Source organism: Monodelphis domestica, chromosome 1, assembly GCF_027887165.1.
Source record: "Monodelphis domestica isolate mMonDom1 chromosome 1, mMonDom1.pri, whole genome shotgun sequence".
Classification (NCBI taxonomy): Eukaryota; Metazoa; Chordata; class Mammalia; order Didelphimorphia; family Didelphidae; genus Monodelphis; species Monodelphis domestica.
In genome coordinates, this window is record NC_077227.1 from 706,023,243 (window position 1) to 706,311,600 (window position 288,358).

The window sequence follows — 288,358 nt, forward strand, 5'->3', positions numbered from 1 at the left end:
GCTCACGAGCAGCCTGTGACAACTACAGAGGCATCTCACTACTCTCCACTGCTGGAAAGATCCTCGCCCGTGTTATACTCAACAGACTCCTGTCATCTGTTTCAGAGCAGAACCTGCCTGAATCACAATGTGGCTTCCAACCAGATCGCAGCACTATCGACATGGTCTTCATGGTGAGAAATATGCAGGAAAAATGCCTTGAGCAGAACCTAAGCCTCTACATTGTCTTCATAGACTTGACAAAGGCGTTCGACACAGTGAACAGGGTCGCATTGTGGGTGATTCTCAGCAAGCTCGGTTGCCCAGCAAAATTCGTCAAACTGATCCAGCTCTTTCATGTTGACATGACAGGGGAAGTCCTATCTGGTGGAGAGACTTCCGATCACTTCAACATCTCCAATGGCGTGAAACAAGGCTGCATCCTCGCTCCGGTGCTATTCAACCTATTTTTCACCCACGTATTATGACATGCTGTGATGGATCTAGACCTGGGCGTCTACATCAAGTACCGACTGGATGGCTCACTATCTGACCTTCGCCGCCTGACTGCAAAAACAAAGACAACAGAGAGACTCATCCTAGAAGCTCTCTTTGCAGATGACTGTGCTCTCATGGCCCACCAAGAAAATCATCTCCAAACCACTGTGGACAGGTTCTCCACCGCAACAAAACTGTTTGGCCTGACTATCAGCCTCAGCAAAACAGAGGTGCTGTTCCAACCTGCACCAGGGAGGCCAACGAACCAGCCGTGCATTACAATTGACGGCACACAGCTTTCTAACGTCAACACTTTCAAGTACCTGGGCAGCACCATCGCCAACGACGGGTCCCTAGACCACGAGATCAATGCCAGGATCCAAAAGGCCAGCCAGGCACTCGGGCGGCTGCGCTCCAAAGTCCTCCAACACAGCGGTGTAAGCACTGCGACGAAGCTCAAAGTGTATAACGCAGTGGTCCTCAGCTCGCTCCTGTAAGGTTGTGAGACATGGACACTGTACCGGAAGCACATGAAACAGCTGGAGTAATTCCACCAACGCTCCCTCCAGTCAATCATGAGGATCCGATGTGTTACAAGGGAATCACTTTAAAAGACTGATATATATTAATTTAAGGTCGCCAAGGAATCAGCTATGTAATTCCTAAATGAAAAACTCAAGTCAGCCGTCAGCCTTTTTTGGAGTTTAATTACAATAGGAGCAAGAAAGGAATTAGAGATATATATAGAGAGAGAAAGGGGAGAGAAGGGAATAGGGCTTAAATACCCCTTCTGTTTAGGCTGGGCCAAAAGGCCCAAGCCCTTAGATAGCTGGGGCAAAGAAAAGAGATCAGTCCCTTTCACTCACGTGTCCAAAATGGAGAAACAGTCTCAGAGGCCCCCACCTTCAGCTTCCTTCAGAGCAAGCTTCCTCAGAGCCCAGGAACCACACCGACCAAAAACTCAATCCTCTCTCTCGAGTCTCCAGACCCTCCTATCTTTAAGGAAACCATCCAAGTTGCCTCCCCTCAGTCCTCACATCTACCAATCACTCTTCATCAATTTCTCTGTAAATGGAGGCTCTCGCTTAACCCCGGACCGCCCAGAGGTTTCTGGCTTTTGCACATGTCTGTTGAAGGTCATATTTTTCAAATGATTAAATCTTTACTCTTTTGTTATAGCCCTTTCTAAATCCTGTTAACTTGAGTATGGTAGAGATTGGAATAATTAAATTTTGATCTAGGCTGCAGCCCTTACTCAATCCTATTAGGACTGAATAGGGTGGAGTATCTCCATTGTATCAATTCTAAAATCAATCAAGACTCAAAGAAATTCCTGTTCTATGCTCAAGCATAGGTCAAAGTCCTTTCCATTGTTCAGCAAAGGGTTTCTGTCCTAAAGTAATCTTAAGAAGGGAAGAGAAGGAACCTCCCATGCCAATGGAGTTCCCATTCCAATAGACTATCAGTAAGAAATTTTCCAAGTATGAAATATCCCAATGGTGAAAATTCCAACATTTATAAGTCTAAGGAAATTTGAGGTTTACAATCCCCCCTGATGATCATTGGGAGACTAGTCTCCCCATTGATCATTTAACATAATCATTTTGTAGTTCTAAATTCACTTCTAACTAAAGATATACACAATATTCAATTTCTAAGAGAAATTAGAATAGTGAGAGAGGAAATAGAAAAGAAAAGAAAGCAAAACCAATGTTTGCTAGGCGCATTGACAGAAAACCAAATTAGGGGCAGTCCCTTTTGGCATAAATGTTACAATAAATGTTCAATCAAAAGTTCAGTCCAATCAATCACATCCAAAGTTCATTCTTGATCTTCTTGATGAAGTGTAGGTTTTTGGCATCTTTCTGCAACAGTTCATTCTCTGGATATAAAAGTTTCAAGCTTCTTTCTTGAAGATCTTTTCTCGAACAAAATCAAAATCTTTGAAAAATTTTTATAACAGTAAAATCTTAAACAAAAGTCTTGGATTTTTATAAAAATAAAATCTCAAAGAAAAAAATTCAAAAATTCTTAGATTTTAAATTAAAATACAATCCCCCCTGAAGTAAGTATTTAAAAAAAATATATCAAGTTTAGCTCAGAATGCAATGTTCAGTTATGGGGGTGTATGTGTCAATTATCAAAAGAATATAAAAATAATCAAAAACATAAGAAAATTTCAAAATAGACCTTGTATAGGTCCAGTTTAAAGTAATTTCTATCCCACAAGTATGTAGGACAGAATGCAGTAATATTTCACTTAGCCATTTGTAGCCAAGACTACAGGAAGTTGCCATAATATAAGAAGAAAAGAATTAGAATTCTATTTTGATGGGGAAATGTCATTCCCTTGTCTGATTTTTCCTCAGGGATATAGGGAGCCAGCATGATAGTCAAGCTTTTTACTTGTTTGAGTACTTCAAAAAGAGTGTAGATACAAGGAAGTCCTACGACTTAAACATAAGTTAAGCGTCGCAACCTCGAGTCTCACTTTAATATTTCTAGTGTGCTCTATTGGCACTATTCAGGTTTAGTCTGTGCTCCTTGTTTTTATCCCTTTTCCTGGAATCAGACACAAACATTAATCACAGTCCTATAATATTTTATCAATAAATGGCAGGTTCCGATAGTTTAAAGCTTTTAGGCATATATTGATATTATAGCAAGAGTATATATATTAACTTGTATTACTGCAGGGAAAAAATATTAATATTAATTATGTGTACCTTCAGTACAAAAAAATGAGAAAAAAAATCAAATATTCTGATAAAAAATAAAAGAAAAGAAATAAGAAAAAATAAGAAAAAAAATCAGTAATTCAATATATTCTTGAAAGAAAAAAAACCAGCATCCATTTGTCTATGGATTATTATCTCCAATTCATATGATAAGATAGAGTCACAATTCATATGATAGGATAGAGTCAATCAGTCTCAGCAGAAGATGCTTTCTTCACATGTGAGCAGTGAATCCAAGAGTCTCTTTCTCCAATCTTTATAGATGTTGGAGTAGTTAATAATATTTGGAATGGTCCTTCCCATGAAGGTTGAGTTGCTCCAGTTCGCTTGAAATTCTTGATATAAACTTTATCTCCTGGGTTCAGGTCATGCAGAGAAAAGTCTAATGGTCCAGCTTGTACTGCAGCTCCAGATTCATGAAGTTCACGTAGTTTGTGCTGTAACTCCTGTATATAGGAAGCAATAGTAATATCTCCCCCTAATAGCGATGTATAAGCCGGGGAGAAAGGCTTAGCCTGTATAGGCGGATGTCCAAAAAGCATCTCAAATGGTGAAATATGTAAGTCTCCTCTAGGCCTGCTTCTAAGATAAAATAGGGCCAGAGGGAGAATTTCAGGCCATTTTAAATGGGTCTCAGTGCATAATTTGCCAATCATAGTCTTAAGTTCTTTATTCATCCTCTCCACTTGGCCTGAGCTCTGGGGGTGATATGGAACATGGAATTTTGGAGTTATCCCCAAGCAAGAATATATTTGATTTAAGACAGAATCGGTAAAATGACTCCCTCTATCGGAGTCAATACGTGCTGGTAGGCCAAAACGAGGAATAATTTCTTTTAAAAGTATCTTTGCAACAAAATCTGCTGTGGCTCGGGTCGTAGGAAATGCTTCTGGCCATCTGGTTAGTTGATCTACAATTACTAGACAAAATTTATAACGTCCAGCCTTTGGCATTGTTATGAAATCTATCTGTAGATGTTCAAAAGGTGTGTAAGCCAGAGGACGTCCCCCAAAGGCTTTTCCACGATATGCATGTTGGTTATATGCCTGGCAAATAGGACAGGCTGAACATACTTTAGAGGCTACAGTAGTTATACCAGGGGCTATCCATACTCTCTTGACAGAGTCCACGATGCCCTGGGTGCCAAAATGACCATTTTTATGAATAGATTGGCAAATTTGGTTATAGAAACTTCTAGGGAGCAGGGGTTTTCCTTCAGGTGACACCCATACTCCATTAATTTGTTTTGCTTTAAATTTTTGTTTCCATTTTTCCACTTCCTTTTCATTATAGGAGAGTGATAAATTTAAATTATCAGTGGTTGTTAATGTTAAAATTAATCCAGGTCCTTCTATGGCTGCTAGTTTTGCAGCGGCATCTGCTCGGTCATTTCCTCTAGAGACAGGGTCAGAGCCACCTGTATGGGCAGAGCAATGAACTACAGCTAGGGCTTTAGGCAGTTTGAGAGCAGAAAGAACTTCATTAATAATTTCTGCATTAGCTATGGATTTTCCAGCTGAGGTTAAAAATCCTCTTTGGAGCCATAGCATCCCGACTGAGTGACAAATGCCGAAAGCATATCTAGAATCCGTATAAATTGTTGCCTTTTTATCCTTGGCAATTATACAAGCTTGTTTTAGAGCTATGAGTTCTGCTCCTTGAGCGCTAATGTTAGAAGGTAGTGAAGCTGACCATTCAGTGGCAAATTCTGAGACTACGGCAGCTCCAGTGTAACGTATGCCATCCCTCATAAAAGAGGAACCATCGGTAAATAAAATCAGATCTGCATTTTCTAAGGGAGTGTCCAAGAGATTATCTCGAGGCTTTTCTGCCATGGACACTAATGTTTCACAGTTATGTAGTGGTTCTCCTGAAGTGGGTAAATCTGGAAGCAAGGTGGCAGGGTTAAGAGTTGAACAGCGTTTCAAGGTAATATTTTCACTATTTAATAAGGTTATTTCATACCTTGTAATTCTCTGATCCGAGAATGCCTGTGTTCTATGTTTTACCAATAATGCTTCAATCTCATGTGGGCACATTATTGTTAATGGACATCCCAATACTAAATCAACGGTTTTTGTTACTAGTAAGGCTGTAGCAGCTACTCCTCTAAGGCATGGTGGTGCTCCTGCTGCTACTGGGTCTAGTTGGGCAGAATAATAAGCAATTGGGCGCTGAGAAGGTCCCAAAGTCTGAGTTAACACACCAGAGGCTACTCCTCTTCGCTCATGCACATATAAAGTAAATGGCTTGTTGTAATCTGGGATGCCTAGAGCAGGGGCAGACATGATAGCCTTTTTCAGATCTGTTAGAGCTGACAAGTGTTCAGGCTCTAATTTGAGGGGTTCAGGAACCGAATCCTTTGTTAATGCTATAAGGGGTTTAGTGATTTCCCCATAGCAAGGAATCCATTGTCTACAAAACCCTGTTGCTCCTAAAATTGCTCTCAGCTGTTTCTTAGTGGTAGGAGCACTCAATTTTTGAATGTTCTCAATTCGTTTTGGAGAAATATAACGAGCACCCGCAGTCAAGATGAATCCCAAATATTCTACTTTTTGGAGACACCATTGAACTTTATCCTTAGAGATTTTATGTCCTCTTTTGTGCAATTCCAAAAGAAGGTGTTTGCTATCTTCTTGACATGTTTCTGCATCTGTTGAAGCCAAGAGTAGATCATCTACATATTTGATTAATTTGCTATTTTTAAATGTTATATTGTCTGTGTCTTGGCTCAAAATTTGCTCAAATAAGCTCGGACTTTCGACATAACCCTGTGGCAGCCGACACCAGGTATATTGTGAGCCCTTCCAGGTGAAAGCAAAAATATGCCTGGAGTTTTCATGTATTGGTATGGAAAAGAAAGCTGAACACAAGTCTACTACTGTAAAGTATGTAGCTGTGCTAGGAATAGATGAAATAATAGTATGTATGTTAGAAACTACGGAGTGTCTCTTTATAACGTGATTATTCACTGCCCTTAGATCCTGTACGAATCTATAGATGTGTTTGCCATCGGGTCCTTTTTTTGGTTTTTTAATTGGCAGGATGGGCGTGTTGTATTCAGATTTGCAAGGGATTATTATTCCCTGTTCTATTAATGAGTTAATAACTGGTGTAATACCCTCAATTGCCTCCTTTGAGAGGGGATACTGAGGGATAGAAGGAGGTGGGCTAGATTTAGTTTTTATCTGCACAGGAACAGCAGATTTAAGTAAGCCTACATCAGAAGAAGATGTGGCCCAAAGAGACTCTGGTATATCTTTAGGTATTTCAAAAATGGAAGGTTCTTTTGCCTCCTGGTTTTCAGAGAGAAGTACAGGGAGTAAATTTAAAGATTCCTCTGGTACTTCTAATGATAATGAGCCATCTGGGGAGCAGGTTATTGTGGCTCTGAGTTTGCATAGAAGGTCCCTCCCCAGCAAATTTAAAGGGGAGTCAGGCATCAAAAGGAAGGAGTGTTGTACCTCTAGGGGTCCTACAGACACCATTCTAGGAGGAAGTCTTTTAACTCTTTGGGTTATTCCTGATACTCCCATTACATTCTCTGAGCCAATAGAATAACATTGTAAATCAGGTGTTCTCTTTAATACAGACCAGGAAGCTCCGGTGTCTAATAGACAATCATAATAGGTGTTACCCACTTTTAAGGTAACATGGGGTTCATTAGTATGGGGAGGGCAGTGGATAGGGACAACGGGTAGTAGGACATCAGGGTCTGGGAAATCAAAGGTTGTATCCTCTGATTCCTGTGCCCCAGCCCCCCCCCGGGCACCATCATTGTGTTTGGGATATTCCTTGGGCACCCCCCTGAAGGGCACCTCTCTGAGGGTCATTAGTACCTCGAGTAATTTTTGGACGAGCGCCATTTCTCATATATTGTTGAGTATTATCATTAAAATTTTCTTCAATTTGAGCATTGTCATTAAATTCCCAATTCCTATTTCTATAATTCTGGTTTCTAAAGTTCTTATTTCTATATTCATTATAGTTATTTCCATAGTCATTATTATAATTTCTAGAATTTTGGTTTCTATAACCATTATCATAATTTCTATAGTTATTATTTCTAAAACCATTATTAAACTGTGTATTCCTTCCAAACATCTTAAGAAAGGTTCTACATTCCATCATTTTGTGGCCCTTCTTCTCACAGAAGTGGCAAGTAATGGATTGATAATTGGATTTCTGGAGAGGGGCAATTGTCGTTGGTTCATTATCATGCCCACTTTCTAATTTAGTTATCCTATCTATTACACATCTCATTTTTTTCTTCATTTCCTCCATGTCATCATTATTCTCTTTCTCCTTTTCTTCGTTTCCCTTAAAAACATATATAGCTGTTTTTCGCAATTCTTCAAGGTCCATATCTGACCATCTTGGGCATTGTGTTTTAAAATAATTTTTAATTACTTTGCAAGAATTATTTACAAAGATTCTTCTAACTTGTCTTAAACTATTCTCTTTATTTAAGTCCCAATCTAAGTATCTGTCCCCAAACTCGATAATTCTGTCCATAAATCTGGAGGGTGTTTCGTTTTCCTTTTGCTTAATTTTTTCCAGTTCCATCCACTTATCTGTACTGTCCGCACATTCCTTCATGGCCGTGAGGATGGCCTCTCTACAACGGTATAGTTGTAGATAGTCCTCAGGATTATTATAGTCCCATTCGGGATCCTGAGATGGCCAATGTGCTGCATTACGCCCCCGGGTTTTGTTGACATGAGCAATTATTTTATTTTTTTCACGTTCACTTAAAAAAGCCTGTAGTAAGCTCTCAACGTCCTTGTAAGACGGATTATATTGAAAAAATATGTCTCCCATCTTTTTTGTTACTAGAAAAGGATCTTGTTCATATGTGGGGATATTTCGTGTAAATTCATTTATTTCTTGGGGAGTAAACGGTATCCTATGTCTTAAAGTCACCACATCCCCATTTCGTCCTATTTCAGGTACTTCTCTTAGAGGAAACAGGCCTCTAGTTGAATTTTGCACCTGTGGGTCAGTTTGACAAGGACAGGTTTCTCTAGGAGGACAAGATCTCCCTTGCATTGGAATTTGGTTTTCTGTAGGAGAAGGAACATGAGAAGCTGGGATTGCAGGGGAAGGGTTTTGGGGATTAAATTCAGACAAGATTTGCACTGCACGAGAGAAGCAGTCTGTTAACTGGGCTATAGGGAAGGTGTTTTCCATCTCTATTTCAGGGAAGGAAATTTCCTCATTCAAAGGTTCAGAAACAGGTCTGTTTCTGGTAGAGTGGGTGTTTGCCCATTGATCCTGTAAGAAACATTTTAGATCTTCTAATTGGGCTTGCATTTTTTCCTCAATTTTTCCTATTTTATCTTCCATATCTCCCATTTTATCCTCAATATTTCCTATTTTATTCTCAATATTTCCTATTTTATCCTCAAGTTTTTCTATTTTATTCTCAATATTTCCTATTTTATCCTCAATTTTTTCTATTGTATCCTCAATTTTTTCTATTGTATCCTCAATTTTTTCTATTTTATCCTCAATATTTTCTATTTTATCCTCATTTTTTTCTATTTTATCCTCAACATTTTCTATTTTATCCTCAATATTTTCTATTTTATCCTCATTTTGTTTTATTTTATCCTCATTTTGTTTTATTTTATCCTCATTTTGTTTTATTTTATCCTCATTTTGTTTTTTATTTTTTCATCTCTAAATATAGTATTGAGGAGTACAAAAATGACAGTACCTATTAATATAAAAATTTGGAGGTATCCTTCATTCCTCAATGCCCCTACTTCTTCAGCTGCCATATAATTGTCAAAGAATGTAGTACTCATTTTTATATGTATATTTTGTAATTTCACAAAACACGTGGGGAGCAGGGCAAAGCAACAAACTTTCCACAGGGTTTTTTTTTTTTTAAATCCAGGAAGTTGTTCCTTAAGGGAAAGGATATTTAGAAACAGTTCTTCCAGCCAGGACTTTAGAGTCCTGTTGCTGAGATTTAAAAACAGCTGTTTTCTGTCTATCAGAGTCACACAGCTGGGAAGTATCTGAGGTCCGATTTGAACCCAGGACCTTCTGCCTCTAGGGCTGGCTCTCAATCCGCTGAGCTACCCAGCTGTCCCTTAAGATTAAAGGGAAGAAAAAGAAAAAACTGCTGATTCCAATTTAACTTAAGGAGAAAAGAGAAAAAGTTTTTTATACTCACGTGTTCTAGCAGCTGTGTCTTTAAGCCAAGTTTTTTTTTTTTTAAAAAAAGGACTAAGTGGTGAAACAGTATAGTAAAAAGGCAAGGAAAAAGTTTTATTGAGAGGATTCTTTAGACTCCCGTGTGGTCAGCCACAATGTTACAAGGGAATCACTTTAAAAGACTGATATATATTAATTTAAGGTCGCCAAGGAATCAGCTATGTAATTCCTAAATGAAAAACTCAAGTCAGCCGTCAGCCTTTTTTGGAGTTTAATTACAATAGGAGCAAGAAAGGAATTAGAGATATATAGAGAGAGAGAAAGGGGAGAGAAGGGAATAGGGCTTAAATACCCCTTCTGTTTAGGCTGGGCCAAAAGGCCCAAGCCCTTAGATAGCTGGGGCAAAGAAAAGAGATCAGTCCCTTTCACTCACGTGTCCAAAATGGAGAAACAGTCTCAGAGGCCCCCACCTTCAGCTTCCTTCAGAGCAAGCTTCCTCAGAGCCCAGGAACCACACCGACCAAAAACTCAATCCTCTCTCTCGAGTCTCCAGACCCTCCTATCTTTAAGGAAACCATCCAAGTTGCCTCCCCTCAGTCCTCACATCTACCAATCACTCTTCATCAATTTCTCTGTAAATGGAGGCTCTCGCTTAACCCCGGACCGCCCAGAGGTTTCTGGCTTTTGCACATGTCTGTTGAAGGTCATATTTTTCAAATGATTAAATCTTTACTCTTTTGTTATAGCCCTTTCTAAATCCTGTTAACTTGAGTATGGTAGAGATTGGAATAATTAAATTTTGATCTAGGCTGCAGCCCTTACTCAATCCTATTAGGACTGAATAGGGTGGAGTATCTCCATTGTATCAATTCTAAAATCAATCAAGACTCAAAGAAATTCCTGTTCTATGCTCAAGCATAGGTCAAAGTCCTTTCCATTGTTCAGCAAAGGGTTTCTGTCCTAAAGTAATCTTAAGAAGGGAAGAGAAGGAACCTCCCATGCCAATGGAGTTCCCATTCCAATAGACTATCAGTAAGAAATTTTCCAAGTATGAAATATCCCAATGGTGAAAATTCCAACATTTATAAGTCTAAGGAAATTTGAGGTTTACAGATGGCAGGAAGGAATCACAACCAGGAAGTCCTCGACAGAGCCAACTCCACCAGCATCGAAGTCCTGGTCCTCAAAACCCAGCTACGATGGTCTGGACACGTCATCCGCATGGACCCACAGCGAATACCAAGACAGGAATTCTATGGTGAACTGTCAGCTGGACTCAGGAAACAAGGCCGACCAAAGAAAAGATTCAAGGATCAGCTAAAGTCAAACTTGAAGTGGGCTGGCATTACACCAAAGCAACTAGAACTCGCTGCCTCTGACAGAAGCAGCTGGTGAACCCACATTAATCATGCCGCCACCACCTTTGAAGATGAACGACGTCGACGTCTTGCCGCTGCGCGTGAACGCCGACACCAGGCCACAACCGCACCTCCCGTAACAACTGGCGTCCCATGCCCCATGTGCCACAGACTCTGTGCCTCAGCCTTTGGACTCCAAAGCCACATGAGGGTACACCAATAGATGATAATGCACAAAGACAATAGTCATTCTCGGTCACCGAGAGACTACCACTACGATTTTCTTTGTAGCTATAGTGGTCAATCTTCTTTCCCTGCCCCTGGATTTCCCCTAAATGGTATAGTGGTTCCCCAAATTCTTTTGTTCTTTGTAGTTTTAGATCTAGCGGGTATGGCTCTCCCAGGGGTCAGTGTCCAGAGCATCCAGAGTTCAATCCTCAGAGAGTGCGTGGAGGCCTACTATTACACTGAACCCCTTTCCTGGATTCAAGAGTGGCTTTTCTGACTATTTAATAGTCCTGTTTTTTTTCTCAGTCAACACAACAAAATCTCATTTCCCTCTAGTTCTTTCACTGACCCTTCTTCCTAGGCCCTGTCTGGGGACTTTGGATTTTATTTGGGAGGTGATGGAGAGTGATTCAGTATGGTCTGAGCATTTACTAAGTGCCTACTATAATGGTGGGGACACTGAGGCAAAACATGAAAGTTATCTGCCCTCACAGGCTAATTACCTTTTATTTGGGGATATCACCTAGAATGGGGATAACACAAGGTGGGTATAAGATAAACACAAGACAAAGACCTAAAATCCCAATGGGACAGTCCAGGAGAAATGTCTCAGGGACAGCTGGAGATGACAATATTAACAATTTTATGTAGAATTGGAAAGGTCTGTAGAAATTATCAATTTTTTGCAAGTTAAGGGGCAAACTTGCAAGACTCCCAAGGGCTATTAGAACCCAATTTAAATGTAATTGGGGAAGGGGGACAGCTAGGTAGCACAGTGAATAGAGTAACAGGCTTAGAGATGGGAGGTATTGGGTTCAAGTTTGACTTCAGACATTTCTTGTGTGACTGAATAAATCACTTAGCCCCCACTGCCTGACCACTGCCCTTTTGTTTTAGAATTGATATTAAGACAGAAGATAAAGGGTTTTTTATGTAATTGGAAAATGTTTAACAAAATAAATAACAATACAACACAGATCCTGTTGATTTGTGGTTTTCTAAGTCAAGATGGTGCCTGCAGGGATCTGTTTCTACTCGAGTAGAACACCATTATTTTCAGTTAAGGAAACTTGAGGCCCATAGAATCCAAGTGACTGACCAAGGACAGCTGGGAATAATTGGCAGGAATGGCCAAGATGGGGACCAAGGATAGCGCCTTTCCCATTCTCTTATTTGTTCTCTGATACAACCACCCTGAAGAAGGGATATGATCAGAGCAGCCTTGAACATCTTCTCTTGTGAAGGAAGAAGGAAAGGCTCAGAAAGTTGGAGAAAAGGAAGGACCCTAATTAAAAAACCAGTTTGCTAACCTTGCCCTCCTGACTCTTCATCTGACTTTCTGGATTAGAACCCCCCTCCTCTCTCCCTGGTACTTCCCTCTGTTCCTGGGTCCTCCTCGCCCTCTGCCAAACCAGCTCCCCTCTCCCACTGGCAAGTTCCTCCAAGGAGGGCCTCCTTTTAAGGGAGATGTGCAGCCTGGCCAACCCTCATTTTGCTTGGGACTTCCGGGGCTTGGACCCTTTCCTCCAGCTTTTTGGTTCCTGTTGGTGTTTTATCTTCTTCCCTTAAAGTATAGGCTCCTTGAGGGTGAGGGAGGCCTGAGCAGGAAAAATGCCGGGCCTTGAAAGTTAATATATCAAAGGTCCCAGCAGTAGGTACCAGATAAGAATTTAGGGGCCATAAATGCTGGCAACAATGGTATTTACCAGATGAGGACTGGGGGGAGGGGTGGGGATGCATGCTGGAGGGTATATTAATCCCAGCATCCACAAAGACGAGTTGCTGTGTTCCCCTGGTGTATACCAGTTCAATAAACGACCCTCTTGCTAATTGCATTGTCCAATGGTCTTCTGTGGTGGTGGGCAAAATCCTGGACCCTAACAAGGGCTGGGACTATCTTTTTTGCTCTTTGAGTTTGAAAGCACTGATCTAGTCCAACACCATTATTTTCAGTTGAGGAAACTGTAGAGTTGTATCTCCAGCACTTAGCACAGTGCCTGGCACACCTTCCTGCCTTACGGTCAACTCTTCTTCATATCTAACAGAAAAAAAAAATACATTCAATCAAGCAAAAATGGCGATTTCTTTGGAATCATTTATTTTACATCTTGAACAGAATTATTTTTTAACACACTGTTTTTAATCCAATTCTTTATTTTACATCCTTAACATCAAATCACTGTTCCAAGCAGCATTACCAATGGTTAAAAATCCTGAATAATACAATAGACAAATGACTGGCAGGCTTTTCTCTAGCAAGATGGGAAAGGAGCTCACTGCTTGCTAAAGGCAGGACCACGTCTGGTTGTTGGGCAGGAACAGCAGACTAGCCTGGCATCTGCTGCTACTCGTGCCTAATGGAGTGATCCATTCTGGGACGGTCAGTCAGTTAACAAGGTTTTATTTATGAAGCACTTAAGAAGCCAAAAAAGGGACGCTGAACTAGTCCTTGCTCTCAATGAACTTACATTTGAAAAGGGGACTTGCTGTTTCACCGGAGTCTGATGTGCCAGGGAGGATCTTCCTTGACCAAAGTGGGTCAGCACCATCTCTGCAATTTAGGCTTAAGAGGGTTCCCTGAACCCTGAGAAGGTACCTCGGTGTGTCAGTGAGGCAGACCTTGCCCAGGGTCCCACAACTACTTGGTTACAGGCTAGATTTGACCTAGGTCGCCTTCCCAGCCCCAGGACAGCCCTGTCCATAGTGGACCCACACCAAGGAAAGTACCTCCACTGGGGAAGGCAGGCAGGAAAGCTCCTGCAGAAGGTGGCACCATGGCAATGGCCTGAACTTTGAGCGGGGTCAAGGATTCTTTAGGAGATGAGGAGAAAGAGCGTTGGAGGTATGGGAATCAGCCAGTACAAAGGGAGGAGTGACTCCAATCAAAGTTCCTGGAGGGAATAAAGAGTAACAAGATGGGAAAGGTAGGAAGGGGCTCCCCTGCCAAGAGTTCTAAGTGCCCAAAAGGACTTTATATTTGATCTTATAATTATTGGGGGAACCACAAGAGTTTAGTGGGGACATGGCCAGAATTCTGTTTTAGAATTTAGAATTCTCTTTGGAAGCTGAGCTCTTGAGGATGGACCCAAGTTGGGAGAGATTTGAGGTAGCAAGACCCATTGGGGAGCAGCTAGGTGGCTCAGTGGATTGAGAGCCCAGAGATGATGAGAGGTTCTGGATTCAAATGTGGTCTCAGATATTTCCTGGCTGTGTGACCCTGGACAAGTCACTTAACTCCCATTGCCTAGCCCTTTTTGCACTTGTCTTGGAACTAATACACATTATTGATCCCAAGACAGAAGGGTTTAAAAGAAAAGAAAAAAAAAACAACGAATTAGGAGGCAACATGTTAGGTGATGGTTGTGAGAGTATATAGGAGGAGATGAATACAAGAGATGTTATATAGGGAAGAAATGACAAGATTTGGCAGTCACCTGGATATGCAGAATTCAAGAGATGACCTAGAAATAAGGAATGTGGGTGAGTGGGAGCATGGTGGGCCCTCAGCAGCAATAGGAAGGTTTGGGGAAAGAAGCTGGCTTTTTGGGGAAAGATAGTGATGTCTACTTTGGACCTATTAAGGCTGAGATGCCAACAGGACTGTCTAACAGGCAGTTGGGAGATTTTGGAATGAAACCCGTGGGATAGAGTTGGGTCTGGAAATCATTTACAAAGATGTAATTGTGCCCAAAAGAGCCAATGAGACCAAAATGGAACCACAGGCAGTGGGCATGATGCAGATGAAGACCCTCACAGAGAAAGTGGTCATACAAGGAAGGGCAGCATCACGAAAACCTAGATGGTTCTCCTAGCCTCAAGGGCAGTAACTTAGGGACCCAGATGTACGTGTACCCCACGAATAGTTCCAAGCCTCTGATGGACACCTCGTAATGGAAGGGCAAAGCGGGTGGCTCTAGTTATTCCTAAAGTCTGTCAAGTGTTAATGGCCACATCTATGAATCCCCATCCTGCTGATCCAGAGCAAAGACAGAGGACAAAGTCGGCTCTGAAGGATCCCAGCTCCCAGGCATGTCTCTCGAATCATGTTTCATAGTTCCATGGGGGCTAGAGGGCAACCAGGAAGGGGGGAAACACAGCCTTCAGTTCTGCTTGTGTCTTTGGAAGGAAAAGATGGAAAATACCTAAATCCCTGAGGATGGAAAACTTATTTGTTCCATCCCTTTCTCTCCTGCTCCTTCTCTCAAGTAAAGCAGACAAAGGGAGCTACGGCATCTCCAAATTGGAGTCAGTCTTTTGAGGGGAGAGAAAACAGTGTATTTATCCACATTTGGGTAGAGATGAGGGGCATTTCTTGAGAGGGAAGGCAACTCACTGTTCCTTCTGATTCCTCATTATGGTGAGGAGAAGGAAAGAACTGAAGCATGTGTCCATGATTCCTCCTCTTTTCCCCCTATGGTCTAATTTGCCTTCTAGAACCTCAGCCTGGCCCTCTAGGCTCAGGGGTGGTCTCCTGTCTGATACTCACCTCTGGAAATGTTGTAAGTTTCTCTCAGTTCCCCTCTAAATCCCTACTAAAGGTAGAGAAAAAGACGAGTCGAAATTCCTAATGATCACTGAAGACAAAAGAGGAAAGAGTCATTTGGTCATTTACATTTTTCCCCCAGTAGTGTGTTTGGGGGAGTGGGACACCTCTCCTTTTTACTCCTGTCCACTTTAAATGCTCCTCCCCAGCTCTCCTCTGGACTTCCTTCTTCTCATGCAATATCCATCCATTTGAACCGTCTGTGGAGTGTGGCAATGGGGAGAATGGCCCAAGGGGAAACTAGGAAGCCATGAGACAGAGCATGTGGGGTAGATGGCAAATTTATGCATGTCTCTACAATGCTCTGGGTTCCTTCCCCTCTCCTCTGCCTTTAGGAACTGAAGCCTGAGTTTGGCAGCTGCATTGTTCACACTGGGATTGAAATATGAGGGAGAAAGATGAAGACACACTCTCTCTCGCTCTCTCTCTGCCTGTCTCTCTCTCTGTCTCTGTCTCTCTGTATCTCTGTCTCCCTCTCTGCCCCCCACCCCCATCTGTTTCTCTCTCTGTCTCTCTCTCTGTGTCTCTGTCTCTGTCTCTCTCCCTCTCCCTCTCAGGATATTTGAACACAGGTTCCAGGCCCTAGAGAAAGCTTGTCAAGAAGGTAATTAGAACCACTGGGGATAATAATACCTGTTCCTTCATAGCACCAATGTGAAGATAAATGAGACACGCGTGTCAAAAAGCATTTGGAAGAGCACAAGAGAACATAAATACAAGGAATTTATTTTTTCTCCTTATCGATTGTCAATCACCGACAACACTGTGGCTGATATGGGGAGTAATCTCCCTTGGCAATAGGTTTGAGGACGAGTTCAAATGTGCTCTCCTGTTTTCAGATGCAGGCCTTTGGAAAACATGATTTTAATAGTACAAGAGGACAGCTCTATGTTTCTCTCTCTTGGGTGGTCATTCCATCAGGTCACTCTCCTTCCCTCACCAAAGAAATGTTACAGAGGAATTTTAACGCTGGGCAACAGCTTGAAAAGACGGGCATATGTTCTAGTCTCTCACCAGGGAGCTGACGAAAATCCTGCTGGAACTGAGGGATGTGACAACTTGTCTCCTCACATTTTATGTTCCTTCTTTTATGACGAGTCCCATCAGGGCAGATGTACTCCCCACATCTGCTGAGCAGGCTTCTGGGATCCCCACAGAGGAAAGGCAGCTAGTGGAGCCAAAAGCACTTCTTCGGTTTGGACTCTGGTGGGGTCAAGCACCTTCTCAACTTCTCACAACCAGGGGGAGCCCAGTTCTGACAAATGAAAATGGAGAGGAAGAAGATGAGATTAATCTAGATCTACTCCCTGATTCATCAGGCAAGGAGGACCTGTGCCTCTTTTTGGAAGCCAGAAGAAGCTCAGTGACTCGGGAGCTAAGATTCCCCCTTCTTGGCTGTGATGGGATGGAATTTGACCACTGAATCCCCATAGAACTGGTCGGGAGGGCAAGTGTGAGGAGACTGTGTAAGTCAAGTCAATAAAAAATAAAAAACAAAAACCAAACCAAACCCAAGTCCTTGGAGGCATCCCATCCAGTTGGTATTGTGTTCAGTGCTGGTAAGGACCCACTCAGATTTCCAAGGCTTGGCCAAGATTGACTTTTCTTTCCAAAATATGTTCCTGGTTCTACTGCCATCTTCTGTGAACTCTATGGAATTTCTAAGAGCCTCGCTTTCTTCTAAAGCCTTTTAAAAATATCCTGTAGGAATAATGATCTCAACAGATGCCCACAAATGAACCAGCTAAGGTCGATAATGTATTGTAATAAGGTCTCTTATTGAGTTCAAACAGAGTAAGTTTAAAAAAATTCAGTTAATAAAATCATCCAGTAAAATTGGCACGGTTGTTAAAATGGTATTCTGAAATGAAAGTAACTAGTTAAGAAGATCAGAACAAAAGTTAATGTAATTTTCATTGAATGTTTGAATATTCATTAATAACACATATTATCTCCCACCATTGTTCAAATAGATTTTTTCCTCATTTAGGGCACATTGCCAATTAAAAAAAATGAAATGACCTTAGCTGCACAATGCCACCTTTTGTCCTAGGAATTATTTATACTCTCTCTCCAGAAACATAAATGCCTAATTCTAGAAAATTCCATTTCAGCGAAAAAGGAGCCAAGTTCAGGTTTGCTGTATCCCTTGGTTGGCTGATTTGTTCAACCAACATTTATTAAATACCTACCAATTCAATTCTAGGAGCATAGAAGTGCCTATTAGGTTCTAGGTGGTGGGGGAGACCCAAAATAAACAGGGCACAGACCCTGACCTCAAGAACTTACAATATAACACTTGCCAAACCTTAGCTAGAGGTTATCTTCTATATCATAATATAGTAAATTCTTCCGCTCAGCTGAAATGTGATGGGCCAAACAATTAGGATAAGAAAAATCTTATGAAGTAGCCGGGTTATACTTGGATAGGGAGGTGGTCCTGGAGTCCAGAAGACACAAGTTCCAATCTGATTTATTAAAAGGCTCAGATGGTAGAGTTAATCTTTAATATTAGGGTCAGATTTTTCTCTTGTGCAGAACATAGCAGAAGTGGCAAATATCCTGACACCCTTTTTAATCTAGGCACATTTTACTCCTGAGTGTCGATAGAGAGCTGGCAACATGCAGGAACCTACATGTGAGTCACGGCTTTACCAGAGAAGGTGATGGAGGAAGAAGTCACATGAAGAGTGAAGTTCTCCTCCTTTCACCAGTCCAAGGAAGGACTGTCTCCTCCAGGCTGTTCTCCTGAGCTTTGCCCAATTTAGTTTTAAATGACACTCCATGGGGCATCCACCACTAGCTGGGAGGAGACTATTCCACCACTGAAGAGCCCTTGTTGCTAGGAAAATCTTCCTAATCTTATGGAAGCTCTAATCAGAATCCTACAGTTAAGCATGGAGTGGGGAAGAATCAATCCTATTTGGGGGGCAGGATGGGAAAGGGTCCAGAGAGGGGCTATATTGTTATGAAAAAGAAAGCAGGACACAGAAATACATCAAAGCATTCCTAGTATGTCTCTCTGTTAACTCGGCAGTTCAATTCTGGTTATTCTTTCTCAAATTCAGTATCCCCAGTTGGTGGATATCAGTATTCCGCCATTTTCAAAATCGGAGACAGGCAGTTCCTCTGAAGGAACAGAAGATGGCGGTGGTGGACCAGCAATGGACTCAGTTTTCCCAAGGAGGGCCATGTTTTCACATCAATGATCTGGATGACAGAAAGTAGAACTTGTCACTGAGTAGGCAACTGGGTGGGGCTGCTAACACCTTGAAAGACTGAAATAGTCTTCTAAGTGACAGAGTGAAGAAATGGCCTGTCAAACACAGGCTCAGACTCCACAGGGAGGAGGGCAAACCAGGGAGCTCCGGGCTCGTGCCAAAGGCAGGCATTCCGCTAGGGGGAACAACGTGGCAAGCTTCTTTTCCCTGGCAAGGGAAGAGCAGATTCTCTCCTGACAGGCGAGTGCTGCCCCGGGAAGGAGCAGGGTGTTAGTTCTGACATCTCGGAGAGGAGGGAGAAATGCCAAAGGAGCCGAGATCTTAGGAAGCTCCAGGAAGACTCCTTCAATCAAGCATCTCTACTCTGAGCCTGGCCCGAAAACCAAGGGTTAACGCTGCCACCTGAACCTTTTATCAAAGCAAGGAAGAAAAGCTGGGGCCAACCCGTGGCTCTTAGAGTGTTTTCACAGTGAAATGCAGAATCAAAGGAACCAGACACGGCAAAGACCTATTAAGTCAGCTTGTTACTCCCCTGGCTCCCATCTAACCAAGGAAGGATTGTTTCCTCCAGTCTGTTCTCCTGGGCTTTGTCCAGTTCAGATTTAAATGACTCAATCAGTGGGGCATCTACCACTACCTTGGAGACTATTCCACCACTGAAGAGTCCTTGCTGCTAGGAAAATTTTCCTAATATTCAGACTAAATTTTCCTTTGCACAATTTCTTCCCATTAGTCCTCATTATTCACTCCTGGATTGCTCTAAACAATTATTGGCTCGCTTCAGCGTATGTACCTATCTGGACTTGTCAACAATACAAACCCGAAATCTTCCACTTTCAAGGGAGCTTAGGAGTCCTCCAAATCAGGCCCTCTGGACACAAAAGGCAACTTGTAGTGACCAGCTCTGCAATTTCGCTTGATCCTGGAATTTGATCTTAATTTATTTCTCCTCAACAGAGCCCAAGTTTAAAGAACTGTACTACACTGGGCAAAGCTCAAAACTCCCCCTCTCTGATTGCCCTCAGTTGGAAGGGAACTCCTGGGGGCCCTCGTAGGGCGCTTATCAGCTAGAACCTGGGATTATGGTTATTTCTGTACGTGCGCCATCTTCTCTGCCGGGAGTAAGCTCCTTGAGGCCAAGGACCGTGTCTTGCTCATCTCTATATCCCCCAAGCATAGTGCGTTCCAGCTAATAGGTACTCAGCAACATTCATGGAAGGAATAATGTTCATCTATGGCTTTAAAACCAGACGAATGACCGAGGGCTATGTTTCACAAGTTCCTCATAGTAGTCCAATGATGGAAATGAGGCTTTGTCAGTTGGTGGACCAACATTTATTAAATGCCTACTATGTGCCAGGCACTGTGATAAGTGCTAGGGGTGCAAAGGAAGGTAAAACAGCCTATTCACGTATCTCAGTCTTGAGTAGAATGAAGAAGTGATTTTGGGGAGGGGGAAATATGGGAGAAAAATGTCACTTTGCAAAGGGAGATGAAAGAATACTCAGACCTGAGTCAAGGGAGGAAGAATGAGTGAGTGGGTCTGGGAGGATGAAGTGGTGTCATGGAACCCTCCAGAACTGGAGCTGGAAAAGGCTTCCAAGATCATCCCAGCTCCACTGGCCCCACTCCCCATGAGCTTGACAGAGGAGAAAGAGGCCCAGGAAATTAAGTATGACTTGCCCAGGGTTATACAGCTCATTAGGAAGAGGGCAATTAGGAAGTGAGGACAAGAAGGGAGGTTTTGAATTGATTGGCCAGACTGAGCTGTGCCTCTTGGGTTCTGGATGCTGGTTGTCTATTCTTTGCCAGGTGGTCCTGGAAGCCCCTGGAGCCTCAGGCTGCTTAGGCTGTGTGGACAGCCTGCACAATATATCCTAATGTCCCCTGGGCCTTTGTCTGACCCCATCTTTACCTCCGAGGTCAGGGAAGAGTTGTGCAACCTTAGACTTAATAGGGCCATCCTTGTAGGAAAGTTGGGGAAATTGTCTACAAGTATACTTCTCAGTTTCAAAACGGGATTGAGTTATTTTGGATTATTTTATGGTACTTTTATTCTGCATTTTCTCCTTGATTTTGACATCACAGGGTTTTTATGGAAAAAATCTTGCAAATTATTTTGAATATAGATGGAAATTAATGGGAAAAAGCAAAGGAATTACAAAGCTATGGAAAAGAGAGGAAAAACAAGTACAAAACAATTTGAACAATTCGTAACCATAACATCATCTATGTGAATGGGCATTAGCTCAGTGGAGAAGAGTCAGGCAGCTTACTTACTCATAGCTTTGGTTCGTTATATATATTTTATCCACAAAACATCTCAAGGAACCATCAAGTCTCAGGAAATAAGTGAAGACTTTCATGGTACAATGGGGTACTTGCATGAGTATTACTGACTGAAGCGCCAGAGGCTTCAAAAGAGAAAGTGGATACAGATACCAGCTGATTAAAAATGGTGCTGGTGGACAGAACTGGAACTTCTGTTCTAAGATTCAGTGGTGTTCAGTCGTTTCAGTTGTGTCTGACTCTTTGTGACTACAGTTGGGGTTTTCTTGGCAGAGATGCTGGAGTGCTTTGCCATTTATTTCTCCAGTTCATTTCACAGATGAGGAAACTGAGGCAAACAGGGTGAAGTGTCTTGCCCCAGGTCACACAGCTACTAAGTGTCAGTAAAGATCAGACTTACATATGTCTTAAATATAAAAAATATATTTGCTTGGAATTTTAAAAGTCTGATTTTTAAAAAGTCTTCAAATTGAAAATATGGGAGCCTGAAAACTGTGCACCCATATACTTCGCCTAAGTCAGGTGGCATAGAAGTTTGATGTAGGGAGAAGAGAAGCAGTGAAGGGACTGATTTCCAGGAAGTAAGTCAAGCTTGGTTTAAGAGTTATGTTTGCTCCACGGTAGCTGTGTGACCATGGATGTGGGTTAGTGTGGTTTCTTCTCTAATGAAATTTAACCTCTTGGTACCTGGAGCAATTCTCATTATAGAGGGGCTCCTAATGGTTATCTGCATCATTGGAAGAGGTTTTCATACTGGGAGTTCCTTACATTGATTAACTCTTTATATCTCTGGGCAAGGGATCAGTGATAATACTTATGGTTTCCAGTGTGCACACACAAATGAACAAAGCAGAGGTAATAAGCCAAGATAGTAATGCAAGGAGCTAAATTTGATCTCCTAGCTATAACTGAGACTTGGTGAGGCCATAAAGTCCCACAGCAATTGGCTAGAAAGGTGGCCTCATTAATGGAGCATCTCTGGAAGAGGAACAGAGGGCGCGCTCCTCTCTCTCTCTCTCTCTCTCTCTCTCTCTCTCTGTCTCTCTGTCTCTCTGTCTCTGTCTCTCTCTCTCTCTCTCTCTCTCTCTCTCTCTCTCTCTTCTCTCTCCTCTCTTTCTCTGTCTCTGTCTCTGTCACTCTCCTCTCTCTTCTCTCTCTCACTCTCTCTCTCTTCTCTCTCTCTGTCTCTCTTTTCTCTCTGTCTCACTCTCTCTTCTCTCCTCTCTTTCTCTCTTCTCTCTGTGTCTCTCTTTTCTCTGTCTCAGTCTCTCTTCTCTTTCTGTCTTCTCTCATTCTGTCTCAGTCTCTCTCTTCTCTCTCTCCCACTCTCTTCTCTCTTTCACTCTCCTCTCTCTCTCTTCTCTCTCACTCTCTTCTCTCTTTCTCTTTCTTCTCTCTCTTTCTCTCTTCTCTCTCTGTCTCTGTCTCTCTGTCTCTCTCTCCTTCACTCTCTCTCTTCTCTCTCTGTCTTTCTCTCCTCTCTGTCTCTCTCTTTCTTCTCTCTCCTCTTTCTCTCTTCTCTCTCTTCTCTCTCTCACTCTCTCTTCTCTCTCTCTTCTCTCCTCTCTTTTTCTCTTCTCTCTCTCTCTCTTTCTCTCTTTCTTCTCTCTCCTCTCTTTCTCTGTATCTGTCTCTCTCACTCTCCTCTCTTTTTCACTCTCCTCTCTCTCACTCTCTTTCTCTCTTTCTTCTCTCTCCTCTCTTTCTCTCTTCTCTCTCTCTGTCTTCTCTCTGTCTCACTCTCTCTTCTCTCCTCTCTTTCTCTCTTCTCTCTCTGTCTGTCTCTCTCTTCTCTCTGTCTCACTCTCTCTCTGTCTCAGTCTCTCTCTTCTCTCTCTCTCACTCTCTTCTCTCTTTCACTCTCTTCTCTCTCTCTCCTCTCTCTGTCTCTCTCTTCTCTCTCTCACTCTCTCTTCTCTCTTTCTCTTTCTTCTCTCTTCTCTCCTCTCTCTCTTCTCTCTCTGTCTGTCTCTCTGTCTCTCTCTCCTTCACTCTCTCTCTTCTCTCTCTTTCTCTCCTCTCTCTGTCTCTTTCTCTCTTCTCTCTCTGTCTCTCTCTTTCTTCTCTCTCCTCTTTCTCTCTTCTCTCTCTGTCTCTCTCTTCTCTCTCTCACTCTCTCTTTTCTCTTTCTTCTCTTCTCTCTTTTTCTCTTCTCTCTCTCTCTCTCTCTCTCTCTCTCTCTCTCTCTCTCTCTCTCTCTCTCTCTCTCTCTCTGTCTCTCTCTCTCTCTGTCTCTCATCTCTTACTTTCTGTCTTGTAATACTTGGATACTTAGTAGCTCCTGCCTCTGTTCTCTTTAACAGTACTTTACAAAGTACCTAGCCCATAATGGACCTGTGAGGGAGGTAGTATAAACATTACTCTCCTTTATAGTTAAGAAAACAGAAGGAGCTTAAATAAGTTGCCATAATCACTGAGCTATTAAGTATAAAACAGATATTTGGGACTGATACTTGGGAGATACTTCAGGTCAGGTTTCTTAACTCTAACTCTAGGGATCTCTATAGGAAACCAGGCTGGGATTGGGAAGTGACCTAAGAAATCATCTGGCCATTTTACAGATGTCTGATGTCACACAAAGTAGTAGACCCCCATTATACCATAATGCCTCCATGCTCATCTGATCTGAAGATGACCTAAAGCAAGATGGGATAACTAACCCTGTCACTAGACCTAGCACAGTGTGTCATACACAATAAGGGGCTGCTTTACAACTCGAGCTCTCTTGGTCTGGGAGAGAAATTGTGATCCTCGAGGTGGAGAAGGAGTTTTGGGAAGGTAAGATTACAGCTGGTGGATTGTCCAAGTATAACTGAGCAGCTGTGAAGCCCTGGTCCAGCTGGGTCTGTTTTTGGTTTTTACTTTCATGTGATTTCTAAAACTTTATTCTGGGGACAAAAGAGAGGGAAGAGAGAGAACTTATCCACAGAAACAAGACAATGAAGCACTCCTTCCCCTTCTTCACATCCTGAAACAAATATGATCCCTTTCCATAACTCAAATGAGCATTTGTAAATTAAAGTTGGGGAGGGAGGGAGGAACCAGAGGGCCAGCACTGCAAGCTAGAGCTTGGCCTAAAAGAGCAAGACAAATATATTCTAAGTGGAGTTTCTCAATATGGGTCAATATTGCCAGCTGGTAAACCTGCTAGGTTCCTTAATGGAGTGATTTATATGTTGTGGACAGAAAGAGTGATCTCTGCTGCAGAAAATCTGTTGTAATTAAACCAACAAAGCAATCTGTTGTAATACCTTTGGAATGGTGAACCTTGGGTCAGCCGGGGAGTTGTTGTAAGGTTAGAGGCCAGGCAACCTACACTTCCTGGCTAGAAATGCTTGGGTGACTCTTTTCCAAGCCCCAGTCACAACTATTGTGACTTCTGGAGAAGATTCAACTTTTCAGAAGGCTGGAGGGTGATGGGCCACCTTCAGTGAGTGAGGAGGGATATAAGTTCTATTAGTCTGGGTAGGCTGGAGCTCCTGTACCCATGCACAGGAGATTGGTTAAAGGGGAGGAGGTACAACGTTAGATATTATGTGGCATCTGCACGTAGGTGGTCAGCCTGTTATTACTAATTTTGAGTTGGCAAATTTGCCAGTATTCATTCCTGGCCCTCTTATGCTACTGCACCTGGCAGATAACAATCCCAAGTTTGCCTTCAATAAAGCCTTTGCTACTTTGGCCTTCTTCAGTGGCAGGTTAAAGCCTTTTTGTGGTTTCACCAAAGCCCTGAGATGGAACAGAGATATTTCAGATTGGTTTACAAGCCACTCACCATAACAGCTGGGTTGCACACATTGAGCTGGGGCTCTCCTGGTATCAAGGTCCTCTTGTGTTCTTCTACAATTGGGAATATTCTAAGGAGAGCATCCTTGTACTCCAGGCTGGAAACCCTGCACACAAGAAGAACTAATGAATAAAGGATATTTTCATTTTGTAAGACCTTTCTTGGCTGAATTCTCCAAGCCATTTGGGCCTTCATACAATTAAATGTCATGCCACTCCAGAGAAAGAACTGTTGGAGTTGGATGGATGTGGATCAAAGCACACTATCTTTTGCATCAGGGAATTTACAGTTTTATTTTGGGGGTTTGGTTTTGTATGAGTATGCTTTTACAGTGATCAATATGGAAGTGTGTTTTGCATAATAAAAATATAATTAAAAAATAAAATCGTCATATTGTGGAACACTTGTTTTTTGTTTTGTTCTTCAAATAAAATACATATTTGTTTATCACAAAATATCCACATATATTTGAAATATAGCACTACAACTAGATAGGATAATTTATTCAGCTTATAGGAGGCATATTTGCTTATGTATTATATTGCTTAGTTTATAGTTCTTAACTAGGAAAGGACTTAGCAGAAAATGGAAAGATAACTTTTTACATGGGTCACTGAGTGTCATTTTTTTCTAATATATCTTTATTTGATTAAATATTCCCAGTCATATGTAAAAAAATTTTTTACCATTCAGTTTTTAAAAATTTGAGTTCCAAATTCTCTCCTTCCCATCCCATCTCCTGAGGAAAGCAAGGAATCTGATATTGATTTTAACATGAAGTCATGAAAAACATGAAAACACAGACCCCCCAAAAAGGAGAAAAATAAAGTTGTTTTTTTTTAAAGTATGCTTTGATATGCATTAGACTTCTTCAGTTTTTTCCCTGGAGGTGGATAACATTTTTTTACATGGGTCTTTTGGAATTGTCTAAGTTCATTGTCTTGAATAGTTAAAGTAACTAAGTTTTTCACATTGATCACCCTTACAATAGTGCCATGACTGTGTATAATGTTCTCCTGGTTCTTCTTAGTTTATTTTGTAACAGTTAATATAAGTCCTTCTAGGTTTTCCTGAAATCTTACTCATCATTTCTTATAGCACAACAAAATTCCATCTTAATCATATAACACAAAATGAATGGGTGTTCCCTCAATTTCCAGTTCTTTGCCACCACAAAAAGAATTGCTACAAATATTTTTGTACACATGGTCCTTTTTCCCTTTTGGGTGTCATTCTTGTGAGAGGAATTATTAGTGAATAATAATGAATTATGTTAAGGTAATGCTGGAATTTTAGAGCCCCATATAAAAGGCATTGAGCCCTAGTGTCTCTCTAGTAAAAGAATTTTCTCTCTGGTGCTAAAAACATCTCATCTCAGAAGAAATAAGCTTACACATCTGTACTATGTAATCATGAAATTATGGAAGCCAATGTGAGATTTCAGTTGTCTTACTCACATTTTCTTTACAGGAAAATCTAACTGGTCTTCATGAAATGGAGTTCTGTTTCAGAGAACAATCTATCACCCCAACAGTAAATTCTGGACAGGGACTGTAAATTCTGCCTTGGAACTGATACTCATATTGATTCTAAGATGGAAAATAAAGGTTAAAAATAAAATGAAATAAAAATAAAGGCTTCCTATATACAAAATACAACTTGTGAGATGTATTACATTTCTTACATTTCAAAGAGGCAAAAATCTATCTTGATCTTTTACCCCAAACCCTATGAGACCTCCTGGGAAATTCAATAAATAACTATTTTGGAACATGTATCTTTGTTTTAAATTTTTTTTTTATCAACATATTTTGTTTTCAGGGAAGGTAGGTAGCTCAGAGGATTGAGAACCAGGCCTAGGACTGAAGGTCCTGGGTTGAAATCTGGCTTCAGACACTTCCTGGCTGTGTGATCCTAGGCAAATAACAACCCCCCAACTGCCTAACCCTTACTGATTTTCTATTTTGGAACCAATACACAATACTGATTCTAAGAAAGATGGATGCATCAATTAACAAGTATTTAGAAAATACCCACTAAAGGTCAGACATTATTTTAGTTGCTGGGAATAAATATATAAGGAAGGAAATAATCTCTATTCTCAAGGGGATTCTAGGAATGAATGAAAAAAACATTTATTAAAAGCTTACTATGGGGCACTAGGTGGCTCAGTGGATGGATGGGAGCCAGGCCTGGCCCCAGACACTTCCTAGCTGGGTGGCTCTGGAAAAGTCACTTAACCGCCACTGCCTAGTCCTTATTGATCTTCTGCTTTGGAACTGATACTCATATTGATTCTAAGATGGTAAATAAAGGATAAAAATAAAAGGAAATAAAAATAAAGGCTACCTATATACAAAATACAAGGAATACCAAGAGAACAGATAGCCCCTGCTCTCCAGGAGCTCCCCTTCTAATGGACAACTATCAAGGTCCCAGGAATTGCACAGGGGTGGATGGTGGGAGATGCAGAAAGAAGTGGCCGAACTACAGAACGTGGGGAGAAGGGAAGAAATGGACAGTCAGGCCAGGGAGGTTGGGACCGGGTTTTCAAAACTCAGCAGAGCCAATAGTCCATCTTGGAGACCCAACAGGGAGCTCATGGTGTTTTATGAGTCAGTCGTAGTCCTCTCTACACTTAAGGAAAATCATTCTGGGAGCATGGTGGAGGATAAGCTGAAAGCTACTGCAGGAAGCTGAGTGAGAGGTGATGGATAAGGGCTGGAAGCCAAGTGGGAGCTGGGTGAGGAAGGGGAAGGCGACATAGGGCAGAGATGCTGAATGGGTTGTCTTGGACACCCCATAGGGGAAGCCCAAGAGAGGGATGAGTAGAGAAAGGCTGAGTTCTGTTTGGGAATAAGACGTCCAGTTTGAAATGTCCAAAAGGCACCTGGGAATGTGAGGCAAAACTCAGGGGAGTCTGGAGATGGCTATACACATCTGTGAATCATTGGCACTGAGAGGATAATTAAGCCCAGGGGAGCTAATGAGATCATTGAGAGAGTGCAGAGAGAATAAGGGGGAGGGGGTACTAGGATGGAGCCTTGGGGAGCACCCACAGGTAAGGGGCATGATTTGGATGTAAAAGAGCTTGAGAAAGAGCAGTGTAGGAGGGACAGGAGAGTATTTCAGAAGAGAGAGTGGTTGGGGGAATCAGAGGCCTGGCTTTCAATCCACTGAGCCACCTAGTCTGTGTCCTAGTTTGGATCTCTTTAGTATGTATGTCTAGAAGTGAAATTTCTGGATCCAAAAGTTTGGACAGTCCTGTCATTAAAAAACAAACAAACCCAAAACATAATGATTTTCTAGAACAGTTGAACCAATTCACAGTTTCCCCAACAGTATATTAGTGACCCTGTTATTCTGATACGATTTCCATGTTTTGCCATCTTTGCCAATCTGCTGGGTGTGAGGGAAACCTCAGAGGTGTTTTGATTTGTACTTATTATCAATGACTTGGAGCGGGTTTTTGTATGGTTCTCAATGCTCTGGGATTCTTTTGGGCACTATGTACATCCTTGGACTGTTTTGCTCATGGGGGAATGGCTTACATGTTGGTGTTAATCCCTTTAGGGAACAGGTCTGATTATTACTGATTTATATAATATAAGTGGAGTGGGATAGCTAGGTGGCTCAATGGATTGAGAGACAGAAGGTTCTGGGTTCAAATATATCCCAAGGCGATTCCTGACTGTGAAACCCTGGGCAAGTCACTTAACCCCCATTGCCTAGTCACTTCTGCCTTGAAACCAATATCTAGTATTGATTTGATTAGGGTAAGGGTTTAAAAAAAATAATTTAAGTAGAGGAACTATCCCACCCTGATTTTAAAATTTCCCATTATTTCATTTGAGATTCTAGACCAGTTTTGTTTTTATTTTGCCTCGCTCTAGAAAAGGGTCCCACTTGAATAGTTAATTGGTGTGGCAATAAATCTAAAAAATGGACTTATATGATATCATCTCTTAATCTGTTGGTATAGACAAACCATGAACACAAATATTCCTTTAATTATTTACATTATTATTTTTTTAAAATCCTTACTCTGTCTTAGTAACAACTCTTAAGACAGCGGGGAAGGGCTAGGCAAATGGAGTTAAATGACTTGCCCAAGGTCACCCAGCCAAGATGTATCTGAGGCTGGATTTGACCTCAAGAACTTCAGGCCTGGTGTACCACCTAGATGCAGATCTAACCTTTTCACCATACTAAAAAGGATCCTTTCTGCCTGTACCTTGTAAGGTCGATAATATCAATATGTGTTAGTTTATCAAACACTCTTTTTGGAATATGAATTGTCACCAACTTCCTACTGGAGTTAATGCCTGAGTGGGCATTCTGAGCAGGGGAATGACTTGATTGTTTTAGGGAGACCAATCTGGAGGGTGACATAAAAGCTATTGGGAATTGTCTACACAATTAAACTAAGGTCATCCAAAGAGATGCTGCAGAGAATCAATGGGATTTTGTGACTGGTTGAAAATATACAAAGTGAGAGAGAAAAAAAAAATACAAGCTAAAATTTACAGAGTATTTTATGGTTTAAAATTATTTACATATTCATTATCTTATTTGATTCATGAAAGAATCTGGAGAGTCAGTGATAATAGAGCTCCTGTTTTCCCAAGAAGGGAATTGAGTCTCAAAAATGTTTGACGCTTTGCCCAAGGCTACATAGCTATTGATACAGTAGTACTTGAACTTGGGCCTCAACTCCAAATCCAAATTGTGTGTGTGTGTGTGTGTGTGTGTGTGTGTGTGTGTGTGTTTTTACTAAATAATGTTGCCATTGAGTGAGAGATGATTCTGAAGATTGTGAGCCTGAGTGTCTAAGAGGGTAATTATACGTCACCAATGGAAATGGGAAAGATAAAGGGGTAGATGATGAGCTCAGTTATCCAAAAGGAAATGTTCAATGTTTGCAAGATCAGGAGGCAGATCAGGATTAGAGACAACAGATTTGGAAACTGGGAAGCAATCTCAGAAAAAAAAAAAGAGAATAAAAAGAGAGCATAGAAGTTTGGGGTGTGCTCACAGGAGCAGCGGAAAGAATGGAGAGAAGCTAGTAAAGGAGGTACAAAGGTCTATAAAACTCTCCTCTGGAACAGATCTTCAGTACAATTCATTAAAAAAAATCCTTTAAAAGTGGATTCCGAACCAAGAAATGGATTGATTTTGGGCCTAAAAAGAATTGCTAGCATGATACTGATTCCTATATTGACCAGCTAATGGGCAATGGCTTGAATCCTCTGGTTCAAATCCTCAATTAAAAACAAAACAGAACAGAATACCACCCAACCTGAAGTTCAGCAATGGGCAAGCGGCTTTCAGTAAGTTCTATAAATATCACATCTATTAGGCAGTATTCCAAGGGAAGAAGAGTGGAGAGATGGGCACGGGGTTATTGGCAGAGAAAGGGGAGGGAATTTTTGGACTGAAATGCACTTAGGTCAGCTACCACGCCAATCTTCTGCTGTCAGGTATTACTTAGACTACAAAATAAATGGGTATGGTGATGGGAGCTGTCAGATACTGGCTGTCATGTACCACAGTTATGAGGAGGTATTAGAGAAAAGCTGATTTGTCTTGAGTTTCTGAGATTGTTCCTTTTCCCTTAAAATACTTAATTAAAAAAAAAAAGAGGCCTCAATCAACCCTTTTCATTCTTTAAGAAGCACAAGAGTAATATAAGAGCTCTTGAAATTTTTAAGTTTTTTGGTAAATTCTGATAATTCTTTGAACCCTCCATGACACATAGCCAATTGATCTGAACATATATGATCATAATGCATGTTCAAATTCATGCCAATATGAATCACAAGATCAAGGGGTTTCAGAATTGGAAAAGAATTTAGAGACCATTTTGTTTTATCCCTCATTCTACAGGTGGGGAAACTAAGGCTGATAGCACTGAAGTGCCCTGCTCGAGATCACAGAGGAAATGGCAGAGCTGGGATCTGAATCTATTTCATCACAAGCCATTACTTCATCCCAGTTAAATTGCCAGCTTTACACCTTTTCCTGGCTATCCAAAGTCCCTTCAAACTCAACATTTCCAAAAGGGAACCCATTCCCTCCTGATCTCTGTCACCTTTCCCGACTTGCTCTCCTTCCCAAACCCCTGACTTTGGGGATTCCTAGAGGGAGCATGGTGTGAATGGATCTTGGTGGGCTTGGGGGTCCAGGAAGACCCAGGCTCCATCTCTGCTTCAGACATTTGTTGGCTGTGTGACCCCTGGGCCAGCCATCTTCCTCAGGGCCTTTCAATCTGATCGCAATTCCTTTGGATGGTCAGATGCAAACTCCCTTATCTTTTTTCTTCAAGGATGATCAATTTATTAGTGGTATAGCAACCGCCAATAAATGAGGTTCAAGCCTCTTCTGTAGCCAAGATCTACTCCTTATCTTTTGAACCAAGTTTCAAAGTCTACATCTGCTAAGTTTCTGCTGACTGAGAGAGAGACCCTCAAGCACTCATCTCCTCCTAGGCAGCACATAAACTCAATCTGAGCTCAGGTTAGCAACTCTGTCTTCTTGCCCAGATACTACTTTGATAACCTATCAATCAAGTGTCTCCTTTACCCAGGGAGGTGTGTGTGTGTATGTGTGTGTGATTCCAGAGCCCCACTGGATCAGAAACAGATATAAATTTACTTTATACCAACAAGAAGGGAAACAGACAATTTTCATGTAGGGAGGAAGACTTTTTTTTTAAATTATTTATACACCACTGCTTACCTAATCAGTTATCAAATCTTACTGATTTTTCTTCTGAAATGGCTCTTATAGCCTAACCCTTCCTCTCCATTTCCACTGTTAGAACCCCCCATTCATGGCCATTATCACCTCCTATTGAAATGCCTCAACAGTCCCCAAAATGGTTCTTTCCATGCCAATGTGTATCCGACATGCCTTTGCTAGATTAAGTAGCCCTTTCAAATCATTCCTTTATGCAAAAGCAGGCATCAACGGCTTCTTGGTTAGACTATAAGCTTCTCACAGCAAGGATGGTTTCCTTTTGGCCTATACATAGCACCTAGTGCATTACAAGGAACACGTGAGCCATTCGTAAATGCTTAGTAACTCACTGCAAAGCTTCCTGTGGCTCTTGACTCAAGTCCCACCTGAATCAAGCCTTCCTCGAGTGCTTCAGAGCTCATTCATTTTCCGTCCTCTTCTTAGCCTTTGGCCTAGCATGCTGACATGACCCAGCCTTCCTTACTTGGCTCTTCTCTCGCTTACATCAGGCTTTTATGCAGCTGGTTTTTAGCCTACCTGGTTTCCCAGGACTCCTTCATTGTGCCGTTTCCCCCCTTTTGACCCTTAAGATGGTTTCCTTCATGAACGGTCCTCCCTTCTGGAGAATACAATAAATTTAGGGTCAGAAGAAGCCTCGATGGTCATTGAGCTCCTCTCTTTGCCTTGAAAGGGATCCTTATTATCCGCCATATTGAGCCTTTGCTCAAAGACCTTCAATGATGGGGCGATGCAGCCATTCCCAAGAGAGTGCGATTTGTTCAACACATGTTTACCGGGCGCCTATGCTGAGCGAGTCCCTGCCCGCAGAGATTCCTTTAGCCTTTGCATTCACTGGATTGGGCAATGAGTGTACTGTTCTCTCCAAATGACCCCGCGTTCCCCGAAGCCACCACAACTCAGGCCCCCATCTCTTCCAGGCCAGCGTATTCCCCAAATCGGCTCCTTGCGCACAGACGCAGGAGCGGGGAGCGGGCTTTCCTATTGTGCTGATCCTGACAAGATAATGATTACATTTCATCCACGCGGTTGGAATGGTCCATCAAAGACCGGCCGGTCACTCGAATCTGACATATCTTGACAACAGTTCCACGACTCGCCTTAAACACTTAATCGCAACATATTACACGCTCTAAACACAAACCAAACAGCAGATGTAAACAATCCAGCATAACTCCTTTCTACCCACAATTCAGTAGAGCAGTTCAACCCAGGAGCCCTACTCTGCTGGTCAACCACGTGCCCACTGTCCAACAGGCTAGAGGGGGAGCCAGGCTGGCTGGGGAGGGAACCGGCCGGCTTTTATTCAGACTAGAGTTAGACGTCTTCAGTGTAATGTAATGTGATGATACGATATGGTAGAATATAGTCTAATATACCATCATACACACTAACAATGTAACGTTTGTAGAGACTATGATGCCTACATTAGTATATGTAATGCAGAGAAAGGGAAAAGAGGCTAATTAGTCCCAAATTACTTTTATTTGACTTCAGGGGGAAATGAGAGACTTTGAAGGCTGAGCAGAGAAAGCCTCTGTAACTAAAGTGAACACTCACAGGAAGCCTCTGGCTTCTTGGCCTTTCAAAGGGTCAGCGTGCTCGGCAGAGCTGGCTTTAAAAATAGTGATATATTTTCAGATCCTGAAGGTGTCTGAACCTCCATGACTAAAGATTTTCAACTGCCGCTCCCCCAGGGAAAGTTGGAATTCTGTATTCGATCACAATAGCTGGCTGAAGGAGTCACGAATAGCAATGAAAAGGAGAGAAGCAGAGAAAAAAGGGTGAACAGGTGTTGCTGAGAGGAGTTATCGAAAAAAAAATCCCCCTGTGTACACAAAATTATTCCGGGCACTGCATAGTGGAACGGAGTGGACCAAGTCCAGGGTCATTACATTAATTGACACTTTTAACCTCTAGGTAGTCCCCGGAGAGCCAATCAGGCCTGGCTTGGAAGCACTCAGCCCCAGTCCCAGGTGTGGCCCAAGCTTATTTCATTTAATGTAATTGGGCCTTGGCAATCTGCTCGGCTCTCCTCGGCCTCCAAACAACTCAATGTGGAGCCCGCTGCGTCATTAACACCGCCATCCCCGGCCCACGGTGACATTCCTGTTGGGGGAGGTTAACGAGGAGGGGAAGGGCGGTGGGGGAGGGAGATGCGGCCTTTAACAGGCTCTGTCCTCGTCCCTCCATCTCATTCTAATCCCCCGGACCTCATCGCCATGTGTCCTTAGCGCCCAGGTCTCCGGTGCAGGCTTCTTCCTAATTGTGAGTCCTTCAAAGGGAAATTAAGATGCTTCATTGCTTCCCATTTTTCTTTACACTTACTTCTAATGGTCATGGGCACCGAGCGCCCTGGCAAAATGGAGCAGGGTTTGTGGGATGGAAACAAAGCAGCAAGAGCCGGTGGGGGAAACGCCGGGACGCCCCTGAGAACGAGGCATTCCCAGGCTGGCTGAACAGTCAGAGCCGAGAGCTACCAAGGAGGCAAAGGGGCCCTCAAAGTGGGCTCAGGGAGCCTGTCACATAGGGCCCCCCAGCCCAGATCAGTGCCCAGCAGGGATAGCAGGAAGCCCGAAGGCGGATGCTCAAAGTCCCTCCATCATCACTGCCAGGTCATCACTGCTCTGACTGGAGGGGCAGGCCCAGGGCTACCCCCTCCTCTTCTTCCTCTTCCTTTCCCCCTCTCTTCCTCTTCCTTTCCCTTCTTCTTCTCCCTTCTTTTTTTCCTCCTCCTCTTCTTCTTGCTTCTCCTCTTCTTCCACCTCCTTCTCCCCTCCCACCCCCCAACCCTGGTTCCTTTGACTCTAGGTGCCCTACCAGCCAGCCTGAGCCCGGATGAGAGGGGGCTTTTGTTCCTGCCCCCCAGGGGTAGTCTGACTCAGGAGCATGAAGCTCTGGTTGAAAGGGCATTACCAAGGGCAGCTCTCTCCCCTAAAGCACAAACAACCTGCAAGGCCTCAGAGTAACGAAGAAGAAGAAGAAGGCTTGAGTAAAATAGAATTCCTTGTTGCCCAGACATTCCCCAGGTAAAAGGTGGCAGGGTTTCCCTGGGGAGCATGGGAAATGCTCAGGACCTCAGCGATGCTCTACGGGGCCCAGGTGCCTCAAACTCCTGTAGGGATGGACCGGTGTGCTCACAATGGTTCTCTGTGGACACATGGCAGACTGTTATACTCCCATCATGGGTCTATCTCAGGGGAGACCTGGTGTCCCCTCTGTGCCAGAAGGTAACTAAAACAAGGCACAGTCAAAAGCATTCTTGGGAAGGGGCAGCTAAGATGGCTCTGTGGATAGAGGGCCACACCTGGAGTTGGGAAGGACCTAGGTTCAAATCCAGCCTCAGACATTTCCTAGCTATGGGTCCCTGGGCAACTTAGTTCACTCTCTCTGTTTCCTTATCTTTTAAATGAGCTGGAGCAGGAAATGGCAAAACACTCCAGTATCTTTGCCAAGAAAACCCCAAACAAGGTCATGAAGAGTGGCCACAACTAAACAAGAAGAAGAGTTAGGCAAGGGAAGCTAGGGAACACAGTGGATGGAGCACCAGGCTTGGAATTGGGAAGATCTAGGTTCAACTATGGATTCAGATGCTTTGTAGCCTTTGGCCTTCAGAGGGTAGGAGGAAGGGAGGGAGGGAGGAAGGCAGGCAGGCTCTTGGGATCAGAGTGATCTTCAAGGATCTAAGAAGGGTCACAAGTAAACGATGCCCTGAGGCTGCCAATCCGTACAGACCTCCCAGGAATGATGCACACTGTTCTGTGGCACCATGCAAGCCACAGAAAGCTGCCTCTGGATCTCCAGTTGGTGCTGTAATTGATGACAACTCTTGATCTGCCTTACGTAGGATGTTTTTTATTGAGCCACACCTGGCTGGAGCTTGTTACTGGATTCTGGTGCCCTTCAGAAGATTTTTCTTTTGTCCAGATCGTTGGAGATTTCTCTGCCTCGATTTCCCTGTCAGGGATGGGGGAATGGATTTGGACCTTGCAGATCCAGTGAATGGTCTGTGTTATGCCTCACCAGCCGCCAGAGATTCAGACTTGAACAATAACCGAGTTATCATCTCTGCTGCCAGACAAAGTCATTGTCCTGGTCTCTTGGAGCTCTCTTCTCTGTTGCAGGGGCCCCGCTGGGCTGACCTCAGAGGGAATCAGTCTAGACTGCTCAGGGCCCTGGTCTCTGACGTCCTATGTGTGCTTGGCTTCCTCTAACGGCAGGTTTTGGTTCTCTGACGAAAGCCTCTAGCGTGCGCTCCTAGCCGAGGGCTCTTGGTGTTACTTAAATTCCAGGCAGGCCTGGAAAGCAGGTTTTCTGATGCCAGGCCCAAGGCTCTTCTACTAGGTCCTGCTCCCAAAGGGAGAGGAAGAGACCAGCCTGAGAGCACGCTCCTGTGCTGAGTTCTGGGGCAGCTAGGTGGCGCCATAACGCCTGGAGTCAGGAAGAGGAGCGCTTAAACCTGGCCTCAGAAACAGCCAGTGGTGGGAGCCTGCTAAGTTACCCTCGACTGCCTCAGTCTCCTCATCTGTAAAATGAGCTGTCAAGGGAAATGACAACCACTCCAGTATCTGCCAGGAAAACCCCACACAGGGTTATAAAGAACCAGGCATGACTGAAAATGACGGAACAACAATCCTTAATTCATCTCACTCTTTCTTCCCACTCCTGGTGTCTCAAGGAAGCCTGGGCTCAGCTCCCACCTCAGATCCAGGCGGGTCACTTTACCTTCAGTATCATCATCTATAAAATGGTGCCGATAGTACTTACAGCGCTCACCTCCCAGGGCCGTGGTGATGAAAGCCTTTGGTAACCCTTTAAAATACTCTATTAATGTGAGCTAGTATTAAAAACCATATTAAGGGGGCAGCTGGGTAGCTCCGTGGATTGAGAGCCAGGCCTGGAGATGGGAGGTCCTGGGTTCTAGTGTGGCCTCAGACACTTCCCAGCTGGGTGACCCTGGGCAAGTCACTTAACCCACCATGGCCTAGCCCTTAATGCTCTTCTGCCTTGGAACCAATAACCAGTATTGATTCCAAGACGGAAGGTAAGAGGTTAAAAAAAAAAATGTTAAAAGCAGTAACGAGAGAAGAGCCTATCTATTGGGGCAGGTTATTCTGGAAGGATTTGATGGACAAAAGACAGGGAGTTTCCTATCCTAATGGGAGAAAATAATCACAGACAAGATTCCTTAATGTAAAAATGTTCCTTAATGCAAAGCATTGTGAAGATAGGATTAACTCTCCGGCATTCTGATTCTTGTATATAAAAATTGTAAATATAAAACATTTATACAGTGCTTTAAGATGGCAAAACACTGTATAGCCATTATGTGATTTAATCTCAAAATAATAACCATGTGAATATGGATATCATTCCCATTTTACAGATGAAGAAACTAGGGATAAGAGAGGTTTTAAGTAACTTCACAGGGTCACAGAGTCATTTATGTCAGAAACAGGCCTGAAACTCGAGTCTTCCTGATGCTAAGTCCAAGAGACTAGCCCTCACTCCCCTGACAAGAGAGCAGCCCTAATAAATGAATGTCACTCAATCAAGTCTTTGCAACCTTGTCTGGAAGCAGCGGAAATGGGTTAGAAGCAAGACAATATGTCAAAGGGTGGAAAATGATGGCAAATTTTTAAAAAATGTGCTTACCTGATTGGGAATCTCTCTCCTGGGTCTCTTCCCAGGTGGAAAAGCAGGGGCAAATTTGTATGTTCTTCTTGGCTATGGGTTGTCACGCCAGAGACATTTTGCCCAGGGCAGAAATCAATGCCCTAAAAGAGAGACAACAGGTTGAAAGAGGCTCTGATTTGAAGGAGACTGGTTACTTTGAAGTGTGCCATTACTCAGGAAAAGACAAAAGATGCAGCAAAGTCCCAGGCTCCTCTGTTTTTCTCCACCCTGGTTAAAAGAGAAAAAAGAAGAGGCCTTCTAGCCAACCAAGGCTGAGACCTTCTCTATGTATCCCCCACAACCCAGAGAGAGCTGGGGAGAGGCAATTGGTATTGTTCTTCCATAATGGAACGGATCATTATTGATGTCAGAAATGAAGACTGTCCCAGCATAACTTGGCACAACCTTGGATGAATTACAACTTGGAAATGTTTTGTTCTCTATTAGTCAAGGTTCCCTTTTTCTGTCCTCACTTGTTTTCTGAGATGCCCACAGAGAGTAGATTCTAATGAGTGAGAGAGAGAGAGAGTGTGTGTGTGTGTGTGTGTGTGTGAGAGAGAGAGAGAGAGAGAGAGAGAGAGAGAGAGAGAGAGAGAGAGAGAGAGAGAGAGAGAGAGGAGAGAAAGAGAATGGTCAGAGTGAGAAGGACAGAAAGGGGAGAGAGAGAAGAGAGAAAGAGAAGAGGAGGGGGAGAGAGAGAGGAGAGAAGAGAGAAAGAGGGAGGGGAGGGGATAGAGGGGGAGAGGGAGAGGGAGAGGGAGAGATGGGGAGAGAGAGGTTAGGTTTCAGCTGGGAATCAAGTCATATTCTATGTATGAGGAGTATCTAAAGGAGACAGAGAAGACAGAGAGGTCTTCAAAGACTTCAGAAATGGTAAGAAAAAAGAATTGAGCTGCTTGGAGAATGAGTAAGTTATTAGCAGAACTGGGATGAGAAACCTGGCAAGCATGGTTTGAGACTTCAATGGGAGCCTGGAAATGTGAATAAAAGAGATGCAATGTAAAGTGACATATAGCCAGTGTTTTTCCTATTTCCAAACTAGATATGTGCTTTAAAATGGTAACTCCTTGGAATTCTGCCTTGGTGTGAATTAAAGTATATAAGCTGGTCCTCCTGTTAGGGATTTGAAATGCTAGACAAGGGTCAGCTAAGTGGCATGGTGGACAGAAGGGAGGTGCTGGGTTAAAATCTGGCCTCAGAGAGATTCTTCCTAGCTGGGTGACCCTGGGCAAATCACTGAACCTCCATCACCTAGCCTTTATTGCTCTTCTGCTATGGAATCAACACAAAGTATTGATTCTAAGGTGGGAGGTAAGGGTCAAAATAAATAAATAAGTAGTCGAGCTGGAGTAGAAAAGAGATTGAATCACATTTGTTCTGAGTCTCATGTAGCTCTAGCCCCCATCTTCTCATCTAGAAGGGCATATAAGGCTTCTTGATGCCTTTCCGGGAGCCATCTCCCATAAGCTCAATATTTGTTTCCCAGTCCTTTTCAAAGTTTATGAGAATGATGCTTATTCTGGAAAAGGGAAAAAAAGCACTCCCCCCTAAAATCCAAGTCTGCTAATACCTTGGAAGGGAAATGATCATGGAAAAGAGGTTCTCCAGGCTTATCAGGAGCTGGTAACTCAAAGGGCTTTTGAAGTCGTCTTTCTTTTAACAATTTCAGCTAACATAGTGCACTATTTATTGTAGTCTGTTAGCCCAAGAGGGAATGAACTGCTAACCTGCCATGTGCTGAGTGGTAATACTTAAATGGGGGGTTCGGGGTGATGGAGGTGAAGCGGCTATAGCACACCCTCCTAAAGCAAAGCCCACCACCAAAAGGCTTTCTGTGGTTGTTAGTGGGATGTGATTGGCAAACAATTTTCTAAAATATCCTGCGTGTTTTTAAATGGACAGCTGGTCAGTGGAGCAGTTAATATTCTGCTTTTCAATAAAGCAAGAAGGTGAAAAGCCCATGAAATCCCATTTATCTGCACTGAGTTATAGATTCCTGAATCAGTGGCTGGAAAAATCAGGGGGCCGGCTTGATAGGTTGAACAGGGGGGCCAATAATGGATTTTAAATGGATACAAAAATGAATGACCTTTTCACCTTTTGGGAGCTGGAGCTCTGGAGACCAAATAAAGATTGAATAGTAGGAGAAATATCAGAATTGCATGTAAAAGGAGAGCTGAGCAGTTAACAGAGAGATATCAAAGCCAAGGCTTTATGTACAAATTATAATTTGGATGCAAATCAAATAAGCTATTTAATTAAGATGCCTGCTAATTGGTACAGGATTTCTCTCTCACAAATACCCTAGTTTGAGGGAAGACCTCGTCCTCTTGGGCATTAGTGTCTGATGTGCTTCTATTTACAGTCTTCGCCTCCCCCACTCTCACTCTCTTCACTTGTCATGTAATGAAAGTCATACAAGCAGTTCCAGATAATTTCTCCGGGTTTATCCGTGTTCTGGTGGTTAAGAAGCAGGGAGGAAAAAGGGGTGAGACCTCGGGGAAGTCAGAAACTCAGAAAGATGGTGAGGGACCATCTAAAGATGGCAGCCTTCTAGGCAATGTCAGTTGGGAGAAGGCTGGGAGGGCCTTGGAATCTTCTTTTAAGTACTCTACAGGGGCATTTGGACCAAACATCCTAATTTACTGGTGAATGAGGAAAATATTGATAACTAAAATTTTGGGCAGAATGGGAATATCCAATAAGGAGAGGCGGCAGGATGTAGAGAGAGAGAGAGTGCTGGATTCTGAGTCAGGGAGGCTAGGGTTCAAATATCAGCCTTGTCACTGACTGTGTTCCTCTAAGAAAATAGCTTCCCCCCTCCCCCATGTAAAGTGAAGGGAGTTAGTCTAGCTGATTTCTAAGGTCCCCAAACTATGAACTTCAGGTATAAAGTATCAAGGGAATCAGGAGAGACAGATCATTTCTGGTGTGGGATGGAGGGAAAGGGGGCAGCATCTGAAAGACATCTGAGTGGCCCAGCAGGGAGAGAGCTGGCCCCAGGGTCATGGAGAAATGCTGGGAATTTTGCTTCACAGGCCTAATAACTGGGTGACCCTGGGCAAGACCTTTGCTCTCTCTGAGCCTGTTTCCTCCTCTGCAAAACTGAGCTGTGAGGACATTGCTCTTTACAGGCCTGTTGTCAGGCTCAGATGGGTTGATGTATGTACAGGAATGACAGATTTTAATGTGCAGAAAATGTAAATTATTGTCCCTAAGAATGAAAAAAGCTTTGAAGGCCAACTGGGATGGCACTAGGCAGAAGTTGTGGAGTGAGGAGGGAGAGGCTATTTGAGGGCGGAGGGATCTCATGGAAAGGTGAGGATGCGCTAAGCTGGTCCGGGGAGCTCGCCATGCTGTAAACAGGTGTTTGGACAGACTTGGAACACTGGCTTTGGCAAAGGGAAAACAAATGTGCCAGTGGATTGAGAGCCAGAAAGAGCCCTCCAATCTGGTCCGATCCCCTCATGTTCCCAATGAGGAGTGATGGGAGCAGCTCAAGGCTGCTCAGGTCAAGGGACAGGAAGTGTCTAGGGCTGTGGCCCAGATGGGCCTGGAGCCTGGCACACTGTGGTCCCTGAATAAATGCATGTCAAAGGATGTGGACCTGTTCAAGGAGCCCTGCCTATCCTCGAAGGATTTGTTTCTTCAGTCCCTCCCTTTTTGACAAAAAAATAAAAACCAAGAAACCGAACCACTCTGGGCAGAGTGAAGGAGCCCCTCCTACCAGCATGCCCATTCAGACATGAGACCCCACAGTGTCCTGGGCCCCGCATGCCAGAGAAACATGCTAGGACTAAGAAAGGGAGTCCAAGCACCTGGGCCTTCCTCCTAGTATTGGAGGGGATGTCCCTTGGAGCCTGCCTGCCCCCCCCCCTGTCCTTTGGGGGATTTTGAGGCCTCTGGAGCAGGGACGGTTGCCAGAAAGGGCCGAAGTTAGCCCCAGCAGCTCCCCAGCCCCACTGAACAAAAATCGCTTCTAATGTGTTAACTGTCTGGAAGGGACTGGAAAAAGGGGTGAAGTGAAAAGTCTCTATCGGCTCTCAAGCAGAAGGGATCGATGGCTGCCTGGCAGGCTCAGAGGACCACAATCAAATGTCATTATTTGTGAGGCTCTACTTGACTTCCCGGCTCCCTCCTCTCCCCCATCCCCACCTGGAGTTTATCGATCCTGGATGTGGAGGAGAAGGGCAATCAAAACAGCCCGAGCAGGAAGAGCCCCTCTGGCATTCTGCAGGAGAACAATGGTGTCTTCAGAAGGGCAGAGGGCCAGAGCGACATGGAGGAGAGATGAAGAGCCTTTTTAAGGAGGCACAAAGTGGAGAGCTGGAAATCTTGAGGACGAGGCCCAACAAGACATTCCAAAGGAGGAGGCTCAGGTCCCACTTTCGGGAGAAGGAAGCCCTCTGACCAACAGTATAAATCAGACGGCACTAGAAAACAAACTCCAAATTATTTGGTAGCCTTGGAAACTTGGTAGAGCAGAGAGTCAATGAGGCAAATACTTATTAAACACCTACATTGTACTAGGGTACCAAGTGACACAGTGGATGGAGAGTCAGACCTAGAGATGGGAAGTCCTGGGTTCAAATGTGGCTCAGACACTTCCTGGCTGTGTGACCCTGGGCAAGTCACAAGGCTTCCATTTGTCTTAGTTCCTCATCTGTAAAATGGAGGCATTCTGGAGAAGGAAGGAAATGGCAAATCATTCTGATATCTCTACCAAGAAAGCTTCCAGTTGGACGGGAGTGAACAACCACAAATGTGCTTCTTCATCTTTTGAGGCTTCCTTCAAAGCTAGCTCAGGTGCCTCCTGGTCCACATCAATCAGCCAATAAGCATCCATTCCCACAAAGCCTTGGAAGTGCTCCTTTATTTTTTATTTTTATTTTTTAAAACCCTTACCTTCAGTCTAGGCAGAAGAGCAGTAAGGGCTAGACAATGGAGGTTAAGTGACTTGTCTAATGTCACACAGCTAAGCAGTATCTGAGGCCAAATTTGAACCCAGGATTCTCATCTCTGGGTCTGGCCCTCAGTCCACTGAGCCAGTTGCCTCTCTATTTCTTTCTCCTTTACTTTCTTAGTAACAACTCCAGTGGTAAGGAATAGGCAAATTGCATTAAGTGGCTTGCCCAGGGTCACATGGCGAGGAAGTGTCTGAGGCCACATTTGAACCCGGGTCCTCCTGATTCCGGGCCTAGCGTTTTCTCCACTGTGCTACCTCACTGTTACTTCTGAACCAGGTAGACAGGGTCCAAAGGAGGGGAAGAAATTAGAGATACCTTCAGTCAATCATTTGTCAACTTCCAGGTTAAAAAAAAAAGAGGAAAACCCTCTATTTCCATCCTCATTTTCTGCTTCTCCCCTTTGTTCCTCCTGCTTTCTCCAGGGTATTTCCCTGCTATTCTGATCTCCATCCCCCCACCCCCCATTCCATCTCCAGCTATTTCTGTCTTCTTACCTGATCTTCCTAAAGGTCTTGGAAAATGCTTCACAGGCATCCTTTCTATCATTATCTCATCAGTGGCAAGGCAAGCCCAAGTACAAAAGGATAAAAACCTATGTAATTAAGCCAGTGGCTCAGGTTTCTTTCTGGCTAACTGGTTCCCTAGCTAGAGATAGAGTCAAAATGTGGATTTTGTCTACTTAAAAAAAAAGTTTCCAGGTCATGGCTCTGATGTCCCATGAAAGTAGGCACTGAGCATTGCTCGGGATGAAATTGGTCACTCTGGCTAGAATAACTCAAACCCCATCAATAATATAAATAACAAACCCACCAGTAACAAGGATGGCAGTCAGTAGCAATTAAGTCTGGTGAAAGGGGTAAAAAGGAGGAAAATGAGAGGGAGGTGAGAAAATGAGCAGAATGGTAAACTATCCAGGGTTCCAAAATCTTTTACATGTAAGAGCTGTAATTAATGTCTGGGAGACATGAGAAGAATTGGAACAAATTTCAGCTCCTGCCTCCTCTACATGTTGTTAATGGCTATTTTGTCCACTAATGTGTTCCAATTTTACCCACATCAACCACATGTGATACAAACTGCAGGAAATCAAATGAATTTTTAATCATTTCTCTGATGTACAGTATAATTGCTGACTTTTATCAGCCAGTAGTTAAACAAAGACTTGGAAGGAAATAAATATTCCTTAATTGCACAACTGCCACTGTTCACAGTAGGGGAATCTTTGAAATGAATAACTGGCCCCCATTATTGTAGTTCTGTACAGATTCAGATGGGTACGGACAGGTTTATGCTGATTTCTGTCTTCTGAGGGATGGTTAGATAGAAAAATATTCTTTCATTGTTTTTTTCACACTATGTGGAGAAATAAAAAGCATTTCTGAAACAGCCATGCCCTCTGCCATGTAAATGTAAACAAGCACGTGTCCATTTCTGTCCAATTTTATTCTGGTGGGAAGAAAGAAGGGAACAAAACAAATTCCCTCCATTCTTTGTTTGCTCAAGACACCAGGTTAACTTGTATGGCTGCCGTTGAATACATTAATTTGTCCTTGAAGAACACAAATTCAAATCATAATCTGTTTCTGTGTCACTGGTACAGAAACAGCCGGGATCCTTTGTCCTACACCAGCTACCCATTAAACCTCAAATTGAGTCTGGGGTCACCACCCTAAACTACCACTACTCTCTGGTACATTTCTTCCCTTTTCCCAACCTATTCATGACCCAACCATGGAAGTTACGTGTTTGTTTTCATATTCCCAGATGCTTTTGGCATTTTAAATAAATCTATTTTGCCCCGAGGGTTTACCAGTTCTAATAAAAAAATATAACATAGTTGTAATAATTATGGACACAATGACCTTGCAGCACCAATTACCGTGCTATAGAAATTATTCAAAGCGGTCCCCTAATGTGCCAGCTCCATTTCTGAGAGTCTAATCATCTCGGTGTACTCAGGGTTCAACCTTAATGGTTAGGGTGTCTGCAAATTAGTCACCAAATATACAGCAAGAAACATCTAGACAGAAGGCATGAGCAGGATGCAGTGTAGGACCCAAGACTCGGGGAAACATGTGGAAATAGAAACAGAAACAATGTTTTTGATGAAGAACTCCCAAATCTCAGAAATGTTCAGACCTGAGACAGACAAAAGAATATCATACTCTTCTAAATAAAGGAGTCAAGACAAAATGCTCTAGGGAAATCTGGGGTGGGATGGGCAATTTTTTAGCTTGGGGGACCAGAGTAGATTTCCTGGACCAAATAGTACCTGAGCTGGGCTCAGGGTAGGAAGAAGAGATTTGAGTGCATTTCAAGAAATGGTATGAGCAGAAGGGGGCTGGCAGGCGGAGGCTGGAGGATACTTTGTCTATGATACAGAATCATCAAGGGGAATAATGGGAGATGAATCTGGATAAATAGGCAGGAACCAGGCTGTGGAGGCCTAAAATGTTATGTTAAAACTGTGTACTTTGTCCCATGAGATAGGCTCTGTTCAGTTTTTCAGTTGTGTCCAATTCTATGACTCCATATAGGGGTTTCTTGACAAAAAGACTGTTTTTTTGCTATTTTCTTCTTCAGTGGATGAAAGAGAGAGGTTAAGTGACTTGCCCAGGGTCCTACTCTGGTGAGTGTCTGCAGGCCCATTGCTCTGACCACAGAGCCATCTAGCTGTGCTAGATGGGGACTAGGGAACTGCTAACCATGTCTAAGGCCAGGTTAGAACAATCCATTACAAGGATTATTTTGATGCCCACCTTGCTGAGGACACACTGGAGGGAAGAAAGAGGCTAGGGAGGAGGTCAGAGGAGGCCCAAAAAAGGGAGAGCTCAACAAATCTTTATTCAATGCCTTCTGTGGGCAGAGGGATAGACAGAGAGGAAAATACTTGCTAGGGGTCACACAGAGTGGCACATGCCATCAGGAAGGCCCAGAACCACCTCCTGCCTTGGACTCAGGCTATATGACCAAATTACTTAACCTTGAGGCTCCTGGTCACACAGGGATGTCCTATGGCCACAGGTCACAGGGACTCTCACACCAGGAGATTCCTGTACTCTGCCCTTAGGGGAGGCAGCATAGGGTACAGCAACACCCACAGCCCCTGCCAAAGGGAGATGCCCAATGTTCATATGGCTCTTTAGAGCTGACCGAGTGCCTGACATGTCCTGGCAACCCTTGGAGGCTCTGTTGCCCCCATGCCAGGAGGGCAATTTTACTTTCTCTTCTGTCTTAGTATCAAAACCAAGGTAGAAGAGCACTAAGGCCTAGACAATGGGGATTAAGTGACTTGCCCAGGGTCATAGAACTGAGAAATGTCTAAGGCTGTATTTGAACCCAGGTCCTCCCATCTCCAGGCCTGGCTCTCTATCCACTGAGTCACCTAGCTGCCCTAAACCTACCTTCTCTTATTTCTCTTTTTCTTTATTATACACTTAAACATCAAACACAACATATTTCTCTAAGAAAGACCAGGGTGTAAAGCTGATACCATGATGCCACCTTCTCAAAGGCTATATCTGCAGGGCATAGACCATCAAAGGTACTAAAGGAAGTGAGCCAGGCTTTGGGTCAGCGCCCTTCAGGGACCTGTGTGTCACAACTGAAATACTGAGAGGCAGCATATAGTAAATTTAAGTTAGTTTATTAATTGGCCAATCAAGAAAATCTCAACTAGTCAGTAGAACCTCTCCATAATCTAAATGGATATCAAGGAACATGACCAGGGCAAAAGAGTGAAGAAAAGGGACCTGGGCCAAACCAGAGCAGCTGGCCAACAGAGCTGGGCAAAGGCCCAAGCAGGCAGAAAAGAGTCTGGGAACCTGGCAGGCACACCAGAATACATACTCCTCGTGACACCATCCCTCAGGCCCCTTCTGGACATCCCAAGACATTTCTGATTGGCAGAGTCTCTGAGGAGGTGGGCTCAGAGATCTCAGCCTCTTTCTCATTACTTTTTCACAGGAAGTGATGGGTCTTAAAGACATTCATGAGCCCTTTTTCTCCCTGCCACATGATTGGATCACTGTTGTCCAAAATGGTAGCTAGAGTCTACAGACCTCAACACCCAAGAAGAGCCCATGTTTACAGATAAACAAGTCTTGGGTCTCTACCCTGCCTCCAACAAAAGCTGGTTCATAGAGATGGCTGGGAGTAAATTCCTTTAACTTGGAATCTGGCTGACCTTCTATACCTGAGGTTTAAGCTTCATGTGAAAATTATTACAGTTTAGTATTCATTTTTCACATGTGCTATCTCTTGTTTTGGGGCAGCCTTGCCAAAGACATGTACTTAGTTACTGAGGGGCTGTGACTTTCATCAATAGAGAAAATATCCCCAACCAATCTAACAATGAAACCTAAGGTGCCAAACCAACTCACTGCCAGGCAGATGTTACACATGGTCCTATTCTCATTTTAAAGATGGTGGGGCAGGAGCAGAGCCTTGGTGGTGGTGGTGTGTTCTAGGGAACTCTCTGGCACTCTGGGAGGAAGATGAACCATGGAAGGAGGATAAAAGATGGCCAGTCTAGGAGCAGAAGAACTGGGAAAGAGCAAAGTCACAGCAAGGAAGAAAGGGAAAAGAATCTCAAAGAAGGGAGTAAGCCAATAGTTGGACACTACAGAAATATCAGGTAAGAATTTTAACAAGGTTGGATTTAGCAATTAGGCAGTCACAGTCATTTTCTCCCCTTCTGCCCCATCACCACTTCAGAAGTTTAGCAGAAAAGATAACACAATGCCATGACCAAGGAAAGGTATCTCTTGGAACAGGGGAGATGTGAGCATATCTGTAGGCAGTGGGGAGAGAAGTGGAGGATGAAAGAGGGGGATTCTCTTTGGCTCAAGGTCTTGGCATATGGGACAAGGTCAAAAACTAGCCTTGGCAGGGAGAGAGGTCGCACCTCATCCTGCACTAGAACAAGGAAGATGGTGAAGAGGAGAAAGGAGATGTCTCAGGGATCAGGGAAGGGACAGAAGGGCAATCTCAGGAGACTGAGGCCTAGAGCTTCTGGAAACTGCTCAAATGGAGCTCTCTGATGTGGAATCAAAGGAGTTTCTTGCACTCTTCATGCTGGGTAGAAGAATCATGTGGATGACACACAGGGATGAGGAGATGGAAAAAATGAAGAGTCAGAAGACCCCTGTCATGTCTGAGGCAGCATGGACCATGGCAAGTGCAAGTGTCTCTGAGGGGGATGGTCTAGTCAATACAAGGCCTGACACTTACCTTCTTGGGTCTCATTTTCCTCATCTGTAAAATGAGTGGGTTGGCCAAGATGGCCTCTGGGGTCCTCCCCAGCTCCAGATCCATGATACTGTGATCCACTCTCTGTACATCAGACCTTCGGGGGGGGGGGGGTGGCACAGACAACCATGAATGAAGCCAGAGAGCCCTCTGGTGCTCTGTCACAGGGTGAAGCCTTCCCCCAGGAATTTTCCATTAAACCAAGGGTTGGAGAGGGGAGGTGGCTACCTGACTGAACTCCTCCCAAGAGTTACTCCAAGTCCAGTAATGAGCCTTGTATTGTCCCACTCGGACTGCCATCATCTCGTTACCTCGGTAGTAGAAGATCGGCCTGTGGCAGAGGGAAACAGAAAGGATAAAACAATACAGTCACAGGACAAATGCAATCATGTTTACATGAGACTTTGGAAGACCCTGTGATGAGGAAGGCCCATACTTTAATGGAAGCTAACTCCTGATTCAAAGGCAGTAGAGTCAGGCCGCCCACTACAAGTCTGTTCTGGGAGGCTTTATTTATTTATTTTTTATAAACCCATGCCATCTGTCTTAGAATCAGTACTGTGTATTAGTTCTAAGGCAGAAGAGTGGTAAGGGCTAGGCAATTGGGGTTAAGTGACTTGGCCAGTCACACAGCCAGGAAGTGTCAGAAGCCAAATTTGAATCCAGGACCTCCCATCTCTGGGCCTGGCTCTCAATCCACTGAATCACCTAGCTGCCCCCTAAAAAGTTTTCAATGAACATTTTAAACACATGTTCATTGAGGCAGGAATCATATTGGGTAAGAGGGAACATTATCCAGTGAAGCCAAAAGTGACCACTAGCTTCAGTGTCATCCTGGGGCTCGTGGTAGGGGTTCTTTGGTAACAGAACTCAGGGAGTTAAACAGGGAATACTGTCTCCCAAGGGTGAGGAGTCTAGAGGAAGGCTGGGAAAAGATGGAGAGGCCAAATAGAGAAGTCTCCTGTGGGTGTAGCAATACCAGATGGGGGAACTGAGGAATGGGGGATGCTGAGGAATCTCTGTGCCCCTCTCCATTAAACAAGGAATTGTTTTTTAACAGGATTTAAAAACCTGCAAATCCTTTCTAGCCCACACACCTAATGAAGGCACTTCCATTTCCCTAGCTAAGAACTGACTAGCTGCCTTATATCATCCATAGCTTTCAAATTCACGGTCCTCCAAAAGCTGCCTAGGCACTGATTCTCAGTTTAAGTAATTCCTGGTGGGCAAATGAACAGTCTCATAGGTTCTAGGGAAAAAAGTTGGGCTTTGGGAAAATACAAATTTAGACAAAAACTCAAAATATAATATTAGGAGGCAGTGTTCAATTCATTTTTGTGAAGACTGCCTTTAGAAATCTGTAATCACAAGGCTGCTTTAATTCTGGGCTTTCCCTTCATCTCTCAAACTGACAGCTAAGGGAGTCTGAATAACTAAGGGGTGGAGATGAAGGTGGGGGTGTCTGTCCAGACCAAACAGCCAAAGCAATAATCCAACTTTGGCTCCATAACTCTGATACCAACTTAACCATTTTGGGTACCAGAAAGAGACCAAGTCCAGGAGGACTTGAGGTACTTTCTTCCCTCTCCATCGCTGTTTCAAGATTTCCCTGGTTAAACTCTACTCTTACACACTCCACCAAGTTTGCACACAACCCCTGATGCCGCAACAGCCCAGGGACTCATTACTGCCAATATGTTTTGTGCCTGAAAATCCCAGTGCTCTCATCGTACAAGCCACCCCCCTCTCCTCTCACCCTCATTCATCTGCCCGGCGGAAGAACAATTCCCCATTTCTAAAGTCACAATCGCCAGATGGGATTTTAAAGCCTCAGTTCTGTACCACTTCCAGAGCCTGGGCGGGGAGGGTGGGGGGAGAGGGGCCTCTGGAGCGCTTTGCCTTTCTGTCTGTAACTAACCTGTCAATCACCTTGCCCTGCACAATGGCTGGGAGAAGGTCAATGCCATCAATCTCTCGGTCGCTGGGAGGCTTCAGGCCCGCTAGGGACAGGCCGGTGGTGAAGAGATCCATCACATTCCCCAGCTGGTGACTCACCTGAAATCGACCAGGAAACAGTGGGATTAGCCCAAGGATGTCCTGCTCTGATTCCGGAAGGATGGATGGATGGACAGACAGCGGTGGGAAGGCCATTTGCACGTGTGCATGCACACACATACATATATATACATACACACACACACACACAAACACATGCACACGCACTTGCATTCCTCTCCACCATTTCTAAGGAGGTCCGTTTCAAAGATGGCTATAGCACTTGGCAAAAGGCACTTGGGTGGCCAACACTATCCTAGGGACCAGAACACAGCACGTGCCCCACCATCTTATCTTCCTCCAGAGATGAGTCCTACTTTGGCTCAGACTCTGGGTAAGAATCCTCCTCCCCCTCGAGCCTGGCCTGGCTCCTGGCTTCTGAATGGGACCCCTGGATGCCAATGGGCTCCCACATTTGGGTCTCTATCAGGACCTACTGGCCTTGTTGGCCAATAACTAACCGATATTCTTTAGGACTCCCCTAGACCAGGAGAGAATACCACAACAGAGCCAGACCCTTGGGATTCTCCAGACTCTTAGGAGGTGGGATGAAGAGGCCCAGTTTCCTGGGATATGACTCATGGGAATCACTTCATTGTCCAACTCCCTCAACCCTGGTCCCCCTTTCTGGCTCCCTTCCCTATCTCACTGCAGGTTGCTATGGTTCCCTAGCTCCCCTTTCCCTGGAGGACACAGGAGGCAACAGGAAGAGTGCTGAGTGGGCATCTGGAAGCCAGTCATGAGTAGAGGCAGAGAGGGAATGAGTTTTCCCCTCAAGTCTACACTGCAGCCTCAGAAAGTCAGAGCTACAGCAATACCTACAAAAGAGAGGGAAGGAGATGATTTTACATGAGTGGTAGCTCAACATATTTTGGCCAATGGCCAAGACTTCATAATTAAATGACAATCCACAGCCTGGCTTAGTCCATTAATCCACCTGCAGTCTGGTTGGTGGACAGAGGCCGATTATTTAAACAAGGTAGCAACTCGCCAGGATCAATATTCCTGGCAACCCAAACTTAGACTGTCTGTCCAGCTTTTTGCTTCTGAAGCAAGGTTCATTTTTCTGAAAAGAGGCTTGGATGGTCACTCAGCTAACAAAAGGGGCAACGAAGCATGATCAGGTGAATGCCAAGATTCCTGATTTAAAATGGCAATTCATCTGTGAGGGACTATGACCCAACTTTCTCTAAAGCTTTAAGGTTAACTGCTGGTACTCAAAAAATGTCCATTGCTAAGAAATATTTTTTAAATGATGAAAAATAATCATTTTTTTTCCTAGAAAACTTCCCCAATCACAAAGATGGGAGTCATGGGAATTGGTTGGAGCCTGTTTGCTTTGGGATAAATGGAAGGGAGCTGGAGGAATCCTTTTGAATATAGGATTATTAAAAGTCTCTGCCAGGGACAGTTAGGTGGTTCAGTGGAGAGAAAGCCAGATCTAGAAATGGGAGGTCCTGGGTTCTAATCAGGCCTCAGACACTTCCTAGTAGTGTGACCCCAATTGCCTAGCCCTTACCATTCTTCTGTCCTGGAATACACAATATCAATTCTGAGACAAAAGGGTTAAAAAAAAACAAACCTCTGCCAATAGTGTGAGTCAGGAAGAATGGTGAGCTGTGGACTACCTTCACCTTTCAACTTCCAAAAACAAGATATAAAACCTGTTAGCAAAAGGAGCTTGGGCAAAGCTTTCCCTTCTAGGTTGAGGGGTCCTTTAACTGGAGCCAGCCTATTCCTTCTTCCAGACAAAGTAGGTGATTCTAGCACCTGACTGCCTGAGGGTTGGCCTGGAGAGCCCAGGCCAGCCAGGACTGTGCACAACTAATCCCAGGCGTCCAACTCTAAAACTTGACAACTTCAGAAAAATAAGATCAGCCACAGCTACTATACTTGAATGGGTTTTGAGAAACAAAAGGGACAGGCAGCTCTTTTGTAAGGGCAGAATTATTTCTGCATGATTCTCAATGGCAAAACTAAGCTTTTACACTCTGGCAGGCCCTTGGAGAATAATGTTTGCTTATGCCTTAAAACATACATAAAAGCAAAGATTGACTCCTCTCCATTTGAAAACAGTTCCCATGCTGGAATTCCTCGGTGACCAGAAATAATCCTCTTATAGACTTTTCCCCTCTTTGGGAAGTGGGTGAGGTCAGATGTACGTGCCCTCCTCCAAGAGCCAAGGATTGCCTTTCGGACTGCACTGATCCACCTCTGCTCCTTTATTTTCTGAATTCCAGAGATGAGATGGCCTCACTAGAGAAGTGGCCATGGTTTTTAGAAGGAGAAAGGGAGTCTAGGTTATAGCCCAGAAACTGATGCTGGTTTGTTTTTCATTAGAGCCCCCTAGAACTTGATCTTTCCCATCTCTAGCTTTAACAGGTAGCGTCCACCCAGAGACCTTGCATTCACAAAACTGTTACTAGCAGCTAGGCCTGGGCTATTATCTAATTTCTACAATGCACTGTGACGGTCCTGTGGGGCCATCACCAATTCCTTGTCCTGGCCCTCATTAAACATAACCAGATGGAGATCACTGGCTTTAATCAGCCAATTATGTTCTTGGTCTCAGATGAACATTCCTCCACATGGAGGAGAAACTTCTTAAGGAAATTAAATGTGCTTGCCACAGTCACTTGGATTTATCTGCCTTTTGCAGCACCTTGTGCAGGAGGTGGAAACATAGGTGACTGTGTTAAAAAAAATAAATCTTTTAGAAAAAATAAAATCCCTTTGTTTTTGGTGAATAGTACTCTTTTATTCCAACCTCTTTTTCAAACTTTTTTTTTAAGGGAGAAAAAAAATCCAGATATTAACAGTGCTAGAAAAAATAAAATTTAAAACTAGAGATGGGGGGGGGCAAGAAGGAGAGAGAGAGAGAGAGAGAGAGAGAGAGAGAGAGAGAGAGAGAGAGAGAGAGAGAGAGAGAGAGAGAGAGAGAGAGAGAGAGAGAGAGAGAGATCAGATATTCCTCCTATCAGGACGGAACAGCTGGTTGTACTCACATAAGAAGCTCTCTTTTTTTCATATAAACTCTCAGTGTACACATAACATCTTTAAGAAAATGAAATCCTTTAGCTGTGGGCCCCGCAGTGAGAATAGCCACCATTGCTGTTATCAGGGCCTTCAAGCTTTAACTCTGAATCAAAGGCAACAATTAATAAAGTTGCCCCCACCAGGAACGGAATGGGGAGAAAGCTAAATATTTGAAACTGGGTGAACAAATGTCAGGGTGTTTTAAAATAAAACCCTTTCACAGTTATCACAGTGAGCAGGCCTGATATCCCTGTCTAATTCAATTTCAATTGGTGCCCCATGGGAGATGGTGAGGGAAAGGTTGCGATGCTGTCTTTGCCTTGATAGGTTTTCTTCTCTTTCAGGGAGCAAGAATCAGAGAGGGGCTGGGGAGTGGGGGGGACTCAAAATACCAGAATATGAATTTTATTCAGCTGGAACTTTCCAGAAGGCAGACAAGGCACAGGGAATTTTGAAATGTTTACTTGCTATGAATTCACCTGGAAAATGGAGCATAAGAGAAGCCGTAAGGGATTTCTCCAGGGCATCTGGGTGTGAAGAAGCATCCGCTGCCAGTCAGGCACACTAAAGTCTTGGGGTAGGGAGTAGGGTCTTTAATAACTAAACATTGAGACATTGGGGCTGAATATAATATAGAGGCTGACTGAGATTTAGACAATGAACCTTCTCAAGTCCTATTATCAAGGAGTTTGGAAATCTGAGTCTTAGAGAAGCTGGACTGTGCAAGGGAAGATGCAGAGGTCTGGGGGGCACAGAAGGGCCTAGACAGGCATCATCACAAATCTCTTCTCTGGGTAACCTCAGCCAATCATGTCCTTTAACCTCCCAGGTCCTCAATGTCCTTATCTGGAAAATGAGCCTGTGGGATTGAACTATCTCCAAGATCCTTCCCAGGGCTGGATCCTCTGCCCTTGGAAGTCAGAGTTCTGTCTCAAAGAACAATCTGATCATGAATAGTCATGATGAGAGCCAACATTTATGTCCAGGCTTGTGTGGATTACCTCAATGGATCCTCCCAACAACCCTGGGAGATAGGTACAATTATCCCCACTTTATGGAAGAAACTGAGGCAGACTGAAATTAAGTGAGTGGTCCAGGGTTACATAGCTAGTAAGCTTCTGAAACAGGATTTGAACTCAAATATTTCTGCCTCCGACACAATCCCCATATCCACCAGAGTGCTTACATTAGGCTCTTCATTTCTCTGGGCAACTGGACTCTATAATATCAATAATTCCTAACAATTAGAGCTCTTTCAAAGTGGAACAGACCTCCTTGGGAGATGGTAGGCTTCTCTGCATTGGAGGCCATCCAGCAAAGATTACTAAGGACCACAAGGTAGGGAAGATGGAAAGGGGATTCTGGGTCAGGCAGGGTTCCTGGGCTGGCTGCTGTGTCCTTGGATATTCCTAAGGAGGGTCCTTCTAGGCCCTATAGTCCATGCTGCTCACTACTAGCACTATCCAAAGGATTGGTAACTCACATATGGTATTGCAGAAGTAAAGCCACATAGACACAAGACTGCCCTCTGAGTGTGTGTAATCAGAGAGGTCACAGTGGTGTGTGTGGTGAGAGGGGAAGAGAGAAGAAGAGAGACAGAGAGGAAGAGCAGAGGGGAGAGAGATAGAGAAAAGGATGAGGGGGAGAGAGACAGAGAAAGAGAGGCATTGAGGACTTAAAAGCTGATGATGGCAACCACAAATTTGAGGCACGGGCCATTCCGCAGTTCTGTGACTTCCTGTGCCATTCTGTATTGCACAGTGCCTGGGCACCATCATGGCAGCAGCCTGGTTATCCGAGTGGGCTTGAGTTGTCCACTAGCCCCTCCAGGATCTAGGTGTCTTTCTAGGACACAGGAAGCATCAGAGAAGGGGATATAGATGGGCCCTTCTAGAGAAAAAGGACTTTCTTCATCCAGGAGTGCTCCAAACCAAGGCAAGCATAGGTCCAGGTCCATGTTGCCCTGCTGCCAAGGTAGTTTCTACCCACTTTTCCCTCCAAGATGAATTGGTAAACTTGAGGGCCTGCTATTAGCCCAAGAATGGGTGAGACTGGGAGCACTCCCTCCAGCTGATGGTCAGAAGGACCACAGAGGTCAGGGCATTACCCGGTCAGGAAGTAGGATAAGGACTGAGTGGGAACTGTGCCCTCAAAAAAGAGGCACAAATGGCCAAGGGCAGAACAGGAGCTGCAGCTCTACCCACTATGTATGTGTGTGTCAGAAGTCCCTCTTGGCTGCTCTTAACTGGGAGAATCCAATTCTTCATTAAGTGCCTACTACATAGGAAGTGCACATAATGCTGGGGACACCAGAACAAAACTAGATATAAAGTAATCTACTGTTAAGCCCTCTATTATTGGGAATAGACCCTAAGAGTGCTGTTTGAATCAAAGAGCTATCTGTTCAAAGATGCTATGAGAAGTATCATTTATGTTTAAAAAAAAAAAAAGAAAACCAGGCAATTGTCCAGCAATAGAGGAATGGTTAAACCAGCTGTGATGCTTTACCATAGTCAAATATTCACTCTATAGTTACATGATACTATATTCAAACAAAATAACATTGAGTGAGAAGAGACAGGGGAGCACAGAGGAGATATGATGTACAAACAGCGAGGATAAAGGAAAGGGAGGATAAAGCATAGTTCTAGCCCCTACTATGTGCCAGACACTGTGCTAAGCACTTTTACAAGTGCCAAGAATGAATGGTCAGAGATTCCAGATGAAGACTCATGGAGACTGACTCCAAAAACTTATATTTTGTGCATCTAAATGAATTCATTTAAATGCAAACAGTTGCAAAACAAGTTTAGCTGATTGTAGTGAATGTTTACTACTGAGTTTATCATAATCATTAAAAATAAAGACGAGTTATTCCTCTAACTGGTTAGACTTTTATTCGAATAGCTTATTGATCCTTCTGGGAACAAGATGTAGAGAAAATGTAAGAAGGCTTTGAGAAAAGGACACTGTTCAAGGTCACACAGCTAATCAAAGGTGATGCCAATAAAAGGTTGGCAAATGAGGAAAGGTTGAGGGAACTGGGATTTTTAGCCTAGGGAAGGTGATGACAGAAGGGATAACCTAGTAACAGTTTCCAAATACATTACTCAAAGGGTCCTCTTACAGAAGGCAATGATTGCCCAACAATGACATACAAATAATTCTGCTTGGAAAGTTCTTGCTGCTTCCAGTGTTACATAGTGTTTATATAGGAAGCAGAGGACAAGTTTTTCCCTGAAGAGGATGATAATTTGGAAGTCGAGAAAAGACAGACCAATAAGTAATAATGCCTACATGTGCACCTACCACTGCTGATGCAGGAATAAGATTTGTACAAATATAAAAATATCCTGGGTTTGAGAAGGCACACTAGACGGGTAGGAATTGGTGACATACCAAGACCAAGCTGTGCTTAACCAGGAGTACATTTGCTGCAAAGGGGCCTGTTGAATTGATTAGGATACAGCTGCCTTCTTACTCTGGAATATTCCTTGCCACGTTGGCCCTCTTCTCCCATTGGGGAGGTCTTTCTTGACCCTCCTTTTTGGGGTTGGACCCAGGGGGTCCATGCTTTTCCCCTCCTAGTCTCTGACTGTATGACTTTGCCTCTTCATGGAGGGGTACCTTCTCTTCCTCCTCCCTCCCTCCAGTGTTGCCTTTTACTGGAAGAACATAAGCTCCTTAAGGACAGGAATTGGTCTTTCTTTTTGCTTATATTTTTACTCCCAACACTTGGTATACTGCCTGGCTCAGATTCCTGCCTGCCTGCCTGCCTATTTATATATATATATATATAAAAGAATATATAAAATAAAGCTAGAAAATGGCTTATTTTAAAGGCCTTGAAGGCAAAAGGGGAGGCTACTGGGAGCTAGAAATCTGGAGCATGAAAGCAGCACAAGTTTGGGTTATTTGGTCATGTGAGGTCCATGCGGCAGGTAAGGCGGCTTATAATCACCCTTCTTCATTATTCAATCACACCCACCTTCTCCACCTTTCCCAGCCAGAAATAGTATCAGCCCTCTTTCCATCTGCTAAGCTATCTTCCTCTCTTCCTTCAAACCACAGCTTTAATTATTAATGCCTTTATTAAGTACTCCCAAATTAGCCACACCTGGCTCCCATGACTCTGACAGTACCATAAGCATTTGTGTATAGCTAAAATTTGCTATGCATGGTTCAGACATATGGTGAGGGCTTTTTTTATCCTTTTAAATTTTTATTTGTCCTCTCCCCCTTATTATATTCTTTGAAGGCATGTATGTTGTCTACTTTCTTTTTAGCTGCCCACGATTAAATCCATAAACAAATATTTCCCAAGCCATCTATGTGTCCAACATTGTACTTAGATGGAGCATTTAAGTGGGAAATACCCAAGATACTGTGTTCTTAGCTTAGAGCCTCACTGAGAAACCCAAATGCCTCGCATGAGAAGGCAATTAGAAATGAGGACAAGACAGTCTGGAATTGAGAAAAGAACAAGATACTGGTACTGAGGTTTCATCATTTCTGTTGCAGTTTTGAGAACAAAGAAAATACTGAAAGGCAGCAGATCATCCAGGATACGAATTGCTGACTCATTAAAACATGCCCCCCTCCCCTTCCCCCCCCAAACTAACACTTAAGCTCCCCAGCCCAGACTTGCTCATCTCTACTGTCTGGTCCTTACCTGAAGACTTTTCTCTACCTGGCCCAGTGAGCCAGGTTCATTTGCTATTTGTTTTAACATTTCACTCATTATAAAAATATAGTATAGATATAAATATATTAAAATATATCAAATATAAAATTATATTTTATAACATATTACTCAAACAGGAAGGGTCCTCCTGGCCAGAGAGCTGTCCAGGTTAAGTCCTGAGTCGGTCTTGTTAAGTGACTAGCTCACACGATGAGAAGTTTGCTTCTGAGGAAGGAGGGAGCACTAGGCAGGGTTCTAAGAGAGCCCGGAAATGAAGTCTGAAGACAGCATTTTGGAAAGGCTGAAAAGGGTGGAGGGTCAGAGAGGGAAAGTCTACGGGAAAGAGATGGAGAATATATATTAGCAAGGATCCAAGATGACCTTTGGTCTGGAACTTTTGCCTTACCAGAAAAAGATCACTGATTGGAATGAACTAATCACTGACCCACCGACTACTTACTTGTCCAGCAGGTATATGTCCAGGCCACCAGGCAATTGCTGGCTCCCTTAGCCCTCCTTCAAAGGTGGTTTGTTTCCCACACAGGAAGGGCCCGTTACTGCCACCTGGAAGAGAGGAGAATTAAAAAATGGCTGGATCAGATGGGCTTGTGACTTCTCATTGTGCCTCCCCCTGCCCATGTCCAACCAGTGGCTTGTTAAGTCTACCTCCTCAACAGCCCTCAGATCCATCCCTAACACTCACACAACTTCTGCCCTTGTGCAGTGTAGAAGCAAAGAGAAGACGGCCAAGGACAGAGCCTGGGTGACAGTGGGGACACAGCTGGGACTAATCACCTCTTCTCTGAAGACTCCTAATTGGTCTCCTTGTATTTCCCTACTCTTGTCCATCCTTTACTCAGCTGCCAGAACGATTTTCCTCAAGCTTCAGCTAGATCATGTCTCTCCCTATTCAATCCACTCTAGTGGCTTCCTATTTACTCTATAATCAAATATAATTTCATCCTCATCTCATCCTTTTTAAATGCCTATTTCAGGTAAATTTTATAATGTACATAATTATTAATACAATAGTACATTTATATAATTTACAAATTAATCTACACTATTGTGGATACATGCTAGGGTAATAGATCAAGAGTCACAGAGGATCATCCTAAGACAACCAGCCCACATCTTAAGACCACCTCAATTGATGTCCATAAATTGGGGAATGGCTCCACAAATGGTGGTACATGTTGGTGATGGAATATTATTATATTATACAAAATGATAAACAGGATGGTTTCAGAAAAAGTTGGAAAGATCTGCATGAACTGATGCAAAACAAAATAAGCAGAATCAAGAGAACATTGTACACAATAACAGCAATATTGGACAATGATCAACTGTGAAAACTTGGCTATTCTCAGCAATGCAATGATCTGGGAAAATTCTGAAAGACTTATAATGAGGAATGCCATCCACCTCCAGAGAAAGAACTCTGGATGTGGATCAAAGCATACTATTTTTCACATATCTATAGTTTTATTTTGGAGTTTTGGTTTTGTATAACATGGAAGTGTTTTGCATGATAATAAAAATAAAAATTTAAAAAGACCACCCTAATTCCCTGCTCTCCCCCCCCCCAAAAAAAAGAATAAAGGAACAAATATAAAAGGAGGTCAAAATTGGACTTCTAGGTAGGAAATAAATTCAGAACTTCTGGAACAGAACTTTCTAAAATATAATCAACATTTGTTGGGGATAAGAGGGATAATCAACCCATTACTCAAATTATTTAAATTTGATGAAGGGACAAATACTGAAAAATATTGGCATTAGTTAGGAAAACATTGAAAGGAACAGTAAATAGAAAGGGTATCCTTAGATTTGTTTGTTGAGAGAATATTTATCAAATTCTCATTAGTATAGGATTGGGGCAACCTTTTAACTCTTAAAAAAAAAACAACAATCAAACTCTTATATTCTTTCTTAGTATAAATTCTAAAACAGAAGAGAGGTAAAGGCTAAGCAACTGAGGTTAAGTGACTTGCCCAGGATCACATTGCTAAGAAGTGTCTGAGGCCATATTTGATCCCAAGTTTTCCCAACTCCAGGCCTTTGCTCTATCCACTATTCTACCTAGCTGCCCTCCCCCCTCCTCACTCCCCATTCTCACATCCAGACCCTTAAAAGAAGTTTTGGGAAAACTCAAGAAAGTACTACTTTACCTAGAAGATATCCATCTTTAGGAATTCCCTAAGGTCCTTTCCCTTCCCCCTCTAAATTTGTGGTAGAAAAAAAATAACTATCCCAAGGGATGGCAGAGGTTGAAAAGATAAATAATTTATTTTTTAAAAACCCTTACCTTTTAGAATCAATATTATGTATTGGTTCTAAGACAGAAGAGTGGTAAGAGCTAGGCAATGAGGGTTAAGGGACTTGCCCAAGGTCACACAGGTAGGAAATGTCTGAGGCCAGATTTGAACCTAGAACCAACTCTCAATCCACTACACAGCTGCCCCCAAGATAATTAATTTTTTTAAAAGTTCTTGATAACCTCAAGAATGAAAGGTCTATAGTGGCTCACGAAAAGATATTTGAATTTTTAGCAGTGAGTGAAAATCTCTAAACTCTGAGGTTGTTGTCATGATGGACAATCCTATCATCCTAGAAAGCACCTCTTGGTGTCATGGCCATGAGTCTGGTCCTGGGTGGTTTTAGTATATAGGTTTTATGGCATATGTACCATACAGAAATTATGAATCTAGTCTATGATCTTACTTATGAGTATAAAGCCATTGGAACAATTATCACCACTTACCTTCCTTAGGAGCTGAAATAAGGGCAGCACCATTATCAGATGTGAAAAACACAAATGTGTTCTCTTTGATACCCAGGTCCTGAAGCAGCTTTAGGATTTTCCCAATGCTATCATCAATTTCTCGAACAGCATCTCCATATCTGCAGTCAAAGAGGAATTGCAAACTTTGAGTGAGTAACTCAGTGCCAGCAACAACTAAAATCACATTAAGTACCAACCTTATGGCTTTAAAGAAATGGATTGGCCAGTGTTGTTACCTTTTTTTTTTTGGTAACAAAAGAGGGGAAAAACCAAATATGTATTCAAGGTCACATAACTAATCAAAAGTGAAGTCAGTCTCAGATACTTCCTGGTTGGTGACCCTGGCTGGGTAAGCCACTTAACCCCAATTTCCAAGCCCCTGCCACTTTTCTGCTTTGGAACTGATACTTAGTATTGATTCTAAGATGGAAGGAAAGGGTTAAGAAAAAAGAATTAAAAAGTGAAATCAATACTGTTGCTAATCTTCCATCAGATGAGAATTACTGAAATTTTCTGACATTATAAAAATAATAAATATAAAATTACTTACCTCCCTCTTTGACTGGTACCCAAGAAAGATTTTGAAGCATACACAGGTGCATGGGTGGCATCAATGGCCCAGTAGAGAAAAAAGGGCTGTTGATGGGCCTGTTGCTTCTTAATAAAATCCACTGCTTCCTGCAAGAGAAAATGAATTCTTTCCCTGCCCCTGGAGCCAAATATCCTGATATAATTGCAGTTACTGGCCAGTCCATCCCACACTTGACTTTCCAGTACCTTTAAGTAGATCTGAGTTAGATTAGCCTCTCCAGTCTTGTGATTAATGGGAAAATCTTCATAGAATCTGAAAAGAATACAGAATAAGAAAAACCAACAGACCCAGGGTGGGAAGCCTTCTCTCCTCTCTGGTTTTTATGATTAAGCCAGAGAAGGAAAACATATAACTTATGAGTCATTTCCAAAAGAATTGGAGAATAGGACTGTGAACCCAAAAATAAGTTAAACTCTTTTGGGGAACAATGTATATTAAGAGGTTAAGAAGCACTGGGGGTTTGCTCCTTTAATTCTTTTTTAGGTGATACAGGTGAGAAGCACGAAGGGCAGGTAGAAAAAGATGACTTCAATAATGGGGCACCCCCTGCCAATTTAGTAGACCAATTCTTTCTGGGTTCTGACTTCCCATCATCTCAGAGTGGGTCTTACTTTCTGTCTGAGGTTTGTGGAAAGAGAATCTAACAATCCCACTGCTGCCTCAGATAGTATGGATAAGCTAAAAGGATCCCAGACTGAATGTTAATTTCCCTATCCACATAAAAGGGCAGTATGAATTATTCTAAAACCTTGAGGGCAGCCTCAAAAGAAAGGGAAGAAGAATAGGATCCCAGCTTATACTGACATAGGCTGCTTGACCAGTTTAGAAAGAAAAAGGGAGTTAAAAACCCCAAATGCATGTTGCTTCCTAGAAAAAGTGAGTAGAAAAGTGAAGAGAATGATTACATAAAGGAGGGGATAGAGAAGAAAAATCTCCATTACCTGCCAACCATCTCCCAATTCCTATAAACAGGAATGTTGGGCATGGCCTTGTTATCATAAGGTCCAAAATGACAGTTGGGGGATCCAAACCACTCATCAAATCCATGCTTCAAAGGGTGAAACTGGGGTCTGTGACCCAGATGCCTAGAAACAGGAACCCAAGACATTTCAGGGAGCTGAAATTCAGGTGCTCCACATATGCCTCCCCCAAATACTTTATAATAAGGGGAAGAAAAGGTCTTGAATTGTATTAAAGGGTTAATAAATCTCAAACTATAATATAAAGCAGTGGTCATCAAAACAACTTGGTACTGGCTAAGAGACAGAAAGGAGGATCAGTGGAACAAACTTGGGGTAAATGACCTCAGCAAAACAGTCTATGGTAAGACCAAAGATCCCAGCTTTTGGGACCAAAACCCACTATTTGATAAAAACTGCTCAATAATTTTGATTACATCAAATTAAAAAGTTTCTGTACAAACAAAACCAATGCGACCAAAATCAGAAGGGAAGCAACAAATTGGGAAATGATCTTCATACAAAAACCTCTGACAAAGGTCTAATTACTCAGATTTATAAAGAGCTAAACCAATTGTACAAAAAAATCAAGCCATTCTCCAATTGATAAATGGGCAAGGGACATGAATAGGCAATTTTCAGTTAAAGAAACCAAAACTATTAATACGCACATGAAAAAGTGTTCTAAATTTCTTATAATCAGAGAGATGCAAATCAAAACAACTCTGAGGTATCACCTCACACCTAGCAGATTGGCTAACATGACAGTGAAGAAAAGTAATGAATGCTGGAGGGGATGTGGCAAAGTAAGGACATTAATGCATTGCTGGTGGAGTTGTGAATTGATCCAACTATTCTGGAGGGCAATTTGGAACTATGCCCAAAGGGCGCTAAAAGACTGTCTGCCCTTTGATCCAGCCATAGCACTGCTGGGTTTGTACCCCAAAGAGATCATAAGGAAAAAGACGTGTACAAGAATATTCATAGCTGTGCTCTTTGTGGTGGCAAAAAATTGGAAAATGAGGGGATACCCTTCAATTGGGGAATGGCTGAACAAATTGTGGTATATGTTTGTGATGGAATACTATTGTGCTCAAAGGAATAATAAAGTGGAGGAATTCCATACGACCTCCAGGAAGTGATGCAGAGCTAAAGGAGCAGAACCAGGAGAACATTGTACACAGAGACTGATACACTGTGGCACAATCAAATGTAATGGACTTCTCCATTAGTGGCAATGTAGTGATCCTGAACAACTTGGAGGAATCTACGAGAAAAAATATTATCCACATTCAGAGGAAAAACTGTGGGAGTAGAAACAGAAGAAAAACAACTGCTTGACTACATGGGTCGAGGGGATATAGCTGGGGATGTAGACTCTAAATGAACATCCTAATGCAAATACCAACAACATGGAAATGAGTTCTGATCAAGGACACATGTAATACCCAGTGGAATTGCGTGTCAGCTGTGGGAAGGGTGGAGGGAGGGGAGGGAGGGAAATGTGATTCTTGTAACCAAGGAATAATATTCTAAATTGACTAAATAAATTAATTCAATAAATAAAGGGTTAATAATTTGGCAACCAGTAACTGTCTAGACCTCAGAATCCCGGTCACATTCATAGCCTTAGGCCCTGAAATACCAGCCCTGTGCAGCTTTGCTTCCTTCGTACCCAAAACCAAGGGCCCAAGAAGAGGAAAAAATCATAAACTATGCATTTTCCATAACTCTAGGGTTGTTTTTCTGTAGGTCTGTTAATATGAACAATGACAACAGACATTTATGCAACACTATAGAAAAAAAAAACTTTTCCAGATAAGGTTATCTGTAGCTCCAATAATCTCTTCTCCCAGTTCTGGACAGTCATTGGTCCCAGAGAGGCCCTCCAAGGCCACAACAGGGTTAAACAGGCACATTAAGCTCATGTGCTAGAGGTTTATCATGTATGCAGTTTGACTCCACATAACAGACTGGAACAGCTCCAGGACCTGCTAACTATGTACTTATAATTTCCCCCAAAGCCCTGTATTATTTATGTAGATTTGAGTGATTAGAAGATAAAACGGGCAAAGTGCCCACTTTGGTGATAACTGTGAAATCTGTTCCAAAGAACTAAGATCATCTGCTTGGAGTCAAGAGAGAGAGGGGGGATTTCCAGTTTGCAAACCCCCCAGCACACATTGGAGGCGTCAATCTAAGCTGTGGAAAACTTCCTGCCAGCCTCTGTTCCTCTGAGTTTTGTCAAACCTTCTTCCTCACTTTGGGGAATGGCTAATTCCACCCTGGCTGTTCCAACTCAGAGAGAGACCACAGAGGAGAGCAGGGGCAGCGGAGTCCACCTGGGCTGGTCGGAGCCTCCTGCTAAGTCCACAAAGGATGTGTGCCCCCTTCCTGAATTAATTGGCTGTCCTAGAGATCTCCACAAGCCCCCGACCTCTGAGGGAATCTGGCCTCACCCCAGAAGGCACAAAGATAATACGAACAAGAACCCAAACACTGTTATTGACTGCTGCCATTTATATGGTAAAGCTGGCAGGGCATGTAACATTCCCTCTTTGAAGCCTGGAGCTGCATCAGAAAGCAGGTGCTAAAGGTAGTATTATTCTCCTTTCCAGATAAGAAAGTGGAGACTCAGAAGAGTGAGGCCATCAATTCAAGGTCACAAAGGTGGGGAAGGTTGGAGGGAGGATAGGAATCTCGGCCTTCTGGTCTCCAAGTCACTGCAGTGACACACATGGGCTCCCTCTCTGGAAACATCTTTATTCCCAGAGTGGAGGATAAAGTTAAGTGTCCTGCCTCAGACACTTAACTAGCTGGGTGATGCTGGGTAAGTCACTTACCCTCTTAGCCTCATTTTCCTCATTTGTAAACTGGGGACCTCAGCATCCAGTGAGGTAAAATATGTAAAGTGCTTTGCAATCCTTAAAGCCCTCTATAAATGTAATTGGGACATGTTTAACAAAATAAATAAAACTCCAAAGACAACACAGATAATGTTAATTCGGGAGTTTGAAGGTTAATGTGGGGCTAGCAGGAATGTTTCTATTTGAGGCTGACACCAGTGCCTTTCAGAGTAAGGGGATTGGACCAGCTGATCACTAAGGCCTCATCAGGTTCTAAGGCCCAAGTCTGATGGCCAAGTTCACCCAGCTGGTTCGGGACCAAGGTGGGATTCCCTTAGTAGGAGCCACCATCTACCTCTTTGCCCTTTATACTTTGGGCTTACTTTCCCCATGGACCTAGTATTTGTGGGAGCATGTACCCTAGGTTTCTGGAAGCAATGGTTTTGTAACTCCTGCCTTGAGGCATTCCTGGAATTCTCCTGTCACAAGATCTTCCAGAATCTAGGCCTCAGGCCTTGGAGAAATTCATCCATTCACATTTAGACATCTGCTTTTGGGTCCAATCTAGCTGCCTAGACAGCAGACCATGTTTTCAGCTTTGTATCCATTCTGGCATCCACCCCTAATCATCTACCATCTGTTTGCCTCTGAACCAATAACTCCTCTCTCTGGCCACCAGTCCCCTACAGGTCTTGTCTTTTTCTATTGGAATGCAGGGTCCTTGAGGGCCAAGACTGTCTCTCTTCCTCTTTTTTTTTCCTCCTCTTTTCAAATGTGTGAAAGAAATAGTTCCTATTTCTCTCCTTTCATATTTTGTCTCCCCAGAATTCAGGTAGTGCCTGGCAAAAAAACCAAGTATTTAATTCTTAATTTTTTTTTCATTCACTCTATCCCTCCCAAATCTTTTATAGTAGCTTTATTCTTTGGTCATTACAGTCATGCCTGACTTTCTGTGACCCCTTTTGGGATTTTCTTGGCAGAAAAACTGGAATGGCTTGTCATTTCCTTCTTCAGCTCATTTTAAAGATGAAGAAATTGAGGTAAAAAGGGGTAAGTGATATGCCCAGGGTCATATAGCTGAATTTTCCTGACTCCAGGCAATGTTCTCTAAGTCATTGTGTCACCTGGCTGCTCCTTTTTGAGGGGTACTTGTGAAAAAAAAATTCAAGTTACCTGTTTTCTAAGAAGCTATTCCCAAATCACTCCTCTCCCTCTGTAGAGAATTCCTCTCTGTTAGTATTTCTTCTCATTACTTACTAATAATTTTTTTGAGAAGAGAAGATGTGGTTTTTGGCCAATTTTCTCCCTGTTCAGTTTTGATGTTGGCACATCTGAATAAACTAATCAACATGAACACTGAATCACATGTGCCTCATTACAAACCCCCTAATTCAGTGCTGTGATCCACCAGAGAACTCTGGGCTCCCCTGCTGCCCATTAGACCTTTCTGATTAGATCAGTCATTCTTCTGTTTGTCAACCAATTCCTCCTGCTAGTTTTGGCACTTTTTTCTCAGTCTGGTATTTATCCAGCTTTTCTATACTTTCTTTGTTATAAAGATCAGCCTGGAAGCCAGATGGGGCTTGATTCCATCATACAAAGTCTTTCCAAGGTGCCCAGTGGGTTTTCTCCTGCCTCCACTTGTTGACTAAACCAGTAATCATTTTCAAGGTGGTTCGCCTGGCATGGGCAGCTTCCTAGTTCTGCTGAAGGCTCAAGGCAGAGTCCTGTTTTCCAGTCATTAGAGGTCTCCTGACAACTGAGGTTTTTCAAAGAGTATAAACCAGCTCTCCTGATGTCTTTTCTTAAAGCTAAGAAGGACATCAGAAGAGCCGGTTTTTGTTTTAATCACCGGCATCAAACATTTAATGAGCACCTGGTATATGCAGGGTATGGTGCTCAGCCACAGAATGGATATAAGGCAGTACAAGGCATGGTCCTGACCCTTAGAGAACTTACAAGTCTAGTTGGGAGAATGGACCAAGTGTAAGGAGATAAGTCACAATGCAAGGTAGGATGGAAAAATCCCAACAGATGTTGCAGGCAGTTAGTGCTACAGGAGTCAAAGAGGGAGGGAGCACTAGGAAAGGGCAGCTGGGGAAGGCTTCTAGCGGGGGAGGTCTGGGCACAGGGTCTTCTAACAAGGGTTAAAGGAGAGGGGAGGGAGGGTGGATGTGTAGATAGGAAGAAAGGAGATCACTACAAATTTTGGGAAACTCTCCAAATTTTCAAGCCTACTTAGTCTTACTTCTATGAGTACATAAAAAAAATCTTTATCTTCTGTCTTAGAATCAAAACTGTGCAGAAGAGCAGTAAGGGCTAGGCAATGGGGGTTAAGTGACTTGCCCAGGGTCACATAGCTGAGAAGTGTCAGAGGCCAAATTTGAACCCAGGACCTCCTGTCTCTAAGCCTGACTCTTTGTCCATGGAGGTTTCCCCCTTCTACAAGTATTCTTTCACCATCTCAACAGGATTCTAAGACTAAGGAGTGTTTTAGGGTCACATAGTCTTGATTCTTAGGATGAATCCTCAGGTTCTTTAGGATTCTGGGATACTACCACGAGGCCATGGGACCTGGGACATTGTTGGAATTTTGCAAGGGTCCTTGGTACAAAGGATCAGTGCAGTGGCCATCCATGATTCCAGAGGTCAATGATAAAGCAGGCCACCCACCTCCTGACAGAGAAGCGATGAACTCAGGGTACATAGAGAGCCTTTTGCATATGGCCAATGTGGGAATTTGGTTTGCTTCACCAGGCACATCTGGTTTTATCTTTGTGTTCACTTATTAACTTATTTTTAAATGTGGGACATCATAGCACAAATATCCATTTACAAAAATAATCTACTACTAACTCCTACTCCTACGTATCTACTCCTACTAGTTACCCCCTACAACAACTCCCCTGAAGCAAATATTTTTTAAAACCGTTGATTCACATATCTTTCTGGTCTATCAAAATAAATTTTCACACTGACTGTGGTTGAAAATGTGTCTCCTGCACTTCCAGTTTCTCACATCTCAGGTCAGGTTTGTGCACACTGAATCTTCATTCTTTTGAATTTGGGCTTTATGGCAGGCCAGAACAAGTTCCAAGGTCTTTCAGAGTTGCTTTGCCTTCTGATGGGGTTATCACTGCATAAACATTAGCCCACTGAGGCCTCCTGGTCTCCTCAGAAAACATCTACTTTATTATTTCTTAGGACACAATAATATTCCTATATTCATACGCCACAGTGGATCTCACGCTTCCCCAAGGGGCAATGAATGGCCCCTCGGTTTCCAAGTCTGGGTCACCACAGAGAGCTGAGTGCATAGAAACTTTGCAAATGCTCAAAGGTCCTTCTCCGCTTTTATTTCTCTGGGGTATGGGATCAGCTGTGGTACAGTGGGGCAAAGGGCAAGCATATTTTAGTAACTTTGGGAACAACTGGACATATTTGTTACCATAGTTTTGTTTTTTCTTTTCTCCACTGTAGAGAGGGTAAGGAGGAGAGAAAATATCCTTTTTTTGACTGAAGAGTCTTTGTCCAAGGCTCTGAACCTGTAGGTCACTGGTTGGGGGAGGGGGATAAGGAGAGGCTGTCCCTTTCCAAGGAAGCCTGAGCTACAGCTATGAGGCTGCTCTGAACACAGTTTAGGGGAGCCTGAGGCAGACTGGAAGCCACAAAATGCTGATTTCAGTCTGCTCCTGGGGAGTCAAGGGGGACACAGCAGGAAGGGCCAATAACCACGGATAACAGATCAAGAATGACTGTGCTTGTCATCTTCTCCTTTACCTTTTAGAATTAAAAGGAAAAAAGAAGCCATTCCCCACTGGCTATAAAGACCCCCTCTTCCTTAGCAGGGGTGCTGACACTTCTTATGCACAGTGATACAATTCTCTTCACAAGTCCAAGGCAGGAAAGGGCCAGCTACAGGGAGCTAGGTGGGAAGAGTATGAACAAGTAGGCAGAGCTGGGGGGCAGCTAGGTAGTTCACTGGATAGAGAGTCAAGCCTGGAGATGGGAGATCAGGGTTCAAATCCAGCCTCAGATACTTCCTAGCTGTGTGACCCTGGGCAAGCCACTTAACCCTGATTGCCTAGCCTTTGATGCTCTTCTGTCTTAGAATTAATACTGAGGTAGCTCAGTGTATGGAGAACCAGGCCTAGAGATGGGGAGTCCTGGCTACAAATCTGACCTTTGATACATTCTAGCTCTATGACTCTGGGTGAGTTATTTAGCTCCCATTGCTTAGTCCTTACTGCTCACCTGATAAAGAATTGGTATTGATTCTAAGACCGAAATAAGGGTTTAAGAAAAATAATGGAAGTCAGAACTGCCCTGCCTCCCTGATAGGCTACGGTTTACAATATACCTTTACATGCACAGCCCGTGCACCCTTCACACACACTCCACTTGGTCTTAGTTCTCGGGACACAGGGGTCCCCTCTTCTTTGGTTTCTCAGAGTCCCTGCTCTGGTACTTTCTAGCAAGGACAAGAGAATCCTGGTGCGGTCTGGGGCTAGACAAGCTCCCCATTAACAGAGAGGGGGGCACCAGAGAAAGCTTGACCACCACAGCAGTTCCTAAAGCCTGTGAGCTGAGACAAGGAGGGTGACTGTGTACACACCCATCACACTGAAGAGAGGCCTTGAGGCCTGCATTTATGTAAACAACAAGGGCCCCGTAACAGGAACAGGAGGCAGCATGGGACAAATCAGGCAAATCCCTGCCATCTACATCTTCCTGCAGGGCCCCAAGCTCAGAGCCCTCAGCCCTCATGCCAGGAAGCATCTGGGGAGAGGACGGCCTGGTGGCTGCTCCTGTAAGAGCCACAGTTACTGAAGACCCAGAGAGGAAGGTCTTGCCCCCAAAATCCTTGATACCATCAAATCACTGGACATTAGAAACTGGCTTTTTTTTTAACCTTATATTCTTAGTATCAATTCTAAGAGAGAAAGGCAGCAAAGACAATTGGCATTAAGTGACTTATCCAGGTTCACCTAGCTAGGAAGTGTCTGAGGCCAGATTTGAATCTAGGTCCTCTTGACTCCAGGCTGACTTGATTTTTATGGGTGGAAATGATATTAAGGAAGAGGCATTCACATCTGCTTTTCCTCTTCCCCCAAAGGATCATGGTAGCTTTCCATCTAACTTCTATGTACATTACGACCCCCATTGGAACACGAGCTCCTTGAGATCAAGAATTGTCTGTTCTATTTATATCCCAGAGCTCTGCACATAGGATGCAGTTGGGAAACACTTCATCCATTCATTTGGACCAGAATAGTTACAGCACTGTTCATATTCTAAACCACCATGTGATATTTTGGTCCTATAATCCTGGATTCGTTCCGTTACTAAGTCTTGTGACCTCTACACAAACAAATCCCATCCCCCCCCTCCCCCCCCCCCCCCCGCATTTACATGTCAGATTTTATCGAGGTTAGAATATAAAGTTTTTCCATTTCTAACCTAACAAATTTTCCTTGTTAGGAAATTTAGTAATGATCGCTTGGAAAACATCTCTGTCTGCCTTGGGCCGAATAGTACATACCAAAAAATGGGAGGGAGGAAACTGAAGCCAGACTTACCACTTGCCAACAATCTTATTGACATAGCCTGCTTTCTTCAGCAGCTCAGGAAGGAGGAACTCCGAATCTGGGATTCCTCCGACTATTTCCTGAGGTGTGTAAGCTGGGGAGAACAAAATGGCTTTGTATTCTTATTTGTACCAACAGGGAAGTCACAAAATCTTGTGATCCTTCAGAAAAATTTTTTTAATTGAAAACAAATCTGTAAAATCTGTATCATACTGCTTACCATCTTGGGGGGAAAGGAGGAGGGGAGGGGAGGCTTGAAGAAGGAAGAGAATTTGGAACTCAAAAGTTTAATAAAATGAATATTTAAAATTGTTTTTACATGTAATAAGGAAAAAAAGGAAATATTATTGAAAGAAAAAGAAAAAACAAGTCTAAAAATGAGGTTCTCTGGACACACCATTAAAGCAACAGTTTGGCATTGGTCTGAGGGAGCACTGAACAACAGAAGTTTTCCAGAAGGGACAATAGGGTCCTAAACTGCACCTCTAAGCTGACTACTGGCCTCTGAGGCCTCATTCTGAGCCTTTCAGGGCTTTCTTCTGGCCACCACCCTTTCTCCCTGACCTTCCTCCTGTTCCCAAGATCCAGGTCTTGGACCTGTGCTCTCCTCTTTCTGAGATCTGGCCCTGGCTCCAAGTTCCACTCATTCCCTCTATCACAGATGAATCTCAAAAGGATAGAGAGCCAGGCTTGGAGACAGGAGGTCCTCGGTTCATATCTGGCCTCAGACACTTCCTAGCTGTGTGACCCTGGGCAAATCACTTGACCCCCATTGCCTAGCCCTTACCACTCTTCTGCCTTGGAACCAATACAATAGCTGTATCAGTTCTAAGACAGAAGGTAAGGATTTTTTAAAAGGGTTTTAAAAAATACTATTCAGCCAGAAAAATCAACTGGATAAGTAACTTAATTGGAATCCTCTTTCCTCTTTCTCCCCTCGACCCCAACTGCCTTCTGAAAAGATAGCCAAATCCATCGTTTTGTCATTCTTTATAATACTTTCTGCCAGGCTACTTAACAAAGGAAATGGAGGGCCAGGAGGGCTTCTGAAGGGTAAGAGAAAGACAATAATCCATACCGTTTCGAGCATGCCCATTGGTTGTATAGAATCCGTTGCGGATGGGGAGACGGCCTGTGAGCAATGCGGCTCTTGCTACAGAGACAGTAAAGAGAGGAGAAAGACAAGTAAGAGTTTAATGAGACTGATCCTTTAAAATGGATGTTTTGTTTTGTTGTTGTTTTTTTTTAAACCCTCACCTTCCGTCTTGGAGTCAATACTGTGTATTGGCTCCAAGGCAGAAGAGTGGTAAGGGCTAGGCAATGGGGGTCAAGTGACTTGCCCAGGGTCACACAGCTAGGAAGTGGCTGAGGCCAGATTTGAACCCAGGACCTCCCGTCTTTAGGCCTGGCTCTCAATCCACTGAGCTACCCAGCTGCCCCCCAAATTGTAGCTGTTTTGTTTTTTAAAGCAAGTTTTTCATGACTTCATGGGTACAATGAGTGTTTTATTTCTGGCCTTCTCAACAAATGGGGAAGGTAATGGAGAGAGGGAAGAGAATTTGGAATTGAGAATAAAAAATAAAAATGGGCACAAAGGCAGGATTCTCCAACTGGGTGATGGAGATTTGCAAAATCTTGAATGGTTATCGCCAAGCCAGTGAAGACCACTGAACCTCCCCCACCTAAGGCTTATCTGGCCTTCAAAGCTACCTCTCCAACCTTACTGAGTCAGGAACCTGTCCCAGTCACCTCCTTTCTTCAGTGATCATGAGGAACATGAGGTAATTGCTTATATGGAAAAGACAAGATTTCTAGGCTCTCAACAATCTCTGGTAATCATGAGGATGATAAACACTATCATAAGTTTATCAAGTGATTTAAAGGCTACAGAGCAGCATCTCTCTCATTCCTCACAACATCTCAGGGTGGCAGCTTCCACGGGGATCAAACATTTTCATGATTTCATAGATATGAAACCTGAGACTTAGTATTGAAGTGACTTGTTCACATACACACAGTGTCAGAGGTGACATTTGAACTAAGATCTTTCCTGATTGCAAGTCCAAAACTTTCTACTAGGCCACAATCACTCAAGGCTGTCATCCCTGTAAACATGGAGCTCTGGTTTTCTGGACCATATGTGAACAGGGTGGTCACTCAAATCAGCAAGACTGGTCAGCCCTGAGAACTTCAGAGGCCAGAAAAGAAAGGGAAGCCTTGGAGCTCTCTGAGCTACCTGGGGCTACCTGTGGACTCACTCCCTGTCAAGTTTGGGAGTTACTCACCCAAGACCCCAGAGGAGGACAAGGTCAAGGTTACTTACACGGAGAGCACAGGGGGTTAGCAGTGTAGAAATTGGGGAAGAGCATCCCTTCAGCAGCCATTTGGTCCAGGTGGGGGGTTTCTCGAGAAGGCTCCCCAAACACACCCAGGTCACCCCATCCCATCTACAGGAAGGAATAAGAGAGGGAACAAGGCTGAACAACTCTCCTTTCTTACCAGGTGGACCTGGGTACTGACCACCAGCTGACCACCACCCTTTTGTCAGCACAGGACACAGTCCTCCTACCTGCAGATCAGACCATTTGGCTTTCTCCAACAGATGGGAGTTCCAACCTCTAGATTTTTCTCATCCCCCTACATTCTAATTTCAGAAATGTTTCACCTCAATTTCTGATTGATCTCCAATTGGCAATGGCCTGCTCCCAGTCTCTGATGAGTCTGATCTGCAAAAAAAAACCCTTCTGCTATGCAGTGAGCTATTAAAAAAAAACCTTTTTGTCATGCAAATCCTTCTTATAGCTTTCTTTTTTATAAAAATACAGATTTTCTTAAAACGAACTCTCAATATAAGATAAGGAAGGAAATCTGACTGGTTCTTCTATTGATGGACCTAAGTCTTTTGACTCTTAAGGTCACCCCATTAATCCAATTGTGATTAGGAACTCTCAGCCACCTATAATAATTTTTTTTTTAATTTCCTCTATTCCACAGCCTTGCTATAGAATGTCAGGAATAATGTTTGTCCCTGCAAGGATATTTTCAGAATTATATCCTATCTGTAAAGTATTAAGGAAAATGTCATGTAAATATAAAGTATTATTATTATTGTCATTGTTATTTCATTGTGCCCCTATAAGGATATTTTCAGGATAACATACTATCTGTAAATTATTATGGAAAGTGTCATATTAACATAAGACATTATCATTGTTATTGTTATTATGAACTATCATTATCACTTCACTTTGCCCCTAACAAGGATATTTTCAGGACTGCATGCTATCTATAAAGTATTAAATAAACATAATGTATTATTATTAATAATTACTATTATTATTTCCATAATATTCCTATCAAAGCTCCAGGGGGAAAACAGGAACAATCCCAGGAGCCTGGCTCAATGTTCGGTGCTTTCACTTCCCCATTTTGCCCAGCCCATCAATTTCTCAACCTCTCTGCACAACCCAAAAAAAATAGAAAAGATCCACTAAGTCATTCCCCTTTTTCTTTAATGCTGTCTCCTAAACTGACAAAAGGATGTCTATGCATGGGAAATGATTTAGGAGGGTAAAGGGATAAGATGGCCTGGAGAGGTTGCAATTTACACTAAACCACACTAATGAGAATGCAGATCAATCTAAATCAGTCAAAATAAGCAGTCATTAAGCAGTTATTATATGCCAGGCACTGTGATAAACAACACAAAGTATGTGTGTATGTCTATATTATACATATATGGATAATCCATATATTCTCTTAGCCCAGGTGGTATACTGTTGGTCACATCCTATAAATGAACATTCTATAATATTTAGACTTCATTTTAAGAAATCCATATCTGAAGGGGAGTTAGTTAAGTGGCTCAGTGGATAAAAAGCCAAGTCTGGAGATAGGAGGTCCTGGGTTCAAATATGAATTCAGACACTTCATAGCTGTGTGACCCTGAACAAGTCACTTAACCCCCATTGTCTATCTCTTCTACCTTGGATTCTAAGACAGAAGAAAAGGGTTTTAAAAATCCATATTTGTATAAAAAAGAAAGTTAATAGTTGAAATTTGCATTGCAAAAAGATTTTTTCAAATGGCTCTCTGTACCTTGAAGATATGGGATTCCAAAGAAAGTTCTGCCCACAAGGAGCTCATAGTCTAAAGTACTTAAATGTGTACTCAATTTTTAAAAAATAAATTTTAAAAAGTGGACAAAATCCATGAAGATGTTTTTCTCCTACAAACTTCTTTTACATATTATGGCTTAGAAGAGAAAGTCCCCTCAGTTCTCTGAGATTGACCACCAGTGGCCACCCTGGCATCACCCTGTAATGAGAAGTGTCCCTGTCTTCTTTCCCAGGGATAGGCCCCTACTTCTTTTTGGAATGAAACTCTGTTGGAATTCAGACAAAGCTAGGAGCCACCTCTCTTGCAGTGACAAAAGCCCAGTGCAAGATGGGGGGAAGTTCATTAGGGGAAGGAGCCCAGAAAGAGGAAACAAGTCATTTTAAATGAGTAGAGTAAGAAAGAGAAGTGGAAGAAAAAGCAGCCAAGAGCCAGCAGACACTGACTGACAAATATTTTTAAAAGCATGTTTTAAAATTAGGGAGAAGGAAAATTTACCCAGGAAGGTCAGTGACTCTCTACAGGTGTCAGAGAAGGCACTATTTTGAGGCTGACATTATCCAGAAAGGAAAAATAATCCACACGTGGTTGGCCAAAAGCTTTTCTCTTTGGCTGCTTTTGCATTTAAGATTGTTTTGAACCCAATAACTGATAAAGTTCAATGAGATGCAAGTAGCCTAGTTCTGTCAGATTTTCATAATCTAGTTATGAGAAAAATCCAATGTGTAGCACTGTAACATATCTATACTAAACAGATGCATGTATACATATTTTTTATTTCCTTTGTGTGTGTGTATATGTGTGTTTTTATGGTGTCTTTTGCAAAACTTCATTTCTACATAATGTCTTCATCAATTTTTAAAAATTTAATGGTTCAAGGAAATTGTTAACTAGGATGATCAGTAACCTGAAACATTTATAGGGTTCTTCATAGAGCCACATAAAATATTCTGGGTACAGTTTGAAGGTGAATTGGACCCAAATTAACAGTGGTTGACAAAGAGGAGCTTCCTCTTATTTTCTAGGGCAGGAATCTCTACCTTTTTTGCCTCTCCCAGGGCTATCAAAAACATTCATGCATTCCCAATATGGCTGTTGATTATATACACAGGCATCTGTACTAATAATTATGTTTATCATCAAATTGACACAAAAACAGAAATTTTAAAAAAGGAAGATAAGGATGAAGTGATATTTTATCCTAGAGACAACAGGGAGCCCCAGGAGTTTCCTGGGGAGTAACCTGATCAGACTTGAATCTCATCCAATCACTTGGAGGTAGCTGGGTGGCTCAGTAGAGAGAGGCTGGGCCTGGAATCAGGAAGACCTGAGTTCAACACTGGCCTCATATACACACTAACTATGTGACCCTGGGCAAGTCACTTAGCCCTAACCTTTTTCTTCATTTGAGAAACGGTACCCTCAGCATTAATGGAGAGTTCAGAAGAGGGGTGGATTTGAGGGAAAGGGCAACTTCTCCATCCATGCCTGCTCAGCTGATGGAATTCCCTCTGATTCAGGAGAAGTCAGAAGACAGGATGACTCTTACTCACTGATCCCATCCCCAAGATAGAGCTGGGCTTTGCAGGGAAGGCCAGGAAGCTTGGAGCATGCACAGGACAGGGAGGAACTAGAGAATCAGGGGAGAATACAGGCTGGAGACCAGCCTCACAACTGGGAAATATGGGATGGTGGGATGGGACCATCTGCCCACCTTCCATACCCAGGGTGTACTCTCCCACTGCCCACTTTAGTGACTATTGTTCTAGAGTCTCCTCATTTGGAATCTCAATCAGATACACCTTTCCTTGCTTATTCAGGAGTCTAGAGTGCTAGATAAAAATGAAATGAAGAGGGCTGAATGGATGAAGAGCCAAGTCTGGATTTGGGAGGTCCTGAGTTCAAATTTGGCCTCAGATACTTCCTAGCTCAATGAATTGGCCAATTTGCTCCCCCCCCCCCCAACTGTCTAGCCCTTGCTGCTCTTTTTACCTTGGAACCAACACACAGTAATGATTCTAAGACAGAAAGTACAGGTTTAAAGAAAATGAAATGAAGGCTGTTTACCACCCTTGAAGTAGGTAAAAAAAAAAACCCCAAACCACAAAGTGAATGTAAATACAGGTAAAGATGAGTTTTTCCAAATGTAATTAAACTAAAGGATAATAGCACATTAGTTTTATGCCAAAGCTTTGATAGGATTCTGGCTACCTCCCCAGTCTGTGTTTTCAACTTGCTGTTTCACAAGCCTTGGAACTGGGGGGTGGGGGGGGAAAGTAAGTAATTCAGGATTGGAAATGCCAGAAAACTTAGGCCCAGGGCAGGATCCTGGTGAACCTGCTTCTGCCCTAGTCATACTGGAATGAAATATCTGGGGAGACAGGAGTATCTCTGCCTCCAAGAGTCAGCCATCAATCTTGGGAGATTAAAACAATTTTATAAAACCCTTACCTTCCATCTTAGAATCACTACTATGTATTGGATCCAAGGCAGAAGAGAGCTAAGGGGCAGGTAATGGTAGGTTAAATGTCCAGGGTCACACAGCCAGGAAATATCTGAGGCCATATTTGAACCCAGGTCCTCCTGACTCCATTTCTGGTGCTCCATCTACTGTGCCACCCAGCTGCCCCATTCAACAAATACTTAAGGGCTTTTAAAATGAACATTGTACAAGATGTTGGGGGAGAGTCTAAATAAGATACTAGTCCTTAGGCAACTTACTTCTCAGACAAAAAGACTCAAAAAGACTTGTGAATTGAGAGAAGTTGGACCATCAAGGCCCGTTCCAACTTTAAATCTAGAATTCTATATCAAGCAAAAGTACAACAGAGAAAGGCAAAAAAAAAAAAAAGTGATTTGTGAGGTCCCAGGTTATCCCTTCTGTGATCTCATCAGCTACCATGGGTTCAATGATCATCTCTAAGCAGACTATTCCCTAATATTTATATCTGGCTCTAATTTCTTCCTCCCCAATTCAAGACTTGCATTACCAATGGCAGGTTGGACATTTCTACTGATGTCCCAAATGCTTTCCAAACCCACCAAATCTCAGAATTCATTCTTCTGTCAAACTCATCTCTCCTCACAGTTTGGCCATCTAAGAGTCATCATCCTTGGTTTGTTCTTTCTTTCTCCCTCACCTGCCAAATCCAATCGGTTGCCATCTTATTGTGGCAGGAGAAATCCAAAATGTGTCTTCTCTTCCCTTTCTGACATAACCTCTTTCCAGAACTACTGGTCAGTCTACCTCCAATCTTTCTCTTCTCCCCTTCATTTTCCAGATTTTTGTTTTGAAACCCTTACCTTCTGTCTTAGAACAAAAACTGTGGTTCCAAGGCAAAAGAGCAGAAAGGGCTAGACAATGAGAGTTGTGACAGATTCATCTTAAAACACAGATAAGGCCATGAGTCTCTCCCTTCTCAATTACAAATGTTCAGAGACTATGAGCTTCTCATTTAAAGCTCTATCCAATTTGACCACTTCCTACCTTTTCAGTTCCTCCTTGGTCCAACTGGACTGGTGATGGGCTCTTGGCATACTATGGTCCTTGGCATCTGGAATCCACTCACTCCCAGATCAGAAGCACCCTCCTACATGAGGCCTTTCCAGACCTCACCACTTGCAATACTGTCTCCCTCTTGAAATTACTTTGTATTTTATTGAACTATGAACGTATACATAACCAGGCCACCAGGAAGCTAGAAGCTGGAGAACAAGAGTCAATTTTGGTTTTGTCTTTGTATCACCAAAGCCTAGCACAGAGCTTGATACTATTATTAGTATTGAATATAAATGTGGAATTGAGGACTTTGTTAAGCGTAATCAGAGAAGGATTTTAGGATTTAGAATCAGAAGAGATCTTAGACATTTATTTGACACACAAAAAAAAGAGGGAGGGAATGGGAAGAGGCCAGAGATCTGCCAAATGCAAAGGTACATACTAAACCGAGCCTCTGAACCTTGGTTCTATGACTGATACAGTATAAAAAATATTGTATCAAAAAGCCAGAAGAATGGAGTTCTAGTCCCAATTCCTTCCACTCAATGGGCCTCAGTTATAACTTCAGTAAAGTAAGGGATTATAAGTGTTGGCCTCTAAACCCTATGATTTTTTTCTTTTTTAGACCTTTATCTTCCATCTTAGAATCAGTATTAGTTCCAAGGCAGAAAATTGGTAAGAACTAGGCAATGGGGGCTGAGATTTGCTCAGGGTCACCACTGCTAGGAAGTGTCTGAGGACAAATTTGAACCTAGAATCTCCAGTTTCTAGGCAAATCCTTAGATTTTCAACAAGTCTATAAGCATTTATTAAATTCCCACTGTGTGCTGAGTTCAAGGAATACAAAGAAAAAGACAATTCCTGTCCTCAAAGAGTTTAGTCTAAAGAATATGGTGAGATGACTGGCAAATCACTGTATAAACAAGATAAGGACGATAAGAGATGAAATTTTAGAGGAGACTTCACCCCTCCTCTCCCTCATCTCTTGCCTTCTTCATCCTTCTTTCCCCTTCTCCCTTCATTGGTCTTTTCACCTCTAGCGAGTGGTATTTGATCTGGGCTACAAAGAACAAGGAGGGGGAGGTATTTGAAACTTGGAGGTCCATTTTACAGACGACTAAACTGAAGCCTGAGTGGTCCAGCCGATTTCAAAAGATCTAGCTGTGTGACCCTTGGCAAGTCACTTGACCCTCATTGCCTAGCCCTTACCGCTCTTCTCTCTTGGAACCGATACACAGTATAGATCCTAAACTGGAAGGTAAGGCGTCTCTCCTGAGTAGGGCAGAGAGCCAGGATTTGAACCCAGGACCAGTCCATGGCACATTGCTATGTATTATTGATGTAGGGGAGGTCCAAGAATCGGACTTCTCTGCCGCGAAGCCCTGGATTCGAGTACTTCCAGCTGGGTGACGCCGGGCTGGGCTTGGTGGAGTGCAGCCCTGTCCCAGTAGAGGGTCCTTCCTTGCCCAGGAGTCCCTGGTGCCAGTCGGGAGTGGTCAGGGACCACCTTCACCCCAATCTTAGTTGTCCTCCCACCCGGGCCCTGGTCACTCTCTCCGGACCCTGGACCCTTGACCCCAGCCCCGGGACTCACATCGTCCATCAGGAGGAACACGATATTGGGGGGCTGAGAGGTTGCCCCAGCCCCCAATGGGGCCCAACCGAATAGCAGGCTCACGCCAAGCACCAAGGCAACCGTCGCCATGGTAACCCCGACGCCAGGGGAGCGCCGGGTCCAGCGTGTGTAGCGGGCCGGGGGACTCAGAATCCCGGAGAGGCGCGAGCGGAGGCAAGAGGAGGAGGAGCGTCGCGAAAGCGAGACTGGAGATTCACGCCTGCGCACGCCATGGGGCCCCCGGGATTTCCGAACCAGTCTAGGCGAGGCGGGGCAATGCGCTAACCGGGCACGTGACAGGACTGGGAAGTAAGAGGGCGACCACGTGACCGGACTCTTTCCCCCCCCCCCCCCAGTACCAAGATGGCGGTGTGTATTGCGGTGATCGCCAAAGAGGTAAGTGCTGAGGGGTGTCGGTTCCGGGTCGTCTGGGAGACGGCGGCGGCATGGACTCCGGTTCCTGCTCCTGCTCCTGCCAATGCGGAGGTGCTCCTGGCCAGCCAGGCGCTTCCCACGGACGGACGGAGCTGGCCCCTGGAGCTGGGCCCTGCCCCGCCCCCCTACTGCACTGCTTCTGCGGTCCCTAAGGTTTTCCTGGCCCCGCCCTAGAGCCCTGAGGGAGCTGTTGTGGGCAGCCTGGTGGCCCACTGTCTTGGGGAGGAGGTTCCTTCCTAACTCTCGGCCCGGAGCCCTGAAGACTTAAGTCTCCTAAGAACCGCCCTGCCAGGCAGCTGCTGTGATCGTCCCCATTCGACAGATGGGGAAATTGAGGCACCAGCGGGCAAGTGACAGTAGCTAGGACCTACAGCTGGCAAGCAGCCAAGGGAGTATTTGAACTCGGGGCTCCATTACTCTGATAAGAGGACTGAATGCTTTTCAGATCATGTCCATAAAAATTTATTAAGCGCCTACTATGTCAGGCACGATGTAAAGTTCTAGAGATACAAAGAGGCAAAAGACAATCTCTAGAGGACTGCTAAGTGGCTCGGTGGATTAAGAGACAGGCCTGGAGATGGGAAGTCCTGGGTTCAAGCCTGGTCTCAGATTTTAGCTGTATGACCCTATGTAAGTCACGTAATGGCTTTCCACCTGCCTCATCTGCAAAATGAGGATAATAATAGCAAAGCAATTGCAAACCTTAAAGTGAAACACAGTAGCTATTAATATTATGTATAGGGGGCAGCTAGGTGACTTGGTGGCTTGAGAGCCATACCTAGAGAGAGGAAATCTAGCTGTGTTCTCAAGGTCAGACTTGAACCCAGGACTAATTATCTCAAAGCGTGGCTCATGAGCTACCTTGCTGCCCTTGCCTGTTTTATTACTATTTAAAATTGGTGATGGAGAAGATTTTTGAAATTCAGGTTGTGAGTTTAACTCACAGCATTGTGACTAAAGCCTTATCCTTTATTGCAGAATTACCCACTCTATATCCGAAGCATCCCTGCAGAGCATGAGCTGAAGTTCCATTACACGGTGCACACATCTCTCGATGTGGTAGACGAGAAGGTCTCCGCAATGGGAAAGGCCCTTGTAGATCAGAGAGAGCTCTACCTGGGACTCCTGTACCCCACAGAAGACTACAAAGTGTATCTTTTGATGCCCAGCAGGGTGTCTTATAAATGAAAGGAGCTGCTGTGTGTGCCCACAGATGGAGCTTTTTTCCGAGAGTTCTTTCTGCAGTTGTGGGTGATCATTTAGAGCTGGTTGATCTTGGCATGCTATTGAAAATTAAGGATTAGCCATTATTCAATTAATTAGGGCCATGCAAATAGTCTGCTAATTCAGGCCCCCTTTCCCTCAGTTAGGCAACTCAAAAAGACATTGCCTAGGTGACATCCCTCCACCTCCCTCCAGTATCCAGAAAATCAATTTTAGTCCATAACATTTTTCTCTCTTTTATCTACTCAGCCTCTACTTTTGATCATTCCTTAGCTCTTGCCCAAATCCCCCCCCCCCAAGTGATTTTTCCAAAGTACACATCCAGCAATGTAATTTCCCTGCTCAACAGACTCAAGGGTCTCCTAGTTACCTCTGGGATCAGATATCAGGTCCTCTGTTTGGCATTTACAGTCCAGCCAGCCAGAAAATTGGCCTATTTGTACTTCCTTATATATGACTTCTCATTTGCTTTCGGGCTTTTGCACTCGTCATCTCCTATTTCTGGAATGTTCTTCCTCCTCATTTCTATCTCTTAGATTTCTTCATTTCCTTCAAAACTCAGCTCAAGTGCCATGTGGTACATGAAACCATTTCTGGACTTGCCTCTCCCCTACAATAAGTTTGTATTAATTTTGCTTCTGTTTGTGTGTGTGTGCATACATGTTGTTTCTGTTATTAGAATATAAATTCATAAGGGCAAGAATTTTCATTTTTTATTATTTTATCTCCAGTTTCTGAAACATTAGACTTAATGTTTGTTGTTTGATTCAAGAAAAAAAAGCGAGACTTGCCTTACCCATTTGGCCAGCTTTAAATTAATGGATAGAAAACTTGGGAACTCAGACTCCATTTTCCTGGCCTGAAACATCTCATTTTATCAATAAGGAAACTGAGTCTCCTTTAATGTGAAACGACTTTCAAATAGTCATATAGGTAGGAAGCATTGTAGCTGAGTTTCAAAGTAAGGCCTTTTAATTCAGAAAGACCTAATTATTCCCTCTTCCATATATTTTTCTAAATAGGATGCCATTTTTGGTAATGCCTCATGGTTTCATCTCTTTATACATCATTCTAAATAATTTGGTTCTCTTCCTATCTGTGTAATCTGGAGAAAATGACTTTATTTTTCTTAGTATAGTTTTCCTTACATATAAAATTAGATGGCCTCCAAAGTTCCTTTCAGTTCTAGGTTGTAGGACAAGAATCCCCCATCTCCTGGAGCACAGTACAATGTAAAGCACAGTGCCTGCCACATAGAAAGTGTTTAATGAATCCTTTTTGAAGCACTGACTTGAGTAGAGGCAGAGATGGGATGGTTTCTTGATACCTGAAACCATGAGTCTTGAAGTTAAGATGTTTGGGTTCTGAAATGGAAACATTCCAGTTTTACGGATAGGCAGTGGATTTCTCATAGATCAGCCTACTAAATTTTAAACTGTACAAGGAGGTTCTTTTCCTGCTTCAATGGCAAATTTAAAAATTCATTAAACATTTGTTAAGTTCTCCTGGCGGCCTAGGTTCTGCACTAGGACCTCAGGTAAATATAAAGATAAATGTGATCCTACCCTCCAAAACCCCACACTCCAAAAGGGAAGATGATAGGCCCATAAGTGTGGAGTTGTCCAAGGCACAGGGATGTATCAGTGGTGCACATGGACTGGACAGGTCACCCTGGCGCAGACAGGGCTGTTGTAGTATATTTTATTGCAAGGTTGTCACTTTGTTTTTTCAAAGTGGTTTTGTCACGGAGCTGTGAAAGTGTGAACAGATGGACACATGCTTGCATATTCTTCGTGTTGATGCTTTGTTTGTTTCATTTGCAATCACAGCAGTCCCTGTGTTAAAAGCATGTTCCCTAACCAGCTGCACAGATATGGCTATGTGACGAATTCCAAGGTGAAATTTGTAATGGTGGTGGATTCTTCCAACACAGCACTTCGAGACAACGAGATCCGCAGTGTGAGTGTAGGAAATCTGAAAGCAACTTGCTAGATCAGTAATTTTTCCTCCTTTATTTCCCATTCTCATAAAATGCTGAGATGCCAGAAATCCAGTCTGGCAATGGCTTTGTACATATTAATTAAACACCCTGTTTTCTCTTTTTCAGATGTTTCGAAAGCTACATAATTCCTATACAGATGTCATGTGCAACCCCTTCTATAACCCTGGAGACCGTATTCATTCTAGGTGAGTAGGTTGCTTCTAGTCAGCTTTTTGTGGGCCATTGCATGACCACAGAGATTTAGCTATTTGAAAAGTAATTTAGGCATGAGCCACTTAACACTCAGTTGTAAACTTCCTTTCCTCTGAGGGCACAAACTTCCCCTGAAGGCCAGCTGTTAATGGCCCTGTTGAATGAAGTCGAAAAAATATTTTTACCACTATCCCTTGTCACTTAAATAACCAGGAGTTTTGCAAATCTTTCTCTTTCCTTTATGTTGAACATACAAAAGGAACAGAAACTCTGGGTTTCTTCCAAATTTCCTTAAAATAATTGTAGATTTCTCAACACAAAGTAGTGTTGGTATTTGTATGCCACTAATTTGGAAGTTGGAATCATTACCCAGGAAAGAGTTCTAAAGAGGCCATGTAATCCAGCACATTCCTAAACAAGAATCTTCCCCCAGCATGAGATCTACCCTTTGCTTGGAGAGAGCCCACTTGCTCCCAAGGCAAAGCAATATATATAAGTTTTCCTTTTAGTTGCCTGAGTTTACAGTTTACCTCTTCACAGTGTTCTCTCTTTATTTGTATTTATTCAGATCATTAAATGATCAAATGAGATGATGTTTGGAAAGCATTTAGCACAGTGTCTGGACACAGTAGTTGCTTAGTGAATGTTTTGTCCTTCCCCTTCTCTCTCTCTCTCCTTCCCCATTCCTTTATTCTCTTTGGGGTCCAGCAGAACATTTCCTGTCTTTCTTAAATGTGATAGCCCTTCAGATATTTGAAGATAACCATGATGTCTTTCTTCTAAATCTTTACTTGACTTTTTTTTTTCAAGCAAAACATTTGCAGTTCCATCAGCCAGAGTACATGTCATGTTCTCCAGGCCCTTCATTCTCCTGTTTCCCTCTTTTGTATGCTTTCCAGTTTATCAGTGTCCTTGCAAAAACACGACACCCAAGATTTCCCTGAATGATCATTTGGATGTGGTCTATTTAGGAGAGTACAGGAGAATACCTCTGTCCATACAACTTAGATGGCATCAGGTTTTTTGACTGATGCCACACTGACTCTTGAATTTGCAGTCCACTCAAACCCTTTAGCTGCCTGACCATATCTGCCCCCATCTTTCTTGTAAAGCTGATTTACTGCAAATGTGTGTTACATGGGCCAGTCCTTCAGAACTCTTACATGTATTGTTCTTTTTTGCGGTTACTTGAACTCAAGGTCAGCTTGATGTTCTCTGTGTCTCTCTCTGCCTCTCAGCTATCTGGGAAGCAGCTTCCAGTTTGCCATTCAAAAGATCATTCTTGGGGGCTTCTAGGTGGCTTAGTGAATTGAGAGCTAAGCCTAGAGATGGGAGGTCCTGGGTTCAGATCTGGTTCCAGACATTTCCTGGCTGAGTGACCCTGGGCAAGTCTCTTAACCCCCATTGCCTAGCCCTTACTGGTCTTTTGCCTTGGAACCACTATATCGTATTGATTCTGAGACAGAAGGGAAGAGTTGTTTTTTTTTTTAATCATATTTAACAGAGAGTACAAGCAAAGTAAGAGATCATAGAGTCATAGATTTAGAGCTGTATGAGTCCTGAGAGGTCATCCTGGCCACCCTGAATATCAATCCTGCCATCTCTTTGATACCTCTCTTTTGTCAGATGAGGCTAAAAAACATGCTCTGTTAGAAATCCATGACACCATGGCACATTCGGAATGTTAGCACTCAACACTATTCTTACAGGATCAGGTCATATTTTAGTATTCTTTCTTTCCTTACCCACTGCACTTATTTTCTTTTAGTATAAAGTACTTGATGGTTTCCCTGTAAATCTCCTTAAACAACTCCCTTCTTTTCCCTCATTAAAAAGGTTTTCTTTATGACTTCAGAGTTTCATTATTGAGAGCCTGCTGTCCCTCCTGGACTAACTTTACCTATAGAATTTTAGTCTCTAGAAATTCTGCCTCTTCTTTCAGCAACTCCAAAATAGGACACCTGTCAGGCTCTACTGAGGCTAACTTCCCTTAGTGGATTACTTTCATCTCCCAATAATTCTCCTTTGTTGGTTATAATAATTTCCAGGAGGCATATTTCCCTTACTGGTTTCCTGCTTTTAAAGTTATTTTTAAGGCAAGTAAGGAAACTGTTAGCTAGTTAGGTCAGTTCCATCCCTAGCCAGGAACTTGTCTTATTCTGCGTAAGCCATGATCCAGAAATGTCATTGAGGCACAGTGACACTTCTGTCCATGGCACTTTGCTGCAAAGGGTTTTGTGGATCCCCTACATCATTTGTATTTCCTGTTTCTCTGGTATCTGCTGCCCTACACTGATGCCTGCTTCATCCCCTTAGTCCTAAGGTCTTTCCAGGCTTTATCTGAGCTCTATTTGCTCAGGTGCTTTCTGGGTCTGAGACTTCTCAAAGCCTCTGTTTTTTAATTGGTAAAGTGGGATTAATTATCTGGTCAGCTCAGTATTGTGAAGATCAAATGAGGTAACGTACCGGAAACAGTCTTCTCAAATCTGACCACATATAGCATGGCAGGTGTACTAGTTCTATCGCCTTCTTGCATGAGATTTCGTTGTAAAATCCAGTCTTTGCAATATATTGTAGCTCTCTCTTGTCCACACAGGTATTGTGATGAAAAAGCTCAGGGATGTTCTGCCAACTAGAGACCTTTATTGATTTCCCTGTTCATCATTATGGTCCTCATTCTAAGCTTTTCTTTCTCTTAATTGATCTATTTCTTTGTTGCAGGGCCTTTGACAACATGGTCACTTCCATGATGGTGCAGGTTTGTTGAGAGAGTAGAGTTTCCAGCTCTTTCTGAAAATGCCATTTTGTAAATAACTATATCCTCCAGATGTGTGTGTGTGTATATATATATTTACATATATATATATATTGTCTTCTCCTATGTATAATATAAAAGATGCTTTATTTGGATGTCCAGAAACTCTTGTATGAAGTGAAAGACTATGGAAAGCTTATTTCAATAAAATCTTGAATCTGCTTAATGAGTTCAGGGTGTTAACAGTGGTAGCATTTCATTTTCAGGTTGATAGATACTAAGGACAGACCCTCTTGCCTGGCCTTCCTACGGCTTCTCTTTTGAAGAAGAGCCCTCTGCAGAGGCCACACTTGTCGATCACTGTGGAAGCTTACCCAGCCCCTGGACAAAAGAGTGTAGGAGTTTAGCTAAAAGTTTGCATGAAAACCTTCTGGATCGATGCATTCCTCAGACTTTCCCAAGGACAATCTACTACTATATGGAATCGAAGCCACGCTTGTAATCCCAGTTACCTGGAGGGATCTCTGAGCTGTAATAGATGGTATTTTAGGGTGTATCTTTGATTGATACTAGATGACTAATGGATCAAGGTTTTCCTACCCTCCTCCCTATTCAGAAGTCTTTCAGCTTCCCCTCCCCCTTTCTGAGCTGAGGTGGACAATGCTGATATGATGTCTGCATTAATAGCTAAGACATCTAGATGGCTCAGTGTATAGAGAACCAGGCCTGGAGTAAAGAAGACCTGGGTTCAAATTTGACCCCAGATACTTCCTAGCTATGTGATCCTGGGCAAGTCACTTTACCCTAATTGCCTAGGCCTTGCCACCCTTCTGCCTTAGAACTGATACTTAGAATTTATTCTAAGAGGAAAGGCAAGAGTTTTTTAAAAAAATAGACAGTGACCCCTAGTGAGCCGGAGAGGGTGAGGTACCAGATTGTCCAAGGAGGGGCCAGCTGGTTCAGGTCTAAACATAGCAAGTTCATCAGGAGTTGGCTCCATCCTTGATCAGCCTCTGTGCTTCCAGTTTGGGTAAGATCGTGAGACCCAGCCTTACAACTAAAAACAAGAAAGGAAAAACAAACTACTTAATGAGGATACTGTCTAAAGGCAATCATTCTGTTAATTTATTTTTATCAGTTGCAAGGAATAACAAATTTCCCCTTAAGTTTTCTGAAGTTACATGATCCAAATTGTCTCCCAACCTCTTTTCCTTCCCCCTTGGAGCTGACAAGCAATTCAATCTGGGTTATATATGTATTATCAGGCAAGATATATTTCCATATGATTCATTTTTATGAGTAATATTATAAAACCAAAACCCCCAAACACATAACAAAATAAGCATGTGATAAAGGCAGTCATTCTGAATAGCTGTTAGAATTTCTGCAGGTTAAAATGTATCCAAAATGGCAGGGACCCTTCTCTTAGCCCTGTATGCTTTTTCTATAGTCTAAAGCTTATTATCTCCCAATTTTAAATTAGCTTTCCTAGATCTAGAGATCTCTAGATACTCTCCAGGGATTCAGCCACAGTGGTTCAGGGAAGGCCGAGGATGGAATGAGAGATTAGGATTATTTTGCTCCCCACTCCCTTCTTCCCAAACTTTTTGACTCTACTGGAAGTTAGAAAAGAGGCCAATTAAGGATTGATGCAAGAAAAAACTTACACAAGTGATTTGAGCTCTACCAAAATAGCCTGGGCTGCTTTGGGAAGCAGTGGGTATCCACCCACTTAGTGGTGGGCTTCAAACAAAGGCCTGGGGATGACCACTGGGTATGTTGGAGAGAAGGAACTTGTTGATGAGATTAACATGGCCTCCATGTTAAGCCCACTTCAGGAATTCTGTGATTTGGAGACTTTTCCCCCAGGTTCTGAAAATCTCTACAAGGTCACACTAATGTACTTAGTGCTGTAAGAGGTTTCTTTGATTTTTAACATAACGTTTTCCATATTTTCTTATTCCAGATTAACAGGGTTTTGGTACTTCCACCTGGTTTCTTCCATCTAGAGCAGAGACCTTTAACCTGGTGTCCTCAGACTTCTGGTCTGGGGATAGATTTCATGGGGTTTGGGGACCTGAGAAAAGAAAATTACTTCTGAAGTTCATTCATCTTCAACTGAAATTTAACATTTCCTTCAATTAAGGATTTTTTTTTAAAGGCTCTAAAAAGGAGTTCTTAAGCTTTCCCAGACTGCCAAAGTGCTCTCTCAAACACAAAATGTGAGGAACCCCTAAACTAGAGTACAATTCTTTCAGTCCATTTTATTGGAAGAATGATCCCCTTAAGGGTCTCTTATTTGAGTCATAATTTCTATACTTTTTAGTTCATCTATGTTACTACAGGAATCCCTCTAGCTTTAAAGTCATGGTTAAACATCCCAGCCCTAGTTAGAGTTCTTGCCTAAGGTTACCACAAGATCCTGCAAAACCCTTTGGGCCTGAGTTGCTGATGGTGGGGGGGGTGGGGGGGGGAGTGTTTGTTAGTCCTGATCAATCCCACAGTGATTACTTCAATTGATTTCTTTCTCTTCTTAGTGGAAAGTTCAAAAGATGGGAAGTGACAGCCAGCCTTTCACCAGTCACTATTATCCATTCACAATTTTAATGAACTATCCCCTACCCCAAGCAGTTAGATATTGCTCTAATATTTGGTGCTATTTAGAAAGAAAAAAAAAAAGGCCCTCAAGTCCAAGGAAGGCAGTTAGAGATTTTTGAGCAGCCATGGCCCTGTAAACTTGTCAGCAACAATAGAGATTCTCAAATGTAGAGACCAACTTTGATGATTTCCAGGATATTATTTAAAATGTAGGAAGACAGTGGAATAGTGCGTTGGCTACGGGAAGGGGGTAAGAAGAGGGGAGGCAAAGAATATGAATCTTTTAACCATGGAAAAATATTCTAAATTAATTAAATAAAATTTTCCAAATTAAAAGAAAAAATAAAATGTAGGAAGACCAACATGTCACACCATACACCAAGATAAAGCCGAAATGGATACGTGATTTGGAAATAAAGGGAAATATGATAAGCAAAGTAAAAGACGACATAGTTTACCTGTCAGATCTGTGAATAAAGAAAGAATTTATGACCAAACAAGATGAAGAGTATTATAGGTTGTAAAATGGATGATTTTTATTACTTAAAAGGTTTGCACAAACAAAAACAATGCCACCAAGGGTAGAAAGGAAATAACTTGGAAAAGAAATGTTTATAGCAAGTGTACTTCTCTGACAAAGGCTTCATTTCTCAAATACATAGAGAACTGAGTCAAATAAGATTTTAAGTATAATAAAGTAATAATGAGTAGAAGTCATTTCTCCCATTGATAAATGGTCATAGGATATGAAAAGGCAGTTAGATAAAGATATTAAAATTATAGTCACATGAAAAAATGCTTCAAATCACTATTGGTTAGAGAAATACACATTAAAACAACTCTGAGGTACCACATCACACCTATCAGATAAGTTAATATGCCAGAAATGGAAAATGATAATGTTAGAGGGGATGTGGGAAAATTGGGACACATACACAGTTGGGAGAAGTTGCGAACTGATATAACTATTCTGGAAAGCAATTTGGAACTATACCCAAAGAGGTATAAAATCATACAGACTCAGCAATACCACTGCTAGGTCTGTATCTCAAAGAAATAAGAGAAATGGGGGAATGACCTATTTGTACAAAAATATTTATAGAAACTTTTTGTGGTGGCAAAGAATTGGAAACTAAGGAGAATGGCTGAACAAGTTGTGGTATATGATTGTAATGAAACACAATGGTGCCACAAGAAATGATGAGCAGGACGATTAAAAGAAAAAACCTGGAAAGACTTATATGACTGGTACACAGTGAAGTGAACAGAACCTGGAGAATGTTGTACATAGTAATGGTAATATTGTATGATGATCAATTGTAATGACAACAATTATCCACAATGCAAGGATCCAAGACAACTCCAAGTGACAAATGCTATTAATCGCCATCGAAGGAACTAATGGATCTGAATGCAGATAGAAGCATGCTACTTTTCCCTTTATTTACTTCTTGAGTTTTTTTCTTGCATGTATGCTATGTGTCTTCTTTTACAACAAATATGGAAATATGTATTGCACGAAAGTACATGTAAAACCTATATCAGATGTATAATTAGAAATCTTGAACCTTGGGACTCCATCTCCCAGAATTCTTTTTCTTCTCTTAGCATCCTTTTCCCTTCTCCACCACATGTGTTCACGTTTGTATATAAGTTTTTTGTGGCTCCTCCCTCTCACTCTTTTTTCCCCCCATGTGCACGTCTGGAAAAATGGGTTTTCTTTACTGAGGTTTTTCTTCCCTGGCTTCAAGTTTATTATTAATAAATCTTATAATACTTGGAGTATTGGATATTAATTTTAAGATATGCACAGATTACTTGCTGTCTTGGAGAGGGGAGAGGGAAGGGAAAGGATTTGGATTGCAAAATGTTGGAAAACACATTAAAAATTGTTTCTATCTGGAATTGGAGGGAAATAAAATACATTATTACCAGGGGGGGAAATGTAGGAAGACACACTGGAGATTTATCTTTGGCCAAATGCAAAGCCCTATCAGAGCTAGGCAATTCCTTCCAAAGCTAGGAGAGAAGAGCATCTTGGCTTTCCAGATTGAATAAGCATGTTACTCCTTCATATGCCATGATTATTCTCCTTGAAGGATCTTGGGGCTATCAAGAGGTCTCCCAGCTACTTTTTTTTTATTTCCCCAGCTATTAGTGTATTATTCATCCTCATCCTCCAATCCCAATTAGTTTTGTGGGGGATTTACTTACCCTTGGACACTGTGTATCTCCTCCAATAGAATGTTAGCTCCCTGAGGTTAGTGACTTCTCATTTTTGCATTGTACCTGGCACATAGTGGTGGCTTAATAACTAATTGTTGGCAAGCCCAGTTCTTCAATGGAAGTCTGTTATTCCCAGGTTTGCTTAGGAGACCTCCCTCAAAACAAAGAAATATGATAAGACCAGAGGGAATAGCACATCAATTATTTAAAATGGGGAAAGAGCCCCACAGTCACAGATGTATTATTGTAGCCAAAGCTTTGGTCCCTCAAATCCTCATCCACATCTAGTGAGATTCTTTTTGGTATATATTTGGGAACGGGAGCAAATGATAAAAGACCAGAGGTAAGGGATAAAGGGAGTTGAGAGAACACTGCATAGAAGAGAATATGGTAGCAAACCCCTTTATATTGCATATATTAGGAGATAAGAACAGTATACATGTCAGCAATATTGGTTATTCTTTTTATAGCACAGTAGTCAAGAATGTTGGCTTTGCAGTCAGAAGACCTGAGTTCAAATTACTTCTCTGCCATTTTCTATCTTTATGGCCCTGGGCAAAGCCTCAGTTTCCTCATCTGTAAAGTGAGGGAGTAAGCTAGGAAGGAAATAAGCATTTATTAAATACCTACTTTTTGCCAGGAGGGTGTTCAGGGAAGACTAGCACCTCTGGTGTGAGGGCTGCTTATCCACCTTTGGTGTTTGCCTTGTACCCGACTCTCATTAGTGGCAGGCAGAATCAGGTTCAGGGTGATCAAAAGGCTTTAAACCTGTTGGAGAGTTAGAAGGGTTTCTATCCCAAGCATGTGAAAATTTTCCTTGGTAGAATGGGTAGATGAGACTGATTTGTTCTTTTTTTAAATTTTATTTAGTGAATTTATAACATTATTCCCTGGTTTCAAGAATCATTCTTTCCTTCCCTCCCCTCCCCACTCCCCTCATCCCTTCCCGTAGCTGATGTGCAATTCCACTGGGTTTTATATGTGTCCTTGATCACAACCTATTTCCATATTATTGATATTTGCACCAAGGTGATTCATTTAGAGTCTACATCCCCAATTATGTCCCCATTGATCCATGTGATCAAGCAGTTGTTTTTCTTCTGTGTTTCTGCTCCCACAGTTCTTCCTCTGGATGTAGATAGTGTTCTTTCTTGTAGATCCCTCCGAGTTGTTCGGGATCACTGCATTGCCCCTAATGGAGAAGTCCATTACATTCAATTGTACCACCATGTAGAGACTGATTTATTCTTAACAGTCATGAAGGTAACCAAAGCAGGTACTGTGAAGTTCTTACATCAAAGAAGCCAAGGTTATCCACTGCAACTCAGGCCATTGACAGTCATCTTGACTTTTGTCTTGCTACTGGATTTTAATGAGATCTAGAAGGGAGAGTGAGGCTGATGACTTTGGGCAACTCTGCCTCACTTAAATCCAATTCACACACAAGTCATCAGCCCATGATATCACTGGCCCTCCTGAAATTGAAGGACCAACAATAGCAATTAACATTTTACAAAATTTTACGAATTACAAACATTTTACAAAAATCTCATTTGATTCACACAGTTAACAACCCCAGGAGGTGGGTGCTATTATTATCTCTATTTTGCAGTTGAAGAGACTGAGGCAGACAGAGGTAAAGTAAATTGCCAAGACTCACACAGTTAGGAAGTATCTGAGGGCAGATTTGAACTTGTATCTTCTCAAATCTATTGTACTCCAAAGCTGCCTCTTGGTAGAAGCTACCAAATGGACTTATCTGGTTATTTCCAATCCTAAATCCATGACCCTCTAATTGCTTGGACAGCATTATAATAGTTTTCTCATATTTGACCTTTAGAATCTTATGGAAGACTTGTCAATCTATGTCCTATCAATCAAACATTTATTAAGCACCTACTGTGTGCCTGATACTGCTAAGTGCTAGAGAACCTAAACTAAACAGCTTGTACCCTTAAGAAGCTTATAGCCTAAGGTGTGTGTGGGGGGGGATATTTAAATAAAACATATACAAAATAGATACCAGTATTTCTTTTTGGTGGTGGGTGGGTAGATGCAATGAAAAGAAGCATCAGTGGCTGGGGGAATCATTTAATAAGTATTAAGTGCCTAGTATGTGATTTGGGGGAGGGGAATGCCTCATTTAAAAGATATCGCCATGCAGGAAGGAACCTAGGGATTCTGGGGGGGCACCTGGCGATTGTTTAGGTAAGTAGGGTGTCTCAGTGAACAAAGCACTGAACTTGGAGTCAGGTAGACTCAAAATCAAATTTGCCCTCAGACAGTAGCTGTGTGACTGATAAAGTAATTTAGCCTCAGTTTCCTCAACTGTAAAATGGAATAATAATACTGCCTACCTCCCAGGACTGTTGAGAGGCTCAGAGGAGATACTTGTAAAGCACAGTGCTTAAGAATTGGAGATTGAGGAGATGCTCATCTATTGGGAAATGGTGCACTAAGTTGTGGTATATGAGTGTGATGGAATACTACTGTGCTACAGGAAATGACAAGCAGGAAGCATTCAGAGAAACCTGGAAAGACTTATGTGAGCCGATTCAAAGTGAAGTGAACAGAACCAGGAGAACATTGTACACAGTAACAGCAATATTGCATAATGATCAACTGGAAATGATTTAGCTACTCTGATCAATACAGGATCTAAGACAATTCCAAAGGACTTCTGATAAAAATGCTATCCACCTCCAGAGAACTGATGAACCCTGAGTGTAGTCAGAAGCATACTTTTCTCACTTGATGTTTCTTGCTTTGGGGGAAGGGGGTTGGGAGGGGAGACAACGTAGTTAATATGGAAATAAATTTTATATGTATCAAAATAGATAATTGATATATAGCTCATTTCTCAATGGGCAGGCGGGGAGAATTTGGAAATTTTTACAAATAAATGTGAAAAAATTTTACATATTATTGGGAATATATTGGGAAATATTAAACAAAATAAAATATATTTTAAAAAAATAAATTGAAGTTCCTACCATGTAGTAGGCACCATATAAATGCTAGCAACCATAATTGTTTCTTCTGTCCTATGTACATATGGAACATAGTCACTTGTAATTGAGCAAGGAAGAACTTGGCACTGCATTGGCCAAGGGATCAAGAAAAGGCTTTTCTGTCCACGAAGCCAATGCCCTCTTCCCTAGACCCTCCCTCCCTTCCCTCCCCCGCCTCAAACTCTTACCTTCCATCTTGGAGTCAATACTGTGTATTGGGCTAGGCAATGAGGGTCAAGTGACTTGCCCAGGGTCACACAGCTAGGAAGTGACTGAGGCCAGATTTGAACCTAGGACCTCCCATCTCTAGGCCTGGTTCTCAATCCACTGAGCTACCCAGATGCCCCCCCCCTAGACCATCTCTTGTGAAGGAAGACTTGTTCTTAGCTGTAGGAATCCTTTGTTTTGGCCACATCCCAGAGATGACTATTAAAAGATGGGTTACCTCCATTTGATTAGAACCAACAGTCACCTTCTTTATATCATGTAATAATTAATAAGGAACAAATACCAACAGCTTTGTAGGAAATGGGGTATTGAAACTAGAGCAGGAACTACTCTCATATCTAGTTCCCACTAAGGAAGGAAAGTAGGGTTAATAACCTATTATGTATCAGATAAAGAGCATTTGAGTGTAAGGAGAGCACTTCAGTTTAGAGCTGGGAAGACCCCATCATTCTCCCAAGAGAGAGTCTTGAAGCAGTTAGATGGCACCAGGTCTGGAGTCAGGAGGACCCAAGTTCAAATCTGGCCTTAGATACTTCCTGTGTGACCCTGGACAAGTCACTTAACCCCATTTACCTAGCTCTTACCCTTCTGTCTTAGAGTTGTTACTAGGATAGAAAGTATAGGTTTAAAAAAAAAGTTTTTAACACAGGATCAATGAAGTTGAAGAGATCTTGTAGAACTGATCAAATGAGAATATATATAAAGACATGAACCACAAAGGACTATATTTTTTTAAACCCTTACCTTCCATCTTGGAATCAATATTGTAGAGTAGTTCCAAGGATAGACAATGGGGGCTAAGGGACTTGCCCAGAGTCACATAGCTAGGAAGTGTCTGAGACCAGCTTTGAACCCACAACCTTCCATCTCTGGGCCTGACTCAAATCACTTAGCCATCTAGCTGCCTCCCAATTTTTTTTTTCTTGAAAGGATTCTCCATTTTGTTGCTTATAGGTCTACTTCCTTCCACCAATCCAAATGACAACTCCTCCATGTTTCAGAAGTCACTGCGGCAGAAAAATTCACCACGAAGCAGCCAACTTTTCTGGGGATGGATGAGCGCCCTTCCATCGGGGCAGCAAGTCTCTATCCCAGGGTCAGACTGCCACCTCAATCTCCTGCTAAGCCCTTCAGTGTTGATTAGAACCTGCCAGAGATTCTATTCTGAGGCCAACAGAACCTTTGAGGACCAAGAGGTCTGAGGCCAAGAGGAGCAGGTCCTGAAAAAAATACCTTAGCAGGAAAGTGATGGAAGAACAAGTTTTAATAAAAGCTCCTATGAAACTAGTGGAAACCATTGCTTCTGGTAAGGCCCACCCAAAGGAACCAGCCCAACTATAAATGGGCAGCCCATCTCTAGACCTGGCTCTCTATCCTCCAAGCATTTATTAAAGTTGCTACTCTTTGCCCAACCTAGTGCTAGACAAGAGCTAAGAAGGATCTAAGGAAACTGAAGCTTATTTTGGCACCTAATAAAAAGTTCAAACAACTAAATAATAAATAAATTCATAATTTATCCAAAAATTCCACTAGTATATATATATATATATATATATATATATATATATATATATATATATATATTCAAGAATTTCACTCAGAATTTCAAGGTTCTAGTTATTCGTCAAGGCCAACATCAGCCTTCTCTGGACTTGGGCCAGTACCACCTGCCAGCTTGTGGACAAAGAAGTGAAAGCCCACACGTTCAAAAAAAGTCAACCCTATTCCCATCCCCAGATGTATGCATAGTGAACAGAAAGTACCCAACCTCTGCCTACCGAAAGCTTAGCATTTAGCAGCTCCCTAAAAGACTAGACCATTTGCCTTTATGATGAAAGGTGTTCTCCCCCTCTTGTTTTAAGCATCGGCATTTTCTGTAGGAAGAGGGACTACTTGCTGCTAGTTGACAGACAAATAAAAAGAAAGCATCCATGCTTTAAAAAAATTTGCAAATTTAATTATTTATATTAAGAAAACATATATATACATATATTTGTTTCTCTTAAAAATTGGTGACTTGAATTACAAGCCCTGCTAGGTTAAATCTTCATTCTCTTCCCACCCCACTGCCATTCTGCTCTGGTGATCACCCCATTTGCAGTCCCAAACCAGTCGTGGTGCTATGAAAATGGAAAGGGGTTTGGGAGACGTTTTGCCAAAGACTTGAAACCCAGATACCTCAATTTAGTACTCCAGTGCTTTGAGGCTTTGACTGAAAATGTCCTGCCAGACTTAGTCCAATGGACAGAGCGGTAAGGCCAGAGGTCTAAGATCAGACTAGCTCTAAGAGCATTGGCCCAAATGGAGTCCATGTACCTCCATGATAACATGGACCAACCTGCCTCTAGACACACAATAAAGGAAAGCACATCATATGCCACCAACCCGAGCTCTCTTTACAGACTTGTAGTTCAGCCCCTGGGTTTGTCTAACAAGTTAGCCATCTATTTAGTGGCACTGTTCTCTGAACTGGATCCATTTCATGCTCCATCTTGTTCCCCCAAACTCCAACTGAGCATTCTGGTTATGGAGTTAAGATGGCGCCAGAGTTCAGTTTCTTCATGGTCTGTATCAACAGTCCAACCCTCTAATATGGCTCAAACCATTGGGAGAACCTTCCATGCCCCCTAGGAGAGAAAAATGAACCAAGAGTTGAGTATCATCAGCATGGGCAATGCCTTTGAACCCAAGTACCTAGATTGGATTGGGCTGTTATTGGCATGACCCCATTCATCACTGGCTCACTCTCCCAACCCCTACCTCTACAGGGGTGTTCTGAATAGCTTTGTGGGAGCTTAAGTATCCTGATGGAAATTACTGGGTGGCTTGGAACCCCTTTACCTCCTGGCAAAGTAGAAGGAAATGAACCCAGGCAGTCTTTGTCACATAGATATTCTCAATGACAGCGACTTCAAAGGAAAGACTATATTTCTTGACTGAAGGGTAAATTAGACAGTCTACTTCCTTGGAACAAGCAACTGAAATCTCTTGACTTCCTTCTCATCCCATCCCCATTCTATGAGGGCAGCAAGAATTATCCAGTCTGTTCCAAAAAGAAGTTTCTTGTTCCTTTCTCCATCTCCCCTACCATACCAGCCTCCTTCCCTAAAAATTCTGTCAAGGATGACTCCGTCCAGAAACATGGACAACAGTCACTCTAATGGGTACAGGCTGAAGATGAAAAATAGGTGCTGTTGGGAGACCTGGATTTTGATCTGGTCTTTCCTCACCCTGTGTGAGACTCCCAAGTACCTGTAGCTTCTTCCTCTTGGTCTCAGTCTATCTCCAAAATAAAGGCTACACCGGAGGGGAGGGCATCCTCTGCCAGAGAGTCGATTCCGAGGGCCTCCTCGATTTGTAGTGCTAATCCCTGGAAAGTTGGTCCTTTTGGGCAGAACCTGGATTAGAGGGCAGATTCCACCCCTAAGAAGTCATTGTTAAGAAGACTCCAAGATAACACGATTGCTTGATTGTGGACATCAGACCTAGATTAGACCCTACTGGAAATTCCCCAGAGCTTTGCTTGTGGGCTCTGGCTTGGTTCAAGGTTGGGGGGCCAGCTCTAACAGTTTGCAGAACTTAAGGACTACCACAAAGCCTCAACCTTTTTCTAAACCTTTCCCCATCTTTGGTCTACCACTGGTAACCGTTTGGGTTAGGCCAATCTCCAGAAGACCTGGTAAAATGAATTTCATGAATTTTCAGTCATTTTCAATCATGCCTTATTCTTAGTGACCCCATTTGGGATTTTCTTGGCAAAATACTTAGAGTGGTTGACCATTTCCTTTTCAGGCTTATTTTAGAGGAGGAAACTGAAGCACGCAGGGCAAAGTGACTTGCCCAGGGCCATAAAGCTAATGTCTAAGGCAAGATTTGAACCCAGGAAAATAAACCTTCCTTACCCCAGCCCTGGCACTCTAGCCACTTCACCACCTAGTTGCCCCTATATACATATATTAATTGCCAGATGTGTGCAAGACACTGGAAATATAAAGAGAGTAACAACAACACAAAAATTCCTACCCTCAAGGAGCTTACATTCCATTGAGGGTGAATGAGAGAGAGAGAGAAGTAGAAAAAAAGGTACTTTGAGGAGAGAGAAGCTAATTCAACAAGGAAAGAAAATTTATGGGCAGCAGCTTGTAGGAATGCATAGAGGAATGAGAGAGTGCCTGGAATTTAGGGAACAGCAAGCTGGCCTGTGTGACTAAAATGTAGAATTCATTCACGGGTGTAATGTAAAGCTGGGCTGCAGCCTAAACTTCTAGCTATACTGGGAAGAATTTTAAATGTCAAGTTAAGGAGTGTATATTTTATCCTCGAGGCAGTAGGAACCTCTACAGATTTCTGGTCAAACCTGTGTGCTTCAGGCAGATTTTGGCAGCTGAGTAGGAGTAAGAAAAGAGACTGACTCTAGAGAGATCAATTAGAAAGCTATTCTGGGGGGAGGCTTAGGTGGCTCAGTGGATGGAGAGCCAGGTCTAAAAATGGGAGGTCCTGAGTTCAAATTTGGCTTCAGACGCTTCCTAGATGTGTGACCCTGGGCAGGTCACTTAACCCCCATTGCCTAGCCCAGAACCGATACACAGTATTGATTCTAAGATGGAAGGTAAGGGTGCTTTTAAAGAAAGAAATCTATGCTGATAGTTCAAGGAAGAAGGAATAAGCAGTGGTAACCACGTGAATGGAGAGAAGGGAATAGATATCAAAAAGACTCACCTTGATTATCCGGCCCCTAAAGGTGGTCTCATCCAGCTCTGCAGCAGTCTTCACTGAATCCTCATGGGCAAACTCAATATAGGCATAGCTAAGGAGTGAGAAACGTCAGGGGTCAGCGCCAAAGCTCCAGGGAAGGTGACCCAAGATGACCACACATCAGCGGCCTTTAACCAGTCTCAGGATCTTGGCACAGCAAGAGTTAACCCTCCCCCCATCCAAAAATCCCCCCTCCCCTTCCCAGGAGCCCCAGCACTGACCCCTTGGGGTGTCCAGAGTACTTGTCACAGAGGATGGTGACCCTGTTGATTTCGCCGCAGCAGCTGAAGTGGGATTCCAATTCCTTGGCCGTGCCACTGTAATCCACCTGGAAATACTGACCCATCAGAGCTCTGCTGGGAGTGTGTGTCTGCCCAGGTCATAACCACCCAGCAGGGCAGGCATCGATGGCAAAGGACTGAGCATCCCTTGCCCTTCCAAGTGTTTTCTCAAACCTTTGCTCCCTCCACTCCCGCAAAGGATGCTCCAGAGAGCAGAGGCAGACCTCAGACTGACCTCTTGGTAGAATCCATCCGTCACAAAGGCCAACAGGGGCTCAACCCATCCCCCCCCCCCAAGGGAGGCTTCTCTATTTAGCCTGCTGCCCTCACTGGCTCTTGGGCTTTAGTAAGGCCCATCAGACCCTCCAGGGCTCCATCATCAGAGAAGTAGAGAGTGAGAAGTTCCAGATACTTAAAAAGAAATCCTTCCTGTCCATTTGAGAATCAATCCTGTGTATGGGGTCCAGGGCAGAAGAGCGTGCCCTTTCCAAACACTTACGTTGCCTACGTAGACGGATCTTTGATCAGACTCTACCTTCTCCATGGCTGTCCCTTGGAACGGTGTACCTAGGGTTAGAAGATATTTGTAGAAGGAATTCGAGGTGGATGGGAGCCCTTCTGGGCAGCTGAGGGGGTGGACATGTCAGAGATACTCCCAGGTACTTCCATGGCTAACCCAAGTCCTGGATCCTTGTGGACACCAGTGGATGCCCCTTCCCACTCCAGGCTTTCTCCTACTTCCTTCTTCCCCTCCCAAAGCCCCTGGGCCCACTACAGTTTGGGGAAAGAGTCCAAAGGCCAGCCTCCTACCTTTCTCTGGGTTCAGCAGATGACTGGCCTCAGGGTTATATTGCAGTGGTGACAGCAATGGAGTGGAGGCCTTTTCTGCCACCTCTTTCTCTTCCTCCTGTGGCTGCTGATGTTGGGTCTCTTCCATACCTTTGAGCTCCTGTCTCTCGTGGACCTCCTCCATTTTCTGCAGCTTGGTTTTGATGGCTTCTAGCTCCTGCCCATCTTCTTGAGGCTCGTGGGAGGAAACACCTGCCTCCTGTTAAAGCCAGGCTTCCTCAGAGAACAGCTCCCTCCAAGGAAAAGAGGAGGGGAACCCATGACAAAGTACCAGTGAACTGGCTGTCTCCCCTCCTCTTCTCTTTGACCCCCTCAGTCACTTGTTCTCATTCTAGAACTTAAAAAAAGTATCGAGAATCCCCAAGTTTATTTCCACACTAGCTTTATTTGCCTTCCTTTCCTTCCCCCTGAAGACAAGTCAGTACCTACACTGAATTTGTCTATGAGGAGTCTATGAAGACTGCTCTTGTACTAGACGGGACCACCTTCAGAGGCTGGATAATCAAAGTGAGTTTGTCAGAGACAAGTACTTAAAGGATGGAAAGGCACAGGGACAATGAGGACCCTCAGTGGATTGGGAGCCAAGCCTAATGATGGGAAGCCCTGGGTTAAAATCTAGTACTTCCTAATTGTGTGACCCTGAGTAAGTCACTTAACCCCCACTACCTAGCCCTTACCAATTCTTCTGCGTTGGAACCAATATACAATATTAATTCCAAGATGGAAGGTAAGGGTTTAAAAAAAAGAACCTAGAATTTTAGGGATATGAGCACTTAAAGGGGATTTTAGAGATTTTTCAGATAAAGAAACTGAGGAAGAGGACTCGTGGAAGGCCTGGCCTTCCATAGTATAGCTTGAAACTGAATTCCAAGTTCAAGGCTCTCTCTGCTTCTCTGACTTTCTTCAAGACTGAGCTCAAACCCTGCCTTCTACAGGAGGCAGTTCTGGGTCTCTCCACCTGTGCCGTCCCTCCAAGATTACTTCCTGTTCACCTTGAATAGATCTCCTCTGGACCTGGATATTTACATGTCTCCCATCATCCCTTGGGGTGATACTGCCCTGATGGGGCACGGGTGTGGGCAGAAGAGGGTTTTACTCACTAAGTTAGGCCCCAGGGTCTCCTCCAGTTTTCCTTGGTCCAGGAGAGAGAGCAGAGCATCCTCTTCCTTCTTCTCTTCCTCCTCTGCTAGGCAAATCTTCAGCATCTTCCCTGGAGGCTGTCCCTCACCCCCCCAGCCTAGACCTTCAGGGTCTGAGAGAGCATTCTGGAGCCAGTCCTTGGAAGGAGGAGGAAAGAGAGAGCTGCTAATGGAGAACCACATGGAGACCCCTGGGTGAACCCTCTGGCTTTAACTCACAGTGCTGGGGCTACTAACTCAAATCCTGCAGGTCTGAGGTCAGCTGGGCTCAAGACCCAGGGATTTTAATCCCTCCCTCCCCTCACCTTCCAGCTGTTTCCATTTAAGCTCTGTAAAGGGCCATGGGCCAGAAATCCACTCACTATCTGCAGGGATCCAGATCTCAGCAGCTAAAACACAAAGGCCTCACTGGCCTTTCTCCCCAGGCTAGCCATGGGTTATCCTCTCCCCAACCCTTTCTGAAGACAGGACAAGGTCTCACATCTGGCGTCTCCTTCTTCAATGAGATCTGCCAAGCTAGGTGACCTCTAGGGTCTGTTTCAGTTCTAATAAATGCTATGATTGATTATTTTATCCACCCTTCAAGGCCCACCTGTTCTATGACAGATATTGGTCGTAGCCATCCCTGATCCTCCCATTCCTGTCAGAATCTATAGCACGTCATTTAACACTTGATTGCATTCTGGTTTGAGTTGCTTAGATCTTATCTCATGTGCTGGACTTTTATTAGACTATTGGTTTCTTGGGAAAAGAGATCATCCTATTTACCTCCCCCCCCCCTTTAATTCATTTTTTCAATTACCAAGCATTTATTTTTTTCCTCTCTCTCATCTCCTACCTTGTGTCCATCTCATCCTCTACCCTCAAGAAAAAACAAAACCGGCGTGACAAATGAATGTAATCAAGCAAACCAAAATCTCATATTGACCAAAAGCACGGCTCTTATCTGAATCCATTGTCTCTCTGTTGGGAACTGGGTAGCATTCTTCATCAATGGTCTTCTGGAAATCATGGTTGGTCATTGTGTTGATCAGAGTCCTTCAGTCCTTCAAAACCGTTCATTTTTACAGTGTTGTCATTATAATAGAAATTGTTCTCCTGGCCTTGCTCATTTCATTCTGCATCAGTCTATACAAGTCTTCCCAGGTTGCAACCCACTTTATTCCATTGTATTTATATGCCATAACCTGTTTAGCCATTCCCCAATTGTTAGTCACTACATTACTTTTCCAGTTCTTTGCCACCATGAAAAATACCACTATAAATATTTTTGTACATATAGGACTCTTCCTTCCTCCCTCCCTCCCTCCTTCCCTCCCTCCCTCCCTCCCTCCCTTCTCCCTTCCTTCCTTCCTTCCTTCCTTCCTTCCTTCCTTCCTTCCTTCCTTCCTTCCTTGCTTCCTTCCTTCCTTGCTTCCTTGCTTCCTTCCTTCCTTCCTTCCTTCCTTCCTTCCTTCCTTCCTTCCTTCCTTCCTTCCTTCCTTCCTTCCTTCCTTCCTTCCTCTAAGACTGGAGAGCAACAAAAGCTAGGCAATCAGGGTTAAGTGAGTTGCCTAGGGTCACAGAGCTAGGAAGTATCTAAGGCCAAGATCTGAAACCAGATGGTCCTGACTCCAGGCCTGGCTCTCTATGTGCTGTACTATCTAGCTCCCCATACCTTCTCTTTCTTTGATTTCCTTGTAGTCCTATGGTTTGGTCCAAGGGTAAGCCCAGTTTAGAATCTCTCTTCTCTTCATATCTCCCTTAGTTCCCATACCAGCTATATAACAGGTGCTTAAGAATTGTTTACTGAACTGAACGCTAGAAGAAATGTGCATGAATCTTAGTTCTTGACTAGACTGTAATCATTTGGAGGACAGGAATCATCTGACATATATCTCTCTCCCTCGACTTAGCACAGGGCAGGGCATAAGATACACAATGAAAAGTATGGACTACTTGATTGATGGAGGCTGCATTTTGATGGCTCCTTAGAACAGGGAACTTTTCACCAGCAGAGAGGAGGGAAGAGGAGAAGGAGAGCAGCTCCTAAAGCAAATTCTCAGGTTCTCTAATCTGCTGACATAAGAGAAGAAGCCATGGTAGCCAACACCATCTTGCTGTTTGAATGGATCTTGGAAGAAAGCCAGTTCAATTCATTTATGAGGGTTCCACCACATGTCAGGCCCTTGTGCTAAGAGCTAGGGATACAAAGATGAAAATGTCATAATCTCAGCCCTCATAGAGTTGACAGTCTAGTTGTAGAGACATGCAAAAAATGACCAATAAAGCACTAAATACCAAGGAGTGTTCAAAAGCAGACATATATGAACAAGGGTCCTTTTTTGTTTTTAAACTCTTACCTTCTATCTTAGAATCAATCCTGTGTATTGGTTCCAAGGCAGAAGAGTGGGAAGGGGTAGGCTGGAGAGTAAGTGACTTGTCCAGGGTTATGCAACTAAGAAGTATGTGAGATTAGATTTGAACCCAGGACCTCCCATCTCCAGCCCTGGCTCTCAATCCACTGATCCACACAGATGCCTCTTGAACAAAAGTTCTTCCCCTTTTTGGTGTCATGGAACCTTTGGCAATCTGGAGAAGATGATGGATCCTTCTTTTCAAAATCATGTTTTTGGATCACGTTTTAAGAATAGGGTTCTGAAAAAGCTAGGTGGTGTAGCAGATAGAGCACTAGGCTTGGAGTCAGGAAAATATGAGTTCAAATCTGACCTCAGACACTCACTAGCTATGTGACCCTGGACAAATCATGTAACCTTTGTTTGCCTCAGTTTCCTCATCTATAAAATGGGAATGATAGCAGCACTTACCTCCCAGGATTGTCGTGAGGATCAAATGAGATGATAACTGTAAAGTACTTAGCACAATGCCTGATGTATAGTAAGTACTATGTAAATGGTGGCTATCCTCCTCCTCCTCCTCCTCCTCCTCATTATGATTAAAGGAATGCTAAATTTCAGTTTAGAGGTTAGTGAAAATGATGAATTTTTTCTGATCCAAGTTTATTGACCCCCTGAAATCTATCCATGAACTCTCACCATCTTTAGGTTAAGAATCTCTGGGTTCACAGTGGAATTGTGTGTAGGCTATGGGAGGGGGGTGGGAGGAGAGGAGGGAAAGAACATGAATCATGTAACCATGTACATTTTTCTCAATCAATAAAAAATAAAATAAAAAAGAATCTCTGGGTTTAGAGATTCAGGAAGGGAGAGAGAGAATCATTTCTATTTGGGAAGGATCAGTGAAAGTTTCATGAAGAAAGGAGCTAAAGGCAGATTGGAATAATGGATAAAATACTTTTCTTCAGTTCTGTTTAACTGCAAAATGGGGAGAATGTTAGTACCTTCTTCACAGGGCTGCTGTGAGAATTAAATAAGAAAGCAAATCCTAGTTCTGTATTTAAGTGGCATTTGAACTAAGGCCAGGAGGAAAGAAAGGATTTCCTTTTTTTGGTGGAGATCACCCCAGGCTTTAGGGATAGTCTCTGCAGATGAAAAAAATGGGGGTAGAGGTGGAGCTTGGATGGAAGAACCAAGAGAGTGGGGCATTTGGAAGCAGGACCACCAAACTCCTCTTCATAAAACTCAAAATAGACCTAGAAAATGAGACTGACCAAGTCTTGATGGAAGATCCAGAAAAAGCAACAGTGAGTCATTTGTCCAGGCTGAGTTAGCATAGGAAGACAGTCAAGGAGGTCTGTGAATGTTGGGACTGGATCGAGTCAGTAGCATACAGCTCATAGAGTACTCTGGCATCACCTGGGGGATGCTGTGCACCAGGGCAAAAGGAAATCCCAGACCCATGCCAGGGCATGGTGAAGGGAACAGATGTCAACTGGAACCTTTGTTGTCCCATTACTCGGTTCTGGGTCACACCCAGGACTGCCTGAGAAGGGGACCTTTTCCTGAGGATGGCACCCCCATATAGGGAAGTCTTGGGCAGTATACCTGTGTACTTGGAAAGGAAGAAGTTCAGAAGCAATTAACAGCAGTGTGGCTCAGTCCCTAGGAGCAGAGGAGGATCTCAGTTTCAACTTCTAGCCCAGGCTATAGAGGAATGACCAAGGCAGGAAATCTAAGCCAAAGAGGACCCTACAGTTCTGCCACTCTGAACCAACAAAGCTTCCCCACTGGTTGATGGGTCTGAGTCCAGCAGCATCTACTCTTATCCAGAACCAAGACTCGATCAGGAACTTGCAGAGTAGAAATCAGACTTTACCCTGTGTTAGACTACTTTGGGAGTATTGAAAGCTTGCATGTCTCCAGCTTGAGCTGTCCCTGAGATCCTGGAATAACACAATCCTAGAAAAGGAGCAGCCAGGACCTTTCCTCCAAAAACGTGGCAGACCCCAGCCCTGACATTAAATCTTAAGTTAGGAAGTAGGTTGGAAGAATAAGCAAACAGGGGTTAGCTATGTGGCTCAGTGGATAGAGTTCCAGGTCTGGAGTTAGGAGAACTTGGGTTCAAATCTGATCTCAGACACTTCCTAGCTGTGTAACTCTGGGCAAATCATTTAATCCCTGCTTGTCTAGAACTAAGATGGACAGTAAGGATTTAAAAAATTTTAAAAGATAAATAGAAAATCCCACCATAAAGAACCTATGGGGGCAGGGAAGCTCCAAACACAAACCCAAAAGAAGAGAATCACTCCAAAACATCTATAAACAATATCTCAGGGGAAAACAGAGCTTGAGCACAAACACAACTAGAATTCTTAGAAAAGATGAAGCAAGAGTTAAAAAGAGATGAAAAAATGTTTTCACAAATGAAAGGAGAATGCTTAAGGGAAAAATTGGAAAAGAAAAGAGTACAATGGAAGAAAGAATTTGAAAAGAAATGAACAACTACAAGACAAAATCTTTGAAAATTAGAATGGATCAAATGGAAACCAATGGTTCCACAAGGCAACATGAAATATTAAAATAATGTCAAAAGTCTGGAAAGACAGAAAAAAATGTAGAATATCTTATAGCAAACAAACAAAAAACTCTTCTGGAAAGCAGATTAGAGGGAAAATATTTCATCACTGGACTATCTGAACAACATGACCAAAAAAATAATGTCCAGACATTAGATTTCAGTAAATTTTTAAAACGGTTCAAGGGGTCAGCTAAGTGGCTCACTGTGTTGAAAGCCAGGCTTAGAGACAGGAGGTCTGGGGTTCAAATCTGGCCTCAGACACTTCCTAGCTGTGTGACCCCATTGCCTAGCCCTTACCACTCTTCTGCCTTAGGACCAATACACTGTATTGATTATAAGATGGAAGGTAAGGTTTTTTTTTTTAAAGAAAAGAAAAAAGATCTCTTAGAACCAGGAGGTAAATGGAAATAGAAAAAAAATCCATTGTCTTCTTCTTAAGAGACTAAAAATTCTCAGGAATATTATTAATAGAAACCAGAAAGAGTTCAAGTACCAATGGAGCTATAGTCAGGATCACAAATGATTTAGCAGCCACCACTATAAAGGAGCAGAGAACTTAGAATATGATATTTCAGAAGGCAAAGGTTATGGGTTTTCAGACAAGCATAACTTACCCCAAAAAACTGAGTATAATGTTTTAGGAGAAACATTTCTTTTTTAAGGAAATAGAGGACTTCCAATCATTCTTGATGAAAAGACCAGAACTTTGGAAAAACGTTGTAGTACAAACACAGGAGAGAAAAGAAACATAAAAAGGTAAAAAAATTTATAAAAGGATAAAGAAGAATAAACTTACATTGAAACATGGGAAATGGGGAAATGGTGCATGAGTCCCCTGTGAACCCTGTTATCATAGAGGGAATCCAATTATAAAAGCCCTTGAATGGTTCTGTCATGTTTTCTTTTCTTTTTTAAAAATTGTACTTAATTAGATGATTTAGAATATTTTTCCATGGTTACATGAATCATGTTCTTTCCCAGCCCTTCCCCCATCCTACTCCTGTATCTGACACATAATTACACTGGGTTTAGCATGTGTCATTGATCAAGACCTATTTCCATCTTATTAATATTTGCACCAGGGTGATCGTTTAGAGTCTACATCTCTAATCATATCCCCATTGACCCAAGTGATCAAGCAGTTGTTTTTCTTCTGTGTTTCTTTTTCCATAGTTCTTCCTCTGGAGGTGGATAGTGTTCTTTCTCATTTGTCCCTCCAAATAGTTCTGGATCATTGCATTCCTGTTAGTAGAGAAGTCCATTACGTTCGATTATACCACAGTGTATCAGTCTCTGTATACAATGTTCTCCTGGTTCTGCTCCTTTCACTCTGCATCACTTCCTGGAGGTCTTTCCAGTTCATGTGGAATTCCTCCAGTTCATTATTTCTTTGAGAACAATAGTATTCCATCAGGAACATATACCATAATTTGTTTAGCCATTCCCCAATTGAAGGGCATCCCCTCATTTTCCAATTTTTTGCCACCACAAATAGTGCAGCTATGAATATTCTCATACAAATTCTGTCATGTTTTGATGAAAGAAGAATGGATAAAGGAGGAAAGAAGGATTCAATGGGGCAAGAGGAAAAGAAAAGAAAGTTTGGGAAAATGATCATACATAATTTGGTCACGCAAGTACACACACACACACACACACACACACACACACACACACTTACAAGGAGGAGAGGAATAACTGACATTTTGCCCTCACTTTCATTTGAACTTGTTAAAGTAAGGAAGAAGATATACCCAAACAGAGCTGAGTACAGAAATACCTTTCATTCAACAGAGAAATTGGAGGGAAAGGGGAGAAAGGAGGAAGGAGGAATTAGAGGGAAGGATTAGTCCTAAGCAAAACAAACTACAACTAAAAATTATATATAAATATAGCTCCTTTTGAGGTGACAAAGAATGGAAATCTGAGGGAATGACCATAAGCTGGGGAATGGCATTATCGATGTGATGGAATACTATTGTGATGCAAGGAATAATGAAGGAGAGAGTTGGAGAGAAACCTGGGAAAACTTGTATGAACTAAAGCTGAATAAATTGAACAGAATCAGGAGAACAAGTCCAAAAATGACAATATGGTAAAAGCAAAAAACTTTAAAAAGAAATGAGAAATTCCTATCTAATGTGATCTATTTCCTGATAGAGAGGTGAAGGATTCAGTGCAGAATGAGATCCTTTTTGGGGGAAGGGGGATTTGATTTGTAGCCAATGCAGAAGTTTGTTTCGATTGACCATACATGTTTGTAACAGGTGTTTTGTTTTTCTTTCATTCTCAGTTAGGGGTGGGGTTGAAAAGTGCAAAGGTGAATTTTTGCTGAGAAATATGGGGAAATGCAAAATGAAAGAAGGGCTACATTATGTGGCTGCTCGGTGAAGGAACTGGTATTCCATTCAGCTAGCAGTGGGGATCCATGGGAAGTTTCTGAACAGGGAAATGACGTGAGCAAAGCTTTGCTTTTGGAAGATGACTTTAGTGATTGGGTAAGGAAGAAAATTTGTTGTGCTTTTAAAGAGAATATTCCCTCTCTACCAATTCTCCCATCAGAGGTGCCCCACCCAGAGAAGGAAATTCTCCAATTTAGTGATTCAACTAATGACTTTATTTCTTAGAAAGTTTTTTCTTTTTGTCTACCCTAAACCCTTCATGCTATGATTTAAACCCTGTCCTCACCAGATGATCAAAAAAACTCTTAACGCTGTCCACTGTCCACCCATTGTTGACTCCAACTTCTTCAATGGTCACTAGTGAGAAGGTGACCCTGCAATACCAAAGCTCAGTGAAGAGCTAATCTGAAAGCCTGTAGTATCAGTGGTTGGGATCTATTGACTATAAAATTTACTTGTAGGCACCATTATCTCCCAGTCCTGGATCTATGAGTTAGTGCTCCTTTACGTGCTTGGCCAGAGGTGTGGAGCTGCTGTGGGAATGCTACCCAGAGATGGGATATTCTATAATGAGGCTTGGGAGCTGGTGAGTAATGCTAAGGGGTGGCATGGTGAGCCTTAGTATCATTGACCTGGTCCTCAAGAACCACTAACTCCCAGCATCCATACTCCCAACCCAGACTTTCAAGGACCTTGGCCGGACTTTGGTAAAATGATGAGCCCTTCAAATGATAGCAACAACAACTACCACAAAATCAGCTCTTATTTACGTAGGGCTGATTGTTACAAAATGCTTTCCCTGTATTATCTCATTGGTTCTTTATAACAACCTATAAGTTTGGAGGTATAAATAGTTTTACTCTTATTTTACATATGGGGAAATTGAGTTTTCCTCCTTTTAGCCTACTTTTGCGGGGCCTCACATTTACATCCTAGGGTTGAAAGGAACCTCAAGAAGTCATTAATTCTGTCCCTTCCATTGACTATTTTCTGCTGAGGGGTCAATACATTGACATTTTATAGGGAATCCTAAAGATGAGTAATTCCTTAAAACCCCAAGGAATAAGACATTAATGGTGGAATTTCAGACACTGACAAAAAGTCTATAAATAGTATTGCATGGTCACCTTTGCACTAGTAACCATTGAAGAGGTTGGAGTCAACAATGGGTGGACAGTGGACAGCGTTAAGAGTTTTTGATCATCTGGTGAGGTCAGGGTTTAAATCATAGCATGGAGGGTTTAGGGTAGACAAAGCAGGCTTAGGAGCATTGGAATTCTTCTCCGCATTCCTCAAATCATGTTGTATAGATGACTGTCCATGTTTCCTATGCCAAAGAATGACTCAATCTCTTTTATTCTCCATTCCTCCCTCCCATCCCCAACTTCCCAGCTAACTACTACCTCCCCTTCCCTTCCTCCCCTTCTCGATGCTCTCCTCTGTTGTAGTTGGTGTGGGGATCCAGGAAACACTTGCAGGCCACACAAGGACCACGGAAGTAGCCAGATACCATACCTCCCTAGTTCATATTTCTTGAGCTGGAACAAAAGTGGTGAGGAAATCTAGGCTGAGCCTTGATGAGCAAGAGGCACTCAGAGCTTTCCTCTGGTCCCTTATGGGTGGCTGATATTTGCCAACACTTTGAAATAATACTTTTCAAAATGCAGTGTGGGGGGATGGAAAGGGCACTGTGCACCAGGGGACCAGTCCCTTTACTTACTACCTGCATGGCCTTGGGTAAGTCACTTACCTCTGGGTTTTACTTTCTTCATCTATCATACCAGATGATCTCAAAAGTTTCTTTATCCTACAATCCTAGGATATTTTGCATCTTCCATTAGGGAAGAACCCTTTTTCCCCTCCCAAAATGGTAGTATAAATCCTTCCCTCTCCCCCATATTCCAGATAACTATACATACCAGCAAATGGTTAGAGGGTGAAAAATGGAAACTGAATTCTGGGAATGTTGATTCTACTCTTGTTGGTTGATTCTCTGGTCCCCTTATTGGGACCAGAAGTAAGTTTCTTCCCATTTTCAACCCCTTCCTTCATTGGAAGCCTCATGGAAGATATTCTGATATATTTACTATGCCCCCTGGGTAAATTTGCACTCTGAGAGCCAGAAAAGACCTCAAGAGGTCATCAGTTCTATCTCAGTCTTGGAGATCATCCAATTTTGCCTGCAGGAATGATTGAACTTACAACTATGTCTCTGGTCTTGAACTTGACCCTGCTTCCATTGGGTGGACTTGAAGATGGCGCCTTCATCCTTAGAACTACAGTTGGCTAGTGGAAAGCTTCCAGCATCCTACCGAGAGTCAGCATTCAAGGAGGGGGCAGAGTCGCGTGATAATTAAATTTTTGTTTTATTACACAGATACAGAGTTAAGAACAGACATAACCTGAATCATAATGTTTTACAGCTTCCACAGGTCAAACATACAGTACATTTAGAGAAAGCAGGACATAGCAAAGGGGAGGGAACAGCATGCCATAGACTCCTAACACAGCGTCATTTCTCTAGAGAGGCCATGGGGCCCAAAGAACAGCAGGGGAACAAGGGCTTTTTATTAAAATTCTAGTTTTCTTAAAAATTATCTTTCAACTCGTGGGAGGGGAGGGGTAGAGTGGTGGCCTCAAACCAATCATCTACCAGTCTTCCATAGCAAGACTCTTTCCCGGCCTCCCCACCACCCTCCTCCCATTCTTGCCTCAGCCTGCTAGGACCTTTAGTTCAAGTATTGTGTTTGGGTAGGTTTTATAGTATATCTCTTGGCTGGTATTCTGAGGGAGTTGTTGCCCCACCTCACTCTCCCTCCTATTTCCCACCAGGAGATTCTCAGAGGGAATTCAGTGGGGGGGGAAGAACATAGAGGGGATGATCTAGGCAGGGAGGGAAGCCCAGAGGGAAGAGAGGCCAGTACAGAAACGCCAAGTGCTTTCATGTCTATTTAAAAGGAAATCAGGTCCAATTAGATCCGAAACAATTAACTGCTGCTGTTGAGGCATCTTTGGGACTCAGATTTGTCAGGCTTGGAAGGGAGCCCAGGGCTTGCTGAATTCAGGCGATTGGAGCAGTAAGTCTGGGAAGCTATGTTTTCTCATAATTTAAGACTTTGCTTGATCATTATGATTATGATGGTTATTATTATTTTTTTTGGCATCTTTCTCCCGACACCCAGAGCCTATACATCATGGCTGTGAGATCGATGCTGTGCCACTTTCAGAAGTAAGTGGGCCCCTCTGCTGAATGGAACAGCAAATAGTCCCTCAGTCTCCCTCTCCTGCCTCACCCCCATCTTTGACTCCTGGTCATCCTCACTCTACTCCAGCCTTGCTTTGGAATAAGCTCCTAAGGTGGGTGAGTAGCCCCAAGGTCAACTGGCTGTTGAGGCTGTTCCCTCAAATGGGAAGAGCCACTGAGCCCTCAGAACTAGGGCTGCCCATCAGAACACAGGGAAAGAGAGCGCCCAGGAGAGAGGACACGGGTTCGAGGGAAGGAATGATGGGGATGCCAAGGAGTGACCAGCCTGAGAGGGCAATCGTCTGGATTCCCAGGGAATAAGTGGCACCACAGCTCATTGGGCCAGCAGCTGCTTTCTAGAAAACCTTCCCTTTCTAACTACCAAACTAAAGGGTCTCTCCTCTCCTTGTTTCAACGGGAAAGAGACAAGATCGAGACTGCCAGCCCCATACGAAAGTCGGTGGGAGTAGGGATGGGGATGAAGTGAGGCTAACCTTCACTGCTAGACTTCAGGGAAATTCAGCAGCTGCTGAGGGAGGGAAGCCTGGCCAGAGCTGACCACTCACATGGTCAGCAGGACCATCTTGAAAGAGGAAGGCTGTCACTCAGCCCTTCCCTTCGGTTGCCCTCTTGTCCCAGGGGCAGTGACCCTTGAGGACATGAGTGGGAGAGAGAGGGATCCTAGCCAACCAGTGTCAGATTTCTTGACAGGGAATGTGCCAGCCAGAAGACAGGCCTGAGGCGGGGATGGGGGTTGAGGGTGCTTGTGTATCCTGGGGCCCGTCAGCAGGTGTGTGGGCTCCCTCCCAACACGGCAAGCCCTTCTCCATCAACACCAACCAGCCCCCAAGAAAGGCTCCCTTGCTCTTTCCAGCCAGGCCCATGTGGGTCTAAATTCTGAACAGTTGTTGGCTGGGCCTGGGCTCCTCTCCTCTGACCAGAAAACAGGGAATCACTTATCCGTAAGCTTTTCAAGGAAGTCTCATCCTCGGCAACATCAAAAAATGGCCGGGACCAACACCTCCATTCAGAGAAAAAAGCAATACCCCAATTCCTAGAGGCAAAGTCGCCTTGCTTTGAAACCCCACCGCTTTAGCGTGGGGCCTGGGACGTAGTAAGTGCTTCATTAATATTTGTTGACTGACTCACTGTGTGATTGCTCAGGGACCATTAATGGGAGATCATTAAAGAGTTTCTCCCAATAATGAGTCATTTCCTGAGGCACTGGCCCTATTTCTCCTGGGCAAGTCGGGGACTTCTGGTCCTAAAAGCCAGTGAATGGGGCCAACTGGGTGCTCAGAACCTGAGCCCCCTTTGCGCTCCAGGAACAGGGGCACCTCACAGATCTTTTGGTATTGTGGGGAATCTGTTGACTCTAATTTGGGAGGGAAGGATGGATGGATGCCAGAAATGGGTGCTTTGGTGTCAGCCTGAGTATCTATTTGGAATAATCAATGAGCAGGAGGCATAAGGACCAGTTGCAGGTCCCCTCCTGCTAAAAACAAGAACTGAAATAAAACCCCAACCACTAAAAAACCCAAACCAATCCAAAACCAATTCTTAGCTTTACTGTTCCCTTTCCTCCAGCCTCTGACCAACAGCCTGGGGGCCCCAAGGACTCCTGGGCAGTGCTTTCCTCAGCTTGGCTGGCTGCCCCTGGGTCAATGGCCAACACATTGACCTGAATTTTCTTCTCCGCACCTTAGGTCAGGGCAACAACCCAGTCAGAACCTGGTACAAACATGGCTTCTTCCTCACTCCTATTCCATGCCTTCTGGACACACATGCCTCATAGTCTCCCAATTCCACCAAGTTGTAAATTAAGTCCTGTTCCCTATCGTCTCTTTTTCACCAATCATTGAAGGGAAGGGAAAAGAGCTGCGAGTTTATGCCATCAGAAGGATGGCACCCAGGTGGTGTTTCGGGGATCCCAGGGCCCCTTTGCTTTTAGATTGAGGTCCTTTAAGCATCTGCTTTACTAAATGAAGAGATGTGAAGAATTGAGAAATCTCAATCCTTTCACCTTTTGAATCTCTAGGAAGACAGGAAAGGAAAGGGGCATTCTCCTCCATTTTATTTGGTTTGAGCTTCTCCGGCCCTTCCTGTACCCTTCTGTGTGATGGGCTGCAGGGTCCCAAATTCTGAGCTAATTCAGATAAGAGAATGTGCCCTGGGGTACACCTGACCTAGTCATCTTGAATCCTAATAGCTGAGCAAGGCAAAGACTTCAGAGACACCCTTCCTGCTGCCCAGTCTATCTATGGAGGTCCTTGTAGCAATGAAAAGAGAAAGAACATCTATCCCCACTTTGAGAAGCTCTGGCTTGGGGATGGGGAGGGAAGGGAACTTCAGAAGCTCTGTGGGTAGGACTGGGAGAATCATGCAAAAAACCGTAAGTGGGAAGTCTTAGCTCAAAATATCTGGGATCTCAAGTCAAGGTAGGGAATACATAAATAGAATTTGCCTCAATCCGGTCGCCTGTCTGGATCTTGGAAATGGACTGGGTTCTCTTTCTAAATGGTCTACACGAGAGGAACCACTTCCCATCACCATGCCTATCTGTTCGTCTCCGATATCCTGCCTGACCACTGTCTCCTGCCGTGGGCTTTGGCCTCTGAACGCTAATTAAAGCTGTCTTTTGAGTTTGGGATTCTGCTGGGGGCTCTGGGAGCACGAGCATCTCCCAGAGCTTTTGGTTCAATGGCGAGTGTGATCTTGACCAGTGGCTTTAAAGGAAAAACAAGTGAGCAAACCACACCTCTTAGTCTATGGTCCTTAAGCACATTGGAGGTAGCGAGACAGGATACAGCTTCTAAGCAGGGGCGAGGAGGCAGAGGCAGAGACAGAGAGGCATGGGGAGGCCAGGGTTCCCAAAGAAGAGAACACTTAGAAAGTCAATCCAGCAGCACTCAGGACTACCAGGCTCCTTCAGTGGATCATATCAGAAATGCTTCTTTTCATATCATCTCTTTTCATGTAACAAAAATGCATGATGACCAGTACACAGAACCGAGGATGCATTAATACAATGGGTATACTGCATTCTAATGTTGCCCAATTTCTTCCTAAATCTCCAAACAACCCCCCAAAAGAAAGCACACTATCACTGGCGATTCAGAATGCAAAAATGCCAACATCCCTTCTTGCCACAAAGAGTTGGGATTTCAGGTTTGGTTCCACTAAAAGGTCTTTGGCTGAACTAGCTTGGGACCAGGGTGATGCGTGGCAAGCTCTGCCTCTGAAGGTTAATTCCTAATCATCCAGACAAGATACCAGTGACCTCACAACAGCATGGCCCTCTTTAGTAATGGAGCCACTTGGAATCAACCAAAGCCAGCCCTTCCTCAACGTACCCTGTTGGGTCATCAACCAAAGGGATCTCCTGTTAGTAAGCTCAGCCATTCTTTAGGAAGAAGTCCTCAAGACAGAGATAGAGGGTGAGGGTCAGGGCAGCTCTGACCAACTAACCCGAGGATTCACCCTTTCTCAAGACCATATTTCTTTAGAACCGAAAAGACTAAGTTCTAATGGTCACTTGCCAAGAATCCTTCCTGTGTTACTGGAGGGACACTCAGCATCAGGACCAGCAAACAGTGCAGTAAATGAGCCCAAAGGTTAAATGCACATTTGCTGGATGGCTTGTGGGATGATCTATATTTTCTTAAGTTTTCTGAGGGCAAAGGGAGAGAGCAAATGAAGTTTGGATAAGTGGCCTGGCACCAGAGAAATGTGCTCTGTCTCCTCTATGGAAGTTGGTCCAGCCTCCATGGATTTTTTGATTCTGGGGCCTGACCAGAGGGGAAGTAGCTAAGTGGAAATGATTAGGAAAATCTGATACTGGAAATGTAATCTGGGCACACTAGTGAATGAGCATGCCAAAGGACCTACCCCAGAATAGATTTGCTTAGGGGAGAGGGTTCCCTAGTTTCCTTCCTAGGTGTTGGGTTCCTCCATTAGAAAAGATGCAACATTACTTACACTGCTGCCCAGAGGGTAGGAGAGATGCAAAGTGTGGTTCTAGGATTCCACTCAAGTGGGAAATTTCTGGATACTTAATGATCCCATCTTATAAGGCTGGGCCTCTGATACCTTTATCTACCATTACCTTCTTTCCCCAAGCCATAACAGCAAAGGGCTTGAGGTCAGTGAGAATACTGCCCTGAAACTAGCCATGGAGTTCATCCCAAATCATGGCCTGAGCTCTCTATCTTTCCTTGAGGCAAAAGCTAGGCAGGCACTAATCCATCCAAACTGAAACCACAGCCTCACCAACTTTGCTCCTTAGAGATCAGCATTGAGGAGACTGTTAGGTTTTCATCTACACCAAGAAGACCGGCTCAGCAAAATGGCGGTCACCTCCTTATCTCTACCTGCCTAGTGATCCTCTTAATCCAAGGCACCCAAATCCATCCTTCAAACCCTGCAGTCTAGAGGGAAACACACCTATTCCCAAAGTAAATGGGCTTCAGGACACCAAGGAGTTCCAAAGGACTCAGCTACAGGGGAGTAAGCAAGAGGACAAGGAATCAAGGGTCACCAGGGAAGAGGATACATGGAAGGATGAAGAAGGAGAGGTGGTGGGAGAGATTTGCAATCTGATACTGGTACAGTTAACAGGCTCAATGCTTGGGAGAAGAATGGAGGTCAAAACTGAGAAAACTCTGTGGAACAAGCCTGTAGCCCTGCATTTCCCTAAAGAGTGATTTTAATTTTAAAGAAGTCCTAGCTCTTGGGATACCAATGGAACCTTTACGCCTCTATGAATGCAATCAATGGTCAAACAAGTAGAGGCCTGTACTGCAAAGGGATAGTGTGTGAGTGAGTGTGTGTTAAGATGTTACTATCTTGTTTATCCCACCCAATTTGCTTTCTGGACTCAAGTTTCATCTATCAGAATTTCCTTTGGACAATGACCCTGTTGGCAGTGACTTGATTTAATCTTCCCTTTCTATTACAAAAAGAACAGCTGTTTTGTGACTCTGGGAAATAACAATAAAACAAAACAAAACAAACAAAAAAAATCCATCGCTTCCCCGAGGACCACACTTCGGATTTTTTTTTCTTAAAACCTGTTTCCTAAACTTTACATACTTCAGTGGTTTCTCTTATTTTTATTTGGCAAACATCTTTTCTTTATTATCATCATCATTAATATCATTATTTGGACCTCTGCAAATACTATATACATTCACATTAACGTACAATATTGACTTCTTGACTCCTGGCTGGGAATCTTTTTGAAACCCCCATATTTCAGTAGCTGGGCCACTCTCCATATTGCACTCCCGTCCTCTGTACTTTGTACAATGATACAAGAAAATGCAAAATAGTCTACATAGTCTCTCTTTTGTTTTTCTTCCATTAAGTACAAGTATTAATTTTCTTTCTCCTTCATTTCCTCCTAGGAATCCTTGTGAGAGTTGGAAGGGGCAGAGGGGGACAAGGGAAGGGGGCAAAAGGGGGCCAGTGATATTATAGGGAAAATGTTCAAATGAAAAGCTCTATCATGTTCCATCAAAGGAGCAGAGGAAAAAACACCTGGGAAACAACTGGACACAAAAGCAAGGGATTATATACAGGCAATCAAAATAGTCTTCGGAAGGTAGGATGGGGGCAGAATACAAAGGTGGGTTGTGGTGGTTTTTTTTTCCTGTTGTTTGTTTGTTTTGTTGAATTTTCCTGCAAAAGTGTGGAAGAGAGAACAGGAATAAGGAGATACTGTGACAAGGGGTGGGGGAAATGGAGAGAAGAGAGGTAGAGGACAAAAACAAGAAGCAGAAAGTATTGGTATAAGTTGCTATCTGCTCATGCTCTGAAAAGCATTCAAGAATCAATCCAAAAGATTGTCACAGTTTTGTTTCGGGAAAATGCTCTCTCTAGAAAGGAACACTTTTTTTTAGCACTTTGTTTTTCATCATCGGAAAAATTAAATGCGTTGAAAATCCATTGAGGGTGGGAAAATAGAGGTATTTTCCCCTTACGCATACACACACACATCCACTCACACACATATGCATCCACGCACACATGCCTATACACACCATACTAGGTTTTAAAATTTTTTCCTGGGCTTGGTCAATCCTGATGATTTTTTTCCCTTTTCCTTTATTCATGTTTAATAACCAAACTCTGAAGCCACGGATGCAAATCCCATAGTCTGGCAGAAAGGGGGAGTGAGATCCAAAGCCTGAGAGCTGAGCTGGTAAAATGGGGCTGGGGGGCCTCATTCTTCACTGCTGGTGCCATCAACTCACCAGCTGAACGGTCATCATTGTTTGGTTGGGACAAAACCAGTGTCCTTGTTTGATAATTTTTTTTTAAAAGAGAAAAAAGATCTGGGGCTTCCCCCCATCTGAAAACACAAAACCCCAACCAAAAGACAAAAAAGCCAACCAACCAGCCCCAAATCAAACAAACCCAAGAGTAATAAAACAGGAAAAAAATACTTTGGCAGTGACAAAAAGAAGTCTGGATTGGTTTTCTTGTGAGAGTTTGCTTTTTGGATTTCCTTTGGAGCAGAGGTGTATCTGGTATTCTTGGCTAGCTAGCAAGGTAGTTTACAAGTAAGCTTCCTTTACTTTTGTTTTTAAAGACCTTTTTGGATTTTTTTTCCTTAAAGCCAAAGAGTTTTGACATTAAAAAAAATAAAAAATAAAACCAAAATAAAACCCAAAACATTTCTTGCATCAGAAATTGTCATCTTTCTTACCGTCTTTGCTGCACCTGCCCCTCCCATCACACAAGGGGAGCAGTTTGGCAGAGTATCCAGCTATAAAAAGAACAGTTCTCTTTTTCCCTTTTCATTGAAAAAAGAAAAGAAAAGAAAAGAAAAGAAAACACTCAAAAATGAAAACCCCACAGTTTTCTCTGTCCATTTCTGAGTAGCTCTTCTGGGGAAAAACAAAGAAACATGCCCAAACCAAGGAACAAGCTCCCCTCCCCCCCCACCCTCCCCAAACAAAAATCTTCACTGAAAATATAAGCCACCAATTATTTTTTTTCAAATTGAAAACAAGAAAGTGTGTGAGAACGAGAGAGGAGAGAAGAGGAGAGAGAGAGAAAGAGACCAGAGAGAAAGAGACCAGAGAGAAAGAGACAAGAGGGAAACTGACAAGACAGAAAGACAGATTAACGGAGAAGAAGGTTTGTACTTTCTTTGTGAAATCCACTTTTAAAGCCCAGTTTTGAAGATCTGTGAGGATCACTAGAATAGATAGAGGTCGTTTGGAGGTCGAATGAAATCGTCAGGTAGCTGAGGAAGTTGCATTGAATGCAGTTTTTTTTTTTCTTTTGGAGAAAAGCAGTAGCAGCAGTGACTTGTAGGTTCTCGGTTTCCATTGTATCTTCCTCCCCCTCGATGGGGCTAGCGGGAGGCAGTTTCCAGGGGAGCTGGAGTGGCCGGGGTGCCCGAGCGGGAGGCGGCTGCTGAGCTGGTCTCGCTGGGGCTCGTGGCCACAGCCACGGCTACTACGTCCGGCTGGGCGGGGCCCACCCCGCCCAGCCCCACCCCGTTGGCCGGAGTGGGGCCGGCTGCTGCCTGGAGGCCCTGGAGTGTCTGGCCACACACGTGGTGGTGTTTCTCCCAGTCCTTGTGCTGGCAGAAGGAGCCGCAGTAGCGGGCAGTGTTGCAGCCGCTGCAGGTCTCGCTGGCTTTGCGCCCACAGTTCCAACAGCTCTGGGGGTGGGGGGGACAGAGGTCAGCGTCAGGTGTGCGGGTCAGTTGCTGGGCTAACACCCCGCCACGTTCCTATCCTCTACGGATGCCCAGAGAGGGCAAGCAAAAGGCGAATCCGAGCCTCAAGTGGGAAGAAATGTGGGGTTTAACCTAGGTTTTCTCGTCTGCTTGGATGCCCTTGGGAAGAGACTCAGTTTTCTTCTCTGTAAAATGGGAAGCAACTATGGGGGGTTGTTTTGAATCAAATTCATCAGTCGCTATGAATGGACTCTAGTAACGGGGCTTAGACTAAACGATCTCTAAATGCTTTCCCAGTTCTAATAATGATCGTGGAAAATGCACAGAACTCGGATTCACAGGGCTTGAGGCCAAATGCTGGCTCTGTTCCTTTCCACCAGTTTTCTCATGTGTGAAATAAGAGAGCTGGACTAGATGGCCTCCAAGTAATGATTCCAGGTCTCTTCTGCATCTCTGAAGCAGGACAAGGGATTTCCCCTTTGGGTGTCTTTTCAGGGACCTTTGGGGGAAGGCTGAACCTGGGACCTGAGAACATCCCTGGGTTTCCCTTATTGCTTTCCAGAGCCCTAAGCTTGACTGCCCCAACCTGGCTGCCTAAGGAAGAGGAAAGGAGCACCCGAGGGACCCTGGGCTCTGTGGCTTGCTGACTGCCTTTGGGCTACCCAAAGGTTTCCTTTAGTGGGATGCCCTAATTGATTGGAAGGCCTTAAGGAATCATTTTTAAGGGTTAAAAGCAACTAATGGCCACATCCCAAGTGCTGATGGTCCTGTCGAGAACTGTCAGACAATGAAAAACTCCTGATTGTGGCCAGAACCAGATTAAAATAACAATCTAAGCAAAATACAGTGAAATATAGACAAAAGTACATTTGAAAACTAAGTCAATAGGGTGCCCACAGGAATCCTTCCATATGGATTTTATTGTTCAGTTGTCTGACTCTTTGGGACCCTATTTGGGGTTTTCTTGGCAAAGATACTGGAGTCATCTTGCCATTTCTTTTTCTAACTCATTTGACAGATGAGAAAATGGAGTCAAAGTTAAGTGACTTGCCCAGGGTCATCCAGATATTACGTATCTGAGGCCAGATTTGAACTCAGGAAGATGGATGCTCCTGACTCCAAGCTCAGTGCTCTATCCACTGTACCACACAAGCTGCCTTTATGTATAGATTAAAGACCCCCTTTTTTATTTGAGTTTGGCACCTATGGTCTAGATTGTATAGATTGATGTTCCAAAGGGGAGATGGTTTTTTAACCAAGGGGAAGAAGACATAGCCCAGGAAGTAAAGTGGTAGGAACAAAGTGGTAGAACCCCAAAGAATGGACTCATTCAGTTGGAAAAGCCATGGTTCTCTCAAGGACCATCTTTAAGCCATTTTAGGCAGAGAAGACCATTTTTTCTTTTTTTAAAAACCCTTACCTTATCAATTCTTTTTAAAAATCCTTACTTTCTGTCTTAATATCAATTCTTTTTTTAAAACCCTTACCTTCCGTCTTGGAATCTATATTAAGTATTGGTCCCAATGCAGAAGAGTGGAAAGGGTTAGGCAATGGGGGTTAAAGAGACTTTCCCAGGGTCACATAGGTAGGAAGTATCTGAAGCCAAATTTGAACCCAGGTTCTCTCCATTCCAGGTCTGGCTCTCTATCCTCTGGGCTACCCAGCTGCCCAGAGGAGACAGTTCCTAAAGAGCTCTCTCCCCTGCCCATCCTTCAAGGGAAAGAGAGTTTTCTTAGGGAAAATTCAGAAAGACTCTTACAGGAAGGGGTTTTAGAACCACACATTTTACAAGTCAAAAGCCTGAGGCCTGGAGGAGGAGGGAGTATTATAAAGTGATTTGCTGAAGTTTACACAAGGCCTAAGCATCAGAGGGGAGACTTGAATCCAGGACCTTCAGAGCTGTTTGGGGTGGTGTGGCTATATATAGCGTTGCAGAGTTAGAGCTCATTCCACTATTGCTTTCCTATTGGGGAAGGGGGAAGAGAAAACCCTCCTTCAAGAACTTTGCTCTTGGTTTTAGAAGAAGGAAGACTATTCTCATTAATCCACAGAGTGTGTGTCTAAGGACACCCACTTCATCAAGCCTGTCACTTTTGGACCCTGGGACAGTAAGAGGAAGAAGGGCATGTCCAGAGCTCCAAGAAGCAGAGAAGGGAAGAGGAGGAGATGAGAAGAGAACCCAGGAAGGCCCCGTTGCCTGTCCCCACATCTCTGGTTGAACGGCTCTTTACTTGGAGGTGGGAGGTTGTTCCTCCCCCTTAATCCCTGCCCTAGGAAGGCAGAGGGAATTGGGGGCAGATTCGGCAGCAGAAAGGAATGGAAGGTCCTACCTCGCTGGAGTCTTCCTGCTGATTGACGACGGTCAGGGCATCCTCAGAGGCCTGCCGCTTGGCCTCGGCCAGGGCCCGCTCCATCTTCGCTCGCTCGGTCGTGATGAGTTCGTGGGCTTTACGCTCTGCATCCGACACGGCCTTCTGCAGCTCGGACATCGCCTGTCGCTTGACCTCATTCACAGCTTCCTCTGAAAGGCAGGGTGGGGGGAGGATCCCCATGTTAGTCTTTAGGATGAACCAGATGTCCCCATAGGGTGACCGCGGGGAGCCTGGAAATGATGACTCAGGCTCCAGGAGTGTGCTGGATGTTTGAGCATGTATGTGTTCATTCAGGATCACGGCATCACGCCACAAGAACTAGCAGGGGCCATGGAGGCCACTGAGTCTAAGCCCTCTCATTTTATAGATGAAAGAAACGGAGGTCCAAGGAGGGCCTTGGGCATCAGACAGGATTTGAACCCAGGTCCTCTTGGGGGACAGAGCGAGTGCTGGGTCTGGAGGCAGATTGAGATTTAGACATTTATTAGTGGTGTGACTCTGGGCAAGTCATCTATACACTGTCTGCCTCCGTTTCCCCAACTGTAAAATGGGGATGCTAACAGCACCTTCTTCCCAGGATGGTTGTGAGGAGCCAGTGAGATATTTGTAAAGGGCTTAGCACAGAGCCTGTCATGAAGAAGGTGCTATATAAACATTAGCTATTCTTATTCTCTGGCTCTGGAACCAGTCTCTCCTAAACTACCCAGCCTTCCATGCACATGTGTGTAGGCAATCATGAATATGTACACATGCATGCAGGTGTAGACAGGCAAACACACTGGTGTGTGTGTGTGTGTGTGTGTGTGTGTGTGTGTGCATGAGCACTTTGCAAATATGATCTCAACTGACTCTTTGAAACAACCCTGGGAGGTAGGTGCTATGATCCTTCTCTCCTTAAGGGACTTGTCCAGAGGTATACAGTTAGCACCCAAGGTGGGATTTGAACCCAGGTCTTCCTGATATCTGCTTGGAAATGCTGCCTTGATTAGAACTGGAGGGAATCTTCAAGAAAATTCAATGGCACAGTGTGGTCTAGGAGGAAAAATGACAGACTTGGAATCAGGAATCCTCGGTTGTTCCACCTGGGGTGGTTACACAATAACAAGGGAATCATTTCAGTTCTCAGAGCCTTAGTTTCCCCATCTGTAAAATGGTTATAAGAATCATGATACGAGACTCCCTACGCATAGGGATGCTGTGTGGAATCATGCTTCAACTTTTAAGTGCTTTTGAATTGGGACTTATTTTAGTAAGTCCAAACAGTCATTTTAAAGATGAGGAAGTCAAGGCCAATAAGGAAAAAATAACTCACCCAAAGTCAGGTGGGTAGTAAGCAAAAAGGCTATAATTTGATCCTGGGACCCCTGACTTGAATTCTAGTGCTCTCGTCACCAGAGTCCATCACTGGTGGCTTTTAAAAGTGGTATATTGGGGTGTCTAAGTGGCTCAATGGATAGAGAGCCAGGCATGGAGAAGGGAGGTCCTGAGTTCAAATCTGCCCTTAGACACTTCCTAGCTGTGTGATCCTGGGCAAGTCACTTAACCCCCATTGCCTAGCCCTTGCCCTTCTGTCTCAGAGTTGCTACTGAGAAAGAAAGTAAGGGTTTTAGAAAGAAAAAACAAACAAACCACAAACCAAATGCTATGTTGTAGTCTTTAGCTCCTGGCAATATGGGGAATCTATTTTCTCTGCCAAGTGGGTTGTATGTGTATAAATGTGTATAGGGTGTCCCAGGTGTAGATCTGACCTGCTCCTTACTCTTGCTGCCAGAGATGGCGAAACAGGAATTTCCCTGAGATTTTTCTCTTGAATACTCACCAGCTTTTCTCCAGATTTCTTCTGGCATATAACCGGATAGAGGCCGGGGTACAAACTCCCGGTGACTTTCTAAATAAACAAGAATTAAAAGTGATTAGTTCTTTAGACCAAAGGCAATAAGCTTTCAGGCCTTAAGCAGGCACATCAACTCTTCAGGAAGGCATAGTTGCCAATCATAGTGACTGGGCCCCTCATCCCATGGGCTGCTGCCCTTGGGCTGTAGAAGGTCCCACTAGGGCTGGGCTTTGGGCATCGGTATCCCACAGCAGAATCTTGGTACTGATCAGCATTATTTTTGTAGGTTTGTGGCTGGGCACTGGCCCAGACCAACATGGCCCTCATACAGACCAGGATGACTAAGAATCATGAAATAACAGAATTGAGATGCCAAGGAAACAAGAAGGGACCGAAGGGATGGAACAGCTTGAACCTCAAGGATTTTCCCCATCCCAGAGCCTGGGCCAGATTGACTTCCAACAGGGTAATGTTTACCCCTGGTCTTGGTTTAGGCCTTCCCACTCATTTTTGGGGTGACTCTGGGGGAGTCCCTTTTTGGAGTTCTGGGGGAGCTTGATCCACTCTCTCTCCTCCCCATCACCCCAACTCGGCCTGGGCCAGCATCAGTACCTAACTGGGGACCCTCTGAATTGGAGGAACTATTGTGTGGGCGGGATGGGGCAGGGATGGGGCCCTTCTTCATGTCTTCGGCATCGCTGTAACGCCGGATCCAGTGGTTAAGCTCCTCCCGGTCAGCCTCCTGGCATCGGCGCAGCACCGTGAGAGAACGCCGTGTCTTTTCCACCATATCCATGATACAGTTCAGGAGCTGTTAGGGAACAGGAGAGGGTGACCCCTTCATTCTCTCCTCTTAAAAACATGTGAATGCTTAACTCAGTTGCTTGAGGGGCCCTGGGCAGAGTTTGGTCCCCATGGAAGCAGGCTGGCTTTGCTCTAACAAGTGGGGCACATGATTCTAGGCAAGAGGGAAGTGGTACTGGTTAATGTTTAACAATCAGCTCTCAGGGAAAAAAACATATGTATATGTGTGTGTGTGTGATATACTTTTAAGTTTATTCTACATTATTTTTTTTAATAGGCAATGGGGGTTAAGTGACTTGCCCAGGGTCACACAGCTAGGGAGTGTCTGAGGCCACATTTGAACCCAAGACCTCCTGTCTCTGGGTCTGGCTCTCAATCCACTGAGCCACCCAGCTACCCCCTTAATCTACATTATTAACATTTTCTCCATCACTTTCTTAAGGCTAGACAACCAACAAAACAATAAATTAAGCCTTAATATATAGCACTTAATTATTTCTGAGGTATAAATGCTCATATTAAAAATTTAACAATTGGCTCTCTCAAGCCACTATGAGCTGACTTTGAGATGAGAAGGGTCTTTCAACATCATTTAGTTGAACCCCTTCATTTTACAGATGAAAATGATCCATGAAAACAGACATTCTAGGTAACCACCTCTATTTTTTTAAATTAAAAAATAATAACCCTTACCTTCTGTCTTGGAATTGATAGTAAGTATTGGTTCCAAGGCAGAAGAGCAGTAAGGACTAGGCCTGCGGTGGCAAACTTATAGCACACATGCCAGAGAGAGTAATTAGAGCCCTCTCTGTAGACATGCACACCATTGCCCCAGCACAGAGTTCACCAGAGTTTGTTACTAGAAATCCAGAGGGATGTGGGACTAGGCTGCTCCCCTCCCCATCTCCACAAGTGGGTTTTGGGTCGTAGTTTGGGCCCTGGGTCTCTAAAAAGTTCAATATCACTGTACTAGGCAATGGGAGTTAAATGATTTGTTCAGGGTCACACAGCCAGGAAGTAGTGTCTGAGGTCACATAGGAACCCAGGACTTTCAGTCTCTAGGCCTGGTTCTCAAACCACTGAACCACCTAACTGTCCTCATGGATGGTCTTGTTTTATTATTTTTAAATTATTTTTAATTGAAACATTTTATTTAAATAATTAATTTAGAATATTTTTCTGTGGTTACATGATTCATGTTTGTTCCCCTAACCCCATTCCCACAGCCAAGGCATAATTCCACTGAGTTTTTTTTACATGTGTCATTGATCAAGACCTATTTCCATATTTGCATTAGGGTGATCGCTTATAGTCTATATCCCCAATCATATCTGATGGTGGTGTTTTAATATTTATTGTACATATGACAGGGAAACATTTTTCATACTTATTTTATGTGGAATAATATTCCCAAGACTATCAGATGCTAACCATCTCAGGGAGGGAAGGAATTTGGAACTCGAGAATTTTTTAAAAAGAATATAAATGTAGAACCCAGTTCAGATTGCTTACCATCTCCAAGAGGGAGGAGTAAAGGGAGGGAGGGAGACAATTGGGGTCTTATACTTCCAGAAAACATAGGTTGAAAATTGTTATTACATGTAATTGGGAAAATAAAATATCTTTGAATAAAAAATAATGTAAAAATTATTTTTAAATGTAATTGGAGAAAATAGAAAACATTTTGTAAAAGGAATTTAAAACCAGTATGGCCGCTGTAGTCCCCGCATCCTCCCATCTTCCATTCCAGTAGAATGGCAACCTAAAGGAATGGGCTGTGCTTTTATTTCTTGTAGCCTTCCTCAAGAAGACCTAAGCCAGGATGGCAGTGTAAGTGGCCTTCAATAAACAAGGGTGACTGGCCTGTTACTTCATGGTAGATCTAAGCCCCATGGCATTGAGAACCAGGTTCTTAAAATTCTCGAGTCCTGTCAAGGGAACCTGGTGCATAGGTTTGGCCCAAAGAACCCCAAAGAGATCTTAGGGATCTTGGAAGGTGCTGCCTGGCTGTGTGGCCTGGGAACACCTGGGTTCCCTGCACGGGAAGCCCACCATGAGCCTACAAGGCAGCACTGTCCTCTTCCCATTGGATTCTCTGGTCCTTGTCGTGTGATCAGATAGGCTGGTGTGCCCTTACATGGATTGGTCCATAAAGAAGCCCATTTCAGACCCAATCCCACCCAGGGCCCCCATGCTGCGCCTCGGGGTTACCTACATTGTTGAGGTGCTTCCACTCCTCTGCCCACTCTCGGTCTGTGAGCCTGTGGTCTATCACTTCTTCTTGTCGGGAGCCATGGACGGCTGGGAGAGAGGGAAAGGCAAGTATTGAGAAAGCAGCTCTAGGGTAAAGAGTCCTTGCTGGAATGGATCCTTCCTGCTTAGACTCTTCTTCCTAGACTTAAAGCAACTCTTGCTTCCTTCTGTTGGCCAAAACTCTTCAACGCTCTCCAATGCCGCCATCATTTTCCATCTCTAGAACGGGAGTTTTTTTTAAGCCTTCCCTTCCATCTTGGAATCAGTACTGGGCATTGGTTCCAAGGCGGAAGACAGGGAAGGGCTAGGCAATGGGGAGGTAAGTGAATTGGCCAATTTATTGAGCTAGGAAGTATCTGAGGCCAAATTTGAACTCAGCTCTTAGAGACCTTCTAGTCTAATTCCACATTTTACAGATAAGGAAACCGAGGCCCAGGGAGTTAAGGGACTTCCCCAAGGACACTCAAGTAGTAAGGGTTCTTTTCATGATGTGAAATGACTCTACCTTCTTATTTTACTTAGAAATTTGCTCGAAGGATTGGGGGGGAGGTTGAAGGTTCTTAGAAGCAAAGGAGCATGTCTATTCTGCTATCTTTGTACCTGGGGCTTCCTCCTCGTCTTCCTTCTCTTCCCTGCCTCCCCCCAGTGCCTAGAACGATGGGTTTCAGTGCTGATGGGTTGTGGCTCTCTTGGCCAGAGTGGGTTGAGGGGCATGTTCGCCACTCACCCTCTTTGGGCCTGGTGGGTTTCCCTGGGCTCCCCTTTCCATGACTCACCCTCTTGAAAGGCTGGGGGGAGAGGAGTGAGGAGGAGATGGAGGTGGAGCTCCCTGAGTTGTGCCGGGCCACCCTGTCCTATGCGTGTGTCACCGGCAACTTGAGCCAACCCTTCAACCAAAATAGTGGCTGGAATCTGGAGGGACAGCTGGCATTTATTTTTGCATTAGCAGGAGCTGGTGGGAATTAGCACCTGCCTGACCCTGGGATTCAAGGAGCCAGACACCATCACCTGCTGCCCGGGCCTGGAAGCCTGAAGAAAGGAGGACAGCCAGCTAGCAGGCCCGGACCAGGGAGGGGGGCACTGCTGATCCTTCCCAGGCCTGAATCACTCCTTTAACCTACGGCCCTTTCGTTTGTTGGCACAGCCTTAGCCAGTGGGCACTGGTACGTTTCTCTGCACTTTCTTAATTTTTTTAGACTAGGATAAACTATAGAATAAGCTCTTACTGTATGCCAGGCACCCTGTGGGTTATTTGGGTGACTCCCCTCCTCAGCCAGGGCCTCTGTGTGCCTTCTGGGTTTTAGGGATCCCTCTAGAGTGCCTAGGTCAGTGCTCTGCTGGAAGTGAATAGGGAGCAAATAACTGGAGAGTCGCTCCTGAGCAGGATGAGCATTGCCTCTCTGGAGGTGGCCTGTTGGCTGGACATCCTTCTGCATGAAGGTTCTAGACCCAGGCAGTGGCTGACGGTGTCTGGCTCGGGAATTCTTTGGTTCCGAGTGGGTGTTCCATGAACCTTGAACGCTGCTTCCCAAGCCATGCCCCGAAGGTTTATGGGGCTCAGTGGGGCGGCCTCAGGCTCTGGAGAGTCTGGGTCCCCCAGAGCAGCCCCGAGGTCCCCACACGCCTGGCATTATTTAGTTCAGGGTTTGGGAGTGGGACTATGGGGAGGAATGTGGACGCTGGGAACATGTCGCGTCAGAGACCTTCTTCACTGATTCTCTTCTGTTCGAGGAGGCAGAAGGGTGGCTGGTCTTCTGCTCAGATACCTAGTTCAGGGGGCTCCCAGATACCACACTCCTGGGTACTTGTGCAGCGCAGACATGGCTTATTTCTCACGCAAAGCTTGATGCCCAGCCTTAGGGTCTTTCCTTCACCCCGCTGGCCACTTCTCCCTCCTATTTTGGCCCTCTGGGGGTCCTAGGACTGCTATGGCTCTCCCTTTCTCTCCTTCCTTCAGACCTGGGGGCTTTCCATTCTGCACACCCCAAAGGGCCCTCTCTCCTTCCCTGAAACGCTCCCTCTCGCCTGCCCCCATCCCTAACCCTGGCCCAGGAGAGGCACGGTGCTTGGGGCTTGCTCACCGACTTGCCGATGGCGCTCCCGCAGCTCTCGGGGGTCGGGAGGCCGGTAGGTGTCCCTGTAGTGGTGGGCCACAGCCATGTCCTCGAGGCGGTAGTGCTGAGGCGGGGGAGGCGTGGGGTGGGGCAGCCCGTTGGGTTGGTGGCTCAGCCCGTTGCTGGGGCTGTACCTCTGGGCAGGGCTCAGGGTGCATGGCCGTTTACTGAGGTGTTCGGGGTGCAGTGGGTCTCGGTCTAACCCATTCTCTTTGGTCCTGTCCCAGTGCAAAGGGAGGCAAATAGAGAGATAGAGAGAGGCCAAGATGGCAGCAGCAGAGAAAGGAATACGTAGATTGTGGGCCAAGAGAGAGGAATCAAGAAGAATATAGGAGAAAAAGAAAGAGACAAGGGGTGGGGGGAGAGAGAAGGAAGAGAAGTATGAAGAGGAAAAGAGGAAGGGAGAGAGGGAAAGAATAAGGGAAGGAGGGAGAGAGGAGGAGGAAAAAAGAGGGAAGGAAAGAGGGAGAGAGAGAGAGAGAGAGAGAGAGAGAGAGAGAGAGAGAGAGAGAGAGAGAGAGAGAGAGAGAGAGAGAGAGAGAGAGAAGAGTGTGCGCATGAGAGAGAGGGAGAGGGAGGGATGGACGGACGAGGAGAGAGGAAGAGAGACAGAGTGAGAGAGAGAGAAGAGAGAAGAGAGAGAGGGGGGAGGGAGAGAAGTATGAAGAGGAAAAGAGGAAGGGAGAGAGGGAAAGAATAAGGGAAGGAGGGAGAGAGGAGGAGGAGAAAAGAGGGAAGGAGAGAGAGAGAGAGAGAAAGAGTGTGCGCACGAGAGAGAGGGAGAGGGAGGGATGGACGGATGAGGAGAGAGGAAGAGAGACAGAGAGAGTGAGAGAGAGAGAAGAGAGAAGAGAGGGGGTAGGGAGAGGGAGAGAAGTATGAAGAGGAAAAGAGGAAGGGAGAGAGGGAAAGAATAAGGGAAGGAGGGAGAGAGGAGGAGGAAAAAAGAGGGAAGGAGAGAGGGAGAGAGAGAGAGAGAAAGAGTGTGCGCACGAGAGAGAGGGAGAGGGAGGGAAGGACGGATGAGGAGAGAGGAAGAGAGACAGAGAGAGTGAGAGAGAGAGAAGAGGGGTGGGGAAGGGAGAGGGAGAGAGAGGGAGGGATGAATCATATTCCTGGGCAGCCCAGCCCTGGTCTGTGCCCTGGTAGGAGGGTGGCATGTCAGCCTCCACAGAGCCCTGCTCCCTGGGAGTTGGGCTTATGAGATATAGGTCCTTCATTAAGAAGTCTGACCCTCCGTGGGAGGGAGCCAGGGAGAGGGAGCCACCCTGCCGCCGGTAACCAGACACCCCCCCAGGCTTCAGTGTGTGCTACTTGGGGACAGCTACCTCTGTGACCCTGCCTGGAGGGCTCAGGCCCCAGTGACACTCCCTCCATCCTCCACCACTCAGCTCTCAGGCAGGGAGAGAGTCCTGAGACTGGAAGGGTCTGGAGATCGAATCTACCCTGACACTATTGGGCTCTGTGTACCATCCAAGGGGAGAAAGCCTTGACACTCTTGGCTACAAGAGTCCTTCCAGAAACATTCTTTTTCTCCACTTTCCATCACTGATCCTTCATTGGCCACATGCCTTTTGGAAGGGCTCCTAAGGAGGCACCCAAGCAGGGGTCTTTTAAGCCCTGAAGTCAACTTGTACAGAGAGGGAGGACTTTCAAAAACCAGGGATTAATCTGGAAGAAACTTTAGGGATGTTGAATCCAACTTTTTCATTTCACAGATGGGGAAACTGAGGCCTAGCCAGTGAATTCTCACCTAAGGACACAGCTAGTAAATGTTAGAGGTGGGATCTGAACTCAGGGCTTCTGCATTCAACTTAAACCAGGCTATTCTTTTCCTGACCTTGTGCTCTCTGGAGTGTAAAAGAAGACTAAGCTACCTACTTTATAATTCACTTGTCCTTTGCCATGATTAGATAAACTATAATCTGGAAAGCTAGGGATAATAAGAAGTGAAAAGTTAAATAATTAGCAAAAGACAGAGGTGAGATTTAAACCCATGTCCTCTGCCTCTAGGACCTCCTCCTCCCTTGAACTAAAATGTAGAATCCAGTGGAAGGAATGATGGATCCCTTCTTCAACTCCCCGGGCTCTTCCCACCTCCAGCCCTCCTTACCTGTCTGGTGTCCTCCTCTTGCCATTCTCATTGACTTCCAGGAGAAGCTCGGAGGAGTCTATGGGAGAAGAAGCGTTGGCATCTAGCAGGAGCTGCTCATGTTGGGCCAGGTACTGGGCTGGGGTCTGCTTGGCCAAGCGGGCACAGTGGAGGAGCTCCCGCTGCAGTAAGGGCAGGTTTGCCTACAGAAGAGAAGAGGATTGAACTCACTGATGCAGAAGTGGGGGAAGCACAGAGGGGAATGGAAGCCCAACTCTCTCTCGCTGGGTCTCAGTTTCCTTTTCTGTAAAATGAGAGGTTTTGGTGAGATCATCTTTATTTAATTTAATTTAATTGTAAAAATCCCTTCCCTTCTCTCTTTGAATCAATACTGCATCTTGGTTATCCCCATTTGACAAATGATCATGATTCACTTGAGAGTCCCAGAGAAACTTCTTTTTGCTGCCTACCTTCCAACCTACCTCTCTATCTTTGCTCCTATCATTTCTCTAGTCTAGAATGTTATACCCGATGCCCCATTTAATGACCTATCACAATCCTCATTACTCTAACATCAATCAAGCCACATTCATCCCTTGCCTTCTATGTGCTCAGCACTGTGCTAGGCACTGGAGATACAAAAAGAGGCAGAAGCCAGGTCCCTTTCCAATCCCTCGTCCTCTCGGACGCTGATCCCAACTGAGACCCAGTTGCATGATCTGGGAACTCGTGGGCTACTTGTCTGTGCTGTTCTTAATAATAACATAACAGCAGCTGATATTTCCGTATTGTCTTAAGGGTGGCAGAGGATTTATATTATTCACATATGTAGGCACACATTTATATGTATGTGTATATTCATATTATCTCATCTGATCCTCACATCAACACTTTAAAGTATATCTAATACAAGATATTATGGTCCTAGATTTCCTGGCCATGCTATTGTTGAGACATTTCAGTTGTCTCCAACTCTTCATGATCCCTTTTGCTTTTTCTTTCTCTAACTCATTTTACAGATGAGGAAACTGAGGCAAACAGGGGAAATGACTTGTCCTAGGTCTGTTGCCAGATTTAAACTCCTGACTCCAGGTCCAGGGTTCGATCTGCTATGCCACCTGGCTGCCCTATAAATCGTATTACCTAATAAATACAATCTCCTTCCCCTTTCACCTCCTGTTTAGACCATATCTTTCCCCACTAGAATATAAGCTCCTTGAGGGCAGGAACTATTTTGCTTTCATGTTTTTTTGTATTCCCAGGGCTTAGCACAGTGCTCTGAACATAGTAATTACTTGATCATTTTTTTTAAACCCTTCCCTTTCATCTCAGAATCAATACTAAGACAGGAGAGTGGTAAGGGCTAGGCAATGGGGGTTAAGTGACTCGCCCAGACCCACTAGAGATAGTGTCTGACATCAGATTTGAACCCAGGACCTCCTGTCTCCAGGCTTGGCTCTCTATTCTCTGAGTCACTTAGCTTCTCCTTTTTCTGGTATTGAAAGGGCTATCACAGAAGAGGAATGCCAGCTTATCATGTCTGAGTCCAAGACTGGGAACATTAGGAGATAGTAGAATAGATGAAAGGGGCAGGTAGGTGCTACCTTAGAGGACTCAGCTTGGAATCAGGAACCCACTGCCCTAAATTCAAATCTGGCTTCAGACACTAGCTATGTGATCCTGGGCCAGTCATTTAACCCTGTGTGCCTCACTTTCTCCATCTGTAAAAACCTTGTCTTTGCCAAGAAAATCCCAAATGGGTCACAAAGAGTCAAACAGGAACGAAACAACTGAAGAGCAACTACTGCATGTGAGAAGGGACTATCCGTCCCATTTTGGTCTCTGTCTCTCCAGGACATCCACAGTGTTGATCTAATTGAGAGGCTGGTTTTGGCTCCAAGAAAGGAGAAACTTCCTAGCTCTGAGAACTGTCCCAAAGTGGACTGTCTTTGGAGACTTCCTTCTCACTGGAAGATTTCAAGGAGAAGTTAGGGGGTTCCTTCTAGAGAGCCAATAGGAGGGATTCCAGTCTAGGCACGGATGGGTCTCTGCCAGCCAAGATGCTGAATCCCTCATGGCGCCCAACACAGCACCTAAAATTAGTGGGTGCTGCTTGTCCTCCATTTTTTAAAGAGGACTATCCTCAGTGCCTTCTCCCAAAGCTAGGGGGATTCCCTGCTCACAGCAGCCTTAGCCCTGGGGTTGAGAATTCAGGAAACCCACCACTCAGGACCATCTTTCCTCCATCCCCATCCTTGTTCTGGATCTCTATGTGTTTCTCAAGACTTTCTGAGTCCCTCCCCAACGCCCACTCCAAAGATGATAGAAATCTCTAAGTTAGGTCTCTCCCCATCAAATGGTCTTCCCAGGGTACCTCCTGCCAGGACCTCCACCATTCTAGGCTCTGGGGAAGGTATGAGCAGGGAAAGAATCTCCAGGGTGGATGAGGCCGGCCTGGGCTTGTGGCCATGTGGAAGAGTCAGTGGTTTCAAGTATTTGTAAATAAATAAATTCCCCCAGCCCCCAATCAGACTTTAACTTTCTCATGGACTCCAAAGCTTCTCCTGTTCCCCGCCTCCCCATCACAGCATTGAGCCCAGAGACGATTAAGCAGCAGAATGCATTTTTGTCAAGCTGCTCTCCCTGCCTGTCCTGATTTTCTATTTAGATAGCTGAACGCCAGCCAAACCTCCATCTGTTGAACATGTTAAGAGTGTGAGCTGAGGAAATGTGGTGCTGGAGATTTGAAGGCTACAAACATCCTCTTGTCCCTCTCCCCCATCTCCTCTTCTCCTAACCAGCCTCCCCTTTGCCACTAAAAAGGAGGAGGAATAATACTAATAATAATTAAAAGAGAGAGAAAGAGTATGAGAAACAAACTGGAGCCGGCTGGTTGCAGTTAGAGGATAATGGAAAGCATCTGGATCCCTGGCTGGAAACAGCTGGAACCAGGGTGCCAACATGAAGCAGGGGGAATAGTGTAAAGTGATTTCCCTGGCTCCAGAAAGGCCAAACTCCATTCAACAACGTGTTAATGAGGCAGTTTCTGAAAAAGGATGGGCCAAGCAACCTAAAACCAGGGAAGGGAACCCAGGGGCAGCGACGGGTGGGAAGAGAGGGGAAGGATGTGAAATCCAAGGCCAGGACTGGGCTTCAGGTCAGAAGGCAACCACGTCTGCCTGGAGATCCCCAGGGTCCCCTCAGCAGAGAAGTGAAAAACCCTCCTTTCCTGGCAGGGTGAGTTGGCATGGACGCCATATTTATGATGCTACAGGAAGGGGAGGGGGGCTCGGTGGGGCCTGGGAGTCTGCCCTTCAGACCCAGTCCATGGCAAGAAGAGCTGAGGCCCAAGAGGAGTCACCTAATGCCTGGATTCAAGGGTTCTAGGCTGGCAGCGGAAAGGGGGCGGCTTGCCCAAATGAAGTCATCTACCAGCACTGAGGCCTCTGAGAGGACTTAACTGGTGAGGGCAGAGAACAGGAATCCTTCAGAAACCAAAATCCCAGCCAGAGCCCAATAGCTGAACTAGAGTGACTTTACAAATAGGCTCTGGAAAGGCATCTGGGAAACATTTTTGTTGTCATTTATTTGTTTTGTCTTTGCCCAAACTGCCTTGAGCTCCTTGATGAAAGAGAGCTCCATTCTTGTCCATTCCCTTGGTATGTGCCATAGCCCTGGGCAAATGGCAATTTCTATCCAAGGTCAGGATGGGAGAGCCAAGTTTGCCCAGTGGGCTTATGGCTGGAAGAAAGCCCAAAGGCCAGAAAGCTATCATGGGATGTCATGATTTTATTTTTACAGAGGGGGAAATTAAGGCACAGAAGCATTAAAGAAGGCTCTTGCTTAAGGTCATCTTATGGCAGTAGAGGAAGCCTTGGCCAAGCCAAGCCAAGCCAAGCCAAGTCAAGCCAAGTCAAGTCAAGTCAAGTCAAGTCAAGTCAAGTCAAGCCAAGTCAAGTCAAGTCAAGAAGCAAGCTCCTGGGAGCCAGTGCTCCCTGGAGGTGGGGTTGGGGCTCAAGGTTGGCTGCCCCTGCTCTACCCTAGGTTCTTTCCAGCAGAAAGCAGTCAGGGTGGGTTTCTCTGACTTGCATCTAACTTGGACAAAGAGGAAGGAATATGGCGGTGGCCTCCTGGAGCATTTTCTGAGGGCCTGCTGAGAGTGGGCTGGGAAGCCATGGGAAGCCCTGACTGCTGAGGGGAGGGGGGTCAGGAAAAAAGAGAAAGAATAATAAAGATGCAAAAGATTGTTTTCTCTTCTTCTCTTCCTCTGATAAACAAGGGCAGCTGAAGCCAGACCCAGAACATCTGCTGTAAATATTTGATCTGACAGAAATGCTAGCGCGCTGTGTGTCCCCAAAGATGGGGAGGAGGCAGACTCAGCATTAAGTTAAAAGAAGAAAAGGAGAAAAGGGAAGGGTTTTAATGAATTGCAAATGATTACCAGATGGGCCTAAACCCTCACTTTATTGCAAACAGCTCCAGCTTTGCCTTAGGCTTGTGAGTGTGAGCAAGGCAGTGAGTGGGTGTGTGTGCAGGAAGGAGAAACAACTAGGAAGGAACCCAGCGTGTGTGCAAAATGGAACCATAGGGGTGGGGGTGGGGAGCTCCCCCTAAAACTCAGATCATGAAGGGATGGGACCCCAGGCAGGTTCTACAGTGGACGGGTTCTCCCATAGGTCTCAGGCTTTATTGATGTCTCCTTCAGACCACCTAGAAGGTCCTATTGGATGTGGGTGGGGCCAAAGCCAATTTGGAAGAGGCCACATGGAATTTTGGAGCCTCTAGAGTTGAGAACTCCTTACCTCTTTAGTATAGCCTAATGGCACCCTGACACAGAAGATGAAGCAGGACCCTCCCTCAGGCCAGACCAAGGAGCAGGCCAAAAAGGGAAAGGAAAGGAGGTAGAGGGGAAGGGAAGGAGCCCACTATGCGCAGGCACTGTATTATGTTTTTGTTTACATGTAATTGAGAAAACAAAATTATAGAAAGAATTTTTTTAGGAAACACTTTATAAATCTTTAAATGCTTTATTATCTAAATATTTTAAAAATACAAAAATATTTTAAAATATTAAATAAGTATTATTTAAATATTTGTATTACTTTACAAGTACATTGAGAAGGAAGGCAATTTGCTATCGCTTATTCCTAGATGTATGATCCTGGGCAAGTCACTTAATTCCATTTGCCTAGCCCTAGTTGCTACTAGGACTAAGGGTAAGGGCTTAAAGCTTTTTTAAAACATGGATAAACTATGTCAAATTGCTTGCCTTCTCAAGGAGAGGGGAGAGGAGGGAGGGAGAGAATTTGGAACTTGATATTTCAAAAAACGAATGTTAAAATTGTTGTTTACACGTAAATGAGAAAAAAATTGTTTTGGAAAGAGTGTGAAAGTTAAAAAAAAAAAGAAAAGTCCTAAATATTATGTCATTTGATCTTCAAAACAGTTCTAAGGCATTAGGTGCTCTTTTATCCTCATTGGACAGCTAGGACACTGAGGTACACAGAGGTTATTAGATGAATTCCCCAATCAGGGACCCAGTGCTGCCCAAGGGAAGGTGCTTCTCTTTGGGTCTCACTCCGTTCCTTCATCTGAACAGGGAAGGGGTTGGACTAGACCAGGAGCTCTCTAGATCTACATCCAATGGATCTCTGAATTCTAAAAAGGATGTCTGGAGAAAGGAGCTGAATGCCTGACAAAGCTTTCTCGGGTCAATGGCAGTGACTGGGGTAGAACCCATTAAAAAAAAGGTTTGCATTAGCTCCCACTGGGTGGAATTGGTTTGAAGCAGCTGTGACGTGTTTGAATAGAGCCTGAGCTAGAATTGGAAGAGCCTCTTAACTGGTGTCAAGTCTTTCCCACTCTGATTCACCCTCCATTGAATGGCCAGAGTGATTTTCCTCAAGCTCCATGTCACCTCTCTCTACCTCCCCCCTCCCCTCAATAAATTCCAGTATCAGATAATTATTTAGATCAAATAGGGGGCAGGTAGGTGGTTTAAGTGGATTGAGAGCCAGGACTAGAGATGGGATGTTCTAGGTTCAAATCTGGCCTCAGACACATCCTAGCTGTGTGACCCTGAGCAAGTCACTTAACTCTCATTGCTTAGCTCTTACTGCTCTTCTGTCTTGGAACAGATACAGAGTATTGATTCTAAGAAGGAAGGCAAGGGTTAAAAAAATAAAATATAAAGTCATTGGTTTGGCATTTAAAGCTTGTTACTTCCCTTCCCTTCTGAGCTCTCCTGCCTTCTTCATATTACCCTCCTCCACACACCCTAGGGTCCAATAATCACAGCCAGCTCACTGGTCCTCTTGTCCAACAATCTATCTCTCATGTCTGTGACTTTGCACTGGTCATCCCCCCATGCCAGGAATGTTCTCTCCCTCCTCATCTTGGCTTCATAGAATCTCTGGCTTCCTTCAAGACTCAGCTCCAATATAATATTGCCTGCAGGAGGTCTTTCTTGATGTTCTCCTATTTGCTAATGCCTTCCCCTCTAAGGTTCCCTTCCTTCTGCTTTGTCTAGAACTACTAATACACACAAGTTCCCCCTGCTCCAGGTCAGGCAGTGACCACCCTACTGTCAAAAGTCAAACAATACTGAAAGATATCAGAATTCTGTGACCAATGATGAGGTAGGAGGACATTGACAAGGAATCACATCCCTCTCCTTTCGGCAAAGAAGTGGTGGACTTTACGTGTGGAGTGAGGGATACATGCATGACATGCGTGTGTGTGTGTGTGTGTGTGTGTGTTGGCTAAAGGAGTTCCTGGAAAGTGAATGAAGTAAAAAAAATGGGAGCATCAATAAAACATACACACTTACACACTCATGTACACATATATATCTGTCTATATAAAAGTTGAGTCGAGAGAAGAAATCTGATCCTTCCCAGGACTCTAGCAAACAACGGTGATTAGAGGAATCTTTACCTTCAGGAAGGGAATGACAAATGGACGCAGAGGAAAATTGGTGGCTTCTTGGAGTTTGGAATGGAACTCCTCAATTGTCAGGGTTGAATTCTGGAGGAAAAGGGAAAAAAGGAACCCAGTTTAGCTCTGCCAAAGGTACTGATGTCACATTTGTTTCTTTTATGAAGCTTGTGATATAAAGTACAATCTTCCATTTTGTGAAGGAGATGGGTTAGATCACTTTCTGCAGAAGACCTCTTGGTGAATCCCCACTTCCTGTCTGCTCTTGCTTCCCCTCTAAAGTTACCTTCCTTCTACTTTATAGAAGCAACTTGCCTAAGGTCTTGTAAATAGTTCTTGGAATTTTCACCTTGGGTTTTTTTCCCCTCATGCCCTGATACATCCTGGAGAACAGATGGCTTGACTATCACCAGAGAATAACTTATAACTTAGTTCCAGAAGCTACGTATGAGGCTGGCCTCTGGGAGCAACTGCTTAGATTGCTTTCCAAAAATGGAAAAAGAAAATGGCAGCTTCCTTAATCATTTGGAGAACCTCTCTGTGCTGTTTGACCACATGGTATCATCACCAGATCAACACCAATAATAATAATCTCCAAAGATTTCTCTCCTAAGCTGAGAAGTAAGTGGGAAGGGGGCTCCCATAGTCAAGAGTTAGGGCTAGAAAACACCTATAAGTATGGCTAATAATGGCATCGGTCACTTCCACGTGGGATGGATGGGAAGCTTGCTCATTATCTCATCTCCTTCATTCGGCTATCTAGAAAACTCAAGCAGGTTTTCCCAGGTATCTTTTCCTTCTTGAATTTTTTGCCCAGGCTCTCAGAAGCCATGGAAGTATCTCTCCGTCTTCTCTAGAAACCAGAATACTTTTCCTCCTCACTCTCATCTTATTCTTTGTCAAGTAGAAATAGACTCATAGGACAGATGTTAGGTGTTAAAGCTGCTTTGGGAAAAAGAGGCAGGCAAATAGGGGACCCACCAAAGGGAAATATGAGCTAGAGAACTGTGCCTGTGAGAAACACTGGACTTGGAGTTGGATGATCTGGGTCGAGTCCTGGCCGCTCATTTCGTTGACTAAGTTATTTCCACTCATGTTGACCTCATTTCCTCACTGGTAAAGTGAGTGGGCTGGAGTACATACTCTCTAAAGCCCCCTCCAGCCCTAATATTTTGGGATTCTGTTTCCATGAAATATCAGATGGCTGGTATTATTTATCCTAAAGAGAAGGCTCAGGAGAGACAAAGGCATCAGTGATATGAGAGATTCCAGTACAGAGCTTTATTCTCTGTTTTCACTGAGGGCAAAACAAGAGGGTTATTATTAATAATAATCTCACATTTATGTAGTGTCTTAAGGTTTGCAAAGCCCTTGATATACGTGATCTCATTTGAGACAACCACATCAGTAGCTACTATTATCATTCCCATTTTATAGATGAGGAACCAAAACTCAGAGAATTGAGTAATCACACAGGGTCTGAGAAGGAATTGGAACCCATGTCTCCCCGAGCTCAAGTCCAATGCTCTATCCATCATTTAAGCTGTAGCACAGGGACTTAAGTTAGGTGAGAAGGAGAGAGAGTTCTCTTGAAAAACAAGAAATGAGAAAATAAATAGATGCTGAAATGTTCTTGTAAGACCACTTCAGCAATAGAATATAGTTTCATTTTTCCAGGATAGTTTTGCTAGAAGTATAAGGTCATGGATTAGATGACCTCCCAGATTCTCCTATTAGACTGGAAAAATAGTCTGAGTTGGGAGAGCAAGGCGAATCACTCGGGATGTAGTTTAAGAAAGGATGGCTGTTCTCAATTAGTGGGAAGCAGAGCAGTAGGTGGCTAAGTGGAAGTGACTCCTTGGTGGAATGAAACCAGGGGGCCACAGAACCCAGGAATATCTCCTTGAGTTCAAAGCTGGGCTCTCAGAGCCCTTGGGGTTATGTATAAGGCAAGGAGTAAGCCTTGGCTGGTACCCAGGCCCTCGCTGCCAGTGACCCTTGGTATAGCTCTGAGCATGGGATTAGGTAGATCACCCCACCCCCAAATAAAAAAGCCACCTGTCTATGAAACGCAAGCCAAAGCTTACCACCAGCCCCAGCACCAAGGTGCGGACCCGCTCCCCGATCTCAGGAGAGATGTCATTTCCAAACTGCTGCAGGGTTGTAAGAAAGCGTTTGAGTTTGCTGAGTTGTCGTGCGCCACAGGCTGGTGGGAGCTGCTGGTTAGACAGCGAGGCTGTAGAAGAGGTGGCTGGGCCATTGCTGAACCCGTTGGGAGTCGATGGGGCTCCATTGATTGCTGTCGGGGAATGGCTACTTCCATTCATCACTGCAGAGAGAGAAGGGGCCTGAGGAATCAGTCTGTGTTGGGTCTTGGGGGTGGGGGTGGAGGTAGGACGCAGGAATGTCATGGGAAATGAGGATGGAAAATCAGTTTTCCTGGATTCAGTTTGCTTCGACACCCATTTATTGAGCATCTATTATGTGCAAGGGAGTGGGTTTTCTCCCTTAACAGAGGTTCTAAGCCCCATCATTTGGGGATTGTTCTGATCTAAGCATTCAAGGACCCCATCACATCGGATAGCTTATAGGTACAATAGGGCAAGTTCTTGGGTTATCTCTATTCCATTCCATACTCATGACAACAGTCTTACCCTCTTACCTGAGGGTCTGCCACCAGAAGGTGAAGAGGCTTAAACCTTGAGGGTTTAACTGGTAGATTTTCCAGCCAGTTGTTTATGTCTCACCCTCTCAACCATATCTTCCTCTCTCTAGTTCAGAAGAGAGGACAGCCATTTGGTGAGTCCACTCCTACCAGCTCTAAAGTGTTATGGTCAACACTTTCCCTGCCACATACAGTTAATATAAGACTTCAGGGAAAGGAAAAAAGCTTCTATATAAAAAAATGGACTACTCCTACCTCTCCTAAAATAAACACAAGGCCATGCCTATTATCCTACACATCTTTCTAGCAATAGGGATGATATTATAATAATTATCAATAATTTTTTTTTATTAAAAAACTACTTATCTTCAATCTTAGAATCAATACTATGCGTTGGTTCCAAAACAGAAGAGCAGTAAGGGCTAGGCAATGGGGGTTAAGTGATTTGCCCAGGGTCACACAGCTGGGAAGTGTCTGAGGCCAGATTTGAACTTAGGACTTCCCATCTCTAAGTCTAGCTCTCTATCCACTGGGCCATCCAGCTATCCTCAGTAATTATTAACAATATAATTAATTAAAATTATTAACCAGAAACTAACATTCATTAAGTACTATAAGGTTTACAAAGCAATTTTAATTTTATAGGCCAGTGGGATCTTTCCCCGTCTATTCCATTACACAGGATATTACCATGTTCCATCACCCTTTTCTGAAATCCATTCACTAAAGACAGGAAACTTAGGGAGTTCTTAAGGGTTTGAGCTTAGATCACAAGAGTGAGCACTACCTATTCCCAGCCTATAGATGAGAAATCTCAAAAACACATTGCATTCAAAGTTAGAATATATGAGTTTGAATTCTGACTCTGAAGCTTACTAGCTGTGTGGTCCAGGGCAATGTGCACCTGAGTCTCAGTTTCCTCATCTGTAAAATGGGAGGGTAATAATACTTGTCCTCATTTCCATCCTCACAGGGTTATTGTGAGCATCTCAGTAAATCTCTGTGGAAGGTGGACATCTCTATAGAAATGCATGTAATTACTGAAGGAGAAACTATAGGAGAGAAAGAGTGGGAGTTGAAGGGGATCTTTGCTTATAAAGGAACACCACCCTTTGGGTGGGTTTCCATGGTTGTGGGTCCCAGTATGCATACAGGTCATCTCTTGCTGGGTCATGCACATATTTAGGCACTCAATAAATATCTGCATTGTTGATCAAAGGGGATTACATATGCATGGCACTTTGTTAACTAGCAGAGCATTAGACAAAGGTATGAGAAGGATGATGGCGGTGATGGTGGTGGTGGTGGTGAGGATGATGATGATAAAACATGCATGAAGGACAAGAGGGTCTTCTCTAGGTTGTGGGACAGTCTGATTGACCAGGGACCAAGGAGAGACTCAACTTTTAGTTTTCAGCTCCTTTTGCTAGCTACCTCACCCCATCTCTTAGCCAGTAGCTACCTTCTCAGAGGTTTGAACTTAGATGCCTGGACTTAATGGGTTAAATTCATGAGGGGAGATATTTGCTCCCATGAGCTTTCTAGCTACCTTCACCAGCCCCATCATTGGGGTAGGCTAAGTTGAGCCCAGCAGACCAAAGTCCTTCATCCCAGGAGCTGTTCCTTTAGACCTATAATAGCTTCCTTTCTAGTCTCAATCTCTACCCATGGTTCTTTGCCCAAACCAAATGCCACCTCCACCATGAAACCTTCCATGGTTCCCTCAATTGGTAACAAACATCCCCTGTCTGGACTTCCCATAGCACTTTGTTTCGTGGTTCTCTAATGCGCACAGATCACCCAAAGTTTACTATAGTTTTCTGCTCTCTCCTGGCAGAATGCAAGCTTCTTGAGGGTAGGGGATGCTCACTTTTGGCTTTGTATCTCTACTGTTTAACACAGTCCCCACCACATAGTGGGCATTTCAAAAAGCTTTTAGGTTGACTGATTGGTTCTCTCGACAGACAAACTCCATTTATTTAAACTTTGTACCTCCCCAAACACCTAGGGATGCTGTACTGCATACAGTAGGTCATGGAATAGGAGACTTTCCTGGGCAAGGCATTACATAACTTCTCATCTCTTTGGGGTCCCATCTTAATTAATGCTATGTGATTCTTTCATCTTCAGCTCATTGTTGTATCTGATTCTCTCACCCCCTAACTAGCCTCTGAGTCCCCAGGCTGGCAAAGCACAGGAGCCCAGAGCCATCAAGTACACCAGATCAAACCAAGAATTAAAAATGGAAGCTGTTCAAATCCGGCCTCAGGCACTTCCTAGCTGGGTGACCCTGGGCAAGTCACTTAACCCCCACTGCCTAGCCCTTACCACTCTACTGCCTTGGACCCAATACATAGTATTGATTCCAAGACAGAAGGTCAAGATTTTAAAAAATGGAAGAAGTACCAATGGAGAGTAAGAGAGATAATGGAGAAAGGATGGCTGAGGCCTTGAAGGCCTGGCCTAGCTGTCTCTGGAGAGAGCTGGGTTTAGCAGGAATCCCATGGTGTTCAGTAGAGAAGGTAAGAGACTGGGCCATTTTTTTTTGCTTTCCTAGATGCTCCCAGGAGCTATTTCTCTGGAAAGAGAAAGGCTTGTAGAAGATAAATAATTCCTATCTCAGTACAAGATGGGGTGAGATCCCCCTAAAACTATTCACATCCCCCATCCTCCCCTTATTCTGTCCCAGTCAGCATGGGGATGACATAGTTTGCTATGTCACCTGTCTGCTCATTAGGGGTCACATTCTTTCCGATCTCAAGCTATGAGGGTATCAGAATATATTCTGGTGTCTTATTACTGGCTGAGAGGCTGCATGACAGAGTGGAGAAAATGGGTGGCCTTGGAATCTGGAAGATGTGGGTTCAAATGTGACCTTTGACATATAGACGTTATGGGACCACAAGCAAATTACTTCACGTCTCTGAGTCCCAAGCAACTCTCCAAAGCTTAGCTGCTAAATTCTAGACTACACAGTGGAGGGATCAGACATCTTTGACATGTGCTCAAAATGCCCCCAAATTAATTTTTCCGCTTGGAAGTCAACATTTAGAAAATTTAGACTTTGCCCTCCCCAAAAGCCTCGTATTACTTTCAATAATGAAGCTGAATGAAGAGTAGCAAGATCTTAGAAACAGAGGCTGGACCGAGCTTCATCTTCCTCTCATGGGCATTTGATGAATTCATGCCATGGTTGGCATCCAAAGAGTCATGTTTCCCCCAAATGTTCCAGGGGCAAGCAGGGGACACACAGGTCCACACTGGTTGATGCAATGAAGTCATTTAATTCCTGGGCATCTCCTCTCCTTCTTAAAATACTATGGGTTTATTTGCCACCTTACCACCTCAGATAAGACAACTAGCTTTCTTCCACCCCATGAAAACGGCATCATTTTTTTGGCCTAGGGATCCTGGCTTTTTGGGGCTGTGTTCTTATATTTTTTGATCTGGGCTCCACTGGGATCTATGTCCCTTGACATATAGGGAAGCTCTCTCCATAGGAGAGGAAGTCCCCTGAACCTCTCCAGCCTGGCCATTCAGATTATACAACAACTACTTGAGGCAACCAGGTGCTATAGGGAATAGATAACTGGACTTGGAATCAGGAAGACCTGAATTCAAATTCTGATGAATCCTGGGCAAATCATTGTGTTAAGGTTGGGTTACTGGAATCAAGATGCACATATTGATGAATTCCTGGGCATGTGACATGAAGAGAACCTAACTAGGGATCATAGGGCTTTAGAATCAGCAGATCCAACCTTCATTTTATAGATGAAAGCCAGGCATGTTAAATTAATTATTTGATGTCACCCAGTCATTATCTAAAGTCAGGGGGGCTTAGGTGGCTCAGGGAATAGAGATCCAGGCCTAGAGATGGCAAGTCCTGGGTTCAAATTTGACCTCACACACTTCCTAGTTGTGTGACCCTGGGCAAATCACTTAATCCCAATGGCCTAGTCATTACCATTGTTCTGTCTTGGATTCAATGCTGAGTATCGATTCTAAGAGGGAAGGTAAGAGTTGGAAAAAAGAGCATCTAAGTGAGATTTGAACCTGGAGGGCGGTTGTCTTTCCACCCTACATTAATCTTCAAACAATATTTCCCAGGGGGCCAGAGAGTATCCATATTTTTGATAGACATGATGCTAAGCTCACTTCTAGGGGTACTGGTGAGTCTACCAGAATCCCTCCAGCCACAACCAACCTTTTGGTATGGTGTTACCATCTCCTTGGTTAGGGTCAATCACAGAGGTCACCTACCCACTGACCAAAGGCCTAGGTTCTATTTCCTAATTTTCCCACTTACAAGCTATATGTGACATTGGGCAAATCACTTCCCTATTTCTGGGCCTATTTCTTCAATTTTAGAATATGGGTGTTAGATTAGGTGATCTCAAAGGATCCTGTCAATTTCCAGGTTCCATGATTCCATGTCCAGTGAAGGGAAGAATTGGGGACTGGTAATATTAATCATGGGGCTACAGAGTAGTGTCAGCGCTAGGGAGGAGAAAGACCTCAGTCTTAAGTCCCTTTCTCTAAACCTCAGAGCCACTATGGGCCAGCATCATCCAAGGATTTGACTTGAGTTGCTGCCTGTCCAAGTGGTCAGCTGCAACCCCACTCTAGGGCCAACTGACCATCAGCCAGGACTGCCAATGCCTCCTGGCAGGAGGGGGAAGGGTGGGACTGATTGTCAGGGTTATTCTAGAACAGGGATTCTTAACCCTTTTGGTGTCACAAACTGCTTGGAATAATGTTTTTAATTGCATTTTAAAATGGCAAATTCCAGCTGGAGGGTAGTGAAAATAAAGATGGCATTTCTGTCCCCCCTCCATCCCTGTGAAAACTATCCACACACCCTTTGGGAGTCTGTGGACCCCACGTTAAGAATGTTTTATCTAGAACCCTATTGAACAAGGGCCTCTTAATGGTTTTAATTAGCTGGACCCTATACCTTGCCCCTCTCCCCCTTTTTTGGACCTGGCCCATTGGAAATTCCCTTATTAATACTAATTGGCACCAGTTCAGTAAATGTATAGTATTAGAGAGTTGTGTGGGGGCACTTGCAGATTGAAAATACTGAACTGAGAATCAGTCAATAAACATTGATGAAAAGCCTACTATGCACCAGACATTGTACTACATAATAGGGATACAAAAAGAAGCAAAAAAGATAGTTCCTGCTCTCAAGGTATTCACACTCTAACAGAGGACACAACAAGCAAATATGTACAAATAAGCTACATCCAGAAAAACAAGAAATAGAGAGACCAATTGATTTGGCCAGGATGATCTAGCCAAGAAGTGCCAGGTGTGGGATTTGAACTCAGGACTCTGTGGCTTTGAGACAGATTCTTTCCCCCCTTCTCCCTATTGCCTGTTTTGATTGCTTGCTTGTTTCTAGGGGTTTTCTAAATGAAACTTGAACAGTCTAATATATATATATATATATATATATATATATATATATATATATAATCTTTACAGTATTGGTGTGTTGTATTTATATATGAAAAGTGATTTGGTCTTAACCTGCTTTGGAAGAAGCAGAGGGGATGGATTAGGTGACATGGAGAGGGTCTTCGGTTCAGAGATTAGGATGATTCTAAGAAGTCTGAATTAGTAAAATAATAAAGGAGAAAGAATCTGGAATCAGAAGGATCACTCTCTACTCTTCCATGAATCTTGGGCAAGTTTCCCCCCTCTCCCCATTCTGGCCCTCTATCCCCTTCTCTGTAAAAGGATGACTCAGGGGGCTCAACAAAATGATCTTCAAGCATGGAAGACCCCTTCTAGCTCTGACATTCTACCTAGCTATGGATCATTTCATCCAGGGAAAATGGCGGCTCTAGAGTATTCAACTGCTCCACAGGGACTGGTTCCCTCTCTAGAATACTTATCTGTACACAGGGACTGGTTAAGGAGTGATTATCTCCTATCAAGAGTTTTGTTCCAATTCTAGGACTGCTAGAATGTCCTCAAATGAAGGGAGAAAAGACCCACGAGTCCAGCTTATCTCCTTCACTGCCCTCTCCAAGGTTTTATCCAGTCATTTTTTAAAATAGTCTTGGAAGGTCCTTTACTGATAAACTGGTCATCTCTCCCTGACATCTCACTCCAATCTTTAACCCACTAGAAACACAGATAAACATACATACGTGTGTGTGCACACACACACATCCAAGGGCAAGCCCAGTAACTGTGAAGACTCGGCTCATCCATCACCAAGGGAGACCTCACTAGAGAGGATCGGAGTCTCCACTGCTTTGCTTAGATGCTAATTCTGAGAAGGGCGGCTGCCACTGTGTCCAGACTGGTCTGTCCCCTCCCAGAGAGCTCCCTCCCCTCCCCTGGCTTCTAGAGATGGCCCAAGGACTGGGCATGTCTGCTGGGGACTGGTCCCCTTTTCTGGACAGCTACCTTGGGGCTCTTTCCCTCCCTTCTGCTCGCTTACTAACCTTGCCCGCCGTGTTTGGGTCGTCCTGGAAGCCAGCAGCCCTGCCTCTCCCGCGCCTGCTGAGGTTCGCTCCCGCTCGCACTCGCTCTCTCGCTCGCTCTAGCTGCGGGGTAATATCAGCAACTTGCTAAAGAGACGCCGAAAATAACCACATGGCCACAACTGCTTTTATTCCAGTGACAGGTGTGTTACTAAGTTAAACTCCACACATGTCCCCTGGCTGAAAGTCGGTGAACGCAAGCTTGCATCCTGTGGTGACTCTCCCAATACCACCCGTGCCTGGAGTCCAATAGGAGGGGGACCGATTGGAAACTGGGAAACCCCACAAGGTGCCTGGAGAGTTAGTTCTGCTAAGCTGAAGGTTTCTGTTGACCCTCCCTTGCCATCCACCCTGCCGCCTCCTAATGTGTCTGCTGAATGCTCCTCCCTGGCTAGGACTAGAAGAGCACTTAGAGTCAAGGAGTTCCAAGGGAGGAGAGTCTGGCCCCACTGGCTCACAAATGTCCCTTCCCTCTCTGCCACAGAGACCAAAGAAAAGAGCAAACACAACCAGAAAACCAAAGGGGACCGAGACAATGACGGTCCTTCCCCTCACCCCCAAAGCCAATGACCTTGCTGTGTCCAGCTAATTCCTGAAGGACCGAGGGTCAGAATTTAGGCCTCTGTCGGCCTTGTGCCCAAATGGATGGCCAGTGAAGGCCAGTCTCTAGGGCTTTTGGGAAAGTGCATTAGGATGGGTATGAAGGAGGCAGGGAAGGTCGGAGGGATTCTTCCTCTTGCCCTTGTTTGGGGAGGATGTGTAGAGGTCAGCCCCACTCGGGGTTCCCTCATCCCCTTCTCTGTGGGGTTAGTTTTTATTATTTTACTTACAAAGACAGACCATAGACCATTTCAAGCAGCCATGAAATCGGCCAGGGGGCAGAAACGTGGGAGGCCCATCTTCTCGATCTGTAAGCAAAATTAAACAAAAAAAAAACAAAAAACAAACAAACAAAAAATGCTGTCAGGAAAGGTTGGACGAGGTAGGTTGGGGTGGGGTAGGGGGCTTACTATGCCTGATGGGGACAGAGCCAACATGTCCCCGTCCTCCCCTCCCCTCCCCTGGACAGCATTTTGGGAACAGGGAGGAGAATCCCAGGTGTCTTTGTCAGTGACGATGGGGCTGTGCCTGGCTGCTGGTGTCACTGTAGGTCTGGGTCTTTATAACGGGTACCAGACCCTAGGCAGAATGGGGAAAAGGGAGGTGGGCTGCTGAAATGTTCTGTGAAATCTAAAAAAACCTTAATCTTCCCCCTGGTGAGACTCCTGATGACAGGGAACCCCAAGTTACCTGTTTACAGGCATTTCTCTTAAAACGAGGCTGATTTTTAAAAAATATCCCCTAGGAACTGGGATTTGTGGGTCAGAAAAGAACAGGTTATAAACTGCAAAAGGGTAGTTAGAAGGGCTATGCTGAAGTTTGAATGGATTTAGGGAATATTATTCAGAGAGCATTAAAAATATATTTATTAAAAGATATTTATTAAAAGCCCAAGAAGAGAGAGAACTTCTGGGTATAGTGCCTGGCACACACCTAGGCTGGAAATTCTCTCCATCAAGGCAAAGGGGCACCTTCCCTGCCATTTGGACATGGACAATATGGGAACTTGTTTTATTGGAGTCTTTTATTATTTTTATTACAAGGGTTTCTTTTTTGCTTTTCAATCGGAGAGGAAATAAATGATCATTCATTCAAACATTAATTTACATGAAAAAATAAAGAAAAATGATCATGAAAAGAAACCCCAAACTATAGGTTTAGGGAGTTGCCTAGAGGTTATGTTACTTGCCCAAGGTCACATAACCAAAATATATTGGAGGTGGGATCCCAACCTCAGTTTTCCTGGTTCCCAAGTTAATTCTCAATCAACTGCACTGTTTCTTGCCTGGTATACAATAGACATTTAATAAATGCTTGAGTGATTGATTGGAAGACGTATACAACAGACATTTAATAAATGCTTGAGTGATTGATTGGAAGACGGGGAGATGATGAGAAGAGCAGTTTTATTTGAGGTCATTCTTTACTCCTTCTGGGTCATCATTCTTCATTCTCTTATATTCAGCCCTGTCTACTCAGTGCCCCAATTCCTCTTGATCCTGTCTACCTCTCTCCCCATACCCCACCTCTCATACTATGACTCAAAGGGGGAGGCAGTGTCTTCACCACACATTCCCCCCTTTACCTCTTGTCTGGCTTCGGAACCCTCTATTCTACTGAGACTGTTCTTTCAAAGGTCACCAATGACTCCCTGATTGCTAAATCTGACAGTCCTCATCCTTGACCTTTCCAAAGTATTCGACATCATCGACTGCCCCCTCCTTCTGGATACTCTTTCCTTCTTGGGCTTCCATGATTCTTCTTTCTCCCTCAACTTTATCCCTCTATTATATGACTGCTCTTTCTCAGTCTCCTTTCATTGTCCATTCTTGTCTCTGAAATTTGGGCATCCCCCAATGCTCTGTCTCCAACTCTTCTCCCTTCTTCCATACTTTCTCGCTTGGAGATCCAATCTACCTCCATGGCGCTAATCTTCATCTATATGACACAATAATTCTCCTGCCCACATATTCATTCAGCCCCAAGTCTTGCCTTTGAACTTCATCTGAACAATTTTCAACTCTCTGCCAGGCATCTCCACCTGGATGTCTTGCTCCATGTACCAAAGCTAAGATCTCCTCCATTCTCCCAATCTTCCTTCTTCCAAGTTCCCTCTCTCATTGCCGGGTTCCAATGAGTTGCCTCGTCCTATTGCCTCTCCTCTACCACATCTCTTTCATCTGTCCCATTTTGCCCATTTACACAGCTCCTCCATCTGAACTACAGTCACAGTGTTCTCTCGCCAATCCATTCCAATTTTCTTAAGGCAGTAGATCATGCCCTTCTCAAACATCTTCATTAATTCCCTCCAGCTTCCAGGATTATCTGGTTTGGCAGTTAAAACTCTTCAACCTATGTTTCCAGTCTTCTTTTACATGACTACCATTCATATATTATATAGTCCAGTTGCTGTTTGGTCATGTTTGATTCTTTCTGACCCCATTTGGGATTTTCTTGGCAAAGAGACTGGAGTGGTTTGCCATTTCCTTCTCCAGCTCATTAAAAAAAATTTGGAATCAATACTGAGTATCATTTCCAAGGTAGAAAAGTGATAAGGGCTAGGCTAGGCAATTAGGGTTAAGTGACTTGCCCAGGGACACACAGTCAGGAAATATCTGAGGCCAGATTTGAACCCAGAACCTTCCATCTCCAGGCCTGGTTCTCTATCTACCAAGCCACCTAGCAACCCCTTCTCCAATTCATTTTACCAATGAGGAAATTGAGGCAAACAGGGTTAAGCAACTTGCTGAGGGGAGTCACACAATCAGGAAGTGTCCAAGGCTAAATTTGCACTCCTGAAGATGAATCTTCCAGACTTTCAGGTCCAGCATTGTGCCACCCAGCTAGTGAAACTGGCCTAAGAGCTATTTTCTGAATTTGGCAGGCAGGATACAATCCCTCCTCAAGCTTAACTTTCAGAATTATTCCCTTCCCTTCAGACTTGGTTCAAGGGCACCCTCTTGTCCACACCTTCTCTAAGCCCCCCAGATGAGAATATTGTCTCTGCTTCAACTTTTCCTAGAGCACTTTGGATTCCTCCTTCCATTCCATCACCCCTTACTCTGGATCACACTTAACTGGGTACGCAGGGCATCTCCCTCTATTAGAATGTAAGCTCTTTGAGGGCAGGGTCATGCCATCTAAAACCTTTGTGCCCCCAGTGCCTTGAGCCTAGTACAAGTCTACTCCATGTGTACGGAATGAATGGTAAATTCTAGTCTTGGGGGCAACTTGGGGAGCACCTGCCATTCTCTGAAGCTGCTCCCCCCAATAATCCAGCCCTGAACTCTCTTGAGCCTCCTGGGCATTCGGGCGCCTGAAGTGGTTAACCACTAGGCTTTTAGGGTATTAAATGATTTAGAGAACAAATCTCTGGCCAGCTCCAAGGCAGTCTGTGGCAAGAGTGGAGGCAGCAGGTTTTTAGTGTTCACTGTAAAAGAGAGAGAAATAACTATTTATGAAAGGACCACCTGCCTATCTTTCTTTACCCCTGGGCACTTTAAACCCAGTGTCATGGCCCCAGGAAACTGGCTGCAGAGGAAATAGGGGGTTGAGGGTGTGAAATTCAGGAGAGAAAATGTTCAGGGGGGAAGTCACGTGGCGGGGGTAGGGGGAGAGGAGAGGAGAGGAGAGGGGCATGGGCCCAGGGACATATACACATGCACAGAGCCATCACATCTGTTCCAAAGCTTGGATTAAATGTAAAACCCATCAGATCACAGCTTATCAGAACTCAATTCCTAATTAGGGGACATCTGGCTCCCAAACTAACATTTGCACTGACATAGAGCACTGGACAGGCAGGAGGAGAGAAGATAAAAGGGGGGAAAGGGCCCCCACAATAAGTCTTAGAATCAGAGACTCAAAGTGGAGAGGAAGAAAAAAACATTTCTGCACTTGAAGGCAGAAGGCCTGGGTTCAAATTCTGAAAATGACCCTCATTTGTTGGCTAACCTGGACCAGATTTTTTCACCTCTCAGGGCTTCTGGTCCTTCCGGTGTGAAATGAAGGGCTTGGATTCTATCAGAAGTTCTTAATCCTTCTTGTGCTGTGGATTCCTTTGGGAAACTGATGGAGCCTACGGCCGCCTTCTCAGAATCGTGTTTTTAAACACATGAAGTGAAATACATAGGACAACAAAGGAAATTGATGGAACTGAAATCCTGTTTTCACATGAAAACAAAGCAAAACAAATTTACAGACCCCCAGGTGAAGTCCCCTTGGGCTAGATGATCTCAAAGGCTCCTTTTAGCTCAAAATCTCCAGATCCCATGACTGATGCTTAGAGAAAGAAGGGTCCTCAGAGGCCATTAGTCCAACCTCTGCCCAAAGCATCCTTTTCTTTTCTTAAAAACAAAACAAAACAAAAACCCCAAACCAAAAAATTTACTTTCTGTCTTTGAATCAAGTATTGATTCTAAGACAGAGGAGTGGTAAGGGATAAGTGATGAGAGTTAAGTAACTTGCCTAAGGTCACACAGCTAGGAAGTATCTGAGGTTAGATTTGAACCCAAGACTTCCCATGTCTAGGTCTGGCTCTCAATCCACTGAGCCACCTACCTGTCCCCAAAGCATCCTTTACAAATATTCAGACCCTAAAAGAATTTGAATACCTGTATCCAGGAGGCACTTGACTGATAAAGACGCACCTAGGTAAGGTTATAAATAGAGCTCTAGGCCTGGAATTAGGAAGATCTCAGACATTTACTAGCTCTGTGACTCTGGGCAAGTCACTTAAGCTCTGTTTGCCTCAGTTTACTCATCTGTAAAAATGGGGAAGGTTGAAAATCCCTCAGAGTTGAGGATCAACAAAAGGGTTTAGTGTGATATGGCATGTAATAGGTCCTTAATAAGTATTTGTTCTGTGGCAGCTAAGTAGTCCAGTAGATAGAGCACTGGGCCTTGAGACAAAAGGACCTGGGTTCAAATCTAGCCTCAGACACTTCCTGGTTATGTGACTCCTTCCTTCCTTTCTTCCTTTCTTCCTTTTTTCCTTCCTTCCTTCCTTCCTTCCTTCCTTCCTTCCTTCCTTCCTTCCTTCCTTCCTTCCTTCCTTCTTCCTTCCTTCTTCCTTCCTTCCTCCCTCCCTCCCTCCCTCCCTTCCTTCCTTCCATCCTGGAATCAATACTGTATAAGGGCTAGGCAATGGGGATCAAGTGACCTGCCCAGGTTCACATAGCTGGAAGTGTCTGAGGTCAAATTTGAACCCTGGACCTCCCATCTCCAGGCCTGGATCTCTATCCACCAAGTCACCCAGCTGCCCTCTCTGAGGGCCTTTCTTACAAAATGCCTGTATGAGAATGTAGCTAGGTGGCACAGTGTATAAGGTACTGGGTATTGAGTTAGGAAAGTTCAAATCCAGCCTCAGGCACTTACTAGTTGGGTGACTCTGGGCAAGTCACTTCACCCAGTTTTCTTCCACTTCCTCATCTATAAAGCGAACTGCAGAAGGAAATAGCCAACCACTCCAGAATCTTAGCTGGGTGACCATGGGCTAGTCACTTCACCCAGTTTGCCTTAGTTTCCTCATCTATAAAATGAGCTGGAGAAGGAAATGGCCAATTGCTCCAGTAACTCTGCCAAGAAAACCCCAAACGGGGTCGTGAAGAGTCAGAGGGCACTGAAAAAGGACTGAATAAGTATGAGATGATAAGGGTGATGAAAAAATCCTTTTACATAAAAGGAAGAAACAAGTATTCAGAAAATGATTTGCCCAAGGTCAGATGGGGGGTTCCTGGCTGTAAGCCTGGAATCCTTCCCTTCCTACTGTGTAATTTCTCAAACAACTGCTTCTAAATTGAATAGTCCATGGTCTAAGCTCCTTCCCTGGCACTCCTTGTATTCTGAGTACTTTCTAGCTTTGATGTTCTGTGTTCTCAGGTCCCTTCCAGCTCTTCACTTCTTAGGAGACCATGGAAATTACTCAGGGACATTTAAAGTCTAAGCAATTTTGCAGAAACTTCCATTCCCAGCCAACTGGAGAGAAGGGAGGAAAGGCAAGACTGCTTAGCAATCTGGGGGCACATGACTCTCAAGGGGACCTCATATCTATAAAAGGAGTCCAAAAAGTAGGAAAGGCTCAGCTCATCCCAGGGTACCTTGAGCCCATGATCTCCTACCAAGCTGCCTCCTCTACCAGCTGGGCTGGCTCAGGCGGCGGGCGTACCAGAGCTACCCGAAGCCGTCTAATTGCCTACTTGGGCTGCCTTCCTGTATCGATTAAAATGTTTGTTGGTGAAGCCCATTCAATAAAGCTCTTCTTCAATTATCTCTCTAAATCTTGATGCCTCTAACCCAGCAGCCAGGATCCTTGAGGGGAGGAGGGTGGAAGAGTTGGGGGAGGAAGACGCGCTATCCTCCCCATCAGTAGGTCTTTTGGTGTCCGGTCACCTGCTGATGCTCAGATTCAGAGAGCCGGAAGGGTCCTCAGGGCTCTGCTGTTCTCAGGGTGAAAAGCAACTGTGTGTAACTGAACAAACCCTTTATCTACTCCAGGACTCAGCTTCCTTATCTGTAAAATGAGGAATCTCCAAAGGCTTTCCCTAGAGAGTTTAGCATCTTATTCCTTCAGGGTCAGCTTCTGATATTCCTAATTATGGTCTTCAAAAGGGTTCCAGGAGGGAAAAGGAGGCTCCAAAATTGGAGGGAGATCAGTGGTAAGCCAGGATCTAAAGATTTGGGGATGGAAGGGTCCTTAGATTCATGGACCAGGAACAAGCCAGTGAATTCTGATCCCATCTTTGCTATGGGGGTCAATTCAGTTATATGGGCTCATGCCTGGGGGTCTCTGCCTGACTTTTTCTCCTCTGTAACAGTGTTAGACAACATATTTATAAAGAACTGCTGACCCAGATCATAATGATGTCAGCTAACATTAGTCTTATTTTTTTAAACTCTTACCTTCTGTCTTAGAATTGATGCTAAATATTAGTTCCAAGACAGAAGAGTGGTAAAGGCTAAGCAATGGGGGTTAAGTGATTTGCCCAGGGTCACAGAGTTAGAAAGTGTTTGATACAAGATTTGACCCAGGACCTCCTGTCTCTGGGTCTGGCTCTCTATCTACTAAGACACTTAGCTGCTCCTAGCTAATATTAATTTTGTGCTTTAAAGTTCTAAAGCCTTTTATGTATCTTAACTCATTTGATCCTCCCAACAACTCTAGGAGGTAGGTGCCCATTAATACACTCATTTTAACAGATGAGGAAACTGAGGCCAGTTTGGTACTCAGGTCTTCCTGACTCCCCATTTGCACTCTACACCACCTAGATAGTGAATCTCCAAGGGCATTCCCAACTCTAGGTCATTTTGTTAGTCCAAAGACAGTAGCTGTTCTCTGTTAAGGAGGGTGAAAAAGCTCTTGATGGATGACTGATTTTTCTTTTCTTAAAACCCTTCCATAGCTATCATCATTTCCACAAAGATGGCAGGAGGAATGTCATTCTCCAATGACATCATCATTAGCCACTTCATTCTACCCCATTCTCTATGGTAAAAAGGTCAATTTTGATATAAAGATAAAATATAGTCATTGCTTTCACTCCTTTGGAAATCCCCAAAGAATGGATTTTGACACCTAGAACTGAGGTAGGGTCATGGAAGACAGAAGTGCCTCTGGAGATCCACTCATTCATATGGTCCAATACCCAAATCTTCTTTGGGATGGGAATGGGGCTCCAGGGCATGTATCCCAAGGAAGTCAGTGACAGAAAGTTTCCTGAGCTGCACAAATGTATATAAAAGATTGCAATTGGGAAAATAAAATATCAAATAAAAATATTAATGGCTGTGCTTTGTGGGGTAGCAAAAAACCAAAGTGAAAACAAAATGAATGCCCACTGATGAGGAGAGGTCATGATAAGCTGTGGTAGATGAAGATGATGGAATATTATTGCTAGAAGAAATGATGGGGGCAGCTAGGGGGATCAGTGGATTGAGAGCTAGACCTAGAGACAGGAGGTCCTGGGTTTAAATCTGGATTTAGATACTTGGAGCTGTGTGACTCTGGATATGTCACTTGACCTCCATTGCCTAGCCCTTACCACTCTTCTGCCTTAGAACCAATACACAGTATTGATCCTAAGATGGAAGGTAAGGTTAAAAAAAAAAAGAAATGATGAATAGGAGGAATTCAGAGAAGTCTTGGAAGAGCTGATATTGAGTGAAATAAGAAGGACCATCAAAGCAACATGATCAATGGCATAAAAGGAAACAGTACTGAATGTTGATCAAGTGGAATGAGATCAATCTTAACCCGAGAGAAGAGGTGAAGAAGCATAATTGCCTCCTTGCTGCTAAGGTGGGGGACTAAGACTGGAAAGTCACATACCCCTCAGAGACAGATGCTGGGTTGATTGATTTTGCTTGTAAGGTAGTTTTCAGTGGAAGGGAGCTATGTCGGGAAACGATTGAAGAATAGGAAGAAAGGAAATCCTTACAAAAACTGGGAGTGAGGATGGATCTCCTTCTGAGCTCAGTGTTCCGACACTGCCATGATCTAGCTGGTGGGCTGGGTCATGGGGTGCTAATAGCTGAGCGGAAGGACTGGCCACTCAGTGGGGCATTGATTTTTGGCAATTCCTCCAGGGCTTCCAAGCTGAAGGTCAGATATCAGGGCAGACCAACCAGCCATTCAGTAGGGCATAATTTTGGTGGCCCCTTTGGGGTTCCCAGGCTAAAGGCTGGATATAGGTGGACCCAATGCTTTTCCACATTCTTGAGGGGTCAGGGGTTGTATCTTGCACCCTGAAATCACACCGTTTCTATTCTGGATAAAGAGGACATGTATTAAGTGCATACCCTGCATCAAGTATTCTGCAAAGCACTGGGCATACAAATCTAAGCAATTTGGATGGTCTCTGCTCTCAAGAAGCTTCCACTCTAACAGGGGGAAACAGTGTGTAAAGGAGAGCTGGAAAGGGAGAAAGCATCCATGGTCCCCTGATGTGAAATTGGCCGGAGTCATCCAGAACAAATTGAGTTTAAAAACAAGCCATCCAGGGGTGGCTAGGTGGATCAGTGGATAGAGAACCAAGCTGATGGGAGGTCCTGAGTTCAAATCTGGGCTCAGATACTTCCTATCTATATAATCCTTGGCAAATCACTTAATCCCAATTGTTTAGCCCTAACTGATCTTCTGCCTTGGAACTGATAATTCACATTGATTCTAAGACAAAAAGCAAGGGTTTAAAAAAAGAAAAGAAATAATCTGTCCATCCTCAGCACATTTATCTGTCTAGTACAAATGAGGTCCTTCACCCATAATTCCTAGAAGTGGAAGAGACCTTAGACATCTTGCAGTCTAATACCTTTGTTTTATTAGATGAGGAACTGAATTCTCCTAGCTTGACAGCTCTCCTCAGGCAGAATGACTTAACCCAGTGACATAAGGAAATAGTGGCAGGCTAAGAACCTGTCTTAGTCTGGGTTCCATCAATAACCAGCAGGTGCCTTTGTCTCCTCACCCATTAAAGAGACAATCAGGCTAGAAGTTCTCTCGGATCCCTCCTGCCACGTCCAACATTTTCTCTGATTCTCCTGCCCTGGCCTCCCAGGTGAAGATGAATGCCGTGCGATTACTTACTTGGGTTTGGTGTGAAGGAAGGGTGGCGGGTGGCTCCCTGGGTGACGGCTGGAGGCGGGGGTGGCATGCTGGGTGGGGTGGATCTGGACTGCGTCTTCACCTCAGCCGGTGAGTCTGGCATCGTCGCTGCCTTCTTCTCTGTACTATCTGTGGGGGGTGGGTGAGGGGAGAAGCCAAAGGAGAGGAGGGAAAGAATGAAAGAAGAGAGAGGGAGACCAGATCGATGAGAGCTGGAACCAGAGGCGCGAGTCCTCCTCTCCTCCACCCCTGGCTCTCCCCAGGTGTCATCACAAAGTGTTCGCTTTCAGGTGGCAGCTTCCTAGCTCACCAGCCACACTGTATACACCTGGGCAAGCCTGCTTCCAGCAAATACACAAACCTGCCCCCAGCTCTTAATGAAAGAACTCGTACCGCCCATCATCTTAATTAAGTGTGCTCATGCTACACCCAAGATAAGCACCAGGTGTTCTCGCACAGGCCTCTGTGGATGCCCAGGCTGCTGCCGGGGCCTGGGCTCCAGGTGACAGCTTGGGGATTAGAGAATCAGATTTTTCTTAATGGCTAGGGAGGCAGCAGCGACTGGGGCTTCTGGGGTTAACTCCTTCCCTGCCATGGGCATAGGCTTCTCTCTTCTAGATCTTGACCCAATGGACAGCTGAGAAGATTCTAGGGGGAGAGAATCTAGGGGGGCTGAGGTCAGCTGGGTTAAAGTAAGATCAATGTGATGCCTTAGTGGTGGGGTGTAGCTGGAAGAACCCTACATTTGAAGCTAGAAGGCTTGGGCTGGATATTGCGGCTCTCTCTCTTCCTCTTTCTCTTTCTTTTTTCTCTCTTTCTTTTCTTTCCTTCCTCTCTTTCTCTTCCTTCCTTTTCTTTCTTCCCCTCTCTCTTCCTCCCTTCCTCTCTTTCCCTTTCTTTTTTCTCTTTCTTCCTTCCTCTCCCTTCCTTCCTTCCTTTTTCTTTCCTTCTTCCCTCTTCCTTTCTTCCTCTTCCTCTTTCCCTTTCTTTTTTCTCTCCTTCCTTCCTTTTTCTTGCCCTTTCTTTTTCTCTCTTTATTTTCTCTCCCTCTCCCTTCCTTCCTTCTTCCTTTCTTCCTCTCTTTCCCTTTCTCTCCCCCCCCCACCTTGGAAAAAAATAAGTTTTGGTTCCAAGGTATGAGTGGTAAAGGCTAGGAGCCTGAGGCTAAGTAATTTGTCCAGGGTCACACTGCTAGGAAGTGTCCATCTAGCTGCCCTTGTTCTATCTTTGTATAAAAGGAAGGGTGCTGAGATGAATCATTTCCAAGGTCCCTTCTGCCTCAGTTTCCTCATCTGTAAAACAAACTGGAGAAGGAAATGGCAAACCATTCCAGTATTTAGCATGGGGTCATGGAGAGTTGGACATGACAGAAAAACAACTGAACAGCAACTAAGATCCCTTCTAGCTCTAATGGTTGGTGAGACACAAATAACTCCTTAAACTCTCCTTAGAAATAGAAGTACTGGCTCACCTTCCTGTAATATTTTAAGGGTTAGTTTCCTCACAACCATATGAGGCAACTCCCATCTTATCTGAGAAGGAACTGGAAAAGTAGATGGAGACAAGCCTCAGAGATGAGACCTGGGTTCAAGTTCTTCCTCGGAGAGCTGTGAAACCCTGGGGAAATAATTTCATCTCTCAATGCCCTGGGCCAGTGATGTCAAGCTGAGATAGAAAAGGGGTCACTGAATGAGGCAGTAGAATCTCTGTGGGCCATTGACTTAGAAAATCGAAAATTAATCTTATCTATATTTTATTGTATTTTTATTTTTTTTGTTAAACTTATGCCAAGGAACCACATCTCTGCCTTATTCAGCTAAGATCCCAAGTTGCAGTCATTGTTCAGTCATCTTTAGTCTATATAACCCCATTTGGGGTTTTCTTGGCAAAGATACAGGAGTGATTTGCCATTTCTTCCCCAGCACATTTTACAGATGAGTAAATTGAGGTAAACAAGATTCAGTGACTTACCTAGGGTTACACAGCTAGTGCCTGCCATTTCCTTTTCCAATTCATTTTATAAATAAGGAAACTGAGTCAAAGAGGGTTAAGTGACTTGCCCAAGGTCACCCAGTTAGTGTCTGATTCACATGTTTCTGGCCTGGTACTCTGTCAAAATTGTGCCACTTATCCTTCTATTAAGTTGCAGAAAAGGTATCAATCTGTATTAGTAGAGGGAGTTTCCTCATCTGGGAGGTCCTTCTCTCAATCCCAGGTCTAGTCCTGCCTTTTCCGTAGAGCTTTTTGATATCATTTCCTCAACAACAACCCGGTGATGAAACAATATGGCATAAAAGTCATCCTTCTCATTTTGCAGATGACAAAACTGATGGTCAGAGAGATGAAGCGATCCCTGTGCTCCTGGCCACCAGCCTCCACCTGCAGGGAGAGGAGCCTGCTGATGTGACTTGGAGGGAGCGTCAGCTGGGAGAAGAATGTGTGTGGGTTGGAGCAGGCTTGCTCCCGACTGAAAGATCTCAGGGTCAAAGGGGGCCTCTGAAAGCCTCCTGTCCACCCCCTAGCCAGCACCAGTTCCCTCACCAACATCATCCAGCTTCTGCTTTTAAAGCCCTCCTCTCCTCCGGGGATAAGGACCCAACTCTCTTCTCAGAAGCCAATTCTACCTTTCACAGTTGGAGCTGTTCCTTATGTGGAATCTGCTAAATCTGCCTCCCTCTACCTTCAACCCATTGCTCCTACCTCTGTGTGGCCCCAGAGGCCAAGCAGAAAAAGTCCAATTTCTTTTCTCCCAATCCAAACAGCCCTGGTCCCTCCCACAGGTCCTTGGACCTCTTGGTCCTCCAGCCTATTGCCGTCTTCTTTGTACTCTGGATACACTCCAGCTTACTAAGAGGTTGCTTAATGAGCAGCCTACCCTTGGCCTACTGTACTATGATGAAGGGAAAAGCAGGGCTGGCTTTTCTGGTATGACTCTCTCCCTCCTCCCCCTCTTCCTCCTCCTCCTCCTTCAACTTCTCTTCCTCCTCCTCCTCCTTGGTTACTTTGGGAAGCATCAAAATGAATTCTGTTTGGGGCTGGTGAGCCAGCCAGCACCATGGGGAAACTGAGGCAGTCAGTGAAGGGATGCTCAAATCTTGGATAACTCTTCTACCAAGGGGACACACAGGCTGGACAACCTTCCTCCTTTCTCCCCACTAATGTGTGAATGGATACTTAGTTCTGGACTTTCACTGACCCTTACCTAGGTAGCTTGGGTCCCTTTAATACTGGCTTCTTCATCTTTTGTGTACTCCTGACTATCTGGGCATGGGTGATCTCTAGCAGCTAGGTGGGGCAGTGGACAGAGTGCTGGACATAGAGTCTGGAAGACCTCAGATCTCAGGCATTTATTAGCTGTGTGACTCTAGGCAAGTCAACGTCTGACTGCCTCAATTTCCTCATCTGTAAAATGGGAATAAGAGTGGACCTAGCCCCCAGAGGTGTTGGGAGGATCAAAGGAGAACATATGAAAAATCAAGCATTCATCTTGGCTCTCCAATGAAAGGAAGAACTTTCTGGCAACCAGGGTTGGCCAATAATACCGTTGTGGCCAGAAGGGTTGTACCAGATCGCCTTTAAGTGTCCCTCCAACTCTGAGTCCATCAGGATAACTCACACTGCTATAGCATTTTCAGGTTTGTGAAGAACCTCTTCACGACAACCCTTTGAGGGAGCCTACGGTATTATTGTACCCATTTTACAGATGATGAAACCAGGCCCCTGTCAGGCACACAGGAGAAGGGATTCCCGCAGTGAATGGGGAGGGGGAGGGGGGCTTCACTAACTGACCTCCTGATTTCCTTTCACCTCTAATCCAAGGTGATAAACTCCATGAGGGCAGGGAGGGCCTGGGACAATGCTGAGCTCACAGGAGGACTGAGAGCCAGACACGGGGCTCCGTGGGATGGACGGTCTGGCTGGCTGGGGAAGGCCCTGGAGCAGAAGGGTGGAGGAGGGCACTGAGGGAGGAGAAACCAGTAAACAGATCACAGCTAAATAAGCCGGAGCTCCAGCACCTGCTGCTCCCATCAGCTGCAGCCGAGCTGGTCTCCCTCCCTCTCCTGACTGCCTTGCTTCCCCCTCCCTCTTCCCTCCTACTCTCCCTCCCTCCCTCCTTCTCTCTCTCTCCTGTCTGCGAGGACTCACTACTCTGATGGCTCAGCACATGTGTGGCCACAGCTGTGGGGATCTGTCAAAGGGTTACACGGCTGGCCCCGGGCCTGTGGAGCCCCACCGAGGACCAAACAAGGAAAACTTTGCCTCCCTCCCTCGCCTGGCCTGGCCTGGAAGGCCCTGCCAGCATCTGGGAGAAGGTGTCACTGCCCTTATGGGGCCCAGAGCCCCATGGGTCTTGTTCCTGCCCTAGAGGCTACTTAAATGGGCTCCATCTGACATGACTGCTGCAGGATCAACAGAGCCCCAAGAGAGGTCCTGGTCCTGTCTAAATAAAGTTTCAGACTTCTTCACAGCAAGCTTGTCTCCTCTCTCTCTGTCTCTCCCCTTCCATCTCTCTCCCCCCTCCATATATCCCTCTCCCCCTCTCATCTCTCCCTTTCCCCCTCTTATCTTTCCCTCTCCCCCCTCAGCTCTCTCTTTCTCCCTCTCATCTCTCTCCCCCACTCTCATCTCTCTCTCCCCCTCTCAAGTCTCTCTCCCTCTCATCTCTCTCCCTCTCTCATCTCTTTCTCCCACTCTCATCTCTCTCCCCCTCTCATCTCTCTCCCTCTCTCATCTCTTTCTCCCACTCTCATCTCTCTCCCCCTCTCATCTCTCTCCCTCCCTCTCTTCTCTCTCTCCCTCTCATTTCTCTCTCCCTCTCTCATATCTCTCTCTTCCCCTCTCTCATCTCTTCCCCCTCCCTACCCCTCTCATCTCTCTTTTTCTCCCTCTCTCCCCCTTTTTCTCTCTCCCCTCCCTCCCTCCCTCTCTCCCCCTCTCATCTCTCTCTCCCTCTCATCTCTCTCTCCCTCTCTCTCTCATCTCTGTCTTCCCCTCTCTCATCTCTTTCCCCCTCCCTCCCCCTCTCATCTCTTTCTCTCCCTCTCTCCCCCCTTTTCTCTCTCCCCTCCCTCCCTCTCTCCCCCTCTCATCTCTCTCTCTCTCTCCCTCTCTCATCTCTTTCTCTCCTCCCTCTCTCTCCCCTCCCCCTCTCATCTCTCTTTCTCTCTCCTTCTCTCTCATCTCTCTCTCCCCCTCTCCCCTCCATCTCTGTCTCTCTGTCCCTTCCTTCCTCCCTCCAGGACTCCAAAAGTCAGGTTGGGCAATAACCCCTGGGCCCTCCATCTTCAACCCTTTAAAGGCACTTTTTTTTTTACTTTAATCAGATTTTATTACAATAAAATGCAAAATACATAAAATATTATGGTGAAATCTCTTTTTTTTTTCAATTTTAACTGCAATGTAGAACTATACAACTAACTAAGTTCCTGTTCTTTTATTCCCAGAAAGTCTGGCCTTGAAGGTAAATGACACCATTCTTGACTGAGTTTTAAACTTTAATAGCTTTTTTTAAACACCTAGTTTTTTAAAGGCACTTTTAAGACAATGACTTGAATTTCAGGAAAACCAGGGGAACAGGGGGCCTGGAAGGCAATGGTCTCCTATCTTACACATGAGGGAGATAAAACACAGAGACAGTAAGGCATAGTAGAGGAAGGGATGGATGCAAGAAACCTGGGTTCCATAATACTAGGAGCCAGTCTTCTGGTCCTTTAAGATGGAAAAGACACCTTATACACATTTATCTCATTTGGGGCTCATAACAGTCCTATGAGGTCAAGAATAATTCTGTGGGTATTATTGTTCCCATTTTATAGATTCAGGTTCTGAGCAGTTAACTAACTTGTCCAGACTGGCACTGCCTGTTTCCAAATCCAGCATTCTTTATTCTGCACCAATAAGAAGGTTACCCCAAGAGCCACAGAAATGGTAACCTCTCCCCTTCATGCACCAGCCTGGCCCTGGCAGCCATCGTCAAGGGGCCCAAGGTTGCCGTCTCCACCAGCCATCCACCATCACCTGCTGACCAGTTGTCACCATTAGAAAAAGGCTGGCCAGTCTAGCAGAAGCACTGAAGGAAAGAGAAGAGGTAGTATGGAGTACCCATAATTTAACCCAATTGGATTAAACTAACTCAGCTGCCACTATAGTTCTGAGGAAGGTCAAGTGGAACCTGAAGTGGAAGGGGCAGCTTGGTGACAGCGGAAAGAACCTAGGGCAAGAGTCAGGGAGGCTTGATTTCAAATCTGGTCTCAGACATGTACTAGCTGTGTGACCCTGGGCAAGTCACTTTACCCCGTTTGCTGCCTCAGTTTCATTATCTGTCAAGTGAACTGGAGAAAGAAACAGCAAATCACTCCAATATCTTTGCCAAGAAAACCCCAAATGGAGTCATGAAGAGTTGGACATGACAGAAATCACTGAACAACAAAAATATATGCATATGCATATATGTGCACATAAAAGTATCTGAATCGGAACCCAGGGTTTTCTAGACTTCTAGACCAGCATTCTCCACCCCCCACACACACTATTTCATTATTACTGATTGTGTTCAGTTGTTTTGTGACTACAACTGGGGCTTTCATGGCAAAGATCTAAGAATGGTTTGCTATTTCCTTCTCGAAAACATTTGACAGATGAGGAAACTGAGGCCAACAGGATTAAATGACTTGTCTAGGATCACACATCTATTAAGTGTCTGGGGCTGGATTTGAACAAATGCTACTTTCAGCCTCATTCTTCCCTTCAAAAACCTTTAGTGGGTTCCTATTTATTTTTTTTTAATTGTTATTTATGTCTTTTGAAAATATCACTTTCATTACTAAATGTGTCTTGTTCACTTTTCCGACCCAAGAACCATCCTCTATAACAAAGAATAAAAAAAGGAAAAAGATAAAAACAGCAGTTTGCCAGTTCTAATCAATCAATTAATGGAGCCCAACGATAAATAAATGAATAAATACAATGTTTTGCACCCCAGGTCCCTCACCTATGCAAAGAAGGGAGAGAGGTTCATAATCATAGCTCTTCTTTGGGGCAACCTTAGTCATTAAAATTAAAAAATTTCAAATATTTAATCTTTTGATCCAATTACGTATAAAAATAATTTTTAACATTAAAAAAATTTTTTTAGTCAAATTCTCTCCCTCTCTTTTGTTTCCTCCCTGATCCCAGAGATGGCAAGCAATCTGATAAAGATCTTATAGGTCACAATACTTTTTTAAATTAATTTTTTAAATTCTGAAACAACAGCAAAAATGGACATTTTCAAATACAAAGTAGAATAGAAAGCGACAATTTAGCTGTAAAACCATGAATCTCGATTACATATAGTCTGTTTTAGAAAAAAAGTACATAATAAATTCATCATGTTACTTTTGAAGCTGCTTGGCTTGAAAGTATTTCCTTTCCAACTTCCTTCTGTTCCCTTCTGTGCATTTTAAAAAATGCTTCAATAATCGTCTTTTGGGGGGTGGGTGGAGGCAATACTATTATTAGCTCCCCTCCCCAGAAATCTTTCTCCCTTCCTCCAATTCAGAAGAAAAACAAAATCTTTATAACCAATATGCAGAGTCAAGCAAAACAAACCCATATGCTAATCCCCATGAAATGAATATCTTTCTGTACCTCGAGTCCATCACCTGTGACAGGAGGTGGGTAGGATTGTTCCTCAACATGATTTTTGATAAAAAAAATTTTGCCCTATCCCACTTAATTCTGGCCCCATCTTTCTGAGCCTATCCCCCATTTATATATTTGTTTTCATTTATAGTTGTTTGAATGTTGTCTCTTTCATTAGATTGTAAACTCCTTTTTGGACTTACTTTGTATACCCAGTGCTTTGCACAAATACCTGGCACACAGTAGACTTGTTGACTCTAGAATCATGATTGATCGATTACATTGATCAGAGTTCTTATACCTTTCAAAGTTATTTCTTAAAATATTGTTGTTAAGCAGTTTTAAGATGAAGACATGAAAGCTATCAATAATCATATGAAAAAGTGTTCTAAATCCCTCTTGATTAAATACAAATTAAAACAACTCTGAGGTAGCATCTCATACCTATCAGATTGGACAATATGACAGTAATGTGATAAATGTTGGAGATGTGATACAATTGGGACACTAATGCATTGTTGATGATTATGACCCGATCCAAGCATTCTGGAGGACAATTAGGAATTATGCCCAAGGAGCTATAAAACTGTGCCTACCCTGTGATCCAGTAATACCACTAAAGATAGGGTCTGTATACCAAAGAGATAGAGTTGAGGAGGGAAGGAACCTATTTGTACAAAATTATTTACAGCAGCTCTTGTGATAGCAAAAAATTGGAAATTGAGGGGATGCCCATCAATTGGGAAATGGAACAAATTTTGGTATATGATAGTGTTGGAATACTATTGGGCTATAAGAAACAGTGAGCAGAATAATTTCAGAAAAAGTTGGGAAGACCTACATGAACTGATGCAGAGTGAAATAAGCAGAACCAGGAGAACACTATGCACAGTAACAGCAACATTGTGTGATGATCAACTGTGATAGACTTAGCTACTCTCAGCAATACAATGATCTGGAACAATTCTGAGGGACTTATGACAAAGAATGTTATCTACCTCCAGAGAAAGACCTGTTGGAGTCAGATTTTTCACTTTAGTTTATTTGTGTTTTTATTTTGGAGTTTTTGTTTTCTATGAGTTTTCTCTTACAACCATGAACAATATGGAAATATGTTTTGCATGATAATACATGTACAACTCAGATCAAATTGCTTACTATCTCTGGGAAGGGGTAGGAGGGGGAGGGAGGGAGACAATTTGGATCTTATAACTTCAGAAAACATATTTGGAAAATTGTTATTATATATAATTGGGAAAATAAAATATCTTTAAAAATAAAAGAAAATACTGGTGTTATCTTAATGTGTAGTAATCACCTCTAAAATATAATGGATGATGCAATAAAAATATGGTGATTACAATATTGTAGAAATTATTTTCCTGGTCCTGCTCATTCCACCTGGCATCAGTTCTGAGTCCCTATTTTCATTGTATAAAGTATAAATCTTTGTTTCTGTAATTCAAGATCCTCTACAACTCTGTGATTATTTTTCTTTTCTTTTTCTCAAAACAATACCCTTACCTTCTGTCTCTTAGAATTCATACTAAGTATTAGTTCCAGACAGAGAAGTGGTAAGGGCTAGGCAACTGGGGTTAAGTGACTTGTCCCAGGTCACACAGCTAGGAAGTGTCTGAGGTCAAATTTGAACTAAGAACCTCTCATTTCCAGGCCTGGCTCTCTATCCACTGAGCCACCTAGCTGCCCCTCTGTAATTATTTTTTATTCCTCTGCCCCTCCCTCAATCAGTAGCCCATTTCTAGTCAGGTCAGTCTCTTTATTCATGAATGCACCATGCTTTTCCCTGCCTTTATACCTCAATTCACATTGTCCCATTGCTCAGCATTCCTTTCACTCTTTTCTCCGCTGTTGATCCAAATCCTACCTACCTATGTTTTAAGATCTGGTTCAAATCCCTCCTTCCTCGACTCCTCTGGCCTTGATGATTTCTTGCTCTTCTGGACTGGTCTGTACCTATTGTCTTCACCATACAAATGATCCCTGGTCTTTATTATCTTCCATTGATTTCTTAAGGTCCTTAGAAGTTCCTTGACGGCAAGGATCAGGTCCATGGATTGCCTACCACCCCTGATGGAGAGCCTTACGTGCAGTAAATACTCAAAAAATACTCACTGACCAATTGCTAAGCTCTTGGAGGACCATCCATGGCCCTTGTTCTATTCCTGTGGCCCGGCCGACCCAGCCCAGGACCTGAGCCTTCCCCCCAATTCTGGGAGTCCATAAGGACCGGACCAAAGAGAGGGAGTCATTTGGGAGACAGATGAAGCCGAGGGCTTCTCCCAGCCAGCTGTTCTTTGCTCAGTGTGTTATATGTAACCAGAGATGTCACGAGCTCAAGCTGTGGTCAGCAAAGTGATCCCCAGGGGAGGATGGGAGTGACACCAGAGACTCCCCCCCCTCTGCCTTCCCATGGCTCTTTTGCCCTTGATTCCAAGGTGGTGCTGCGTCTGTAGAAGGGGAGCCGAGGGATGCAGGGAGTGGCACCGAACCCAAACCCTTCCTTGTCACATCGCCAGCCTCTCCCTCTACTTCAGGAAGGAACAGGGTCCCCCTACTCTGACTGTCCATTGTCTCTCCTCAAAGCCATCCAGCCAGAGGCTTTCCTAGCCCTTGTGTAGGGGATCTGAGGTTCCAGAGAGCCCTCCAGGATGGATTCTACAAAATAGTCTTATATAGGCACAATCTGGACCTGAAGGTTCCAAGGAAAAGGAAACAGACCCATTAAATGTCTGGCCTGACCAGATCTGATTTCCAGCCTTCATTTCATTCATTCAATAAATATTTATTGAGCTCATAGTACATTTGGTAAAGTGGAAAGAATGCTAACCCTGGAACACTGGATTGGGCATCCTGGGACCTGAGTTCAAACTTCACTTTATTCAAAAGTCATTTAGCCCTGGGGGGCAATGAGGTGGCTCAGTGGAGAGAGTGCCAGCACTAGAGACATTTGGGGTGGGGGTGTCCTGGTTTCAAATCTGGATTTAGATATTTCCTAGTTGTGTGACCCTGGGCAAGTCACTTAACCTCCTTACTGCCCTTACTAGCCCTTACTGCTCTTCTGCCTTGGAACCAATACACAGTATTAATTCCATTAATTAAGAAATAATTAAATGTAAATGAATTAAATAATTATTTGATAAATTATTAAGTATTATATTAATAAATTAAAATTAAAATAGACAAATTAAGGGAATGGTTTAAAATGTCATTTAACCCTTCTGGGGCTCAGTTTCCTCATAAGTAAAGTAAGAGGCTTTATTGGATGAATTCTAAGCTCCCTTTTAGCTCTTGATCTATATTGATACATGGAGGGCACTCACAGATACTGCCATAAGTCAGAGAGATCATTAGTTGTACGCTCTCTCTTTCTCTGTCTCTCTCATGGATCAGTAAGCTCCTTGAGGGCAGGGACTATTTACTTTGGTCTTGGAATCCCCAGCTCCTAGCCAAAGCCTTACCCACTCTGGGGGGGGGGGTGGAGCCTGACAGGCATAATTTATGTCTAATCTAAAACATCCCAGATTCTAGCAGAGGTGTAAATGGACTAAGTTAGGGTATTAAATTTTTTTTTTTTCAGAAACAGGTAACATTTGGTCTCCCTGACACTCAGTTTCCTCATCTGTAAAATGGGAATAATAATACCTGGAGAATCCACCTCTCAGGGTTGTTATGAGGTTCAGCAGAGATTGCATGTAAAGTCACGTAAATGCCATTTTTATTCTTGTACTGTTTTTTATTTTATTTTATTTTCTAAACCCTTACTTTCCATCTTAGAATCAATGCTGCATATGGGTTCCAAGGCAGAATTGGTCCCATCAGTGAGGGCTAGGTAATGGGGGTTATGTGACTTGCCCAAGGTTATATCACCAGGAAGTGTCCAAGGACAAATTTAAGAAAAAAATTTTAATTATTATTTTTTTAAACTCTTACCTTCCAACTCAGAATCAATACCATGTATTGGTTCCAAGGCAGAAGAGTGGTAAGGGCCAGGCAATAGAGGTTAAGTGACTTGCCCAGGGTCACACAGCTGGGAAGTGTCCAAGGACAAATTTTTTTAAATTAAAAAAATTTTTAATTATTATTATTTTTTTAACCCTTACCTTCCACCTTAGAATCAATACTGTGTATTGGTTCCAAGGCAGAAGAGTGATAAGGGCTAGGCAACGGGAGTTAAGTGACTTGTCCAGGGTCACACAGCTAGGAATATTTGAAGCCAGATTTGAGCCTGGCTCTCCATCCACTGAGCCACCAAACTGCCCCCACTGCCTTTTATTTTAGAGTGGTTTTTTTATTTCCTTACATGGGTTGGTTTTTTGTTCCCAGTGGGGCTGTATGAGAGCAGACAACAGGATTTCTTTTACCACCTCCCTAACACGGACTGGGTCGGGAGTGGTTCCTGAACAAACCCTTGTTTTTTGCTTCCCTGACTGATTGATTGATTGATTGATTGATCGGTGTCCATTGAGGAAGTCTCTCTCCTGAAGCGGCTGGTCGCCCTCCTCGACTATAAACAAACTCATTTTTCTTAGTGGGGAAGGGAGCCTTCTTCCTTCCTTCCCTCCTCTCCCCCCATTCCGGGGAAATCTTATTCCTTCATTTATTTGCTTACCATTGAGAAAATGACAGCAGGCCCTGAGCAAGGCCAAGTTCAACAGACCTCAGGGGACCGGCTGCCACAGAGAGCCCCCACAAGGCTCCATCGCTAAAGTGGAGTGCTGGCCTTAGTGACTGGGGAAGGGCCAAACAGCAGCCCCACTCTTCGAGGCCCTCTAATTAGTTTCCCAGACAGTGGGAGCCTTGTCTGGGATTAGGCCCCCATTTCCTGCCCCCCTCTAAGTCCTTCGAGTCCCCCCGCCCCCCAGTTCTCCAGCCAAGGTCAGTTTCCACGTCTGGTGAAAGCTCCCACTTTCCAGCCCCAAAGCATCCTGCTGTGGAGAAGGCTTTGGCCCGGGGCCAGCTCGAGTCTCAGTTCCTGGACAACCTCGCCACCCTGGCGGCCAGCAGACGGCCGCCTGCCATCCAGGCCAGGCTGATTTTACCTGTTATAAATCAGCCTTGAAGAGTGACTCTGGCTCTGTCTAGGGGAGCATTACCCACCGGCAGGCACAGCTTTCCACAGCTGCATTCTCTGTTATTTCCATCATTTGTAAGCTGGGCAGCTCAGCTGCCTGGGTTCTTTTAGAAGAGGTCAAGACAGCATCCAGAGAATGAAGCGCTCCAGACTTCTGGGAGGCTTCCTGGAGGCAGGCCTAACTTTCCATGGCCGGCATTCCCACTGGGCGCAGAGGAATGGGACGTCCTAGAACTCCATCGCATAAACTCTGGCCTGGCCCAGGTTCCTGGAGGCCCCTTCTCTTCCTCTTCTTCCCTTCTTCTTACTTCTCCCTTCTTCCAGACTGCATTAGGCTAAAGTGGGGCTCATACTCTGCCCCCTCACACTCCTCTGTCCAACTTTCTGATTGGGTATCGGGGATTCTGATGCCCTCCAAATTACCCAGGCTCCTAGTTGGGGAGCATGAGGGGGCTAGGTGGCTCAGTGGATAGAGATCCAGGTTCAAATCTGGCCTCAGACACTTCCCAGCTGTGTGACCTTGGGCAAGTCACTTAACCCCCATTGCCAAGTCCTTCCCACTCTTTTGCCTTAGAACCAATACACAGACTTGATTCTAAGATGGAAGATGAGGATTTAAAGAAAAAAATAAAAGGAGAAGTGAGTAGAAGCCATGGCGGCTAATCTTCACCCTTTCCTCAGCTGCCCTTGCCCAATGCCCGCTGATTTCTATGGAGAGCATCCAATAAGAGACCCTGGCCAAGGACGGCCCCGGGCACTGGAGCAAGCAAGATTTCAGGGTTGGGAGGACCTGGTGCCAGCTGGCGAGGGCACTGTGAGAACGGGCACGGGAACACTTCGCTGATGGGAGTCATGCTTTAAAAGCCAGGCCAGTGGTAAGAGTGGGATGGATGGACATTGTGTCATAAACATGGAAGAAGAGGGCAGGGACTCCACGTGGAAATGGAGCTTCCTCCTGTTGGCCATCTTCAGGTAAATGGAAGAGGAAATGCCCTGCTCCCCTGCATAGTCTCACATACAATGTCAACAGACCCATCCACTAGTTCTCAAAGGGAATGCTGGGTCCTTCTGACTTTCTTTCACTTAGGCATGACAACTATTCTAGTTCTTTTGCCACTGAGGCTACTAAATAATTAGAGCAGAGAGGAGGGAGGTAGAGAATCCATGGGTGAATGGAGGCATCGCTTGGGGGCAGCTAGATGGTCCCGTGAATAGAGTGCTGGACTTAAAGTCAGTACATTCAAATTACCTAGCCTCATATACTTCCTAGCTGTGTGACCCTGGGCAAGTCACTTACCCAAGATTTCTAGTCCTACCACTTTTCTGCCTTGAAACCAAAACACAGTATTAATTCTAAGACAGAAGGTAAGGATTTAAAAGAAAAAAAAGAAGTAGCCCTTTACTCAATCCACTGGGGCACTGGAAGACAGGAAAGGGAGTAACCATTTAGAATGTGGCCAAAATACGGGGCAGGAATTACTATTTGTTCCTGGGTAACTATTAAGAGGGGAAAGGAGGAGAAAGGAGGGAAGAGGAAAGGAAGGAAGAGGAGAGGAGGAGAAGAGAGGGGAGAGGATAAGAAGAGAGAGGAGGGGAGGAGAAGTAAAAGGAGGGGAGAAGGGAGAAGAAGGGAGAAAGGAGAGGAGGGGAAGAGAAGTGAGAGGAGGAGAGGAGAGGGAAGGGAAGGAGAAGAGGGGAGGAGATCAGAGGAGAAGAGGGGAAGAGAGAAGAGTGGAGAAGGGAAGAGAAGGAATAGGGGATAAGGGAGAGGAGGGGGAAGAAGGGAGAAGGTAATAGAAGAGAGGAGTCAGAAGAGAGGGAAGGGAAGGGAAAGGAAAGGAAGGGAAGGAAAGGGAGGAGAAGTGAGAGGAGGGAAGGCCAAAGGAGAGGAGGGGAAGAGAGGGAAGGGTGGAGAAGGGAGGAGAGGAGAGAAGAAGGGAGAGGAAGGGAGGCAAGAGAAGGAAGTAGAGGAGAAGGGAGAGAAGGGGAAGAGAAAGGAAGGAAGAAGAAGAGAAAAGAAGGAAAGAGAAGGGAGAGGAAGGAGGGGAGGAGAAGGGAGAAGAAAATCCCCAGCCTGGAATTTAAATAATTACAGACAAATTAAGAGCAATTCTTTCAGCCTCCTTTGAAAATTTCTTTCACCAAGTACTCAAAGCATGGTTAACCTAGGTTGATTTGAGAAAAGTCTCCATTTGGATCAACCTTCCCTCCCCCCACCCCCGACACCCAAACAAAGATCCGACAGGGGAGGGGGAGGGTATTATTGAGTAACTTTTGCTTTTTGCAGTGGGGGTTAAAAGGGTCTGCTGCTGCAACTGTTAAAATCCTACTTGTGCGGCTCGTGCACAGCCGAGGAGGGAATTGTAACTGTGTTACAGGGAAAACACGCCGGTGGAAACGCTGCGCAAATGTCACTGTAGCTCTGAGAACCAATACGAACAATGGGGGGGGGGGGAGGGCCGGCGGGCTGAACCTCCCCCCTCCCCCGCCTTTTGGTTCTTCCACTCATTCACACGCTATAAAAATACCGGCTCTGCCAGAATGAATTCTTGTTGCCCCCTGGGTTCCAGAACTCAGGACTCTTTCCCAGAAGTTCTCTGGGCTAGTAGTTAAGACTGCTGGGAACTTGGGAAAGCATCTCTGAATCTCTAGCAGTCTCATCGACATCAGGGATACAGAACCGTGAAATGACCTAATGGCAGGATGTCAGAGAAATCGATAACTGGTCCCCAGAAGCACAGTTTTAAGAGCTAATAATAGAATATGTGTTTGTGTGTGTATAAAAATAAATTTATGTGGTTTTAAGAATTGCAAAACCCTTTACAAATATCATCTCACTTGATCCTACATGGGAGATAGGTGTTATTATGACACTCATTTTTACAAATGAGGAAACTGAGGCAGAAAAACTGGTTAAGAGACTTGCCCAAGGTTACATAGCTAGACAGTATCTGCAGCCAAATTTGAACTCAGGTCTTCCTGATTCTAGGTCTGGCACTCTATATCCAGTCACCTAGCTCCAAGAGCCTTTAGTGATGAATTCTTCTCCCTTATTTTAAAGATGAAAACTGAAGCCTAGAGTTCCAGAACTAGTAAATAGTAGAGTCAGGGCTTAATGCTCTTTTTTATTCTTCAAAAAAGTTTTACTGATGCTTTTTCCCGTTTGGGGAGTTTGTACTCACACTGTCGATTCACTTGTATCCCAAAGTGCCATCCCTTAAAGCAAATAAGCCTAGTCAAGAAAAAGAAATCAATCCACTGGCTATATCTGAAAAAGGATGCCTTATGCCACATCTGTAGGACGCCACCTCTCTACCAAAGCATCCTTCATCTCAGTATTATCTTTTTTATTTTTTTAAACCCTCACCTTCCGTCTTGGAGTCAATACTGTGTATTGGCTCCAAGGCAGAAGAGTGGTAAGGGCTAGGCAATGGGGGTCAAGTGACTTGCCCAGGGTCACACAGCTGGGAAGTGTCTGAGGCCAGATTTCAACCTAGGACCTCCCGTCTCTAGGGCTGGTTCTCAATCCACTGAGCTACCCAGCTGCCCCCAAGAATATATTCTAAGGGGGAAACTAGGTGATTCAGTGATTAGAGAGCCAGACCTGGAGACAGGAGGTCCTGGGTTCAAATCTAACCTCGGACACTTCCCAGCTGTCTGACCCTGGGCAAGTCACTTAACCCCCATTGCCCAGCCTTTACCATTCTTCTGCCTTGGAATCAACACAATTTAGGATGGTACAGGTTTTTTTAAAAACAGAGTATATTCTAATAATCAACAATGGATGCTTACTCCTCTATGACTATAGATGGGGAGAGGGGTGGTCTAAGGGAGCAAGTGGTGAGATGAAGGGCAGAATGAAATGACTTTACCCATGGAAGGCTCCATGTCCCCATCAAATTATTCCCCAACCACTCCACTGGCTGATGCCTCAGACTCACAATTCCATGATCAATCCCTGTCATTTGAGCCCCCAAACTTACATGGTACAGTGAAAAGGACCCTGGATCAGGAATTGACACCTCCCAATTTCTCAGTTTCCTCATTTATAAAAATGAAGGGGTTGAATCTAATGCCTAGTGGACTTACGCGTCGGCTATGGGGGGTGGGGTGGGGGGGAGGAAAAGAAAATGATCTATGTCTTTAACGCATAATGCTTGGAAATGATCAAATAAAATATATTTTTAAAAAAATGAAGGGGTTGAATAGGATGATCTCTGAGGTTCCTTTTGATTCTGACAATCCAGCCTTGTAAATGCTATGGTGTCACAGACATTAAGCTGGAGAGGAAGCTTTAAAGTCATCTAGTCCAACCCCCTCTTACTTAACAGATTAGGAAACCGAGGGTCAGAGAGGTTGACTTGCCCAGGGTTACATAAATAGAAAACAGCAGAAGTAGAATTTGCACTCAAGCCTTATGACTTCATTTGGTCCACTCTCTATGGTGCCTCCTTTTCTCTGGGAAGGGTAACATTATCAGGCATTTGTACCTCAGTGAGGACAGGGAAATGATGGATGGCATGTTTGGAGAAGAAAGATCACTGGGCACGTGGAGAGAAGAGGGCAAAAGGTACAGAGCAAGGATGCTAGATCACCAGAAGTGTATTTGGTCCACTCTGATCACAACCATTCTAGATGTGATGATAATAACTACTAACCCTGTATATCAGAAGCTTCTTCACACCAACCATCTGAGATAAGCAGTGCTAGTATTATTATCCCCATTTTATAGATGGGGAAATTGAGGCTAAACCCCTCCAACCTTCTGTCTTAGAATTCATACTTGGTATCAGTTCCAAGGGAGAGGAGCAATGAGGGCTAGGCAAATGAGGTGAAGTGACTTGGCCAGGGTCACACAACTAAGAAGTGTCTGAGGCCATAAGAGGTCTGAGATCTGACTCCCTCCCTATCCACTGAGCCACCGAGTTGTTCTGAAGTGGAGGTTTAAGAAAGGAAAAGATTTGCCCAAGTTCACAATGTAAGTTCATGAACTCATATCCTCTAATCCCATATCTTTTCCTTGCTACCCCTAAAAGACAAATCTCTAAAAAAGGAACCAAGTAGAACCTGGGGAAGCCAATGTCAAGTACTGGCTCTATAGTCTCTTTCCTGGGTTGGGTCTCATGGCATTAGTTCCATCTTTCTGGATGATTTTAGCAGCCCTCAGACTCTTCCTTCCCTTTCTGGTCTCTCTCAGGCTGCCAGACTCAGATTCTTTCCTGCCTTGAGACTGAGGAAGGAGAGCAGCTTTCTTGGACTCTCCCATCATTCTGAAAAAATTCCCAGAGCCGCAAGACCCTGACGCACAGCTCCCCAGGGGCCTCAGGGAGACCCTTTTCCTTTCCCAGACATCTGATCCAGTTCCCAGGCAAATGTCACCCAGCATTAATCTGACCATGGAGGACAACAGAATTCAAGTGCTGGGGTGGTGGTGACGGGAAATAACTTGGAATGTGCCTTTTCAAGTCTCCTCATCAATCATTTGGTCCCTTGCTACCTCCCACAATTTTTTTTAAAGCAGCACATATAATAGCATCAACATTGGCCATGGAGTCAGAGGACCTAGGCTTAAATCCAATCTCTGTTGCTCATTTATTGTCTCTGTGACTTTGGATAAGTTGTGGCATTCTGGGTCTCAGTTTCCTCATTTGTGAAATGGGAGAATTGGGCCAGATCAGGGGTTTGGAACCTTTTTGATATCATGGGGGTCCCTTCTCAGTATATGCCTTTAATATATGCCTTTAAATACATAAAATAAAATACATAATATTATACCAAAGAAACTAATTATAGTGAAGTGCAACCATCAAAACCAGAAAAAATATTGATGTCCAAAGATTCCAAGTTCAGAATCATTGATAGATGACTTGGGTCTCTTCCTGCTCTCCATCCAATAGTACCACTATTCTATATTTCCAAATTTACAACACTACTCTGTCTCCACCTCCCAGACCAGTGACGGCAAGCCTTTTAGAGAACAAGTGCCCAAATTACACCCTCATGCCACAAGTGAGCCCCCCTGTCTTAACCCTGACAGGGGAGGGGGGAAGCACTCCCATTGGGTGGGCTGCTGGGCAGAGGGGCAGGTGAAGTGAGGAGTGCCCTCAGGCTCATGTGGAGAGGGAGAAGGAGCAGCCCCCTTTAGCACGCACATGCCACAGGTTCACCAACACGGCCAAAAAGTAACCAACAGTCAGAGTTACACCTTCACCCTAGTAATATCTCACTGTGGTACAGTTTGAAGATTCAGGCATTTGCAAGAAGAATTTCACAAGTAAGCATAGCCGACTGCTTCATTCTGCTTCTAATACACTCATGCCTGACTGAGGCTTCAATTATAATTCTCTCTGAGCAAGAGGTTGAGCATCCCCTGAGTGCAGTACCATGGACTCTGGAATTGGTCCCTTTGAGACATGACTCCCATAATTTTTCTTCTCTTACAATACTTAGTAGAGTACAGGTAGGTAGATGTGTATGATGGATGTGATCATGTTTATTGTTAAAAAACATAACTAAGGGAAGAATTCAGGTCTTCCACCAGCTGGCCTTGCCCTACTGAACCCCTCTGAGTCTCTCTCTTTTTTCCACCCACACATACACCCTCTGATTTAGTCCAGCTAGCCTTCTCCTAGGTACAATGACTTTCTCATCTCCATTTCAACTCCACCTCTTGGAATCCCTGATGTCCTTCAAGACTCGGTTCAAGCACTAGGCTCTGTATAAGGCCTTTCCTGGTCCCCCCACCCTACCCCCATGTGCTTATGAGTGCTTACCCTCCATAAGTTACTTTGGAACTACTTTGTATATGTTCTCTGCCTCTCTGTCTATCTGTCTGTCTGTCTGTCTGTCTCTCTCTCTCTCTCTCATAGGTAGGGGGCATAGTGGATAGGGTACTGGCCTGGAGTCTGCTCTTCTTGAGTTCAAATCTGGCCTTAGACACTTCCTAGATGTGTGACCCTGAGCAAGTGACTTCATCCTGTTTCCCTCAATTTCCTCATCTAGAAAATGAGCTGGAAAAGGAAATGTCAAACCACTCCCATATCTTTGCCAAAAATATCCCAAATGCGGTTATAGAGAGTTGAACAAGACTAAAAATGATTGAACAATAAATAAAATCTATCACAATTAGATGGCACAGTGGATAGAGTGTCAGGAAAACATCTCTTACTTCAAATCTGGCCTCAGATATTTACTAGCTGTATGACCCTGGGCAAGTCATTTTATCCTGTTGGCCTCAAATTCCTCATCTATAAAATGAGCTGGATCAGGAAATGGCAAACCTCCCAGTATTTTTGCCAAGAATATTCCAAATGGGGTCACAAAGAGTTGGACACAACTGAAACTACTAAACAACAAAATCTCTCTCTCTCTCTCTCTCTCTCTCTCTCTCTCTCTCTCTCTCTCTCTCTCTCTCTCTCTCTCTCTCTCTCTCTCCATCCCTCATCTATCTATCTGTCTGTCTGTCTTCCTCTCTCTCTCTCCATACATACATACATACATTTTGTCTTTATTAGAATGCAAGATCTTTGAAAGAAGGGACATTTTTTGCCTTTGTAACCTCAATTCTTAGCCTAGTGCCCGACCTTCCCTAAATGCTTGTTGAATGGATGATTTCAGAACTTCAGCCTAAGCTGTCCCTTACCCATGAAATGAATAAGAGGAAGGACTCCAATACCTTGCATACATTCTCTCTGGAGGATTCACAGAAAGACACAAACAAGGATTGTGCTGTACAAAAGGCATAAACGGGTTGAGATCCACGCCAGTGAAGGAAATGCCTGCACTGATGAGATCCAGATCCTATACAACATGGGTTACCCAAACATGAAAGCCCCTTCCCCGCCCCCTTCTTCATTCCATAAACCACATCCTCACAAGCCTTCAAATCTCCACTCAAGCTTCGTCTCCTCCCATAAGAACTCCTGGCGGCTCGGCAACCCATCTGCATGATACAAACCCAACACCCAAATCTTCTGCACATGCCCCTCTCTGCAACACCATCAACCACAAAGAATTTCAAATGGAGACTCAAATATTAAAGGTCATGGCAATAAAAAAACTAGAGGAAAATGATGACAGGTAGCTTTCAAAGCTAGGGCTAAGGGGAGAATTCTTCACCAGACAAATGATAGACACAATCACAGATTTTTAAAAAGACAATGATTATATGAAATGGAAAAATTTTTGCCCATAGCTAGAAAAGGAAAGAGAAAGCAATGATTGGGAGAAAATACTTTGCATCAAATATCTCTGATAAGGGTCCAATTTTCTTGGATTTTGGACCAGATTTGTAATTTCAGTAGCATAAGGAACTTCCAGAGAACAAAGTTGCTCAATCAAAAATTCGCCCCCTCCCTTTTTTAAACCTAACTTTATGTCTTTTTTTTTTTTTTAAGGAGTAAGCATGATAAATTTTATTTTTCAGTCATTTCAATGGTGCCTGACTCTTTGTGACCCCATTTGGAGTTTCCTTGGCAAAAATGCTAGAGTGGCTTGCCATTGCCTTCTCCAACTTATTTTACAGATAAATAAACTGAGACAAATGGGGTTAAGTGACTTACCCAAGGTCATACACCTAGGATGTATCTGAGGCCAGATTTGAATTCCTGAAGATGAATCTTCCTGAATCCAGGGCCCAAAACATTGTTCACTATACAATCTACTAGCCTTGGTATAATAAAAAGAGCACTGAATTTAGTTAGTGGACTTACTAACTTTATGTCTTAATAACAGCTCTAAGACAGAAAAGTAAGGGCCAGGCAATGGGGGTTAAATGACTTGCCCAGGGTCATGTAGCTGGGAAGTGTCTGAAGCCAAATTTGAATCTGGGACCTCAGATTCCAAGCCTGGCACTCTATCCACTGTGCCACCTAGCTGCCCCCAGATTAGAGTCTTACAGATTTATTTGGGCCACTAAGAAGTTGAAGGTTATAGAGCAAGGGCGTGTCAGAGAGAGAAATTAAGCCCAGGTCTTCCTAATTCCTGGGAGAGTTCTCTCTCTTTCTCCCACCTTCAAATCCTTACTTTCTAAGACAGAAGAGCAAGGGCTGGGCAGTGGGGATTAAGTGGCTTGTCCAGGGCCACACAGCTAGGAAGTGTCTGAGGTCACATTTGAACCCAGGCCCCACTGAACCACCTCGCTGTCCCCTGGAAGAGCTCTTTATCCACTAGTTCATAATTCCTCTCTGATATCCAACGTCTACAGAGAACTGACAGAAATATATGACCAAGAGTCATTCCCTGGTAGTTATTACGTCAAAGGATTAGAACAAATAGTTCTCAAAAGAATCACAAACTATCAACAATCATATAAAAGATTGCTCTAAATCACCAATAACAGGAGAAATGCAAATCAAAACAATTCAGAGCTTTCACCCTTACACTCAGGAAATTGCCTAGGCTGTACTTTTTGGTGGACCTGTGAAGAGGCTGAACCATTCTACAGGACAATCTGGAATTATGCTAAAAAATAAATGACTAAGATGTCCATACTCTTTGACCCAGAGAGATCTCATTGCTAAGCATATGCCCCAAGGAATTAAAAAAAACCTCATTAAGAAATGTCTGATAGTTGCAAAAATATTCATTGCAACACTGGGACCCAGTTTCATCTTGGTTTGTCTGGAACTGGGTCTACATGCCACTTCCTGGCCATTTTAAAAACATGACTTCATTTGCATACCTCCCATTTCTACTTCCCCTTTTATGAGCTGCCTTCCCCATCAGAATGTAAGCTCCTTGAGGGCAGGAACTGGATTGCTTGCTTCTGTTTGTATATTCAAAGCATGGCACATAGTAAGGGCTAGGTGGCTCAGTGGATAGAGATCCAGGTTCAAATCTGGCCTCAGACACTTCCTAGATGGGTGATCCTAGGCAAGTCACTTAACCCCCATTGCCTAGCCCTTACCTCTCTTCTGCCTTGGAAACAATATTGTTTGTTTGTTTTAAAAATCTTGATTCACTCTTGTGGAATCAAAGAATTAGAAATAAAGTAGGTACTTGTCAATGGAAAAAGTGGCTAAATGGATGACGGCACATGAATATGATGGAATGATACTGTATCTTTAGAAATGAGAGCTATAGAGAATTTAGAGAACATGGGAAGTTTCAGCTGAACGGATACAGATTGAAGAACCAAGAAAACAATGTATATGAAACAACTAGATAGAGAATAAATGGAGAGCTCAAGAAAATGAAGTTGAATGCTGTGTACTTGCAATGACCACGCTTAACTAGGGAAGAGTTGAGAAAATAGACCTCTCTTCTTTCATTGAAGAACTGGATTATGGGTATAAAACAGTACATATAATTCATAGTGTATAGATTCAGTTACTGTGTTGATTTTTTAGCCTTTTCTTTTGAAATCTTTTAGAATTAAACCTGATATAAAAACAAATAGCATTAATAAAAAATACAATAATCAGTATGATACAAGTCCAATTCCCAAAGCTTCTCCCCACTCAACATACTTCAATTTATTACCAGCACTTGAGTGGCACCGTCTTTCGAATCAACTAGGGTGAAGTGTTGGCTTTGATTTCCATGTTAGATTGTAAGATTCTGGATAGCAGTGACTGTGAATCATCTCTGTTTAGTAACTCATAATATCTAAGAAAGGGTCATTCATTCATTTGGCAAACATTTACCAAGCACCTACTGTACATCAAGCACCTCACTAGGTCCAGGGATGTAGATACACAACTGAAATGTCACACATAACGTGATTATCACTTAAAGAAGAAGATGAGGATATGATATTGGAAGAGAAAGAAAATGAGGAAGAATCAAAACCCTGTGACTGAACACTGTGAGACTTTATAACAATGGGGAACCTTCTCCAGCATCTGTCCTTTTTGGGAAATAATAAGGACCTCATGTAGCCCTCCAGAGACACACATTTCCAAAGACTTCCAGAAGGGGCCAGTGAGACAGATTTATATCTGCCATGTGATTGGTTTAAAAAAAATCTCCCTAATGGCACCTTTCCAGTCGACCTTAAGGGATAGATGGACCCCTGAGATGTCATGTCCACGAAATAACAGCTATCATATTCCACTTTTCCAAGATTCCTGCTTATGCTTACTCCTGGGAAAGAGACATTTCCCAGAAACCCCCGAAGCCTTTCTTGCTTTAGTTATACATGAACGATGGAGTGATTGATAGCAGCCCACAGAAGCTAATGATAAAGATCATAAGGCACCTCGACATAGCGTCGCTCGGTGGTTTACTAAGAGCTTTTCCTCACAATGAGGGTGAATTTTCTTCATCTTCCTGAGTCTCAGCCTACTCTTCTATAAAACAAAAATCATAATACTTGTACTATCTACAGCACCCACTGTCACAAGAAATGAAAACTGCACAGGCATATGAGGCATTATTATTTTCATCCCCATTTTATCTAGCAGGTAAACTTTCACAATTGTCCTCACCAGAACAAAATGTGTGTGTGTGTGTGCGTGTGTGTGCGTGTGTGTGTGTGTGTGTGTGCGCGCGCTGTAAGAAATAACAAAGAACAATTTCAGAAAAACCTAGAAAGACTTTCATGAAGTGATGCACAATGAAGTGAGCAGAACCAGGAGAATGTTGTACACGGTAACAACAATGATGTACAATTAACTGTGAATGACATAACTAACTCTAAGGGACGCGTGACCAAAAAGGCTAGCCATCAGAGAAGAAGCTGATAAGAATCTGAATTCAGATGGAAGCATGACATTCTTCACTTTATTTCCTCCATGAATTTTTCTCTAGGGCAATATGAGAGTCTTCTTTAACAACGTGATCAATATGGAATTAAAGAAAAAAGTGATTGTGTGTGTGTGTGTGTGTGTGTGTGTGTGTGTGTGTGTGTGCATACTGTGGCTACCCATGATGGCTAGCATGAAGTAGGTTCAAGGTAAGTATCACCACAGGCATTTGTCCTGGGTGGGAGCTACTGCCTGTCTGTTGATATAGGAAGAAGGATTCTTTTTTTTTTTTTAGATTTTTGGAAGATTTTACTTAATTAATTTAGAATATTTTTCTATGGTTACAAGAATCATATTCTTTCCATCCCCTCTCCCGTAGCCGACGCACAATTCCGCTAGGTTTTACGTGTCATTGATCAAGACCTATTTCCATATTATTGATATTTGCACTAGGGTGATCGCTTAGAGTCTACATCCCCAATCCTATCCCCATCAACCCATGGGATCAAGCAGTTGTTTAGAAGGATCCTATTGTGAGGGTCATGGAAAGTCAGAGTTGGAATGGATCTACAACTAGTCCAGCTCCTACTTGAATCCTTTGACAACACCTCTGACAAGGTACATCATTCAGGCTTTGCTGGAAGACCTGGAGGGAGAGGAAAGCTCCTCCCTCCTGAGGCAGCCTATTGCACTTTTGGATAGCTCTTATCTTGGGGAAATTTGCCTTATTAGACCAAATCTGCCTCTCTGCAGCTCCCATGCAGGGTGGCTCCTGGCTCTATCCTCTGCTCAGCTTTAACTTGAACTCTTCCTTCAGATATCTGAAGACAAATATCTCATTCCCCAAAAGGCTTCTCTTCACCATCATGAGCATGCTCTGTCCTTTAACCAGTCTCCATATGGCACGATCTTGAAATCGTTCACCATCCTGTCTGTGCTTCTCTCAGATACTCAGAGTCTTGCCAATATGGCTCCTAAAATGGGTGGCCAAAATCCAATACAGTGCTCCAAGGACGGACTCGGGTCTCTTCTTCTGGGTCTCCTTGGCAAAACGTACATTCAGGAATATGAGGCCGTCTCTTTGGCCCCTGTTCTGATTGGTAAGTTTCTCCCAGAAGCTCCATTTGGAGGAAATGCCAAGGCCATCCCCATGCTCATTCATTTGCTTCTCTCCCAGTTCTGCTGGTGACTTCCCAGACTTCTCCTCCCTCCCACCCACCATTTTCCTAGTGCTTTGTTAGCATAGTAAGCCCGTATAAATGCTAGTTGACTTGAATTGATTGGAAAGTGAGCTCCCGGGGGCTGGTGGCCTCTGTAACCCAGAGAACCTCTGGTATGGGACTATTTCTTCTCCTCCGACAGACTACAACAGCTCTTGGTTGCCCACTGTCCAAACTCTATTGTTTGTGTTCCAAAGCTCTTCACAACCTGGCCTTGCTCTACTGTTCCAGAATTGCTTTCTATGGTTCTTTAGTCCTCTCTCTGCTGTAATCAAGTGTCCTGAACCTGCTCAATTTCCCTGTTAATCTTTTCTGCTTGGAATGCCATACCACCTTCCTCAGTGTGGCCCTAGTAGGGGCTCCTATAAAGAGAGAAAAGTATATTCAGAACCAGGAACTCATCCCTAACTCCCATGGTGAGGCTGAATGGCGAGAATGCTTTAAGTTGGAAACCACTCTCCCCAAGGATTGAATTGGTGTGTAGAGGGAAGAGCATACCATACTTTCTCATATTCCTTTATAAAAGTTGATTGCCAGGGGCAGCTAGGTGGCTCAGTGAATTGAGAGCCAGGCCTAAAGATGAGATGGAAGGTCCTGGATTCAAATCTGACCTCAAACATTTCCTAGCTGTGTGACCCTGGGCAAGTCACTTAACCCCTACTGCCTAACCCTTACCATTCTTTTGCCTTGGAACCAATACTCAGTATTGATTCCAAGACAGAAGCTAAGGGTTTAAGAAAAAAAAAAGCTAATTGCTAATTGGTTAATTGATACTGGGGAAGGAACAATTAGTCAGTTAACTTTGGAGGAGTTACAATGGATTGGGGCTCATGAATGATAGTATTAGAGAACCTTAAACCCCTCAAGTGTTACTCCTAGAACACTGCAGAGAGAAGTAGTAGCTGCCGTCTATAGATCCACCATCTGGAGTTGTCTTACTGGTCTTCTTCTGGAGTCTGAGTGGGAGTTGGGAGAGTAAGCATCGAGTTCATGCTACATATGTATTCGTGGGCTCCAGTGTGTCTCTTTTGGGTATTGTTTTCGGTTAGGTGAAATAAATCCTCTTCTGTCCTTGATATATTGCTAGCCTGAGTGCTTTCGTGGGAGCTGGGAGGGTGTTATCTTTTCTATAAACATCTACACATAAATCACATTCCAATGTTCCCATTGGCAGTACTGGGTAGGGTTTGCACCCAACCTCTGTGCTTTGCAGAAAGCATCCTATTTTAGGATTACGGAGACATTCCCAAGACTGAACTTGGTTCCGGTAAGCCCAGAGTTTTTGTCCTGGATCATGGGTTCTACAGGTAAGCGAGTTCAGGCTGACAGCTGCCTTGCCCTTTGATCTGATGGGATCTTCCCCTTCCATCGATGTGCTTTCCTGTGGAGCGCAGGACTTTCTCTTACCCCATTTCTGTTCCATAATGCCTCCAGGTGGCATCCACAGCCCTCCATATGATGACAGGGTCTGCCTCATCTCTACCACTTGAGTGACCAGGCCCGTGTGACCTGCCATCACCCTTCCTCTGCTCATTAGTTGTTATTAAAATGTTTTATTGGTGTTGTTTTTTAACCAACGCTGCCACTTCTCAGTGACTTCTTCTACCTCTTGTAACAAAACAGTACAGTCAAGCAAAACAAATGGGTGCTTTGGCCACATCTGAAAATGCACATTTATTATCCTTCACTTGTAATCCACCACCTAGTTCCAAGAGGTGGGAGGCCTGTCTCTGGTCACAGGGCCTTTGAGAGTGAAATCTTTTATTGTTGAACCTTCACCTTCCATCTTAGAATCAATACTGTGTATTGGTTCCAAGAGAGAAGAGTGGGAAAGACTAGGCAATGGGGGTTAAGTGACTTGTCCAGGGTCACACAACTGGGAAGTATCTGAGGTCAGATTTGAACCCAGGACCTACTCTCTCTCCATCCACTGAGCCACCCAGATGGTCTCCCACAGTGACCTCTTCAGAGAGCTGTCCTAGTATTTATTACCTAACCCTGGCAAAACAAGTCTAAAGCATACATTCATCTGCAGACAGAGAACCAGGCTAGAGAAGGAAGTGACCCAGGCTCACCACCACACAGCCAGTCCCTGGTCCATTTACTCCTTCCTCTGCTGACCTCATGGAAGTTAAGGCTCCTGCTTTCTGTGCCCTGGAGTGCTGCCAACCCCAACACTTTGGGTTCCTTAGCTGGAATGCAGATGTTCCACCTTTGCTTTTAACCCTACATGTCCTGGAGGCCAAGCCTTCCTTCCTTCTTCTCTGAGCACATGGGGAAAGCTGAGAGCAGATCTCAGCCAGCAGGAGTCTACGTCCCAGAGAGGGACATCGAAATTACCCTCAGTTATTCAATATTAGTTCTTGGTCCTCTTCCACTTAAATCCGTAAAACTCAATGCATGAATGTGTAGGAGAAGAGGGAGACAGGGTGGGAACAGGGCTGCTCTAGTTGGGGTGAAACAGGAACATTTTTCCCACCCTCCATGTCTTCGTGAGCCCCTCTTGCCTGAAGTCCCTCTCTTTCTCCTCCCAAGGTCAATGTCATGAAGGGTGGCTGCTCATGACGCAGATCTTTGATTCCCCGACTGGACTCTGATTCTGCAGGAATTTATTTTTTTGGGTGTGTGGGGGTGGGGATAAAGGGCATAACATGTCCCAGTTGCTGCAGCCTGAATCAGTTTTCCTACATCTGGTTTCCATTAAGGCCTGTACAGTCCAGATGAATAAGTAATAATAGAAAAATAAAAGGATTAGTATTTTCAACTCCATTGGTCCAGATGGGTCCTCCCCACCCCCACCCTGGACTCCCACCACCCGAAGAGAACCCAATGCCAAAGCTGGATCCTTCTCCCACCCCACCCCCAGTTCTCTGCTTCACTGTGACCTAGAGTCCCTCAAGTTGTTTCACTATTGCCTTTAACCCTCTGCTTTCTGTAGCCTAGGATAGATGGATCCAAGATTTAGAGCAAGAGGGGACTTTCAAGGTTGAGGAACCTAATTCTACCATTTTGGAATAAGAGGAGTCTTTAGAAGTTGGGGAGCCAAACTCTATCACTTTGGAGCAAGAGGGGACTTTCAAGGTTGAGGAGTCGATTTCTACCATTTTGGAGTAAGAGGGGCCTTTTGAGGTTGGGAAGTCTAATTCTACCATTTGGAGCAAGAGGGGACTTTTGAGGTCAAGGAATCTAATTCTACCATTTTGGAATAAGAGGAGTCTTTAGATGTTGGGGAGGCAAGAGGGGACTTTCAAGGTTGAGGAGTCGATTTCTACCATTTTGGAGTAAGAGGGGCCTTTTGAGGTTGGGAAGTCTAATTCTACCATTTGGAGCAAGAGGGGACTTTTGAGGTCAAGGAATTTAATTCTACCATTTTAGAGATGAGGAAACTAAGACCTGGAGAAAATTTGTAGGCTCAAGGTCACCCAGGCTGTCAGGGACTTAACAGGGCTGGGATTTGAACGTAGGTCCTAACATTCCAAATCCAGTGTTGTTAACAGTGTTCAGGGCTGCATTCCTTACTGAATAGTAGCCTAAACAGAACTGTGAGTCAACAGACAGTCCCATAGCAGCCATGGGATAAAGGCAATACCCATCACTTGTTGCATTCTCTTTCTGAGATGTGCTATGACTCCTACCTGGGGGTGGGGGTGAGGAAGAGGGGGTTGGCACTGACTCGTGGCAGGTGGTGATGTTGATGATAAAGGCTAATCCTTTTGAGCTCATGTATGTACTATTTATAATGGGGTAACTTTGTTTTTCCAGTGGCTTTTTCCAGCCTGGGGGAAGATCTGGGTGGCATCCTCACCACCCTGCCTCTTCTAAGACCTTGGCTCCAAACTATTTGCTTTGCCTAGATCATCGTATCTTGGCCAGGGTGAGGAGAGCAGCTTCCCCTATTCATCAGCTCCTTCACTGAGGTTCTCTGGAAATGGAGATTTTTCAGAGGGCAGAGGAACAACCCTTCTGGAGAATCCAGTTCTGGGGGCCAGTGGTATTCCAGTGCTGGTGAAGGGCTGTCTTGTAGAAGAGGGAGTAGGGACGGGGAAGGGAAAACATGCGCTAGGCACTATGCTAAGCACCTTATAAATATGATCTCATTTGATCTCCTTTGAGAAGACTTTTCCCGGTTGTTCTTCAGAGGAGAGCAATGGGTTGGAGATTCAAGAAGGCAGATTTTGACTTTGTATACTCAATCGATCAACGAAGAATCCGTAATCACTTACTAAGTGTTTACTAGGCACCAAGATCTACGAATCCAAGGCAAAAATCAAACAGTGCCTGTCCTTGATGAGTGTATATTCTATAGGAGGAGACAGCATGCACATATAAAAATATGGTAACTGGGGGCAAGAGGAGGCACTTTCCTACAATGAGCATTTTCCAATAATGGAAGGGCTGCCTCATTAGATAGTCAATTCCTTGTCACTATAGAGTTTTAAGCAATTAATTAATTAATTTTTAAACCCTTACCTTCTGTCTTAGAATCAATATTGGGTATTGGTTCCAAGGCAGAAGAGCGGAAAGGGCTAAGCAATGGGTGTTAAGAGACTTGCCCAGGGTCATACAGCTAAGAAGTGTTGGAGGTCAAATTTGAACCCATAACCTTCCATCTCCAGGCCTGGCTCTCTATCCATTAAGTCACATAGTAGCCCCCACTGTAGATTTTTAAATAGCAGTCATGGTCCAGAGTCATGGTATCAAACTCAAATAGAAATGAGGACCTGTCAGTTATATAGAATGATCCCTGTGGGTCACATATTGGCTTAAAAAAGCCTCGTATCAACATCCATGCTTTACCATGTGTTTATTTTAACAAATATCTTCCAATTACACTTTAATCTCGCTCAGGCCATCCTTGGGAGTGCTGTGGGACACGTGTGAGATTTCTGGTGTAGAAGGAGGCTTGCAGTGGGTGGGTGAATGCTCTAAAGGACCTTTAAAGTCTCTCTCAGCTTTAAGATGTCTTAGCCCCTATCATCAGGCATTGTTGAAGTATTTCTTTAACCCCCAATAAGCCCTTAGGTGGATCATCACTTTCTGATGACTTCTTCTGTGCTGACAGTTTTCCCTTCTGCCTCTTTTATACCGAAAGGGTAGAAAAACCTAGAAAGGGTCCTTCTCATTCTACCTGAAGTATCTGTGGTGGGTGTCTCAGGCAGGCAGAAATGGACCAAGGACAAAAGCTCCAGCCGTCTAACCGGAGTAGACTGGCTCCTCATGATTCTGAGGGTCACTTTCTTGGAGGCACAGAGTAACGGAGTGAGACCAAGTAACTTAGTTTTCCCACAGAACCCTACCTAGGGCTGAAACCCACCTCACCTGTCTTCAGGCAGCATGCCATTGAAAGAAGCCATGCCACAGAGAATACCTTAACTTGGGTCTATGGATTTCTAGGGAAGATCCTTATACAGAAAGATCTGTTCATCCATTCGCAACACATCCAAAAGCCTAAGCACTCAAATCCTAGAAAACAATAAGCTACTATAAGTGATTAATAATACAGCATGGTTTACTGTAAAGGGCACTAGATTTGGTTTCAGAAGATCTGGGGGGCAGCTGAGTAGTTAAGTGGATGGAGAGCCCGGGCCAGAGATGGGAGGTCCTGGGTTCAAATCTGACCTCAGATACTTCCCAGCTGTGTGATCCTGGGCAAGTCACTTAACCTCCATTGCCTAGCCATTACCACTCTTCTGTGTTGGAATCAATATTGATTCCAAGATGGAAGGTAAGGGTTAAAAAAAAAACAAAAGATCTGGGTGCCAATCCTGACCCACTAAACTACATATATGGCCTAGGGCCTTAGTTTCCTCATTGTAAAATGAAAGATTTGGACTAGATGTTCTTCTCTTAAGGACCCTTCCAGCTCTAACATTCTGAGACTCTACGATACCTTAATCATCTCAAGGAATAAACCCCTTAAGTTCAGAGCTGGAAGGGACCTTACAAGCCATCTAGCCCAGCCTCTTCATTTTATATAAGAAGAAACTGAAGCCCAGAGAGAATAAAGAAACTGAATATAAGTAGTCAATGGTAGAATTGGTATTTGAAATCAGGTCTTTGGTTCTAATTTCAGAAATCCTTCCATTGAACCCTTCTATCTCCCTAGAGAGTATGCCCTCGAAAGAAACCATCCTTCCTTCCCTCCTTTTTCTTCCTTTGTCCCCTGCTTTTTCTTTTTTCCTTTTCTTTTCTTCTTTCTTTCCCTCACTTCTTTTCTTTCTTCACACCTTTTTTCTTCTCCTTCCTTCCTTCCTTCCTTCCTTCCTTCCTTCCTTCCTTCCTTCCTTCCTTCCTTCCTTCCTTCCTTCCTTCCTTCCTTCCTTCCTTGACTATTACATATGTTCAGGACAATACTAAAGATCATTAGCAGCACATTATAATTTAAAGAGCATTGGAAGATGAAATCTAGTTCCAGCTTTGTCACTAATTAGCTTCATGATCTGGGGAAAGATCCTTTCCCTCTCTGGGCCCTAGCATCCTCATGCGTCAAACAAGGGTTTGGCACTAGATGTTATCTTCCAACTGTAGGGCCAATGACAAGGACAACAGTCCTCCAAGCCAACTTGAAAGGTAATCATGACTCATGCCCTTTGGGATGCTCAGGACCCTGTTTTACTCATTCCCTAGAGATGGACACATCTCAGCACCTAACATCCTCACCCTCCCTCTTTCCTGTTCTTTCTCTCACTCCACTCTCTGAAACCCCTGGAGGTATGGATGCTTAATCAACTGGGACTTCAGAAGAGGAGTTTCTCTGATCTCCTTTCAGAGCCATCATTACTGGGACCAGCAGAAACTAAAGAACTTGACACCCATTAGCCCTCTTCCTTTCTTTATATTCCTGTGCTATGTGTAGCAGGGTGAAGAAGTATCAGAGAAAGAATGAAGTTTAGTTCAAACTTGGGTGTGGGCAGCACGACTTTTGCTCTCTCATCAAACAAAGGTCAAAGGTGAAGAAAGGAGGATGTTAGTAGTCCTTGGAGAATGCTGACTTAGAAATCAGGGGTTTAGTTGGAAATATGTTTTGTGTGATAATACATGTATAAGCTGGATTGAATTGCTCACCAGCTCTGGGAACAAGGAGGGTAGGAAGGGAAGGAGACAATTTGGATCATATAACTTTGGAAAACTTACATGGACATTTGTTATTACATATAATTGTTCAAAAGAAATAAATAAATTACAGAAATCAGGGGTCTGTAAGGGAAGCAAAGCAGGAGGCAGGAGAGCCACAAGAATGACAGATGCTCCCTGGGAAATGGTTTTGTGAGAGTTAGTATGGCGAAGGAATCAAGTTATTAGATTGGAAATTAAGAAGCTTAGGTCTCTACTCTGTTGCTAACTTAGCGGTGCCAAAGTGGGCAAGTGATCTGCCTCCCCCGGGGGGCTGTTTCCTCACCTATCAAATCAAATGAGGGAGATTCACTAGATCCAGGGGATATCATGGACCTATTGGGATTTTGGCGAAGCCCTGGGACTCCTCAGAATCATGTTTTTAGAATAATTGAAGTTAGTAGTCAATGAAAATGGAGAGGTAATTTTTTCTTTCCATCCAAGTTCATGGATCCCTTGAAATCTATCCATGGAAAGAGATCTGTGGATCCTAAGTCAAGAACTCTGAATGGTCATAAGCTCTACCTAGAAGACAATGATTTAGCTTGTGCTCTCTCTCTCTCTCTCTCTCTCTCTCTCTCTCTCTCTCTCTCTCTCTCTCTCTCTCTCTCTCTCTCTCTCTCTTTCTCTCTCTCTCTCTCTCTCTCTTTCTCTCTCTCTCTCTTTCTCTCTCTCTCTCTCTCTCTCTCTCCTCTTCTTCTCTCTCTCCTCTTCCTCTCTCTTCTCTCTTTCTCTTCCACACTTCTCTCTCTCTCTCTCTCTCTCTCTCTCTCTCTCTCTCTCTCTCTCTTTCTATCTCACCTCTTTCTCTTTCTTTCTCTTCTTCTCCTCCTTTTATTCTTCTCTCTCCTTTTCCTCTCTTTCTTTCTCTTTTCCTCTTCTTCTTCTCCTCCCTCTCTCCTCTTCCTCTCTCTCTTCTCTCTTTCTTTCTCTTCTGCACCCCCCCTCTCTCTCTCATCCCTCTTCCCCCCTCTCTCCTTCCTTCCTTTCTTCCCTCCCTCCCTCTCTCCCTCCTGGCATCCTGGAAATGAGCAAAGAGTTAACAAAGCAGGGCGGAAAGAAATAGAGGGAATTAAAATCTTCCATGCTCTCCAAATGGCTGCAAAGGAAATCCAGATGCTGGGAGCAATGTTGTCCCAGGGCTATAGTACCTCGAGTAAGGAAGAGCATTCCTCATCCTCAGCTGTTGGGGTGGTTGGAGCCAAGAACAACTCCCTGATAAGATCGTGGGGGATGGAGCTGCTCCATCTGGACTTGCTGAGGGAGGAAGCACTGGGAGCAGGCAGCCAAGCCAGGGCCAGGCAAAGAAGGAGGCATGTGTAGGCTGGCGGAGGGAGCCTGCAGATGATAAAGGGCTGTGTGGCCTCTTCAAGAGTGTGCAGGGGACCACGCTTCAACAAGGGCATCCTGACTCTTGGGAGCTCCGCAAAGAGCCGCCCTGAGTCTGTTCCATTTTCTATCATTTCCCTCTCCCAGTTGTAGCCCAGAAGGCTGGAGGTGGTTCTAGCCATGGCGGAGAAAGGTTTGCTCATCATGTGTGCACCTACCTATACCCAGCGGTCATAGCCACGGGTAGAAACGGTTCCATGTGCAAACACACACACCCACGTACACACACTCGGAGGCCTGTTTCTATCTATGGGCTGCGTATGTCTAGTGTGACTGGGAGCGTAGATGGACAGATGGATGCCCCAGGAATATGGGGCTGGCCAGGTGGGTTACTAGAAAAACGCACAGAATTATGGGTGAACAAGGCAATGGCTGGCGAGCCACCCATAGCAGGACCTGGGTGACCCATCTAATCTGGCTGTTTTTCACCAGCAGGCAGATGGCTTGCGTTTAGCCCACAACTGGCAATCATTTTGGTGCCGTTCATCCAAAGAGGCCCTACTTGGGGATTCAAGGAAGTGGGGACGGGTGGGGGTACCAGAGTGGTTTTAACTCTCATTTCCCTACCCAAACATCAATATAAATACAACTTCCACTTTCTCTGTTCTTTGAAATGAGTCAGAGGGTTCAAATCGAGGCTTTTTGCTATTTATTGAACTTGGCCCTGTCATTTAACTACCCTGGGCCCCAGTTTCTTCCTTTGTGAAGTGGTTAGTTTGGGCTAGATCAGAGATTCTTTTTTTCTTCTTCTTTAAACCCTTTTCTTCTGTCTTAGAATCAATACTGAGTGTCAGTTTTAAGGCAGAAAAACAGGAAGGACTAGGTAATGGTGGGTGGGTAAGTGACTTGTCTAGGGTCACACAGCTGGGAAGTGTCTAAAGCCAGATTTAAACTCAACACCTCTTGTCTCTAGGTCTGGCTTTCCATCTGCTGAGCCACCTCACTGCCTCCTAGATCAGGGATTCTGAACCTGGGCTCTGTGGACCCTTAAGTAGTCTGTGGGGAGATTCAGTAAGTCTGTGAACTTGAATGGGGGAAAAATACAACTTTATTTGAAGAGAAATGGCTTGAAACCTGTCTGTTTTATTTTATGCACTTAAAAATATAATTTTGACAAAGATTTTGTGGCTTCCCCAGACTGCTGCCCACAGGGTTCAAGCCACAAAAATGGGTAAGGACACCCGGACCCTTTCAGCTCTAGTTTCTCTGAGCCTGTAAACTCTTCCTGCTTTCTGAGACTAGATGCCAAGGTCCAAAAAAACATTCCAGAGAATGTCCCAAGCTGGAGATATGGGAAGCCTTTACGGTATTAGAGCCAGGGCAGAAATAGTCAGGGGAGAGTTTTTGATATCCAAGTCACGTCTTTAAAGAATCATGGGTAATGGCACCAACCAGTTGTGTGGCTTAGCACAGTGCCTGGCACATAGTAGGCACTTACTTAAGAAATGTGTATTGGATTGGAATTGTTTTACCATTTCTATTTCTTTTTCTTTTTTATTGTTACAAAAGACAACAATAACAACACCAAAACTCTACCTGCCATCTTGGAATCAACCCTGTGTATTGGTTCCAAGGCAGAAGAACAGTAAGGGAGAGGCAATGAGAGTTAGGTGACTTGCCCAGGGTCACACAGCTAGGATGTGTCTGAGACCAGATTTAAATCCAGGACCAGCCTGACACCCTGTGCCACTCAACTGCCCCCTATATACTTATATGCTTTAAGGAAAACATTTTGTAATTCTTAAAGCACTTAGAAATGTCAGTTGTCATTGACTGTACACTTTGAGAATCTGTGATTTCCTTGCAGTAGGTTTCCCACTCACATTGTAATCACTCTGAGCTTGGGAGATGGTCTTCAAGAATGGCTAAAGCTAAGGGCAATTGGGTGGCTCAGTGGATTGAGAGCCAGGCCTAGAGATGAGAGATCCTGGGTTCAAATCCAACCTTAGATACTTCCTAGCTGTGTGACCTTGGGCAAGTCACTCAACCTCCATTGCCTAGCCCTTACCACTCTTCTGCCTTGGAACCAATACACAGTATTGATTCTAAGAAGGAAGGTAAGGGTTAAAAAAAAAACCCAAGAGCTTATAACTTAACTCAGATCCTAAGCAAATGGATGTCCATGTTGAGGAATTCTTTGTCTTTGTCCCAAGTCCACTTCTTGTAGCTTTTCAGCTGAAAGTGGCCTCTTGGTAGCCACACACTGACTGCCTTAACAGGGACAACCCGCTAAGAGGTGGGTAGGGAGAGGGGAACTTGAGAGGCCCCAGGGAAGTGTGGAGTTTCTTTTTTGGCTTTGAACTTGACTTGTGACATCACCATGTGGCCCCTTTTTTCCTTCTGATGCTCTCAGGACTTTCCTAACCGAGGCAAATGTCTTTTCTCTTACAGCTGGAGATTTAGGGAACAGAGAAATTCTAGCACTAACCCCAAGCCACCGACCACAGCAAACAATAGAAGAAGTTGGGTTGTCAGGGCTCCCCGACTTTCATTCTGACTCCTAGACGGTGCCCTCTGGCTCGCGAGAGACACAAACCCCCTCTGGTTGGCTCCCCACTGCTCTGAGCACAATTCTTGCCTTCTAAATGCTGTTATTTACAAATAGCATCTCATTTTATCATCACACAAACTCTGGGAAGTCGATGTTATTCTGATCCTCATTTTTTAGATGAGGAAACAGGCAGATGGAGGTCAAGGGGCTTGCAATGGGGTCGTGGAGCTAGTCGGAGGCCAGCCAAACCTCTAACTCTTCCCATGGGCTCTTTCCTTGGACAGATGTCCTGGCTTGGAAAGGGAGGCAACCACAACAGCCTTCATCAGCCTCTTTAGGACTTAAAATGCCCCTGTTAGGTCTGATGAAGGGCAGGCATCCTCTATGACCAATGAGAGATGTGATACTATCACTATGATGAATGTGGTTCCCTTTGCTGAGCAGGTGTGGCAAACCTCTGGTGCTATTACCCTCTTGAGCATGGGAAGGCGTGCAGATGAGAAATGGGCCACCGTGGATGCTTCAGTTCCCTTGTCCACATGGAGAACACCTGATCAGGCTGAAAATAAAACTCCAGAGACAGGTCTAGAGTCAAGAAAATCTGAGTTCAAAATTCAACCTGACATTTACTAGCGGTGTGACTCTAAGCAAATCACTTCAGCTGCCTGCCTCAGTTTCCTTATCTGTAAAATGAGAAAATGAATGGCTCCTACCTTCCCAGATTGTCGGGAAGATCAAGTAAGAAAATATTTGTAAAACAATAATAATTTTAGCTAGCATTACTATAAGAAAAACAGATAATTTAATAATAGATTTAGATTTAAAGCTTCACCTAATAAATGCTCAAACTCCTTTTCAACTAGTGACTTTAACAGTAATAACTTACTTTTACAAGGAGATTTCCAGTTTACAAGCCACTTTCCTCACAGATATTCTGAGAGGGAGGTTAGCTAAGAATGATTCCCATTTTTCAGACTAGGAAACAGGTCCAGAGAAGGAAGCTGACTCACAGTTAGGTGGGAGAACTGGGACTTGAACCCAGGAAATCTTTGGGTGCCAAGTCAGCCAAGTGCTTCTCATCCTATTTACATTGTAAATGCATCTTTTCATGAAACAAACTCTCACCTTCCTTGTCCTGCCCTTCCCAGCTTCTTTTGCACCCCGTCCTTCAGTAATGCTTCATTTCATCTAAAGTACACTATGGAGCGGTAACCTTGACTTCTCTTCTTGTCAAACTTCTACATTATGGTCTGAAAGAGGTGAGAAAAGGAAGAAGGCATCACCGAGCTTATGTATTGGATGGCAGAGTGAGGACCCAAAATACTTGAGACAGACCAATCTGAGATGATAAGATTTAGGAGTGAGAAATGTCAAAGTTCTTTCACTTGTGTTTGGAAAATCATTTTTAAACATAGAAGGTGTGGGGTGTAGAGCTAGACAGCTGGTTGTCTGAAAAAGATCTGAGAGTTATAGTAGACCACAATCTCAGTGTGAGTCTATAGGATCATATGAGAACCAAGAAGGCAGTTGTGTGCAAAAATGTAATCCTAGCCCTGTTTGGTTTAGAGCCTAGAGGGTAGAACCAGAAAGAATGGGTGAAAGAGGGACAGTGAGGTAGCACAGTGGATAGAGTACTAGATCTATAGTCGAGAGGTCCTGGGTTCAAATCCGACCCCAGATATTTCCTAGTTGCGTGACCCTGGGCAAATCACTTAACCCTGTTTGCCTAACCCTTGTCACTCTTCTATCTTAGCCTTGATAGTAAGACATAAGGTAAGGATTTTTAAAATGAAAAATATAGAGTAAAAAAAAGTGATAATTTTGTTAATTAAAAAAAGAATGAGTAGAATTTGCAAAAAAAGGAAGGAAAATTTTCCCAATGATTAGAGAGATTTCAAAGTGGAATGGGCTGTCTTTGGAGGTAGTATGTTCTCTGTTACTGAAGGTTTCCAAGCAAAATCCAGAAGGGAAAGTTGTAAAGGAGAGAGACTGGCTCATGGGTGGATTAGGTTAGATGGCCAATGAAGTCCATTTTAGCTTTCAGCCTGTATACATGGTGCCCCCAAAGTCTCAGTGGGGTTTCAAGCTATTAGCACTTAAGTTTTGAATTAAAGCCTCAATTTTAATCGATTAGAGCTTAAAACTGCTTAAAACTAAGACTTTTGGGATGCCTTGTATAGCTATTAATGACAAGTAGGAATGTCAATGACAGTTTCTAGTCAGTTACTTCTTTATTGGAGATAGGAATGTGATAGGAAACAGAGGGGGCACATGTACTCCATGATCTAGATTTCTTCTCTGCCAAACCTTAAGGAGGCACCCACCCTTATGCTTCTCTGCAAACGAAGGAAGCTTTGGATTCCAGTCTTCTTAGCCTACATCCTCATCTGTGGAATGGGTGAAACATAGTAGATTATGCCTCCTGGAGCTCTCCAGGGGGAGGCTGAATGGATGATTTCAGGGGTGGACTATTCTATAAGGGTCATTTTCAGGTATTGTTTGAATGGGATGGTATCCTCAATGCTGAGAATCTCTGATTTGGGAATCACAGGCAGATGAAGTCCATGGTAGATATAGGGCAAGACTGAGTGTGTTAGTTTCATGAATGAGGCTGCCCACTGGGGAGAGAGGACCAAACCTGAGAGAACCCCTACTGCTTCTTTCTCCAAGTAACCTAGCACTGAGGAGATCACTCCTTCCAAAGTCCTTGTTATCCAGGTCAATTTGTAAAAAGACTTTTTGTTTCTGGAGAAATTGTGACTTCACATACTACTTAGAGTTCTTTTCCTGTCACTGAAAAATATGCCTTTTTAAAAGAAAACTCCTTTACCTTTCGTCTTAGAATCAATACTGAGTATTGGTTCCAAGGCAGAAGAGTCATAAGGACTGGGCAATTGGGGGTAAGTGACTTGCCCAGGGTCACACAGTTAGGAAATATCTGAATTCAGATTTGAACCCAGGACCTCCTATCTCTAGCACTAGTTCTCCATCTACTAAGCCACCTAGATGACCTCAATAAACATTTTTTTTTTTGAGGGGGCTGGGAGGGACAGACCTGTGATCCAAGTGATGTTATAAACAAAACATTAAAGTTGTTCAGTCATTTTCAGTCACATCCAACTCTTCATGACCCCTTTCAGGGCTTTCTTGGTAAAGATACTGGAGTGGTTTGCCATGTCCTTCTCCAGCTCATTTGACAGACGAGGAAATAAAGACAGACAGGGTTAAGTGACTTGCCCAGGGTCACAAAGAGTACAGAAGACTTGAGTTCAAATCCTGCCTCAGCCACTTACTATCTATATGACCCTGGAGCAGATCACTTGTCTCCTCTCAGAGGTTTCCTCCCCTGTAAAATGAGGGGGTTGGATTCCATGGCCTCTGGACCGCTTGTATCAAAATCCTCTCCATCAATGCAAGAAATCAACATGTCTGTAACTCATGGCCATGGAGAGTTTATCTGGGCCATCGAAAAGGCAAGGGCTTTGGCTGCTTTCAAAAGAGGACTTGAACAGAGGTCTAACTGCCTGCCTGTTGGGGAAAAAAAATCCAACAACAACCACCCAACAAACCAAACTCTTGGATCTCGACTCTTTTAGCAGATGCTTCCTTTTGGCATTACGTTGTCTTGTTTCCCTCCACCTCCATCACTCTCCTCCCCCATCTGGGGACTGGTTGTCTTTCATAAGTTGGAGGCCAGTGCTAAGAGAGGAACAAGTTATTTCAATTCTCTCTTTAAAAAAAAAAATCTCTGTTTTACAAGCTTTCATTCGCCATTGTTTATGTAAACAGGTAAATTGTTTCGTGCCTCAATTAAAAACATCTGCCACATAAATGAATACCAATTAACTCATCCTGTTTTTAATTACTCTGTTAATTACACGCAGGCAGCAGAAAGGATGGCAAGGGAATAGGGGAAGCCGGCTTGCAATCCCCCTTCTTCTCCTCCCCACCTCAAGCTTGGCAAGAATCCGAAATATGCCTAGATAATGATGGATTAAGGTGGTTGGTGAAAACAATGGCTCCCAGCCAAAAAAAAGGGGGGGGGGATTTGCCTTTCTTCCCAACTGCTGCACAGAGACCCCTTCCCTCAGCCCAGAATCCTCCTCTTGGAGAGATCCATTTCTTAGGCTGGAACCAATGGGTCATTGCTTTCAGACGATCTCCCAGGGTTCCTCCCAAACCACTTGCTTTCTCCCAACTTCATCCCATCATGCTCTCAATTCATAATTAGATAATGACATCCTGTCTCCACCTTAATGGCCTCTGTCCAGCCCAGCTCCTCTTTTAGTGTTTAGAAGTTTTACACCCTCTTTCAAGCCTGATTTACGGGGAGGTCACCACCTTCAAGGATCCAGAGAGTAGAACCAGGATCAGTGGTGGAAAGTGGTTGGGAGGGCAGATTTTGGCTTGACTTCTGACAAAAGGGAGAACTTTCTAATAATTGAAACTGGCCAAAAGTAGCATAGGCTGCCCTAGGAGGTGGTGGCTTCCCTTTTTGAGTAAAGTTAGGACTTGAATTCAGGTCTCTTGACTTTTTTTTTTAAACCTTTATTTTCTATCTTAGTAATACTCTAAAACAGAAGGGCAAGGGCTAGGCAAAGATTCTGGAGTGGTTTGCCATTTTCTTCTTCAGCTCATTTTGCAGATGAGGAAACTGAGGCCAACAGGGTTAAGTGACTTGCCTGGCAAGTGGATAGGACACTGGATTTAGAGTCAGGAAGATCTGGGTTCATATATCACTTCAGACACAAGCTATGTGACTCTGGACAAATCATTTAATTTCTCTTATACATTTGTAAATTTAATGAGATTGGACTCCATGACCTCTCAGGTTGCTTCTAGTTCTAAATTTATGATCTTTTACTGGCAGAGTTTGGATAACCTGCGCTGCTTGGATAGAGTGCCAGACCTGGACTCAGGAAGACCCAAGTTCAAATCTGGCCTCAGAAAATGATCACTTAGCCAGTTTCTGCCTCAGTTTCCTCAGCTCTAAAGTGGCAGCATACCACCCACCTTCCAGAGTTGTTGTGAGGATCAAATGAGATGATATTTGTAAAGTGCTTAGCATAGTGCCTGACACATAATTCATTAGACAACTCTGCCTCAGTTTCCTCATTCGTAAAATGAGGATAATAATCGTACCAACTTCCTGGGATTATTGTGAGGCTCCAAAAACAGATATTATTTATAAAGTGTTTAGCATAACACAGGCACATTTTGTTGTTCAGTCAGGGCTAATTCTTTGTGACCCCATTTGGGGTTTTCTTGGCAAAAAAGATGCTATGTAAATGCTAGCAATTTTTATTATTATTATGGTTTAGAAATTTTGGTTGATTATCAGATGATCTCTAAGGGCTTCTTTAACTCTGAGATTCTGTACTCCATTAAAAGGCAACATAATAATAATAAACCTCCATATGGGTTTGGAAAAAAACCCTTAACTTCAGTCTTAGAATCAATACTGTCTATTGGTTCCAAGGCAGACCAGCAGTAAAGGGTGAGGCAATTGGGGTTAAATGACTTGCCCAAGGTCATACAGCTAGGAAGTATCTGAGGCCAGATTTGAACCCAGGATCTCCTGTCTAAGCCTGACTCTCAATCAACTGAGCAGCCTATCTGCCATTCATATGGACTTGAAGGTCTGCAAAGTATTTTCCCTATGTAGTTTAATTTCAGAGGCTGAAATCATTCTGGGAGATAGGTGTAGAACAAAAAAATTCATTAGCCTCTGAAACAGCTCAGGAAATGTCCTTAATGTTCCTTGCCTTAGTGGAGAAAGGCAGAGAGCTGGGGCTTCTGCTTACGGAAAGGTCCTGCCCTGGCCAGAGTCAAGGGCAAGTGCTGGCTCTCCCATTTAGCTGGCTCCAGAGCCCTCTGATCTCATCCTCTTTTCTGTCATCCTCCAAGAGTGCTGCCTCCGCTGCCAGGAAGGCCATAGAAGGGATTCCTGGGGCTGTTTGGAGGATAGGCTAGATAATAATTTTAGTAACTCCCAGGGATGTAGTACTTTAAGAGTTATAAATCACATCCCTCATAACAATCCTATGAGATAAAGGTAGATTCATAGAGAAGCCAGAAGGAGCCACGGAGTCCGGGGGTCCTTAGCCATGGTCTGTGAATTTGGTTTTTTTAAATCTTTTCTCAACTGTATTTTAGTACAATTGGCTACCTTGCTAAGCCTACAGATTTTTATTTTGTGCATTTAAAAACATTCTGAAGAGTCTTCAGACTTCCCCAGATTGTCAGCCAGTTAGTCAATCAACATTTATTAAGCACCTACTACGTGCCAGGCACTGTGTTGAGCACTACAGATACAAAATGAGGTAAAAGAGGACCTTTGCCCTCAAGGAACTTACAATCAGATTGGGGAGACTTTGAGAAAATAGATATGTAAGACCAGATTGCCTTAAGGAATTCAAGACACAAAAAATTTAAGAAGCTCTAGGCTAATTCAGCATCCTCATTTTACAGAATAGAAAACTGAGGCACCAGAGGTTGACTAAAAAAAAAAAGGCCCTTACCTGTCATCTTAGAATCAACACTCTGAAATGGTTCCAAGGTAGAAGAGTAGTATAGGCTAGACAATGGGAGTTAAGTGACTTGTCCAGGGTCGCACAGCTGAGAAGGGTCTGAGGCCACATTTGAACACAGGACCTCCTGTCTCAAGGCCTGACTCTCAGTCCACTAAGCCACCCAGCTGTCCCTGAGAGGTTGACATTAAATTTTTTTTTAATTTAATTAAGAAAATTTTTTTCATGGTTACATAATTCACATTTTCTCCTTCCCATTTTCCCTCCTCCCCCTCCCAGAGTTGACAAGTAATTCTACTGGGTTATACTGAGAGACCACACAGCTCATTAGTTGGTAGCAAAGTTGGGACTTGAATTCAGGTCTCATGACCTTTTTTTTAACTCTTACTTTCTGTCTTTTTAATACTCTATGACAGAAGAAAAAGGGCTAGGCAAAAATCCTGGAGTGCCTTCTTCAGCTCATATTACAAATAAGAAGACTGAGTTCAGCAGGATTAAGTGGCTCACCCAGAGTCACACAGCTAGGAAGTATCTGAGGCAAGATTTGAACCCAGGTCCTTCTAACTCTGGACCTGGTTCTATAACCACTGGGCCACCTAGGTAACCCTAGGACTCTTGACCGTTAGGTCTTTTGTTCCACCTCTTCAGGTAAGTAGTACAAAGTATTATCAGCCCCAACTTGCAGATGAAGAAATCAGATCTTAAGAATGTTATGTCAAATGTTTGAATCAGCACTTGAACCCTTATCTCTTGACTCCCCAAGCAGTGCTCTTTCCCATCTGATCTCTAAAGTCCTAAAAGCCCAAGATTCTAAGCTACATTTGTTCTGTATCTTCTAGAAGCATCACATGACAAGTTTTTTTGGGGGACCCAGGCTAGTGACCTTAGGAAAAGTCAGACTTCCCAGGCTACACAGATACACAAACTTGTCTGAATCCACTATCTAAGAATTCTCTAGAAGCTATCTCCTCCATCCTAGGAGAGGTCCTTGGGTGTGTATTGATGTATTGATGATATACCTTCCCCTCAGAGAACCTTAAAAGCAAGCATGAGGGTAATGGTGTTGTTGGTGCACGTCATGCCAGAAACACCAGTAATCCTTGCAAGAGATGTCACACTTGACCACTGCTTTATGAAACCTCCTAGTGACTGGGGTGCAAATGAACCAAAGCCCCCAAAACATTCTTGAGGACCTTTTCAGAGCCGCGCAACCTTTACAAAACATTTCCTAGGCAAGCAATATGAAAAGCTCTCTGAAACAAACTTTTCAGATAAATTCAGTCAGGAAAAGGGAAGCCAGAAAAGGTGATTTTGCTGAAAGGTGTAGGGCTCATGAAGGACAAAGCCAATTAGGATGGGAAGAAGCACACCACTCACAATTCCCCATTTTAACAAATCATTCATTAGGGGCAGCTGGTAGCACATTAAAGGGAGCACGGAGTCCCTTTCCAGTCCAGCCTCAGACATTTACAAGCTATGTGACCTAGGGCAAGTCACTTAATTTCCATTTGCCTCAATTCCCTCAACTGTAAAATGGAGATAATAATAGCACCTGCCTCCCAGGATTGTGGTGAGGATCAAATGAGCTATTTTACATCAAAGTATTGAGCACAGTGTTTGGTACATTGTAGACACTATATAAAGACATATCCCCCTTCCCTTCTCTTCTAGGTAGTGAACTCATTTGTTTCTACTCTGATGAAGTTTTTGTAGTACCTTCTACATTTTATTGCGGTAGGAAAAATAGCAAGCGATAGAAAAGTAAATTCCATTCAACTCTAGACAACATAAAATACCTGGGGGTATACCTCCCAAAACAAACCCAGCAACTATATGAAAACAATTACAAAACACTCTTCACACAAATAGATCTAAACAATTGGAAAAACATCAATTGCTCATGGATGGGCTGAGTCAATATTGTGAAAATGACAATCCTATCTAAATTATGTTACCAATTCAGTACCATATCAAACTATGCAAAAATTATTTCACAGAACCAGAAAACATAACAACAACGTTCATCTGGAAGAACAAAAGGTCAAGGATATCAAAAGAATTAATGGGAAAAAATAAAAGAAGGAGACGTGGTCACACCAGATCTGAAACTATACTATAAAGCAGTAATTATCAAAACAATTTGGTACTGGCTGGGAATTAGAATGGTGGATCAATGGGACAAACCCCAGACTGCCTTGTCCTAGTTATGGCTCTCTCTAGTGGATACCAAACCATGTTTCTAAAACTGCATCAATCTACACTGGATATGTGCGGCACTGTCATGTCCTTTTGTCATAATCTTTTTCATCTGTTTATGTTTTGTACTTTTCAAATTATTATCTGTTATCTCAGCAGATCCCTATAATGAACTTAGGAAATAAATGGCTATAGGTATTTTTAGCCTTCTTTAACCTGAAAACAGAAACAGAAATGGATTGACTTGCCCAGGGCTGAACAGATAGTTAATGGCTGAGTTTGGGTGAGAAGGCAGGTCTCTGAGGGACCCATCAGCCAGTATTCTCCCCACAGCACCATACTGCCATTGAGAGAAAAGCACGACTCCTTTTCAAAACAGGCTCCCCTGGGCTCCTGCTGGGGACTGAGGATTTCAGATGTTATTGGACTACTGAGTATTTTTCGAGATTCTCTCATATGAAGTAGTAGAAATGATCTACTACATTGTAAATGTGGGGATTCCCTCCCTGGGGCAGATCCGAACCCATCCATGCCTTATCAGCCTGGGGAATTCTTGTCCTGAGAATCTTACGTGAAACATCCACCAGATGAACTAGAGACTTTCTCTGGCTCTTTTGATATCTCTATTTGCCTCAGTTTCCACAACTGTAAAAATGAGGATAAGAATAGCACCTACCTCTCAGAGTCACTGGGAGGCTCAAATGAGATAATACTTAAATAGGAGGTTAATAAATGTTTCCTCTCTTCTTTCTTCTCTTCCCATCCTCCCTCCTTCCTTCTCTTTTCTTCCCTTTCTTAATGCAAATTATTTTTTTCACTCTTTCCCCCCCTCTTCCAGCTTTTAAGAGCCATGCAAATGCTGAGTGTTCCAGTGCCTAGAGTTCCAATTTGGCCTCAGACACTAGTGCTGTGTGTGTCTGTCCATCCCTGGCCAAGTCACTTACCCCAGTGTGCCTCAGTTTCCTCATCTATAAAATGAGCTGGAGAAGAAAATGGTACGCCACTCTAGGATCTTTGCCAAGAAAACACCAAATAGGGTCTTGAAGAGTCAGACATGACTGAACAACAACACACAGCAGAAACTTGACAAGCTGTAATGCAGAGATTCTTAATCTGGGGCCAAAGGGGTTGATGGACAGATTTTGGGATTCTGTGAACTTGGATGGAAATGATAGGTTTATTTTTGCTAAAATACCACGTATATTATTTTATGTATTTAATATCATTATTTTGAGAAGGGGCCCAGAAGCTTCACCAGACTGCTCAAAGAGCTCATAATACAGAGTTAAAAAACAAAACATACACACACACACACACATATCAAACCCTGGTGTAGCAGAAATAATACTGGACTTTAACTCCCGAGATGGTTTCAAATCCAAATTCTAGCACTACTGGTGAGCAAGCTGTTTCACTCTCCCTGAGCCTTAGTTTCCCCATCTGTAAAATGGGGATAATAAATCATGCACTTCAGAAAGTTGTGGGACAAGCACTCCATAAACCTTCAGGTATGAGAAAAACCAGAGCTATCAGCTCACTGCTCTGAGATACTTTTTTTTTGGTACCCCCTGGATCCTTAGAAACATCTCTCCCATTGTCACTCCACCGCCTTGTTACTTTGTGGCCTTTTAACCACTTTTTGGAAGTCAATTCTATCGGCTGCCATAATTGCTGAAATAGCAACTAAATTATTAAGAATGGGTGGCCCTGTACAGTTTGTTCTCAGACTGCAATGGATTGCAGGGAAGAGAGGTTCAGGCAACTTTATCCCTCATCCTAGAATAAGCCTCTGGCATCTGTTTCTTGTGATCTGTGCTGACATTGCTCTTACTTGAATGAGGATACAGTAGATTGTTAAGATACTGTTACTTCGATGGGGAACACGTTCATTTTCTTAGGTTGATAGGAGCTGGAACAGGCATTCTTAATCTTCTGGTGTCACGGCCCCCGTGGGCATTCGAGTGAATTCTGATGATGTGGATTCTTAATCTAGTGAATTCTAGTGAAGTCTAAGGACCCCTTTTTCAGGATCATGGCTTTAAGTGCAGAAAATGAAATATAAGCCCAACCGCATAAAAGGAAACCAAAGGTTAGTGAAAAGAAAGAAGGGATGTTTTCACTATTCAGATTTGGAGACTATCTGAAATCCATACATTATCTACATATTGTTGTTCATCCTTTTTCTTCCTTTCTTTTCTTTCTTCCTTCTTTCCTTCCCTTCCTTCCTTCCTTCTTTCCTTCCCTTCCTTCCTTCCTTCCCTTCTTTTCTTTCTCTTTCCTACTTAGAAAGAGCATATGACTTGCCCAAAGCCATAAAGGTATCAAGAATGCAGGCATGAAGGGCAGCTAAATGGCACTGTGGATAGAGCACCTTCTTTTTCTATGTCTGTTTCCCTCTGTCTCTGTCTCTCTGTCTCTCTCTTTCTCTCTATGCTTGTCTCTCTGTCTCTGTCTCCCCCCCCCCCCCTCCGCCCCTAACCTCCTGGTCCATCCATTTCAAAGAGGACCAATGGCACCATGGGGCATGTCTTAGCTTTTGTGTGAGTTGGGTTTAAGTGAGGCAGAGTTGCACATTAAACATTTACTCGATGCTAAGCGTTGGGATATAAAGAAAGGCAAAAACATAACCCCTGACCTCAAGGAGCCCACATTCTACTGGGGAAGACGATGCACCAGCAACCATTCACATACCAATCATTTGCAGGGTAAACTGGAGATAATTTTTGCTCCATTTTGCAGCTGAGAAAACTGAGGAAATGCCTTCTCCAGGGTTACACAAGTATGGAGTCTAGATTCTACTAAGTGTAGATCCTGAATTTGAATCCAGCTCTTTTGACCCCCAGTTTAAAAATCCTTGGTGCCATTAGAAGGGAACTTAAAGGCCAGTAAGTCCAAATAGCTTATTTTCCAAAGGGAGATACTGAGGTCAAGAAAGAGCATATGAGGGGGCAGCTGGGTAGCTCAGTGGATTAAGAGCCAGTCCTAGAGACGGGAGGTCCTAGGTTCAAATCTGGCCTCAGCCACTTCCTAGCTGTGTGACCCTGGGCAAGTCACTTGACCCCCATTGCCTAGCCCTTACCACTCTTCTGCCTTGGAGCCAATACACAGTATTGACTCCAAGACGGAAGGTAAGGGTTTTAAAAAAAAAAGAAAGAAAGAAAGAAAGAGCATATGACTTGCCCAAAGCCATAAAGGTATCAAGAATGCAGGCAGGAAGACAGTGGATAGAGCACCCGGTCTGGAGTCAGGAAGGCCTGGGTTCAAATCTGGCCTCAGACACTTCCTAGCTGTGTGACTCTGGACAAGTCACTTAACTCCAATGTCCTAGCCCTTGCTGCTCATCTATCTTAGAACGAGTGCTACAGACAGAAGGTATGGATTGAAAAGAAAAATAGATAGGATTTGAAACTCAGGTCCTGTCATGTCAAACCCAGCACCTCTTCCACTATAGTACATATATTTCTTCTGGGATATTCTTTACTCTGCATCAGATCACATTTCTGATCCAAATCTAGGTCAACTTGACTCTACAGGACTTCTCTGTCCCCTTCACTCTCTGACAGGTTCTCAGGTGATTTGGGCAGGAGGGCTCTGCTCCTTGAAGGTGGAACCCACCCTGATGGCCCTGGAGGAATCTACCCAAGGTGCCCACAAGATGTTGCACCAGCTGAGACGCCAGCTCTTAGATGGCACAGATGGTACTCTTGGCAAGTGTGGTCTGGCTGCGAGATGGCTTTATCCTCCACCAGGTGGGTGGGCAGGGTTCGTGGAATCACGTCCACAGGGCTTTCAACTTCCCCAAATCTTCTGCCTGCAAAGGGAACTGCTTTGAGTCCAGATTCGAACTGGATGGGCTGGCTCTTGCCTACCCCGATCTTCATCAGGCTTCTGGCCATAGAGAGAGGGGGCCAGTTTCTCATAATAACAATGGAAATCTCCCATTCCTAGGTAGCTTTGAGGTTTGCAAAGTCCTTCCTTCAAAGGCCCCCTGGGAGGGAGACAGTATTATTGTAACTTTATTATTATCACTGACATTTATATGGCATTCTCAGATACCCAAAGCATTTGCAAACATTAGCATGAGAGAATGTATGAGCCTCAGAGCCACTATGTAAAGAAGGTCTTAGTGGTATTATTAGCCCCATTTTACAATGGAGGAAACTGAGTCTGAGAGAAGGGACATGACCACATTAGTAGGAAGTATCTGGGGAGGGATTTGAACCTAGGTCTTCCTGATTTTTGACTCCAGCTCCTCTATCTGCTCTGTTTGATGAATCCCAGTGAGGCAAGTGTGCCAGGCATTGTGCATTAGGTAAACAAAACTAACCCCTGCCTTCAAGTAGCTTACATTCTTCTTTTTTTAAACCCTTAGAATCCATACCATCAGTTCTAAGGTAGAAGGGGTAAGAACTAAGTAATGGGGGTTAAGTGACTTGCCCAGGGTCACATGGCTAGGAAGTATCCAAGGTCAGGTTTGAAGCCAGGACCTCCTATCTCTTGGCTTGGCTCTCAATCCACTGGGGCATGTAGCTGCCCCTGTGGAGCTTACATTCTAATGGCAGCGGCAGTAAGCATACAACTATGCCTATGTAAGAGGTCCTTTTTGCCCTGTTGTTCAGATGAGGAAACTGAGGTTCAGAGGGGGAAGTGGTCCGCCGAGGGTTACATCAGTGCATAGCCTAGATTTGCACACAGGTCCTTTTTGCCCCCATGCCCAGGGCATTCGCTCACTGCACCCCATTGCCTCATTCTTAGCTATGTCACCAGTGACACAAATCAGCCATTCCTCCAGGGCAATTCCTCTCTCCTCTGCCTTTTGCCTCTCGTTGTCTTTCTCCTCCTCCCTAAGGATCACATTCTTGGGAAGCAGTCCAAGGGAACAGATGGGACAAGGGAGAAAGTAGAACGGTGGCGGTGGCGGCCGGCAGCACTGGGGGGAGCAGCAGCTGCCGCAGGGAGAGCTGCTCAAAGGCTGTGCTCAGCTGTTTCCAACTCTAGGTGTGAACCAAACCCTCCCCATGTTTTGACTCACTCCACCAGCTAGTTTGGGCTGGACCTGCCCAAGGAACCTGGGACACCTTGTGGAGTGAACACTTCATTATGGGAATTGCCATCTAGAAGGGCCCTGATGGCCAGTGGAAGCCAAGATGAAAGTGATCTGAAAACGGGGCCTCTTCCCAGGATGACCCAAGAAAACAATATCAAGTGCCTACTGTGCGATGAGCACTGGGGGTGCAAATAGGAGAGAACACAACAGTTCTTGCCCTCACAGAGCTTACATTCTAATGGGAGAAAATGACAGATAAAGGAGAACTGGGGGGGGGGGAGAAGAGGAGAGAGAGAGAGAGAGGGAGAGGGAGAGAGACAGAGACAGAGACAGAGAGAGACAGAGAGAGAGACAGAGAGAGAGAGAGAGAGACAGAGAGAGACAGAGAGAGAGAGAGAGAGAGAGAGAGAGAGAGAGAGAGAGACAGAGACAGAGACAGAGACAGAGACAGAGACAGAGACAGAGACAGAGACAGAGACAGAGAGACAGAGAACTGCAGGGGTGGAGATGTGTGCTGAAGCATGATTTGAAAGAAACTGAAAGAGGCAGTTAGGTAGCACAGAAGGACCTGGATTCAAATACAGCATCAGACATGTCCTAGCACTGTGTTATCCTTTTTGCTTAGTTCTTGCCTTTCCTACTTAGAGTTGTTACTAAGACAAAGAAGAAAGGAAGGAAGGAAGGAAGGAAGGAAGGAAGGAAGGAAGGAAGGAAGGAAGGAAGGAAGGAAGGAAGGAAGGAAGGAAGGAAGGAAGGAAGGAAGGAAGGAAGAAAGGAAGGAAGGAAGAAGGAAGGAAGGAAGGAAGGAAGGAAGGAAGGGAGGAAGAAATAAAAAGAAAGATGGAAGGAAGAGAGAATGGAGAGAAGGGAGGGAGGAAGGTAGGAAGGAGAGAAGAGAAGAAGAGAGAGAGAAACCAAGAAATGGTCCAGAAGTTTCATCAAGGCAAAATAAGATGACCAAAGCATTCCAGAGCCTGAATCCAAAGTTCCAATGGGATTAAGATGAAGAGGATCAAAGGATCACAGATTTAGTGTGGATGGGTCGCTAAAGGTCATCAAATCCTTACTTTCTGTCTTAGTAACACCTCTAAGGTGGAAGGGCAAGGACTAGGCAAACCTTCCCTAACTTCCTGAAACAGTCCTAGCAGGTGAGCTTTCATTTGATCTTGTCTAGAACCACACTACTGGGAAGTAGCTCCTCTTAATGCTGCCTAAACCCATTAGAATGGAAACTCTCTGAGCATTTGTTTGTATTTTTATCCCCTGAGTGTAGCGCAATGTCTGACACACAGTAAGTACTTAATAAATGCTTTATTTTTCACTCATTCATGAACTCTTCTTTATTTTTTAAACCCTTACCTTCTGTCTTAGAAACAATACTGTACATTAGTTCCAAGGCAGAAAGTGGTGAGGGCTAGGCAGTGGAAGTTAAGTGACTTGCCCAGGGTCACATAACTAGTAAGTATTTGAGACAAGATTTAAACTCTGTTCTTCCTGACCCCAAGAAAGAGGAATGACCTGAACACAGAAAGCATGATGTGGAAATGGCAAGATGCAGTCCCTCCTTCTTCAGACATAAGAGGGTGCTCACTTCTCTGTATTTACTCCATTTGCCCATTTTGAAATTCTTCCTTAAAAGTGAGATGCTGAGGGACACAGACTAAAAGACAGGAGGGAGAACAGGGTGGGTCCCTAGGGACATGGGGAGTCATCCTGGGCAATGCCAATGACAGAGGGAACATGGAGGAACCCTCCACCCCAGGCATATAAACGTAGATGTTGCCTGGGCAACTGGGACCTCCTACCAGCTCAAAGATCTGAGAGGTCTTAGCTCTGATCAAGGGGCAGGTTATTGCATGACCCAATGATATAGGTCTTGGAATCACACAAATGAACTTTCCCTAGCAGAGTGGTCAGCATTCTTGACCTCATTAGTAGCAACGGAGACTATGGCATCCATCAATCGCACTGGCCCACTCTTGGGCTCAACTGGCTGAAAATCCTTCCCTAATATTATCATCAAAAAGTACTTATTCAGGGGGTTGCTAGGTGGCTCAATAGATTGAGAGTCAAGCCCAGGGATGGGAAGTTCTAGGTTCAAATCTGACCTCAGACACTCCCCAGCTGTGTGATCCTGGGCAAGTCACTTAACCTCCATTGTCTAGCCCTTACCACTCTTCTGTCTTGAAATTAATACAATATTGATGCTAAGATGGGAGGTAAGGGTTTTAAAGGGGGGAAAAGGAACTTATTCATTTGCTGGGAATGCTGTTGAAGAGGTCCATCTTTCTGAACCCATCTAGTTGGATCCATCTTTCTGGATTCTTCACTAAGTCCCAGATGTCAGGGCCGGAAGGAACATGTAGGTCCCTTCCATTCTGGCCCTTGACAGCCTGATGCCATAATCTGCTCATGTGCCTGGAGAATGGGAATCAGTATCTATGAACCTTGATTCTTGCTCACAAGGGCATGATTTTCAATTCTGTGGGGTTTCCACTGTCCCAGGAGACCCTACGTGGCTCAACTGAAATGCCCTTCCTGGTATGGAAGAATGAAGACCACTAAATGCCCTGATGGGCAGGACACCAGCCTGTGAGATGTCTTCTCTCTGGCTGGATCGCTGCCTATTTCCAGGGAGAAAGAGCCCTGAGACCCCTTTCCTAATTGTTTCCCAGCCTAGTCCCCCCAGAGCTGCTTTACTGATCATAGTTCATCCCACGACCTGCCACTGCAGGCTTGCTAACACTCCAGATATCACAAAGCAGATCTGATCACTTAGAAAGTGTTTGCTTGTTTGCCAGGATTTAGCTCCCATGTCTGGGATGGACTCTGTCCTCATGCCTGCTTCTTCAACTGAGGCTCCCTCCGGAGCTCAGCTCAGGTGCCACTTCCAAGGGGAAGTCTTTCCTGATCTCCTTGGCAGTTAGGAAGTATCTGAGGTCACATTTGAATCCAAGACTTCCCATCTCTAGTTCTGGTTCTCTATTCACTGAGCCACCCAGCTGCCTTGAATAGATGCTCTTTGTTATTATTATTTTTTTAAAAAGACCCTTACCTTCCATCTTGGAGTCAATGTGTATTGGCTCCAAGGTAGAAGAATAGTAAGGACTAGGCAATGGGGGTTAAGTGACTTGCCCAGGGTCACACCACTGGGGAAGTGTCTGAGGCCAGATTTGAACTCCTGTCTCTAGGTCTGACTCTCCATCTACTGAGCTACCCGGCTGCCCCCCTTTTTAATTTTTTAATAGATGCCCTTTAAAGCAGGGGAGAGGATCCCTTTTGATGGCTATCGCTTATGCAGTGACTTGCCCTTCATCCTTTGACCCCACCAGGTGCCAGCGGCTAACAGCGTCTCGCTGGTGGTTACCTGGTAACAAACAGCACAGAGGATGAGGTCACTGTGGATAGGAACAGGTGTTCGGGTCCTGGTAAATGATCCAGCTTGCTGGGGTTTGCGCAGGCGCCCGAGCCTGTTACTTCCCAGCTGTCTCCTATTTGCTGGGCTGAAAACCAACCTTCCCCCTCCCGGCCACCTTCTTCTTGGACTACAAATAGGTGCGTCCACTGGGCAGGGCATGAGGATGCCGAGGCTCCTGGATGTGTTTGGACTTGCCTGCTCTCAAGGCTGGGCAGTGCCAGGGAGCTCCGACCTCTCTGGGGCACAAGAGACACTCGTTTGGCTATTGGACTGTGAGGTATTTTGAGGCTTCTCTTCTGACCCGTCTAATAAATAATCCCTGGGATTGTTAGTTCCCTTGGAACGGTCTCACCTCTCCGACTAGAGTGGGAAGGGAGATGGTTTTCCTCCTGGGACAGACTGTCAGAGCCCAAAGGTGCCTATGAACACGAGGTCCACCCTGGGCGCCCCAGAACCCAGAATGCCAGCTCAGGAGGGCGCTACGAAGAAATTCACTGGCTTTGGAGAGGCTCTTAGAGACCAGGAAGTTCTACATTCTTTTTTTTTTTTAAAGAAAATAGAAGTGATACCCAGGAGGAAAGTGATTTGTCCAAGACAACCCAGCTATTAGCACCAACATTAAGCCTCAAATCAGTGTGGTATGGTGAAATTGGAGGACCTGGAGGCAAATATGACTTTTCACATTTAGTGTCTGTTTAATCTCTATGGACCTCAGTTTCCTTGTCTGTTTGGGAGCAGCTGGGTAGCTCAGTGTGTTGAGAGTCAGCCCTAGAGATGGGAGGTCCTAGGTTCAAATGTGGCCTCAGACACTTCCCAGCTGTGTGACCCTGGGCAAGTCACTCCACCCCCATTGCCTAGCCCTTACCACTCTTCTGCCTGGGAGCCAATACACAGTACTGATTCTAAGATAGAAAGTAAGGGTTTAGAATATTTTTTTTAAAGAAGGGATTGATTCAATGGCTTTGGAAGCCCATCCTAGCTCTCAATCTATGTACCCAGGTCTGTCATTCAGTCAATAATCCCTTATTGAGGGCTCACTACATGTTAGTGCTAATCCCTGGGGTTACAAAGAATGGGAAAGTTTCTCAGTTCTGTTACCTTTATTTCTTTTATAAAACTTTACTTTTTTCTTAGTAATGACTCCAAGACAGAAGGACAAGAGCTAAGCAAAATGGGGTTAAATGACTTGCCCAGGGTAACAGCTGGGATGTGTCTGAGACCAGATTGGAATCCAGGTCTGATGCTCTATCCACTGTACCACCTAGCTACCCTACCCACCCTCTTACTTTTCCATTGGGTCAAACTAAAGTCTGTTCATGAGTCATGATACCCCATTCAGGATTTGGCACATTCTGACCCTGTAAAGAGCTTTAAGCCTGTGGTTGAGATGTTGGTATTAATCATATGGAAATAGAAATTGTTAACTTGTAAATACAGCCGGTTTATCGCTAATTTGAGAGGACCCCGTATACCAGTGTAGTCCTGGTCATTATACAGTTTTGAGAGCAGTGGAAGAACATTCCATCTCTCTCCTCTCTCTTTCCTCTTTGTCTCCCTCTCTCTTCTTCTTCCTCTTTTCTCTCCTCTCTCTCTTCTTTCTGTCTCCCTCTCTCTTCTTCTTCCTCTTTTCTCTCCTCTCTCTTCTCTTTCTGTCTCCCTTTCTCTTCTTCTTCCTCTTTTCTCTCCTCTCTCTCCTCTCTCTTTTCTCTTTCTGTCTCCCTCTCTTCTTCTTCCTCTTTTCTTTCCTCTCTCTCTTCTCTTTCTGTCTCCCCCTCTCTTCTTCTTCCTCTTTTCTCTCCTCTCTCTCCTCTCTCTTTTCTCTTTCTGTCTCCCTCTCTTCTTCTTCCTCTTTTCTCTCCTCTCTCTCTTCTCTTTCTGTCTCCCCCTCTCTTCTTCTTCCTCTTTTCTCTCCTCTCTCTCCTCTCTCTCTTCTCTTTCTGTCTCCCTCTCTCCTTCCTCTTTTTTCTCCCTCCCTCTCTTCTTTTCTTTTTTCTTTCTTCCTCATTCTAATATATATTATATATAATATATTACATATATAACATATATACCCATGTATGTATGTATATATATATATATATATACACACACACCTATATGTATGTGTGTGTAAGAGAGAGGGTAAAATGTAACCCTTAAAAAAAAAAGTCTTACTTTCTGTCCTAGCAATAACTCTAAGATGGAAGGGTATGGGCTAGGCAAATAGGGTTGAGTGACTTGCCCAGGGTCACATAGCTAGAAGTGTCTGAAACTGGATTTGAACCCCGGTCCTCCCAATTCTCTATCCACTGAGCCACCTAGCTGCCCCTTGACTTTTCTTCTTGAATCAGTCCAAGTTGAGGAAAAAGAGCCTAGACCAATGTGAGAAAGGACAGGATGCCCATCTCGCACCTCCAGACTCCTCCCCTCCCAGCCAGTTGGACATGCCACCATGGAGCCGCCATGTATGGGGGCCTTGCCATCAGTCATCTCAACCCCCCACGCCTCGGCTGGCTGCAGAGCAGGCTCTGGGTTATGATTGCCATGGTTTCTGTCTGTTTACTGCCACCCCCTTGCAACCAGAGGTCAAAGAAAACTGGAGGCTATTATGTTACTGGAGCATATGTTGAGAATTAAGTGCGACATTGTTTTCTGACTTAGGAGGAAAAAATGGAAAATAAATATATAAACCAAAGCCAGGATGCTGCTTCAGGCCTATCTGACCCTCCCTGGGATCTAGGAGGAAATTGGAGCCCTATTTGTTTAGCTTTAGCCTGGCTCTTTGGGCCAGCTTAACGAAGGGCTGGCCTGGGAAGGAGAAAGGCAATTTGTAGAGGCTAAGGCCCTGCAGTTGCTTTCAGCTGGCACCAGGCAGTGATTTTTTTCCTCCCTTTTCTGGCCTGTTTTCCCCTCTAACCAAATACTAATACTGGAAAGGCTGACTTTCCAGCCCTTCTTGCCTCCACCCTACATCATCATCAACGTTGGAAGGGAAGACCCAGAGAGTTTCCCTGCTGTCGCTCCAGCTGCGAGGGAGCAAACAGGTCAGACCATACCAAGCTCTGAGGCAAGCCGGGTGGGTCTGGCCTCCCAGCTGTGGCGAGATCTGGGAGGAGGGGAGGGCTGGACGCTTGGCCCAGGTCTCTGGACTTTGATGTGGTCAAAGGCAGGTCTCTCTTGGCCGTACAGAAGAAATGACTAATGTCTCTCAGCTGCCGCTGGGGAGAAGCAAGAGGCAGTGGTAGGTGCTGATGAGGAATAGGCAAGGCTAGCCAGATGTGATTTAAAGGAGCCGGCTACCATTTTGGTAAAGGAGTGTAGATATTCTCCAGCATCTGGCGAGAGGGAGACTGGGGTTTATTTGTTTGTTTTTTATTCTGGGTTGTTGGGTGACTTTGACCACAATCCCAACAGGCAACCTCAAAAATACTGGACTGATGTTTCTGTTTTAAATTCTAAGTTTTGGCGTGAGGTTGGCACGGCCCCTTTTCCTCTCTGCCTCCCCCCAAACCCCCAGTGCCCCCTTTACCAAGTTCCATCAAGGGATAAAAGCCTGGATTTGCAGCAAGTAGCTAGAACTCTCCATGGCAGGAAATAAACCACTCAGCTGTCCAGGGACAGAGAAAAGGTTTGCAAAAATCACAAGCAGATAGATAAATACGCTGCCTTTTGGGCAATCTTCTATCTCTAAGGACTTTTCTTTTTAAACCCTTATCTTTTTTTCTTAGAATGGAGACTAATTATTGGTTCCAAGGCAGAAGAGTGATAAGGGCTAAAGAATGGGAATTAAGTGACTTGCCCAGGGTCACACCGCTAGGAAGTGTTTGAGGCCAGATTTGAACCCAGTATCTCCTGACTTGGGATCTGTAAAGGACCTTACAGAGCACCTAGCCCAATGCTCTGATTTAAAGATGAGAAACAAGTCACCAGTGGTCATGTACAGTCTTGCACTTTATCCCTTGCAGCTGCAGGTCTGACCCCTAGCTCAATTACAGTATATTTCTACAAAACAATAAGAACTGGAGGCAAGATCCATAGTCTATCTATGCTGAATAAATAAATATTGATTGAGTGAAAGAATGAATGAATGAGTGGACAATAGACTGAGAACCAGAAATGGCACACTGGGTAGAAGTGTTAGTCCTGGAGTTGGGAGGACCTGAATTCAAATTCAGCTTCAGACTCAGGCAAATCATTTAACCTTTGGCTGCCTCAGTTTCCTCTTATGTAAAATTGGGATAATAAGAGTATTTACACTCATCAGATTGTTTCAAGGCTCTAATGTGACTTGAGCATGTGGTTGGTGCTTGTTAACTATTTTTATTACCAGTTCTACCATTAGACCTTGGGCAAGTCACTTTAAAAAAGCAGATGGTCTAGATCAGGGGTTCTTTTCTAGATCTTTTCTAGATCAGCTTTTTCTGGGTCCTGGACCCCTTTGGCTATCTAGTGAAGCCTATGTACACCTTTTTAGAATCATGTCTTTAAATGTATTAAGTGAAATACGTTGGCTGACAAAGGAAACTGATTATATTGAAATTGTTATCGAAATATTAAAAACCAAATTCATCAGCCCAGGGATAAAAGCCTCTGTTCTGGAGACTTGATTCTCTTCATCTTGAATAATTTAGCAGTCTATGAAATATCTTTTAAGTCTGCTGCCTGATTTCCATTAGTTTCAGCCTGATTTCTTTAATGCTAGGTGCCTCTCTGGGGTACACATTTATTTCCATGGTTCTATAAGAAGCTAAGTCTCCTGTAATTAGAATTTGGGGAGGATACATCTTTTTAGGATTATAAAACTATGCATCAGCTAGTGGTACAGCTGATAGAGCCTAGAGAAAGGAAGGCCTGAGTTCTAATTCAACCTGTGACAATAGCTGTATGGCCTTGGATAAGTTACTTAACCTCAGTTTCCTCAATTGCAAAATGGGAAGAATACTAGCTCTTACTTCCTAGAGTTTTTTTTTTAATCCTTACCTTCTGTCTTGGAATCAATACTGTGTATTGGTAGAATACAGTAGAATAAGGCAGAAGAATGGTAAGGGCTAGGCAATAGGGGTTAAGTGACTTGCACAGGGTCACACACCTGGGAAACTCCCAGAGGTTTTGTGAAGAACAAATGAGATTAAAAATACTTAGCTTATTGCCTGGCATTATTAGAAGGCATTTAATAAATCTGCATTCCCTTCCCTGTGATATTGGAGAGGACTTGGAAAATCCTTTTTTAAAATAATTTGTGATTCTTTTGCTCTGGAAGAGGGAACTGTCTCTATTACTACCGATCAACATTGGAGTCTTAGAGTTAAATTTCAGTCTCTTAGAGAGGTTCAGTGCCTGGGGGCCTCTGGGAGGTCAAGTGACTTGTCCATACACTGAGGCAGACCTTGACCTCGGGTTTCCTTCCCTCTGAGGTCAAAGTCCCCATTCCCTCCATCCCCTACATGACGTCTCTTTAGCCATTCTTGACCGTACAATTAGAGAAACCCAACAGCAAGCCATCCCCACACAACGGAAAGTAATCACCAAGAAGTCAAGCCCATCCTGGATGGCCACATAGGAAAGGGATGGCTGTGTCCAGTTTCAGAGCAATGGCCATTCGCAGAGAGGGAGGCTCAACTCCAACAATCCCTGTTGAACCATGACTTGAAACTACCATAACGCTCTTGTCTACCTCCCAAAAGACAATGGGAGGTGGAAGAGTGAGTTCCTAATGTAATGGAAAGAATGCTGGCTTTGGGACCAGCTTCGCTATGGGTGAGTTCATTCCTCTCCCCCAGCCTTTGTTTATCCAGCTATTCTCTGACTTGGAGAAATCCTAGGGAGAGAGCTAACCCCGAATGAGTGCCCACTGTGGACAGAATAGAAGAAGAAACCATTCTTCCCTGTGTTGGCTACGGTCTACCTTTCTGGCACAATGTGCTAGAACACTTCACTTCAATTAGAGGCCATTCAATTAGCAGCCTGGCTCATTGCTCATAGCTACCTGTGCAAGGCACCAAAATGGCCCACCTCCTGGTATGTTGGTGGGTGGGTTGTGGCCCTTCGTACTTGAAGAGGACCAACATGGCGTCAATGGTCCATGTCTTGACTGGCCCATAAATTAGATTTAAGTGAGGCAGAGATGCACAAAGTCATCCGTCTTATTCTCTTTTCCAGCCATCCACGTTTAGTGGCAAGACAAAAGTCAAGATGCGGGTGATGGCCCAGGATGCAGTGGATGGCAGCTGTGATGTCTGACCAAGCTCTAAGCACTCCATGCGTCATGGTCACTGGAGTAAATTGTCCTTATCTGCCCCTTCCTCCTGGCCAAGTCTTCGTATACTTAGAGTAGACACCCCCTACCCCCAATTCACTGATGGGTTTGAGGCTTCTCTGTTACTGTCAACCTGGTTTTGCCTGCCTGCAGAGATGGCTTCCTGGGATGTGGGCTGGAAAAGGAAAAGCTAGGGCAGCAGGTCTTAGCCTTTTTTGGTGGGCCACAGACCTCTCTGACAGTCTGCTAAAGTCAATGATCCCTTTTCAGAATCATGTTTTTAACGGCATAAATTACAAAGAGAGCAAAAGGAGACGAGTTATATGGAAATCAGTTATCTAAATATTTTTAGACCCTTACCTTCCATCTTAGAATCAATACTGTGTATTGGTTCTGAGACAGAGGAGCCAATAAGAGCTTGGCCATGGGGGCCAGGTGTCTTACCTGGGAGTCACACAGCCAGAAAGTGTCTGAGAGTGGATTTGAACTCAGGACCTCTTATTTCTAGACCTAGCTTTAGCCACTGAGCTACCTAGCTGCCCCCATCTAAAAATTTTTTTTAAGTTCATGAACCCTAGACAAAAAACCCTGGGGCTAGAAGATCTCCAGGGTCCCTCAAAGTCCTATCACCTGGGTTGAATTGAATTCAAGCCTCTACTACTTACTAGAGTGTCAAGATGAGTCTTGGCTTCGCCATTTGCAAAATGGGAATATTCATCCTTATATGGTTTACTTCACAAGACTGATGCAAGGAAAATTCTTAGTAAACTTGAAATGCTATCAAACTGCGATGTGTTGCTGTTGTCATCGATAATATATGGCCATCATCCTTCCACAAGAGCCAAAGCCAAGAATTCTTAACTTATATTTTTCTCCTTTGTTCCCTATCCAGATCCAATGGGAAAAGAGCAAGGTAGGGATCAGAAAAGCCACTTAAATTGTCCCTCCCAACCAATTAGGCTCCAGGCCCAAATCAATCTCACTTTATAATGGGTTTCCATTTTTTTTTTGAGCAGATGCCCACAAGAATTTTTTTAAACCCACAAACACTAACAATTGCACATCCTGTAAATGTTTATTAATTTTCAGTCCCCAGTCTTGCTTGAAAACATCTCTGTGAAAAACCAAATGACCTGTGTTCATATGTTTTTCTACAAGGGGACTGACCTCAGTAATGTCCATTGGAGAGTGTGTGTATATATATATATATATTCCCTGAAGGTAGAATGAGAGCCGTATGCTTCATTTGAAATAATGTCTAGCCAAGCCTGTTGTTTAGTTATTTTTCAATCATGTCCAACTCTTGACATGATCCCTTTTGGGGTTTTCCTGACAAAGCTACTGGAGTGGTTGGCCATCTCTTTCTTCAGCTCATTTATGGATGAGGAAACTGAGGCAGACAGGGTGAAGTGACTTGCTCAGGGTCACACAGCCAGTAAGTCTGAGGAACTCAGGCAGAGGGTCTTCCTGACTCTAGGCCTGGAACTCTATCCGTTACCCCACTTAGCTGCCCTGTCTAAACCCAGCACTAACTAAGCACAACCCCCACATGGAAACATTTGGGTCTGCTGCGGAGAACACATTTCAGGTTACTTCATTATTATGAGAAGGATGAAGATAAAGAAGATCAGAGGATTTAGAGTTGGAGGAGAACTAATAGACCATTCAGACCACTCCTTCATTTTATAGATGGGGAAACTGAGGTCTCTTAGAGACAAGAAATCTCTGGAATTTGGATAATAAATGGCAGTGCTGAAATGGAAATCCAGTTCCTTTAACCCCCATCCAGTGTTCTTTCCACTAAGACTAAATTACAAATTCCTTGAGGTCAGGGACTGTATAACTTCATCTTTATAAGCTAAGCACCTAACAAAAGGCTTTATACATAGTAGGAACTCCATAGAAACAGCACCACAATCATTAGACATATTGTTCAGTCATTTTTTAGTTGTTTCAGTCTCCAGTGACCCCGTTTGGGGTTTTCTTAGCAAAAATCCTGGAGTGGCTCACCATTTCTTTCTCCAGCTCATTTTACAAAGAGGGAAACTGAGGCCAACAGGGTTAAGTGACTTGCCCAGGGTCATACAACTAGCAAGTGTCTAAGGCCAGATTTGAACTCAGAAAGATGTGTTTTCCTGATTCTACCCAGTGTACCACCTTCACACCCTGCTATTGTTTTAGAAGGTGTTTAATAAATATTTATTGAACTGAATCTATAAAAACGACAGACTTTGACTAGATGGTTTTATAACCTACCTTATGACTCTAAATTCTTATGAATTTGGGGCAGCTGGATTGAGAGCCAGGCCTAGAGATGGGAGGTCCTGGGTTCAAATCTGATCTCAGACACTTCCCAGCTATGTGACCCTGGGTAAGTCACTTAACCCCCATCGCATAGTCCATAGTGCCCTTCTGTCTTGGACCCTAGATGTAATATTGACTCCAAGATGGAAGGTGAAGATTAAAACAAACAAATTCTATGAGCTCTGCATCTACAATGATTAAATGTCATACAAAGAAGGAATGATGGGGGCAAAGGATAAATCCCAACAAAGCACTCTATGAGACAGCACCTGGGGAATGTGTTTCTTTGTTCTTCAAGGCCGCCATATTTGAGAGCTAGAAGTGGGAGATAGCACAGGAGCACAATTCCCTTGAGAAATTCTCTGCTACTCAAATGGCAGCTTTGGGGAACCTTGTGACCCAGAGGATGCCACAGGCATATCTGAAGGCCTTGTTATAAGTTATTTGTCACATCATTGTAGCTACTACCAACCCAATGCCATAGGCACAAAGCTTTTGACCCTGGAGACCTGAAGGACAGGACTGGCAGCTGATCGAGCCCAATCTGAAGGGTCAGAAAGTCCTCGAGATCCTTGAAGGGAATACTTTGTCTGTATGGACTGTGCAGGAGTCCAAGGGAATGGGTGGAGAGCAGGCCTCCCCCACATCACTGCCCCTTGGATATCAGGGGGGTAGGTTAACCATCACTCCCCTTCAAATATAAGAAAGGTCCTGGAATGGCACAGGCCTAGAGTCAGAGAGACTCACCTTTCTGAGTTCAAATCTGATCTCAGACACTTGCTAGCTGTGTAACCGTGGGCAAGTCACTTCACTCTGCCTCAGTTTCCTTATCTGTAAAATGAGCTGGAGAAGGAGAAAAAAGCAGCAAACAACTCCAGTAACTCTGCCAAGAAAACCCCAAATGGGGTTGGATGCAACTGAACAACAACAAAGTGAATATTTATTTTTAATGGTATCCAGATGGTTCTCTCTGCTCTTTTTAATTTTCTTTTAAACCCTTACCTTCCATTTTAGAATCAATACTGTATATTGCTTCTAAGGCAGAAGAAAGGACTGGGCAAATGGGGTTAAGTGACGAGCCCAGGGTCACACAGCTGAGAAGCATCTGAGGCCAGATTTGAACTTGGGAGCTCCTGTCTCCAGGCTTGGTGCTCTATCCACTGTGCTACCCTGTGCCTCTGGTTCTCTCTGCTCTTGAGGAGAGACTCTATAGGTTCAAGATTTCTCCTTTTCCTTGGACATCCCCTACTCCACCACCTTTTGTGGCTCCCAGAAATCAGTCCCCGCCTGCCTTAACCAAACATGTATCTAGATTTTTGTTCCTTCAGTGCTGCAGTTGGAGGGGAAGAAGGCTGAAGCAGCACGACAGAGCAGGAGTTTATGCTCAGCATATGTTACCCTTTAACTTGTTGGCAGGGATCAGCCTGGTTTAGGGAGACACAGATGTAGAGGAATGGGGTGGTGGCACTTTCTGACTCTACCCCATTTAGCTTCACCAACAGAGCTGGAAGGGACCTCAGAGCTCACCTCGCCAAATTCTTCATTTCATGGAAGAGGAAACTAATACCCCCAAGCTGGGGGGAGCTTTGCTCACGGCTGTTCAGAGAGGTCAGTAGCTGATTTCTGGATTCCAAACCAAATTCAGTGCTCTGGGTCCTGCTAAGAGACTTCTTTAGCTGGTACCCTACAAAGTACTTTCTTCAAAATACCCTATGAGGGGGGCAGCTAGGTGGCTCAGTGGATTGAGAGATGGGAGGTCCTGGGTTCAAATCTGACCTCAGCCACTTCCCAGCTTTGTGACCCTGGGTAAGTCACTTGACCCCTATTGCCCAGCCCTTACCACTCTTCTACCTTGGAGCCAATACACAGTATCGATTCTAAGATGGAAGGTGAGGGTTTAAAAAATTAAAAATAATTTGGTGAAGTAAGTAGTATAAACACCGTCATCATGATTTCCATTTTACAGATGAGGAAATGGAGGCTCTAGGAGGATAAATTGTTTGCCTGGAGTTACACAGTTCCAGGACTTAGCCCAATGCCTGGCACATAGTAGGTGCTTAATAATACATTTACTGACTTGACTCAAACCCAAGTCTTCGACTCCAAAGCTGATGCTTTCCCCATTCTACTCCAGCTGTCTCCTGCCTGCATAATTACCAACCAACCCATCAGTTCCAATTAAATCACAGTCATTGTTTACATCGACTTTAACTTCTTATGCAGAGGATTCCCAAATCTCTATATGCAGCCCTAATCGCTCTCCTGAGCTCCAGTTGCCAACTGCCTGCCTGCTGGATGTCTCCAACTCAACATGGCCAAAATGTCTATTTCCTTCTCCCCAAGTTCCTCATTTCTAGTGATAGCACCACCACCACCTTTTCAACCTCAGTTATCCTTGACATCTCTCCCCCCCATCTTTTTTCTTTCTCCCCTTCCTTCTCTCTCCTTCTTATTTCTTTTCTCTCCCTCTCCCTCTCTCTCTCCTCCCTTTCCCCTCAGTCCTCATATGCCACCAAGTCTTATTTATCCTTCCACAACGTTTCTTGCATCTGTCCTGCTCCCCCCGCCCCCATTTGGACCTTTATCACCCCCCCTCCCCAGAATTATTGTAATAGCCTCTTTTGGTTTTTAACTCTTAACTTCCCATCCTGGAATCAATACTTGGTTCCAAGGCAGAAGGGTGATAAGGGCTAGGCAATGGGGGTCAAGTGACTTGCCCAGGGTCACACAGCTAGGAAGTGGCTGAGGCCAGATTTGAACCTAGGACTTCCCACCTCTAGGTCTGGCTCTCAATCCACTGAGCTACCCAGCTGCTCCCTGTAATAGCCTCTTAATTGGCTTCCCTACTTTCAGTATTTCCCTTCTTGAACCCATCCTCCACACAGCCAATGAACTGTTGGAGATAGGTGATATTGAAAGTGCTATAAATTATGTATATCAGTTTATCAATTAAACCCAACAACTCGAAAACTTCAATGACACCTTATTGCTACTGAGATTAAAAAAAATACAGACTCATTAACCTGGCATTTAAAGCCTTCTACCGTCTGGCTCCTGCCCACCTTTCCAGTCATTACCCATTATTCCCCTTCTGGCTCTTTCTACTCCAGACAAACGGCCCTGTCCACAACATTCCTTCTCCGATCTTTGGGCCTTTGTATGGTATGTCTTCCATATCTGAACTGCTTTCCCTCTGGGGTTGTTGTTTGGTCATTGTCAGTCCTGTCTGACTCTTTATGATGCTTTTTGGGATTTTCTTGGCAGAGACACTGGAGTGGTTTTTCATTTTCCTTCTCTAGCTCATTTGACAAATGAGGAAACTGAGGCAAATAGGGTTAAGGGACTTGGCCAGGGTCACACAGCTAGTAAGTCTGGGGCCAGATTTGAATCCAGGACCTCCTACCCCTTGGCTTGGCTCTCAATCCACTGAGCCACCAAGCTGCTCTCCATTGATGGATTTCTTTCTTAATTAAAACCCTTACCTTCCATCTTAGAATCAATACTATGTATTGGATCCAAGGCAGAAGAGTGGTAAGGGCTAGGCAATGGGGGTCAAGTGACTTGCCCAGGGTCACATAGATGGGAAGTGTCTGAGGCCAGATTTGAACCCAGGACCTCCCATCTCTTGGCTTGGCTCTCAAGCCACTGAGCCACCGAGCTGCCCCCCATCAATGGATTTCTAAAGCTTGTAATGATTTAGAATCAGAGCCTGTGTCTCATTGAAAAGACCAACTGTAGGCAGGGCCACTACAGGTAGGGGAGCATTGCCTCAGAAATTCGAACCTTTGATAATTTCACATTTAGCAGAAAGGAGTTCTCGATTGGGTGGGAACCCAAAGATATTAGCTGGGTCTGAGTCTGATAAAAGGGAGCCAGTCTACAATACTGACCAAGATTGGATAGTTTACAAAAATAGATGGTCCAAGGAGGGACAACAAAAATCTGACCCAAATTACCCAGCTGTAACCTAGAGGCAGTATTTTACATATTCAATTCGAGAAGATATTAAGGACCTACTATGGGCCAGACATTGTGCTAAGCACTCTGGGATACAGAGAGATAAAAGACAGTCCCTACCTTCAAGGAGACGATATACTAAATAACTTCACGACACATGAGATATATACAGGCTCGATTGGCTCTCAGTTTCTTGGTCTAAAAAGTTAAAGAGTTGGTTTTGGATAATCTGTCTCCTATGGTCCCAAATCCCACGATTCAATAAGAAGACAATTTGCATCCTATAATTTCAGAAAGCCTAGGAATTGTTACAAAGTGTAATTGGGAAAAGAAAATATTAAAGAACAAGAACATAGAAAATGGGATGTTAGAACTGGGTGGTTTAATCCAACATCTTCATTTTACAGATGAGAAAACTGAGGCACAGAGAGATTTATTCAGGTCTCCACAATAAATTAGTGGTAGAGCTCAAGTCGCTCCCTACTCCAACCCAACAACTATCCAAGTGATTTCCCCAAAGCACATATCCAATCACATCACTCCAATTCTCAATAAACTCCTATGGCTCCCTATTACCTCCAGGATTGAATAGAAAGTCCTCTGGCATCTAAAATCCTTCACACCCTGGTTCCTTCTTACCTTTCCAGTCTTTGCACACTTTATTGCCTGCCATGAGCCCCACAATTCAGCTCCCCTTGGTTCCATCTTCCTTACACTCAACACTGCATCTCCCAACTAGGTGTACTTGTACAGATTGTTTCTCATGACTGAAATACTCTGTCCCCTCTCACCTCCTCCTCTCCCTAGCTTTCCTGGCCTTCTGAAATTTTCAGTTCAAACCCCAACTTTTACAAGAGATTTTTTCTGGTCCATTCCATGTTTGACCCCCCTCCTCTGAGATGACCTTCCATCTCTACTCCATATGTATCTTGTATATATAGTTATTTACTTGTCTCCCCTGTTAAAGGAATGTAGAGACCACGTTCCCCCACCCACTTTGGAATCCCCAGTCCAGTGAGGGATAACAAACACCTAATAAGCGCTAACAATAGCAGTAAGCATTTCCATTGCTTCCTTAAGGTTTGCAAAGCACTTTATAAATATTTTCTCATTTTATCTTCACAATGAAGGGTGATACTAATGTTATCCCCATTTTATAGATAAAGAAATGAGGTAGAAAGAGGTAAATTGACTTGCCCAGAGTAACACAGCTAATAAGGATCTGAGGAAGGATTGGAACTCAGGTCTTTCTTTGTTGACTAACCAGAAACCAGGATTTTTTACTCTTTATTTTTTTAAATCCTTATCTTAAACCCTAAGTATCAGTTCCAAGGCAAGAAGAGTGTTAAGGGCTAGGCAATTGCTATCCTTTGCCACCAGAGTTAGCTTAACTCCCTGATACCTCAGTTTCTCCATTTGTGAAATGGGATTATCTTGGCATGTAGTGGAAAAAATCTATTTGCTTTGTGTTCTTCAAAGCTGGGGGCTTTGTGCATTCTACATGAGATGTTTTTGGAGTCATGGAGCCCTCATTCATTGCCAGGGAGTTTGAGATTTGCCCTGAGGGTGGCTTCTGATTGCTCCCGTCTTGCTGGGAACATTTACCATTTCATCTTCTTTCCAGTTATATCAGAGAGAAGCTACTTGAGCCCTGCCTTCATCTGTCCATCTCTGGCCAGAGGTACAGAACTGACCATTAACAGTAGCTGTGAAGGCTTCCTCTGAATGGGGAGCTCTCTTCTCTGCTGCCTAGTGTCCACTTTCTGAGCTGTCCCCTTCCCAGGCAGCCACCATCTGAACCAGACTGCTGGCGTCTAAGAGATGTGCTTCAGTTGTGTCTGGGAACAGATCAAAACCTCCTGAGCCCAGGGAGTAGGGCCAGGAACAGGGACTAAAGCATCATTTCCCTCCTTATGGCATCTTTGTTTTCCTTCTCAGGGACATCTGGCTCACCGTGAGTTCCCACAAATTATAGAAAGCAGAAGCTTTAACTTCTGTGTTAATGTTACAGGAAACACACAAAGACTCCCCAAAGCCTTTCCCTACAAGCCAGGCTGGTGTGTCCAGAGGCAAAGGTCCAGTCCCTCCCCCCCTTTGGGGCAAGCCATTCCCAGAGCTTCCAATTCAGAAGTGGAAGCCATGAACACATTATTTATTACTTTGAGCAAAATCAGTTTCCATTTCAAATGGCAGAGCTCTGGGAACAGTCTTTTCCATGGATGCTACCAGGGCTATTTCAAGTCTAGGTTTCTGACTGAAGCTATATAAAGCTTTGACTTTATCCTATTGTTAAGGAAGACTCCCAAACCTTAGAGTTAATGGGTGGCTTAAAGCTTGGGGAAGGGACGAGTCTGAGACTTCCTACTAGAGCCACTTTTCTACTAGGGGTCCAAAGCTCCATCTTCTGCAAATAATAAGACTTTAAGGTTTACATAGACTCAAACATCTGCCTCCCTCCTTTTTACAGACCAGGAAACCAAGGTCTAGGAGGTAAACTGTCTTGTCCAAGATCGCCGAGGTAGTTAAGGTAGGAGGTGGGATCTGAACTCAGGTCCTCCCTCTGACTTCATGGCAAGGGTTATTCATTTGATGGAAAAGGAAGGAAGATGAGGGTCATCCGGGTTAGGTGATTTTACCCCCAATCACAAGGGGGGAGGTATGTGGATAAAATCAGAACCAGAACTCAGCTCTTCAAACTCCCTCTCCTATATATGCTCTGCATTCACTTGTCTCATTGGGAAATTGGCATTTTTATAAGTATTTATCAAGTATTTTCTTATCATGATTATAATAATGATGGCGATAGCTAGCATTTATATGGTACCTACTCTGTGCCGGACACTGGGCTAAGGGCTTTACAGTTATTATTTCATTTGATCCTCATTAACAAAAGGTGGGTTATTTTTTCATTTCATTATTATTATTATTATTCCATTTTATAGATGAGAAAACTGAGGCAGCCAGGGGTTAGCTGACTTGCCCAGGGTCACACAGCCAACAAGTGTCTAAGGCTAGATTTGAACTCAGGTCTGTCTGACTTCAGGTCAGCACCCTAATCCACTGTACCATCTTGCTGCTCTGAGTTTTACACAGCGTCTGGCACAGGCTAAGAGCTCACTAAATGCTAGCTGACTGACCGAACAGCTTGGCAATGTAAATGATATGCTGTCCCTCCACCCTCCACTCTTTCCCAGCTGAAATTCTACCCACCCTTTAAAGCCCTGCTCAGATGCTGCCCCCTCCCCAAGGCTGGCCCCAGTAATCCCTCCCAAGGGTGCCAGCTGTCCTCCTGTGACCTCCTGGAGGTTTGCCCCTCTTAAGCTTGATGGGGTATTGATAGAGCTCCATGGAGAATGCAGGAAGGATGGAGCTCCAGGACTCTGAAAGACTTGGGAATTCCAATCCACATAATAAGCCAGCATGATTCCAGGGACCAAGAATGAAACAAGCAGCCACCCTCGGCAGAGAGGAGACCGACTCAGACTGGAGGACGTGCTGTTGTTGGAGATGGCCAAGGCTTGCTTCAAGGCTTTCAGTGCCCCCACCCACCTCCTCAATAGATGGAGAGAAAGCAAATGGTTGCTCATGGGGGAAAAACCCTTTAATTCATTTAAAAAAGGAGTCTTGATCTCTCATTCTATTAGACTCTAAACTCCATGAGGGCAGGGGCTGAGTCTTAGTCCAGGGTTTTTATCTGCCTAGCACTCAGCATAGTGCTGGGCGCGCAACATAAATATTTGTTGAATGATTGAAAAGGGTTTTATTGAATCAAAAAAAAGGGGAACTCTTTCTGTTTGAAACCTAGACCTGCATTTAATTAAACACTCTCTTTGAGGGGTAGCTAGATGGCTCCGTGTCTAGAGAGCCAAGCCTAGAGCTGGGAAGTCCTGGGTTCAAGATTGACCTCAGACACCTCCTCGCTGTGTGACCCTGGGCAAGTCCCTTAACCCCAATTGCCTAGCCCTTACTGCTCTTCTACCTTGGAACTGATACTTCGTATCAATTCTAAGAGGAAAGGTAAGGGTTTAAAGCAAATAAACCAACAAACTTCCTCTGACCAAACACTGCACAATCTGCTGAAGTCCATCACAGTTCTGTGGAAGACTGATACCGCATGTTCAACCTGCCCAGGGGACAGGTTTAAACAGATAGTTGTATTTGACTGAAGGGTTGTTGTTATTCAGTCTTTTCAGCTGGGTCCAACTCTCTGTGACCCCATATGAGGTATTCTTGGCAGAGATACTGCAGTAGTTTGCCGTCTCCTCCAGCTTATTTGACAGCTAAGAAAACTGAGGCCAATAAGGTTAAGTGAATTTCCCAGGGTCATACAGCTAGAAAGTGTCTAAGGCAAGATTTGAACTCAGATCTTCCCACTCTAGGACTGGCACTCTATTCCCTTTGCCATGTAGCTGCCCTCTCTTCCATATAACCATCCCTCAAGTAGTCAAAGCTAGTTATGAGAGAAAGAAAGGAATGGAACAAATATTTATAAAGCACCTACTATGTGCCAGGCACTGTGCTAAATGCCCTTTCTGAACATTCTCTTATTAGATGCTCATAACAATTCTGTGAGGTAGGTGCTATTATTCTTATTTTACAGCTGAGGAAACTGAGGCAAGCAAAGATTAAGCAGTGGTTTGCCATCTCCTTCTCCAGCTCATTTGATAGCTGAGAAAAACTGAGGCCAATAAGGTTAAGCGACTTGCCTAGGGCCACACAGCTAGGAAGTGTCTGATTCAAATCCAAGTGTTCCTGACTCCAGACCCAGCACTCTATCCCCTGGACCACCTCAAAAAACCTTCTCTTTTTGAGGCTAAATGCCCCCAGGTGCTTGAATTGAACCTCCCATGACTCAAGGCTCTTCACCATTCCTTCCAGGTGTCCACCATTTCTTCCCCACATGAATAGAATATAAGTTCTTTGAAGGCTTTTGTCTTTCCCTTGTGCCTGGCCCACAGAAGGTAAATAAGACATGCTTTATTGGATCACTGAACGGCCAGCTCCCAAACAGGAAACCAACCAGTAGTGATCTCAAGACTGGAAGGAAGGGTCTTCTGGTTTCCCCCACTCTCTGTGCTTGCTTTGATGGAGCAGGCAAGATAGCCTGGTTGAAACAGCAAAGCATCCTGGGAGAGAGGCAACATATGCCAGGGGCTGTAATCTTGGCATCCATAGGAGCCACAGCTCCTGAAAAGCTGGAAAAGAAAGCTCTCACCCCCAAAGTCCTTGCCTTGTCAAATGCTTCAGCACTGGTGACAGATACACGTTTATCAATGGAAATGGCATTGAAAGGGATGTATTGCCATCTGCTTTGCTGTGGAACCCTAAGGACCATGGGATCTTGACATTTAAACCTCCCCTATGAGTTGTTTCCCTCTTAGGATATGATGTGGGCTGCCTGAGAGCAAGGACTGTTGTGTCCTTAGATTTGAATCCTTCAGTGCTTAAGGTCTGTGTTTCCTTTTTTTTTCCCCCTTAATTGGGTCCGACTCTGTGATCCCATTTGGGGTTTTCTTGGCAAAGATACTGGAGTGGTTTGCCATTTCCTTCTCCAGCTCATTTGGCAGATGAGGAAATGGAGGCAAACAGGGTGAAGTGACTTGCCCAGGGTCACACATCTAGCAAAGTATCTAAGACTGGGATTGAACTCAGATCTTCCTGGCTTCTAGGCTGGGCACTCTATCTACTGCACCACCTACTGCCCAAAGTGCTTTTTCCCCTTCTCTAGAGCTTCAGATTACTTCTCTGTAAAATAAGAGGGTTGGGCTAGAGGAGTTCCAAGACGCCTTGTAGCCCTGAATCATTCTATGAAGGCGAAGGTACCAACTCCTACTTCTATCACAGACCCCCTGAGTTGGGAGGGTCCCAGGGAGTTATCAATTGTAACTCACCTGCCCAAGAACCCCGACATCCCCCCTCCCCAGCCAAACAAGTCATCGCCTTGTCTTTGTCTTGAAGACATCTTGGAAAGAGAATCCACCAAGATTTCAAGGTTTACAAAGTACCTCATTCACAGTAACAGACTGAGAATACCAGCCTTCCCATTTCTCAGATCACAAAAGAGGCTTGGATGGAACGCTTTATGGATGGTCCGAGAGGCGGAGCCAGGGTTTGAACTCAGAACTGCAACGTGCTGCCTCCTTCTTTGACAGCAAGATCCCCGACAAGAGCCAGTACTAAATGGAGGGCAGTGGAGCATTAATAGATGGTTACTATGCACCAGGTAATGGGATCAAGGAGAGCCTGACTCTAGAGACGAAAACAAAGACTTATTTCCTTGTCTTCTTCCTTACTAAGGGAAGACAATCCACACCCCACACTCCCCTCCTTGCCATGGAAGAAGCCTCAGCCCTGGAAGGATGGCTGCCCAGCTTCTGCTGCCTGTCTCCAAAAGGCAGCGAAAGGTGGAGAGAGGGTAGGTGACCGAGGCTGGAAGCAACCAGATCTTCGTGTAGGAAGGAAAATGAATTTCTTCCAGTCATGCAGAAATGAAAATATGTGAAGCCAAATGAAAGATATTTCCTGGAGGTGGTAACCCAATTATGCAAATAACTAGAGCTGAGTAAGATGTGGGAGGGGGCTGTGCTCCAGGGAGGCAGCCCTAGGCTCTCTTCCTCAGTCCCACCTGCCTGCCTGACTCTCCCACCATCTGCCTAGAATCCCAACTGGTCACCCTCTTGGGCTGCCGTCACTGCCTGACAAGACTGGGCTTCTCTTACAATGTGACCGTGCTCTGAAGCTCCAGGTAACTCCCAAGATCAACCAACCTACCTACCTTCCTACCTTTTTCCAATCACATGATAGATGAAGGAGCACCCCTGAGAGACTGATTTCTCTAGCAAATTGGATCTAATGTCATGTCATATCCTTTCCCTTCCTCCCTGTTGTCTATCACCAGCTCTCTCTCTCTCTCTCTCTCTCTCTCTCTCTCTCTCTCTCTCTCTCTCTCTCTCTCTCTCTCTCTCTCTCTCTCCATTTCTCTCTCTCTCCTCCTCCCCTCTCTCTTTCTCTCTCTCTCACCCACCTCTCTCTCTCTCTCTCTCTCTCTCTCTCTCTCTCTCTCTCTCTCTCTGTTTGCTCAGACTTTGCACATCTGTTACTGACCTAGGTATTACTCCAAGAATTTATTTTTCCCTTCATTTTAAATTTATTGGGTGTAATGGAGTGGCAACTTTTTAGCCATCCGGCTCAAAATAAGCAGAACAAAAAACCAGAACAAAACTCTTACTGCAAATAGCTTTTCTTAGGCAGCCAGCTTTGATATTTTATTGGACCAAACAGAGTTATTCCCGTCTCCACCATGGAAGGGGAAGGAAGGGCTGGAGGAAGGGGGTGGGGAGTGGTAAATGACACATCATGGAGTGGATCCAAAGCTTTTACATCCTCTTGTGGCCTTTCACTGCGTCATCTCTCCAAAAAGTTGCCCGATAACTGTTGACAGAAACTTCCTGGTCTTTTTCTCATTTTGAAAAGGATGCCCCAGGCTGGCTGCAATCTCAAGCATCTAGGGGACTAAAATCTCTTAAAATCAAGACTAAACGACCTCCTTCACAGACTGAGTTTTAGCCAAAAAGATTATAAGCTATTTAAACTTTGTATCAATCCTCTACCCCAGGACTGAACCATTTCACTGACTCTGCTCTTGGGAAGACTTAGCCATCTCTGCAGATTCCTGTTTCTATGTTCAGGGGAGGGAACACACCCCTGGATTAACACCAGGAAGGCTAGAGGGTGGGGTTGTAGGCCAGTTATTGAGGTCAGTTACTGGGTCTGGATGGCCTTCTCTCTGCTGTTTCCCCTCAAAACAAACAAATTATTTCCAAAGAAAAACTGTTAATTTTTTTTTTCATGTGAACCTGTGATCCCTGACCAGCTGAGCTCAGAAATCAGACCTCTTCCATCTGCACCTCCTCCCAGCCTGACAGGTGGAGATTTTAGTTTGGGGGTGTCACCTCTATTTAAGAAAGCGTAGACTACATTTGAGCCCTTCTTGTGTGCTCAGAGCTGAGTTGCTTAAAGCCCAACCAGTCACCAGCCTTCCCTATGCCTTCTGCTCTGTGAAGGGTTGTCTGGGGCTAGATTCCCAACCATCTGTCCCGAGTCTGCTCAGACTTCCCTCAACATGGCTCCCACAGCCCCCAATCCTGAGCCTGAATCCTCCACAAATAGAGCTTTTCAAAAGGAAAATCATCAGCCCAAGGAAGCTAGGGATCCCCCCCCCAACTGGAAGCAGCACCTAAACTGAGTCACCAGGAGGTACCAACCTCTCAGTTTCCTAAGCCACCTGTGAGGGCTAGAAGGCTGCCATGAGCTCCCTGATAATGACCCTCTGCCTGGTACACTTCAAGAATGATGCAGGGTCAGGCCCAGGCCTGGGCAATCACTTTTCTAGCCAGTGAGAATGATTTCTTTCCTTCTTTTCCCCAGGGGATAACCTTTATCCTATTCAAAGGACTGGCCATGTAGCCAGCCCCTCAGTGGCAGTGGCCTCAAATCAGAATAGGGCCAAAGCCCCAATGTGCTAGCCCCTTTACCCCACAGCCTGCATCCCAACTCCTCTTGCCTGCCTTCAGTCTCCCTTATCTAGCTTGGGTGAGAAGGGAACATCTTTGTTCGGCAACACAAGGGATTACAGAGACCAAAGCACCATTCCCATCCATCTCCTCCAGCACCTCCCTCTCCCACTGGCTCCCCCCTCCCAAGGTTTCTGCCAGCTGAAGTTTGAAGGCAAGCAACCCTCTCCTGGAGGCAACCTTTGGCTATTCGGTAGCCAGCCGGTTCCCAGCCAGGTCACCCCACACCTATTTGAGGAGAGGGAGAGACTTGCGATTTCCGCATACATTGCTAGGAAACAAAAAGTTTACAAACTCCGAAGCCTGAGGAGGTGGTGGAGGAAGAGGGAGAGCTGGCTGGCAGGGCTGGCATCCCCCTCCCCACCAACCCCAGCAATGGTATCTGAAGGGGATGGGGGGGGGGCGCAATATGGCCGGAGGGCAGCACTGTTTCTCTGTGTTCTAGGTGGGGTAAGGGATGCAGGAAGACAACGACGGGAGATGAGGGGAGAAGAAGATGACTGACTTACTGTCCTGAGGTCCGGCCGAGATGCGAGGTAACTTCACAATCACAACCAGGAATCCAGAAGTGGCTTTTCTTTTTTCCTTAACTTATTTGTAATTGTCATGAACAACGAACAACAACAACAAAAGGGGGGGATGCTAAATCTTTAGGGGGGGCGTAGCGGGGAGGGGGGGGGAGGATGCTGAAATCTCCAGTCTTTTCCTCTCACCAGCCTGGGGTAGCTTCAGGTTCTGGTAAACCGAAGGTCGGAGGTGGGGCGAGCAGACGCCGCCGCCCGTCCCATACCCCAGTGGCCCGGCCCTTTGGAGCTCCTCCTGGCTGGACCCCAGGCAAAGTCCTAGGGTCCTTCCTGCAAGATCCTCCCCTCCCTGCTCCGGCTAGCACGGTCCTGGGGCTCTTGGACGAATGCGCACCCTTTCCCTATCCTAGGGGAAAGCCCCAAAGTGTATACAAAAGCTTTGCAAATCAAACGAATCTTTCGCCCTCAGCGTGCTCAGGGCAGACCGAGGAGCAGTGAAGGAGAGCGCTTTGCAAATCCAGCCGCTTCGGGCTTCCCGGCTCTTTGGTATCGGGGTGTCTCCCGGTCGCTGTGTGGGTCTGCCTCTCACGGGAACTTGCTGCGCCCGCCCCACTCTCTCGGCCTCCGCCTTCCCCTCTGCGCCGCGGCTGCAGTTCCACCTGCCTCACTCGCTTCACCCATCTAGGTCCTTCCTTCTTCTGCCCTTGGGCTCCTCCCTGAGGTGCCCTGGCTCTCTCCTAACAGCGGGCGACTGGGCGCCCCGGGTCAAGCTCAGGGGGCTCCCGAGACATCGATGAAGGGAACGTCTCCTCCCCGACCCCGCACTGGCGCCCCCTTCTCAGTCCTCTGGGCAGCAAGCAGGGTGGGGAGGCGGCCGGCCCCGGCAGGCAATAGAGGTTCGGTTCGGGTCCGGGAGAGAGGAGGGAAGAGGGGTCGGGGTGCCGGAGTGGGGAGTCCTGAGCGCTCGAAGCACTCTGCTCAGCTGCCCCGGGCCGTGCGCGCTGCTGGCGCCTGTTCCACGATGCCCAGCTCAGCGCATGGGGAGCCGAAGCTGCCTAGGGCTGCTGCTGCTCTTGCTGCCGCCGCCGCCGCCTCTGCTGCTGCTGCTGCTGCCGCCGCTGTCGCCACCACCGCTCCCCTCCGGTTCCTCTTGCCACTGCCATCTGGTGCTTGTCCCTGCAACTTCGGAGCGCCCCGGGCGCTGTCGGGCCCCGCGCCCCACCGCAGGCTCCCCCCTGCTCCAGGGACTCGGTTGCCCAGGCGCCTGGAGCTACTTCCTTTAGCGCTGCAGAACCTCAAACCGTAGCCGCAGCCGGCCGAACACTCAGCTCTGTGGCCGGCCTCTCCGCAGGGCTCCGGGGCAGAAGCGTGCGCGCCCTGCCCCAGCCTTCGCAGGGACTTGGGGAGTCCAGGCGCCCGAGAGCTAGCTAAGGAGATCGCAGCTGGTAGTCGGCAGCAGACTGCTGTGAGTGTGTGAGTGTGTGTGTGCGTGCGCGCGGGCGCGCGTGTGTGAGTGCGAGTGTATGTGTGTGTGAGTGCGTGTGCACGGCAGGGGGAGGGCGTAGGGAGCCTCCCCCGCCCGCCTCCTCCTTGGGCTCTCCGGGAGGGGAGAGCTTTGGCTGGGGCTCTCTCCCCTTCTCCTTCCCCAAGCTGCCAGTCCTCGGGTGGCCCTAGGGAAGCTTCTCTCCTCCTGTTCCTCGCTAGCCCTCCCCACCTTTGCTGTCCCCTGCAGCCCTGGTGGCGCCCCCCCTTCCCCTGGGCTAGCTGCCTTCGCCACCCAGTCCACCGACACGGCCCCTCCGTCTCCTTTCCAAAGGATCGGAGGAGGAAGAGAGGGAGGGCACGGGCGCTGGCTACTGGGGGCTTCTCTTTGCACCTTTTCGGGGTGGATTTGGAAGGGGACTGGATGGTCCTCTTTGGGGTGGGGGGTGGGGAGCCCCACTCAGGACAGTCGTGTAACTCAGCCTTGAGAATGTAGTTTTGAGGGGCCACTTCCCGGGATTTATTTCTCTTTGATGTTTGAGGTCCCGGAGGAGAGGGGAGGGCAGGCGCCCATCCTCCTCTTCTTCCTCTTTTTTCTCGTTTTTCCTCTTTTTCCTCCTCCTCCTCCTCCTCCTTCTCTCCAGGCCACCTCGTCACCTTTCCCGAGCTGCTGCGGGACTCCTCTCCTACGGCCCCCTGGAGTCCGGCTCCCCACGCTGCCTAGATGCCTCCCTCCCTTGGATCCCACCTCTCTGCTCCTGGGTCCCCAGAAGCTTCCTCCAGCCTCCTCCAGCCGCCCCCAGCCTGTGCGCAGCGCGGCCTGCAGAGGGCGCTCTCCCACTGCAGCAGCCGGGACTCGGCCGGCTGCTTCCCCCACAACAGATGTCAGACAATAATATACTCTGTCGCGTCGCAGGTCCAGAGCTTTAATGGCAAAAAAGAAAAAGGAAAAAAAAAGATACAGGATTCCTCTCTTCCCGGCATGGCCCTCTGGCCCTCACTCATTTACATATTACTTTGCATATAATTTGCATGTTATTCATTTAATGTTCAGAAATCCCCCAAAGCCACTGCCCCGGTCTCCCAAGTACCTTACTTCTGCTCTCCCTTTTCCCAGTGCCTCTCGCCCTGCCTCTTCCTCCTAAAGCTTCCCCTCCCCCCCAGCCTCTGTTCCTTTCCCTGAAGAGCTCAAAGCATTTTGTGGGCACCATTTCAGATGCTCAAATGTAGTCTGAAGTGGCTCTTCCTCTCCCCCTCCCCTGCCTTTCCAGCCTTCCCTCTCTCCTCACTCCCCGTCACTTTCTCCGAGGGAGGTTGGGGTTTCAGTGATACAGTCAGTGTAAAAATCCAAATGAAATGCAGGTCACTCATTTACATATCGTTTGGCATAAATCTGCAGTCGAGGGGCCAAGAACCCCAATTCCCCACTTTGGAAAATCAAACAATGGACCCTCTTCCTTTCCCCTCTTCTCAGGATGGGTCGGAGACGCCGTTCCCAGAGTCCCCTCGCCCATCCCTGAGCTGATTCCCATCCCTGCCCTGGCTGAATACTGGGGACCTCCGTGGGGGGGCCCTGGGAGAAGCCGTCAACAGTCCATTCGGAAAAGTCATTCATTCTAGGGACTGCCCCCACCCCGCTCCTTCAGACGGTGCCAATCTACAGCAATAATAATATTATTAATAATAATAATAATCTACATCTGTAGATCATCTGCAGCCTTCAAATCACTTTCATACCCATTATTCAATTCCATGCCAACATTTATCTGGCACCGGCTATGTGCAAGGCTGTGCAGCTTGCTTATTCCAATGGCCACAGTAACCCAGGTCAGTACATCTGGCATCGGGATGGGGCTTTATGCCACAGGTAGACATACACCTTCAGATCCTTGCCCTCCATTCTCACAAATACCCATGGAGGGTCCCAGAAGCCATGCCTTCTCGCAGACTTTCTTCTCATGCCTGGACCATGTACCCTCCTTATCTCAGCCTTTCACAGCTTTTCCCTCCTTCAAGGCTTAACTCTTGCATTTCATCCACAGAATAACCTCCTCTGATCCCCCTCTTCTCCCTCCTGGCAGTCGGTCAACAAACATTTATTAAAGCTGTGCCAGGGGATGGGCATAGACAGGCACTGGGGAAACACGGAGGCAAAGATAAGGGAGCTTAGATTCTGTTGATGGTCTTGGCTCCCTCTCTACAATTTCCTAGGGCACTTTCCTTTGCCCCCTTCCCTTATTTAACATTCTTCTCTGTCTGTGTCCCCAGCACATTCTGCCAGTAGAGCACAAGCTCCTTGAAGACAGGTTCTTTGTCAGCACAGCAGCACCAACACAATGCAGTTGACAAAGCCCATGTTCCTTGGGTTGAACTAGACCAACTTGGCCAAATCCATGCAGTACTAGTGTTGGAACAAGACCAGAACTAAACTCATTCATACCTTCAAGAAGTATTTATTGTGTCTACTATCAGTCAATCGACACACATTTATTAACTCCCTGCTCTGTGCCAGGCACTATGCTAAGTTCTAGAGATACAGAAAGAAGCAAAAGAGTTTCTGCCCATGAGGAATTCAGACTCCAATGGGGAGAAATAAGTATGTATAAACAAGCTATATCTAAGACAAATGGGAGGGAATCAAAAGAGGGAAGGCACAAGATTTAAGGAAGAATAGAAAAAAGCTCTGCCTTAATATCAATTCTAAGACAAAAGAGTGGCAAAGGCTAGGCAACCAGGGTTAAGTGATTTGCCCAGGGTCACACATCTAAGAAACATCTGAGGCCATATTTGAACCCAGGACCTCCCATCTCCAAACCTGGCTCTCTACCCATATGAGCCGTCTAGCTGTTCTGTTTCATCTTGTTTAAGAAAGGTTTCTTGTGGAAGATCAGATTTTAGCTGGGACCTGAAAGAAGCCAGGAAAACCAGGAGGCAGAAATGAGGAGGGAGAGCATTCCAGGGATGGAGGACAGCCAGAGAAAATGCCTGGAGCCCAGAGATGGAGTGTCTCATTCCAGGAACAGCCAGGAAGCCAGTGTTACTGAATTACAGAGTAAGTGCGTGTGGAGGGGGAGGGAGAGAGAGAGGTTATGAAGGGTTTTGAACACCAAACAGAAGATTTTCTATTTGACCCTGGGAATAATAGGGAGCCACTTCAGTTTCATGAGTATGAATGGTGTCATGGTCACAACTTTATTTTAGGAAGATTTTACTTTGGCAGCTGAACTGGAGTGGGAAGAGACACCAGTGGGCTCCTGCCATAACCTGGAAATGAGGTGGTGAAGGCTTGATCTCAGGCAGTGGCACTGTTAATACTGGGCACTAGGAGATATAAAGGGGGGAAAATGTTTTAAAAGGCTTTTCCCTCAGTGAGCTTACATGAGTATAACACATTCAGATAAATAAGTTTGAGGGACAAGACTGCACTAACTTCCCCTAGTAAAGACTTCCTGTTGGACTGAATTTCTGAGTTGAATTTTGAAGGACTTTAAGAAGAGAAGAAGAGAGGAGGGAGGGGTTAAGTAGATGGCTAAGTGGATAGAGAGCCAGGCCTAGAGACAGGAGGGGAGATCCTGGATTCAAATCTGACCTCAGACACTTATTAAGTGTGACCCTGAGCAAGTCACTATTGCCTAGTCCTTAGCACTCTCTCCTTTGGAACCAATACACTATACTGATTCTAAAAGGGAAGATAAGGAAGGGAGGGAGGGAGGGAGGGAGGGGGAGAGAGAGAGACAGAGAGAGACAGAGAGAGACAGAGAGAGAGGGAGAGGGAGAGAGAGACAGAGAGAGAGACAGAGAGAGAGAGGGAGAGAGGGAGAGAGGGAGAGAGAGATAGAGAGACAGAGAGAGAGAGAGAGACAGAGAGAGAGAGAGAGACAGAGAGAGAGGGAGAGAGAGAGAGAGAGGAAGAGAGAGAGAGAGAGACAGAGAGAGAGAGAGACAGAGAGAGAGAGAGAGAGAGAGAGAGAGAATTCTCTAGGCATGAAATTATATTTTAATCTCATCAGGTTGCACTCTAAAGTTTTTCAGGAAATTTGATACTTGCTTTAGAACCAAGATGTTAAATGACCTACGTAGAATCATACAACCAATATGGCGCAGAGGTGGAGCTTGAATTTGGGTTTTTCTGGGTCTAAAGAGGATTCTCTTATCCACTACTACATGCTCCCTCTCACCCCCATTTAATACATTTTAAAAAACCCTTACTTTCTGCCTTAGTATCAATTCTAAAACAAGAATGGTGAGGGCTAGGGAATTGGGGTTAAGTGATATGTTCAGGATCAGTTAGAAAGTGTCTGAGGCCAGATTTGAACCCATATCCTTCTGACTCCAGACCTTGCTCGCCATTCACTGAGCTGCTTAATACAATTTCTAAAATTCCTTGCTAGCCTAAGTCTACTATTTGAGGATCAAAACTCTGTACCCTGAAAAGAGTTAAATTTCTGGATTATTCTGATTGCAACTTAACTCATTAAAGCAGGTAGAAAAAACACTGGCTTGACAACTGAGAAATTAAAAAAACCCACCGTGAAATCATCACATATCACATTCCAAAAATGCATGAAAATTAGACAGATCTCTAGCCCTAGGGCCTGAAGCAATTTAACTATGCCTAAAAGAAAGTAGAAAGTGGGCAAACAGGAGTCTGAACCCTGACCCTTGGTGAGTAATTCTCTGATGCTCTCAGTGAAGCATTGCATTGAATATTTCAATTAAAAAGTAGAAATATAGCCAGTGGACACGTATGCTGGTTTAATGCCAGAGAATTTGGATTCAAGTGATCCCTTTGGTACTTACTACCTGCATGATCTTTAGGTAAGACTTGTAAATCTCTGGCCTCAGTTTGCTTATCTGCAAAAGGGGCTGGGTAGACTAGCTGATCTCAAAGAAGATTTCTTCCAGCTCTAAATCCATGAATCCATAACTATTCCACAAAATGGACAACAAGTACAGGGGCAGCTAGGTGGCTGAGTAGATTGAGAGCCAGGCCTAGAGACAGGAAGTCCTGGGTTCAAATCTGACCTCAGACACTTCCTAGCTATGTGACCCTTAACAAATCACTTAATGGCCTGACCTTTACCATTCTTCTTCCTTGGAACCAATACCCATGATATTGATTTTAAGATGGAAGATAAAGATTAAAAAACAAAAAGGGGAAAAGGGATAATCTTATGGGCCACTGCCATCTATTGAAGGTCCATACAACAAAGCAGGATGGAGGTTGAGGGGCAAAAGCATATATGATAGATCTGACCTGGTTTCTCCATCTCACTGCCAAGCCCAGCTTTCCTCTGGAGGATGAGTAGGCAAATTTCTCATGTCTTCAGCATTAATCAATTCCCTAAATTAGCAGTGGTCAGTTCAATCAATCACCAACCATTTACTGAGTAACCTAACCCTATCGTGGGCATTCTGTAGGATGTGACATACTCATTGCAACAAACATTTCCTAAATCCTTATTATGCTTAGGACTTTTTGGATGGGAATCATGCAAAACTGTGATCTCAGAAGAATCAAAATTCCAAGTTACTGGAAGGGCCACGGAAAGATACAGGGTAGATAGATGTCATCAGGCTGTGGCAGATTGTCAATGATCATTTCCTTTTTTTTTTAAACCTTATCTTCTGCCTTAGAATCAATTCTAAGACAGAATAATGGTAAGTTCCAGGCAATCAGGACTTGCCCAAGGTCACACAGCTAGGAAATAGGCAATCAGGACTTGCCCAAGGTCACACAGCTAGGAAATATTTGAGGGCAGATTTGAACCCAGGTCCTCTCAACATCAGGCTTGGCTCTCTATCCACTGGGCTACCTCACTGCTCTTAATGATCATTTAAAATATTTATTTATTTATTTATTTATTTATTTAATTTAGAATATTTTCCATGGTTCCATGATTCATATTCTTTCCCTCCCCTTCCATAGCCTATGAGCAAGTAAACTGGGTTTTACATGAATCATTGATCAAGACCTATTCCCATATTATTAATATTTGCAATAGAGTGATCCTAATGATCATTTTCAAGAGAAAAGAAGCATAGTATACATCAGCAAGGAAAAGTGGAACTAGCAATGATGTTGGACCAGTCCTAGATGGAGGATGAGAGATAACAGATTACAGTAAGGGAGGGAGGAAGCAAGCATTTATTAAGTTCCTGCTGTGTGCCAGTCACTATGCTTAATACTTTACTAATATTATCTCATTTGAGCCTCACAACAACCCTGGGAAGTATAAACTATTGTTATCTCTATTTACAGTAGAAGAAACTGAGTCAGACAGAGGTTAAGTGGCTTGCTTAGGGCCACAGAGATAATAAGTATCTGAGGCTGGATTTGAACTCAGGTTTTCCTGACTCTGCTCAGGGCTTCTCTACTATGCTGGAAAGGATCTTGGAGACTAAGATACAAAAAGGGTTAAGTAACTTACTGAGGGTCACACATTTGTTGAAGACCACAGAGCTAGTGAATGTTCAAGGTAGGATTTGAATTCAGGGCTTTCTCACTCCAAGACCAGTGCCCTCTCCATCAATGTCAAACCAGTACCTCTATAATATTAAAGGAACTAGAGGAAAGTCTCCAGTATGTTGGGTCTATCTTCACTGGAAGATTTATGGAATAATATAGGTAAGAACTATACAAAATGAGAAGAGGTGAATGGATCGTAATCTGTGTTAGTGGAGGGAATGTTAATGTCATGGAACCACGAAAATAGAAAATGTTAAATTCTTTTTTTCCCTAACCTTTTCTATGCCACCGTTCCTAGAATCATCCTTATCCTAAGCACTGAGCTGTTCCCTTCTTCCAGGAAACACTTCTCATTCCTGCTGGAACTGCCTGGTTGCTGGGTACCTAAATGTTTTTCAGGCACCTGTTTGTCAGGGCCATCGAGATTTTCAGCACTCCCCTTTCTGCAAAAACAAAACCCTTTTTGGCTCTCCCACTTGATGTGTGTGTGCATTCACATCAGTTCCTTGGGCCCTGATGACTGACTCTTGAGAAGAAATGTAAAGGAGATTCTATCCATACAAATGCCACCGTAGCAAAATTATTCCCCAGAATCTTTGTGCTTTTCCCCTGGCAGTTTGCCCAGGTTAAGACTTTGTCCAGCTTGGAAAAGCATAGAATCCACCCTGCTATCTCCAGCAGAAAAGATGGGCAAAGAGAAGGGCAACACCTCCAAGTGAAATGAAGACCCATGAGCTCTGCCTTTGCACCATGGTCTTCACCACCACTCCCATCACCACCGCTGCCCTCATCACCTTACCATCATCCTGAAAGATCAGATCACTGCTCAGCTCAAAAGCTTCAGTGGTTCCCTATTACCTGCTTCGGAAACTTGAACAGCCTTTGCCTGGCATCCAAGGCCCTCCATGAAACGGGGACCACCCTCTCTTGTCAGGTTTCTTACCTCATTTTACTGTCTTCCCTACTCTTTCAGCACTTGCCAAATTGGACAACTCTTCACAGCCTGCATAGATTCTCTGTATTCCAAGCCTTATGCCTTTACTCACGCCATTCCCCATATCTGAGGTTCCCCTTCTCTGCTGTTGGGCTTCTATTCATCCTTTAAAGACCAACGGTCAGCTTCTTAAGAGCAGGGCTGCGTCTTATCTAAACCTGGTATACAACAGGTCGGTTGCTCTACAGAATGTGTTCAATTCTTTTTGCTCCTTCCTCTCTCCTGTCATTTCCTGGCACAGAAATGAATACAATTGGTCCTTAAAAAACAACAACAACCCCTGTCTTCTGTTTTAGAATTGATATTTAGAGTAAAGAGCAAAAGACCCATAGGGGCTGAAGGTCACCCAGCTAGGAAGTGCCTGAGGTCAAATTTGAACCCAAATCCTCCTACTCCAGGCTGGGCATTCCATCTACAGTGCTACCAGCTGCTCTCATAATTGGTCCTTAATAAGTATATACTGAATTGAATCAAAGTAATTAGCCAGGAGGGACGATACCTTTGGGTAAGTCAAATAGGGGAGATATTTTTGAGTTCCTCCAAGCATAACCTATATTCCATTTATAGATTCAGGTACACCATGATCTCTGGGTCAATCATGCCCTGGGATGTCACAGAATCCCAGGATTCCAGTAAAACTGAAGCAGCCCTTTCAATCACTCACTCACTCACTCAACCAAGCAATTTATCTCAGTCTCAGCTGATGTAGAACTGGATACTATAGTGTCATAGGCTTTAGAGTTGGAAGAAACCATGAAATCACATCCTTTAACACCTGAATTCAACATAGGAGGAAACTGAGGCACAAAGATGTTATGATTGTCCAAGATTAACCATTTGGTAAATGGCAAAGCTAAGATACAAACTCAGGTCTTCTGACTCCAATTCAATGCTCTTGAGATAAGGAAGACCCTTTAAAGGATCAGAGATTTAGAGCTGGATGGGACTTCAGAGCCTATTTGGTGAATAAGCTCTTTATTTACTATTTAGTAATTTATTAAATTTATTTGAATAAAATAAATAAATATAGTAAAAGTATTTAGTAAATTATTATTTGGTATTTAGTAAATAAGCTCTTTATTTACTATTTAGTAATTTACATAATTTATTAAAATAAAATAAGTAAATATAGTAAAAGTATTTAGTAAATTACTATTTAGTATTTAATAAATAAGCTCCTTATTTACTATTTAGTAATTTACATAATTTATTAAAATAAAATAAGTAAATATATTAAAAGTATTTAGTAAATTACTATTTAGTGTTTAGTAAATAAGCTCCTTATTTACTATTTAGTAATTTACATAATTTATTAAAATAAAGTAAGTAAATATATTAAAAGTATTTAGTAAATTACTATTTAGTATTTAGTAAATAAGCTCCTTATTTACTATTTAGTAATTTACTAATTTTATTCAAATAAAATAAGTAAATATATTAAAAGTATTTAGTAAATTACTATTTGGTATTTAGTAAATAAGCTCTTTATTTACTATTTAGTAATTTACTAAATTTATTCAAATAAAATAAGTAAATATAGTAAAAGTATTTAGTAAATTACTATTTGGTATTTAGTAAATAAGCTATTTACTATCTAGTCTTTAGTAATTTATTGAATTTATTCATATAAAATAAGTAAATATAGTAAAAGTATTTAGTAAATTAGTATTTGGTATTTAGTAAATAAGCTCTTTATTTACTATTTAGTAATTTACTTAATTTATTAAAATAAAATAAGTAAATGTAGTAAAAGTATTTAGTAAATTACTATTTAGTATTTAGTAAATAAGCTCTTTATTTACTATTTAGTAATTTACTAAATTTATTCAAATAAAATAAGTAAATATAGTAAAAGTATTTAGTAAATTACTATTTGGTATTTAGTAAATAAGCTGTTTACTATTTAGTATTTAGTAATTTATTGAATTTATTCATATGAAATAAGTAAATGTAGTAAAAGTATTTAGCAAATTACTATTTAGTATTTAGTAAATAAGCTTTTTTTTACAATTGAGTACTTGGTACTTTACCAAATTTATTTAAATGAAATAAATATAGTAAAAGTATTTAATAAATTGCTATCTAGTAAATAAACTCCCTCTTATTTTACAGATGAAGAAAATGAAGCCCAGAGAGATCATTTCCCCAAAATGATACATGCCAGAGGCAGGATTTGAACCCAGGTCTTGTGTCTAAATCCAATGCTCAATCCATTTTGCTTTGATCATAGATTGACTGATGAACTGGGGCATGGGTTCTCTCCTGGGGGATTAGGACACTAGCCAGGGAAGTCCTCATGTGATGGGTCAGGTATTCATTGCTTGCTTCTTTGTGCTGAATTTCCCCCTTCAAACTTGTTGGAGGTGTGGGAAGGAAACCCCTCTACTGGTCTGACTCTGGCCTTGATGATCTCTAAGGTCCCCCCTTGCAGTTCACCATTCTATGATCCATCCCTGTGGCAATAGAATCACTGGCACTGTCTCAGAGTCTAGCCCCTGTGAAGGAGGAGGCAAAGCTTTGATCCAAAGATTTAACCAAAGGCGAGATGTCTGGCTCAGCCCAGCGGATACAGGGAATGGTTCTGCCTGATAGGACGGTTATCTCTCTGAAAACAGAGGCTGATAACTCCCGCCCCTGCACAGCCAGGAATGAGTTATCACCAGCCTCTTCCTTGCAGATCTGACCCATCAGGATCCATTTACTTAGCCTGTCGTTTGCATTCCTTTGGCTCTGCCAGAAAACAGAACCGTTCCTTCCTGGCTGAAGCAAGAGAGGAGAAACATTTGTTTTGACAGAGAAAATTGACTATATGTTGGCTCCAACGGGTCATCAATCAACTCGTTCTCCTCAGAGCATTTAAAATTCTTGACCACAAGCCTCCTTGATTTCAACTAGCTGAAGACCTTTAAGGGAAGCTCAGTGACATTCCGATTCCTGGAAGGTAGGTTGAAAGAAAGACTCAGTAAAGCTACCAGGGATCTCATTGGATTCAATTCCTTTCAACAGGTGTTTACCACATGCCTACTGTGTCCCCAGCCCTGTAGTGAGGGGCAGAGAGGGATACCGAGGAAGGAAGTAACATGATCACGTCCCTCCAAGACCTTACTGAGAGGTCCTATAAGTAAAGCCCTGGAGGAAGGTCTTAGATTTGTGTCATTGCATTTGTGTAAGAGCCATGCCATTTGCCAAGAGTATGGACACTCCCACACTCCCACCACTCACTCCCCCTCCCCATTGCTCTCTCTACTACATCATACTGGTCTAAGGGGAATCAGGATAGTGGAAATTGAGATCAAGAGACCTGGATGCAAGTCCTGACCTAACACTACCAAAAGACTGTTATTAAATGACTTCACCTTCATGGGCCAATTTCTTGGAGAACAAACACTCTACCACTGAATTATTTTGAGGAAATTGCTTTGCATAGACCTTAAGACAGTATAAAAACTAGCATTGTTAATAGTTGGGAAGACAAATCAAGCAAATAGGGTACATGCTAGGGTACAACCTCTGTTGTTTGGTTTTTTTAAATCTTTTTTGAACTCCTCCATTAATTCTGTTTGGGTCTGAGACCAATTCCTATTTTTCTTGGAGGCTTTGGAAGCAGCAATATTGACTTTGTTGTTCATCTGAGTTTGTGTTTTGGTCTTCCGTATCACCAAAATAACTTTCCATGATGAGTTTCTTTTTTTGTTTGCTCATTTTCCTGCCTTTATCTTTTCTTTTAACTTAAAAAATAGGAATTGGTCTCAGACCCAAACAGAATTACCCTCCAAAAAATACAATGCCTCAAAATGAATTCTGAAGCAGCATAACCCATAAAAAGGTGGGATGAAATGATTTTTCAGCCCAACGCAACCAGGAGGGCCAGCACAAACAATTTAGTGCACTGGTCCAAATGAAACCCAAAGCAGTATGCCAAGACATCCCCCACCTCAGTGAAAACATTGGGGAGGATGGCTGAATCAGCAGCAAAGGCCTCAAACCCAAGTTATCCAGATTCTATGGATCTTTCCATTACTCCACCATTCAACTAAGAATTTATCACTTGATTGAATAGTGGGAAATAGTAAGAAATAGGTAATGTGGATTGAGATCTTTAAGGTCTCTGAAAGTGAGACAAGGAGTAAAGGATCTTTGTCCTTAGGGTGCTAGGGAGCACTTGTATATTCTAGAGTGTGGAATGAATATGAGAAAAGCACTTCAATCTAACTGGGAGTGAAGGATGGATTGAAAGAGTTTCAGGAGGGAAAACTCTTTTCCCCAGACTGGATATAGTAAAAATTAGTCTGTCATTCAAGTTGAAATAACTCATCAAATGGTCTTTATGTGTATTAATTAATAATTAAGCATGAAAAGATAGACAGCTAAAGTCCCATTTCTAAATTGGAAAAAGCAATTTCTTGGCCACAATGTCCTAGAAATCTACACATCGAGGCTAAGCCACCAGAGACCCCTCGCTCTGGTTTCTGCACTTATTTCCTATCTGTTCTCTCATTCCAGTCACATCTTTGGGGAAGTCCCTGGCCCACTCTGCCTTAATCTCCCAATTCACAAAGTGGGCATGACAGTCAAGAATCTAGGTACTGAGGCGGCTGTATATCCCTTCCTGAGTGGAATGAAAAAAAGATGACTTGCACTGATGTTCCCAGGTTCTGTGACAGAGAACGTGATGAAATGGGTAGCATTATGGAAATGGGTCCTGCCAACAAACAAAGAGGGGAATATAGAAGTCTGGGATCTGGACTAGAAGAGTGGACAGAGCTGTCCCAGGGATTCTTGGACATCACCCTGACTACATGACATTAAATTCATTCTGTTCTTTCTCTCTCTCTTTCCTCTTTATTTGTCTTTTTCTCTCCATCTTTCTCTCTCCCTCTCCCTCCCTCCTTTTCTGTCTCATTCTCCCTCTCCCCCTCTCTTTTTCCTCTCTCCCCTTCTCTTTTTCCTTTCCCTCCTCTCTCCTTTTCTCCCTCCTCTCTCCTTCCTGCTTCTCCCTCTCTTTCCCTCTCCCTCTTTCAACTCTTTTTCTCTCTCCTCTCTGTCTCTACCATTTCCTTTCTCCTTCTTCCTCCCTCTTTCTTTCTGCCTTAGTCTCCTCTTTCCATTCCCCCATGCTCCCATGATACTGGCCTCTTAAGTCCTTATGAAGTCTGAGTAGGCAGTAGTTAAAATAATTGTTAAAATATGTACTAAATAATTGTGAGGTGAGAATGACTACTAAGCAACACTATGGAGTTGGGAGGATGTTTTCCCTGAGAACCAGGACTGGTACATATTTGCATACATGTGATAGGAGGAATAAGTCAATGTATATATGATGAGGTCTTCCTATGGAGATGTGTGTGTGTGTGTGTGTGTGTGTGTGTGTGTGTGTGTGTGTGTGTGTTGCTGTGGAATTTAGTAATAGTTGTTAGGATCCTGTAGCTAGAGCTGTAAGGGACCTCAGAGGTCATCTAGTTCAAACATCTTGTTTTCTAGATGACAAAACTAAAACCCAGAGAGGTTAAAAGACTTGCCCAAAGTCACACAGTAAGTCAGAGAATGAATCAATGAATTATTAAAACATTTATTAGGTGCTCATGATGAACAAAGCAGTATGCTAAGTGTTGCAGATATAAATAGAAAAGTAAGATATTCTCTCTTCTTAAGGAGTTCACAGTCTAATGTGAATAAGTTAGATAAGAGCACAGAGTCTAGAGTCAGGAAGACCTGAGTTCAAATATGGCCTCAAACACTTAGCTGCTGTGTGACCCTAGGCAAATCACTTAACCTCTGTCTGCTTCAGTTTCCTCAGGGTTGTTGGGAGGACATTTGTAAGGTGCTTGCCTGCCTCTTAATACCTTCCTTTATTCCTCTGATTGTTAAGAACTTTCTCAGAACTTTGTTTTGCAACTCTCACATATATTTAGCATGTAACATGGTAAAATTATGGACAATTACGTCCTTCCTAATGGAATGTAAGCTCCTTGAGAACTGAGACTATTTTATTTTGTTTTTGTCTCCTCAGCACTGAGCATTTGGGATCATTTAGGATCCTTAAAGAAACAAAGACCTAGTAAATAGGCAGAATATTCCTTTCCTCAAAAGAGAAAACATGATGTGTAATGGAAAGAACACTGAACTTGAAGCCAAGAGATCTGACTCCAATAATTCCTACTGGGTGGTGACTGATAAACCATTTCCCTTCCTTAAATTTTAGTTTCTTCACCTATAAAATGGAGATTATATTTGTACTAACAGGTGGTTATGAGCAAGTGCTTTAATAAACCTTAAAGTCTGGAGTTATTTGGAAAGTTACTCTCCACTTCTAAGTCTGTGTCTTGGACATCTTTGGCTCTGTAATACCCATTTTGGGAATTTTAAAAAACATTATTCATTCTCCTTTCCCTGTTTGGGACTTCGGGTTAGGGCTCTGTATATTTCTGGAGGATCTGTCATGGCCTCTTTGGTCTGTTTTATCTGGGATTTTGCCACAACATTCTTCATGTATTGGGTGATACATTTTTTTTAAAAAACCCTTACCTTCTGTCTTGGAGTCAATACTGTGTATTGGCTCCAAGGCAGAAGAGTGGTAAGGGCTAGGCAATGGGGGTCAAGTGACTTGCCCAGGGTCACACAGCTGGGAAGTGGCTGAGGCCAGATTTGAACCTAGGACCTCCCATCTCTAGGCCTTACTCTCAATCCACTGAGCTACCCAGCTGCCCCCAATACATTTTTTTAAGGATCACAGGGGCAGGTCTTTGGCTTGAGCTCTGCCTCTGTGATTCTTTGGGCCCTATGTGGTATGATTGCTGTCCTCTTGGACTTTCTAATCTTCAGGACCCTAGCTTGGGCCTAGGCAACCCAGCTTTAGATTTGCCTTTGGGCAGAGCTTCCATTGACTCCAGCAGCTCCAGTCAGTAGTTGCTGATCCCAACCCAGTCAGGAAACTGGAAGGTTCTGCAGGTTCAGAGTGACAAGGCTGCTATGCTACCCTACCCATGATCTGAGTCTGTGAGATGAATCTATTATCCTACTCTAGTCTCAGAATGATAAAACTCTAACCCCGCCCCTGGGCTGAGCTCAGGCTGAGCCTACAATCTTGCCTGGGGGTCAGGCCAGCCACACTGGTGGTATAACCCTTCCTGTCATGTTCACTTGCAAGTGGGCTGAAGTTGTCATCTCAGGCTGGGGAAAAAATGACCTTTTCTGGTTTCTCCTTCGATTTACTCATCACAACACAGTTTGGTGCCCTTTTTAGATCTTTTTTGAAATAGTTTTAAGAGAAGCTGGACTAAACTGCTTCCTCCTACTCTGCCATCTTCGCTGCTCTCTCTTTAAGTGCTACTGAAATGTGTACTCTAAAGTAAAAGATCAGGGACTTCTATAGCTCCCAATAGTATCCAAAGCACTGAAGGTCAGGATCACTAAAAGAACAATGGAGGGGTGCACAGTGGGCATGAACAGATTGTACTGTATTAAAAACAAGGAATTATCAAGGAGAAGCAGCATAAAGCATACATCAATGGCATGTATGAAGAAAGTATGATGAAAAGATCAAATGGGCTGGCTATGATGAGAGGGAGGGATAAGCATTGGTGGGTGACTCATGTGATCCACTGATAGTTTCATGATTTCAAGTAAACTTGAGGAAGACTCCTGGCCCTTTGGATTGACACTCTTTGGCAAATTTATGGGGAGTCACATAACATAGGGGCAGCTAGATGGCTGAGGGGATTGAGAGCCAGGCCTAGGGACAGGAGGTCCTGGGTTCAAATATGGCTTCAGATACTTTCTAGCTGTGTGACCCTGGGCAAGTCATTTAACCCCCATTGCCTAGCCCTTACTACTCTAATGCTTTAGAACCAATACCCAGTATTGATTCTAAGACAGAAGGTAAGAGTTTAAAAAAAAGTCACACAACATGAGCAATATGGGTTAGGACTCTACTGTTCTTGGGAATGCCTAAGTTGATGAAGTCTCAGGCCCATTGGATCACTGAAGAATCAATGACTTGAGATTATCCAAGGGGAGATCAGATTTTCCATGTTGCTCATGATACTCTTCTCCTTCCACTTGTACTTAACAACTGAGTTTCCTCCAGGTTGGGTTTCTCTGAATCGGGGACCAAACTTGCCTCAATAATATTTTTGCTTTCCTTACTTTAATTCATGGCAGCCATCCAGAAGTTAATATTCTCTTTTTCCTGGAAAGGAACCCAGGACACGTAGTATGATAAGAAAAGCATTTGACTTAGGGGTGAGAAAGGACTGAGCATGCCAGCTCTGCCACTTCTTAGCTGTGTGACTCTAGACAAAGCATTTAATCACTGTCTGCTCATTATCTCACCTGGAAAACGGGGAGAATGGTCACCCTGGCACAAACCTCACAAGTTTGTGGTAAAGAGCTTTATAGACTGTACAATGCTATAGAAATGGGAGTTGTTATTTAGCAATTTCACCTTTGATGCTTACTACCTGTGTGACCTTGGACAAATTATTTAACCTCTTCTGGCCTCAGTTTCCCCATATGTAAAAGGGAGGGGCTTAATATTAGATGGTCTCGAAGGTTCCTTCCAGAACTAAATCTACGATCCCTTCTCCTTATTCTGTTTTATGGACCAAAATACTTTATTTGTTCTAGGTTTTTTTTTACATTTTTATTTAATTGATTAATTAAAAACATTTTTCCATGGTTACATGATTCATGTTCTTTCCCTCCTGTCCTTCCAACCCCCTCCCATAGCCAACATTCAATTCCACTGGGTTTTACATGTGAGTTCTAGATATTTCAATGTACTGAGAGACACTCTCTTTCAAGTCTTCCTTTCTATACCTGTCAAAGGCTGATCAGCTGACTAAACTACCTTGGAGAAAAGTCCTAAGGCAGAGTGGCATAGTAAGGGGCGAGAGTGTTGGCCTTGGAGTAAGGAAGACCTGGCTTTTAGTTTTTGTCTGACACATACTGGTTGTGTGACCCTCTGCAAGTTCCTTAGGATGCCAGACAACCCTCTAAGAGTTGAAGAAAGATAAAGATCTACTCTAGGAGAGAACATTTCTTGCTTACATGCTATGCTGATAAAATCACAAATTTAATTTTTTAAAAAACTCCAAATAATGAATTGGAGGAATTCCATGTGAACTGGAACGATCTCCAGGAACTGATGCAGAATGAAAGGAGCAGAACCAGGAGAACATTATACAGAGACTGATACACTGTGGCACAATCAAATGTAATGGACTTCTCCATTAGCGGCAATGCAGTGATCCTGAACAACTAGGAGGAATCTATGAGAAAAACCACTATCCACATTCAGAGGAAACACTATGGGAACAGAAACACAGAAGAAAAACAACTGCTTGATCACATGGGGATGGGGAGGATGAGGATATGATTGGGGTTGTAGAATTTAAACAATCACCCTAGTGCAAATATTAATAATATGGAAATAGATCTGGATCAACCATGCACATTAAACCCAGTGGAATTACACACCAGATATGGGAAGGGGAAGAGGGGAGGGAAAGAACATGAATATTGTAACCATGGAAAAATATTCTAAATTAATTAATCAAATAAAAAATTTCAAATAAAAAAATAGGACCTTCAATGAACTGAAAAATGAAGCAAAATTTAAATGTAGCATCTAGAACTACACAATGATACATACAATGATATACTATATTGCATATCACATGTATTTTAAATATATTTCTTTGAGTCAGAAGGGACCTAGAGACTACCTAGTTCAACTCTCTCATGTTACAGAAGAGACAACTGAGGTTCCCGAGAGAAAAAGTAACTACAGGGCATTGAGGTATTGGGGTTTGAATGCCTGGCTTAGAGTCAGAATGATCTAGGTTTGAATCCTGCAGACATTTGCTAGCTACGTGACCCTGGGCAAGACACTTCACCTCGCTTGGCCTCAGTTTCCTCATCTGTAAAATGAGGAGTTTGGGTTGGATGATCTCTGAGATCTCTCTCAGCCCCAGATCTAGGATAATATGACTTTTTTGAGGTCCCACAGTGAGTCAGTAGCAGAGGCTAAACCTGTTATCTCCTGTCTCTGAGACCAATGTTCTTTCCACTCTAGCAAGCTTTTTTTTTTGTGCATCCTGCTTTTATGGAAAGGGAGGAAATGATGAGGGGGGAGGGAAGTACTGTTATTAGAGTTTGTTTATTTTTTAAGCAGCTTCCAGATCTGGTCTAGGGTCAGCATGCATTCAACCCTTGCTCCTGAACTACAGCTTCTCCATTCCTAGTCCTGGAGAGTAAAAAACAGAAAGAATGACAGCTGGGGACAGCTTGCTGGCTCAGTGGTAGAGACAGGAGGCCCTGGGTTTGAACCTGGTCTCAGACACATCCTAGCTGTGTTACCCTGGGCAAGTCACTTAACTCCCATTGCCTAGCCCTTATGACTCTTCTACCTTGGACCAATACACAGTATTGATTCTAAGATGGAAGGTAAGAGTTAAAAAAAGAAGACTAAAGGGCAAGGACTAGGTTATTGGGGTTAAGTGACTTGCCCAGAGTTACTGATCTAGGCATCGTCCGAGGTAAAATTTGAATTCAGGTCCTCCTGACCTCAGGAAAAGCATTTGTTAAGTTTTCCTCATGAGCATTTATACCAAAGCTACAAATCAAGGCTTGATATGTTGTTTTATTGCTTGTCTAGACTTAGGAAAGTGCTAGAGAAAATGTTAGCAATGCAGATTAAACTTAAAATTGCATTGTGCATACATTTCCTCCCCATCCTGAAGAGCCAATTGTTAAATATTTACCAGCACAGCCCAATATAGGCTAGACCCCTGACCTTGAGAAGTTTATCATCTATTTCTGGGAGACCTCCTGGGGTAGTCCAAAGAGCACTGGCCTGGAATCAATAGAACTGAGTGTTCTCTACAAAACAACATCATTAACTCATGGAGAAACGTGTGATTCAATTAAACCCCCATTTATTACATGCTTTCTTCGTGCGGGGCCCTGGAGGTGCAGTGCTGGAAATGATACTTTCTCTGACCCTCAAGGGGTCACATTCTACCCTAGAGGAAACCCACACATACACAGACCCAGAAACGTGAAATCCGTACAAAGAGAAGTCCCAAGGAAGCCGGAGTTGGGAGCACTAGGCACAGGGATAAGGAGAAAGGGGTTTTGTGGGAGGTGGCGTCTGAGCTGGGCTTTGCAGGGACTCTCTGGTCCTAAGAGACTGAAGTAAGGAGGAGACAACATTCTAGACATGGCGGGTGGTGGTGGAAAGGGATGCTCATGCAAATGCAAGGAGGTAGAAAGTGGAATGTTGGCAATGACAATTCTTTCTTTTTTTTTTCCTCTTAAGACCCCAGGTCTGGAAACAGGAGGTTGTGGGTTCAAATGTAGCCTCAGATACTTCCTATCTGTGTGACCCTGGGCAAGTCCCTTAACCCCCATTGACTAGCTCTTACCTCTCTTTTACCTTAGAACCAATATATGGTATTGATTCTAAGTCAGAAAGGCAAGGGCTAGGCAAGTAGTGTTAAGTGACTTGTCTAGGGCCACAGGACTAGGAAGTATTTGAGGTCATATTTGAACCCAGCTTTTCCTTACTCTAGACCTGGCTTTAGCTGCCCTTTGTGAATGGTATTTCAAAAGTTTCTTTGCAGATTGCAGACAGAACTCTGTCATATTTTTCACATCAAAACAACGGTGTGATCCACATCCAGAGGAAGAACTGTGGGAGCAGAAACACAGAAGAAAAACAGCTGCTTGATCACATGGGTTGATGGGGATATGATTGGGGATGTAAACTCTAAGGGATCACTCTAGTGCAAATAATAATATGGAAATAGGTCTTGATCAATGACATAAGTAAAACCCAGTGGAATTGTGCATCAGCTACAGGAGGGGGGTGGGAGGAAGGGAGGGAAAGAACTTGAATTTTGTAGCCATGGGAAAATATTCTAAATTAATTAATTAAATAAAAATTTCCTGATTAAAAAAATAGATGAAGAAAAAGCTTTTGACAAAATATTCCTATTAAAAGCACTAAAGAACTTTGGAATAAAGGGAACATGCCTCAAAATGAAAAAACAACAATAACAACAACTGTGTGAATGGTAGTGAACTGCCTTGATCAACTTCAAATGACAATAAACATGGCACACCATTGAATAGAGAGTCAGAATCTGGCAGCCCCGAAGTGACAGTGGCTTTTTGCTTCCTGCCCAGAAGGGAAGGTAGTATTGGAGGTTTGGGAGATCTTGGATAGATGGAATATTCCTCACTTGGGAGTTCAGAAGCTGAAGGGTGAACTATTTGTAGTTAACTGATAAATTGGGTTTTAAAAGGGGCAGCTGGGGGGAGGGGGGCTCAATGTATATAGAATGCCAGGCCTGGAGACAGGAGGTCCTGGGAAGAAATCTGTCCCCAGCCACAGCCTAGCTATGTGACCTTGGGCAAGTCACTTAACTCCAATTGCTGAGCCCTCATTGTTCTTCTTTATTGATAAGAGTTAAAAATATATAATATAAATAAATAAGTAAATAAATAAATAAATAAAAATATATAATAATAGGGAGGCAGTTAGGTGGCTCAGAGGCTTGATAGTCACTTTTTAGCTATGTGATCTTGGGAAAGTCACTTCACCCCCATTGCCTTGCCCTTACCACTCTTCTGCCTTAGAACCAACACACAGTATTGACTCTAGGACAGAAGGTAAGTTTAAAAAAATAATTAATAATAATAACAATGCTAACAAATTGGGTTTAGAGGCTTAAGTCTGAGTCTAGACCTGAAATTTCATCAGGAAGGGCAATTCCCAGCATTGAAACTCCCTCTGTCTGACTGAGCATCTTGGAGACTTGCTTGGGACGCCAAGAGGTTAAATTTCTTGCCATTAGCTATATAATGAGTGGACATTTGGGGTAGGACTCAAAACCCAGGTCTTTTGGACTCTAAGACCAGTCCCTGAGCCACTAGCACTCGAGAATTGGTAGGACTCACTCTGTGCAAAGAAATCACTGTGCTAAGCACTGGGGATCCAAACCCGAGAGGAGACAGTCCTTGATCTATCTCAAGGAGCTCATGTTAGAATGGAGGAGGACAGTCAGCTGCAAGTGAGATGGCAAAGGTTCCATAGGGTGCAGCAGCAAAGTCGATGGCAATACTTCCTCTTTAATGGCATGGACATGCATGAAATTATGTCAGTTCCCAATGATGGACCATGTGGCAATGCCAAGGACTTTGTGGGCAAGAACTTTCTTTTCTGAGTCTAAAAGCACATAGATCTATGGGCGTACACACACACATGTATATAGTGCATAGATATACACACATTTACATATACATGCATGTATGTGTATATGCACCCATTAAATGTGCATTGTGGATGTCCAATACCCATATTATATATCTGTATGTATGTAATTTAGAATATATACACATATATAATCGGTCTCTATGAACAATGTATAATAAAAAACCATTTCAATTCTTCCAAACCCAGCAACTAAGTACATCCTTTGACTCCAAGTCAGATTTATTACTTATTAGAAGGAGTCTTGGGAAAGTAGGCTCAGCAGCTAGGTGGATCAGTGGGTTGAGAGCCAGGTCTAGAAACAGAAGGTCCTGGGTTCAAATCTCACTTCAGGTACTTCCTAGTTGTGTGATCTAGAGCAAGTCATTTTACCCCTACTGCCTAGCCTTTACCATTTTTTTCTCCTTTCAAAACACTGATTCTAAGACAGAAGGTAAAGGTTTAAAAAAAAAAAGGAGACTTGGGGGTAGGTTTTCATAGCTAGGAGCATAACTGACACATGGAAAGGGATGTGAAGGAAGCCAGCGTTTTAGCTAGTTCCAGGAGTATTTGTGATAAGGATATGTCTGTGTATCGCTGTGTGCTGGGAGCTTAGGAGGTGGGGGTAGCAAAAGAGTGAGAATGAGAGGAAGGCAGGGAGGGAGGGAGGGAGAGGAAGAGAGACAGAGGGAGAGAGAGGCGGGGAGGAGGGAGAGAGAGAAAGAGAGAGAGAGAGAGAGAGAGAGAGAGAGAGAGAGAGAGAGAGAGAGAGAGAGAGAGAGAGAGAGAGAGAGAGAGAGGGAGAGCGAGAGAGAGGGGGGGGCAGGAAGGAGAGGAAGAGAGGAGGGGAGGAGAGAGGGGGAAGGGAGGAGGGAGGGGGAGAGAGAAGACTAGAAATAGGGAAAGAGAGAGGGAGGGAAAAGGGAGGGAGAGAGGGGTGGGAAGGAGAGGAGAGAGAGAGAAAAAAGGAGAGAGAGAGAAAGGGAGAGAAAAAGGGAGAGGGGGTAGGAAGGAGAGGGAGAGAGGAAGAGAGAGGGGGGAGAGAGGTGGGGGAAGAGAGGGAGAGAGAGCCAGACAACATCCGTTTATCAGCCAGAGAACAGTGAATGACCTGGGGGGATCGATTGATATCCAAACCCACATGCGTCACCCACCACTGACAGTTAGTTATCGACAATGCCAGAGAACCACAATGAAGTCTGTCAAGTGCCCAGACGAACCCTGCACACTCTGGAGGCTTCCTGTAATCCCAGCAGCCAGCACCAGCCCACCTCAGCAAAAGAAAACCGCCCCCCTCCCCAGCCAAATGGCTAAAGCAAACATAACCCCCGCCCCATCCTGGAAAGCCTCCTTTTGGCAAGCCTAAGCAGGAGAGAACGTGGCGAGCTCTAATCCTGCTGGGAAGAAGGAGCCTTAGCTTAAGACTCCCCTTGGCGGAATTCTCCGCAATCCCTCGCCCTGTATCTGGAGACATAGTCAGCTGGAAAATGTGTATCTGCGCGCCTCCGAGCATCCCCCTCCTCTGCCCGTCTCTTCCCATCCCTCAGCGCTCTCTTGCTACCCAGACGCGAGCATCTGCCTGAGACAAACCCACTCGTCGTTCTGCGGGGGATACAGGGACTCCCATGAAATCTCAGCACAGAGGGGAGAGGGGGAGAGAGCAAAAGGGTTCTCTGTTGTTAATTACTCACGTTTCTATTACCCTTTCCATTCACAGTGAGGCTTTCCTTACAACAGTTCTTTGAAGTGGACAAAACAAATATTTTTATCCACTTTCTTTTGAACCTTCACCTTCGGTCTTAGAATCAGTATTGCATATTGGTTCCAAGACAGAAGAGTGGTAAGGGCTAGGCAATGGGGGTTGTGACTTGTCCAGGGTCACCCAGTTAGGAAGTGTCTGAGGCCAGATTTGAACCCGGGACCTCCCCTCTCGGGGGTCTGACTCTCAATCCACTGAGCCATCCGGCTGCCCCTTATCCACAGTTTATAGATAGGAAAACTGATTGGGGGCGGGGGGGGGGGGGGGGATGTGAGTTTAGGGTAAATTTAAGAAGTGGGATTTGAGCTCAGGTGTTCTGATGTCAGTCTATGCCAAGCAAGGATCTCCTCCAGTGACCACTTTAAATTACAGTTTGACCCAGCCAGTATCAATCAACCTTCCTCTGCTTTCCTGTCCACTTACCCACTTGTTGAATGGGTTTTACAAAAGAAGCCAAACCCACTTCCATTTTAGGATCGATTTAGAGCTAAGAAGGAGTCCAGAGGCCATCTAGTTTAATCCCATCATTTAATAGAGGAGGAAAGTGAAGTCTTTGTTGTTATTCAGTCATGTTTGACTCTCTGTGACCCCATTTGGGGTTTTCTTGGCAAAGATACTAGAGTGGTTCACCATTACCTTTTCCAGCTCTGAGGCAAACAGGGTGAAGTGACTTGCTCAAGGTCACTGAGTTAGTGTCTGAGACTGGATTTGAACTCATGAAGATGACTCTTCCTGATTCCAAGCCCAGTGCTCTATCCATTGAGCCATCTAGCTGCCACAAGGACAAAACCAAAGCCTAAGGAGTTGAAAAGTAACTCGTGCAATGTTCTGTACGTAGGTTCAAATTCCCTTTCTGATCATTACTCTAGTGTGACCATGACAAGACAATAATCTCCTCAGGCCTCAGTTTCCCCATTTGTAAAATGAAATGCACCACATGATCTCTGAGGACCCTCCCAGCTCTAAATCTAGAACCCTAGGGGTCTGATGTCAGAGCCAAGATTCTCACCACTCCTCAACTCTGCCTGCTGCCTCCATGCTCTTAGGACACTTGCTAGTGTTTTGGAAGGAACAACCACACTTAATGGTACACTTTTCAGAACAGCCTTGAGTTGTTCAGTTACAATGGCAACACTTGTTTAGGAGTCCATAATGTTAGCGTTTGGAATTAAAGCAGGATACAATGACTACAAGGAGCAGCATGACACACCATAAGGATCTTTGCAAGCTATATAATGGCTTCGAGAACCACAACTTAACATTATCTATATTTAATTGTATTTATTTTCTTAAATATCTCCCAATTACATTTTAATTTGGTTTCTGTCATACTCAAGAGTATAGTGGACCCAAAGACCCAGCAGAGAGCTGGTTTGGCACCTCTGGGGAAGGCAAAAGGACAGATGAGAATGAATGAGGAATGAGAAGATCACCATCTGACTCCCAGTCTGCTTTACTTCTTTGGGACTCAGTCTTTCCAACTGATGGGGATGGACTAGATCATCTGGACTGGAAGGGACCTTAGAAACGATCTGGTCCAACCTCTTCTTTTTTTACTTCTCAGAATCCTTAGTTCTATTCTAAGCTCAGCTCATATACCTACATGCTCTACTTCCTTCACCCCAGGTAATTAATGCTTTTCTTACTCTCTGAAATTAGCCACGTACACCTTGCATTTACCTATTTATTTTGGTATTAACACGTGGTTTCTCCTTTAGTAGAAGGTAAGCTCTCTGAGGGCAGACATAAATTTGGTTTTGTCTTTGTGACCCCATTTTGTGTGCTGGAACGATGTTCTTTGACTTGAATTATTGACTTGATCTTTGTCAATGGCTCTGCTGAGTGAGAAGATGAAGGATGAAGAGATGGAAGTGGCCAGATGTAATGGTTAGAACCAAAGACAATCCCAACTGGATGGTGGACCCAGAACACTCCAGTGGCTACATTAAGGTTGAGTTCTTTATTGAAGCCGCCATGTTTTAAAAATGGAAGTCCTGAGAACCTTGGACATCAAGGCTCTGAAAGATCTGTTGAAAGACTTAAGGAACTGCCCACCTACGGTGTACCCAGTTCTTTGCCAAGATACTAAGAATAATAAAAAAGTAATCATTCCCTTCTCACATTTCCATCTGGTTGGAGAGATTTCCCAGGTCCACATGAAATAATGAACAATACAAGGCAACATACTGTTGTGGAAAGAGCACAAGATTGAGACTCAGAGGATGGTGTATTCCCTATCACAGGAGATTTTCAAATGGAAACTCAGTAATGACTTGTCTGGGATATCACAGAAGAGATCTTTACTGAGATAGTGTTTGGACTCAGTGACACTCATTTTGATGATTATGTGACCTGGGTTCAAATCATGAGTATGTTACTCTATTACTTTGGAAAGTCATTTAAGTTCTCTAGGCCTTAGTATTCCCATCTGTAAAATGAGAAAGGACTAGATGATTGATAAGGCCATTTCTATCTCTAGATAATATGATGCAATGACAGACATTTAATGATTGGTACAGATTATTGGCACATTAGACATATGTCCAATGTTTGGTACAGATAATTGTATTTCAAGGAAAGAAAGATTACTTCAGGTCCATATGATCGGGAAAGCTTCAAAGGGGAGATGAAGCTTGGGCTGGACTTTGAAAGATGGGAAGGAGAGGCAGCTAGATGACTAAGTGGATAGAGCAAAAGGCTTGGAGATAGAAGGTCCTAGGTTCAAATCAGGCCTCAGATATTTCCTAGCTGTGTGACCCTGGGCAAGTCACTTAACTCCTATTGTCTGGTCCTTACCACTCAACTTAATATTGATTTTAAGAAAGATGGTAAGGATTTTTTAAAGAAGAGTTCACTGTTGAGGGACAGCTAGGCAGCATAGTGGATAGAGCACTAGCCCCAGGGGCAGGAGTTCCTGGGTCCAAATCTGGCCTCAGACACTTCCCAGTTGTGTGATCCTGGACAAGTCACTTGACCCCTATTGCCTAGCCCTTACCACTCTTCTGCCTTGGAACCAATACACAGTATTGGTTCTAAGATAGAAGGTGAGGGATTAAAAACAAAATATATGGGCTAGTCAATTATGCAGAGAGAAGTTTTTGGCCTAGTTGGATGGCCAGTATTCTACGGATTTGATGTCACCTTGGAAGGAGGTCTCCAGGGCTTACACTGCAGGCACCTAATAAATGCTAGTTGAATGACTGAGTGCAGCACCCCAGGAATCGGTGCTTGTGCTAGTTAACATTCTCCTCAGAGACTTGGATAAAGCCAGAGATGGTGTGCTCATCACCAGGGTAGGACAGGGGAAGTAGAGGCAAGCAGATTCTTCTGACGAAAGAACCAGGAGTTTGCAAGCTCCAGAAGATTCAACACTGTGAGACGTCAGCCAAGAAAGTGAAGGCAAGGTGGTAGGAAGTGATCGGCCTGATGTCCTCTGTCCTAGTTGGACCAGTATTGTGTTTGGTTCTTGGCACCCCAGTGGAGGATGAGTAACAGAAGATGTAGAGGAAGCACAAACCAAACTGGGGAGGAGACGAGATCCTGGCACATGAGGAGAGTTTGAAGGGACTGGATATATTTAGCTGGGGGATGAGAAGATAGGATGGGAGGAGGTGCTGTCTTTAAATATTTGAAGAGCAGTCATGTGGAAGAAGGATTATACTTGTTCTGTTTGGCCCCAGAGAGCAAAACTAGGAGCAATCGGTGGGAGTTGCCAAGAGACCAATTTAGACTCGATCTAAAGGGAGAAAAACCATCCCCAAATTTCCTAATAATGGGAGCTGTCCAAAAGTGGAATGGACTCATCCCTTGCACCCTTCCAGAGGTGGCGGTTCCCTCTCATGAGGGACCACGGGCTAGTGACCATTGGTCTGTCTGGTCCCAGAGGTGGTGCTTGTCCAGATTTGATTTGGACTAGCCAGCAACAGGGAGCCCTCCGAATCCTCCAATGATGTCACCGTGTGATGGGACGTGGTGTGTTTGGGAGACTGGCTCAACGTGGGGAAACTGGGCAGGCTGGATTGGAACCCCAAATGGGGAGGAGGGAAAATGAGCTTGATAAAATCAGGAGTTCTAGGCGTTCTTTACGTGTGTGTGTGTGTGTGTGTGTGTGTGTGTGTGTGTGTGTACATCGGATGGCGATGTGTGTTTCATTGCTATTCAGTGCCCATGGACTGCAATTTCCTCCTATTGAAGTCATAATTTACTACTGGGAAAATAAACATTTGTGTTTGTTTGGGTTTGACTGCTCATATGAATTTTAATAATTTGAAACCTGCCTGCTTTCTCTTCATGGAGATAAGCATCTCATGTTACCCGTCACTCAAAGGTGAAGCCTGCTTAGATGCATGACTTACCAGCGTGGCATAGTGAAAGGTCATTTGAACTAGAAATCTAAAGCCTTGGATTTCAGCCCTGGTTCTGCTACCAACTAATGTATGACCCTGGGTAGATCACTTTGCTCCTCTGGGTATCACATTTCCTATGTACAAAATGAGAGCATTGGACTAGATGTGTCTTAAGCACTAATATTCTACGCTTAGAAGATCTGAGTTCAAATCCTGTCTCAGATACTAGTTGTGTGACCTGGGGAATTCACTTATTTGCTGTTTGCTTCAGTTTCCCTAACTGTAAATTGGGAATAATAATAGCACTGACTTCTCAGAGTTGTAAAGTACTTAATACAGTGATTGGCACACAGTAGGTACTTAATAAAACCTTGAAAATCTTAAAATGCTATATAAATAGCTATGATAGAATGATGTTTAAGCTCCCTTCCAGTTCTTAAATTCTATGTTCTGATCTCCTTTTCAGTGTTGCTTGCTGTTCCCCCAAGTTTTGCAAATCTTTCCTTCCTTCCTTCCTTCCTTCCTTCCTTCCTTCCTTCCTCCCTTCCTTCCTTCCTCTCTCCCTCCCTTCCTCCCTCCCTCCTTTACTTCCTTCGTTCCTTCGTTCCTTCCTTCGTTCCTTCATTCCTTCGTTCCTTCGTTCCTTCCTTCGTTCCTTCCTTCCTTCCTTCCTTCCTTCCTAATTCTTTCATCATACTCAGTTTCCTCATCTGTACAATGACAGGGTTGGAATTTATCACCTATAAGATCCCTTTCGACTTGAAATAATCCTAAAATCTTTAGAAATGACAGGCTTGTCAGAGGAGCTGAGATATGAAAGCAAAATCATTAAGGAAGGGAGAACAATTTTTTAGGATGGAGAGGGAGATTAGGAAGGAAGAGGAGGAGGGAGTCAGATGGGAATTTTTCTATTTATAGATGATCTCTACCTTAGTAATTTCTCAACAGGATGGATCATGGGATTTGGAGCTGGAGCAAACCTTAAAGATCATTGAGCCCAACCCCCTTATTTTATAGATGAAGAAGCTGGAATCTGGGCATGGAAAGTGACTAGCCCCAGATCACACAGCTGACAAATAGACAAACAAAAATCCGAACTACTGTTCTTTGACTTCCAATTCAATACTATGTTTAGAGAAGAAAATGTTTATTTGAACTCCTTTGTCACCAACATTTCCCCTCTCTCACCCAGAGAGCCAACTCTCTACAATTCCACTCCAAGGAAAGACAGGGGTGTGTGTGCTGACACATATTTAATAACCAGCTCCTCCCCACAAAAATAGTAAGCTCAATTCACTGTTTTTTTTTCTTAAACCCTTCCTTTCTGTCTTAGTAACAACTTTGCCTTACACAGGCAAATGAGGTTAAGTGACTTGCCCAGAGTCACACAACTAGGAAGTGTCTTAGGTTACATTTGAACCCAAGTCCTTCCACCTTCAGTCCTGGTTCTCTATCCCCTGAGCTATCTATCTGCCCCCTCAGTTGACCTTTAAGTTTAATTTGCATTAATAAGATTTTCTCCATCATTTTCATACATTTAGACATTCAACAAAACAATCGATCAAGCTCTGCTGGGTAGTGTTTGCCAATTTCTGAGGTATAAGCACTCAACACTGAAAATTGAGTGATTGCCTCTTCTTAGCAGGGGCAAAGTGACTCCCTTGCTGCCAAGTACCCAACTTGTCATTGCCCAGGCTAGGTTTTAAGCTCCGTAAAGGCAGGTGTTATTTCATTTTTTGGTCTTGGTATCCTCAGCATCTAGAACACTGCCTGCTACATAGTAGGTGCTTAATAAGTTCTTGCTGATTGGTCAGCAGAGTCAGAAGCATAACCTATATCACCTAGAGAGTGCTTTGAACATCTAAGAATTCCAGACTGAATTCAGGAGACTTAGGTTTTAATCCAGGCTTGGACACTAACTCACCCTCTGACACTGGGCAAGTTGGGGTTTTTTCCTCTTTGAGCCTCAATTTCCCCATTTGTAAAATGGGTTTGGCTAGATCCATTGTCCTACGAAATTAAATTGATTATTGATAATTGCTTATTAATATTTATTAATAAATAAGCAAGACAATGAGAGATAGAGAAACCCCAAAACGATGAAGATCTCATCTACTCGCTGAGATGTCAGCAGACAAAGTAAAGATGGAGGTTTCATTCTTCTGGAAGAATGGGTGAGGAGAGTAGCTCTATTGCCAGAGCATTGAATTTACAATCAGAATACTGGTTCTGTCACTTGTTGTATGACCTCAGGTAGGTCATTAAGGATTCTAAGCCTCAGTTTCTAAATCCATAAAATGGAGATAATAACAACCACTGCTTGCTCCTTCACAAGATGGTTTTAAGTGTCCAAAGTGACAATCTAGACCAGGGGTCCCCAAACTTTTTATAGTTCACTGTCCCTTAGACCACTGCTGGGCCGGACTATAAAAAACAAAACAAAACTACGAACAGATCTGTATACCACTGTACCACTGTCTGGGATAGCGGAGGCTGCAGCACTGGCTGTGATGGGCCCATCACACCTTGCACAGGCCCATCACCACCACCACTATACTGGGCAGCAGTATACACAGTGTGAAATCCCCTTCCCCAGATCGCTGCTCACCATGCTGATGTCTTCCATTGTGCAGCCACATAATCCTTTGTGTAGTGCCTCGTTCTTGTTCAGTTACTCTCAGAACAAGATGCCATGCAAAGGATTATGTTACCAGAAGTAGTACTGTACATGAGTGACACCATGTTTTGCAGAGCAGCCACATATAGTGCTCCTCTCACTGACCACCAATGAAAGAGGTGCCCCTTCCGGAAGTGAGGTAGGGGCCAGATAAATGGCCTCAGGAGGCCGCATTTGGCCCGAGGGCCACAGTTTGGGGACCCTTGATCTGGAGGAATCAAAGTAGTATTCATTTCAGATATCATTAAACACAAAAGGCAGTGTGCCACAATGTATAGAGAGCCAGCCTCAGAGGGAGGAAAGCCTGTATTCGAATTCCACCTTTAACTCATACTGGCTGGGTGACTTCAGAAAAATCACAGAACCTTTAAGTGCTCTGGGCAGCTGTCTAGGACTACTAGTGCTGGCTGTGATGGGGTTGCCCTGCTTTGGTTAATGGGACCTCCCCATCAACAATGAAATCACAGACCCAGTTCCTATCCCTTTTGTTAAAGAGGCAGGCAGGGAGCTGTGTGAGGGTCCCCATACGATCTGGTCCTTTTCTTAGTTCCTATTTTTGGCTAATGAGGTTTGGCACAGCTTCTAGATCACGAAGATGGGGCAGAGGAGAGCTTTGGGGAATTCTGTGACCTCTGTTGGGTCAGCATCCCTTTTGACTGTGAGGAGTAGGGAGGGAGGAGTAGGATGGGGACTGAAGGGAAAAAAGGCTCTGGGGGGAGGGGAGGACATGACAGTCTCCTCTCTGAATTCCATCTTCCCCAGCTTTTTATCTTTTCCTTAGTCTCTGTATTGCTGCAATTACCGACACTTTAAAACACAATGATCTGACTGTTAATGTGATGGATGACAGCAGCTTTCTGTCTGTCTGGAAATGGGTTTAAATCAGAGTGAAGGAACTTTCTGGAATTAACCCTTCATAACTCTTCTTTTTTTAAAAACACCCTCCATTTTGTTGTGGGTTAGGGGAAGAGCGATTGTTTTGAAATGGTGGAATAGTGGTTGCAGCCATTAGATTCCTTTATTCTAGAGAAGTCAGAAAACCTTGGATCTGGGAGGACCTGAATTCACTTCAGTGATATTTCTTCAAGATTTGTTCCATCTCATCCACTCCCTAAATGTCAGAGCTGGAAGGGACCTAGAACGCTGAGATATCAAGTGGAAAGGACCTTAGAACATAGAATGTTGGAACTAGAAGGGTTCTGAGAACACTAAATGGCAGAGGTAGCAAAGATCTTGGAACACAATATCAGAACTGGAAGGGATCTTAGAATACACAATGTCAGAGATGGAAGGAATTTTAGAACATAAAATGTTGGTTCTAGAAAGGTTCTGAGAACACTGAATGGCAGAGGTAGGAAAGATCTTAGAACACAGAATATCAGAACTGGAAGGGATCTTAGAATACACAATGTTAGAGGTGGAAGGAACCTTGGAACATAGACTGTCAATGCTAAAAAGACTAGAATGCCTTAGTTAAAAGGGATCTTAGAACTTATAAATTATAAATTTCTGGAGCTGGAAGGGATCTAAGAACAAAGAATGTCAGAGTTGGGAGAGCCTTTAGAACAAAGAATATCTGAGCTAGAAAGGATTGGAGATTATAAGGACCTTGAAATGTAGAATATCAGACCCAGAATGGGTCTTAGAACACAGAATGTTAGAATTGCAAGAGATCTGAGAAAATAGAAGGTCAAAGCTGAGGGGAACATAAAAATGCAGAATTTTAGAGCTTAAATAAAGGGTTGTTAGAAATGACCTTGGCATGTCATTGGATTTTTGTGAGCCTCAGTTTCCTTCTGTGTCATATAGGGATAATCATTTTTCCTTATCTAACTCAGAGCATTATTATGAAGAAAACACTTTATAAATGATAGAGTCACATAAAAATGAAAGCTATTATTATCCTCATGTCATGAATACCATGAATTCCCAGGCAGGTCCCCAGATAGCTAAGATTGGCCCCTTGAACACTCTAAAAGACTTCCTCCTGTATTCCTCCTATCTTGTCTCACACAACAGTCTCCAAACAGAGGAGGCTTTCCTCTTTTTATAGCCATTTGGATTGGGACCATTTTCGTAACCCAGGGAAGATGTCAGTGTGGTTGGAAAGGAATCAAGGGTTATTTCTAGCGTGGATAATTCTGGATCTTTCTAACACCTGTGAAGCCAGATGTAACATTAATCTAACCCAAGTATGTCCTCTCATAGATTCATAGGGCTGGAAGAAATTCAGAGGTCATCAATCCCAACCTTCTCATTTTACATTTAAGGAAGCTGAGACCCAGAAAAGTGAGGCAAGTTGGTCAATGTCACAGAGCTAGTTAGCCCCAGAACCAGGTGCCCTGAAAGGAGACATCAATCTTTCTTCAGCTATCTGTACATAAATGTTCAAAGTATGGAGTAACAAACAAGGTAAATTGGATCAGGTAGGTAGAGGAATGAATCAAAAGAGCATTAGACCTAGTCAAGTAGACCTGAGTTCAAATTCAACAGACAGATACTAGCTATGGCCCCTTATTAAGTCATTTAATCCATTGTCTCATCTGTACAATGGGAATATAATAATAGCACCTATCTCCCAAAGTTGTTGTGAGGATAAAATATATACTTATGAGGTCAACTTTGTCTCCTTGGATTCTAATAATATATAGTTGTATACCTCTGGTATATAACTAAACTGTATAGCTATTATTTTAGCTATATAACTAACTATCCTGATAATCTAAAGAGGGAAAAATTGATCTCTCAAATATCATTGAGACTTGTGAGAATGAGACTCATAACCAGAATATGGTCCTAGTAGGATATATTACATTCAGAAAAAAAATGACAAAGTTAAAATTGGAGTGTATTGGATATTAAGAAATATGAGGTGTCTATAAAATCAATAATTTTGATTACATCAAATTAAAAAGTTTTTGTACAAACAAAACTAATGCATCAAAAATTAGAAGGGAAGCAACAAATTGGGAAACAATCTTCATAACAAAAACCTCTGACAAAGGTCTAATTACACAAATTTATAAAGAACTAAACCAATTATACAAAAAATCAAGCCATTCTCCTATTGCTAAATGGGCAAGGGACATGAATAGACAATTTTCAGTTAAAGAAATCAAAACTACTAATAAGTACATGAAAAAATGTTCTAAATCTCTTATAATCAGAGAAATGCAAATCAAAACAACTCTGAGGGATCACCTCACACCTAGCAGATTGGCTAACATGGCAGCCACGGAAAGTAATGAATACTGGAGGGGATGTGGCAAAGTTGGGACATTAATACATTACTGGTGGAGTTGTGAATTGATCCAACCATTCTGGTGGGCAATTTGGAACTATGCCCAAAGGGCGATAAAAGTCTGTCTGCCCTTTGATCCAGCCATAGCACTGCTGGGTTTATACCCAAAAGAGATAATAGGGAAAAAGACTTGTACAAGAATATTCATAGCTGTGCTCTTTATGGTGGCCCAAAACTGGAAAACGAGGGGATGCCCTCCAATTGGGGAATGGCTGAATAAATTGTGGAATATGTTGATGATGGAATACTATTGTGCTGTAGGAAATAATAAAGTGGAGGAATTCCATGGAGACTGGAACAACCTCCAGGAATTGATGCAGAGTGAGAAGAGCAGAACCAGGAGAACATCATACACAGAGACTGATACACTTTGGTACAATTGAATGTAATGGACTTCTCCATTAGTGGTAATGCAGTGATCCTGAACAACTTGTAGAAATCTATGAGAAAAACCACTATTCACATTCAGAGGAAAAACTGTGGGAGTAGAAACACAGAAGAAAAACAACTGCTTGAATACATGGGTCAAGGGGATATGGTTGAGGATGTAGACTCTAAATAAACATCCTAGTGCAAATACCAACAACATGGAAATGGGTTCTGATCAAGGACACATGTAATACCCAATGAAATTGTGCATCGGCTGAGGGAAGAGTGGGTGGAGGGGAGGGAGGGAAATACTGTGATTATTGTAACCAAGGATTAATGTTCTAATTGACTAAATAAATTAATTAAAAAAAAGAAATATGAGGTTTGAACTAGAATGACCTCCAGGAACTAATGCAGAGGGAGAGGAGCAGAACCAGGAGAACATTATACACAGAGATGGATACACTGTGGCACAATCAAATGTAATGAACTTCTCCATTAATAGAAATTCAATGATCCAGGACATTTCAGAGGGACTTATGAGAAAGAATGCTATTCACATCCAGAGGAAAAACTGTGGAAGTAGAAACACAGAAGAAAAACAACTGCTCAATCACATGATTCACTGGGGATATGATTGGGGATGTAGACTCTAAACGATCACCCTAGTGCAAATAATAATAATATGGAAATAGGTTTTGAACAACAATTCATGTAAAACCCAGTGGAATTGCTCATTGGCTCAGAGAGGGGGCAGGGAGGAGGGGAGGGAAAGAACATGAATCATGTAACCAAGGAAAAATATTCTAAGTTAATTAATTAAATAAACCTAATTTTTAAAAAGTTTTCATAACCTAAAAAAATAAAAAAGAAATACGAGGAAATTCAGGAACTGGAGGGGGGTGGGGAACATAGTGGAGGGCATTTGGGTGAAGATCAACAGAGGCAGATATAGAACTAATATTGACATTGGCAAATACTACAAACCACCTGGACAGAAAGAGGAAGCAGATGAATGGTTTAGGAAGCAGGTTATTATATGCCAGATGTGGGGGGCATTATACAGGTGTTAAAACTTAAAACTGACCTGAGACTTTGAGGATAACCTGTAGAGTAGGGATCAGGGACTTCAAGGACCTGTCAGAGCTCTCTCTGCCAAAAGTAGACCTCTCTTTATGATAGACCTCCCTTTGTGCTTCAGAAGGTGGAGGAATTTAACCAAGTGAATTCTTCTAAACCTGAAACTCATCTACAGCAAGAAACTGGTTTCTGGAGTGGAAGTTCTGGGAAAGAGATGACTCTATTTTAGAATCTGTGGCAAGGAGAGGAAATCTAGACATCAACTGAGATGTACCTGAGGTTTTAGGAGAATAGATTTCAAAGGATTCAAAGGCATGAATAAGTAGGAATTGTCCAGGTCAAAGTAGGCCAGAAGATATGGGAAACTCTCAAAAAAGAAAATCTGAAGACACAAAGGTTTAGATTATAACAAGAAGGAACAGGGAGAATTGTCTAAAGAAATTCAACTGGAAACCAATGAACCAATTTAGGTTTTTCAAAAGGATAGAATCAAAAGCAGGTGAAGGAGGATGCAAAATACCAATACACAACTCAGGGTGGACGGAATGATTTGTATGGACAACAGAGAGAAGGCAGAGGTGGTCAATTCTTATTTTGTTTCTATTTTTTTTCTGTCAGGGATTGGACTAGAAAGAAGAAAACAAAAATGGCAGGAAGGGAGTTGGATAAGGAAGGTCATCACAAAAGAGTACCTAGTGGTTCTTAATGACTTCAAGTTACCCAGTCCAGTTGTACTCCAACCATCCTAAGGAACAGAAAATGATTTCTTTACAGATTATAAATGAGATTGCTAATTATCAGTGATATTTGAAGGACTGTAGAATATTTCAGGAGGACTGGAGAAGGATAACTATTAGCCCTAATCTTCAAAAAGAGAAAAGACAGTAATTTAAAATTATAGATGACTAAACATGACTTGACAGCTAGGTGTCCCAGTGGTTAGAGTTCTGGACCTAGAGTTAACTCAATTAGGAGTCCTTAGTATGATATCATGGCAGCTAAAAAACCGAATGCCATCTTAGGCTGCATTAAGAGACATGGAGTCCAAGACCAGGGAGGTGATTCATCCACTCCCTCACTGCCCCCATCTTCTGCCCTAAGTCAAGCATCATATTTTTACAAAGGACCTTGATAAACTGGAGAGCCATCTTGAGGAAGATGACCAAGCCAGTGAACTGCCTCAAGGATTGATGGAAGGAACTGGGCATGCTTATCATGGAGGAGAGAACATTGACTGATGGCAGGAGAGGGATGGAGGGATGAGCCAAGAAACCTAGCTTCAGGGATTTGAAGGGTTATCATGGGGAGGAGAGATTACACTTCTTCTGCTTGTTGCTCAAGGATAGAACTAGGAGCTATGAGAGGAAAATTGCAGAGGCAAATGTGGGCTTAATGTAAGGAAATAATTCCTTAATAGTTGGACTATTCAACAGATAGATATATATATATGTACTGATATGTAATAAATTATAAAGTACTAGATTCTTAATATAAAGAAATAATTATTTAATTAGAGCTAGCCAGCTTTAATATATTACATATATAGGATATTATAAAGTATTATATTCTTGATATAAGGAAATAATTCTTAAAAATTTGAACTAGCCAGTTCTAATATATATAATGTATTATAAATTATATCTTCTATCAAAGGAAATAATTCCTTAATATTAGAACTACTCAGCATATATGTATACATACATTTATATGTATATATAATAAAATAAAAGGTACTATATATCCTTAATGTAAGGAATGAATTTTTTCTAGCTAGCCAGTTTTAATATATTACATGTATAATATATTTTACAGTATTATGCCCTTAATATAAGGAAATAACTCTTAGCCAGCTCGAATATCTATACACAATATAGTATATTATAAATTATTACATCTTTAACATAAGGACATAATTCTTTAATATTAGAGCTAGTCAACATATAGACATGCATATATACTCATTTATATAAGAAATTATAGTATTATATCCTTATTGTAAGGATTTAATATCCTTATTACATTATACCCTTATTATAATTATATTATATCTTTAACTATTATATCCTTAATGTAAGAAAATAATTCCTTTATATTTTAGAGCTTGCCAGCATATATATTCATATGTAATAAGTTATAAAGTATTATATTCTTATTATAAGGAAAGAAATCCATAGTATTAGAGTTAGCCAGCTCTCATATATATATATATATATATGTACATGGGTAGTGTATTATATTATAAATTATTCTATCCTATTCTATCCTGCAAGGAAATCATTCCTGATTATTAGAGCTCTCCAGAAATGGAATGGGCTGCCATAAGAAGGAGCCTCCAACAATGGCTGGATGTCCATTTGCCAGAGATGGTCTGGAGGTGATTCTTGTCAAAGTTTGGGTTGGATTGGGTGGCCCCTGAGATTCTCTTTGGATGATTCCTGGGCTAGTTAGTATATTCTTGACCACTCCATTCTGTCTACTGGCTCTCCATTTCACACAGAGGCCAAAGTCATTGCTATTGGACAAATCCCAACAGGAACTTCAATGAAGGTGCCCCGGGAGAGTCGCTACCTCTGACGTCCAGGAGTACCTCAAATTCATTCCGTGGACCTCTCTCTCTATTTTGGCCAGGAGTATCCGCTCCTCCCTCTGGACCTTCTTTTCCCCCACTTCCCTGGAAAGATGGATTTTATTCTACTAAATTTCCACTCCGAGTGCTGCAACCAAAAAGCTTGTGTATGTGTGTGTCAACTCAGTTGTCTGTAGTAATAACACGAATTCAAAGAAACCAACAGAATATTGGACAGTTTGGATTGTTGTTCTGTTAGCAGATCTGCTGGATTTCCTGTTCTGCCTATCAGTCTAACTAGAGATCTAGGTGCGGGTGGGCAAATGCTACACTTTTCTCTTAGGATCTTTGCTGATGATATTCCTAGGACCTGGAATAATGATCATCTTTATTAGAGTTCACATAGAGTCTACAATGCTTTAACATTTAGAAAAGGCATTTCATTCTCTTTCTTAGATTTCCCGCCTCTCCAGAACACTCAGGGGTTAGTGGTTGGTCTCCCTCTTTCAATTACTCTTGATTTGGTGTAGTGAAAAGGGTACGGAACTTGGTGTCGGGGAGATCTGGGTTCAAATGCTGCTTCAGAATATATGTAACTACATGTGAAACCCAGTGGAGTTGAGTGTTGGCTACAGGAGGCGGGTGGGAGGAAGGGAGGGAAAGAACATAAATCATGGAACCATGGAAAATTTTCTTAATTAATCAATTAAATAAAAATTTTAAAAAGAATATATGTGACTAGAAGTAAGTAAATCACTTAATCTCTTTTAAGACTCAATTTCCACATCTGAAAGAATGGGGATAATAATACTTACAATGCCTGCCTCACAAGGTTACAGTTTGGTTTGAGCATGATTTCTATGATTTCATTGGCATAAAGACTTTCCATTGAGAAAACTCCCTCAGCTAATGTAAATAAGTACTTTATAGGCTCAATTGCCCAAGCCCTGGGATACTAAGAGATTAAGGGACTTTCCCAGAGTTACACAGCTAATTTGTGTCTGAGGCTGGACTCAAATCAAGGTCTTCCTGGCTCTTTCATGAGTTCTCTATCAACAGGGCAGCTGGGCTCCTCAGTGGAAAAAGCACTAGCCCTGGAATCAGGAGGACCCAAGTTCAAATATGGCCTCAGAAACTAACTCTGTGACCCATAGCAAATTATTTAACCTTCTTTGCCTCAGTTTTCTCATCTGCAAAATGGACTGGAGAAAGAAATGGCAAGCCACTGCACTATCTTTGCCAAATGGGGTCACGAAGAATGGGACATGACTAAACATGGCTGTTCTTTCTGGCTGTGTGACCCTGGGCATGTCACCTAACCTCCATGGCCAGTCCCTTTCCTCTCATCTATCATGGAACCAATACTTAGGTAAGAACTTAAAAATAAATGAATAAATAAAATTCACAGATGCCCGGGCTAAGTACTCCTGGTAGGGAATGGTTTGAATTTTGGTCTAGCCCAATGCCTTACTTATAATCGATACTCAAGTAAAGGTTTGTTAAATTGAATTAAATCAAATTGATCAAGCCTATGAGGCAGTGACAGGTTTTGCTTTCTTAAATTCCAATCCATCCTTTGAAAGCCTGAATCATCTCGGACCATCTCCTCCAAGAAGGCTTCCTTGCTATTGCCCCAATGTTGCTAATGATCTTCCCTCACTCAGATCCTGCACACACCTCTCTTATCTAGTTGCCATTTTTGAATTTGTCGAAACCCCCTCCTGAACTATTAGCTTAATGCTAGGAATAGACGCTCAATGGCGTATCTTAGCTTTGTGTCTCTCCTAGCTCCTAGAACATTGCAAACAACAAGTGCTTGATAATATTTTTTAAATTGCACTGGATTTGAATGAGTTATCCTCTCTGTATGCACTGCCACCCTCTGTGTTCTAAAAGGGCTTCAGCCCTTATGCCAGGATTTCTGAGAATTAAAACTGACCAGTTTCTCAAATTCATCAACCTGTCATTTGTAGGATCATTTATGAAAGGAAGAGAAGCTGAGGGATCAAGGGTGTTCATTGGGATGCTATTTAGTGGAAATTGATGGTTCAGGGAGATTTCCTGCATCCAAATATTTCCCCTATCCCATTGGTACCTTGGGAACTGAAATTCCACCATTAGAGAGTCATTCTTTGGGTCACACTTCACCCTATCACTGTTTTGGGAGAACAAATACTTGAAAAAGTTAACAATATAGGGTTCCATTAGTACCAGAAATACAAGTGGAAAGAGGTTTGGGTTCTAATCATTAGTCCTTCCATTGGGTATTGTCTTGGGTAAATTAATTTACCTTCTACCTCTCAGTTTCTACTTTGTTAGTCTGATAAATTCACCCTTAGGTATTTACTATTCAGTCGTCATTCCACAAACATTTGACTTTGTTCAGGATACTGGAGGAACGATTCCTTCTGAGGGTTGGTTTAGGCTAGGTGAACGGCCTCTCAGCCCTTCCAACTCCAAAATTCTGTAATTTGTTGAGCATTTACTATGTACAAGATATTGTTCTAAGACTCGTATGGGATTCAAAGACAAATGGGAATACTATGGGGAGCAGGTAGTGTTGGGCAACTAGGTGGCACAGTGGATGGAGCACTGGGCTTCGAATCAGAAAGATTCATCTTTGTGAGTTCAAATATGGGCTCTGATAATTTCCAGCTAGGTGACCTTGGGTAAGTCACTTAATGCCTTAGTTACTTCATTTGCAAAGTGAGCTAGAGAAGAAAATGCCCAGTATCTTTGTCAAGAAAACCCCCAAAGGGATCATGAAGAGTTGGGCACGAATGAAAGAACCCAACAAAAATGGGGCAGTATTACAGCACTGCCTGATGGGTGAATGGAGAAGAAAGGCGGAAGAGATCTACCACCTGCCCTGGAATCAGTTATATCATACCTGTGCTATAGTGTAGACCCTGCCTCATAAGTCCCTACCCTCCAAGCCTGCTCCAAACGTTGATATGATATTTTAATTGCCTGAGCCCTGGATAGTCTGATAACCAGGGTTCTCCTAAGAACATGGAGTTTAGAACTAGAAGAAGATCTAGAGCATGGATGATGTCATGGATCCCTTTCTTCAATCTGGTGAACCCCTTTTCAGGATAATATTTTTAGATATACAACAATCAAATACAGGGCTACAAAAGAAACAAATTAATCGAAGTAAAGCTATAATATATATACATATGTATGACACATATATATCCCACTCAAATTCATGGATCCCCTGAAATCTCTCCATGGATGCCTAGGAGAGGGTGTATGAACCCCAGTTTAAGAACATCTGCTCCGAAGTTGTTTAATTTAAATTTCTTCATTTTAAAGCTTAGGAAAGCCTGAGGACTAAAGCTACACAAGTGTGTGTATATATATGTAGCAGACCCAGAACCTGAGCTCAGGTCTTCTCTTTCCCAAATGGATTCACTTATATTGTCTTCATAGGTAAGTATCTTCCTGCCTGGGAAAAACTTTTGCTCTAAGACCAAACTCTCCTTATTGGTGACCCCCTTCACCAGAGCAGAGCCTATTTGGGAGGAGTGCCCAGCCAGGCTCACTGCCCTCCCAAACCAATTCACTCTCCAGTCATCTCTGCCTCCTTATGAGCTGCCTTTTTCCTACCAGGCACCCTTCTTCTCCTTTCCCAAGGCTTCTTTCTGTATTGTCAAGTTCCCCCATTTGAATATAAATCCTTTGAAGGCAGACCCTATCTTGCTTGTATTTGTAGTACTAGCACTTGGCATAGTTCCAGGCACATGAGAAGTGCTTAATTGCTCTTTCTCTCTCTCTCTCTCTCTCTCTCTCTCTCTCTCTCTCTCTCTCTCTCTCTCTCTCTCTCTCTCTCTCTCTCTCTCCCCATCTCCCTCTGTCTCTTCTTTCTGTATCTCTTCTCTCTGTCTCTGTTTCTCTCTCTGTCTCTTTCTCTCTCTCATCTCTCTCCCTCCTCTCTCCTCTCTGTCTCCTTCTGTCTCCCTCTGTCTCTCCTCTCTGTATCTCTTCTCTCTCTCTCTCTCTCTCTCTCTCTCTCTCTCTCTCTCTCTCTCTCTCTCTCCATCTCCCTCTGTCTCTTCTTTCTGTATCTCTTCTCTCTGTCTCTGTTTCTCTCTCTGTCTCTTTCTCTCTCTCATCTCTCTCCCTCCTCTCTCCTCTCTGTCTCCTTCTGTCTCCCTCTGTCTCTCCTCTCTGTATCTCTTTTCTCTCTCTCTCTCTCTCTCTCTCTCTCTCTCTCTCTCTCTCTCTCTCTCTCTCTCTCTCTCTCTCTCTCTCTCTCTCTCTCTCTCTCTCTCTCCCATCTCCCTCTGTCTCTTCTTTCTGTATCTCTTCTCTCTGTCTCTGTTTCTCTCTCTGTCTCTTTCTCTCTCTCATCTCTCTCCCTCCTCTCTCCTCTCTGTCTCCTTCTGTCTCCCTCTGTCTCTCCTCTCTGTATCTCTTTTCTCTCTCTCTCTCTCTCTCTCTCTCTCTCTCTCTCTCTCTCTCTCTCTCTCTCTCTCTCTCTCTCTCTCTCTCTCTCTCACACACACACACACACACACACACACAGTCCTCCTGTCCAGCTTAGACCTTTGAATGCTAGCCCCAGTCCACCTACTCAGACTCCAAACCTTGTTCCAGTCCTCAGTGCTCAGTCTGGTTCCAGCTCCCTGGTCTGCCTGCTGACCTAGCTGCCAGGGTCTCCTACTCTTTCCTGGTCTGGTTTGACCATGACATAATGTTGCTAATATTAAGATACTGTGGGGGCAGTCACAAGAGTGATTATTTTTGGACTTAGGACTTTTATTCCAAGAGCATTTCCAGGATGAAATCTAGAATTTATGATTAAAAAACGAAAGAGGTGTTGAGATTATTTCTATAGAGGGCAGCATAGGGTAGGTAGTGTAAATAACAAAAGGAAGGCTAATGACCTGGGTTCAAATTATGCCTCTATACATAAATATCTCTGTGACCCTGGGAAAGTCACTTTATTATTTTTTTTGAAGTCCTTACCTTCTATCTTAGAATCAATACTGTATATTGGTTCCAAGGCAGAAGGGTGGTAAGGTCTAGGTAATGGGGATTAAATTACTTGCCCAGAGTCACACAGCCAGGAAGTGTCTGAGATCAGATTTGAACCCAGGACCTCCCATCTCTATATCTGGCTCTCAATTTACTGGGCTACCCAGCTGCCCCCAGAAATTCATTTTATAAGATTCAATCTCCATCTTCTCATTTGTAAAATGGAGGTATGGGATTTACATTATCACAACCTACCTTATAAGGATTTTGGAAGTACTATTAAATGTGGATTGTTTTTATTTTAGAGGGGCGGGTGGGGGAAAATGAGAGTAAAAACTGTTGAGGAAAGCCTCAGGCTAAGAAATCATAATTTTTCTTTAAGTTATGGTTTTTAAATGTGACATTGAAAAATGAAATGACACTAGATAGTATCCCATGCAGTCAAGTATTAAGACAGATAATGCTGAGAGAATGAAGAATACTTGTAAAAATGTCTGTGGATGTTGTCCTAGGAACAGAATTGTTCAAATAAAAAAAATGCCAAAATCGTAATATAATGAAAGGGATTTCAAAAGGAAACTCGAATTACAGATTGGCTTGGAACTTGGATTAAGGAGGACCCGAGTTCAAATCTTATCTTTTTTCACTTACTGCATGTGTGACCAGAATCAAGTCACCCACTTTCTCTGAGCCTCAGTTTCCTCATCTGTAAAGTAGGGATATGATACCAGTAGAATCAACCTCACAACTTGTTGTGAGGATCAGGAAAGACAATTCAGGGAAAGAGCTTTGCAAACTTTAAAGTGTTACATAAATGTGATCTCTTATATTAATAACAAGAATGTATTTTGATCTCTTTTGATCTTTACAATAGCCCTAGGAGGTGGGTTATTATTATTGATATCTTCATTCTGTAAATTAAGAAACTGAGGCTGATAAGTGCCTGAGACACGACATTCTCAAGTACTCCTGACTCAAAGTCTAGTATATATTATATAAGTGTATATATATATATATGCATACATTAAATATATACACAGACACACATTATATATAGTATGCATGTATATAATTTATACACCTATATACATACCCACACACTATACATATAAATGTGTACATGCATGGGTGTATATTATATATAATATGATTATGTATGATTTTACATATTATATATATTTATACACACACACACCCCACCTAGTTATGCTTGGGTTTCCCTGGGAAGTGTAAGAATGCTTGGATCCTCCCAAAAGCTACTCTTAGTATCATAGCTATAGTGAAAACCAGAATGAATCATTGTGCTAAGATTCCTGTGCAAGGGGCAGCTGGGGGCCAAGCCTGGAGAGGGAGGTCCTGGGTTTCAATCTGGCCTCAGGAACTTCCTACTTGGATGAGCCTGGACAAGTCACTTAACCCCCTCTGGCCCTTACCAATCTTCTGCCTAGGAACCAATACTTAGTACTGATTCTAAGACAGAAGGTAAGACTTTTTTTTTTTTAAAGATCCCTATGCAAAGACAATTTACAAAAAAAAAAAAGCATTAGAGTCAATGGGCCAGCTAACACTTTTCAAAAAAGTCATTAAAGGTCTTTGATGAAACCAGATGAGTAAATTCTTGCCTGAATAGGAATTCGCACCCCTATTCTCTGACTTCATAAGAGTCAAGAATATCTCATAGCTTTCTCAAAGCCTGAATGTTTCACAAGAACTTTCTGGTGTAGACAACACATTGCCTTTGGAAAGGGCCCTGGATTTTATTTTTTTAATTTTAATTTTTAATTTTCAATTTTTCAATTTTCAATTTTTATTTATTTTTAAAAATTTAATTTACTTTAATTTTAATTAAATTAATGGGGACTTTAAATAAATTGGCCTTGGTGTAAGTCTAGACTCTGCTATATCCTTTGATAAATTCCTTGACCTGCTTAAGCCTCTTGACTCTAAAATAGAGATAGTCATCTGTATAGACTCTTTCCTCTCCTCCTCTCTCTTTCTTCTTCCTTCTTTCTCCTTCTACTTTTCTTCCTCCTCCTCCTCCTCCTCCTCTTTCTTCTTCTTCTTCTTCTTCTTCTTCTTCTTCTTCTTCTTCTTCTTCTTCTTCTTCTTCTTCTTCTTCTTCTTCTTCTTCTTCTTCTTCTTCTTCTTCTTCTTCTTCTTCTTCTTCTTCTTCTTCTTCTTCTTCTTCTTCTTCTTCTTCTTCTTCTTCTTCTTCTTCTTCTTCTCCTCCTCCTCCTCCTCCTCCTCCTCCTCCTCCTCTTCCTCCTCCTCCTCCTCCTTCTCCTTCTCCTTCTTCTCCTTCTCCTTCTCCTTCTCCTTCTCCTCCTCCTCCTCCTCCTTCTCCTTTTCCTCCTCCTCCTCCTTCTTCTTCTTCTCCTTCTCCTTCTTCTCCTCCTTTTCCTTCTTCTCCCTCTCCTTCTCCTTCTCCTCTTTCTCCTCCTCCTCCTCCTTCTTCTTTATCATGAAAGATTACAATACTACCTAAGGCTTAGTAGACCATCTTCATTAGTTGTTATTGAGGGTGGGGTAGGAAAATTTACCACCTAGTGACCAACCTTTCCACACTTAGCTGGTCTCAGGCAACAGATATGTAGTTATTACTTAGGTCTCTAAACAAAACTTTTCCAATTTGGTGAGGACCTGCTATAACATGAGCCCTATTGGCATAACCCATGGGATTGGGGATTTAGTGGAAAGTTATTATTATTGTTGATCTTTAAGATAAGTATAAATATTTTAGTTATTATTAAGAGAAATACAAATCAAAATGGCCCTGAGGTTTCACCCCATACCTAACAAATAGGGAAGATGGCCAAAGATGTTTGAGAGAAAATGGAAATGTTGGAGGGATTGGGAAAATACATGCAAACGGATATACATTGTTGATAGATCTGTGAATTGGTAAAAACCATTCTGGAATGGTTTTTGTAATTTGGAAATATTAAAAGAAAATGGCTAAAATATCTGTAAAGCACTTAGTAGGCACTTAACAAATATTTCTTCTCTTCCTTTCCTCCTAGAAAATAGGATATTTATATACTACCCAGCATATAACCCCAAGAAATTCAGTGGCAAAAAGTAGTGTCCCCTCCACATCAAAATACTTACAGCAGTACTGCTGGTGGTAGTAAAGAACTAGAAACAAAGAAGATGACTATTAATTGGGGAAATGGCCATGCAAATGGTGGTATAGGAATGTAATAGAATCTTACTGTGTTATAATAAGAGATAACCATGATAAACACAGAGATACATGGAAAGGCAAATCAATTGATGCAAAGCAAAGTGAGCCAAATCATGAAGACAATCTATAGAATGACCACAACAGTGTAAATTGAAAGAACAGTAACAAAACAATCATCAAAACAAATGTTGACACTAAAATGGCCAAGCTTGGTCCCAAAGAAAAGACATGAGAAAACACTTCCTCTTGCTTCTTTATAGTGTAAAAAATAGACTCGAATATAGGACTACAATCCCCATGAGCCTTTGCTCCACTTCCCCAGAATGCCTTGTAATCTCACCTGGGCCGAGATCGAGAAGGTATTTAAGCTGATTCAAAGGCTTTTGAGGTCTCTTGGTCTTGGACTTCCGTTTTGGGGCAGGTGTGGCTTTTTTTCATAATGTAGGTGAGGTTGTGTCTAGGCCTCTCTATGGCCTGGACATGTGTCTCTTATCCTGTATTTTCTTTAATCCTTAATCTTCAATAAACCTCTAAAAAATATAATACTCCTTGCAGAGAGAAACTAATTTCTACCTGCCTCAGATGCCTCAGTCTCCCCTAAATTTTAATCTTTACAATAGAAATAGGGAGCAACAGGTGTTGAACACTACATATAACATCAAATGATTGTTGGACATGCTGATTAGTTTGCTGAACTTTCTTTTTTTTTCTTTATTCTAAGGGATGGCTTTCTGGGCAGCAGTAAAGGTAAGGATATAGTGGAAAATGTAGGTGATATAAAAATAAAAGGCATTAATAAATTCTATTAAAACATAATGACTATGAAAATTTATCACCTATTAAGATAAGATCTAGTAGTTAGAATTCTGTACATCATAAGAGTACTATTAACTTACTGTTAACAAATCTCCATGCTACAACTAAAGACTTCAAAATATCATTGAGAACTCAACGAACAAATTACAGAAACTGGTGTATTATCACCAAACAAACCGTGATCCACAATCATTGAGGTATAACATTAATCTAAGAATTCTTAAGAATGATTTTTTAAATAGATGTCACCCTTCAAAGTGCTCATAATTTCCAAGATACATGGAATTAAAAGCATTCAAAGTTTTAAAACCTTGAAGAAGAAATCAAATACTTGTGGTAATAGGATGAGGTATACAATATCCCCATCATCCTATCTCCTACTGAAGCTAGCTCTAGGATGAACTTAGAGTTTAATATTTTTATTCAATTATAAAAAGCAGTTGTTTTTTCAATCTATAGAACATTAAAAATAAAGGAGCAAATAACAAAATAGTGACTTGTCCTGAGATTTTTTTCTATCTGAATTCCATTGAAAAAGATGAAAAGTGCTTATTATTTTAATTCTTATTATTGTATTTGTTATCAATAATCATTCAATGAATCTGTGATTATAAAAGCATCGAGGTAGAAATCTGCAATAATGATACACTGAGGCAGCAAAGTTCAGAGAATGATCAATTTGTTAGCAAAGCTTGCAATTGCCAATAAATGGAATTCGTGATTTCTCAGTAAACAAGGATACTAAGGAGGATTAATGGAACTTTCTTATAGTCACTAAAAAGAAAATGAGGCAAATTATAAAACCTTACATAATATGAGTGTTTTATAAATTTCTGATTGGCTGGCACAGAGAATGGTAACTACAAGTTGTATCAGTTTACCACAAGGTGGGATAACATATCAGAAGTACCTTGAAAAAGGAAAAGAATTGGGAAATTGTAGTTCTGGGAATGGGAAACTAGAATCTTTAAGTAGCAATGCTCTGTTTTTCTGGTTGGCTAGGCATTATAAAACCTTATTGATTAATAAGCTATTGACTACATCAGTATCTTAGTTTATCTTCATGTGGAAAATTTCTAAGTTACAATAAGGTCAAAATGAGGAATTAACTCATGTTAAAAGAGGAACTTGGACTCACACTGAAAAAGAAGGTCTTACAAAACAGTGGGCTTAGCTTCACAAGAATGGGGAAGTTAAATTTCAAGAACTCACAAATATAGGGTAGTTTGTTTAAGTTTAATAAATCATAGCAGGCCTAAGCAAAAACCAGTCAGATACTATTGATTAAGCACAATTCCAGACTGATATTTCACAATTCCCCCCTTTGATCCTTGAGAAAGTCTCTTCTAGATCATCTGAGAGATTATTAAAATTTCTCACTACTCAAAGGTTTGTAGCATCAATTGCACTATAGAAATGGTTTGATTTCAAGGGAAAAAGATAGATCTACCTAAGATTAGAGTCAGTCTTCCAGTTTCCAAAGAAAGATTTTTAGTTGCCATGACTAAAGCAAAAACACCAAATGACTACAATTTTTAAATTGGGGCTTGGCCTTCATTTAGGGCAACATCTAATGCCCTTCTCAGACTGATTTTTTTCACAATTTTACCCTCTAAGGACTATGCCAGTCTGAGAACATTCCTCTAGGTGACATAGCAGGCAATGTTTTTTAATTGATTCTATTAATTATTTAATCATTTCCCCATGTAACACACAAGAGGCAATACTCCTTTAAAGTTGCTCTTCTAGAAAAAGACCTTACAGCTACCATAGATAATGGATCCATAATACTAATTGGAAGTTAAGTGTCTACAAACCAGGCAGATTGGTTGACACTGAGACCGGGGTGGCTGATAGTTCAACTGCAAGGGTTCACAGGTAAGATGGAGGTGCTGCATTACTGGAATCAATGACCAGATAGGAAAGAACCATGTTTTTATGGTTGGAAATCTTTGGAAGTATCCTCAAATAGAGATGTTTTGACAAAATTCAGCTTTAAGCAGACTAAACAGATCAAGTTGATGTCTAGCAGAAAGTAAATCTTAATAAATATGAACCATGACAAAAGTTATAATGAAACGACTTTGTGGCAAGAGAAAACACTCTAATAAGGTTGAAAGGCTGAGTTAATCATTCTTCAGAATGCCAACTCATCATATTAAAAGCTCCTGCCAGATCTCAAGTGACCAGAATATTTTCAGGAATTAATTTTGAACATGCCTAAGTGCAGAAGTTACTACATAGCTGAATATAAAGTAGAAAGATAATTATAAGAAACAAGATAATGAGCTCCCATTTAATTATAGTAGACAAAAATCTCCTACCTACCCAGAAAATCAGGAGAATAGCCAAGAAAACCAGGAAGAAGGATATTACCAGTCACAACTATCTGTTCCATGTGTCTCTACTGCTATTTGGTGTGCTTCAAACATAATTCTCTGGAGTTCATAGATATTGGTGACAAAATCTCCAGATTTACTAATGTAATAGCAATAAGATTGATTAATAATGGCACACAATCCTCCCTCTGAAGCAATAAGAAAGGCTTATACTAAATTGTGTTGTAACACCATTTCTGCATGGGAATTAATTTCAACTTAAAAGGAGATGATAGCACTGAATGTTTTGGTCAAAGCATAGTTTGTATCTTGGGCTAGCTTTTCAATTTCAGCAGAAATATGACTGAAACTAAGCCCAATTCTGAGAGTAGGCTCCACAAAATTCTCTCTTCATGGCTGGACTATTGTACCTAATTCTGTACATTCTTGTTTGCCCCAAGTGAGCCTCTTCTTCTTTTTCTAAGCCACCATGACCCTAGATTACTAGTAGTTGTCTTTCCAATTAAACCTACAGAATGATTAGAAATAGATATAGGGTATAGGTAATTCTGCATGCTCCATATCATCCTGGAGGAAGAGATGCAAAGGCTTCTCTTGTACAAATGAAAAATTGTCTTGAGGCCACCAATCCCCATAGCGTCTCTAAAAAAAATTTGACACATTCCAGTAGGTATTCTGTTATTATAAGCAGGAATTACAAAAGTATAGTTTCAAAGTGAGCTATTAGTGCCAATGAAAACTCTAGTCTTAGTGGAAATGAATTATTCAGTTCTATTTCTGTCAGGATGTAGCAGAGTATAGTTATATTGTACTGGGTTTCTTAAGTATATAGATTATTGTGGGTGCTTGTTTATTAGGGAAAGTTGACAAAGGGAGTTTAGGTGAAGGCATTCAAGTTTTGTAAAAAGATGCATTGACTCCAAATGTGGTGAGGATTTGGAAGTCCTTAAACTCCTTAACTATTATGTACACTGCTTTGTAAAGTTAGTTAGGTCATAATTGCTACTCTTAATTTTACAATTAGCAAAAAGGAATGGAGCGAAAAGGTATGTGAAATTAAGTGGATTTTCATAGTTCCACAGAAAAAGAGTACTCGTAGTCATTCACAAACCAGACACAATCCATTAAAATAGTGAACACATCTCACCTTAGATGGTACAATCTTCAAAGAATTACAAACATATCAAGCCATTCCCCAATCGACAAGTGGTCAAACAACATGAATAGGCAGTTTTCACATGATGAAATCAAAACTATTATTAAGCACATGAAAAAGTGGTCTAAATCCCTCCTAATTAGAGAAATGCAAATTAAAACAACTCTGAGGTACTACCTTACTTACACCTAGCAAAGTGGCCAATATGGCAGCATAGGAAAGTGATAAGTGTTGGAGGGGATGTGCCAAAAAATGGGACACTAATACACTGCTAGTGGATTTGTGAACTGGTCTAACCATTCTGGATGGCAATTTGGAACTATGCCCAAAGGGCGCCAAAAGACGGTCTGCCCTTTGATCCAGCCATAGTACTACTGGGTTTGTACCCCAAAGAGATAATAAAGAAAAATACTTGTACAAGAATATTCATAGCTGTGCTCTTTATGGTAGCAAAAAATTGGAAAATGAGGGAAAGCCCTCCAATTGGGGAATGGCTGAACAAATTATGGTATATATTGGTAATGGAATACTATTGTGCTCAAAGGAATAATGAGCTGGAAGAATTCCATGTGAACTGGAATGGCCTCCAGGAAATGATGCAGAGTGAAAGGAGCAGAACCAGGAGAACATTGTACACAGAGACTGATATATTATGGCACAATCAAATGCAATAGACTTCTACTAGCATGAATGCAATGACCCAGGACAATCTAGAGGAACTTATGAAAAAGAATGCTATCCACATCCAAAGAAAACACTGTGGAAACAGAAATGCAGAAGAAAAAGATAAGATTGATCATGTAATTTGATATGGATATGATTAAGGTTTTGATGTTAAAAGGCCACTCTACTGCAAATATGAATAACATGGAAATAGGTTTTGAACAATGATACAAGTATAACCCAGTGGAACTACTTTGTCAGCTTTGGGAGGGGGGAGGAAAGAGCAGGGTGTGTGTGTGTGGGGAATCATGAATCATGTAACCATGGGAAAATTTTCTAAATAAAAAGCAAAAAAAAAAAGAATTACAAACATACAAGGTTCCAGAATTGGCATAGAAACAACAGCATGGAAAATCTAAAGCTTGGGATAAAGCTCCCTGTACCTGAGGAGCAGAACCTAATTTAACATAAAGTAAAAGTCAAGAAATAGACTGGAAAAATGAGCAAACAAACAAAAAAGAATATAACCATAAAAGGTAATAGTGATGGGGGAAATTAAAACACAAACTCAGAAGTAGACAACAATATCAAAACAATTTCATGTAAATCAATCCTTAACAAATAATGTGAATTGGTGTCAGAATCAAAATGCATTTCTGGAAGTACTCAAAAAGGATTTTAAAAAATCAAATAAGTGGGAAACTGGGTGGCTCAGTGGATTGAGAGCCAGGTCTTGAGATGGGAGGTCCTGGGTTCAAATATGGCCTCAGACACTTCCTAGCTGTGTGACCCTGGGCAAGTCACTTCACCCCCATTGCCTAGCCCTGACCACTCTTCTGCCTTAGAACCAATACACAGTATTGATTCTAAGACAGACGGTAAGGGTTTTAAAAATCAAATAAGAGAAATAGAAAAAAAACTTGGAAAAGAAATGAAAGTGCTGCAAGAAAATCACACAAAAAAAGAGATAACAATTTGATCAATGAAGCACAAAAAATGGGGTGAAAAAATGTATGAAAATTCACTGAACAAAGGAATTCCTTACATAGAAGTGGCCAAGTGGAAAAGGAAGTATAAAAGCTCAATGGAGAAAATAATTCCTTAACTATTAGACAAGTGGAAGCAAATGCCATGAAACATTAAGAAACAATGAAACAAAAATCAAAAGAATGGGAAAAGGAAGAAAATGTAAAATATCTCATTGAAAAAACAACTGACTTGGAAAACAGATGAAAGAGAGATAATTTAAGAATTATCAGAAGGGGCAGCTGGGTAGCTCAGTGGATTGAGAGCCAGGTCTTGAGATAGGAGGTCCTAGGTTCAAATCTGGCCTCAGCCACTTCCTAGCTATGTGACCCTGGGCAAGTCACTTGACCCTCATTGCCTAGCCATTACCACTCTTCTGCCTTAGAGTCAATACACAGTATTGACTCCAAGATGGAAGGTAAGGGTTTAGTAAAAAATTAAAAAAAAAAAAAGAATTATCAGACTATCTGAAAGCCATGATAAAAAAGAAGCTAGATATGAAAATTATTAAGGAAAAATTATATCCTAGAATCATAGGACAGAATAGAAACTGAAAAAAATCCACTGATCACTTCTTGAAAGATATCCCAAGAGGTCCTAGGTTCAAATCTGACCTCAGACACTTCCCAGTTGTGTGACCCTGAGAAAGTCACTTGACCCCCATTGCCTAGCCTTTACTACTCTTTTGCCTTGGAACCAATACACAGTATTGATCCCAAGATGGAAGGTAAGGGTTTAAAAAAAAGAAAGAGATCCCAAAATGAAAAATCCCAGTAATATTATAGCCAAACATCAGAGTTCTTTGGTCAAGGAGAAAATACTGCAAGTAGCTAGAAAGAAATAATTCAAAAACTATGGAGCAACAGTAATGATGATAAAGAATATAGAAGCTTCTGTATTAAAGGATCTAATAACTTAGAATATTGTATTCTGGAAGGCAAAGGAGCTAGGATTATAACCAAGAATCACAGACCCTATGAAAATGATTACAATTCTTTGGGGGGTGGAAGGGATAGAATGGATTTTTGGTGAAAGAGAACTTTTAAGATTTTCTGATGAAGAGACACCATTGCTAAACAGAAAATCTGATTCTCCTTTTTTTAAAATTAAAAACCCTTATCTTCCATCTTAGAATCAATCCTATGTATTGGTTGTAAGATAGAAGAGTGGTAAGGGCTAGGCAATGGGGGTTAAGTTACTTGTTCGGGATCACATAGTTTGGAAGGTCAGATTTGAACCTAGGACCCTCCTGTCTCTAGGCCTGACTCTCAATTCACTGAACCACCCAGCTGCCCCCCCCCATTTGATTTTCAAATACAACATGCCAGAGAAGCATAAAAAAGTAAATAGAGATGTGAAATCAAAAGGGATTCAATAAGGCTAAACTGCTTACATTCCTGCATGGAAAAATGATACCTATAACTTCCAAGAACTTTATCATTTTTAGGGAAGTTAGAATAAATGTACATAGACAGAGGTCATAAGTGTGAGTTGACTATTATGGGATAGTATAAAGAAACAAAATTAAGGGATGAATAAAGAGGGATGCACTGGGAGAAAAGGGAAGGGAAAAGTAAAATAGAGCAAATTATCTCACATAAAAGAGAAAAACTTTTATATTGGATGGAAATAAAGTGGGGTGGAAAACAACTTGAACCTTGCTCTCATCAGAATTGGCAGACAGAGAAAATAACATACATACTCAGTTGTGTATAGAAATCTATCTTCCCCTACAGTGAAGCAGGAGGGAACGGGAACAATAATTGGAAGGAAGGATCAATTGGAGGAGGCAGTGGTCAGAAGCAAAATACTTTTGAGGAGGGGAAGGGTGAAAGGAGAGAGAGGGAGAGAGACAGAGACAGAGAGAGAGGGACTGAGAGACAGAGAGATGGAGGGAGGGAGGGAAGGAGGGGAAAGAGAGAGAGAGAGAGAGAGAGAGAGAGAGAGAGAGAGAGAGAGAGAGAGAGAGAGAGAGAGAGAGAGAGAGAGAGAGAGAGAGAGAAACCAGGGGGGAAAGGATAGAGAAAAATATATCTTGTTATAGGAAGAAATGGACATTAAAACCATGCTAGTGGAAGACCCCAACTTTCCCTTCTCAGAACGAGATAAATCTAATAAGAAATAAAGAACAAAGAAATTAAGGAGATGATTAGAATTGCAGAAAAACTTACATATTACAGACCTCTGGAGAAATTTGAATGGGAATAGAAAGGTATATTCCTTTCTAAGTGGTACATGGCACCTACACAAAAATTGACCATGTTTTAGGGAATAAAACTTTACAACCAAATGCAGAAATATTAAGTGCATTCTTTTCAGTCCATGATACATTCAAAATTACATTTTATAAAAAGGACTATGGAAATATAGACTAAAAATTAATTTGAAAGTAAATAATCTAATCCCAAAGAATGAGTGGGTCAATAACGAATCACAGAAACAATAAATAATTTCATTAAAAAGCATTACAACAATGAGAAGACATATCAATTGATGGGATGCATTCAAAGCAATACTTAGGGGAAATTTCACATCTCTAAACACTTGCATCATTAAAAAAAGAGAAAGAAAGAGCAAATTAATATATTGGGCATATATCTAAAAATAATTGAAAAAGAACAAATTAAAAATCCCAATTAAAAACCAAATTTAAAATCCTGAAAATTAAAGGAAAGATTAATAAAATTGAAAATAAGTAAACTATTAAACTAGTAAGTAAAACTAAGAGCTGGTTTTATGAGAAAAAAAAACAAGAGATGGATAAACTACTGGTTAATTTTATTTAAAAAAAGATGGAAAACCAAATTTTACCAATTACCAATTGGTAATATTCCTTTCTAAGTGGTACATGGCACCTACACAAAAATTGACCATGTTTTAGGGAATAAAACTTTACAACCAAATGCAGAAATATTAAGTGCATTCTTTTCAGTCCATGATACATTCAAAATTACATTTTATAAAAAGGACTATGGAAATATAGACTAAAAATTAATTTGAAAGTAAATAATCTAATCCCAAAGAATGAGTGGGTCAAATAACGAATCACAGAAACAATAAATAATTTCATTAAAAAGCATTACAATTACCAATTTCAAATTACCAATTTGAATTACCAATATCAAAAATGGAAAGAGTGAATTAATCACCAATGAAGGAGGAAATTAATGTAATTATTAGAAGCTATTTTGCCCAGTTTATGCCAATAAATCTGACAAGCTAAGTGAAATGGATAAATATTTACAAAAATAAAATTTGTCCAGATTAGCAGAAAAAGAAACAAAATACTGAATACCTCCCTCTTAGAAAAAGAAATAGAACAAGCCAGCAATTAGCACCCTAAGAAAAAATCCCTAGGACAAAATGGATTTATAAATGAATTCTACAAAACATTGAAAGAACAATTAATTTAAATTCTACATAAACTATTTGGAAAATTAGGCAAAGAAAAAGTCTCACCAAATTCTTTTTTATGACCCTGATGTGGTGCTGATATCTAAATGAAGAACAAAAACAGAGAAAGAAAACTATAGACCAATTTCCTG

At 43.5% G+C, this 288,358-nt stretch overlaps 4 protein-coding genes across 13 annotated transcripts; 1 reads left to right on the top strand and 3 right to left on the bottom strand.

The window, feature by feature from the left end:
- Positions 1 to 16,219: 16,219 nt before the first annotated feature.
- On the bottom strand, positions 16,220 to 79,342 carry GALNS (galactosamine (N-acetyl)-6-sulfatase). Of its 6 annotated transcripts, XM_016427891.2 has the most exons (15): positions 79,210 to 79,328; positions 77,604 to 77,821; positions 72,324 to 72,447; positions 71,079 to 71,153; positions 69,992 to 70,094; positions 61,549 to 61,692; positions 60,793 to 60,859; positions 60,566 to 60,693; positions 59,995 to 60,134; positions 57,691 to 57,794; positions 49,374 to 49,510; positions 47,684 to 47,786; positions 37,218 to 37,339; positions 24,795 to 24,912; positions 16,220 to 16,764 (listed from the first exon to the last, which is right to left on the bottom strand). In XM_016427891.2, the coding sequence occupies exons 3-15, from the start codon at positions 72,445 to 72,447 to the stop codon at positions 16,678 to 16,680; spliced, it is 1,452 nt and encodes a 483-aa protein (XP_016283377.1). In that variant the 5' UTR covers positions 77,604 to 77,821; positions 79,210 to 79,328; the 3' UTR covers positions 16,220 to 16,677. The 6 variants fall into 6 exon arrangements, 5 of the variants coding, with proteins under 5 accessions (XP_016283377.1, XP_001376926.1, XP_056666853.1 ...); XM_001376889.4 differs by lacking the exon at positions 77,604 to 77,821 and having other exon boundaries at positions 79,210 to 79,342; XR_008914994.1 differs by lacking the exons at positions 16,220 to 16,764; positions 77,604 to 77,821 and adding an exon at positions 26,264 to 26,395 and having other exon boundaries at positions 79,210 to 79,342.
- Positions 79,343 to 79,499: 157 nt separating this feature from the next.
- Positions 79,500 to 86,067, top strand: TRAPPC2L (trafficking protein particle complex subunit 2L). The gene is made up of 5 exons (XM_001366437.4): positions 79,500 to 79,626; positions 80,644 to 80,816; positions 82,761 to 82,848; positions 82,997 to 83,076; positions 85,805 to 86,067. Exons 1-5 carry the CDS (start codon positions 79,594 to 79,596, stop codon positions 85,848 to 85,850), a joined length of 420 nt encoding a protein of 139 aa, XP_001366474.1. The 5' UTR covers positions 79,500 to 79,593; the 3' UTR covers positions 85,851 to 86,067.
- Positions 86,068 to 95,850: 9,783 nt separating this feature from the next.
- On the bottom strand, positions 95,851 to 101,212 carry PABPN1L (PABPN1 like, cytoplasmic). Of its 2 annotated transcripts, XM_007477305.3 has the most exons (8): positions 101,145 to 101,212; positions 100,887 to 101,063; positions 99,748 to 99,985; positions 99,437 to 99,504; positions 98,878 to 98,984; positions 98,621 to 98,708; positions 97,154 to 97,299; positions 95,851 to 96,528 (listed from the first exon to the last, which is right to left on the bottom strand). In XM_007477305.3, the coding sequence occupies exons 2-8, from the start codon at positions 100,989 to 100,991 to the stop codon at positions 96,489 to 96,491; spliced, it is 792 nt and encodes a 263-aa protein (XP_007477367.1). In that variant the 5' UTR covers positions 100,992 to 101,063; positions 101,145 to 101,212; the 3' UTR covers positions 95,851 to 96,488. The 2 variants fall into 2 exon arrangements, with proteins under 2 accessions (XP_007477367.1, XP_001376941.2); XM_001376904.4 differs by having other exon boundaries at positions 100,887 to 101,211.
- Positions 101,213 to 110,586: 9,374 nt separating this feature from the next.
- On the bottom strand, positions 110,587 to 234,061 carry CBFA2T3 (CBFA2/RUNX1 partner transcriptional co-repressor 3). Of its 4 annotated transcripts, XM_056810895.1 has the most exons (13): positions 232,334 to 234,016; positions 156,932 to 157,078; positions 147,582 to 147,659; positions 146,713 to 146,814; positions 139,674 to 139,915; positions 137,587 to 137,676; positions 130,672 to 130,853; positions 128,526 to 128,776; positions 126,407 to 126,492; positions 124,000 to 124,198; positions 123,373 to 123,441; positions 121,512 to 121,702; positions 110,587 to 119,163 (listed from the first exon to the last, which is right to left on the bottom strand). In XM_056810895.1, exons 2-13 carry the CDS (start codon positions 157,050 to 157,052, stop codon positions 118,852 to 118,854), a joined length of 1,923 nt encoding a protein of 640 aa, XP_056666873.1. In that variant the 5' UTR covers positions 157,053 to 157,078; positions 232,334 to 234,016; the 3' UTR covers positions 110,587 to 118,851. The 4 variants fall into 4 exon arrangements, with proteins under 4 accessions (XP_056666873.1, XP_056666876.1, XP_056666880.1 ...); XM_056810898.1 differs by lacking the exon at positions 146,713 to 146,814 and having other exon boundaries at positions 232,334 to 234,061; XM_056810902.1 differs by lacking the exons at positions 146,713 to 146,814; positions 147,582 to 147,659 and having other exon boundaries at positions 232,334 to 234,058.
- Between the last annotated feature and the right edge of the window lie 54,297 nt (positions 234,062 to 288,358).

Excerpts from the sequence above, each read along its gene's own strand:
- GALNS (XM_001376889.4), bottom strand. The coding sequence starts at position 79,320 with ATGGCGACGGTTGCCTTGGTGCTTGGCGTGAGCCTGCTATTCGGTTGG. Across the intron at positions 72,448-79,209 it reads TGTTCCTCCTGATGGACGAT|ATGGGATGGGGTGACCTGGG; the intron begins GTGAGTCCCGGG and ends TCCTTCCTGTAG. Across the intron at positions 24,913-37,217 it reads GGAGAGAGATTCCCAATCAG|GGTTTCCAGCCTGGAGTACA; the intron begins GTAAGCACATTT and ends TCTTGTGTGCAG.
- TRAPPC2L (XM_001366437.4), top strand. The coding sequence starts at position 79,594 with ATGGCGGTGTGTATTGCGGTGATCGCCAAAGAG. Across the intron at positions 79,627-80,643 it reads TTGCGGTGATCGCCAAAGAG|AATTACCCACTCTATATCCG; the intron begins GTAAGTGCTGAG and ends CCTTTATTGCAG. Across the intron at positions 80,817-82,760 it reads CCCACAGAAGACTACAAAGT|ATATGGCTATGTGACGAATT; the intron begins GTATCTTTTGAT and ends CCAGCTGCACAG.
- PABPN1L (XM_001376904.4), bottom strand. The coding sequence starts at position 101,108 with ATGTGGTTCTCCATTAGCAGCTCTCTCTTTCCTCCTCCTTCCAAGGAC. Across the intron at positions 99,505-99,747 it reads TCTGCTGAACCCAGAGAAAG|GTACACCGTTCCAAGGGACA; the intron begins GTAGGAGGCTGG and ends TTCTAACCCTAG. Across the intron at positions 98,985-99,436 it reads GATCCGTCTACGTAGGCAAC|GTGGATTACAGTGGCACGGC; the intron begins GTAAGTGTTTGG and ends CAGTATTTCCAG.
- CBFA2T3 (XM_056810895.1), bottom strand. The coding sequence starts at position 157,052 with ATGCCAGACTCACCGGCTGAGGTGAAGACGCAGTCCAGATCCACCCCA. Across the intron at positions 130,854-137,586 it reads TTGTCATTCCCTTCCTGAAG|GCAAACCTGCCCTTACTGCA; the intron begins GTAAAGATTCCT and ends TCTCTTCTGTAG. Across the intron at positions 124,199-126,406 it reads AGTGGAAGCACCTCAACAAT|CTCCTGAACTGTATCATGGA; the intron begins GTAGGTAACCCC and ends GTTCCCTAACAG.